This window comes from Perca flavescens, chromosome 5 (assembly GCF_004354835.1).
Source record: "Perca flavescens isolate YP-PL-M2 chromosome 5, PFLA_1.0, whole genome shotgun sequence".
Taxonomy (NCBI): Eukaryota; Metazoa; Chordata; class Actinopteri; order Perciformes; family Percidae; genus Perca; species Perca flavescens.
Window position 1 is genome coordinate 14,642,734 of NC_041335.1, and position 259,449 is coordinate 14,902,182.

Below are 259,449 nucleotides of genomic sequence, written 5' to 3' on the forward strand. Positions count from 1 at the left end.
AATGTTTTTCTCCCATCCCGGAATGCTGTGTGGACTGGCCAGACAAAGCGAGACTATGGAAATGATAATGCCTTGAACCCCAAGTCCTGCCTCAAAGAGTCAACTCATAATGATGGGAGAAATGTAGAGGCAGATGGAGACGTCTCTGTGCGGGTGAAGAAACAAAGGAGCGCTTTCTTACAGTCAGTCTTACCCAGTCAGCTTTCATATCACTTTTTCTCCATAGCCTTTAAGTAACGAGGTCCCACAATAAAGAGAGAAGAAAAATATGAGTAACAGTTGCTGGGAGTTAAACAGGATAATGTAAAAATCGACAGATTCATCAACATGCTGTATTAAGTAGGGAAAGCCATTTCCATTTACAAAGTCAAAATAAAGAAGTGTCGAATGAGATTTCTTGCTCTTGCTCACTCACTCACCCACTCGCTCACTCGCTAACCCACTCACTCACTCGCTCCCTCATTATCTCACTCTTTCCTTCATTCCTTCTTCACAGTGTTAGTTACTGAATAACTTATCCCTCACTGTATCTCTACCTCTAACTTGCTTCTCCTCCCTTTCTGAGTGTAGGAGAGATAACTACCGTGGAGTTGACAGCGGTAGTGGTCCTGTACTGTGGGCCTGGGGTGGGAGGTGAGTGGGAGGCATGGTGTAGCATGTCAGCCATGCTGTTGGCAGTGGGACTTGCCAGCTCAACTTAGCGCTGCCCTAGAGTTGTGCTTAATAACTCCAACAACTTTGAGGCAAAAGTTGATTTTCTCTCTTCAGTCATACAATGGCCCCAAATCAAGACTTTTTCCTTTTGGCTGATTAATTTTTCATATATCCATATTAAAATGTTGAGATCAATGTAAGGGACATACTGTAATAGATTCATTTTAAAATGAATAGTAAAGAAACAAAACTCACATTCATATCATCTAAACAATAAGAACAACCGAGCTACTATAGAAAACTTGTTAAACAAATAGTTTCAAATAATTCTTTTTATTCAGATTGTTATTGTGCACTTGTTTGTACCCTCTCAGAAGGCAAGGCCCAGAATGTAATGTCAGCATTGCTGGCTCTTTAGCTCAATGCCGAGTGTTCAGATCTGTGGGATTGGGCTGTGCACGGTACACATGCTCCTAGGGAGCACACCACACCCAGGCAGATTTAGAGTCTTGTTTGTTTATTTCCTCTAAGTGCGGGAGACAGAATGCTTTCCCGCATTAATATTCAGCATCAACTCATACACAACAAGGAAAGGAATAGATAGAGAGCAGGAGAGCGAAAGAGAGAGGGAGAGAGAGAGAGATGGAGGTATGGAGGCGGACCTCCTTGCGCTGCTGCTCCGTGAGGAGGCAGATTATTTAAAGACTGATTGAGACGCCAACGTCAGACGGATTGGGAGCGTGAAGGCAATCAGCGAGCAGATAAGGAGCTGTTACCTGAAGACGCAGCACTGTGCTGGCTGGTTGGGTAGTCCTCCCTGCACTGTCTGATAACAGCCTACTTTTAATGACCAGTGAAAGCTGGCAGGAGACGGACACTAAACAGATCAACCTCTCCTCCCCTCCGGCTGCGCCTGGCTCGGCTCACTAGATATACTAACCCCCCTCCTCTCATTCCATCCATCCATCCATTCCTCCCGAAGTCTCCATCGTATCTCTCCATCCTGCCATTCCACCATCCACCTATCCCTCAAGCGATGCTAAAAGCAATGCTGCCAACATACACTGCAGCCAAGAGCCATAACGCATGTAAATACGCATATCGATGTGCACAGATATCTGAGATATCACACAGAGGATAGATTCATGTGCATTGAAAAAAAACAACACTTATATTTCCCTTTTGAGATGCTTCTTTTTATTTTTGTAAACATTAGACATATAGAATTCATAAAACAAGACACATACACACACGCACGCACACACACACACACACACACACACACACACACACACACACACACTTAATACAAACAATAATTCACACAAAAGCATTCTCCTAAACCTCTTCACTTTAAAGGTAGGCACTTCTTGCATTTGCACCGTCTTGGTGGATTACAATTAGCCAGGGATTCTCCTGCAGGGCATAAATGTGTTGCTTTCAGATACAGGGATCCATTTGACTCTAATGTAATTATTGTACGGAGGCTCCTGGTGCCCTCGCCAGCCACAGATTAAGGGCGCTCTCGCCCACCACTTGCTCTCACCTTTGGCTCCTCAGCTGAAACCATGCTAAACACTCATTCTCCTTCCCTGTCTCTCTCACTCCATCTCTTTCCAAGCTCTCTTCCAATAACATAACCCTCCCCGACGCCTCTGCCTTTGTCTATTTGCTCTCAGCCTCCAGGCCAAGTAAGCTGATAGGCTGTCAGGGGTCAGCTGGCTGTGAGTGATTGGCTTAATGGGCAAGGCAAGAGCCTCTGCCTGGGAGCCAATGAGGTACAGCAGCCTGGCCTGTACCCCCTTGTTGACCTCCGCTAGCCCACAGCAACGGCAACACGCCTCTGCAAACACAGCCTCGGGTGGGAGCACCAGGTAGCTGCCAACAACCCCCCCCACACACACACACAAAAACTCACACGTACACACACACACACACACACACACATATTGATGTAAAACCAGTCATGTTCACAGTCAAAATCACACACAATTGCTAACACACAATTTCTAACACACACACACACAGACACACACATACACAGACACACACACACACATACACACACACACACACACACACTATGAGATTATACATCTGGCTGCCAAGTGAAGATCCCTCACATCTCTGCCACCTTTTCACTTTCCTTTTCACTGTCTCTTTATCCCTCTCTTTTTTTCATTCCCTCTGTCTTATCCTTTCTCTGCCCATCGCCCCCTCATCCTAACTCTGTCTTTGTGAAACACCGTTCTCGCATCAAAGTGGGAGAAATATTAATCCGACCAGAAGTATCTGCTCCGACTGTAGGGATCAAGAACCAGGTCGAGGATAGGTGGAGGGGGAGAGACAGGAGGAGAGAGAAGTAGGGAAATAACAGACAGAAAGACAGAAAAAAAAGGAAAATGGATGGGGGATGTAAAGCAGCACATTTCGCAGCCTGAGTTGCATGCCCCTACACAACAATTATGGTTCACTAATCTCCAAGTATAATAAAGGTCTCACACAGTATGGCTTTCTGCCTTGCAATTAGCATAATCGTACATCATACCACCATACAAATGTGTTTAACACACGGAATAATGGACCAAACACTGCAAAAAGCATTTAGACATACAAAAGAGAAAACAATGAGTGGTCATTGATTGTGTCTATTTCAAAATGCCTCAGTATTATATTATTTTGTATATATATTTTCAACAGCTTTAATGTACAGTCAATGCAGCTTTTTCACAATTCCTCTCATTCTCTCTCTGCCTTCCCCTCCCTCCTATCTCCTATCATATACAAAATGCTAGGTTGGGTATTTAAGAAAAGAAAAAGAAAAAGAAGCACATTATTTTCACACCTTAATACTTAACTTGTCTTTGAAAATGAATCATCCCCCAGTTGAGTGAAATAACGAGACACAACGACAGACGGGTAACGGCGATGGCGACACCTGTGTCTATACAATCACACATAGCATTTAGCCACTGAATAGTACGTTTTAAATGACTACGACAGACATTGCCAGGCATTCCATATGTTAAGAGTGGGTGTACGTGTTGATGAGCAAGGGGACACATGGAGTGACACAACGGGTCCATTCAAAGAAACATTTTTCTATGCAGCGCCGTATACTATTTGTAATTTGCCAATGTGATTTCTCATGCCGCTGCTAAGATACAACAATGACCAAATAAGCAAATTGTAAGTACAACCAAATTCGAACCAACATTCCTATCCATCTGTGAATCACGTGAGCTGTCAGTTGGCACTGACATTCATCAAACTAAACATCAAGTCATACCACACTTAACCCCAGGGAAAACACATGGTTCGCCAGCATGCAGAGAAAGACTTTACAGTGAGTGTCAGAATAATATCTGAACCTCCGACTTTCTCCCGTCTGGACTGACCCTGTGTAAACACTGGAGGAAGGGGTAATGCTCCTCAGATGGGATCTAATTGCAGTGTGTTTGCGTGTTCCCTGTTTAGCCAGTGGTGGGTGGGGCTCCGACAGGCACTAATGTGTACAAACCAGTACAGAGGTGATGAGGGTCGTGCACAGCGAAGCGCACACAGTACGGATGACGAAATGATGAAGTCTTTGATGATCTTGTGTATTTTATATTTTTTCCTGAAACGGCTTTGCAAACTTATTTTCCAAATCAGAATAACAATTTACACAAACCAGCTGTTAGAATTGCAGAGGTCAGGGTAAACATATTTTTTTTCAAGTGCATATTATGTTCATTTTCAGGTTAATAATTGTATTTAGAGGTTATATCAGAATAGGTTTACATGGTTTAATTTTCAAAAAACACCGTATTTTTGTTGTACTGCACATTGTTGCAGCTCCTCTTTTCACCCTGTGTGTTGAGCTCTCTGTTTTAGCTACAGAGTGAAGCTTCACACTTTTATTCCATCTTTGTTGGGAGGCGCACATGCGCAGTAGCTAGGTAAGGACACCTACCCAGTCAGAAGCAGAGTATGAGGGCGTGCCACGCTAGCAGCTAGGCGAGCATTATAACGTGTGTTACAAAGTGTAGTAAAGGCTGGACTACCATAGAGCTGTTTGGAGCAGTTTGTGAACAGTGTTTTCTGTTGGAGATGGTAAGTCCCTTTGAGGTGGACTTTGGGCTTTTTCACTTTGTAAACCTATAACATGCACAAAAAAAGATATATGACACAATAAAGGAAAGGGGAAAAGCCAAAAAGCATAGTATGAGCACTTTAAGCAATATTACACATTTAAAAAATGCTTAAATCATATATGCCTCAATTGCATACAACTGTTTGGAGTTCAAGAATTTCTAAAGTAAATTCAAGATATGTAGCGCAATAAGAAATAAATGTATTATTAAAATAAATGTATGTCTGGTCTGTTTCCCATAGAGGCTTCTCTGAAAGTATTATTTGACTCTGAACCGAAATCACAACATTAAACATTTGAACAAAATATGGTGTACATTTGTTAGAGAGTTAAAATAAACGTTAGTATAAATAAACAAAATATTAAGGACTGCAACGCAATGTCATACATTTATCATTGATCAGAACCTTAGAATCATCGATTGGTGTTGGGTTCCTCCTTCCTCTCAGAATTGCTCTCAGTCTGTTCCTTTTCTTCATGAAACACATTAAAACACACTGACATGACCCAACTTCACTCACATGTCTTTATCTGTCTGTGCAACAGCAATGGAGTCCCCAGTCACAGTGGGACAACTCAACAAGGATGGAAAAGTAAATGAAGAGTGCTTTGTCCACAAACTCACTTTCTCTCTCTCCCACACACACACACACACACACACACACACACACACACACACACACACACACACACACATTCAACTCATGGAAGCTCAAGTGGCTCATATTTCCTTGATGAAAAGATTTTTTTTTTATGGCTTTACAAAAAAATATATATTTCTCATTTAATCCAATAAACCAGAAGACAAGGTTACTTATAGGTGTGCTTACATGTATACTGAAACTGTGAAGGCTCAAACTCTAACAATTCAGAAGGTCATCAGTTAAGTGTGGTATTGGTACTATATGGCACTAAACGTCTTGGTGGTACATAGACCAAAGCATACCAGCTCACCTGCATGGAAGTAAATAGATGACAAAATAAATACACCCTATAAATCACTGTGATTATTAACTATAATGTTTTTCTGTATCAAAAAATCGCCCAACAACATACATCACAAAATGTGCATATGAACATGATATATATGTGTACATAATTGTGTTTTTAATCTTTCCTGAGCATCTTTTTCAAGTAAGCAAGTACCATGTAACTTCTCACCCTGCCAAAACCCCCGCCAAAAAGTGATCCAAACAGAGCCGGTCGTCCACACAAGCATACATTAATAAAACAAATACACCTCATTGAGTCACAGAGAAGCTAAACACAATTAGCTGTTTTGTTGGAATTGCTGCAAGAGATTAGTTGGATTCATAATAGGTTTACACATCGTGGTGCCAGTGAAGCTGCAATGCATTAAAACCTAAACACGAAACCAAAAAGACAAATAAATCCCTTGTAAGGTAAACAACCATGCATGATAGAATGGACCAAACAGACTAAATATTAAACAGGGTAAACAATGCTTGTATAATACTCAACTAGAAGTTTTAGAACATTTTAAAAAAGCATGTGCTTTCTATTACAGATCTGATATGCTACCATATAGTTGATGTATTTGTTTTATAAAGTGCACGCCTGCTTTGGCGTCAATGTGCTGTGTCTGTGTTTGCGTATCATATTATGTTTGCATACTGACTGAAGATGTTTACCATCTGCTTATAAAAAAATGTTGCTCAGATATGTATCATACACACAGTTTAAAAAAGCAAAGAAAAGATGATGAAATTACAAACATTAAATCACCGCATAACAAAACAACATGCTACTTAAACTTTTTCTTTTGCAAACTGGCCAATCTATTCATTTCATTTGACAAACAAGTTTGAGCTAGGCAGTACTTGAATGGACAATTGACCTGGATTAAGGAGAAGATCAGAGATATGTTGGGAACTGAGATGTGAACTGAAGTAAGATAAAATGTTTGTTTTTTTGCACAACTGAGGGGAAGCTTTCGTGAACGGGGAATTCTGAATGTGTTGGGAGTGATGGAGGAGTCAGCTGCAAAAAGGAAAGTAGTGGGCTGTGGTGAGATGAGGCCAAGGCCAAGACACAGGATGCTCCTTATGGCCCCCCGGCCACTCAAAACGGAAACACACGTCACACATCAAGAGATTACAAATACGTTGCATGGACACATGCTCAAATCTACAATCTAATAAATGTGTGTACGGCAACTCTGATTTAACGTGGTGGAGGCTTTTTTTGATCCAAGCCTCCATTGGTCATAAAAAGAGTGAAAGAGATTTGTCTCTTTTACCCTTCTCAGGGCACAAAGGAGGCAATTACATAAAGTATATAAAGGACAATTCTTTGGGGTTTGTGTCACAGTTTATGGCACGTCCAAAACAGAGAGGGGAGTACTCTGTGGCTTGTATACATAAGTATCTCATAATGCAGCTCTGTGCTATAAATTTCCACCAGAGAAAAGTTATGGACTGGGCTCACGAGTGCATGGTTAAATGTGACTGTATCAAATGCCTGGGAACACGTTCCCCACCAAGAAATGTGACACAACCGGAAATGGCTTAACAGATTTTTCTTCTGGGCTAGAGGGGCCAATAACTGTCACTTTAGTTTAGGCCGACAGACTCTCAACTCCCTGTGTCTGGTCAGAAATTTGTATTAGGAGACCTCTGTATTAAAATACCGTTTTGGATATGGATACAATCTTCCCAGACCTGGTCTGGTGCTCTGACTGTGAACAGGTCCCCGCCCTGGGTCTGTGAAAGGCACCTGTGTGAGTGTGAGAGGGAGGTAAGGGGTGTATAGGATTAGGAGTGTGAGGTATCCTATGAGTCACTTTGGGTTTTTGCTGCAATGTGAAGGGTGGGTTAGGTTTGTGAGGTCTCGTTTCTCAGCTTTTTCTAGCTCTCTTTACTGGTTTTGGCATTTATTAGGTTTTATGCTGTGCACTTAATCTTTATTGGGTTTTGCACTATGAACTGACCCAGACTGAATATCAGCCCTGGGAAAATACTGTTGCCTTGCTTTTTTGCCACAACCGACTCTCTGTATTATTTATTCAGGGAAATTAATATATGCATATAGGGTATATTGATACATTGTGAAAATACAAAATAAAATCTAATTAATTCAACACTATGCATTTGCGAATGTGTCTCAGGAAGGAAAAATAAAAAAACACATTAACATTCTGTAGTATGTACAGTATGGAGGTGATTTAATTATCTACAAGGCTGAGGGTGGGTGCGTTTGAGTACATACTGTATAACATGGATTAAGTTTAAGGTGGAGTCCCCCCTCCCAACCCCCTATGTTTCTGTAGCCATATTCAGAAATCTCACAATCTTTCTCATTTTTGTTCTGTCATTGTCATTCTGCTCGTGTGTAAACGTGTGAAAGGCAATGATATGAAAAAGCAAAGCGAAGGAAAAACAAACGCGGGGATGAGAAGCAGGCGGAAGCCCGTAAAGCCTGGTGACCGGGGTCAACTCTCTCAGATACACATCACTAAGAGGAGCTATAAAAGTTCAAGAGGAGGTGTCTCTGTCGATCCAGAGAAAATAAACCCAAGCCTGACTATACAAGGACATCAGCATGGAACACACGGAGGCCCAGCCTGAGTAACAACAACAAGCAACAAGGACAAAATCTACATCCATCATTCAAGGGCAGATACAGTACGTCTTACATGGAGGAGCACAATTTGTCTATATAGGTTTGCGTTCACACAATTTTAAGCGCACGCACACACACACACACACACTCACACTCACATAATAACTTTCACTCACTCAACCTCACACATTGGACAAAGGATGTTTGCACTGGGATTTCAGAGCAGGAGGTATCCAGATCCTACTTCATGTTCCGGAGATCTAAACCATAATAAGAGGTTAACCAGACATTACTTCTCTCTGGTCTACAGGGGCTAGAGCAGTACACTTCATGCTACACACCCCAAAGCCAATACCCATACACACACAGGCCAAAAAGTACACATACACAGGAACATTAAAAACCATATGACCGCATCCGTATAGGAAACCGCAGGGACTCCCCCGTACAGCCAGCATAAATAACCAACAATATAGGCTGTTCATCATCACTTATTGGTGTATGTACATGCCGGGGGTTTGCAGGAACATGATTGGTCGGTTCATTCATCAACCTGATAGTGATCAGTCCCATATAGGGGAGATTAATCATTAGCTCTGCAGGGGTAAATGCATGGCACGGCAGATAGTGATTATTGATGGGTTAATCCCAACTCCATGGCTTTGCATTCAGGCAACAGCCTCAGGGTCTATCATGCTAAATTTTTTTTATCGCTTTCGTATTTAGGCATAAGGATATGTTGGTAATATGCAGAGTAGTAATGCAGCAGTGGGTAAATTAGGCCCATTATGGTAAATGCACCATATTGATATCAATACATTAGTGCAGTTACCTGAAGCAGACTACAAATCTGCAATTTTCAATACAATTTGAGAAGGATAGCAAATTTCCTGGTTCAATATAACATGACAGTGTCACCGATGGAATAGTAGAATCCTATAAAATCTTTTCTCTCTCTCCAACCTTCCTTTCCCTTTCTCTCTCTCCCTCTCTTTCTCTCTCTTTCCTGGAAGTGATGTTTTGCAGAAGTGCTTTTAAAAGCCCCAGAGGGTAAATAGTGCTCTAAAAGTAAACAGAAATGAGCTGACCTTGCCAGAGTTTGGGCTCTTGACAGCAGAGCTTTAAGACTTCAAGCAGCAAGAGTCACAACTATAAACAAATCCATTCCAATGCCAGCAATGCATACACACAAAGAGAAAGCAAACAAGTTCCTGGCAATGGAACATAATTAATGAAAACTCCAGAGAGAGAATGTAAAAGAGAAAGAGAGGATACAGACAGTGGGGGGAAAATAATAAGATAAGAGGGGGTGGTCTTCACATGGCTAAGGAGTATATCTGGTAGAGAAACACAGGAGGAGGAGGAGATGAAGCAATAACACTGCGGAGAACAGGGTGAAAAATTCCTCACCAGTGTATTTAAAGCCGGATGTGAGTCACCTCACCTGGCATCTGTTTTTGTTTTAGCCCAAAGGTCAAAGATCATTAGGTTCTGAGCAGCCAGAGCCAGGCTTTCACCCAGCACATCAAGGAACCTTCAACTTAATACAGTACAACTCTGAGCATCTAACAGCTCACTATAAATGTTACATCCTTTTATTCAACCCGTCTGCACATAGAATATAGTTAAGAAGCAGACCAACTGTTCTTTCTACTCCTAATTTTAATACTGACCAGCATCCTTCCGTGCCTCAAAGATTACACACATCCCTTTAGGCTTGACCTCGACTCCCTTCTCTGTCACCCACTGAGGGAGTTCAGAAAGAAGAGTCAGCATCTAACAGAAGGGTCATGAGGCACAGAGTGCTGTCCACAGCTTATCTTTGACCTGCAGCACAATCTTGCAAGTAAGGGAAACATCCTAATCCTTGATCCAACCTCCTGGAAAAAAAACACATTTTTCTGTAAATGATTTCTTTATTCTTGTATTCTGCACCAGACTTAATGTGTACTGTTATTTTTTTATTTTTTGTGCATTTTAGAAATGCCATCTCATTTCTAAATAGAAAGAGAGAAATACGTGATATAATATAACTAATGTAATGTACAATAATACTGCTTTAGCATTTGACTCTTTGGCTTGGGAACTCTGTTTTGTTCCACGTAGCACAATCCTCATTTCTAAGCAGTTGAAAATGCATGAAAGTATGGTGTTTGGGTATTGTTCCAAAAGAATATAGGTCACAAAGTGATCATGGAAGCCACAAATGTCAGCACCTGGCAAAGTAATTGTAGAAGCACTGACAGTGACAAACAACCCTATCAATAACTTTGATGATATAGTATGCTCCTGTTATACTATTGGACAGTAAAATGTCATTGCACTTATAACATTTATCAGTGTGCATCCTACTTGGCATCTCATCTCGTAACAAGTAGAAACCATGCACCTTCTCCATTCTCAGATGCACCTCCACCTGTGTAACAGTCCTGGGAGAATCCTCCACTTCCAGTCCTGGATGGCCTGGTTTGGGGCCGTCGACAGAGTGTGTGTGTGTGTGTGTGTGTGTGTGTGTGTGTCTTCTCAGGGCAGTGTTTGTCATGTCGGAGAATCTTGTTATATACTCCATGTTCCTCAGCGCTGTGATAATTCATCGTTATAGCTGGCCAACCTGGCAACCCAGTGATAAGGGAGCCATGTTCAATCACTACGCCAGCTAATATTTCAAATTCCATATTGTTTGCCTGCGGTGGAAGTTCCCTCCCTCCAGCCTATGTATATACACACACACACACACACACACACACACACACACACACACACACACACACACACACACACACACACACACACACACACACACACACACAGTTTCTTCGTTTCTGTCTTTTTCTGTTTCTGCCGCGCTCTCCCTCTCCTGTCTTTCTATCTGTCTGTCTTTCCCATGAGATAGTGTGAGGATGAGTGGTGTCTGTTATCCTGTTAGAAAGGGAGAGGTAATATTAACACAGTGCAGTGCCATTGTCGTGCCAGATAGACATAATATCCTTTACTATGGAGGAGGAATGGGAATTAGTCCAAAGAAATTAAGAAAAGACACAAACTCAAAAAAAATCAACCAATACATGTCCTCCTTAAGTTCTCTGTAACACAGACGAAGTGAAGTAGACTGCTTCTCTGACCTTACACACTGAGGATATGCGAGCATGCTCACAGCCCTTGTGTAAACACTCCTTCACACAGGCCCTCCTCTGTTTAATGGTCTTGAGGTTCCTCTCCAAGTAGCCTACCGACAACCACAGGCTTCAGGTGGGGTCTGACCACATCCGAAGGGAGAGCGAGAGGGGCCTTAAGCATCATCCCATCAATACTGTGTCCTCTAAACTTCTTGTGAGCTCTCTCACTCTCTCCAACTCTCATAAAAAAAAGCTGATGGGTTAGGCTTGGGAAGGCAATGGCTCCTACGGCTGTGTTTATACAGCTTTAAGAGAAGGCAGTTTAGCAGGTGCATGGCGCTGTAAGTACAACCGCAATCCACCGCTAAGAGGATTAAAAGCTAGGATGATATCTTTCTAGTAAATAACGTTTCTCTGGAAAGAAAATACAGCAATAATGGAGCTCTTCTCATTCCCCTCGCTTCATCCTCTTTGCATTGGAAGACAAAAAGTAAGCGAGCGGGAGGGAGAGAATGAGTTTATACGGGCTGGGGAAAGAAATAAAAAAAACAGGTGTTAAGCCTCTCCAAACTGGCCTATGTAATGGGGTTCTGTTTGGAGGGTGTGGAGCCAGCGGATAAACAGAATGCTGGTCGATATATTTGCCTCCTTCTACTCTATAATCCCAACAGCGTTACCCAACGAGTATGCATTATAAGCATCAGAAGCGTCTCAAACATATACTAACTTCTCTCACAGAGCCCCATTCAGGGACAAGCTAAGCTCCTGTGCTATATCGCTTTCCAAACTGGCAGGGATAGGATACTCATAGCTAAGTAAATGGAGATGAATCATTGAGGGCTGCATTTCCATCATCTGAATGGGCCCTAGAATCACCACAGGAGCTTCCCCGTACAGACAAGTGTTGCCAGAGCCAGAAAATGCCATTATTTATCCCTATTTCAGCTGCTGCTTTAAGTTGTGTTGTGTTACAGCCGTCCTGCTATATGAAAGTGATCTCCGACTCAGTGGTCAATAGAGAGGTTATCTGCCTCTCACAGCAGGGCTGAGGGAACTCATATCGTAACAGCCGAACACCTGGCCTGAGTCTAAGATGTATCCCGTCGGGCCTGTGATCCTTCTTGGATCCTTGTCCCTTTTCTCTGCGCTTTTAATTTCTCAATTCCTTCAGGGCAGCGCTCCGTGACTACCTAGGGGTCCCTCTCCCACTGCCCACTCATAAAGAGAGAAGTACTGGATGTTTACACCTGCTAGGCCCCACTCAAAGCCTAGGGGTGGAGTTAGTGACCTGCCCACTCTCTCCTCTCCGTTCCTCCCTCTCCTTAAGGAAACAATCAGCCTGTTACGAAGCCATCAATGGCTCTCCCAGCTGGAGTTTCCCTTTGGTTATTGAGTGCGGATAGGACACTAGTGTGCGTGTGTGCATGTGCATGTGCACAACCAATGTTTTGATGAACACTGTTCAAAACACACTCCAAGACCCAAGTGGATGGGTGGGGCAGTGGACTCTTTTCCACCTCATATCACACAATGCAGCCAATTCTGTTGCCTGCTGAAGTGGAGAGAGAAGGAGGGTAATGTCCTGGCCCTGAGTGGGTATGAACCCCGAGATCAGTGACCTGGTAGGACAATAGGCCCTCTCACAAGCAGACCCCTTCAGTAACCCTCCAACACGACTAAGTTAATCCCCTGAGCAGACAGTCTTACCATTAATACTGAAGCACTGAGTTAGCCTAATTGCGTACAAAGAAAAAGGCATGTTTCAAGTAGCAGCCAACCAGTAATGGTGTGACACTTAAGCAGAATGTTGTTAGTGCTGCGATTTGTAATTGCAATGTTACTCTGTAAAGAAGTCCCTCATGGGAAAAACATGCAAACCCCTTTTATATAAGAGCCACTCTTACTTGCAAGGTATCCAATAGAAAATGAAGGGCCGTTCAAAAATATACACCTGGTATAAAGTGACCTAGGGGTGTGCATAACTAACTTTTAAATGCTTGTTATGTTTTTGTTTTTTTTTAGAACTGGTGAAAACAGACTTAAAAAAACCAAACAGATTTAATGTATTAAAGGTCCCATGGCCTGACAATTTCACTTTATGAGGTTTTTAACATTAATATGAGTGCCCCCAACCTGGCTATGGTCCCCCAGTGGCTAGAAATGGCGATAGCTGTAAACCGACCGTACCCCTGGGTATCCTGCTCTGCCTTTGAGAAAATGAAAGCTCAGATGGGCCGATCAGGAATCTCCTCCTTATGAGGTCATAAGGAGCAAGGTTACCTCCCCTTTCTCTGCTTTGCCCACCCAGAGAATTTGGCCCGCCCATGAGAAAGAGAGAGACATCATGGCTTGAAAACAAGCAAAGTGGCAGTTGGTCAAGGCCACACCCCCACCCTCCACCTTGCCCCCCCTCTCTCCTCCTCAATAGCATTTAAAGCTACAGACACAGAAATGGCACATACTTAGCTCATCGTGGGACTGGCTCTAGTGGCTGTAATTCTGCACCAAGGATGAATTTCGGGAAAGAGACTTCAGATACACTATTAGGGGACCACTAAGGCCTATATAAAAGCATCCAAAAAGCAGCATGTCATAGGACCTTTAATTTATTGTATTGGCTACAGATTTTCTTAACAAATATGAGTAGAAAATGTATTTCCAATCCATAGAACTGTATATATGGTTGCGGTATTTTTATTTTTAATACATACTGTATATATATTTATACTTATATTGTTTATATTCTAATACTTGATTTTCTTAACCTTCTTATATTTAGAGAATGTGTGACATATGTGTAAAAAACGTACTTGGCAATAAAGCTTTTCTGATTCTGATTCTGATTCTGAACACAATATATGGCATAATATTTTCCTTGGACATTTAGCTGCAGTGTTTTATCATGAATACTGAAACAGTATTCATTGTAAGAGAAAAATAAAAATAAAAACATTACAGTTAGAAAAGCAATAATCTTATCAAATCCACAGAGGGCCATTATGAGGCATCAGAACCTCTGCCAGCAGGGATATAGTTCGTACCAAGAGATCACAACGCTTCTTTTCTAGTCAAAGGGAAATATTTAAAACAGTGCTACTGGGCTTTTTTTCAATTTTAAAGTAGCATTAAATTATTGGGGGAATGTCATGAAACCCAAGTGTGGTCTAAACTCATTTTGCAAGGAAATGATCACAAAGAGAAATATAACTTTTGATGATGGGCACCTACTCATTCCAAAAACAACAGAGTCACATTCCAAAGTACTTTTTCCCCTCACATCAGCTACCACTTCAGACTGTCAATGAAATAATATTGAAATGGAAAGGAGGGGAAATTATCAAGAATAGAGTGATATTATTAGACTGCCAGGCTGTTACTTTTCTCTGCTGTTGCTCTATCGTTTCTTGTTAAACACATGGAGATTTCTCACACTTTTGAGGAAGCAGAATCATGTCCTCTCAGTGTACAACGTATGATTCTTGTAATTCATTCATGTTAAAATACGATCTTGAAAAAAATATATTATTTCCTTAAATACTTTTTGTTTATGCTTTGACAGAATTAATTTGACAGAGCTCTTAAACAAACTTAAAAATCAATCCAAAGGTCATCTGCCTGTGCAGAACTTTGCCCATTCTTGTTAACATTTATCAATTATTCCTCCCCATGGAGGTTAGTGCTTATATCAGATTAGCCTTGTGAAACGGCACAACAAAGTGCACCCTTTTCTTCCCCTCTTCTGCACCCTCTTAGCCCTCCCTCCTTCTCCTTTACCTTCCAGACTGACACCATGCAGCTCTTTTATCCCAAAGGTTTCAAAGGTTCTCTTCCCCTTGAATACAAAACACTACTGCCTCTTGAACTTTTGATGGTGGCTGAAAAGCAAAAGAAAGTCAGAAACACCTCTCTATAAAGACATCACAGGCAGGGTTCAGGTGTAGTTCACCTGAACTCCATCCATATTCAAAGGGTATTGCCTCTTCTCTTTCTCCCTCTAGCTACTGTAGCTTTTCCTGTCTAGCTATTGCTACTGAGGTGAAAAAGCCTTATTCAAAGGTAGAACTCATAAACACATGACAGAGCTGTTCAAGGTCCTGGCTTCCTGGAAGATGGGTAGTAAAGCAGGCTTAAACTGGACAGGCTAGCCAAAGGCCTGAGGGCTCTGCAGCCATGGTGAAATCAAATTAATCAGCACCTTGTCTCTCTTCGTTCCTAACAAGTGATCCAAGAGGACAGGAGATAAAAGTAACATGGATGGACTCGATGGATGGTGTCTTTCCATTCAACAGGGCTTATGAGCCTGAGAGGCAAAGGCTACAAGGATGGGATAGTGTTCAAGGGTCTTAGGATAAGCCATTGATTACTGTTTCCCACATACTTTAATCAGCCAGCACTGACACTCTACCACTGTTGGAGAAGGACACCCCATTGTCTTGGTGAAAGAAAACACAGAGTTTAAGGGGTCCATATGCCACGCTAATTGTTTATTGACTGTTCACAGCAAGAAGGAAGATAATTAGGGTCATTAACTAGTGTAACTAAGCAGACACAAGTTGTCAATTCCAGATCCCACCAGGCTCGTTCACTCTATTGTAACAAGCTGTGTAGGATAACCGGTGCCTTTCCATGGGAAAACAGCTGGAGAAAGCATGGAAACACTTCTTTTCTGTTTTTATTATTCCTGCCCCTCCTCTGTTCTTCCTCCTCCTCTTCATTCCATTTTTGTTTATTTTCCCTCCTACGGAGTGGGTCATATACATCCCCTTATCGGCCATCATGCAAAACACACTCACACAAGTTCCATGTGAAATATGAAGGAGATGACACAGAAGACATACTACATACACACTGGTATGGAGATATATCGGGTTCCAGGGGTTTAAATAATACAACTTGAATGTTAAAGGCTGATGTGATTTGCGTATGAAGAGTACAAGGGCTGCAATCACAGCTCCGTGCAATAAAACAGGCACACTACTGATCTTCATGTCCTTCCTCGCCCCCTCTCGTTCTCACTGCAACTCTCTCAGCAGTTTATGTAACAATATGTAATGTTCAGCACAGGAGGTTCCTGTGATTTTGTAGGGAAGAGAAAACTTCATCATCACATTAGCCTTGGATAAAAACGTTCTCTTCTTAGTTGTTATGCCGTCTCTTGGAATCCCAGGACAGGCTGCTCTGATGCCTTGATAACCTTGTGTCACATGGAGGTCAGGGCAGTCATAAAATATCTCAAAAGCCACAGCGTCCAATGTTATGTTTTAACAGTACCTCACTCCCCCTCTCTTGCGCTCTGGGTCATTATTTTTACAATTGTGAAAGCCGGGATGACAAGTAAGAATTTATCAAATAATTAGGCATGCAATTTATTTAATGCGACTTAACAAATGTGTTAAAATGTCACTGTATCTTCTAATTAAGTGGGGAAAAAAAACTTGAGTGAAAGGTGACTCATTTTTTACTGTGGGAAATGTTTGAGGCACGCTCTCATTCCATTTGCAAGGAGCTTGATGAGGGATGATGCAGATCAAACACAACATGGAGAGTGGTCTTCTGGGTTCACTGCTTGTTCACCTTGCCTCGTCCGTCTCTCACACACGGTGACAAGAACTTTCACTTCAAAGATCATGAGAAATAGTCCTCGAGGCATACTTTTTAATAAAACACAGAGCATGTTTGGATTTTCACTGGTGGAATTTGTATTAAGGAGGGTGTCGAGGAGGTGTTGAAAGGGTCCAAGGGAGACGGGCCTTTTGCGAGGACGCCTGTGGGGTCCTGAGGCTCTGGAGCATGTGGGCAAAACCATCAGTTACTCCCAGATGTTATCAGGTCAGTACAGCAGCTATGCCTGGACTCCTCAGGGACACACAAACACACAGCTGGGGAAGGCATTAAGGCACAGAATATGAACCACAACCAGAAGAAAAAAGGCTACAGGGGATTTTCTCCAGCATGTCAAGTGTGTGCTAGTGAGACTAAATATGTGGGTGAGTGAGAGAGCACACGTAGTGAATAGTGGTGTTTGTGTGTAGGTATGCACATGTGCATGTGCTTCTCCATGTACTCATCTGTAAATTTATCTCTGTATACACAGTCGGCCTGCTTTATTCTGTCCCATGAAACACTGGCAAGAGGGGAAACACAGTTCTGGGAAGTGCAGATGAAAAAGAGAAGAAAAGGAAGAAGAAGCAGACACAGAATCGAGGAAGGGCGCCTGGAACTGCAGGGATAGGACTTTTAACTTCTGCGACACAACCCAGAGACGTTTGACCAAAAAGAAAACAAACGTAGCTACTCGCTGTAACCCCCATACCTTCGTCTACGGGTTAGGGAGCAGTGAGACTCTTAAATTTGCATAACAGCAAAGGGCAATCAATGGAAGAGGGGCCCTTTGTTAGGAACTGTCAACGGAGGCAGGGGCCGCAAGCCTGGAGCCCCCGTGTCAAAAGTGCTTATTTGGGGTGCCACTCGGACATGACAGGGCCCCAAGGACAGGGGCGAGGGGTTAAACTGCTAACAACATTAAATGTCACCCTGGCCCTGCTTTACTATGAAAGACATGCAAAGTGGCTTACATCAAGCACTGTCACCAAGGTTACGTGATATCTTACACGTCCTTCCTTAACTCCCCCTAAAAACTTCTACATTTATTTCCGATCCAGTGCATTTACATTCAAACCGGTCAATTTTTCATGAAATATGTTTTGTAACTTTTTAATATGCTAAATAAATGATTTTGCTTTCAAGAAAAAGATGCTGATTTCATGATATTTTGGTCATGACAATCAGATAAGCATGTACGTACTGAACTCATATATGACATTAAACCAGACTTGTGTATCAGCGAGGCAAGCTGACAACATTTTGATGTTTACTTACAGTGCGTCTCCCTGTTCGGTGTCTCGTTCCTTTCCTAATTCTTAAATAATGCTGCTCATTCAAAGTTGCCTTTTTCATCCATTATGGATCAATACCATATTTGATTTTGTTTGTTCTGTGCCTAAGTGTCAATGTGCACAAGTCAAAGGGAAGCAGCCCTTTGTTTCATCCCGTTAATAAACACTAAAGCATTTAATATTTCATCTCTTCTACCGACGGGCCTCTGAGACGTCACTGTGTTTAACACTCGGTGTCTGCCAAAGTGCTCGCACTTTCTCTCTCTTTCTGTCTCTCCCTCCCTCTCCCCTTTGTGTCTTTTGGGTTTGTTTGCAACTCAGATGTCTGCGCAGGACTGTGTTCTGTAACTTATTTAACAAGGGTTCATTCTCTTGAAAGCAGTTCTACCCGCAGGACCAGCTGAGGCTTTGACTCGACTTTGTGTACGTCTATTAATAAATTAACTATTCTGTCACAATCTGAAGGAAAGATTCAATTATTCAGAAATTGCAATGCATAATTCCATCAACCATGTTTTAAGCAGTGCTATGAATAATTTTTGCCATTTTACTTTGGATAATTAAAGCAGTAAATCTCTTTGTGAGGCACGTGATGGCCTTTACTGACTCTATGGTTCATGTTACAATGGAAAAAGAAAACAATACACATTTTCTGTTATGGTGAAGCCAGCATTAATCAACAGCTTCAGGTATGAATATGTATGCAGCGGTTTAGTTAACATCTCTTATCGGAATATAAATCACTCATTTATTGGCAATCTTTCAACTGTGGAGGATGGGAACGGGCGGGCAAGAATACGGGGGTGAAGGAAAGAAATAGAAACATATTGAAAGGGTGAGGATTGAAGAGAGATGTTGGAGAGGGTGGGTGTGAGAGAGTTGGAAAGACAAAGGATGTTGAGTTGTGTGTTGTGTGTGTGTGTGTGTGTGTGTGTGTGTGTGTGTGTGTGTGTGTGTGTGTGTGTGTGTGTGCCTGCGCGTGCGCGTGCGCATGTTAGATAGAGATACGGATAGGGAGATCAGTTTACCACAGCAAGTGTGTCCTCTGGCTCTTTATCACTTGATTTGGGGATACCGCATTAATTTAGGGGAAACATGCATCTCTCTCTCTCTCTGCCTGTCTCTCGTTCTCTCACCCTCTTCATTTGCTCCCTCCAGATGAAGACTCGGTGTGCTCACAGCTCCTCTGCCATATGTCTCAGTTGAGACAAAAGTGCCTCTTAGGGTTTTTCTCACAGTATTTTTCTCCAGTCACACGGTTTGCTCCTGGTCGCTGCACTAACCCAATTAACAGGAAGCCATGGCTCCCCCAGGTCAGATAAAGACACCCACCCCCCTCCTCTTCTCACACAAACACACAAACCCCCATACTGTGCTCTCTGCTGCCCCTGCTGACCTGTGTGACGCTTACAAAGATAACAGCTGCTCACCCTCCACTTACATTAAGACAATGGCCTTGGTAAAACAATAGTAAACGATAACTGGGTGATAAAGGTATGTGGAGGTACACATTGTGACCTTCCTGGTAAACACAAAGAAGGAAATCCATCTGAGGCTTGAATGGCTTTCATGACTGAGGTGCACTTGTGTAACTTAGAAATGCACAATAAAATATATACTTTGAAATATTTCACTAAATATTACATTCGACTTAAAGGAGTCTTCGACAAGTCTCTAGAAATCTGTCCCGAGAGCTGGAAGGGAGGAAAAAAAGCCCATTCACATTTTTACATAGGTCAGGTATAATCATGGCCCCCTAGTGTCCCTAAAGTCAAACAGCCAGGCAATGTGTGACCAATAGCCTACATACTGTTGTAGCAACTGACCACGAAAGAGAGAAAGAGAGCAATAATGGGATAGGGAGGGAGAGAGAGAGAGAGAGAGAGAGAGAGAGAGAGAGAGAGAGAGAGAGAGAGAGAGAGACAGAGCAGAGGCCAAGAAAACAGGATGACTTCTAAGGCCACAAACACATCAATCAACCTACTGCCCATCTTCCCTCCTTCTCTCCCTCTACCTCTCTCCCTTTCTGCCCTCTATCTCTCTCTGTCACATACAAACACATACACACACACACACACACACATACTGGCTGTCTCAATTAACCCATGGTTAATCTTGGACCTCCCGTAGCAACTTCTAAAAGGGATCCGGGTAGAACGGGAGATGGTATCTGCCAGGAAGATTACAGTGCGACAGGCAGATCAAAGAGGGCCGGACTTTGGGCCCCAGCGATTAGCAGTAATTAAATAAAGTATGTCTGTTTAAACTTCATTAGCAGCTGGGCGTTTGCTCCACCAGAGTGGGCACAACTCAACCGTCCTTAATTAAAAGATAATCCACAGGATCGCCCCCTAATCTCCTTCCAAAATATGCTCTCCTCTCCCCCCATGATGGAGGTTTTCAGTGCGCTGCTACTACAGAACAGGCTGGTGGGTGGAGGTGAGCACTAAAGCCGCCAACGGTCTGAAACGCAGCCAGGCAAGTGGGTTGCTCCTCGCTCCCCTCTCCCAACCCGCCGACCTGGAGAGGAGTAGAGAGGAAAAAACCTGCCCCCGATAACATCAATTTAGCATGCTATTATCTCCAATGGTGGAAAACTACACTACGGCAAAGTCTGACATAAATCTTGGAGAGCTGGGGGGACATTGAATATGCATGAGCTGAAACAGATATGACACTGCTGGCACATTAATATTCTTGTCACTGGAGGTTTTCAAACTTTCAAGTCGATGACTTGAGCGAATCCAGTCTGGAGTTTCCATAAAACAGGGCAAAAGAATATTATACATAATTAAAGACCTACAAGCTTCTGAACTCTGAGGGCGAAAAAAAAAGAGAGAAAGAGAAAAAGAGAAATGTGTTGATGTAGATTCCATAGAATTTAGATGAATCCACAGTTTGAATAAGGGTGAAGGGATACGACTGCATGGATCAAATAAATTCTCTATCAGTGTCAGTTTCTTGATACTCAGGGCAAGGAGCACATGCTCGACACTTAACTATTTCGTAAAAGTAATGTGTGCGTGGGAGAGCTCAATGTGCGGCAACATTAGAGGAAGAAAGACAAGCTATTTTAAAGGAAAAAAAAACTGGGCACATACAGTTTAGTTGTCAAAGTCACTCAGTCACATGCAAGTGAAGGGAGCGACGAGGACTGATGGTTAGATTGTAGCTTTGTTCTGCAAATGAGCGTATATTGATCCTTAAGTTGTGATAATTACATGGTCATGGCTCTCGGGTTAGAAATCTCCAAAGCCCTTATTTACGTCACTCACAAAATGCAAATTAAGAGTTGGACCTTCCGTGGCCCAGTTTTTCCTCTCTGCGTTTGGTTTCCCTTGCCCACTGCTAAGTACCCATGTCATATGCCCTCTCCATCAAACTCACCCTCACTCTGTAATCAAAGGTCATCTTGGAATCATTTCATTTCTTAATCTTGCATTTGGGGGGATTAGTTGTTCCCGCTCTCTGTTTATATTTATGTCTATAAATTGTTGGGCCCCGAGCAATCCAAAACAAACCGACCGCCCTGCATTTCCCCTGGTTGCTCTTTCGCAAACTGTTTACTCACCCCCTGTCACCCTCCTACTCACCCCCACACCCCTTCACAACACCACATGTAAGACACACACACACACACACACACACACACACACACACACACACACACACACACACACACACAAATACATCCACAACCCAACTGCCCCTGAGCTCTACTGGCTTTCAGTTCACTTAAGGGAAGACACAAAATGTGACCCATCTCCACCAAAGCGCCTTATTGAACTCAGATGTGCGACCACGTTCCAAACAACATGCTCTTATCCTCACTCGCTCTGGTTAAACCACGGGGTAAAAAAGGGATCCACTCACACAGTATGGTTGGTATCTTCAGACTTATCAGACATGCTTTGGGGTTTGACCCGAGCTGTGAACGCTGGGCTTTCCAACATGAGGATGGAGAGATGGATAGAGAGATAGATGGCCCACTGATCCTGCTCTGGTTTGCTGACCAAGAAAAGGGCCGCAGGGCCTGGTGGCGCAGCAGTGATCCAGGCCACAGTCTGTCTGCTCTGCGAGACAGTTCGAATGAGATGAGACGGAGCAACAAGGACTGTCTATGGAAAGCATGGAACACACAGCAGAGACCATACTTTGTAGAGTATATTTATAAACTGTAGAGTACATATCTAAGCATGAATTAGGCTCCAGCTCAGGGCAGATTTAACATACACAATGTGACTGTATGACAGGGTGGTGTGGTTATGCTGGTTATGGTGCAGGGTTGTCTGACCGCCAGAGACAGTCGAGGGAGGAAATGTTACAACTGATGATGCATTTAGAAGAAACACCGCATAGAGTGCCAATACACATACTGCATCACACTGTAGCCTGGCTAGCTGCTCTATCAAATCAGGAGGGTCCTTTACATGCATAAACGGCCATTTGGTTCATCGTGTTATGTGAAATTGACTCTAAACCAATGACCTGTCATACTAAAAGCAAACACAAATAGGGGGCACATAAATTATGTGAATTATGCAATATGCATATTGCATAAATACAATACACAGTAGTGTATGCCCAGTAACACATTAGTTTAAAAGGTGGTAGTCAATCACATGCTGCAGTACAGCAATACAGAATGAATATAATGGATACGCCTGTGTTGTTGAATTGAAATATAATACACCACTTTCAATTGGGTTACAAAAGAAACTCACCTCTCTTTTATACAATTAGACAATAAACAACCTTCCGATTCACAGACATAAACCCTTAAACACACTGATACTGCAATCACAGCTGACAGAGCCTCGGATGAAGAGAATTACATTTGTCATGTTTACTTCTTTAATATGGTGACCTATTCATCCTACAACACGGTTGCAACAGCAGCAACTATAGAGATGAGGTTACCATGGTCACTGCTGGAGTAGTGGCAACAGCAGGAGGAGAAATTGTAGAAAAGGCGAAGGGAGTGTGGAAAGAGAGAGAGATTACATCGGGAGCATTGTTAACAGACATATTTCATAAATTGATCCAGCTCACATAACAAAGCTGGGGAGCAGACACATAGCCTGACCTTCACCATCTCTTAAGCAGACCAACAATAAATAAATAAAACCTTGCTCCTTTGACAGCCGCTATCCGTAAGCCTGAGCCAGCAGCAGCCAGGCCAGACCCCCCCCTCTACTACTCTTCTTTCCCTTCCTCCCATCACCTCACCTCTCTTCATTGTTTGTGTGTAGTATCTGTGCACCTTCGGGTTATTCATCATTTGCCGTAATATATCCCTTCTCTGCTCTCTTTCTCTCCCCCTCTACCTTTCTGCTTACAACAAATTCATTTTGCCTTGACAGGGCCCAGCCTGTGTTGTGACACTGGACACCCCGTGTGTAGCCGCTTCTATGACACTGGGCGACAGGCATTTAAAGCCTGCCCGTTCCCAACTGGATGGACCCAGTCTGGTAGAGAAGGAGGGAAAGAAGAGTATGGATAGTTGTGAAGGGGAGGGGAGGGGGGAGTGAAGAGGTGTGCAAGGACAGCTCAGCCTTGTCACACCATTACAACCGGCTGTGGCTATATCACCGTCTCCATCGTTTTTCAGCTCCAGCTGATAAAAAGCCCCTGGGCAAGGTGCTTAGGTCAGGTCTTTAAACACAAGGGGAAATCTATCCCGCCTCTTGGGCTCCTTCTGGCCGATGCCACTGCTCTCATTTCCCCACTCGTTGCCTTAATTCGGCGGCAAGGCCAGATCCTGTTGGTGTCAGCGAGCTTGGTGAATGGGCAAATGTCACGGAGTCACAATGGGACAGGGAATTGTCAAGCACCTTGTATCGTACATGGCAGCTGCACGGGAAGATAATAGATTAATTTCATGACTGTCTGAGCCCTACAGGACAATATTGCTTTTTCTTTCAGCCGTCCCATTCTCACCGGATTGTCGTCTCACGCTGATACACACATTTACCGTACATACTGTAAACACATTTTCCTGTCGATACACACATACCCACATGCTCGCCCTATTTTCTTTCAGAATTTATTTAGTGATACAAAATTCTTACTTTTTATTTTTTTACACAGGAGAGGTTAGCGTATGTTGGAGGCAGAGAAAGCCAAGAAAGCAGGGGAAGGAAATTCCAAAGACGTGTGTGGTTTCGAAATAGTCTATCTCTATTTCGACTAGTGCTGGATCTCCAGCTAAACACATCAAGCAATTTTCACCATTATTACACAGCACTTTGGCAAGGAGCCCTGACTGTCCTTCTCACCATTACAGCCCACAACAAGTTTACCTGCAGAGGATAAAGCCATATGAAAAAATATGACCCAACTGGGAGAAATGCTGAAGAGGGTAGTCGGGTTAAAAAGCAGCCTGTCTCTCTATGCCCCTCTAGCTCACAGAGAAATGTGTCTACTGGTCAAAGAGACGTATGACATGATGGACTGGTAGGCAATCGTCTGTGCTTTACATGAGCATATGCTTCCAACAAGAATTACCAGAGCAGAGCATACCTTCCCTGGTATGGCATGTACAGAGTAGACAGCAATTAGGCAGACTGACAGCCCCACTGCAGTACAATCCATGCATTTACTAAGACATGTGAGGAGAATGAGAATGCATACTTGTTACATTTCACGCAAATGTGATCCTGTTTGCAGAAACATGGATACATAATTTGAATGAATTCACATGTTTTGATTGGACAAAGAAAGAATAAGACAGCATCTATTCCTTGGTAAAGACAGCCTCATTTGACCTCAGTAAGGTTGAAACCAGCCCATCGTGTGTCTTGTTCTGGAAGTGCATGTCAAATTGCCTACTCTGCTGTCATCTTTAATGCATCTCTTTGGGTTGCTATGATGCTGCCCAGTCTCAATGAAGAACATCGGTTCGGTGCTGGAATGATGCTGCCCAGCCAGGGCATTTTCGCGGGCACTGAGCTTTTGGCCTCGCTCCACAACCCGCGGCGGCACACACTCAATCTGCACTTCAATGAAATCTATTCATGCCATTAGAAAAGAAATGAAATCTGAATGCCCGCTTGCAACTTTTTTTTTCTCTTCCTGACTGCATCACAAAGGAGAGCAGGAACAATGGAGGCACTGGGTTGTTGCAGCCCTCGATTGAGACGTACTGCTGAAACGCACAGCATTATTAGGAGGGCATGCCGGCAGTGGTCCAATCTTCTCAGAATGATCCACATAGTTAGCATTACTGATCCTGCCGCTTCCCGATAGGAGTAAATGTCTGGAATTCCGGGCCGCCTACTAAGAGATGCCACGCTAGCCAGCAAATATTAGCATCTGTGATGTCACCGCGTTGCACAAAGGAAGGCAGAGAAAGGGTGAACAAGAGAGGCACTCCAGACTATCTATGGGAATCCTGCACATCATACAGTCATACACAGAGCTAATTAAGATAAGCATAATCTAGTATGAATAGAACATACCTCAATAAAAAGAGAAGGGTAATCTCCATATATTCAAACATAGCAGATCAATGCACAAATATACATGTGCATGTCACAACATGCACGTTTTTATACAAAATTGGTACATTTGAAAAAAGGGCTCTTGTTGAGTCAAATAGGTCTGTTTGCATCTAAATAAAGAACTGCACTGAATATGATCTGAAAACATTGATATTTCCCAACAGGTGGATACTCTTAAGACCTGATTATTTAGTTTTAATGTTTGTGTGAGAGGTAAATCGGAGAGGAATATGAGCATGGAAATAAAAAAAGTATGTTTCCATCATTCAGTGGATTAGCTCAAGCCTGTTTGGCCACATTAATAGATCTTGTCTAAGAAAGCCAGTCCTGTACCGGCTCCCATGGCAGACTTGTCTGCTGGCTGCTAGCATGGCTGCTCTGAATGCTAACTAGCTATTAGACAGCCTGCCTGCGTCTAAGGCTGGGAGGGCCTTTGCCAGGGGCACCCTGCAACTGACACAGTCAGAACCAGGAGTAATGAGTAAGACAAAAGTCTTTTCAGGCCTGGGCCCATCCCCCTCTTAAGATGCCAAAAAAGTAGGGGAAAAGAACAGGAATGAAATTGAATAAGTAATGAAATGAATGGATGAAAAGAAAGAAAATATGTACTGGTCTCCATTGCACTGATCAAATGGAATGGTGAATGACAGCTGGCTGTCGTGAGTGTTGTTTTCTTCTTCTTCATCTTTTGTTCCAAGGTAGTTTTTATTTCTCTGTAGCTGAGTAAAGAGGTGTGTTTTTGTGCGCATGTGTATGTGTGTGAAGGATATGTGATTGTTTCACAGAGACAAAAACAGCCATGAATGTTCAAAAAGACAATAAGCAATTGAAAACAGCTGTTTTATTTTATTATACACGATTATTATTTTCTTTTGTTCCTTTAAGACTCAATCACAGCCCCCGGCTCTACGCAGCACCTTTTTCTATTCACTCTCTATAAACAAACTAGGCTCGACTGTGCCCCCAACTCGTGGCCTTTGACATAACCTTCACCCCCGTCCCCTGGTAATGAATTGTTCACCTTAAACACGAGTAGCCATTCCACAAAAAACTGACTTTAATACTATCACTTACATTTTTACTTAATGAGCCCTCCATCAAGAATCAAACAAGCCAGAACAATAACAAATACCGTCCTCTCTTGCTCTAAGTTTTCTGAGCTACTGTGAGGTCAGACTCACAAGTGAGACACCACATCCTGGACATCCGTGTTTGGACTCATTTCTAGTCACCTGAAGAGAGTGGAACACTGCCTGCTTTCGCCTCTGGTCTCTGGCAGTTATTGTTCCTCAGCAGCCCATAAATCTGCAGCACTGGGATGTTTGCTAAAAGGGGGATCTGGGTCAAAGGTCGGTGAGCTCTGTCCTTTGGCCCCCTCACACCAGATGGCACCTCAAGGTTTCTCAGGCTGTCAAGAGCACTCTCTCTCTCTCTCTCTCTCTCTCTCTCTCTCTCTCTCTCTCTCCCTTTACATCCCACCACCCCATTTCACTCTCTAACTCAACTCTTGTTGTCACCCCATGTCTCCCCCACTCCCACTCTTTTTCTCCCTGACAACTCCACCCATTTTCTCTTCTCACCCTTAGGCCCCAGGCCCACAAGGCTTCACCCCTCCTCATCATCCTCTCTCTCTGCAGAGATTCCACTCCTTTTCTGGCGGTAGAAGATTCCAGTACAGGGTAAACAGGAAGGGAAACCTGAGCAGAAGCTGGGAAATGGCTGTAGAACCGCAGTCAAATACCTACAATGAGCGTCGGGGAAGAACACTGCCAGCACTGCGAGGAATTATCATCCACTAATTACCACATTTCGAAGGATTTTTTTCACGTTTTCTTTTTTTAACCCCTACTTCATATCCCCTTCCTCCCTTCCATTTTGTTTAGCAAATAGCTTTTATAATCCTCATTGAATCAATTTTCTGTGTCAAAATGAATAAATTAGCTTGCTTTATTTTGGAATAAACCATTAATACAGGAATGCCTGGTAATTAATTTCCCGTAATTGCCCCACTGGGATTGGTGTCAGTTACACCCACTCCATGGACATGCTGTATATTAGCTTAAACATGGCTCTTACTATGCCTCTATGGTATTTGGGTACAAGTTTTGGTAAAAGGAGGGGCAACTTTGGGGCAGGGGGAGAACTATTATCGGGTGAGTACAGAGCTGTTTGATCTACTCCAAAATACAAATATACCACTGTCAGTCATCTCATACATGACAAAATTAAGTCTAGAAATTATTATATATTATATATATTTCTAAAGACTGGCAACCAATGTATGTTTTTGTATGTTATCAATTCCACTTGAGCATATTAGATGTAGTTAATACTTGAACTTAAGCCTAAGCCTGAGCTTATAGCATAGCTGCTTGTAGTAATAACTCTTTGTACGTAACTCTCTCCAAAATGCTTCTTTAGTTGTAATACCCACACCAGACTGTTTAACATCTCTAATTTGTCATTTTCCAGGGGACGGCCGGGAGAGCAGACTGAATTGCCTTCTCTGGGCTAAGCTTCTTATGTGCACTTGTACATATTGGAGGATTTGTGTGAGCGAACTCAGTGGGTCCAGGTAAAGTAGTCCCACTCCACTGGCTGTGTAAACAAAGGATATGAGAGAGCCGCAGCCTTGTAGCCTCACTCAGCAAGAGTCTGTGGCTCCAACTCTGTACTTTAAGACCTCGAGACAGCACATTAACATCCGTCACCCCGGCAGCCTGATTTAGGAGTATTCTCCAACAGGTTCCCTCTGCACCCAGTGCCCCCATTCAGAGGCAGAGCGCAGCTTTCCTGCGGCGCCAGGGCAAGGTGGCAGAATGTTGGCTGGTAAGTGTGTCACACTGGCTGAGGTTGGGGCACAGTGGCACAACGGGAGCATTTCTAGTCCCCTCCTCCATCTTTCTCTACCACTTCCCCTCTCTCTCTCTCTCTCTCTCTCTCCCCATCACTCCTGCCACAACAGCACACATAAAACCAGGGCATGCCCCCAGTGAACGGCGGAATAGGCAGCTGCCACCAGTGGGCCTGGAAGGGCCTGACTTAAAAAGAAATTCGGAGAAATAGCTGTAACCCAAAAACAGCTTCAGTGAGCCGAAAGCCTCCATTGGTGCCCCTATTTTCCTATTTGAGATGAAGTGATGATAACTGCAGTGAGGGAGGGCAGCGGTTATGGAGCCTGCCAAAAGACAGACAGATCCTTCCCCTAGGTCAGGAACCACGGGGAATGGGCAGGATACTGAAGCATGGGGCTACTCAAGGTTCCATTGTTTTTTGATGTCAAAAACACACATTTTCATACACATGTTCTGTGTTTATGCACATACTCTGCTTGCAGAAGTACCCGCAAACACACACACACACACACACACACACACACACACACACACACACACACACACACACACACACACACACACACACACAGACACACACATACATTTATGGAATAGAATTTCCAGATATCTTAGGTTTCAGTTGATTGACGAACAGCTGATGTAGCGCAAGGCTTACCGCCTCTGACAGAAATAGTTGTCTAATTTGTTATCAAATCCACACATTCATTCCACTCTACTGTACATTGCGAAAATGTCTGAATAAAAATTAAAAAAAACAGTGGTACCCATTGAATAAATATACATGGAATGTAGAAATGAAATAGACATGAGGTAATTTCCAACAGAGGAAGCAAAGTTTAGAAGGTTTACTTTTTTTTTTAAACCGACGCATCTCTCCAAGCTCTCTTTTTCTCTCTACAACTTTGTGGGAGGATTATTCACAGCTGTAAAACTAACATATAGCCATCTGCTTTCCTGTGCTGTTACAGGCAAAACGATGGACGCCGTTCAGTAACACGGTTGAAGTAGAGGACAATGTTACTGCCTTGAAAGCTGGGGAAATATTATAAACCAGGAATACCAAAATGCTAAGTGAAACCAGAGTTATCAGAACGAGAGAAAGAGAGCGGATGACTACACAGCAATTTTTACATTGGGCCTTCTCTGCAAAGAGAAAAAAAAAAGACCGAATGACTGCTTTGTTCAAATTTCATCCTCCCTCATGATCACACAAAGGCTGCACAATTGTGGTGTGGTGTACTCAACAGTTGAAGCTCACATGTTGAATTTCATACATGTATATTACTGTATGTGCTGTTGCAGCCAAATAAAAAAAAGGGGTGCAAACCTACTCTTCCTAATTGTACACTTCACAAACAGACACTAAGATTGATGAGGAGATAATCCGTGTAAGATGTGTCGTGTTGGAAGTCTACCCTCGAACACTTAAACAGAGACACTCCATCAGGATTTGAAGTTGAGAAATAAGGTGAGGTCTAAAGTGAATCAATACCTTGACTGTGGAGTGGTGGCCACCTGCCAAAGAGACTGGCATCTCCAATGTGTCTTCTTCTGGAAATCAAGAATGAGTAGTGGGTCCCCTTTAAAGCAAAGGATTCCTCACAGTACATGCCCTCTAAATCTGGGCAACGTTACCCTGTCTTTTACTTTTCTACACATATGCTTCTGTTACTCTTCTCTTATCAACGAACCAAAAAATTTGATCTCATCTGTGACAAAAATACAAACGATTTTAGAGGTCTCATTTCATATCATTAGTTCTGAATGACCTCAGAACAATCTTGGGAACTCTCCTGAGACAAATAAATCCAGCATGGCGGAAATCGAGATAAGGAAACAGAGAGCGATAGCGCAAGCGGGAGTGTGAGATCTCTAAGCCATGTTAAAGCGGCGGGGTAGGGCACTGTCATGGCTGTGTGTCTGAGAGGGCTTCAGCCTTTGGCTCTCTGTGCATTTTAACACGCCATAAATCACTCTCCGAGCACAGCCCTGCATTACGTGAATGATATATTTTATTTACACTATAGAGGAAAACACACATGGTCCTTATTAATCATCTCCCACCTTTAATAATGAGTCAACTTCCACTCATTCATCACCACTTCCAAAGCCATGCCTGCAGAGAAACACGGGGCGGGAAGAGGAAGGAAAAACAAACATAGTTGGCTAATAAGGTTGCTGCTCGAGAAAGGATATGTAAAATGCTTCAAAATGCGATTGTCACGTACTTAAGGCATTAGAAGCCAATACTGTAATGTGGTAGAGCGTGGAGATTTTAGCCCAGGGGATTTTAGCTATTTAGTTTGTCACTCTTTGAGAGTAAAATACCTAGATGACATGAGAACTTTTCTGCTCCCTGACATGTTTATACAAGCTCGCTTCAGCACCATTACTCATTCTCACTTGTCTCTCTTAGAAGTCTCCTCTAATGATCGAGCAGAAGCATAACCACAGCCCTATGACATGGGTGTCATAGAAATCTGCTACATTTGCCAATGTGGCTGCATTACTGTCAAAGCTCATCAAAATGAGCCATTCAAAACCTCAACCTTTCTCCACCCCCTCACCCACTAGAAAAGATGTGCACTAAACGATAGCTGATTTGCCGTCTTTGTGCTGAAAATAGATTCTGCCCTGCTATTACAACTCAAGTCAGATACAGTGAAACATTTTTGGAATGATTCCTCATGTTTGAAATTATTTCGAAAGCAATCCGTCTTAGCAGCAGCCTCAGAAAGTTGTGCTTTACTATGTTAAGAGTCTTTGGAACTATTCCAAATCACACAAGAGAGGGCAAGAAAGCTGTTGAACACATCTCTGCTGGTCTCCGCTGTGGGAAATATAATATGACACCGAGATAATAAATGACAGCAGACAACTGTAACTAAATTCTTATATGAAGGAACATAAAGGCTTTGCCATGTGAGCAGCTAGAGAAAAAGCAGTGACAACACATAGCTACTGCAGGATTATTGATGTTTAAGGATTGTTGGCATGCTATGATTCTAGAAGTAAAAACAGAACCAGCTAACTTCAGTAACCTCCCGGAGCTAAAAAGTCAATGAAACAATACTGAAAATAACAGCTCCTGGTTTGTAGAGTGCATTCTCTACAATGTATATCCACATTTGAAACCACACAACAGACAGATTGCTTGTGAATGTGTGTGTGGGTTGTCTTTCTCTCTGACATACTGTATAGTGTTCTGTTCATAACCATCATTTATGCAATACCTGTTACTATTTTTATCTAAATTTGCCAGTTTCTTGTAAACCGTACTGTGATAATCACTAACACTACGCATTGTTTGTCTTACTTAGCTTCTTTGTTTGTCTTTGCAGCCGTTGTACGGTAAATGTGTGTGGTGGCTCTAAAATTGTGTAAATATAAGTAATAAATAATTGAAAAGAAATAAATTGTTGCCTCTGCAGTGTTTTGTAAAGTAGTCTGTCCTTCGGTAATGGCTTAGATCTTCTCAACACCGAGTCTATGTTTGTGCTTAATGAACCAAGAAAAAGGTCATTACAAAATAGCAATAGCAATTTTTTTGAGAGCGCTATAGCTATCATAAAGGGAGTGGGGAAAGTAATAGAAATAAGATTTAACACTAGGTCCTGCTAATGCGTGCGAAAGAGGTTAACTGCTGTGTTTAGCAACAAGCAAATGCTGCTCCTCCCATTAAAGGTGGCGGCATCTTTTATTGTCTAGCTTTAGTGAATCGTCACAGCTTTTCACTGACTATATAGCATCAATAAACATCATTTTATGAAGTAGCATATAAGAAATAGCAGGTTCAGCGATTAAAGTGATTTTGTCTGTAGCCCTACAATATAAAACCCATAAATAACCCTTTTGGAGTATATTTAAGGAGATGAAGTTTAATGATCTGTTGTGGTTACCATCCTGTCATTCCAGCATATCTTTTCTCAAACATTTAACTGCCTTGAGTCAACCCAATTCCGCCATATGAAAACTTATCTTTTTGGCCAAATCGCATTCACACCTCCAAGTGATACACATTCAATAAATTACTCTAAACACATTCTTGTTCTCCTCTCCCCTTCTTTTCTGTATTTCCTGACATTTTCACTCCCTTCTCGAACCAATGATATATCGAAATCTATGAGCCCATAATCCTATTAATAAAGCTCTCTTGTCCGTGTTACATTTATTTTCCCCCTAATCTCCTTCTCTTCCACTTTTCTCTGCTCTTTCTCTCTTTCTCTCCCTCTCTCACACTCGGTATCTCTCTCTATGTCCCTTGGCTGACCCCTGTGAACATTTTCTCCTTGAAAGGCAGGAGAGAAATTCAGATTGATATCAAATAGAATGCCCGTTGTGGGTTTTACACATAACAAGGTGGTTGATGGCATGATCAAGGCTGGTTTTGGCTGACTGACAAAGGTAGCCATCTTCACTTGGTGTGGGAGCTATCCCTCTACCGTGTTGCATGCTGACAATGTGCCACAATGAAATACAACTGCTTCTGTAACTATAAAATGTATAGGACATGCCCACAAATGCAGTGATGTAGCTAAAAGGAAAGAACGCCAGGTTCCTGTTTCTGCAATCCTGTTTGTTCACTGTTTTTGAAAAAAACAATATACAATTTTCTAATAGCTTTAAAATTCTCGACACAAAATTGCTATGATAATGTGAAGCAGACATGTAATAAGAGTGTTTATCCTGGTGTCCGCCTGCATGGCTGTATCATTTCCCACAAGATTAAGTATGGTGGCTCCATACATACATAATCCTGATGAAAATCCTTGTCATGCATGTGCTCCAGTAATGGTTTATGGTGCTGACCAGACCATGAGCACCACAGCACCGCCATCCTCGTGGGGTGACCAATCCAGTGGGCACAGGGGATGCTTACCCTCTGCAGTCAGACCTACATCCCCTAGTCAATATTAAATCCATCAGTTCCACAGCCAAATCCAAAAGATTCAATCCCAAAACTAGGAGACTCCCAAAGCCTTGCAATTCGTTCTCGCCATCCTCTCCATGCCAGTGTGGAACCATGGGGATCTCGCCATATATCTCCAGCAAGCTTCCACAACAACATCAAATCAGTGTTTGCCTAATGGATGAACAGATTTGATGTTGTAAGAAAGAAAGCTAAAAAAAACACAGTATATAAGTAAAAGCGATCGCTTCTCCTAAGTCTCTATAGAATGGAGTGAAGGAACAGGAGATATAGATGGATGTTTCAATAATCAGAATTAGTGCACAAACCATAACATAAGGTAAAACTGATTTATCCTTTTCACACTGTTGCATGATAAAGAAGGAAAATACTTGTTTTATGAAAGAAACCTCTACATAACTGTATTTCTGTGCATATACTGTATTGCACTTAAATGTGAGTGTAAAACTGGTTATAAAGATATCAATCACTAAATCAGTACAACAGGGGTTTGAATGTGCACGTCACATGAACTGTTGACACAATGTTTAGTTTCATGAAAAGTATCTAAATCAATCCGGTGTTTGTTTTTTCTCATCAAATGAAATGAGGGGTAACGGTCCCAGAGGCTGCATAAACTATCCATGTATGTGTCTTAACTACAGGAACACGGGCAACATTTATTTTCATATTTCAAAGACCCAAGGAATTACAGTAATTGAAGGAAACATTCTGAGTTGTTAAACTCTCCAGTGGACCCGGGGTTGCAAATTTGTCAGCAGGCGTGCTGGACAATAAAAGTGAAGCAATGATGGAGTAAGTGAAAAGTTTAATGTGGCTCTCACTCCGCTGCATAATGTCTCGTGACCGATGAAACATTTCCCAATGGTTCACACGGCTTTCTGTCAGCGCTGATGTAAAAGCCCTGGAGGCAGGGACCTGAGTCTGCCCTTTAAACTGGCGCCTCACTCTTTCAATTTGGTCCTCAACACAGAGAAAAAAAAAGCAAGATAGAACAGAGACAGAGAGAACAATGGGGAGTATAGAACAAATGCCAAAATGTATTCCTAAATTGAGTTGTCATAAATAATGAGGATCAAGGGGTGAAATGTGCAAAATAAATGTTAAAACTCTACATCATGGTTTATCCCAATTTATATAATTTTTACATGTGAGCTATGCAGAACATTCTCTGTTTGTATCAACAAACTGTGTGGGATGTGTCACAGAAATGTAATATACAAATACATGAAAATTATATTATTACTTAGAGTCTACTAAAATATAATATATTTAGATATACAGCTGAGGGGAGAACATATATTTCACACTCTACTGAATAATAGCATGCCTTGAAATACACATTGTAATATGTAAATATACTGAGAGTTGCCTAGTGATTTCTTCTGCTCAGGATCATGACATACAATGTGGGCAATATATTTCAAACTTTGTTTTTTTGTGGCAGTCTTTATCTTCCCCCTGTTCAATATATCTCAAATGAACAATGCATTTCAGAATATTTAGTACATTGGCTCCATTGCACATAATTTACTCATTGTTATATTCATGAAAAGTGAACGGACGTCGCAGCCACAAAGGAGGATAGAGATGCTTCACATGAAAATCTAATAGGCAATTTACATTTAAATTTCTACTGTCTCTGTTATGGGTGAATTTAAAAGAGCAAGGGCCTGCTTTTAATGCCTCCATGCTGTCTCTATACCACCTCTTCATCTCCTCCCCTTGTACATCACCCGTTTTCCACCCCCTGTGTCTCCCACAAGGGCTTTCATCCTCACCTTAAAGGGTACCCAATCAACCGCAGGCTCTGCATAGCTTCTATGGCGACCGCACAGAGGCAACCTGAACCCCAAACAAAGGCTGTTCATTAAAATATCTCCAGCAGTAAGCTCAGGGGTTCAAACTACTACATTAGCCTCTCTGCTAACACACGGCACAGATCAAACCACAGGTATGCAACAGAGAGAGGGTAGGTGCCTTATTCTGAAGAACCTAAAGATTCCAGCAAGGAGACTGTCAAGGCTCACAGGGCCTCTGCAGTCCGCGGCTAGACAGACTGGTCTTTTGGGTCAGAACACTAATGAAGATGTTAAGTAAAGTGGATGAGCATCTGTTCTGTCTCAAAACAATGAGTGGGTGGCCAGATGTGGCCTTTGATGGTTTGCCTGTGTCACAATCCAATCAAACAAGTCCCAGTCCCCTTTATTAATATGACTGCTCATGATAGCAGCTCACCTCAGCATGTAGCCTTTCAAAATGAACACTGGGGTATCGCTCAGTACCAGCATGTTGAAAGGCCAGGTGCATTGTAAAGGTATGGCTGTCAAGTGTATGAAGAAAATCTGTCATCATAGGGATATGAGATGATGAGATGTCAAGGAGTTCATCTCAGATGACAGTGTGGCTGGTAACTAGCTTGTCCAAACACTAGAGTCTTAATAGCGAGTTCATGTAAAGGTCAACAGAAATACAATGCAATAACCATTTTCTTTGCTTTACTGTTAAATATCTCTTTGGAGCACTACTACCTACATTGCACACATGAAAGCATTGTTAATACAATGAAACTTCCATGAACGTTAATCTTAATAAAAATTGTTTACAGTAAAGGTTATTTCCTCACACGTTGTCTGATCTGCTAACCAAATGTTAATACTGAGGAAAGAGGCAATACTTTTCATAAAGAATGCAATCAAGAAACAAGGATTAGCAACTCAATTTAATGCAAGAAGAATATTTCTCATATTGCTAGGGATTCATTTTTTCCTCCGTGGGCCGAGAGTGGAGGGTGAAAAGCTACAGCTCCATAAAAATCCAACTTTACTGCATATAGAATTATACACCTTATGTGCATCATAAATGGTGGGTAATTCATCCATAGAACTAATAAACCATGGAATATGGATGGCATATATTCTACCTAACAATATACTTCAGCAGGGAGGAAGTAAATATGGTAGTGTGATTTACAGTACAAAGTACACTCATAAATTATCTGAATATTTAACGAGTTAAACATTGCACGGTGTGATGCACTGGCGCTAAAGTGCACTGTGGTTGTCATTTGAAAGGATAATAGTGACTATGGTATGGCATTATGAACGTCTGACGCCCGTGGACATGCTCTGCCACGTGGAGACACTGTGCACTGTATCATCCCCATTCTTAATAAAAGGCGATGGCGCCTTCTGAGCATAAGAAAAGTTATGGAAAATATCTTTCACCCAAGGACACAGCGCCAGATGTGCTAAGACTTATGGGAGCAATCATAGGTGGCCAAGGCTCTGGTGTGGGCCTTATTAAGTTAGGCTGCAACCCAGCACCTTCAACTTATTAAGCTGTCAGGAGTTGCAATGATTAAAACCAAAGAAAGGTCAGTCGCAGACCTTCAGCATTGTGCAGACCCTGATATTTGCTTTTAGGCCCCAGACCTAATGAAGACGTTTTACTTCATACATGCAAGGAAGGACTAAAAGAAATAGTTCTTTTGTGGCAATTTTTTTTCAAGTCTCCTTATTCATCCTAGATGGCTTGTAAAAATGTCCAATACTAGTATTTTCTCTTTCCCCACAACTCTATCCTTCTTCTCTACTTCCTCCCTTTTCTATCCCCACAGACGCTTTTGAAATTAATTTAATCCATGACAAAGAGGCAGATAAATAGAGAGAGATAGAGAGTAAAAGAAGAGGAGAATAAGTGAGGAAATCAGAACCATGGGTAACTGCGTGCTGTTTTGCACTATCCTAGTCTCTATTCAGCAGTTTTGCATAATATCAGCATGTGTGGGGATCAAAGGGAGTAGGTTAATGGGAAAGGGGCTTGGGGATAATTACAGGGAGGGGACAGGTCGGGGAGCGGTGGGTCCAGGTGGGGCCAGCACTGCTAATATGCCCCCGTTATGCTGACAGCAGGATTCCAACGTCTGCTGTCGGAGATTAAAAAAAGGAAGGAGGAATAAAAAAAATAAATAAAAAAAAATCTTGGGGAGTTTATTGAGAGCTGTCATGGGCGCCTCTCAGATGCTAGGCGACGGTGGCCGCTCAGAGATTTATTCTCTTGTCATAGCTGATGATGCCATCCAGAGAGGGGGAAACTGGCAGATGCTAGGGGAAGGTATGGTTGAGAGAGGAAAGAGGAGAGGAGAGACAGGGTCCTGTAGAGGGGTGAGGTTCATGGATTACAGCCCCTGGGCGGAGAATCAATCACGGTGGAGCAAGGTGGGGTGATTCGGGATGTAGTATGTGGTGGGGACGGGGATGCAGGAATGATGTCGTCTTCAACAAGCGCCACTCAGTCACACCATTTCAATTTTAGTCTTCATGGAGAGATTTGGCGTGTCAGCTGTGTCATTCTCATCTCTTCCACGTGTGGACAAACCCCTGTCTCTTTCTATATACAGAATACATGGCTGCAACAGGCCAAATCCACCTGCCCAAGTAGATATAAATGTGGCCGTGCCAGCGGCCAAACTATTAATGTAGAGGTCTAATTCTGACATGCCTTTGACACCCTGTGAAATCTGTATCATTAGCAGGACACAGGGAAGAGGCTATAAATGATGGAGAGATGGCAGTGGGAGAGAAATAAATGAAAAAGGACGATAGGGCAGAAAAAAGTGAATCTGCTGGAGTTCAAAGCATGCCCTTGACTTCAGAAGGGGAAAAGAAGGGAAGGGAATGAGAGAGAGAGAAAGATCTGTCTTTTTAGGCAGCGCACTTCAGGACAACCTGTGAGAGGCAAATTGTAAATGACATATGTAAAACTGAGGGGTCAGATAGAGTTCTGTTTGGTCTCTGAGGGGTTAAAGGAAGCCAGTTAGCTAATTGACACTGCAAAGATGATGGAGGTTTATTATGTTAGAGCACCAACATTGGTTGGATTTTTAATTTCACAGAGGTGATATAGTGGAAAAGATAAGTTATTCCAAAAGACCAAGCCAGATTTAATGAGGGGGCAATATTGTGTGAAGTACTGCAGAGTTGTTCATTAGCACCTACTAAACCTCAAAACCAAACTTTCTTGCTACTATGCACTATTACAGGTGGATATGTTTATTAATATGTGAAAGATAAAAATAAGACAAGACAGACAAGTGGATTATTAAAGAGACAATTCAGTATGTTTTGTTTCGAATTATAATGTTGAAATGATCGTAAATGTGTCATTCTGAAGTCTTTGCTGGTCAACTTTACCACCAATGTGAAAAAAAAACAACTTCAAGGACATTCTAGTGACACGAGACTACCGGCAGAGCCACAGGTCTGAGATCAGTCTTTCCTACAGATACTGTAACCATGGCCGTAATTACCCCAATGACAGACCTAGCTTCAGATCTGCTCCTGGGACCAAAATCCTGATCTATTCCTACCATGACTGCTGGCAAAGTCTGTTTTAAAAATGCTGCCCACCTGTCCGAGCTGTAGCCCCCCCCAATGGTTTTAGTCACATGTCAGTCAGTCTAAAGTCATTATCATATGTCCTCTAAACCTGAGACATCAGTGCGTGATGACTGTCTCAGTCGACCAGAAGACTGGAGGCTAAATGAGAGCTGTCTGCATTAGAAAAACATGTTCCAACCTCTTGTCTCTCCGATGCCCTCCATGGAATCCATGCCCCAAATAGTGATGTTTTACCTGGGGCCCCGTCCTCCCTTTTCTACCACCGAACCCGTGTCCCAATAGGCAACAGAAAGTGTTTAAAATACCTAGGTGAGGGGGGGTGATCATGTAGACTTTGCCAATGAGGAAAACAAGTCCAATTCACAGCAGTCAAACTGAACAGATTTAAAATGCAGACAATGAACATACACGTATGCATAGACAGGAAGTTGTCGAAACAGTTTAAAGAGGATCCTGACAAAACTGAATGTTTAGCTGTTCTTGCTTGGAGCTTACAGTATGCTGACTGTGCACTGATTGAATTCAAAGATTTCTGGCAGGGAAAAAAAGACTTATACAGCCTGTAGCTATCCCAACAGGAGCAGTAAGTGAATAACAATGTGCTACTGAGAGCCTCCTTAGCATCACATCTATACCGCTGGCTAGCATTGTGTTTGGCTCCCGTCTCTCCTGCGTCGCAGTTCACTGTTCCTAAGGAGGAAAAAAAAATCTTATCTGTCTATCTATCTTTGTGATCAGTTACATGCTCATTATGTTGGATCCATCAACATTTTGAAAAGCTTGAACACTCTCTTTTTTTCCCCTAATAGTTCCCAGGATACACTCAACTGCAGTTGAAAGCTCCAGTTACCTGAAACAAATTGCCTAAAGAAATCTGAACCGCTGCTAGTCTGCACACGTAAAGAGAGAGACATACAAGAGCTTCAAAACATTAAAGCACACAATACTCCTGTGTTTTCAGTCTTTTTTGAATTGTCCGCTTAAAAAGAAAGAAAGAAATAAAGAATAAAAAAGGAACCTTGTAGTCTGTGTGCATTCACGTAGAGTTTGCGCTTTGGGCAAAACGTTGTGTTTCACCACATCCCCCCCACATTCCCGCAGTATAAAAAGAGCTTTGACACAGCGGTAAGATAGAGTTTCACAGTGTGTTTGAGTGAATGTAATATGTTAAGATGTTACCAACATGGTTTTCATTACAGTAGAATAACAGATTCACATTTTGTAGAGATAAGCACTGAGGGGGCGTTCGGAGCATAGCCTGCTGTGACATACTGAGTATTTATGTCGACTGATGATGGGGGACAAAAAAAAATCAACATGGGTAGGCAAGGTCTTGTGTATGATATATGAAGGAGCCAGAAATAAAGTATTGGCTGGAAAAATAGGAGCTTTTTAGTGCATATACATTAGCACAGAATAACCCTTGTATGGGTTAAATCCTTGCTTCTCTCTCTCTTTCTTTCTTTCTCACTGTGTGGTTGTCTCTCTCTGTCTCTCTCTGGCCCTTTGGCCTGTGCCATTTGAGGGCTTATCGAAGGCTGTGAAGCCCAGGTTGGGTTTGGCTGCAGAGTGCTCCCCACTGGGATAAGAAGATGGAGGGCCACTGCCAAGACCACTGCTTACATCGACCCAGAGAGCCTGTGCACACAAAGATGTCTCAATCAGAGAGAGACCAACACACACACACACACACACACACACACACACACGCACGCACGCACGCACGTGTAAGAATTAAATCCAAATAACAAGTCTGGCAGAAGATGATCAAAACCAATACAATAGTTTATTCAAGGTTTGGGGATTTCTTCAGGTAACAGTGTGAAGCTACTCCATTTTTAACAACTCTGTGTGCCAAGTCCTGTCCATTTCAGATGTGTGGCCTTGAGCATTTGTCAGGAAACTGAAATGTATCATCATTTTGTTCCAAGAATATATCTTTTGTGGAGCATCAAATTCAGTCGGTCAAACCATATTCTCCAAGGTTGTTACAAAAGTTTGGCAGACGTATCCTCTGCTGGAGAGAATAGCATAGCAGAACAAAACACATGAGAACAATAAAACACAGAGGATGAAAATACAGTGCAGTCTGTAAGTATTTGGACAGTGACACATGTTTTGTTGTTTTGGCTTGGTGCTCTTTAGCACACTGGTTTGGAAACGAAGTAATGACTCTGGGGTTAAAGTGCTGACTTTCATCTTTACTTTGAGGATGTTTACGTCGACATCAGATAGACTGTGTGGGAATCAATGAAATCTATGAGAGGCAGAAATCACCATCTCTTGCACGGTTCATCTGATGTGGACGTAAACACCCTAAAATTAAACAAGAAAGTTGGCATTCTAACCACACTGTTTTATGCCAAATCCAATAAGCTGAAGTACAAAGCCAAAACAACCAAAGAATGTCACTGTCTAAACAGGGGCTGCTGAAAACCTTCACTTAATGTAAATAAAAAAGATCTCAGAGTTCATCATAAGTTTAGCAGTACAACGTTAGCAGAAAGATGACGGGGGATACAAATAAAGATCCACTTATTTTTCTCTTTTCCCGTTCTTTCCCCACACCTTCCCTTCCTGACTCCTCTCATTCTCTTCCTCCACCTCCCTTTAACTTCCTTGCTACTAGGTATTGCTAAAATGATTAGCTGCCAGCAATCAGCCCCTGGCCAAATCAGCTTTGAACTGGTCAGGGCAGACTTATCACATGACGGCCAGTCCCCCAGCTGGCCTCGCGCTGTGCGTTGGCAGGTGAGACCTGCATTACAGCTTGCATAATTCCCCAGATGGGTGCGATGAGTTCACAGCAGCTTTAGCAGAAACCAAATTGTGGGGATTGCTGACATATAATCGTTTTAGAGGGGTGAGAGTGTGTGCTTGTGTGTGTGTGTGTGTGTGTGTGTGTGAGAGGGAAAGAGAGGGGAGGCAGCCTCAATACAAATTGTGCTGTTCTTCGAATTCCCCCCCCCACACACACACACACGCACGCACGCACACACACACACACACACACACACACACACACGCATACTCAGACACACACCATGTACTGTACTGCATACACTACACATACACACTCATGAAGTGAAGGATATACTCTTAAAGCACACATGTATACACACACACTCACACATACACAGAGGTGAGGAAGACAGAACGAGGTCAAACACAGAGGCAATAAAAGCTGCGGTGTCCGACTGTTGATCTCATCCTGGGTTCATCACTTTAAACAGGCTGAAACAGCAGGAGAAGGATCTGCTACCGAGTAGAGACCTTCCCAATTAGGATGAGTCATGCACAATGGCAGGGCCCTACAAACACACACACACACACACACACACACACACACACACACACACACACACACACACACACACACACACACACCCTCACTCTGGGAGACAGCCTGTCCTATCGGAAGTGAGAATGGCCCGGGCAGCTCAGAGTGTGATGATAAGGAGAGGATGTTCGGAGGGTGGGGGGTAGTTGGAGAAAGGCAGAGTATGATGGGAGATGTCGTCCCCCCAAGCACCACCACCCGCCCTCACTTCTTTTTATTTCTTCCCACCTTTATTTTAGCACGCAACTGTTGGCTGTGGTCTAACGCGAGGCTTCGACCGCAGACACCCTCTCCCAGTGGGACCGCTGAACTGAGCACCAACCTCACAGCCTGGTCTTATGTGTCAATAAGCAGAATCACCACTAACTATGAACCTTCTCGCTCTCTGTCTTTTTTCCCCTCCCGCACCCTCCTACCCGCCCTGGCAGTCGACCGCGCTCTGCTCCCGCTATCATGTGTACCTATTTCTTCTATTTTCACATTCTCTGACAGCTCCTCTCCAGTATGCAACGTCAACTAGAGAGAATGTGGAGAGAGAGAGAGAAGGGAGTAAAAGAAGAAGAAAATGATAACAAATCGGGGGTGTAACTGTGGACAATTTCTGACTGTTGTGGCCTGAAATGAAGTACTTCATGCCTAATCAAATATTTCACTACATCAAAGCTTGTAATATGTGGAGGAAATGTTTCAAACTCCATCCCGTCTCGACTTAAATTATGCCTTTCCAGCTCCTAATGCCCTTTGTCACATCAGCCTATGAGTGTATGAGTCTTGTTTTGGCCTGCTGTCAGAACGACTCTCCTGCTGAATAGACATATTCATAGTGGCATACTTCTGGGCCTGGGGGGTCTTAGAGTGGAGGAAGTCCCTTTCAGTATTTAACCACTATTTTCACATCAAATGCACTCTCCCTCATCTGTCCTCCTCCTTTTTTCTCTCTCTCTCTCTCTCTCTCTCTCTTTCTCTCTCTCTCTCTCACACGCACCTTCACACACATAGACATGCACACACACCTGATCCTGACAATCATTGTGCCACTACTGATCTGCAGTCCGTTGAGGTCACGGCAGAATGACAGCTGTCACAGAATCCCCATTACCCTCACGCAGCAGGGAATTAAAGACAAACAAAACCTGCGGCCATAGGAAGAGGCGGTGAAATTGTGTGTGTGTGTGTGTTCACTTTGTATGTCCTTGTGTCCCTGTAGTAGAGTTACAGTGTGAGTAGGAGGGGGTGCCATCATTCTCTTATGTTTGAGGGAAGTAATAAGGGCAGAACTCTGCTGTTTTTCCATTTCCTCTCATGTCCTTCTTCGCTAGCATGATCGGTGCAGTAAAACTACTCCCATGAAGTCTCAAGTGCCTTTTGTTCAAGTATGATTTAAAAGAAATAGTGTTGGCATGTGACAAAATGTGCAGTCTAACACTGGAGCAAAATTTCTATATCATTTTAATGGGTTTTATTGAGCTATCGAAGCACTACGTGTAAGTGGAACTATCCTGAATAAAACTCTTAGAGGAAAAAAAAACTGTTTCAGTTCACGTTCTACTAATAAAAGATTGCTCAAATTCAGTATGATACAGCCATCAATGGAGCGTAACAAACCATGTCCCACTTAGCATCACATGAATCTCAAAATCACCCTGGCATTTCCACCAGAAGTGTAATATATGACCAATCCTTGCTGGCGCCCTCACCTTCAGTTTGTGACTCAATGCTAACGGCGTGGCCGCTCTGTAGTTTACATGTGTTCCACATCGTTTAGCATGCAGCCCAGACACAGCACCACAGTGGCTTTTAACCCCTGCTGGGGGGTTCGGTTGGTCCGGGGCCCCCTTAAGGGAGACCATCGCTCTAATGGTAATTTGAGTGTAAAATCTGGTCCCTGGGAAAAAGGTCATTGAATCTGCATAAGCCCCTTGAGCCAGGCTTAGGACCATGTCAGGTCGGCCTTCAAGAGGAGGCAGGCAGATAGATACAAGCTCCTCGATACTGCTTTCCTTCCATCACTCTATCTCCTTCACTAGGACACCCCCTTTTTAGCCCCACTCCCTTCCAAGTCCCTTGGCTCTGCAGTTCCACTTGGTGCCTGATCTGTGTGTGTGAACAATAGTTAGAGATGCAATGGAAGTGGGGCCAGGGGGAGACGGGATGAGAGCCTCGGTTGTTCTTCCTCGACTGCCCACTGCATCCTAAGAGGGGACTCAGCACCGAGAAGATCGATACTTTAGTCATGCGTACTTCCCAAAAGCACGACATACACGCCAACATCCATGTTCACCACACATGTCCAAACATAAAAACTCCTCATGTAATGAATCCAGCCTATTTGCTGGCAGATGGGAAAAGTGCAGCTGAAACAAAACAATGTCAGTCATCTGTGGCACCGCATATTAGAGAGGAACTTCTGCTCAAACTGCAAGGGTATAAGCATATGTTGTTTTGTCTTTTTGATTAGGGTTAGTCGTCTTTCACTGTATTGCTCTACTTCAACTACTGGGAGACTCTGAGGGGGAGCTTTTCTGTCACAACAGATGGCAAAATTAGCTAAGGGCAAATCACTTTGTGGTTCTGATTTTGCAGGTTTCTACTAGTACAAAAATAAAAAGGCATGTACATTCTAACAGTGAAAGACAGAAAAAGAAAATTCCAGAAAATCACATCATATGAATTTATTAAAATTGATAACCATCTGATGAGGAAAAACACCATTACACCCCCTAGAAAACAGCTTGTATTCTGGCTCCTACAAGCCAGTTAGTCTTTCTTTAAGACACAGCCCCAATCCGAACCAATTATCTACATCAAATACACCTGCCTCACCTCGTTACCTGTATAAAAGACACCTGTCAACACCCAAACAACCAGCATCCAACATCACCAACATGGGCAAGACCAAAGAGCTTTCTACGGACATCAGGGACAAGATTGTTGATCTGCACAAGGCTGGGATGGGCTACAAAGAATCGGAAAGCAACTTGGAGAGAAAAGATCAACTGTCGGTGCAGTTATCAGGAAATGGAAGAAACCACAAACCTCCCTCGGTCTGGGCCTCCACACAAGATCTTGCCTCGTGGGGTGTTGATCATGTGAACGGTGAGGAATCATCCCAAAACCACAAGGGGGGAACTGATGAATCAACTGAAGGCAGCTGGGACCACAGTTACAAAAGAAACGGTTGGTAACACACTACGCCCGTCATGGATTGAAATCCTGCAGCGCGCGCAAGGTCCCCCTGCTCAAGAAGAAACATGTGCAGGCCCGCATGAAGTTCGCCATTCACCACCTGGACGACTCAGAAGAGGCCTGGAAGAAGGTGATGTGGTCAGATGAGACCAAAATAGAACTTTTTGGCCTCAACTCAACTTGTCGTGTTTGGAGGGCAAAGAACACCGAGTACAACCCAAAGAACACCATTCCCACTGTCAAGCCTGGGGGTGGCAACATCATGCTTTGGGGGTGCTTTTCAGCCAAGGGGACGGGACAACTCCATTGTATTGAGGGGAGGATGGACGGGGCCATGTATCGTGGAATTCTGGAACATCTCCTTCCCTCAGTGAGAGAGCTGAAGATGGGTTGAGGATGGGTGTTTCAGCACGACAACGACCCTAAGCACACCGCCAAAGCAACAAAAGAGTGGCTGAAGAAGAAGCACATCAAGGTTCTGGAGTGGCCAGCCAGTCTCCAGACCTGAATCCGATTGAAAATCTTTGGAGGGAGCTTAAAATTGAGTTGCCAGGCGACAACCTCGGAACCTGAATGATTTGGAGGCTGTCTGCAGGGAGGAGGGCCAACATCCCTGCCGAAATGTGCACAAACCTTGTCACCAACTATAAAAACCGTTTGACATCTGTGCTGGCCAATAATGGCTTTTCTACGAAATATTAACATGCTGTTTGTCCAGGGGGTCAAATACTTGTTTTTCCTCATCAGATGGTTATCAATTTTAATAAATTCATATGATGTGATTTTCTGGAATTTTCTTTGGGATTCTGTCTTTCACTGTTAGAATGTACATATGATTAAAATTGTAGATTTTTGCATTCTTTGTAAGTGGGCAAACCTGCAAAATCAGCAAGGGGTCAAATACTTATTTCCCCCACTGTATCTACTAGTAAATATAAAGGCATGTAGAATGAAATGCAGTATCTGCAAATTAAACACCATACACTAAAACAGCTTGTATAGAGACACAAATATGCTCATGTAATTATCCTCTTGTGGCACTAAGCACACTCAAAAAATACATTTTAACATTGCCTAAGCTGATTAACCAATCGTTTTCACTGAAGTTGAACAGAATCCCACCATAACAAAATGCTTTTTTTTATTAATTAAAAAGAAACATAAACACCAGAGCCAGCAAGCGAGAGAGTCAGACATGAAGAAATAGGGGAAGCGAGGAAGAAATGCGGGGCGCTGTAAGAGGAGGAAGGCAGTTAAGTTAAACCTTGAGTATGAACTATCGTCCAGAGTTTCCGTCCATGCACGCAGCACTTCTTAAAACTATGATAATCATTAGGGCAGGGCGAGTCCGGATGGTGTTTTCAGAATCAAAACAGTGTCAGGCTTCATTTCCTCCTCCGCTGCCACTTAACAAAGAGGTATTTTGAAGCCGTACAGGAGGCAGCCATGACAGTCCATCCCTGGAGCATTTTCCCCATATTTGAAAACATGTGGGAATGCTTTCTCTTAAACATAAAAGGATCAAGACTCCCTATATTCTAAAGGGAAACAGAGCTGCCTTGGCACAGTGTTAATTTTAACAACTTCTCCCTTTATTTGGTACGGCATTAACCTTGAGGCCGCTGGACCTCTTTTGAAGTGCTCGCTGCCTAGCATGAGAGTATCCAGAGCGAGGTCAGTGAGACTGTTATTAAGAGTTATTAAAGGATAGTGGGCTCTGACTTTGAGTTATGACCCTAACATTTTTAGCAGACTCATTTCAATATATGGTATACATGTATGGATAAGCATAAGGCACTAACATGTAAGCAATAAAAGGATATTATAGGTAGGGAAGTGATTCAATAAATGTAGGTTTTAAAAACAGAGACCGTGTCATTAGACCTAATCCTAACTGGAGGATTATTCCAGAGCCTGGGTGCCACTAAAGCAAAAGTTCAATCCCCCTCTGATTTTAACTCAAATCTGAGACCGCCATAAGACCTAAACTGACAAACCCGAGAAGTCTCTGAGCACAGTAGGTAGTTTGAGATAAGACAAATGCTGCATCTTTTCACTGCAGACTAAAAAAAACCTACAAACAACTCTAAATAATATAATACAACCTAAAGGAAAACATGTACTAAGGTCACTGAGGTTTTGCAAGTAAATACTTAGTATGCTATGATTATCACACCTTTTTCCACATGCGCTTAGAAAATAAACCGTTTGGGACATGAAGCACACTACACAGAGCAGGATAACACATTCTCCACCACCCAGAACCGGAGGGAAAAGTCAATGTGGGTAAGATCAATGGGACATTTGTAATGGATGACGATGGATCACTAGTTTAATATTACACCGGTGGCGGCGCTGGCCTTACGATATCTCCAACGAATAAATGTTAACTTGTAATCTGTTAAAAGAACACTGCCATTGTTTGTCTTCTCTCCCTTCAGCCCAACCCCGTCATTGATTGGGCCTTTATTGAATGCTCAAACACTGCATGCAACGATTGATCACTCCCAATTAAATGTGCACTGGATGTTTTCTTTCATACCTACATCCCTGAATACCTCATGCACATGGATACCTTTTAGACAAAATAATTGATAGAACCCAGCACAGAATGTGGTCATGTTCAAAACTAAAGGCAACCCCAGCCTTTAAAATTAATTTTGGAATCTGATTTAGGTGTAATTTTTTTCCTCCTCTCTCTCTCTCTCTCTCTCCTTCTCTCTCCCTCTCTTTTCTTACTTTCTCTCTTATTCTGCGCCGTTGTTGGCTTGACCTGTGCTCTCGACCCCTGACCCTTGACCCTGAGACATCTGACCAGTCACCACTCTGGGGGAACCAAATTAATAGAAGCGTTGCTCGTTAATTGCATAAGGGGCCAGCTAAGAAATTCATCACCTCAGTCATTGCCATTGCTTTACTTTGACCCCCCCTTCTTTGGTTTCCCAGAGGGCGTTTGGGGGCAGGCCCAGCTGTGCTTTTCCTATAACCCTCCCTGTGTTTGCTGTGTAATTATTCAGCATCAGCCCTTATTAATCGAGTCAATGCCCTTACGTTTTAAATGGAAATTGCGAGGATTAATACAAGCATTCATTTTGTCCAGGAAATCTTGATGGCTTTAGCCCACTAATCGAATTGGAATAAAGAGGCCATGGCAATGGGAGGGACTTGATTGAATTAAGGGAGAAGCAAAAGCACACATTATACAGTATCCGCCAGCAGGGTCCTGAGCCTGACACCAAGATACACATACAAAAACAAAGGTCGCAGAGCATGGCCCACCATGACACTTTGATGAGTCATAAGAGCATCATGCATAAAAGTATCATTTGGCCTGATTGACGATTTTGAAGATAAATGCATTGATTGCTGTTTTTTTCCAAGAAGTAACAAAGTACAAGTCAGGCATTTGCATGCACTCTTAATTAAATGTTACATTTTGTTCTTGACGCACACATTTGCAGTCATACAAGTAGATATGTGCATGTGCACTCTCATGTGTGTGCATGCGCTGCGACGAACAGTGCAGGTGTCTGCAACACTTGCAGATACATTCCCATGAAGACACAAGTGTGCGCACACACACACACACCCTCACACCCACACACACACCCACCCACCCACACACACACACACACACACACACACACACACACACACACACACACACACACATCATCATATTCATATCCCCACTCATAGACTCATACATAAATAAGCAACCCTCCTATTCCTGTATTGTACTGTATATGTAGTCAGTCTTTCTGTCATTAGGTTACACTGAGTCCCTCTGTCTCTCTCCCTCTCTCTCTCACTTTGTTGCAGCTCTCGGGTCAGCTCAGACTGCTGAGAGTCTGACCATGATGCCAATTATCCACCGGCTTCACTGCTGGATACATGACACCCAACCATGCACAGTGCAATACAGCCTCTACACCAATGCGCGCACACACACATACACACATATACAGACACACCACAAATACATGCACATGTATACAAATGAATATAACAAAGTGACACTGAGGGCAGAGGAAAAACATGCTGGAAAATCTTTAAAGCACCTAAACATGGAGCATGCACCTCAGTAAAGCAGTTGTTATTCAATGCTAGCTTTATCTACAGTATACTGTACATGTAGATTATAACCATGAAGCAGAAAACAGCAAAAGCCTTCTATCAGTTTAATCGGGAGCATACATGTTAACACAATGTTACAGCTTTAGAATCAAATCCTCTGTCCAATGCAACAAATCCACCTTTTCTCTCCCACTTTAGCATTCCACCTCTCCATCATCCCTCTTTTAACCATGCCCTGACTCCCTGCAACCCAGATTGACAGACAGATTAGATTGGACACAGTTGACAGCGGTGGAAGCAATCACATCCGGTGTTTGGCAGAGGTTTTGTTTGTGTAAAATGACACAGGCCTGGCTCTCTCTCTCTCTCTCTCTCTCTCTCTCTCTCTCCATAAGATACACCACTGGCACAATCTCACAGGGCGATTACTATCAGGCCTGGTGGAGGTGTTCCAACATGTCATTTGTCTGTCATTTGTTTGTCAACTGACGACAGCTCCATGTCTCTCCAGTGTATTTGTGTGTGTGTGTGTGTGTGTGTGTGTGTGTGTACTGGTGAAAATGCACATTGTTGTATATTTCCTCTCCTTTTTCCTCCCTCCAGCACCTCTCCTTCAGGTATCGTCTTCTCTATTTGATATGGCAGTGACATTTTTTGACAGCATGTAGATAGGTAAGATTTGTTGCGCCTACGAGCCATCTAGGGATTAGAAATGCACACTTCTTTTGGCAGGCACTGTCTAGATAGCTTTCTCTTGGCAATGTGAGATTCAACCAAACAGCTCTTGTGATTGTGATCTATGTACAGCTCCTTAGTTTTGCATTGACTGTGACAGGGAAGAAAGAAAAGCCACACAACACTCACTGTGTTGCTCTAAAAACCTGTATGCATTTCCAATTAGAAGGATAAGAGAAAGGCATTAAGTCCTTTGTTTTGTTTCAAGCCTATTTGAGCCATGAAAATGTATATATTTGCCACCAATGCACGATATATTATAAGGACTTGACCACAGTAATAAATTCAGAGCAACAGCTCTACTACAGCCTCCCACAGCCTACTTCAGTTCCAACGCTGTGTCATATCTTAACGATTTCTGCATGTGAAAGTTCACACTGACCCAAAACAGAACATGGTAATGCCTGAAATCCTAGCTAATTGAGGTAGAATTACACTAACTGACCCTTAGAAACACTAAACATCTGTTCAGCCTTCCGCCCCCTCTATTCAAACATACAAATGGACAGCAGTGTTAGCTTGGCCCGTCCCTACTGTGTGAAGGTTTCAGGGCCTTTCTATTCATGGTGCATTGGCCGATGAACAGTTATCTCATAGCCTCTGTCAAATCAATCATGTCAGATTTGTTTAGATCCTGGCCCAGAGAGGGCTTGTGTGTTTATGTGAGCGGACTATCACAGCGACAGATGAGCAATGTGCAGCAGAGAATCATGGCATTCACATATCCACAGAGAGCAGCTTATCAGTCGTGTTTGGCCCAAGTCTTTGATGCTGCTGAAGTACCCATGTGGCTGTTGAGTACAGAGAAAGAAAAGATTTCTGTATTGCAAATCAGCTGCATTTCCACTACTATATATTTATTTGAGGAAAAGTACCATTTTTTCATTGTTTCTTTCTTTCCCTGTTCACTAGGTTAAAAAACATCCTGGACAAAATCATGTAGCTCTTGTCTCTAACATATTATCTCATGCATAATAATAAAAAAACAGCTTAGCTTTGGTTCTCTTGGCTCTGGCATAGCTCTGTTTTTTTTTCTCTCTCAAGGGGCTAGTTAACCCCCCCACATAATCTGGCATTCCAACAGACTCTTCACTCTCCTCCTCCTCATCCTCCTCAATGACCGCCATCTCTGTAGCGGCCCTGAAACATTACCAAAAACCCCAGCGTCGCTTGGCCTGATTTATGGTGTCATTAATGTCAGGCTATCAGTGGACATGAGCGCATGAGACAACAGACGAGCCGCCCCAAAAACAAATAGTTTTGATTAAAGTCAAGGACATTCCGTACAGCTTTTGCGCAGAAAGGCATTCATCACATTTGATGTTGACCCTCCCTCCCTCCCTGCTTTCCTCTCTCCCTCCGTCTGTCTGCCTGTTTGGTGGTGGAGGTGATGGTAAAGGCTGCAAAAACCAAGGGCTGAGCTAACATAGATACAGACAGCTTATGAGAGAGGGGTTATACAAATCGGTGTGTAATACAAAGTTGGAACAGCAGTGAGTGGATTAATTGAACACCAAAGGGATTACAGCGTAGAGGTTTACGCGGACAAACAGTGGGTCATAGATAGAGGGCTTGGTTTTTACATGCCTCTTTGGAATCAGGTAGTCAACCACATAGCTCGTGTTCTGTATATCTGTCAATGTGCAGCAGCCGTCTATCTCATTTTACATGATTTGACGACAAACCTGCTCCTAATGATGTGTCCTCTGAGGTCAGCATGTACTGTGTTGCTTGTTACACACGCTACAAAGTTTTGTATTTGGCTTGTCAGCAGATACACAGTCCTTTAGTCTTTAATGTTATAGCAATAAGATGATCACAGAAATTGAAATGCACACATGGTTTACAGTTTCCTAAAGCACACATCTGTTAAAGTGACAGGAGAAGGTTCGATGTGAGGAGGATTCCAGAGACGATGGGAAAAGCACTTCAATGCTGTTCCTAACTTTTATCTCCCACCAAAAAGCTTCCCATTTGTGTAAACACATCCCAAAGAGTCTAGCTTTTCCTCTTTCCTGCCTGGCTGGCCCGGCCACCCAGCCTGCACTCCAGCCCACAGGACTCGACAATAACTCAGGAGGTCAAGGTTTAAGAGGCAAGTTTAAGATAAAATTATGAGAATTGAAAAAGTCCACAAACAAATTAGCTAAAGAGGGGAGAAGAAAACCAAACTTGCTTAGCTATTGAGGTGGCGTGTAACTTGCAGGCTAAACAGACATCACAGCCTCAGCTGAACCTGAGCCAAGTTATATTTGCGCTTACCCTTATCTAATAAAAGAGAGACTTAAGTTGTATTATTCTAATATGCGAGTGTGTTATTCTAAGGCTGGCTGTTTTTAAGTGTCATTTTGTCACAGCTCGGGAGGAAAAGTGTGATTTTAATCAGGGTAGCTTTACGTGTTTTCCTGCACTCCAGATGTTCTGGCCCCCGCCTGAGAAAGCTTCTTTTTTTTTCTCGCTTTTATTTCTTCCTCTCCAACGGAGACATAAGTGGAGGGTTATTGTGCTGCTCTCAAGGTCTCTCTTAAATGTCTCTCCTACTCAAATATTTGGACAGACACAAGAGGAGAGAAATGTATCAGGTGCAACTTGAGGAAAAAAAAAGATGCTAGTTTTAGGTGGGTGTACAGATTTTCAGAGAAATTATGGACATGCACATAAATCAGTACAGAGTGCCCACACAAACACACACACACACACACACACACACACACACACACACACACACACACACACACACACACACGAGACAATCATGTAAAATGCCTACAGAACATATGTTCCTACATTTAGACAGCAAATGATTGATTCCCTGATCGCTCTCTGTAAACTAATAGCATCATGACATCATTAGTACATTGTTGAGTACTTCCAGAGCGTATTTCTCATTATGACCACCATGCTCTAATAATGGAAGTATTGGACGGATGATATGAGGTTAAAAAATGACACCACTATTCAGAGGCCCCCTTCTATGAAAGAGCATGAGCATGCATGCATTCGTTTGTGTGTGCGCGTGTACGTTTAGGTCTGAACCCCGATTTAACCAGCCCCACATGTGACACTCAAAGAGGGTCTGATCCCTCACCCCTGCTGGGACCCATACACCCCTGGTTCTCATTGACTTTGGTTTCATGCTCTCAGGGCAAATGCAAAATGGCAATAGAAAAGAGAATAGAGAAAAAAAAAAAACAAGGAGAAAAAGAAAATAAACGTAAAACAGAGGATACTACAAAAAGATTCAAGCCTTGTGGTTCTCTTGCCAGTAAACAATACGCAGCCCTGGTTAGAAAAAAAAGAGGCATCCCAGGGTTTTAATCCTGCAAGTGATGTTTGTCTGTAAATGTTGCTACCTCTGTGAGGAACTGGAGACTTAGAGCATTTAGGGTGGGGGAGGTTTATGCTCGTCTCCAAGAGAAACTAATGAGTCCCAACGGTCCATCACAGGTCCACGGTGCTAAAAATATTGTGGCAAACTTTCTACTTGTTTTTTTGATGAAAAGAGAGAAAAAAGTCATGAAAAAAAAAACATGATTACAATAAACGTGAACAACAACATTATATTCCCTAGGAAGTCCTCCATAACAATTAGATATGGCCAGTTGTACTTAGATCGTGAGCGAAAGACTTGGCTGTGATTCAGTCAGAAATGTGTACCGGCCAACAGCCACCAAAGCAGTGGCATAAATCTTGAGATCAGCCTTTATTGATAGGGCCTTGGCTACCGATTTGGTAACACGTGTGCATATCCATTTCCCTGACAGAGACTGATTGCACATGACTGGGGAGGTAATAGAATTGTCTTTAAGAGGACGGACGTCATTTATTATAAGCAGAAGGTAGGCTACACCTGAGGTGCGTCCCATTACTCCAAATATCATCCCTCCTTTTGTCAAGTACAGCCTCCTTTCTTTCATGACTTCTGGAAATATTCCATGAGAGGTTAAATACCTTGCAATAGCTGATCAAAATTGGGGTATCACATGTCCATAGAAATCAATTTATTTACATAATACAATGATGAATCTAGTAAGCTAGTACATCTTTATACCTATGTATTAAAATGGCAGGTATTTATATCATATTTAGTCATATTTATGGATAAACAACCTGAAAAATTACATGTATGGTTAATGTAATACTTAGATATTCAGGTAGAACTCAGTGTTCGTTCATCTGACCGATGTAAGCCACGTTTTTTGGGGGTAATTATCAGGGTTTGATGCATAGACTGTATAAGTGTAGCTAAAACGTATTGATCGCCCTCTCTTGGCAGGCTGCAGTATATGTCATAAATCCGCTCCCATCTATGTTAGCGGATGGGACATGGACCAAACTCAAAAATCAAGGTATATATAGTCAAATACATTTTTTCCAAAGATGGTTTCTGTCATTTTAGTTAGATCTTATCACGGAGATGTTGGTTCAACTGTTCATTTTTCAGATAAGTTTGTTTTTTAGTTATTTGATGCGCTAAAAATGGGGTGAAATGTCCTGATGACAGCTGTGATTGACATGTGATTGGTCGGGCGAGTGAATGGGCGGGACTTCCACTGCCTGATCACTACTGCGCAAAACTCTGGCTCCAAAACTACAAGATGGCAGCGCCCGTATCCGGGATATTTTGGCTTCACTTTTGTACAGTGGGAGGAAGTGGAGATGCGTCGTCCATCTTTATATACAGTCTATGGCAATTATAAATCATTTTAAAAACGTACTACAAGCATACAACTCAAGTATACTCCCAATCTCACATCATATGTAACACTCAGCTTTGTATAGCAATATATCGGCTTTCTTCAACACCCCGTGCAGTCAGTTCATGACCCTGAAATCTAAGTTTCAGTTGCTTTTCTTTTCTATTGTCTGACAGGAGAGGAGATGACAGAAACTGTATAAAACAGATGTTGAAGAAGGAATGAGTTATGCTATTGTTTGGAATGTGCTCTGCAAAACTCTTAACAACCGTCTCACTAAGATAAGCCAAACACCTGAAATTTATTGACCACCTATTGGATAAAAGCTTCTTTTTATTTTATTTACTTTAATTCTTCATCCAATTCTCATCATTAATACTGACGTGCAGGATGTCCCGATTTCCCCCTCCCTCATCGACCTCTCTTTTCCTCTCCTCTGTTCTTTCCTTTCCTTATCTTCTCAAAGTTTCTGACTGGAAGGTAAGCAGCAGTAATAAAGTCTTGGGATGTACCCCGGGGAACTTATTATGTCGAGAGAACTAACGGCATAATGTTTCCTGCATTCTGTCTACCTGTTGCACTGTCTGCCATTGATCTGGGAGGCAGGTGTCAATATAGGAAAAGAAGGCAAGAAATCATTATCGTCATAAAACTGTCACTGCAACACGTGCACACGAATACAAGTCTGACATCTGTTGTGCGGTTGTGCTGCAAATTTAATTTTCGATGATTGTTTTATGACTGTCCAGGATGAAGTGGGTAAAAAAAAAAAAAAAAAAATAAAAACTCTTGAGAACAATGACTCATGTGATTGAATAACAAAAATATTACATGAAACATTACAATTTGAAAATATAAATCAGCTGTCGATTCTGACTGTTGAGCAGATAAAATAAGCAACATTAAATCTGGCATTTATTGTTATTTCATGTTGAATAAAAAATAACAATGAATCTGATTTGTGTTTTTACGGTCTTTTCTCATGCAGTATGTGTTGTTTATTGTTGTTTGCTATGTAAATTAAAAACTAGCTATGATATGACATAATATGAGCGATTACAGTCCTTTTTGTCCCACTAAAAGGGTAAAGGTATAGGTAAAGTAAAGGTCTGAACTGGAGAGTCATACTGTATGCCACAGAATAATTCACAGGAGACATTATTAGTGAGTGCAGTGTGTGCATGTTCAGCAGCACTGAACCCCCCCATAGAATTTCCCCCAATGCTTGCTAGGCTAAGTTATCAACAGTAGAAATGCAAATCCAGGTAACATGTCTTCTTTTATTCCTCGTTTCATGTGGTGCACCCCCATTATTACACTGCTGACATTCCCTTCTTGTCCTTAAATCAACATTTTACAGCATTAGCCAAAGCTTTGGGGGACAATAGTGCCAGTCGAAAATTCTTGCATTTTACAATAAATACATTGCTCTTTGAGTACCTAAAGTAGCTCTTTCAATGTGGAGATGGAGGGAAAATAAAATATAAACCTGGATTCTCTTCAAGTTAGATTTACTTTTGGTTTCTGGGATGACTTCCAAGTTTAGCAAAGCAAATTGAAAGGGAAGTGTTAAAAGTAGGAATTTATTAATTTGATACTCTCAGGATGTCTGTGGTTTTAAGTGTCTGGTGTCTGTCTGCTGTAAATGAGCTGAGTAAAGTCTTTCTATATGCAGTATTTAAGTCTTCGTTTCACACACGAATAAAATAAATTTATTATAAATAAATAAAAAAAACAGGAATTCAGTGAGCAGCAACTTCCTCTCAGAGATTTGTGCGAATAAACCTGTATTTTGACAATTAAAACATCAGAATTCTGCATTTACACAACATTCGGTCTCTTTCCTCTCTAGTACTGTAGAATTGTGTTTTTCACATGCTGAATAAAACACAATACCCTTGTGAAGCCACTAGGGGTGTTTTGAGATAGAGACAGTATTACAGTCAACCACAAACGTGTACATGTGCATACACACGCACACACACAATCCCACAGTGACAATGCTCTCAGGCCATTTTCCTTCTTAATGAGGCTTTGTCTCTGAGGGGGCTTGGAGGACAGGAGGTCACACCGGGTCAGACTGAGACAAGGTCAGCCTACTCATCAGAGTTGTGTAAGGAAGTCTGGAGCCAACGTCAGTCCAAATCATATCTTTTAGACGCAGACAGGAAAGAAACAATGTCGGTGTGCCCACAGAACTGTCTGTAATTGTTTGTATAGTATGTATTATCTGAGCAGCTGCATGCTCTATAACTCTCCTCTACTTCTCATATTGCACTTCTACCTGACTCCCCCCTGACGGTCACATGTTAATTCTTTAATCCAGCAGCTCACGACGTGTTGAAAACACGAAAGGAAACGGGCGGCATAATCGCTCACTAATAGTAACGACAAATACCTGTCCCTGTCACCCAACGGGGAGGGGGTGTAGACGGGAGGCGGTTGCTGGAACTGGTAGTCAAACACATGGTTGAACACACACATACGCCCACACACACACACACACATTCTCCTAATTACCCAGGTCACTGGCTCAGTGCAAGAACACACAGCAACCTGCCTTTTTCTCTTCCATGGGCTGACACTGAGGTTCCTGGCTGTGCCCTGAAAATACACTAACTTTGTGTTCCTGTCCTGTCTTGTCTGGCTACCAGGGACCCACACAAATCACTATTCTGGGAGTGTCATTCAGCAAGGGTAGGAAGGGGAGAGAGGCTTATTTGGAGAAGTTCCCTGTGCTGTGCTGTGTTGCACTGTGCGGTCAGACCAGTCAGTGTCTCTAGCTTCAATAATTGTGATTTATGCCACAGCCTTCAGTAGCACGTGTGTGTTGCTGAGTCCTTGCGCTACATCGTCGAATGACATATTTTGTGTGCTCTGAGTGACCTGACCTGTTTACAATATGCTGACATTTGCGCATGCATGCACGCACGCACTCACGCACAAGCACGCACACACACACCCACACCCCCCTCACACACAAACACACACACACACACGGGTACGTGTGTCTCTGCATTTGCCACATGTAAGGCAAAGTGAGATAACAAACACACTTGTTAGAGCAAGAAAGTAGAGATGGAAGCTTAAAACAACTGGAATGTAGAAGTACACCTCCAAAGAGAAACTAGGGCATCAGATGCCCCTGTTCTTTGATACAGGCAGTGGCGGCACTAACTTTTCTCCCAGTGTTGATTTTGTCCTTGCTGCAGGATGCCTTAAATACGAGTGTTGTATTCTCATAGGAGGACAATTTTAGCTAGTCTAAACCTATGGGCCTCAAGTGGAACAACGAGTCAAGGAACAAGGAAACGACCTGGACAGATAGTAGAATATATTTTTGAAAAAAAAAAAAAAATCGGTACGCGTTGCTCAGTTTTGAGGAAGGGCAATGATAGACAAATTAGACATTATTAAAATATAACGCCCAGTTTACATTGGATATGTATTATTGCTATTGTGAGTATGAATTAAAACCCATCTAATATGATATAATCTCATATAGAATTTGCTAGAATAGATCATGTTAATATGGACAGCGTGGTCTTATATAATGCATAATGAACTACGATGAGCTCTTGGAGAACATGTAGAACTTTTCTATCTTATACTGTGCTGTATCTTTATTTGCATAATTACTGTTACTATATATATGTTCTACTCAAATTTGTTCAAATATTATTGACTAGGCATAATATAATATCAGTTAATGGCACAATTTATAATGTTTTTGACCATATAAATTACAGGTATATTCAGATATATTTAAGGATTTGATTTAATAACTACAGAGTTGTATGATTCTCAAGTGACGACTATCAAAAATATAGGCCTATTTTGAGTTTCCAAACATTAAACATCAGAAAAAATGTAGTGTTACCTAAATGATCAGTCAAGTTATATTGTCATCTAGTCTTAGTCACTCTATCAAAATATGTCAATGTCGGGGTGATAGCAACTGTTTTGGTTTAACTTCAAATTACAGAATGTACCTTTAAATAAATACCATTACTTTTCATGGAAGGACTGCATTTAAAAATGTTGGTACAATGTGATGCACTGCATAAAGAGAAAGTGGAATTTCTGTTATCAAATGATCTGTAAAGAAGACACTTAGCGGTATACTACAAAATACACACATTCAGACAATGCCTAACCTACAGCAGTGTTTATTCAGAGCGTAATGTGTACACTTGGAAAACTCAGGCGCTGAGAGCCATCACTTTTATCCACATGCTCGCAAAACATGCACCTGAATCAAATGAGAGGGATTATGCATTTTTATCTACCTACAGCTCATAAGAATGACAGGCCAAAAGACATATGACACATGTGGCAGATGAGGGGGGTAAGGCTGACTGATCCCCTCTTCATCTCCAAAACGACTGTTTTCCTCCGACAACATTCAAACTTGTACAAAGCTCTGTCTCCTCACCTTGCATAAACAGCTTTAGGGAGTGAAGAAGGGACACAAAAAGGTGTTAGGATTGTGACACAAACTATGTATGCAAGCGCACATGCACACAGACATGCACAAACACAAACCCAATACCCCCACACACCCCTTTGTAGATCTGATTGAATACAGAATCAAAACAGACAGTACTCTCAGACAGTACTTCCTACATCACAAAGCGGGAGGTAACACAAGAAGAAAGGAAAAGCTAAATTGAGTTTGAGTCCAAGGTCAGAGTGAAGCTGTCTGAACAAAAGTCGGAGATCTCCCAAAACATATCTATCAATTTAGGGAGAAGGCGCCCTTGTCCCAACCCCTGCAGAGTTGCTCGAAAGACGGTTTCCTGTAAAAAAGTTTATCCAAGAGTATAGAAGATTAATGAGGGTGTTTTCATTGGCTGCTCTCTAGTTGTCTTGCAGTACTTAGAGGTGATAAGATCAGAATATTTATCGAGCCTCTTCTTCAGGTCATTTGCTATGTTAATTTTATGAGCTTGATGTTGCCTTTGTGTTATTCCTCCTGAACCCTGGAGCAGGGGGAAGAAAGGGGGATTTGTATACTTAGCATACAGTGTCTTCAAATTAGTCACCCGTGGATAATTATTTATGCTGTGCAGAAGGGGGGTACAGTGGAACAACTAATTCTACTTACTCTCTGTGAAAATTAAGATCTATTATTTTTCAATCAGATGAGCGTCTTGTTTTATTTGTTTGGGATAATCTATCATTATGAGACAAAAGTCTTCCCTTTCTGGTTTCTCAGGGCAAAGAGAAGCTATGAATTGTTTTTTCTTTAGGTCGAGACAAAATCTGTCTTGAAACTGGATTAACTTTGGCCAATGGTGAGATTAAACATGCATTGATCGCAGTTATGATTATAGAAATATGCAACTGGATGGGAAATTGCCCTCTTAGATTTTGTTAACCTTGTGAGAGTTTTGTAGATGCTAAAAAGATTAACAAAGTTTACTGAAAGCTGTATCTCTCCACTTGCTCCGACCACTGTCAAGTTCATTAAGTGATTGAGCTGAATGGATTGAAGCCCATCAAGTCTTGGCGGACTCCTATGATCATAAATCAAACAGGGAGGGTCAGGACATCAGGACAGGTCCAGCGGCATAAGCCAAAGCATCGCAACTATGACCTCATCTCAGCAGCTCCTCATGAAATATCCATAAAAAGCAAACATTTAGCCAAAGGTAAGATGATATGATGATGTGAACTCCGACGTATGCGGCTAACTATTACATTGATAAAGCTGTCTGTGTAAGAGAGAATCCCCTACCATGACATCTGTGGGTTATTCATGCAAAATTACATAAATCTTTCAAACTGTTTTAAATCTTACCCTCCTTCTCTCTCTCTCTCTCTCTCTCTCTCTCTCTCTCTCTCTCTATCCGCAAGCACTCACCATTAATGCCTACATCAACCGCAGGAGCCAATTGTTAAAGAGAGGTTCTAAGTGCACAGCTCGATCGATATTGATAATGTTGAAAATGTGGTAGGAAACAGAGCGAGAGAGGGGCAGAAAGAGAGAAAAACGAGAGAGGGAGACATAAATCTGCACGTGGTGAATAGGGGAGAGCAGCTGCGGTGGCCTCTGAGCTGTCCCCTTCACCTCTTTGGAAACATCATCAGCACTAATCAGAGCCCTGCTAAAGAAAACGGCCCCGCTTGATTTACACTTACTACCCTCTGCTGTGTAAATGAGGGAGACAGAAAGAGAGAGAGAGAAAAAAAAACACACAGAGAGACAGAGGATGCATGGAAAAGCAACTAAAAAGGACAAGGGTGGGAAAAAAAAGCATGAGTTGGAGGGCACTAATAATAGCAGACATATAAATACAGGGAGCCGCATTCCTTCCAGGTCAACCTCAGGTGAAGCAAAAGGTTGTATAAAGGCCATACTGGATGAGGGTCATGTAGGCCTCAATGAGAGTCAATAACACCTCCCAGTCTGCTGTAGACGTGTGGGGGTCGCCCCTGCTCTCACATCAATTCGCTAGGCATGGACCAAGGCAATAAAAGAGATGGAGAGAGACTTAGCCAGAGAGAAAGGGTGAGAGAAAAAGAAAATGTACAGGCAGATTGTGAAACGGCTCGCCTTTCAACTACTAACTGCTTTTCATGTAAATGTCTTGGACTGACACTTCTTACACATCCCAGCCCCTACCCTCTCCCCCCCCATGCACACACACACCCTCTCTCTCCATCTCTTTTACTCCAGTATACTCTCTGTCAGCAGAAGAATAAAAGAGAGGGGAAGGCGAGGGAAGGGGAAGGAGGAGAGAATGAGAAGGGAGGGAAGGAGGAGGGAGAGAAAAAAAAACAAAAAAACACAGAGAAACAGAAGAAATCAGACTCTCGCCGGGGTTGGCGAAAGGTCAGTCCTGACAGGCTCGGAGGTTAAACTGCTGAGTTAAAATACTGTTCATTATCCTCTGCAGCCTCTTCCCAAATTCCCCTCTTTTGTGTCACAGTCAGTGCCCAGCATCAATGTTCCCCACCCCAGGATTTATTAGACATTGTTGAGCAGCGAGAAAGGGAACCTTTTCTGTACAATGGTAGCAGTGATCCTATGGCAAGGACAATACTGATGCCAACACAATTACAGAGCCTGGCTTGAGTTATAAGGGTTGTAGCGACTGACACTGTGGTGTGCATGTGCGTGTCTTCTTGTGTGCAAGTAAAGTATGGTGATAAATAAAACCAGCATGTGGTACATTAAAACTACTGTTTGTGTATATTGACCTGACCTGCAAAAAAAAGCAAGTGAAAATGAATACAAAACATAATTTACATACATTTCTGCATATTTAAAGCAAACCTTATTCCAGTGCAGGAACATTTAATTAGTACACATGGAATGAACAAAGCAGGGGAATATCCATAACATGAATTAGGCTGAATCACATCATTCATTACTCACCAGAGAGCAATGAGATGTGACACATGGCAACAGATCCCTGCCTGAACCGGACAAATTAAAAACACTAGTAATTAGCGCTATGCAAAACATGTTGCAAGTTTATTACCTGATTTATGTGGCTTCCTGTTTATAAGGGCACAGTGAGCTGGCTATTCGTCTTTCCCCTAGCATGTTTAAGATTCAGAATGGGTTTAAATGATTTATTAAATGAATAAACAAATAAATCACCTCACACCTAATTTCCCTAATGATATTAGAAATGACTAACTGTACAAATTGTGCAAAATATAAGCTACTGTTAACCTGGAGCACCTTTCATTTCAGGGGTTCAAAATGTCCATCCATTTTCATTTGTGCAAAAACAAAAACATGATTAAATATTTGACTCCTGACATGGAATCCACACATAAAACACTCCACTCTCTCTTTGCTTAATAAAAGAGGGTCATACACCCAGTGTTGTCAGCAATATGTCAAAGCCGTCTAGTCTTACAGTATTCGAGCCATGGAAAAGTTTGACTCAATAAAACAAACCACCTAAAGCCAGCATCGCCCCCACCCCCACCCCCAAACTTTCTTCCTATTCTGTTTCTTACAGTGCTCGTTCTGAATCACCCCGACCACCGTCTGAATTGTATATTTCTATTTAAGGAGACATACTGTTTTCATCTTTTGCCCCTCTACTCCCTAAGGGAATGAGAGCAATATAAAAAGCTAGACTTTAAATAACAGGAGACTGCCATCAGTTCCCCTGTTAGTCCGCACATTAGCCTCGTCTGTGAGTGAGCGTCTGACACCTACTAAAATGTTTCAGCTCTATGTGCGAATAAGAGCATAAATAATTCAAAATTAATCCCCGCTGAGGGGGACTATGGGAATCATAAATTATCTGAGTGTAGTCCCTAATGCAGTCCCAGGATCAGAACACCTATGGTAACAATCGAGCAGAGGTGCTCATTACACCTTGTGAAGAGATATCTTAACCTTTGAATATTAATTTCTTTGAATAGATGGGGACGGTTGCTCGCATTAGTTGCTGAATATGTGAGTGACTGAATATTTAACACAATGCAAAAGCTTACACTGTACTATATATACAGTATGGAGGAATATGTAAAAGGGTGATTCGGAATTATAAATATGTGCACAGTCAACCATATAATTACCATCATACACCGTGTATCAGATCAAATTACATACCTGAGACAACTAAAACTCCAAATGCACTTCATGTGGGTCATCAGCTCACATAAATCTTTTCCTATATAGACAGTTTAAAACATAAATGTCTCCATAAAGAACACAAGTATGAAAACAAAGAGAACCCTGAACACCCATGGAGATGTTTTGTTGACATTTACAACAAGTTCCTCAAAAGGTTTGCCCATCACTCTGCGGCAACTCCAGGCTGCCCAGGAGGCAGTGATGGATGGCAGGCAGACAATGCAGTTAATCAACCCCAGCAGGGATGGAAATATTAATGCCAGGTGATTGAGAACACAATAGCGAGCGCTATCATATAAAGAAGGTACATTTAGACCCGCTGACACCTGGGCATTGAGACATAAAAAGAGGTGGTTTAAAGTTGTACAGTGGATGTGATAATAACTAGACCCAGACAGTAATAACTGATAAAGTGAAAAACAAACTCCATTTTCAGACACATGCAATGCAATGCCATGGTTACAGCTATCATCCGTGACTTTAAAAAAAAGAAATGCTGGTAGTGTACGTTCTAGGTAAACTGGCAATGAATCAGCTTGTACGTATATGTTTATTATAATATGAAAGACTTGAAAGACTAACACAACCCCAAGTGGAGATGAAAATGCCAGTCTAAAGCATATCAAAGCTATATTAGATGCGTCTACCCTCGTGTAGAAGGAAGATGTGAAAACACAAACTGATCCTCAATAAAAACGACTACTGTAGCGGGGAAACGAGAGTGGCATTTGGTGAGGGGAGGGGAAAAAAATATCCGATTTAGAAAGTGGTTGCAAATATACATATCAAAGGAAAGACATGGAGATTTCCTTTGCCTGTGCATCCTATCCATGTAGCCCCCCCAACCCCCCTCCTCACTCCGTGAGTGAGCTGAGAGGGGGTCTGTTGCAAATTCTCAGGTAAGAGAGCCAGAAACCTACTTATGATGCTCTGCTGTTCATAATCCATAGGTTCTATCAGCAGATTACTAGAAATAAAGTGTTGGGAGAGACGTAAAGCAGGACTCAGTATGCCAGATGAGACAATGCTGGTTTCAGTCTGCACTTCACTCCTATGTACATAATTAACAGCGTGTGCTCAGCTAGGGCAAAGACAAAAAAATGTGGAGGGGGAATAGTTTAAATCTTTCCAGCAGCATACAGCAATAAAGATTTGTGTTGTTAGTATGCCATAAATATGCCCTTGCATTCAGTATGGAACATACATAAAAGCTAAAATACAAATTTATACAATAAATCTATGAATTTTCATTAAAAGTATATCACCACATTTAATAGCTTGATCTCTCCTACTCTAAATTTCCTTTCCCTCTGTTTTCTTGACTTTCCACCCTCTTTAGCACACCACTGGATGTGTGTAGGGCAATTCATTCGTCACACGGCTTTACCCATTAGAAGCGGACCGCTAAATGCTTCACCTTTTGATTTTGAGCAGGAGTACAGGATTTGTCAGGGGAAATGGTAAGGTGCTTTATTGCTCCAAATTTCATCACAATAAAGGCTTATGGGGAAGGTGGCACAATCGTTGCCCTATAAATGTCTCTGTGTAGATTACATGCTTCTTGCCTGGCTAATCCTGGTAATTGATGAACTTTAGTTATTTTTTTTTCATTTTTTTTTTGTAATTTGTTTATTAATTAAGATAACACTTATTTTGGGACCTCAACCAAGTAAACACGATTATGTGCTCTGCGGGGTGAGTGTTCAGTGCGCTGACGTTCCCAAAGCAGCGAGCTGGCTGGCTGGCAGGCTGCTGCTGCCAGGGAATGTCTAATAGTCTTCCACTGAGAAGTTTAATTCATTTGCCATAAAGCTAAAAATAAACACAGTCACACTTAATTGGGCTCTGAATGTGAGCATTATTGAGTTGTTGAAAAAAAAGGCAAGACCACAAATTAGAACCAAGCACTCCACATTTAAACAGCTGAAACACTGTGTTGAGCACACGGATTTCAATTTTGTGAGTATTATTTTTTCTTATAAACAGGGGAGATAGAGCTATAAATACTACACCAAAATAATAATGTGGCTTTAAACATTGTGACAAATTTCCAATATCAGTGGCAAAGCAATAACTATTAATAGCTAATGATAAAGATAAAGTTCTGCAGTACAGTACATTGTACAATACATGTTGTGTTTTCTAATGGGAATAGCATACAAGTAAAACAGTCTGTAAACATTAGCAACGTTCATATCTGTTGAGTATTTGTCATCAGGAAAAAATAAGAGGTCATTGTGAAGTTTATTGTATGAGAGGGTTCAAAAGGTTTTCTCTCTTGGAAGTATTCTATCACGGGTTACAGTCCTGGGATGAAACACTTCGGCATCATTCAAGTTTATGATGCAGAGAGACTTTGAGGCAGGACGGGGGAGGGTTAGGATAAGAGAGAGAGAGAAAAAAAAAATCAAAAAGATTTCCATAAAAAAAGTGGAATAAATAAGTGCCTGAGATACAACAATTTGGATTTACATACATTATCCGGGTCTATCTCTTTGGGATATTTTACAGTCCTGATATGCGAGGGGGAGCCGTGAGATAAACTAAATATGACCTATGCTCTGCAGGCTAAGCCAGAAAGAGCAGACGCCTGTAAGAATACTCAAGAAGCAGAGGAAAGGTTGAGAAGATGAGGACAAAAAGCCAGGGGAAGGAAGAAAAATGACACTAAAAGGCAGTCACGAACTGATTGATGCTCTGCTGTATTTGAAGATCAGTGGCAGCCTTGTGGTGGCAAGCACAGAGGTCAGCGAGTGTGTCTGAGTGTGTGTGTGTGTGTGTGTGTGTGTGTGTGTGTGTGTGTGTGTGTGTGTGTGTGTGTGTGTCCATGCTTGCCTATTAGGGCGTGTGGCTTTCTTTGTCGGTTTCACTGTCTGGATTGTGCGTGCGCACGTGGGTGTGTGTCCAGATTTGCTCTCCCATTCTACCTCTCTCTCTTTCTCCCTCTCTCTCCACTGCAGGAGAAGAGAATCCTCAGTCACTGGGTGGCTGGGGGAAATCAGATGTGAGCAGAGAATAACATGCTCGATTTGGCCCGGGAGTGGAGCCGGGGCTGGAGGAGAGGAGAGCACCATGATGTATTGAGCCGTTTGCCAGTCGGATGGGGCACACGGTGGCGGCCCTCTCTCTGCCTGACAGCAAAATACACATTTTTCACCCAGCAGGAGTACTGGAAGTCCTGTGCATGTCTGTGTGTGTGCATTTGTGTGGTGGGTGGAGGGGAAAGTGTGCATGTTTTAGTACACGAACAAGATTATTTTATTGCGGGATGTAATTGTGATGTTTACTTTGCATTTGTTGTGAAAATATGAACGTCCATGCATACACCATATGTGTGTATATGTGTTTGTGTGTGTGTGTGTGTGTGTGTGTGTGTGTGTGTGTGTGTGTTAACTGGGATTTGCGGAGGTATGAGCAGCCCATTGCAGGCACAGCTGTTGCATCACATGGAGGCATGGAAGCAGGCCGTTTCATCTTGTCACGGCAAACGCCCAAGCTTCTGCCTCGAACAAACAATTACACACGAGGAACAAGTGGCTCTAACAAGAATCATTACACTTAGTATGGCCGTGTGTGTGGCCTGAATGTGTGTGTCAATGTGTGCATTTTGTGTGAGCTGCTGTGTGTGTCCTGAATTTCTTTCGTGCAGGGGTTCAACTGTGCGTGGGACCCACACACTCAGCAGATTTAACTCTGTTCGCCCTCATCAAAAGACAGAGGACACACAGCTGTGACCAGCAAGAGAAAAACATGGAACTCCTCCAAATACGCCACATTGCTTTCTAACCTCCAACCTCTCACTTCAATTAACTTGTGTTTAATGAACTACAGTGAGCTGGCACCACTTTCAAAAACATGCAGTTTTAATTGCTTATATTTGAAGATAGGGAGAGAAATAAATCTGAGGAAAAGTACACAAGTAAAAAAGCATGTTTGTAAAGGCAATTGCACAAAATATTATTTCCCTCTTAACTCCCTTTCTAAGCAACAAGGGTTTCAGTTGAAGCCCAAGAACCTGGTATCGTCATCGAGTACCACATATTGGCAGCATACAAGGCAGCCTGAAGGTTTAAGCTCAAAACACACACACACACACACACACACACACACACACACACACACACACACACACACAAGCACAAGCCTCCATACTAAAGACCTCTTTTCAGCTTGCGTCGAGAGAAGTGGGCTGGGGAGGCCCTTTGATGTGGGAACACCGAGGTCAGAGAGAACAGTCTGTGCAGCGCTGAATTCCATCCCCCACATGAGTTCCCTTTTCACTTTGCTACTGGCTTCGGTTTGTGAAGACTATCTTCAAAACAAGTTTAAAAAAAAAAAGAATTTAGCACAGTCTGAATATGTAGGAGTGCAAAATGGACAAATCCCATGTTTCAGGCTGTGGTCACCACACTCCCCTTAAAAGTCTGCAGTCTGTGTTGGATTTAAGATGTACCCCTTCATACACTTACTGGCCTTTTGTTTCTGGAACCAAGGGAAAAGGCAAAATGTCTAACCAGCACATAAACTAATCTCAAATGTCATGTCTTATTAGACGCACATGGAAGGAAACGTTTGGCTCACTCAGCCTGCCGAGTCAATGAATTTGTCAAAATTTTATGATAATTCATTCAATTACTCTTTAGACATTTAAATGATGTGGGGAGTGAGAGGGGAGGTGATGAGGGTCAGCTGAAGAGAGAAGAGAAGGAGAAGAAGAGGGGGAGTGAAGGAGGGGGAGGAGAAGAGGGATTGGGGAATAATCCTGCTCTTGATATTACACTCCCTCCAGAGGCCTTTTAAGGGCTCCATATCACAGTGTGAGGCCTCCTAAACTTCGCTCCCCCTACTTACAAACTCAGCAGCCAGCCCGCCCCCCTCTCTCCAAACACCTCTGTTCACGACTTGGTCGCCTTACACACACTGTACAAACACATTTATTGCTGAAGCCATGTGCATAGTAAGTATAACATAACATATGCATATGTATTCAAAGTATTATTCAGGTTTCAACACAACATTTAAAAAAGATTCAACAGTGATGGACACAATCGAATACATATGAATACAGATTCTGACTTTCTTTTTTCTGTTTTTCTCTGTCTCATACACACACGCACACACAATCGCTCCCACATGCACACACAGGCGCACACACACACACAGGCGCACACACACACACACACACACACACACACACACACACACACACACACACACACACTTCCCCTTTCGTTCCTGGGAGAATGACAATAAAAAGGCCCGCCGCTCTTCTCGACCCTTGACCTCTGATCCCTGGAGGTCTCCCGCTGCCTGTGCTGGAGGTGGAGGAGGTGGAGGAGGGAGAGACAGAGGGATGGATGTGGTGGGGCCCTGAGAACAGCTCCCTCTGTCAGACCAGCACAGGCTGCATCCTGGGTAAGCTCCCCCTCTAGTGTTCACCGGCCTCTCTCTCTCTCTCTCTCTCTCTTTCTCTTTCTCTCTCTCTCTCTCTCTCTCTCTCTCTCTCTCTCTCTCTCCCTACTCCCACTAAGTTTTCAAACACTGTCCATATATGTTGTTAATTTAAATACAGATACATAATGTGAATTTAAGTAGAGATACCTAGTACAAAAGATCTGTTTTTATTCAAATGGCATGGGCTACAGGTGCCTACAAGATGCCCCAGTGTGCATCACTAGAGTGTATGTCAGTTTGGGTGCAGCTCAAGTGTAATACTGTCAACTTTTAGGTTGCTATGTTCCCCATAGAATGCATTATTATTCTAACAAAGCTAGAGTTGTTTTGTTTTTTTATAACCCAGCCAAAATAAACAGAAATAAAATATTTAAATTTTTCTATACATTTTTTTCTATAAAATTTAGCAGAAAACACAATTTCCATTGTCACTCTCGGAATAACAAGCGAGCAATAAGAAAACCACTGATGAATTAATTTCTGACATTTGACACCACACTCATGGCATACTATTAACATCCAGTTACAATGATATTTAACGTTTGGTGACGTTGCCCTGGCAGCTTCTTTTTCTCACAGGATCGCCTTTTGCAGTGAGCTCAGTCACAGCATCTGGTCGTTACTGCCTCAAACCAAGCATGGTGTTTCCCACTCACATCTAAGCTATACTAGGTGCCTCCTATTCTAGCTTAGCCACGCCTGAGGGCATGCTAATTACCTTCTCCCTCGCTCTAAATTAACCAACTTTCACTGGGACTCTGTCGCCACTTTCAATCCAGCATTGACAGCAGACGGAGAGGAGGGAGGGAGTGAGAGAGAGGCAAAGGGAGGGAGGAGCAAAGGGTGAAAATAGAAACAAACTAATAATCTTCTACATTGCCTCCTAAACGAAAGCCACTCTGTCCCTAATGTAGACAAGTCATTTTGTACAAGCCGTTAAAGCCCACTGGGCCAGGCGAGCATGCAGTGCAGGGCCGCCTGTTTCAAAGATCTTTTGCAATCAGTTACACAATGGACCCCCTCATTTTATGCTGCTACATCATAAAAGTGCTCCTTTTGTTACATTTCCATCCTTAAAAGGGTCTTAATCCCCAGCCTTTCAGGCCGGTCTATGGCAAATTCCTAAGGGACATCCCATTCGCTGCAAGGGCTGGAGTGACCCACTCAGAAACCAGCATGCAGGGCTTTGAGCTTTTCTTCTGCTGCCACTCTCCAGAGAACATTAAATCGTACTTTTCATCCCCCTCACCATAGGGGGAAGCCCCTTAATGATGACAGAGAAAGAGAAATTCCTCTACTCGGTCCTATGACACCATTCTGCTGTCAAGCAGGCGTCTCGGCGGACAGAGAATCAAACATGGCTTCCTGCAGGTGGAACGCCAATGAAGGTCACGGTACAGTCCAAAGAGGAGAGAAGGAGAGAAGCACGGAAGGAGGGAGAGAAAGAAAGACAGAGGGAGGGAGGGAGGTAGCTTTTCCTGTGCAAATTAAGTCATCTGCTGAAAAAAGGTTTAAAAAAACACTTTCATTCAGCTTTCATTCCATCATACTTCATGTGTTATTCAACCATTTGCTTTTTACACAGCAGACATTTCTAAATTTCAAACTGTTTGACATTTGCCAGTGCTCCACATAATGGGGATTCCTCTAATCTTGCACTTTAAGAGATTGATTTTATATATATATATATATATATATATATATATATATATATATAGTTGTGTACGCCCTCACAACCCCCATTTTACCTATGGTTGTTTTGGTTTATGTTTTAATTTCCATTATTTTTGTCTCCCTGCTTCCAGCTGTTTGGGAGTTTGTCTGTGCCTGCCTTTGTGAAGCCATCTCTCAGAGAGGGTGCATTTAATCAGGTCGAATCCCTGCCGCCCACCTCCTCCCCAGCCCTGCTTCTCACCGGACCCCTCAATGAGAACATTGTACCAAAATAAAACACATGTCAATCAAGAGCCAAATATTCACATCAGCCAGTCAGCATTCAGCTGACTGAATGTCCCTGTTACGTCCCAACACATTCTCCGAATGTTAACACAGTTTGATGAATTCTTCAGTCTGTTTCCAGTAGTTATACTTGAGTGCTCAGCATGGAATATGGAGCTCATGAATTTCTGTAAACCAATGACTCCCTGTGTGTGCCAAAACTACCTGTTGTACGTCAATGAGTACAACTTACAATTTACAAAAAGGATGATATTATACACATAAAAAAATTAACATAAATAATTACATTAGATATATAAATATTGAAAAAAACAATGCAATATGCTAAAAAAAAATTAAGAAAGAAGTATTATCAATCATCTCATGGCAATGGTAAGAGAGAGCTCTTTTGTTGGTTGTGAAGCATGTTTTTATCATCTCTGGCTTTGTGGTGTCTGTGTCTGAGTTAGTGCCCTTATTGTACAGCCAGGTCAATCAGTTGAGGGACTAATGCAGTGAGATTTGACGGGGTGAAGATGTCACTGATAGTTTCTAGCATGAGAACATAGACTTCAATAGTCCATAATCCTCCAGCTACAAGCCTTACCCCCTTCTGTAATGGCTTTTCTGACCACTCGGCTTAGGCCAACACAAAAGTCATGGAAATGTGTACATGGAGGTACAAAGACACCTCAAATACGCAGGACTGTGGCGTGGCGTGGCTCTTTGTGGTGCGATTTTACCTCAGGTCTAGAAATAAGTCCTTACTTGTGTTGTATTTCCACTTCCCTTTTCTACCAAAGACAATAATAATGTTGAAAAATACATGTGCAAGGTACGTTTCACAGCTCGCACTGATGTAAACGGAGCATGTCGCCTGACTCAAAGAAACTCAAAGAAAAACGCCCAAACACAGGAGAAGCCATCAAAAGCAATAATTACATGCAGAGTCAGGGAGGAGCTAGTATGAACCAATAATCACAACCAGCACTGATGCTAGAATCTGATTAAACTGCTAATGACCTGTCACTCAAGAGCGGGGCAGATGTTTATAGATGCCCAGTACCAACCGCACAGCTCATCAGTCAGAGTCAAAGCCTTGGCAGCCATGTCACCTACCACACCCACTCACTTAGCATTGCCACCGAGCAGCACTGGAGGAAACTCGAAGGCAGCAGTTCCTTTCAGGTTACTGATGGAGGATGTTGAGTGGTTGCCATGCACTTTCACACAATCAGAGGAGAGGGCAGCTGTGTGTTTATTTATGTATTAGTTGTTCCATTCTCACTGTCTTGCTTTGGCCACTGTGCAACACCACCGCCACCTTTACCGAGCCATTGCCCCTTCTCTTGCCTCATTTGTGATGTGGAAGCAGCCATTTTCTTGTGGTGACTTCCTCAGCTTTCACCCTGACGCGTGACACTCATGACAAATTGGGTGTGGAAGTGAAGGTGATGGGCTGTGAAAGCAACGCCCCTGCCCCCACTATACACACTGTAGACACATACACGAAGGCAGCCAGACACAAATACACGGTATCGTTCGTGTGTGTGTGTACTGTGTGCGCAATCTCACACACAACACTCTTAGCCACTCAGCCCTGGCCTCAGACAAAGCAAAGGGTTTGTGTTGCAAACAGGGTGGTGACCTGGATGTAAAACACACAAAGAAAAGAAAACAGGAAATGGAAATCGTGACTTCCTTCAAATCCCAACTTTGACTCCAACATGTGTTTCTCTACACGATCTGCAATACGGCTCTTTGAGGCATGCTCATATTTTCTCATCATTTTGTATTTCTTTAATAAAGAAGATCCAGAAAATATACTTTTTTTTCCACATTTGAGGTTTTCTCTGGTTAATGTGGAATAGTTAGATTTTAGCATTTGCATTATGATACACCAACAACATCCCCCTGACTACTATTATTTTCAAATCATTCATAAACCAATTAAAATCCTCACATTACCCACCTTTACGGTGAAAAATCAAGTAATTTCAACCAGGGGGGAAATTATTATACTGAATTGTATTGCAATTATCATAACATTACACTAATTCCCATAGACGTATTTAAATTATATGGTTGGTTGATTGCATGATGAATTAAAGAGCCATTTTTTTCTCACTGAGAGCCTCATCCAACAGCGATCAGGATGGGGGCTCTAAGGCACATTCAAGAACAGACAGGCCGGAACAAGTCTAACCTATTATAGAAGTCATATTATTATCATCATCACCTCCAGGGACTTAGTCCAACCTGTAACCTCAGCCTGATCCACAAGTGCTTAAGGAACATACCATTACCATAGTAATGTAACAAGATGTTACTTGATGTTATACAACTCAATTTTCTACACTCACCTTAAGTTGTTTTAATTAAGCCTGCTAAAATGTCACATCTCCAGCTGAGAGTTGGCCATGAGTTTGCTTTTCTGAATCACGTGAAAGAATAGGCTAACCCGGACTCAGTCCGATGACCAATAGAAACCTTTATCTTTTTAAGCCTCAGGGCAACATTACAAACACAGAAATCCATGATAAATATTTGTCTAAATGTGATTTAAATGATCAGAGGTTCACAATAGAGAAGATACAAACCAAGAAACACATTCTTTAGTCCAGTTGAGCTATGACTTTGACTTTGCCTGTATTGATTGACATGTAGTCAAAATGAATGCATGATTTGGGAACGCTGTGTAGCTGAGTGGTTACAGCGCATGCCATATACTGTAACTGCAACATCCATTTTTGGCATTTTTTCAACGCATGATTTTATCAATAAAAAGTTTATATATTTACAAAAGTAGGGTGCAAAATGTATGGATACTCCAGGGCTGGGCAATATGGAGAAAATCAAAAATCCCGATATCTTTTACCACATTCCTTGATATCAATATTGCGACAATATTGTAGTGTTGACTATCAGTGTTTAAAAAATGTATTTACAAGCCATTACTAACCCAAAGTCTAAAATGAGACTGAGAATGAGGTTAAATTCACTTTAGGACCTGGGTTTGTGAGAGAACATTCACAACTTTGTTGTGTGTAGACCCAAAAGAAGCAGCCGCAAAACACATTCTGGATTCTCAACTACATGGTAAAACAAATGTAATCAACATACACATCAGCATATGAATGCATGACCATTAATGGGTCTGGTTAACCAGAATATTAAAGTCCCCAGCTGAAAAGGCCATTCATAATGTGATTAAAACATTGCTGAGCTCAACAGAAATTAATCTCCTCAGTATATCCCGACTATATGACAATTTTACACTTACAGTACTTTTTTACATTGTAAGAAGGCCATCACCTGGCAAAGACTTCAATACATACTAATGAGAAGGATGGAGTTATTATTAGATTACTAAGGTGAATGTGATTAACAAGAACTATAGCTTTGCTTCTTGAAAACATAATTGTACTGTGCAATAAGCTGGAGGCTCACATTATCAAAGTTGTATCAGGCAATTGACAAGGCTTTTATAATTAGGCATGCTGTTCTTTGAGGGACGAAGAAGAAATCTCTGCCACACAATGCACAGCAGGCTATATATTCACTTACAACCCCGCAGGCAGCGGAGAACAGCCTTGTTGCCTTTGATCCTTCCACCCAATTGTTTATAGAGGTTGTTGAGGTCCCCAAACCCTTACGTATTAGGCATAACTTCAGTTGCATAGCCAAGATGCTGGTAAGGGAAAGTTCTAGCAAAATATCCAGGGCACTTGGCTCTTTACAAAACAATTAAGTTGGTGTAAATAGTTGGTGGTATGTTTTCTTCCTTTTTTTTTTCATACATTTTTCCATCCATTCATTTCTATACCCACATTTGCTTTTCAGGGTTACAGGAAGCTAAAAGCCTTAATTTATTTTTATCTTATGTTGCTAATTTGTTTTTAATTTGTTTGTGACTATTTCCCATTAAACTAACGGAACATGAACTTAAGTCATAATGTTATATTTTTCCCTAAAAAGTGACACACTGCCTCAACTTGATTTCAATATGTCTGCCCACCACTGTATCACTGATGTGCACTGAAATACAGCAAAATGTCTAAAACTAAAGTCAATTTAACAATTAATTTTGTAATATCAAAAGTGTACAACATTTGAATGCAAATGTATAACCCTGCATGTTTTAATAACTAATATCCAAAGCTCAAGGAGCTCTGGAAGAATTTCCCTTAATCCATATTATCTCCTCTATATCATCGATACTGCCAATTCCAAAGTGCCTCTATTCCATGTTTACACATAATTTTTTTTCTAAGACACCACAAAGCTATAGGCTCCGTCTGTGCCCAGTGGCCATTGTGCACACATCAGGCGAGGGCTTTTTGTGCTATTGTGTTCATTGACAGGCCGAATGAGAGGGAGTGTTTCTCAGTACCAGGATGTGTGGGAGACACCTGCTGGGCCGGGCTGCACCGGCCTGCTCTGCTCCGCCATTAAAACGTGTAGCGCTAGGGGCTCTTTTGTTAGGCAGGAGCTGTTGGTGGTGACATGTTTGAAGTGTCACAAGTGTCAGTCTTTATTAGATTCAGAATGATATTAGGGGATGAAGGAGTATGGTTAGTCAAGGAAGGGGAAAGACAGATTGAGCAAGATAGATAGAGAGCATCTCTCTTAGGCCATCTTCTCTTGTAAACTGAATACCCAGGCTAAAAATTGGGTTCTGATATTAGGGGACTGTCACACTATTGAATGTCTAAATGTGTGGCTAAATCTCTGCTCAATTCTCTGCCATCAACTGACAAGGGATAGAAATATCCTATAACTTCGATGATACATGTAAGCGAGGTGGAATCATCAGTTGCTAACTAAACATTGCAACCAATATCAATTGGTTTGACAAAAACAGTATTTTCGTTTATTTTTATACTGATCAGTGCCAGTGAATATGGAATGAAAGGAAATGGTATATATAGTATATATTGTATGCTACTTCCAGTACAATTCATCACATAATCTTCCGACATAATCTTCTGAGGTAATGAAGCATCGCCTTACTATTGTTTTCATTAGCATACTTCACACTGGCAATGTGTATGTATGTGTGTGTGTGTGTGTGTGTGTGTGTGTGTGTGTGTGTGTGTGTGTGTGTGTGTGTGTGTGTGTGTGTGTGTGTGTGTGTGTGTGTGTGTGTGTGTGTGTGTGTGTGTGTGTGTGTGTGTGTATGTGTGTGTGAGCGAACGCCCCCATGTCTGCATGCTTTTCCAAAATAAGAATATAGGAGAGATAATTTAGGTGGTTGCTGCAGTAAAAATACAGAGGTTGCTAGAAGCACACATCGATTGACATCTGCTCAAATGTTCATCGACAAAAGGAAAAACACTGAGACAAAGAGTATGAGGGAGAGAGAAGGGGTCCTGAGAGGGGGAGAAAAATCCATAATTGCTCTCATCGCCATATGATTTTCTGCAGGCAATTTTCAGGGAGCACATACTGACCTTTGCCTACTTAATTCCTGTGCAGTAAAGAAACAGAGAGATGATCACTGAGGCACATAATTACACCCTCATCGATAAACGGATCTATGGGATGGGCAATGAATGCAACCCAGGGATGAAAGGACAATACACATTACCCTCACACACAAGCATGGACTCTGACCTATAAAGACACACTTGGAAGAAAACACATGCCCACACACACACACACACACACACACACACACACACACACACACACACACACACACACACACACACACAATCATGGTGGTGGCATATATTTCTGGATGCAAAGTCTATGTGAAATGCATGGTGGGTAATGATGATGTGAAGGTTTTTAGGCTACGAGTTGGATGGAGGAGCCCCATATGGCTCTCTCCGTCCGTGTCATTACCTTGTTACGCCTCTGACTTCCATTCAGGGAGAGAGAGAGAGAGAGAGAAAGACAGAGAGAGAAAGACAGAAAGAGAAAGAGGGAGAGCGAGGATCACCCAAGACCATGCTACATCTGAAATTGTCTGGGGTCAACAGTGCCATAATTACTTTAAAATGTCAGCCTGCAATAAAATACAACAGTTCATCTGGCAGAAAGCAAATTAGCTTTGACCATGCCGTAATTACCCTTTCCTGCAGAACCATTAGAAGAGATCAAATCTTCACATTCTCTGTTTGAGGAAAGGCCATCAGAGTACACTCCACCTGACAAGGATGCACATTTGCCATTTGGCAGGGGTAATTAATTGTCCTTATAATAGAAATTTTATATTGGACTTCGAAATGGAAAAAAAGTGTAATAACCTGCCAGTTTTATCTTAACCATTTGCTGACCACCCTTTGCCTCTTGCTCTCTCGTCATATCTTCTCCCTTTTATTTGAATTCAGCAGCTAACTGATTTGTTTGTTCAATTCCTCTAACAAAGCATTTCCCTCTCCAGTATCTTTTCTTAATGATGACATATCTAATGTAATTACACTGATCTCCAGTAAGGGTTGCATTTTAAAAACTAAGACAGGATGTCAGAATCAAGCTGAATAGTTTTTGGCTGAAATGATAATTACAAACATTGGGATATGCACGTAGCAACACCTGTTCTATATATGTGACACAAAATCAGCCTGCACACCATAAAGCCCTGCTGTAAATGCTCCTAAAACCAATGTTTAGTCTAATTTACGAAATGAAAACCCTCTATCTTTTAAAGGAGCTACTGTGTGTACTTCTCCCATGCTGTATTTCAATACAGTTCTGCACACAAGTCCTGCTTGCGCTCTGTATGCACAGAATGCAATGGCACTGAAATAAATATTCACTCCTAATTAGAAAAACCTTATACTTAGTCAACTTGATTAACCTCCAAACATTATATTATGGAACCTAATTTCTGTTAAAATTGTTGAACAATGATTGCTTGGCATCCCTGACTGTACACATTACCAACATACCAGCAATGGTGCGCACTATTGATATGATGCATAAGACGAGAATTAAGAGAATTAAGAAAGCTCATATAAAAGATTCGGATTGAGTCACATTAACACATCACACTGCCAGGCATGGCATAAACTGTTTAGGAAGGTGGGCCTCCAGCTTGTCATCTTACATGTTGAATTATCATAAAGAACCTTCACAACATACACGGCCGACAAGCAATCTCCTTTAACCACTTTGTGTGCGATACTGTACTACAACATATACTATATTTACTGACATGCCAGAGAATTACACTGAAATACGGGCAGGAAAGAGATTAAAGTGTGACCTGTTTTACCACAATACATGGAAGCAATGTGCCACCGAGCTCTGTGTTATTGCGATCAATGCCATTGTGATCGATTTCCGTAAGCCCCTGTGTGTTTCATGAGGCACAGGTAGGACGTTTTGTGGATGATTATTATCATGTTAAACTGACCCCCCCCACACACACACTCCCACCCTGCCTTTTTATTTTTTTACACTTTTAGCGATTAGCGTCTAAGACAAAGGGAAATGTTTCCTATGCAGCCAAGCTGACTGAATAGACATTAGGTGGGGAATAGCTGGGTGTGGACGGAAGCCCAAAGTAGTCAATTGGGACTGTATCTCAGGTAGCTGCGCAAGATGCTGTACTACCGCGGCTGCGCTGCTACTGCTGCTGAATCTAAATCTCAGCTCAAGAGCATTGTAACCTTATCAAATTAGCTTTGGGCCAAGTCTGTCAGCCAGTGCTGCTGGGTTGGCATCCACCACCATGATTAGTCATATTGAATTATACATTCAGAGCATGTACGACACCATCCACATCAACACAACACATAGAGAGAACACACACACACACACACACACACACATACACACAAACACACACACACACACACACAGACAGAGACACACTGTTGTCAAAAAGACACACAATATCTCACACAGTGATGAAAACAAGCACATATATATGAATGCACACACACACATGCACACAGACAAAAAACACACACTTAGGTTTCTGTTTTGGAACAGGGTGATGCGGATGTGCGTAAACAGGATTAGGAGAGACGGTTCCACTGTCACACAGACCTCCAGATTGTAATTCTCATGCCTCTTTGACAGCTTGGCACAGCACTAAGTCACCTAACGTTTGCCTTGACATGAAATCCAGACCTGGGCACAGATGAGGTTATCGGGGGAGTGGGAGGAAACGCATTGAGTCCTATTGGGAGAACTGCTTGGTACTTAATGCCTTGGCGTGGTTGACCGAGGGGACTGAGGGGGCAGGAGGAGAATGGAGCAGGGTGCGAAAAATATCCACCACAACTGCCTTTAGCGTAGCTACTCTGATGGCTGAAATTTAGATTGCGCTCTCCTCATACATGTGTGAAACCTATCTAAAAGTAGCTGAAAGATTACAATCCTCTTCATTAAATTTATCTCTTGCGACATAAACTTTTAATACGCACACCAGCAGTGTGTATGGGACATCCAGGGCAGCTTAAATGACTGCAACCTGTAATTACTGTTCCAGCACTTGATTAGAATAATCTGATTGCAATTATTCAGTGACTTTAAAATACAAGCCTCGAGCTACAAAACAATAATTCAAGGGCAGTGATTGGGAGCGTGTTTCTTTTTTGGCTGTAAAATGACGTTTTAATCGACACGGAGTGAAAGAGGTTCCCTGCTAAGGAGCCAGCTCCCTCAATTAAAGCCCATTTATGAAGTGATGGGGAAGACATTGTGCTAGCGATGTGGAGTTAATCACCAGGCAGACACTTACAGAGTTCTCACGGATCAGGGAACTAACCCCTCTAACGGGTAAACAGGCAGAAAAGCAGCACTCTGTCGAGGTCGCCAGGAAAACACATACCAACATTCATGCTACAGTAACTGTATTATGTCTTTTCCTGGACAAAATTTATAATTTTTTTTAATTTGCTTAAGCTTCAAAGTCCAAGGCTATAGGATAATACCATTTTTTTTCATGTTCACTTGATTAAAAGACACAAACTTGAAGTGAAAATTCTAAATTTAAAATGCACTTGCAGTCAGTCAAAACATGAGAAAGACATGTCAATTATCTCCCATATATATTCTGTAGCAACAAAGCTAGATAATTGATTGCATTTAACAGACAACTCTAATGTATCTCATCACTCTAAGGAGTTTGTGGTAGATTAATTAAAAAAGTAATACAACATGAGGGAGACGTATTGCCTAGCTGGCACTGATTCCATGGTCAAAGTGAAGGACAAACATGGTGACTGACTATAATCTTTTTCTAGGACTCTAATTTGCAGGACTTTATTTCCTTGTTCTGATTTACCTAAGGAGACATGTTTTTTGCCTTATAGGTTGACCCGCCCTGGGTGATTAACGGAGCTGAATAGTCCTTCAACACACACACACACACACACACACACACACACACACACACACACACACTTGTCCTTCAGTGGACGTACACCGTATGGGTACACTGTGTGCACACATACAGTGCATGTGCATATAATGATGTGGGTGAAGGGTCAACGGGTGATTACACTTAAAGATGGAGCGTCTTAAAATAAAATCGAAATTGATGTCCATTGTACTTTTGAAAGCTTAATTGTAACCATCCTCGATTATTCAGTTTCGTAATTGACTGTACATTATTAACAAAACGTGCCACCAAGAACGCATTAATCAGTATTACTCTGCCTTAACCTCAGTAAGTGGCACAATAAGAGACATGCCCTCTCTAATCAGCTTCATTGTGTTATATCACCTCCGCTCTAACTATATCCCAGAGAGTTCAAAGACCTCACACTACATGTTATTGCTGAAACCATCTTTAATCAGCCGCATTGGTCTTTGTTAGATCATGGAGGTCTACATCGTAATGAAAACGCCAGCTAGCTCTGATAGCAGCCTAATTGGGAGATAATGAGCCAATAACATCAATGGCTAATGACACACCGTGTCTAAGTCACACCCCCCTCAGGCCACACAGAGGCTCATTCACCACTGATGGAGTGCATAGCTGGGAAGTCTGACAGAGCTAGACCATGCTCTGTACAAACAGGCTGTCTTGATGGCTTCATTAGGCTAATGAAAGGCGGTGCTTGACGCTTAAAGATGGTTATAGTGGACTCTAGCTAAAGGGAAGACATACAGCACAGACACCTAATCTCGACTGCACTGTCTAATGGTATCCTTCAGATGTAAAACAGGTTCTTTTATGACAGTAAGAGTTCCGATCATTATTGCATTATGTATTTCACTACGGGTACATGTCATTTTATTATCAAAAGAGAGAAACATTGTACTGCCTTTCAAAAAGAAAACAGTGCTGAACATTTTGGGCCATTGATATACTATGTTGGTGTGAATATTATGTGTAGTTTGTTTGTTTGTGTGTCAGAGTATGAGCAAGGGGGGTTGACAGCTTAAGCACTGTATGAGTGTGTGGGCGTGGGCACCAGTAAGTGGGTTGAAGGGGGCTGAACTTTTGTCGGGTCTCAACAATGAACTAGCTAACAGTAAACAAGCCTGATGATGCATAATCACATTAAATGAGGCACCAAGCATGGAGGAACGACCCTGCTAATCCACACTGTGCTAGCTCTGTAACCTGCGCATAATCCTCGAGAGAAGAAGTGAGGTTAAGAGGAAGAGAGAGGAGAGAGGAGAGAGGAGAGAAGGGGAGAGGAGAACCAATAGAGGCTTTGGAATTGAATTACTGTATGTACAAGCTTTAGGCCAATTAACCAGGTGTTTCAAATCTCTACCCTGTTGTAGCTCGCATTTATATGATAGGGTGATGGTGTTTTGCATCTCCAGTATATATGGGGCTCAATGATGTAGACAGTTTAATGAAGCAGGGAAGCATATGACATGCGATTGAGAAAACACCTTAGTGGTGCTGGGAAGGGTCTGAACACTAATTAAACACCTGTAGGCAGCAAAGATGGTTTACACATTATGCTTGAAGATATATTACTATATAGAACACTCTTGATGGCACGAAACAACGAATGCTGGAAATCAAACAGTGTAGATTAACTTGATTTTTGTTTATTTCTCATAGGTCAAGATTTACCCATCTGTCATGACCAAAGAGGCAAAAGAGAGGGAGAGGCAGGTTGAAGGCCAAAAAAGGAACTTACGGATCAACTCTGCCCTTAATTAGCTGCCTGTTGCATTATAGATATAGAACACATAGAACAGGCACACGAGCAAGAGGACCAGCATGCTTATTTGACTAGATATATGTATGTATATTCCCTCCAGCGATCAGAGGTGCAAAGTCGAGGCATGTACGCATTTCCATTGGTGTCTGGCCTACACACAGAAGCATGACTAGATACTATATTGCCATTGTGCTCTGAGGCCTTACTGAAGATCGTCCCTGGTTAACACATAACATTGGATTCCACATAACAGCTAACAATGGGCTCTGTATCTAATGAGGCTTAGAGTGGAAAGTTCTTTCTATAAATCATATTATCATTATAGTATCTCCACAGGGATTGATGAGGTTAAAGCCTAAATGCTAAATATGAACAGTATATACTCTGTAATCACATTATTAAAACAGTTGTCAACCCAGGTTGTGCTGGTAAAACAAGGGTTAAACATTTCTCTTGTATAATGCTTGTTGATTGTGTAATAGACATGATTATTTCCAGATATGTTTTTAAGGAATCACAGACCTGATAAGAAGCATTTGAATCAATGTATCAAGAAACAATCTGTCATTTTATGTGTATTTCCTATTACTTTAACCACTGAATTTGACTCCAAGCTTCTATTACCTTTAGTTTCTGCTGACTTAGGGACATCAGCAGGTGACCTTTCAATTAAAAGAACCTTGGCTTAAATCATAACCGCAAAGACAGGCAATGTAAAATGTCTTATGAATGACCTAAAATGGCAGAGTGATGAAATAATGACCAAAGAAGTAAAAAAAAAAAGAAACAACAGGTTTCCTTAAAAAGCTTACTTGGCAAAAGACAAGGCAGACGTTAAAATGAGGAAAAATGACTTTGTCTTACGGAGTATCGTGTTGAACTAATATCATAAGCCGCACTCTCTTCGTTTTACTTTCTAAACTTTGCTGAGCAAACTTTTTCTGCCAACTCCTGTACAGCTGAGGGAAATTCATCATTGTCAGCCAGTGGATCAAAAATGGAGAGGGGGTGAAAATGACAGATACAGCAAAAGTAAAGAAAGGGAAGGTGGGTGGGGATGCTGTAGGGAGTGAGGATACAGAGAGATTGGAGCCCGACAATGAGCAATAGCGGGGAGTGTTATCATGCGTGTATGTGTGTGGTTGGGTGGGTGGGTGTAGTTGGTGTGTGTGTGTGTGTGTGTGTGTGTGTGTATAAGAGAGAGAGAGAGAAACAGAGAGATTGGTCCTTGAAGTAGACCCTGGGAGCCGTGGACCAGCTGGGCTTTGAGGAACTGCCTGCTGATTCTGCCTGCCCTCCCGATCTACCCACTCCCTTACCTCCTTTCCACAAAACCCTTCCTTTTCTCCCCATCCTGACTCTCTCCTTTTATCCTTACCTTCCAACTTTCATTGCACCCTCAAGTGTACTAAGTGTCCTGCCTCTTTGTGAATTGCTTGAAATTACCCATGCAAAACCACTTTAATAAAACAACTACGGAAAAATGCCTTACATTTCTGGACCCATCATCTGATGTAGATGGTGAAATGTGAGGAAAATGGCTGTCTAAAATATCAATACCCAATGTCATATCAGTTCCTCAGTCAAAACCGAATATTGTCATTATTCCACCTACTTTGAACAGTTTTGACCTTGTCTGGTTCATTTTTCTTCCACCCCTCTGTTTATCCAACAGAAGAACATGCCTACAGCTGGTTTCTCCTCCAGGTCTAGCACAGTTAAGCAGGGGAACTCTGTGGCTGTACTGTATTTGCACCCTGGGGAGGTCAAAATCTGTCACTGGTCTATATCCCACAGTTTATCCTGCATAGATTCATGCAGCAAAGTGCAACCACCCACACACACACCCACACACACACACACACACACACACACACACACACACACACACACACACACACACACACACACACACACACACAGAGCACCTAACCCCGCAAACATATCCAGCTAACACAGCTGACTTTGACCTCTTTGTGGCAGCAGCTAATGTGTTACAACCAATTTGCTATGCCTGAAGACACTGTCCAGTAGCTACTGTACTATTGGCATACAGTGACGTTGTTCATACAACACTCCACAGCAGCACAGAAATTCTACACTCTTTAGCCCTTGTTAAGGCGTATTGTTTTTACAACAATAATCAGTGTGACACACAGTAAGATGTTGCTTAACTGTGGGCTTGATGGGACTTAGACAACAACAGGAATCCTCTACAGCTAAGTGATTTTAATAGATACAACAGACGTGATCGATTAAATTGCATAATGAACGATGACAGATAAATGGCGTGTTTACAAACTAGTCTTGTCCACCCACAGTAAGCAGGGTATAATCAAGTCGTAACTGTTTTTTGAAAAGTACAATTACTGTTGCACTGGTTTCTACAGTATTCATCAAGCCATCCTTAGCCCAACTATCTGACCCTCAACCAAAATATGTGAGTAAGGGGACAGATTCTGGATGTAGAGAAAGGGGGAGTAGCAAGTCGGTGACAGTACAGTAATGTAGCACAGCAGTCTAGTTAGCACCAGATGCTATTCTACTACAGATACTGTTCTATTCTGAACAAAGATGTGCATTTAAAAATACAAAAAATATACACTAATTTCTAATTTTATGATAAAATACATGCTGTTTCACGTCCCATCCATTTGTGTTTTCTGCATAAATGAATAAAATGGAACAGAGTTGGTTAGACAGAAATTGCTTATTGTCTTTTGTTACACTTGCTTTACAATTAAGACGACAGTAGCGTCACATAAAGTGTTTTATCTATAATAAATGATTTGATTGGAATCCCTGGTTTGCAGAATTATATATGTATACTGTATAATTGACACAATTATTGAATAGTGTGCATTGTGCATCAACACTTAGCTTGTCTTGGTCTTTTTAGGGATGTTGATATAATCCAGCCTAAAGACAACCAGTGTGTCAACCAGCCTTGCTTTCTTAAGCATTATACATGTCAGGGAGAGTGCAGAGAAAGAAAGAAAGGGGTATACTCCTCAATGAGTCATTTTCAATTTTTTGTTTGTTTTTGTATAAAAAATCCAAACGACCACCCAGATCTATGAATAAAATTAATGCTAAAAGCCTTCGGATGGAGAATATCTCTCTGTTCAACTCATTGCCAAATGTTGTTTACATTCATTACACCCCTGTTGTGCACATTTATAGCATTGATTGTGACATACATGGCATTATATGAATATATATATATATATATATATATATATATATATATATATATATATATATACATAAATATATATATATATATATATGTATATATATATATATATATATATATATATATATATATATATATATATATATATATATATATATATATATATATATATATATGTATATATTTCAATTATGTAATTGTCTACACCAATGCATCTCTACAAAATAGAATTCAAATAGACCTGTAGCAAGACTTTTCTCTCGACATTTTCTTTTCCACCATCTGGTGAATAAAATAATAAAATAGAAACAAAAACTAAACCAGAGTATTTGTGTTTGCATGTTGAAGTTAAAACGCAAAAGGTGAAAAGTGTTACTCAGTGAAATAAGGAGCACAATACTGTGAGGGGAAAGAGAAAAAAAAGAGAGAAGGAAGAGAAAAAAAAGGGTCTTGAATCAAAGCCAATCACTTCAAGGGCCTGAACTTGGCCACTGAATTCTTTGAAAATGTTCTTATACACACAGGGAGGAGAAAAGAGTGCTGGTATGAAAAAAAGAGAAGGGGAGGTAAATAAACAAACTGAGAGATGAGGAGAAATAAAATTGGTGAAGCAATGAATGTGAAGTTATAAGAAGAAAAAAAACTGGAGGGTGGAGTTATAGCCTCCACACCCAACTGACCTGTTTCCAAATAAAAGATTAAGTCCATGAGAACAAGAGCAGTTTTCACACTCTAGCACACAAAGAGAAGGACCGGCTCAGAGATGAGAGGGTTGGCCGCATTGTACTGCCCCACTTAAATCTTACTTTCAATTCACTAAATGTGTTATTTGACTTGGCAAAGGAGCTGGTATGTCCCACGGAGCAGCAGGGAGTCTTACCAGGACTTTGCCAAGTTTGCTGCAGCCCTGCTGAACAGCCTTCGCCTTGGCTAGGCTAGTGACCTTAGACGTAGTGGGTGGTTTGACTCAGTGGTGAAGAAAGAAGGGGGGGGTAGGGAGAGAAAGGGAAAAAATAGAGAATAACTATAACCTCTAGTGGTTGAAGATCAGCTTTTAATTTGAAAACTCTCCTCGTGGGCATTTGCACAACACCATGGAGTAAAAACAGATGAGGAAAGAAAAGGTTTTAAGATTATGACATTCATAGATTGAGAGAAAAGAGAGAAACTGCATGTAACGCTCAAAAGTCCAAGCTACAGTAAATACTGACCTGGCCTGCCCTGGCCCAGGGAGCCGTTGGTATAATGTGACTAACAGGAATGGAAAATATTGTTTGCTTTGTGAATGATGGAAATGAAGAACACGAGAACAACTTTGTAGTATATACTGTGCTGTGAAACCATAATAATGCAAAGTTATTAGAGAAGTGGGAAATCCAATAAAACCTCTCAGTGATTGGCCTTAGACAGAAAACTTATTATTTCATTTCTTTAAGACAGTAAATCAGTGGTTATTACACAGACTTGTCAACTGAAATGACTTTCTAAACTCATAAGCTATATATTCAACACAAGCAATTCAAGTTGGATACAACTGATCCCACATTTGGCTTTAATATATAATATGCAAACCATAAACTGCTTCATCTAAATAAAACATGGATTAAAATGTTTTTGAGATTTGTGCCAATCCCATTGGAAACATAATCTATTACTTTTCATTTTGTACAGTGCAGTTACAAAATTCTTGTGTTTTGCTAGCCCAAAATGTCATCATAGCTTTCCATTAAATAAAAGATTATGTGATCCTGTGTTGTTTCATTTACAGCATAGTTTAGTATGAGGTCAGGAGAACGTAAAAAAAACTCACTAGAAGTCCTGTGCAATTAAACTTGGAGTTCTATGTTAATTGCTCTATTTGCGCACAGCGACTGCCAAAGATTCATGCCACTATGTTTGAAAGGTCCAAACTGAGGGGAGGACAACTGACGACAACCCTCAAAAAAAGGAGCCATCCATGGTTGCCAACATGATAAACCTGTAGGGAGGAGCCCCAGACACCCAGCTCCATGAGACACTCATCCTCGAAAACAAGTCTTGCCATCGTAAACTCAAAGGAATTTGAAAGATGAGGCACCCCACACCATCTTCCCCGTGGCCCACATTGTGAAAATAAAAGAGAAGTGAAACATGGAGACAGAGAGAGATGTTGTGAGGAGGACAAGAAGAGAGGAGGAGGAATTATGCCAGGGTCTGAAGATTCATTTTGAGGTCAGATTTTAGAGAAATGGTGTCTGGCAGAATGTGCAGGGTCAAGCCCTGCAGGCCTGGAGCTCAGGCAGCCATCTTGGCAGTGACTCCTTTGGTGCAGCAAGAGAGAGAGAGGATTGCTTTACAAGGTACATCAGTCTGCCGGGACCCTCCATTTCCTCTTTCCCACTGTTGCACTAATGCGACTCCTATTTTTCTTTCGTACAGTTTATCTTTGATCAGAAATATATTGCTCCGTCCATGAGCAGAGTAAACATCCACATAATTTGGAGCAGAAATCATTACTTCCTGTAGTTATATTTACCATTAAGATGAGGATACTCAGAAGGGTAATCAAGGCATCAGATGGTGTATGCTGCCCCCCACCTCCCCCCCACAACGACAGAGAGCTCTTTTCCCTTCCTCCCCGTTCTTGCGAATATTTTTGGAATGTGAAGGATCAACTTTGGATTCAGTCATTTTCAATAAACAAGGGAATTCAAATAATCACTGTGACATATTTCGGTCTCTCCCTCTTGTTTCTTTGCCTCTCTGTCAGGCTATCACACACATACACGGTGCACTCCCCCTCAGCAGGGCCTCCTACATGGGAAAAGTAGACGAGCCATGAAAGGTATACAGTGTTGATCCAGCCGATAAGCTGACCAATTGGGTTCATTTATTAAGGAAAACCTTTGCTCAAATGTGATCCCCGTGTGTGATGGAAAGCCTTCTGACAACTCTATCCCATCCATGTCTCTGTGGTTCTTGGCGAGGTGGCCTCGCAGAAACCCTAGCAGTGTTATTACAGATCTTTAGTGGCCTACAACAGGACATTAGTTAAAACAAATACGTAAATCTGGGTAAGAGAGAGACGTGGGGGGAGTATCTGAATGATGTATGCCAGATACAACTATGTCTAGGAAGACAGAGAAATGACCTTAACTGTCTTCACACAGTAAAAAAGAGTTAGAAGTGATAAATTAAGAAAACCAGTGGCTGAGACACATAGACAGTAAATAAAACCCATCTGGAATGGGTTTCTGTGTCTCTTCTGTACGAGCTGAAACCCAAAACTCCTATCAGATCTGAATGCTGTGCAGCGATAATAGCTAAATATTCATTTTGGTGCAAGCGGAAGACAAACATTCCCGTTCTTAATGACATCTCCAGGGAGGAAGTTCATTACACAAGGTTGTTACGCAACAAAACCCTGTCACTTTGAGAGGTCAAAGGAGGTTCACATTGCTAACATTAGCGGGAAAAAAAACCCCAATGGCAACTAGGTTAGTGACACTTCCTGCATGAAATAACAACTTTAAAAGAACTGGGATACAAGTAACATCAGGTCTCCAACATGATGAAGACTTCACTAGAGTGACCTACTTTGTGGTGAGCAACACAGCATCATGACAGCACATTGCAACTTTATACATCAAGACTTTATGTACAGTAGGTTCAAGCTGAAAAGGTACTGTATATCAGTATGGCAATCACTCAAGCCAATTATTCACATATGCCAGAGTGAGTTATGAACTAAAAAAAGAAAATTCTTCTGCAAAACTACTTTACAACAGCAAAAGTAAAAAGTGTCATGTTAAAGGTGCTCTAAGTGATGTGACGCGTTTTTTAGGACTTTTTTGCAGTTTGTTTTTGTTGCCGTTTGTGGAGCCTGAGCTGTTTACAGAGACCGCGTTTTTTTTACAGTGTATTCAGGGGACAGGCAGCTAGCGGATAGTGAGGAGATTTTTGCTGTATGTGACGAAATATGTTGTAGCCTAAAAAACGCATCACATGACTTAGAGCACCTTTAAATCCTTATGATGTTAATACCAACAGGGTGTGGTAAAAATAAATGTTTTTTTTTCTTCTATATAGAGCATTCCTTCTGAAAAACCTTTGAAAGTTTACCAAAAAAGAAATGTGTCTGTTATTCCACTAGCAAATAACAAATTAATCTGAGTAATCATTATCATATGCTGTATTTGGGTTCGATGTGTTTGGCATTGATGTTTATGTGTATATGCGCAGTGGACACGCAAATCTGTGTTTGTGCGTGTTACTGGATTCCGTTCCCACATTGGATGTCAAAAACGGAGTTGGCTTATATGGAAAGAAAAAATGAGCAGAAAATTTGAATAAGGCTTTTCGATACATCTCACACCGTAACAGGCATGTGTACTGCATGCATGTATTACTGATGGAAAGTGCCTGTGTGTGTGTGTGTGTGTGTGTGTGTGTGTGTTGTGTGTGTCTCTGAGAAAACACTGTACAGTAGCTGTAGTTGCACACTTTTCTGTGCACTGATTGATGGTTGCTGTCCATGCAGGCCTACATTTTCGAGTGGATTGGAGTCATAGCACATGAGCAAACACAAGATGGAAGACTGTGGAACTCTTCAATATAAACAATAGCAAGACTCTCTGCACCACATACACACACTGCAGAGAAACACAAACTTGCACACACACACACCACACTCACAGATCCACTTCCCCACCTCCAGCGCTTGAAGATCTACCTGCCAGCTGCTGCCAGTCGCAGGGAAAGATGGGCTTTGTTGGTTTTGTGAAGCCCACCGACAAGACCCCCCTGGAGACTGCAGGTCTCCAGCAGCACAAGCCTCAGCCTTATCCACTCCGCCGCACAGGCAATCTGTTTTCTATATTGCCAGCCTGTATCACTGTACTATGCACTATAGAACAGCAATTGAGCAGGAAATTAAGTTAGGGGATCGGTATTTGGCGAAGGAGAACGAGCTGGTGTGGTCTTCCCTCTCCACATACAAGGATCATTAAATATCACACGAGTTTCTTGATAAATTCCCTCTCCTCCTCTCTCTGCTGTTCCCATCAACTCTCTCCCCTCTTCCTCTTCTCTTCTCTGTTTTTCTGTCTCTTTTCTTTCTTCCTCAATTTCCCTCTCATCATCTGCCCGTTTCTGTCTCGTCTTGCTGTATTTGCAGAGTGTATGAAACAAAACATCCTAATGGATGTTTGAACAGCTTGAGATGCGTCGGCCTGGGAACTACCTCCCTGTGACAGGGAGCTCTGGCAGGGAATTGAGACCTTTAAGAGAGGGAAAAATAGGGGACATATTTATTTCTTTTATTCTTTGTTTATTCCTTTTCCTCTCTCTTGGTCCGTTTCTGTAGCCCCCCTTTCTCCTCTGTCTATTTTCTCTCATTATATATAGCTTTTTTTGGATAAGCAGATGTGGAGGATCCATTTTTTGACTTGTTGTCTTTCCTCCTCTTCTTTCCCTCTGTCCTCTTCTGCCTTTTTTCTATACTTCTTAGCCAACATTTTTCAAGGAGTGACTGTGTGCGATTGTAAGAAGTTGGTGAGTGAAAGATGGAAAAGGAGAGAGAGCGAGCGAGCTAGGTCAGGACATCACTGTAATACCTAACTTTCCTTTGGAGCAAAGGCAGTTCTGGTATGACAAATGAACATCAGTGCGCACATACACACACAGCGGCTCTTTTTTTTACTCCTGTGTGAATTCTCGGTTTATTTTCTGGCACAAAAAGGACTTTTTGTTTCTTTTATTAACTTCTTAATCATAAACCTCATTATCAAACTAATAATTAACTTGTATTTCAAATTACTTTTAGGTTAATTTTGGGTATTCAAATGCCCCAGATCTCAACATATTAATGAAATATGTATTCATAGAAGACATTGATTCCATTGCTTCCTCTTCAAACTTTCAATGTTTGAGTGGACTGCAGCACATGTTGTGCTGGATACAGTATTACGATTTCAAAAAGTTGTGTTAATGTTCATGTGCTCATTTTAAATTACCTAAAAATATATAGGCCTTATATTTAAATGTCTTAAAGTCCCCCTTCTAACACATTTTAAAGTATGCAATACATACTCTGCTATGATACATTTTGTTTAACATGGTTTTCCCACATTAAAAAGTACAAGTCCCTTATTGAGAAATTCTGGGTTTGGCCTTGAGCCCTGCCCACCACAGCTGTTTGCGCTAGGTTGACCGGTAAAAGCGCAGTGTGACGCCGGCTGGCTACGAGCTCCATGATGCCGAGTGGCAGTTGCTAGTTGTGTAAGCCGCTACAGAGCTTTGTGACGGCGGCTACAGACCTCCGTTGTATCAGCGGTAGTTGGTGGTTCAGTTAACCGAAAATAGGTGACTTTGAGCCGGGTACAAAGCACTGCGAGCTGGCGGTCGTTTTGGCGGACACTACGGTTAAATTTAGTCCATAAAATATGACAGTTTTGCCGCGACGAAAATTTGGATTATGCACCAAAACGACAAGTTAAGATTAGGAAAAAGATCGTGGTTTGGATTAAAACACTCCTAAGGAACACGCATTTCCTGGGTGAAAGACTTTAGTTCTCCCCGGGAAGAGAACTCCGCTCTCTGTATGTTAACGCCCACCCATTCACCCCGAACACCTCCCTACGCGGCCAGCTGCGTTCTTATACAGCGGCCTTCAATGTAGTGAATACAGCAAAAACGAATTACAGTGCTTAACTTTTCGCAGCTTTTTCAACGAGTGGTTCATGATAACAGACTGAACTGGCAGTGGCTGACACAGCTACGATGTTTCGCTCTCTGTACTGACTAGCCCGCTCTGCGGCTGCGCTAGAGGTTACAGGTTTCTCTTCTGGCATTTGCACATTAGACAGCAATTGGCTTTCAAATTTGTGATGGGATAGGTTTGAATCTGACATAAACATAAGAAAAACACATTTTTTGAGTGGAGTGACTACAACTAAAAATGTTGTCATCGGGGCAGCCTCAAGCTCACCCAGTAAGAGCGTTTACCCCATGTTGGCTGAGTCCTGCAGCGGCCAGGGATTGAATCCGACCTACGGCCCTTTGCTGCGTGTCATCCCCCATCTCTCTCCCCCTTTCTGGTCTATCTACTATCACTATAATAAAGGGAAAAGCCATAATAATTAAAAAACATTGTCATCATGTAAAGATCTGGCCTATATGGAAACAGTTATCCCCTATCAATGACTGACATTTTGAGTTTCTTGCTCAGAACAATGTTTTTAAAAGCAGACACAGACTTTCCTGCACTACCCCTGAAAGACAGCAGCAGACACAGAAAACCACTCACAAGGACAAAGAGCTCTTACTGCTACAATCTCAGGTCAATCAGTAGTGTTGACAGCTAAATTAACAAGTGCTACAAGCACCGTTACATTTGGCTCCTGATTGTGTAACAATGGGTAGATATACCAATACACTGTCAGACAGATAATCATAAATAAATCAATATCTATAAATAAGCGAATGAAGAGAATATATATATATATATATATATATATATATATATATATATATATATATATATATATATATATATATATATATATATATTGCTTTGGAGGTAAATGTGTGACCATCATTGGACACATGGAACAATACACACACACAGACACACACACAGTACTTAAGGCCTGTGCAGTGGTCAGGTTAGTGGGAGGCAGTCAGAGAGATAAGGTGCCAAACAGGTCTAAATCCCTCCTGAAGCGCTCTTGATGGACAGACAGGCCACCATTAACAATGCGGTGGCTTGTGAGAGCAGCAGCTGATGGAAAGATACCCTGGCATTTGCTGTGTTAAGAAGTGGCCCTTAAAGATTTCACACTTCCAATTTCTTTGAATTATCTGCCATCTCCAGCCTGTCACTCAGCCTGACAATCTCAGATTCTTGCTCACTGAGACACCAGGCTGGTTATTGACAAAGCAATCCGCCGTGATACAACAAAGTCTAATAAAACATTAGTAAAACAACACAATGTACAACGCTAGACCCAACCTCGCACATGGGTGGATGGACACACTCTTTGTTTATATTTCTATTATGTCAAATAATCAATCAATATATTGAGTATTGTTCTAGTGCAGTATAGTGGTGTTGTCAAACATTACATCAGGCTCACGTGTGCCTGTGTCTTAGTGTAATACCCCACATCAATAACTTGGTGTGACTCGAAACTTTGTGACAACGCAGCAGAGAATCTAGATTGTAGCGTGCAGGGCGAAATAGATTTGTTAAGGTCCACCAAAGGCAGTGATGACAGCCAGTGTCGCTATGACACTGAACAGACTGCTTATCAGATCTTTAATAGTTTGATTTGCTTGCTGCTCCAGACAGGCCATGATAGAAATATCACAACACCCCTATTATCCTCAGCATTCAGAACATAGTGCACAGCCTGTGCTTTCTATGAATTATTAAAAGCAGACAGATTACGCTGCAAGGCTGGAAGTCCAGAGGCATGCTACAGATGCTGCAGAGCAAAACTGTAACATCAGAAGTGTGTTTTTGTTCTTCTTTTCTTTTCTTTTTTTAGAGAGAGGGGCCTTTTTTGAAGGGGTCTGCATCAGATTAGAGAGGGTGGTGGTTTTGGATAGGCTTATGGGTACATGGAAAAGGGAAATAGTAGGTGGGGTTTGGCCATGTGTGTATGTCTGCACACACGTGTGAGTGTGTTTGTGTGTTGTGTGTGTGTGTGTGTGTGTGTGTGTGTGTGTGTGTGTGTGTGTGTGTGTGGGTGTGTCTGTGTTTCTTGCAAACGATGATGAGGGTGAAGGGCATAGTGTCAGGGCTTGTCTGACATGTGGCCTGGTGGGTTGGCTGGATTGTTGGTTGGGTGCAGCCCAGCTCAAGTCTGGCAACTCTCTCTCTCTCTCTCTCTCTCTCTCTCTCTCTCTCTCTCTCTCTCTCTCTCTCTCTCTCTCTCTCTCTCTCTCTCTCTCTCTCTCTCTCTCTCTCCCTGGAGTGACGGGCTGAGACATTAAGACAGGCGTTTTAATTAACTGTGCCACTCTTCCACCTGCTGCCCTCAATATGCTCCGGCCCAGGCAAGCTGTCTCTCATACCACTGATTCTCTTGCTCTCCTTTTGCTCCATCTTTGCCATCTCTCTATCATTTTTCTACTCTTTTCCCATTCTTTCTCTCCTTTTCTTTCCAATTTTCAAATCTCACCCTCCACCACTCTGACTTGCTCTCCCCAACCTCTCTTTTCTCTCCCTTGTGCGTTCCTCCGCATTGACCCTAATAAATGAGAACTCATACCAATAGATAAGGCGATTCCATGAGGCTCATAAGACAGAATTAGCCAATTTCTTTTTTTTTTAACTTGCGGAGAATTAATTTCTACATGTGTCCTGTTCTAGTGACCCTCTAACTACCCCCCGCCCATCCCACACACACACATACAATGCATACACACTCTCACGCTCTTCAAATCTATCTGGTAATTCAGCTCTGCCCGACACTCATCAGGCTATTCATTACGTCCTGATTGGAGATGGATATTTCTGTTCCCTCATGACAGAATGGAGCTAGGGATCAAAATGGGAACATTACAGGATTTAGAAGAGCAAATGCAACACACAGCAGCTTCTTGTGTGTGTGTATGTACACTTGGACATGTGTGTGTGTGTGTGTGTGTGTGTGTGTGTGTGTGAATGCATGCTCATAAATGTTTGTATTAATATGTGTAAATGTATGCCTGGCTGTTTAACTCTCATTCAGTCCTGTGACTCCCATAGTTTAATCATTTAGATCATAAATTGAGAATTAATTCAAACAGAACGGAGCAACAAATGATCCACTTTTAGCACTCTACTTAAATTGTATTACACTTTTAATGGGGTTAATAATAGACGGCATTAGCAACACAGGAAAACGACTCTACAAAGTGTTGCATTAAAAGGATTAATGTCCTTCCTTCAGAATTAAAGCCGGGTCTTGAAGATACAGCTAAAACTAACAAATGGCCCAGCGCTGGCTCCATGATGGGGCCCCAGTCGCAGTCATACTACAGTAAGAAGACAGCAACTGTGGCCAATATATCAGCCAGGGAGCATTCATCTGCTGTGTGAGGAGAAGGGACTTTGAAGTTTTCCGCAGCGAGGTGAAAGAGCAGCCGTGGCCTCAACCTCTGTGTTTATGTAGCCGAACTAATCCTGGGAGAGCTCTTAATGAATGATGCGGATAGATGGACACCACAGCTAAAAGCACACACTCACACGTCTGTGTGAGGGCCAAGACACACACACCAAGGATTTACGCATACTTTATGTAGAGGTCGTGGACATGTTGGTGTGCACGGTACATGCAAGCACGTACTCCAAGTCTGCATGTGCTATGAACAGAAAAGTGCATATAACAGCAGACAGAAGGTACTGTTGGATTTAGTAAAAGCAGGAAAGGCCAGTATTAAACAGGTTTAAAATATAAGCAGAGACTAACCTGTTAGAAGCAGGCTATGCCAACATCCGCCAGCAATGTCTCTCACTGGCGAGCTTGGTGGCATCACTTCCTCTGGGGATAGGATGTTCCTTTTTCTGTTCCCACATGCTCGTCCACATCCCCACTGAAACAACCTGCCGTCACCTGCATGTCATCAATGAATAAATAAATAAAGTTTCCAATATAAGCCAAAAAGAAATGATGTGATCAACAGAGTATTTCTGCTAATTAATACACACATACAGTTTGAATGTAACATGTGAGTTCTCATGTCCAAAATAAATGCAGAACACAATTGTATTGTCATGTAATATGACCGGTATATAATAATATTAACTGATAGAAGAGGTTTTGGACCGTATGCAGTTCCTCCATTAATTGCAAAGTATAGCAGGGGCCTGTAACCCCCTGCAGCTCATCTTGCATCTCTCTCCAGCACGCCTCTAGGAGCATGTTGTCCTTGTTGTGCTGCTGCATGCGGCCTCTGGTGATAAATTATGGATGCAACGCAAAAGCTGTAAAATTTGTTGTATCTTCCATTATCTTCATGTTAAAGGCCACAAAAGCTCTTCAGTGAAGTCAGCCATTAAGAAATGACAGGTATTGCTATCAGGCTTCTTTATAGCCTATTACCTGCAATGACAGCAGCTGCTGCTGCACCACTGTACGGCCTATCACATTATTTGCAGCTAAAGTCAGCTACTGTGTCATTTCGCCTCATTTTCTTGACAGTGCTATCATAAATCCATTGGGCTGCAGGGGAAACTGTCGACTACCTCGATTATCTTCATAGCCTGAATGAATTCTGAAATGTATGTAACAGGCAATGACTGTTATGGATCAGGAGCCAGGGCCATATTCTCGCTAACTCTGTCTTTCTCCCTCCTTGTCTTTCTCCCAGGTGATATGCCGATCGAGGGCTTGAGGGCTCTGATATTCACATAAAATTGAGTAAAGTAGGTGAACTTTGAAGCACACGGTGACAGCTCATGAGAAGTGACGTCAGCTCCATTTCTTAAAGATATTATCCAGCGGATTTGTACTGGTGTGTTTTACGGAATAAAAAAAAATCTAGCATAATAGATGAAGGGTCAACGATAGGATCCACTTCTTGTATGTTGGAGCATATTATAGAAAGAGAAATAACTGCTACGGGACATACGTGACATGAGGCCAATTAGATACGGCTGTATTTTTAAAAGGCGCATTTTTAATCATTATCTATTTCATGTTCATTTGTCAATTAAATGTTGTGCATCATGGCAGGCCTGCACAGTGCATTACTGTACCTGTAAGTGCAAGATTGTGGTTTGCCCCACAGGTGACTTTCGACACATGGTCCACACCCTCCACAAACCGAGGGATGACCACATTTTCCTCAGAACCACTGCCAATTTGTCCATAATCATTCTGCCTGTAGGGAGAAGAGTATGAACACATAATAATAATAATAATAATAAAAAAAAAAAATAATTAATTATCAGCGGGAATCATCTTCATAGTGTTTCATTGCATTTCAAACTATATAGCACACAATTTCAAAGCATGAAAAATATTGCACACCTTTTAATTTCTATAGGGTAAAATAAATAATCAAATCAATTAAACTATTGCAGTGAGCGGCTTCCACTGGGGACTGGGGAACATATGCGTTTCCTCTCATTGCTACGAATCCTCTTTGTGACAATAACGAGACACAGCCCTATCAGAAGTGAAACACCTCACTAACTAATTAGACTCTCAGGCTGCAGTCTGACAAAATAAAAAGAGAAAAGTGCTTGAAGGAAGACTTGCTCTCCCACAATTTGCATCTGCCACTTTTTACTGCATCTGTTCCAAGTGCCATTCAACGTTCTCTTCCTCCCTTTGTTGGGGAGTGTTGAGCCCCAACTATTTAAGCTCACCTCCTACCTACCCAGAGCTTTGTTCCTGCTCCTCTGCAGACCAGTAATGAGCCACCCGCCACAAAACCGCTAGGAAATTAATGACTCATTACGGATGGGGCCTAGGCCGCTCCTCAGCCTCTGCTCCTCCCCCGCTCCACCCCACATGCCCGCATGTAATCCTCTCTCTCTCTCTCTCTCTCTCCCTCCCTCTTTCTCTCCTTTACTCTCATCCCTTCAGACCATACAGAAAGACCCCAACACCTCCCTATCAATTAGAGCCTATTACAGGGCTCCCATGCTAGCAGGGCAAAGAAAGAAGGCCTTCACAGCTCAAGAGTGTGTGCAGCAGAGATTGGGAGAGTTGAATGAGGAGCCTTAAGGTGCTCCTTTCACACCCTTGCCCTTATCCATTATGCCAGTCTGTAGAGCCCCCTAAGAGAAACGTGCAACCCCAAAAAGACTTAGGGATGAAAATAAGTCAAGGGAGGGATTCTTAGTCACACCTTTTCCTTTTACTCCAGCATCACATTATATCATAACTAGTTCTTAAGCAAAGCAACATGGTCACTGTGCTCCTCCTTTAAATGGAGTGTTAGAAGAAGATGGCGAGATCTGAATGGTATGTATTAATCATGCCATCTGTGTCTGTATTCATAGAAGGACAGACCAAGACGGATATTAACAAGATAAAGCAAATGGTGGACAAGCATCTCTACATGAAAATTCATGTGGTATTGATTTCTTTTAGTTTCACTCCCTTTTACCCTCCATTGCATTCCCCCAGGCAAAACCTACCTATTCAGGGGACTGTTGGTCTTTGTTCAGAGCAAAAAAAAGTACTGTTCTACATTGCCAGCATTTTAGAATATCTTTTCTTTTTTTCCCTGATAGGATATGCATCAGCTTTTCATTCAAGCATGCTATGCTCATTGGCTTTTGAAGCTATGGTGCATTTCAAGGCAATCCCTCTGAGAGTGAATGGGTGAGATCACATTGGTTTGAGGTGGTTTAGAATGGCAAATCCTGCTGAAAGTGTCATTTCCAGTCGGAGACATCAATTTGGTGTGTGAAACAGGGCCCCAGGAGAGCCCGATAGCCTGGGAGATTCCTGACAAGAGCAAAGGGCCTGGGGATCAGCTCACACTCACCTGGATAAGACAGGAATTTCACAAAGCGCTTCAAATACATGGAGCGAAGTGAGAAAGGAGAAAGAGAGGCAGAAACATGATAGACAACTTAGAAAAAAGGTGCAGGGAGAATGTAAAAAGAGAGGAGCTCTTTAATATCACGTATACGGTATATGACGACTTTTGTAGCATATGCCAAATTGCAGTAATACCAGACTCATTTCTTCTACAGAGTTTATATACTGTAAACAAAAAGTTTACTACTAACTAAACTAAAGCAATACTAAAGCAAATCAGGTTAGAAGGGAGGCCACTCCTTGTCCTTTTTGACTTTGATACCATTGTATAAAGTAGTTGTTTGCATGTAAAAAATACACTAAACAGGAGTTGATCAATGACCTCCATCTGGGGAGGATTGTCAAAGCTCATAAGTATGGTTAATAGGGAGATATTAAAAAAACATGACACAAATTAAAAATCTAAATTATTGGCAGCACTATTTCTGGCCAAACATTTTCAAACTGTAAAACAGTGTACATAGGCAGTGGTATTAACTCTAATATAATGCCTCAATTAGCTAAAGTGAGAGCAAAATGGCTGATAATTATTGCGCCAGCTCATTAGACTTGTTTTGACACTAAAACCACTTAAATCACTACACAGGCATATAAAGAAGCACAGATGCAAACACACACATGCAGATGTTAAGCGTGTATTCCCATCATAATGAGGCAGATACTGTACAGGTTGGGTTTTACTTGTTTAGATTTAAAAATAAAAATAAACACTTCAACCAAGATTTAATAGGGTCCTACCATTACATGAGCAATTTATTAATCTGTCTGTGGATGGTGAATTTAATGAACGGATGCCTTCTACGATAACAAATGGCAAGGATTGTAATGCAGCGTTTCATAGTACTGCACAGCATAGGACTAGTTTAAGAGGTGTGGTTACGTATGTTTTAACTGTGTTTTTACCTCACAAGGGCAGAATTGCAGCCAACTTTGCAGAAGAAAACTCAGTTTTGAGTCTCAAGAAGGTCTCGGTATAAAAATAGGACAGCACTGTTGACTCTATTGATTTCATGAAAATAATATCTATTAATTGGTGAAGAGTACAAAAGCAAGGCAATCGCCTGCTGTACCTGCTATACATCTTGGCTAATAATGATATAGACTTCTAAGGAATAAAATCCTTGGGGCCGACCATGAAAGTTTAAGATTCAATGCGGTAAAATACAATGGGCTGTAAAATATTAATGTGTGTGGTAAAATTATGCTGGTGGTAATATTTCAGATTGCCGCTGTCTGTAAAAGAGGCATATCTGTATTTATTTACAAGCAGGGGTAGTGGATGGGGGGGCTTTGTTTGAAGCCACGTTTATGAATATCGACTCAGGCTCCAAGGTAAGTGGCTATAAATCTGTGAGAGGATCTTTGTAAAGTTCCCTTGGAGGACATAACTTCAGGTCTAACCGTCTCCTTCCTTCACTTGACTTTTAAACATTTAGATGTAATGCCAACTGCATTTAGAGCAGCTTCTAAATTATGAAGGGTTCCATTTTGAGAGTCCAAGTGTTAACCAATCAAAGTTGATAAATAGTGGCAATATATTTCTCCAGGATAGAAACAGAGGCATGTTTGGCCCTTGATCTAGACTGTTTATAAATTTGGGGAATACTAGGGGAAATGGGTCTCTGCACAACCTGCTATGTTCCAGATGTTGACTTGGATGTACACAGCGGAGGATGCCCTTAAACCATTGAGATCCACACCATACACCCACACTCCTTTAAATATGCTTACACCACATACTATGCTACACTATTCATTCTTTTTCCTAAACATAAAGCATATAACTTTTTAGCCTGATCTTTCCATGCTAGTCTCTTTGGGTAAGATGATGAAAAGTGTGAACTACTTGAAGCTTAGAGAGCATGACCTGTGCTAATGAAAGGAGCATTACTTGTTGTATGATCAAAAGATCATGTATCACATAGCTCATATCACCTTAGGCTATCGAGACCAGCTGGAAGAGTTCTATAGGTCCACGTCGGATGAACCTTCAGCGGATGACTCATTCACACCTTCATTTTCTTATTCTTCTGCGCCATATCTTAGACATGTTTATCTATTTATTTTGGCCCAAGGTTCTGAAGATCAGATCACAGTGGTGATTGCATTAGTAATGGCGCTGCAGTTGGCTGACCTGGAGATGATGGACACAGAGGTCTGTATCCTCCAGCGATGATGATCACATAGGAGCCGGGATTAAGAGAACTGATTTCTTTCCTGGTTGAGTTCAAAGGGCTCAATCAAAGTGTTTCACTGCTAAACTCCCCCCACCCCCCACCCCAACACACACACACACACACACACACACACACACACACACACACACACACACACACACACACACACACTTTAAATGCATAATTAACTGACAAGTGGTGATAAGGTTGAGAAAATACAGTTTGTTTTTTTCTGCCTGGTGATGAATGCAGCAACAGCTGATGTCATGCACTAATAAAAGGCTGGAAAGCTGCATTGATCCAACCATCAAATTCGAAGAAAATAGCTTCCTCCTGAGCTAAATTGGAGAAAATTGACAACCTCCCATTAAAGCCCCATCTCTCTCTTTCTCATCTTCTCTCTCTCTTTCTTTCTTCATTTCTTCCTTTTTCCATTTCTTTCTCCCCAGTGTGTCTCCTGCTTTCTCAAGGCTAATCCTCGCAGCCTCTTCGTTCATGTAGACCTCAGCAATCTTTCTCTCGGCATTCTTTCCCCGAAGCTAGCTGACACTAGGTATCAGTTCACACCCTGAACACACAGAGAGCTAGGTACATAGGTGCTAAACAAGGCCTTCAGCACATGTCACAGCACACTTAAACGGATTCACAGTGATACAGGAAGGACTTCAGACATGGCAGAGGGAACAGAGCATGTTCACAAATAAACATACTGTACACAATCAATTCTATTTTATCTTGGCTTAAAAAAAATAGTACATTAATTGATTATATGTTATGAAGGCTCTTCAATCCTATTAAGATCGAAACAACACATTTGCCTTTTACTCAAATAACTTTAGTTTTTGCGTTCCCTGATGTAGATTTCATGGTCTTACGTTTGGGTTTAGTATTTCAAATGTAATGCTCATAATCATAAGCCTCTCTCTTGCTACAGGAGAAGTAAATACTTCCTCTTCTGAGATTTGAACCTCTTTTTTACTGAGAGACCATGTGTGTTTGCAGTTATGGTGGTTAAAGTGTGCTTCTGAGATCTAATGCAATTAGGCTATGTTTAGTGCTTAATCAGTGTTGATTACCTGTTGAACGTTGCAAATAGGCAGCCTGCTGGCTCTGAGACATGGAGGTTGAGTTGCACTAATTAAAAGTGATGCAGAAATGAGAGCGAAAGAAGCTAAACAAAATACATGATTATAAAATTGAAAAAACACCGGATGATTTATTCCTTTAGCATGTTGTTGATCCTAAGATTATTCTTTAATTTCTGGTGTGAGAAGCAATGGGAGGCATTTGTACGGTTTCTGTCTTCAAGATTCAAACCAAATACCAATTTCAAAGATTTTCATACATACACCCTGATAATTGAACCCACCTGAACATACTGTGGTGGCTGTCTAAACATAAGGACCCATTGGAAGATACTCAGGTAGCAATCCAAGTCTGTGACAGCATGTGCCAATAAGAAAACGGTTTTCAGGAAAAATTGTTGAAACGATTGCCCCATCTTAACTGCTTAAAATGTGGTCCATGTCCCCAAAGTTAATGCAATCACAGTGTGTGTTTTTTTCCTCCCTCACTTCCTGTTTTGTGACTGAAAATCATGTGGAGCCCACACCACTTTAAGCCAGTATTTACAGTTACGATCTGGCTGTTGTTTTCCAAGGAGCCGAGCTGTGCTTTGCCTTTTTTTTTTTTTTTTTTTTTTTTTTTTTTTTTTTTATTCATTTAGCTGTAAGGCAGAGTGTGATAAGACAGAACGAAGACTTCCCTCATAACGAGGCACATGCCAAGTCTGACATAATCCAATCTGGTCCATTTTCATCAGCTTTTGTCTTGTGTTTTTTGCTTCTCTTTTGGACTTTCCTTTGGTTCCAACGATGGCTCAAAAACCTGAAATGACACAATTCCGTCGCACTTGTATGGCGGTGAGGCTGCAATCCAAATGGCTTTTCAGCAGCGAAATCCTTGAAGACCCACACACATTTAAATCTGGCCCTGGGGGCAACAGGCTCTAAACCACTGAGATAAAAAAACATCCAGGCCAAAAGCAGAAATATATATTTTAAGGGAGGGCTTACCATGGCAACAAAAAGGCATGTCAAACTTGTGGAAAAGAGGCATTCTGACTGAGGAGTAAACACAGACCAGTGTGCCCGTAGGAAAGCCTAGGAAAAGCTCTCCGCGTATTAAAGGGCCCAGCCTCACACGTGTATACAGCAGAAAGAGAGACAATGGAGGTAATAACAGGCGAGGCGTCAGGGTGCGGAAAAGACGGTTAAACGGTCATTTGTGAGAATAAACGCCTAATAGAGGCTGTGCCATAGGCAGGATCTGGCAGAAAGAGACAAACAATGTCCTTTTAAGTGTGTTATTGGGCCTTAACAAGAAACATTTCCTCCGGTCCACTGGTCTGCAGTGAGTCAAAACATTAACCATTTACCATGGAAGCTTATTTGCTACATCAACACCTGGTTCAATAGAGACTCCAGATGTTTCTGTGTAATGTCAGGTAACAGATACAGTATCACACCAAACTATTTAGCTGAATACGAGCAGAAAGTGAGAATTGGCAACGGCAACTTTCAGGAATAAATGACCACAAACAGACATGATGGAACAGCACCACAAACTGCTGGATGTAAAACTGTCCTTGTGTCTACATAAGGAAATACTCTCCGGTTAAACTCCAACTCAGGGAGAAGAGACACGGCACCCTGCTGCTCTGTGCCATGCTGTGTCACCTTCACCGCAAGCCGTCAATACGGCATGAGGATATTTCCAATGCTCGAAAATATCTGACGACAGCAAAACAAATTCAACAGAAAAGTGAAAGAGCGGGATTCTCACAAATAAAAACCCTCGCTATATTCATTTTTTTCTATTTACACTCGTACCATGAATGCTAACGTTTCCAGTGTAAACACAATCAGCGCCGTGCGAGAATGATGAAAAGCCGTTACTCTTATTATAGGAGAAAATAACAAGCTCTCATGAAGGGATTGATTGTTTTCAAATCGTAGATCTTTGTAAGAGGAGTGTAAAGTAGAGCTAAGTCTCCATTATAGGACGCTGCTGCTACATTGCTTTTGATTTTCTGTCAACATCCCTCTTACCAACCAGGCTCTGTATTTACTAAATGCATCGGGGCCAAGAAATGGATTGAATATATTGTTCGTCTTCTGCAATCCAAATTGTGTCAACCAGTTGGAGGTATTGCAGGTCTTTTATTCTGTGTCTCACTCTGCCAATGTTTATAGATACTGTAGGATTCTTCTGAATACTTGACTGCACAATATGGGGTGTAGTTACTGTAACAAAACCGAACATAAATTAACCGTGAACCATGCAGGCAAGCAACTCACTCCTGCAAAGCTCTTTTTCTCCAATGTGAGGATTATGCACTGAAAAAAGGAGTCCCGAACCAAGTGGAAACTGTTCCACAAACATGTCCCTACACAAATCAATGCCTGTTTAATAAACATGCTTTCGTTTTTTCACTTTGTAAGACTCATGTTTTACTGGTTTTAAGCCCAAACAGTGTTTTATGATGGTAATGATGACTGAAATGTTTTAAACAAATTCAGTGCATAAAACACTTTGAAAAGTAGACAGGCATGGTGCATCATATTAATGTTTAGAATAAAATGTAAGGGGGTATTATATTTTAATGTCTTGTTCTGTGTTTTCTTGATATCGTACTGTCTATTTACCGGGATGTAATAATTCAATATACAAAGACAAGGCTAACAATGGAGCCTATATTAAAGTGGTGAGGATACAAACAACTTAAAGGGTTAATGCAGACTACTGTTTATCTCCTAAACTCCCACCACACAATTCCAAAACCATGTGTTTACATACATCCGGCTGTATGTAAGCACATACGCATTACCACATAAACACAGAGAACTTGCATCCTTGTCTGGATGCGGTATATATCTTTAGTCGCTAAGTAGCCCTACCCCACTGTCTATTATAAGTCAGTCATCTGCACCCTTCCCCTCTCCCTCAGAGTCACGGCCCCTCTGTCCCCTCTAAGTACCCCAATAAATTCAAATGTAATGCTCCTAAATGAGATCACTTACATGTGCCATTTCTCTTCAACCATATTTATCATCTAACACTTTGGCCTTCATTAACAAATGGCACTCAAGGGTGTGGTGGTGGTGGTGGGTGATTCCTCATGCCTGCCGCGGGAGAGAGAGAGAGAAAGAGAGAGAGAAGGCTATCACCAAATGACACAAATTGAACTGGGTGGGGGTTAACACTTCACTTTGTGACGCAAGTCTTGGTACAAAGTCACAATGTGTTTCAGGTCACCTAAATTACTAAGATACTGTAAGCAACAGTAACAAAGGCAAAGCGGCAACAGAAATTTTTTTGGTGCCATATGATGTCTTCACATTCAAATTATTTTGTTTGCACAACTTAGATATAAGGTGTAAACAGTGTTGCGGCCACCCACGATGCCAAGGCTACAGAGATGACTCACTCTGCTCACCGAAACACTTCAGAATCATAATTTCAACCTGGAGCAACACACTCACACACCCTCCCTCCTTCACAACACTATCAAACACTAAATGTACAAATCCAGAGGCCACCCACTGTCCAATGAAAATCAGCCAACTAGTTTGATATTACATTGATGGATTTAATTGGCTGTGGTCTCCAGCATTGTGTGAGGCAGTGGGGTGCATTTGCATGGAACTACTCCTGTAATATTACATACCGTTCATCACTTAAGGTTAAGCCTACCTATTGTTAAATTTACAGTCCAACTATTCTTCCTGCTTTGGCACTCTCTCCTCATCTGCATTGGCAAAGAAAACGTTCAGTTTAGCTATTAATTATCACGACAATGGAAAGATGCACAAAGCAAGGGTAACCCCTTTTTTATTTCCTTTAATAAACATTTTAAAACAGCTTCATTATAATAATGTATTTTGATTAACGATGTTTACCACAGTGCTGGTAGTGAAAATTGCTTTCCCATAAATTAAACCAATAAAAGTTAGCTGATGAATTATTGCCTAAATGTAAAATGTTACAGTCTAATTCATTCACAGCAGCTCCACTCTGTACAGTGTCTACAGAATCTACATATTCATAGAATAATAAACATAATGAATTAGATTTATAACAACTATACTGAAAATATTTTTTTTGTTTTCTTTCATTTTTAAAACATACAAAGTTTCAGTTATTAATAAAAACAAATATGGAATAGTGAGATTCAGTTTTTTCTGTTACTCTGCATTATCATTTCATGCAGTTATTAATTGCAGGAAATCTTAAGAAAAGTTTTAATGATATGCTTTATGTGCAGATACAGCCTGAGTTTTCAAATGTAACTCAATGGAGCAACTTGAAGTATTACAAAAGTACATTTCAGGAGTCCAGTTTAAGTAAATTTATAGTATGTATATATCTAATTTATGTTTGTAATACATGAATGCATGTAATATATACACACATGCATTCGGTATATATGCATTTATTTATAAAACATAATTTATTAACAAATTCATTCATATATTAAACTTGTTTGAATTGTTCTTATGTTTTGTATTTGGCTTTAAGAAGCAACAACTTCTAATATAATGTATGATGTAATCTAATAATTAACCTTTATTCACCTTTTGCATTCAAATTTATTTAAATAATTATTGCATTTACTGTAACAAAGAGTACAAAGAGTAAAAAACACAGTCATTTGAACTATATTTTTATGGAAGTCAAGGTGAAAAAAAGTGCATAAGCTTGCCAAAAGAATGGCACGCTGAGTGGTTTGAGATGTGCCTTTATTCAAAAATGGGTATCGGTTGATCATAAGAAACTACATTCTCAGAATGATACAATTCAGAATGAGCCGTACTCATTCACTTAGTCTGAGAGTAAAAGTAGAGGATGATATATTGACATAAAACATGTCAGGTAAAATTAAACTGACATAATGCAATTTCACATGCGGAAATCAATTTTTACTCCTGACTAGAGATGTTTTTTTTTTTATTTGAAATACATTAAAAGAATATAAATAAAACATTTTTATAGCCACTTTCAGTTCTTCTCTGATAACTACGTGTTCATGCTGATTTCAAACAATGCTTTGCAAGTCTCTTGTATTTAGCAGAGCAAAAGGCTGTGTACCCTCAAGGTAAATTTACTATCTCTCTCAAAAAAATAACAAAAAAGCAAGAAAAGGGGGAAGCTTTGTGGGGCAAGTCTAACATTTTAACATCTCTGTGTTTCAACTAAATCACTGACAACAAAATAGCCCCTGGCATGATTCTCTCTCTCTCTCCCTCTCTCTCTCTCTCCCTCAAAGTTAACTATGACATCTGGCATGGGCTCTGAACACCATGACAACAGACACCAGACTACAGACACCACGGCAGCATACAACTGTAGTGCAAGGAAGGAGACAGTGAGGAAGAGAGGGGGAGATACACTGCTTGTTAATGGGGGAGAATGCAATGTAAAGAGATCAGTAATTACCATTATTTAAACAACTCCCAATAACAAGTGGATTATGTAGAGCCTAGCTATTGTGAAGACAAGCGTCGCTCTGATGTTTCTGATGCAAATCCTTTTTTAAAATTTTTTTTTTTTTGAGTTTCAAAATCTATGAAGCATTGTCTTGACAAGTAACATATGCTGGGGATGGCAAATGTACAGTAAAATACATAATTTGTGCTAAGCTAATAGATGAGAACACACACTAGTTTTACAGTGAATATTTGTATGCATTATTCATTTAAGCATAAAGGATCCAGAGGAGATTGTACATGAGCCCCTCTGTGTGCCCTGGGGCTATTGTCATGGTGGGCATAATGGGAGGGGATTGTAGTGCAAATGTTGTCATCTGTACTGTATATCCTAATGCTGCAATTTAGGATGGGACTCTATGTGAATTATGACGAGAGGTCTGAAATGATGTGCAGATGAAGACAGGAGGAGAGAGATGACAGAGTGACAGAAAAGAGAGAGAGAGAGAGAGAGAGAGAGAGAGAGAGAGAGAGAGAGAGAGGGAAAGAAAGAACGGAGAGAGTCTTGCATTTTGGTGAAGTGAGGAATAATGTGGCAGGTAATACTGTGGACACTGCCACTCACTTCCCCAATCAGGCAGAAATTGTAATTTTAATAGACATTCAATTAGATTTATTATTTCACATTTCTTCCTTGTGTCGGTCAAGACCCCTCTCCATTCAGATTTATCTCTGGAACACATTTTTGTTCAGGCAAAACTATGGATAGACAATGCAAGGGAACAGTGAAGTCAATTTTGGTTGATGTCACTGACGGCTTAGCATGTAATTACTGTCACACATGCACAATAGCAGTACTTAGAGAAGTGCAAGGAAAATCAATTTAGTTTTCAGGACTGCAACTTAAGTATAACTACATAACTTTATTTGAAAGAGTAAGAGCGGGGGTTGTTTAAATGTAAAGCTATATTAATATATGTGGTGTTTTGGGGGGAGTTCATTCCCTCTTCGTCTTAAAGATCTGGGATGGATTGTCCAGCAGCACCCTCTTGTGGAGCCTAAGTAAAATGCAGCCTATGTTCAGCACTGCAGCCTTCTCCTCTCTGCTGCGGCACTCCGCCTCCGGCTGGATCTTCCCTACCAGCCTCTTCCTGTCGGAGACGCCCAGCCACTTCCCCTTTTTCTCACGTTGCGCCTCCATCTGTATTTCTCGCTTGGGCCTGCTGTGATCTCAGTGACCCCTTAGTCAAATATTTAGATGGTCGATTTCAACCCCTTTAAGGAACTGCCTCATAACCTCTCGCCATAAAGAAATCGATGGGATGAGTTCAAATGCCAGTGGAAATGTTCAAACATAAACAGGTTCATTGGTAGGCTGTTGGGAGGAGTGCTGGTAGAAGGAGGTAGGGCGGGGGGGGTCTGATGCAAATGTATGCACAGCCATAGAGCAGCTATGCAAATGCATACTGTATGGTAGAGAGGGATTACACAGAGGGATGAGCAGAGATACTGAGAGGGTTTAAAATGAGGGTGAACGCTCGGGACACAATGAGGCAAGGCGGGGTATTTATGTTTACCAACGAAAAAGAGGAGAAGAGAGGAGAGGAATGTATTTGGTACATCATGGCGAAAATGGGCTTCGCCTCTTGTGCTAAACAGAGTGACCTCTAGTCGGGGCCTTGGGGGATGAGGGTGTGGAGGGGGTAGAGTAGTTAGAGCAGCCTCCTCTTACTGTTCCCTTCAGGGAGCGACACTGCACCAAATAGCATGGACAAACCAGGGCATTAATATCCTCACACTAACCCCCTGACAATACCCCATTATGTATGTACGCCTCTGTGCATTACACACCTTGAACTAGAAACAATCGCGCCCTTTTTCTTTCTTTTCCAGCACTTGAACCACAGCCAAGAAATGCAGTGAGCACATTTTATTATGTATTTTTTATTTCATAGGCAAAAAAGGGGAGTGGGTAAGCACACACACAAACACACACACACACACACACACACACACACACACACACACACACACAAACACACACACAAACACCACTGAACACCTTCACTGTGTTCTTTACATAATCAGTTACCTTGTGACACCTACCTTTGCTGCAAATGACTGTTTGCCTTTTATTCTGCTCTGTTTTCTCTCTATCTCTCCCTTCCAGCCATGTGTATCATCTATAATTACAATTCACACTGATTCCAGCCCGCTATGCTAAAACCCAGCCTACAGTATAAAATAAGAAAGCAGCTTGTAAGGTGCAAAGGGGGAACATGACAACCAAGACACAAGGGAGGTGGGGAGTAAAGAGGGAAAAAGAAAAAAATCTAAACACAAGCTCTGGCCGTGGGGTAACAGCATCAGCACAGTATTATGATGTTTCTAAATGGGGAGCGTGTCTCGTGACACGGGTCCCTGTCCAGATATCGATTGCTCCTGTGGCTGCAACACTAACAGCAGTGGAGAGCCATTGAACTTTAAAGCAAATAGTCCTTCTCCCCCGCTCAGCGTCCTCTCACAGCCGATCAATACAGGTCGGCCCAGCACGGCTAACACCTCTATCTGGAATAATGGCCATCCTCGTATAGTTACTGGCCAGGAACAGATACAGACAGGCTGGAACAAGTTGGGAAAGGGGTTTCAAAAATGAAGGGAAATATGTTTTGTTGAGGGTAAGGTTCAAACACATAACTTATTTTCAATAATAATAATTATAATACAATACTTCATTTAGAACAATATAGTAAACCCAGTAATACCGACAAAACTAAGATGTATTGCTTGTTGCTTAAGCTGTTACATAATTAGTAAGTTTGAAATTAGGTATTACAACAGCATATGTGTCTATAAATGTCTGACTATTGAATTCAACCTCAAATAACTACAGTTCTTGTAATATAAAGACTAACAGCAAGCACTGAAAAATTATATTTCATGAGCAGCTCAGACATCAGTAAAACCACTGGTGCTTGGACACTCCCTGCATATTGTCCTTCTTCCATTTACTTCCATGCTTAATAGGTATAGGTGGGCTGGGCGTCGGTTTGATCCCCATTAGCCCTGTATTAGCCACTGTGACCCTAATGTTCCCCACTCCATTACTCTGCTGCACGGAGAGAAGTGGAGATGATGGCCGTGAGAAGAGAGGAAGGCCGAGGGGTTCAGCATGGCTGGGCAGAGATCAAGTGTGAACGGGGGAGAAACGCCCATCGCCCATTCTGGATCACCCTGGAACCTCTCGGGACCCCCAAAGGGTTACACCCTGTATTCACCTCGGCCCTGTCCAACACTCCGCAAAACATGATATGAGCCACCCTCATCATGTACAACACGTCATCATAATAGAGTTATCGTTAGCATGTATGTACGATTTACAATTTTCTTATTTCACAAAGAAACATTTAACCTGTCAGCAAATAAGTACTGTGGATCTTGCGGTTGTTCACATTAAGTAAAATGAGAGTCTTATAAGTACAGAAAATAAATGCAGTTTCTTTTCTTTTCTTTTTTTCTTTTTCCGTTTTTATGAGCCAGACAATACCAGAGAAAATCCATTATTTTCTGGGTGTCAACCAATGCCTGTACAGGGATATTTTGGAAATGAAGTGCTGTTGGACCAGAAACAGTGCAAAGGTTTCTCCATTATAGTCTTTCTGTTTAAGGGTATTACTGTAAAACAGGCAACTGGATAATAGCAGGGTCCAAAGCAATATGCAAAAAGAATGCAGTTTTTCCAGCTGAAATCATCTGATCCCTGCCATGCCTGAATCAGCTTCAGCTGTAAGCCACATCGCTGAGGAGGAACACAAAGGGGAAAAGCAAATGAAAGCAAGATCGCAAAAGAGAGAATGTGAGAGAGAATACAGACAGGAAAAAGAGAAAATCGAGAGAATGCAGTGCAGTGCAAAGTGTTTAAAGATGGCTGATGTCAGAAGTCAGAGGAAGACAGTTTTTGGCATCAGGAGTTAGAAGTGTAGCAAATCATGTGGCCAAGACAGAGGCCAGTCTGAACATGGAATGTGACAGAAGCCTCAAATATGGCGGCATTGGAACTCAAAAATCTCTTGGCTCGTGGATTTCTGCAGCAGCAAACTACTGTGTGGGGAAGTGCTGACTGCTGACTGCAGAGATTTCACTCACCGAGGATCAGAAGGAGATCCATTGTGACAAAAAGGCCCTCATTAAAGGCTCAGGCAAACTGTGACCACAGTTATAGCAAACTTGTTTGTTAGCAAGTGTATGCATTCATCTAGGCATACAAGAGCCCAGGCGGAAATAGTTTCTGAACTTTGCAAACGCTGCATATCATTGCACTGTATAAAGAATGATACACCATATTCAGTTTCCAGAATGTCAGCACACACAAGGCTCACATTCCCTCAGAGCATAAAAAGGCAGACTGAGTGATGTGTCATCCACTGAAATGAAGAGCATATTTGAATTTCAAAAGGATAGCTCCAAAGGTTCAACCTTCCCAGTTCTTAATTGTGTCTTAACTGCTCTAGCCTATTTTGATAGGTATAGGTGGGCTGGTCCTCTATCTGAACTCCATTAGCCCAGTATTAGCCATAGTGACCGTAATGGTCCCCACTTCATTACTCTGTCGCTGGGTGAGACGAGATGATGGCCTAGAGAAGAGATGAAGGCCGGGGGGTTCAGCATGGCTGGGCAGAGCTCAAGTGTGAACGGAGAAACGCCCCTTTGCCCATTCTACGTCTAAGTCCCAAAGTCCATCTGAGACCCAAAGACGAGTACCAGCCTGCATTTAACACGCCCCTGTCCGACATAGATCCCTCGCACAAAAGGATCATCAGTTATGAATAACTCTTTTGCGAGTAACCACTCCCCTCTCACGCATCAGGGGATTTCAGGAAACCTCCGGAGAAAATGAATGGCTCACGCTAACAGATAGCACTAAAGCTACAACAGACAGTGATCCCTTCATATTTATGGATTTACATTCACATCATTCAGTCAAGTTTTCAAAGGCTGTGTACCTAAATACTCCAACATGTGCTTGGTACCCTTGGTACAGGTTTTGTTACTGACCCCTCCTCTCCTGTTTTTCTAGTAATTCCCAAAGTTATTAGGTCCAATTGCACTAATTGCTACGAGGAGTGGCCATAGGGCATCTGTAACAGGCTGCCTTTGACAGCAGTGAACTATGCGTGTGTGAAGTCAGAAACAAGTGGCACTGTCCGATAGTTGAACCCAGGAACTGCTCTTACACATGTCTCACCTTCATCCCATGACCCCATTATTTCTCCTTCCATAGAAACATCACCAAACAGAACATGTTTGATTGCCCCGGCCCTCCGATCTCTCTCCCTCTCATAATGTTATCTTAAGAAATGTGGAAACGATTGAATCTCCATTTGATTTTGGCGGCTGAAATGACTACCACATTGGCGTCCTCCATGAATGTGTGTGTGTATGTGTGTGAGAGGACTTCCCCCCGCAGATTCCACTGAGAGATTCCAGGGGTTGTGTGATCCAGTTCCTCTCATCATGGCAAATTGACCATGTGCACTTGACGGCCAGCTGAGTAATCTCCCGACACGTCGGATTTAACACACCGCTCAGCAATCAGAGAAAGAAAAATAACTTTGGGGAAGAAAAGTCATAAATAACCTGGCAGAGAGGGAGCTTCACTCTCTACTTGCCCTCTGAACCTGGTTGAGAAAACAGTCAATAAGAGAGGAGCCACATGATTTTCACTGGAGTTATGTGGACGCAATCATTAGGAGAGCCATTATATGCCCCGGAGTGTAATACTAACCTTAAATGCTGCAAATAGTCAATAGAAAAAACTAGTTATTTTTAGTAATAAGGACTACAGGGAACATTAACATTATCTCGCAAAAGATCAAATCAACAACATTACATAATTGATGCTAATTCATGACAATTTACATATACAAGGTTCAATTAGGAACTAATAACAAACACATACTGTACTGTGGAACATATGCATACAACCTCTGAGAAAAAAAGCTTACAAATTGTCTGGATAGAGAGTAGCAAAACTGTTGCTGCACCAATGTCACTGTTACTGTAAAAAGACAAAGAGGGTGTAAGTAAGAGAGACCCAGTGAGAGACCATGAGTGCATAAAAAAAAAATACAGAATGAAAAAGACAGAGAAGAAAGACAGACGTAGCCAGAGAATGTCATTCCTCATTGACGGTGTGAGCAGGAAGTGGTTTAAAGCCAGGGGGATGTCGGCCATGTTCTTTAGAAGGGAGGATTACACTTGGCTCTTGTATGACAGCGGCCTTTTCATCGCACAGTCACACTGAGCCACCACTGGCCTCCCAAATCTGTCACCAGACTCCATCAGAAGTGGCTCTCCAAATTGAAAAAGTCTGCCGCCATCAGAGGAGTATAATGGGTGATAGGTAGGATAGAGGTTGAAAACGTGTGCACAGTTGTGCGTGTTTAACCCAGCCGCAGACTAAGAGCGCATTTGTCTGTGTGTAACAGTGTGTACTCAGAAGAGAGGTTGGGAGGAACAAAGTGGTGGGGAGGGAGAGAGTGAGAGAGGGAGGGAGGGCAGTTGAAGGGTTTAGGGGAAAAAATGTGGTCATCAATTGCTGGCAGCAGATCCAGGGAGAAGATTATTGGACGGTAACCCAGCGGCAGATGTCTGATGAGTGTCTATTAACCTGCTTCCTACATCTCGTACGCCGTGTCGCTGATGAATTCAGACCAGGAGGCCTTGTCCCGCCCAATAGGAGGGGTTGGTAATCCCTCTCCAGGAAATGGCTGCCAGAGACCTGAGGACCTGATTGGCTGTGTCTGTGCTGCTCTGGCACAGCTAACAGTAGAGGGATGCTGTTGAGGAGATATGAGTCAACCCCTGCTGCTTCGTGTCCATTGCTTCACTATCATGTCACTCTGCTCACTCTTTTATTACTCTTTTCATTTTCCTTCCTCTTCTATCTTGTTCCTGTGTTTACATACATCCGTCCAACCATATTTACCCTGTCTCAATGTTTTCGGTGCTTTCCTCCATCCATGTGCGAATGCCTCCGTTGATACCTCCCATCCACTCCTTACCTTAGTCGGCCTGGAAAGCTAAAATAAGATGACAGAACGAACAGGCCTTGTCTTGTCTTAGCCACACAGAAAAACTCAGAGGGGTATTTGCTCACTGACACACCAGTTGGAGGTACAATATCCCTGTGACAAACTACAATCACCAGGGTCTTGGCCCTGGTTCATCTGCATCCCATATATGAGGTCTGGATATGGGGTTACTTGACTGGGGTATGGCACAGTCCCTCTCCCTAGTTGCCACTGGTTCAGGTCCAACAAATTACAACACAGACACGGCAGAGCCTCTCCCACCTGCTCCCCACCAAGGACTCCTACATGGATGTGCCCATATTAGAGATTGTGTGGGACCATTAATAATTCTCTAGGAAATGGTGTCCCATCACTATTGTTCAAAATATATTTGGAAAGGCAGCATCCTTTAGGCCAATGCAGTTTGTTTTGGCTACAGTTATCATTACTGTCTGTAAAAATATACCAAAAACAGTTGATAAGTGATGAGATATCAACTGACAGATTTCTCCAAACCTTTTTTGGTCCATTTGGTGTGTTTGTAAAAGAAACCATGTCCCAAACGGCTTGATGATATACGAGTTTGGTTTCATCTGCCAACAATTCATTTTTCTGTCATCGCCTCTTGGACTTTTGTTCCCTCCCTTTTTCTCGGTGCAGAACAAAACAAAGACAGTTCTGGAGGGAGGCCATCTGAAATAAAAATCATCTCCACCCAACCATCTAAGCATGCCAGTTAGTTCCCATTAAACCTAGCAGCACACTAAGTATGGCCCAGGACAACATGGCTGGCTTGAGGCAATGTGTAGGGCAGAGGGAAGGAATAAGGGGAGTGAGAGCTCAGAGTCTGTGCTCCACATCTGTTCCTGTATTAAAGGCATATGGGCTGGGCCGGGCCAACCGCTCATGAGCATGCATGGACCCCCGTCCTGAGCCCAATCAGTGTTGATGGGGGTGATGTAATGGACCTGCTTTGGCCTCCCTTGTCCTCTCAAGCACAGTGCAACCGCACAATCCGGCATAGTACGCCTGACAACATGCCAGCTCGCTGTCAACACCTGACCCTCAAACGCTGGTGGGATGAAGGGACACATGCAAGGGGAGTGAAGGGATGGAGAGGGGGATGGACTAAGGTAGCGAGAGAGAGGGGGGAAAGATGAAAAGGTGGCCTGTAGGAGCACTGGAGTCACAGAAGGCTGAAGAGAGGGATAAATGGAGCAGAAAGGGATAGACTAAAAATAAAATTGCTTATTTGAACAGAAATAACCACATACCAGCTTGTTCCTCTTGATATAAAATACATTATATATTGTACTGTATTGTTGTGTGTTAAAGCATCTTGTTTTATTGCATTTTACTTTAGATTTTTAAAGTGCTGTTAAGTCAGCAATAATTGTCAATATCTAATACATCAACTTGTATAACACTACACAAAATAGGTGCCTACTAGACCCCATGCAACTTGTTTGTTTACAGTATGTAAGGCCAGACAGAGAAGGGCAGATACAGAGTGTGGTGTGTGTAAATGTATGTGTCGCTGTATGGTAATCAGGCAGAGGCCTGCTGCTTTAGCCTTCTTCTGTCAGAAAATTAGGAGCCTGAGGAACATGTACCTTCCACATTTATCAGTGACACCACCATGCCTGGACCCCACACAATTGTGTTTTCATCTGCCCCCAGAAACGACCATTCATCTTGGCAGTGGCGTAATGGAGGAGAAGTTAAGGGAAGTGAACAGAATCAAGGGATCCTACGCTTTGGTGGACAGGTATGGCGATAAAGGAAGGGTGGCCTGGATGCCTGACTTGGTTGAGTAAGTGCCATCTCAGGGTGGGGGCCTATGTGCAGCTTGTCTTCTCAGAAGGATAAGGTATAGTCACTCTGTGGCGACCCAGGAGCTTGTCACAGGGGATGTAATGAGGTCAGATTACAGGCTAGTCCACAGACTGGCTGCAAAAGGTTGGCCCATAATCCCACAGTCATTAAAGGAATGCTTTGTTAAAAGTGGATGGAGGAGAGGAAAAAAAAGAGATGGAAAGAATGAAAAGGAGGAGGGAATATAAGAGGTGTGTGGGGAAACTCAATAACACTTGATTCAATATGAAAAGCCTCTTGTTGCCACCCAGGAGAAGCCCGGCTAGGAAGGATGTGAGGGAAGCCAGCCGAGAGACTCCTACAACCAGGAAACAAGACATGCCTTGTTCCGGGTTTAAGGAGCAAACAGATTAAGATGAATTGATGCAAGCTTAGTGACTTTGGAGAATGGGGGAGAAAAAACGCCCACAGATCAATAAGGCTTAGGAAGCAAGGAACCAAAGACAGAATCTCCACTAACATTCAGGGGGATAACACTCAATGAAGGAAAGGGTCTCACATCTCACATATCCCTACTTTGTGTGGTTTGAGATTTAAAAAAAGAGCTTTAGGTGTAGAAAAACAGAATTAACGAATCAGAAAAAAACGATAAACAATACTGTAAGCTTTTCAGAAAAAGATTGCATTTTAAATGTTGACATTTTACAGCATGCTGGAGATCAGAAAATTATTTGTGAGAGTATGCGAGGCGTAATACTTTTTATAAAGGGAACCATGAAGCAAGGTTTCACAGTTCATACAGGCCTTTCATATAAATATTTGCAAATTGTTTTTACAATTTACATTTCTGGGGTTTGAAAATGTAAGCGCCTGTACTAACTGTGTGCACTAAAACACACAAGGGGTTTAAAATAAAGCGCATGAAGATCACACCAAAAGTCCTATTGCTAGCAAGCTAACATACATCCAGTGTCCCACAGTGCACTGTGACAGATCCGTGCCTAAGCCGGCCTGGCGGGGCCTGCGCCCTGATGTTTGCAGAGATCAGAGAGAATCATCTGGGTTAACATGGTAATTATACGGCAAAGCCCTGCTATCTCAGGCTGGATCTGATACTGTTTTTCTCCTCTCTACTCAGAGATGTCAGGCCTCCAGTCAGGAGGAGCGACAGCCATCTTCTAGAGCTAATCCCTCAAGAGGTGTTCCACCACTGTCAACTTAATGAAAAGTGCTGTGAACGCATGCATTTGATTACACGTACAAAAAAGAAAAAAAAGACACGAGCATCCAAAGTTGGTCTAACTCTGTATCTCTGTATGGGCCCCATCTACTGTGTCATTATTGACAGGCTTGAATGAATGTCAAAATTCCTTTCCTATGTCCCGAATTAATAGCTGATAGATGTATCAATAGTGTGTGGTTTATTGTTGATAATTGATTGAATTAGATTGAGGAAAACTGATGATGGCTGAATTTAAAGTTGTACTTCATACATTGCTTGTGAAAAATGTATTCTGTCTGCTCATTTCTGTAATTAACTGTACAGTTATGCTTGTTCCTTCTTTTCACCCTCACCTGTTAGCTAAACTATTATGAGAATATCTGAAACCATGCATGTAGAATACCATAGTGCTTTGTGACCATAACATATGTTGAAACTGACCCTATGGGTGTTCCTGGGACTAGGTCAGGTGATTTGGACCCATCCAGTGTGCTGATTGAGTTACGATAAAAAAAAGGAAGAGATGAGCTTGAACCTTTGCTAGTAAGACTATTGTCTGAAGCAATTTTGAAAAGGGCACCAAGAATAACATTTAGCTACTTTACATAACATTGTGAACTATGAGGACAATGTCATGTTGTTTTGTGGAAGTGGAACATTTTAAAGAAAATATAGCTGCCCTTTGACAGCACTGAAATTAGTATTTTCGTTGCCTCTCATATGGTATTGAAAACACAACCCTTCTGCTGACCTTCAATCAATTCCAATTTTAGAAAAATAATGTGAAATAATATAGCTTGGCCTGTAATAAAAAAGAATGATCAAATATAACAATGTTATCACTGTATGTATTAATCCGTTTCAGATAACCTAAAACCTGTGTGTGTGTGTGTGTGTGTGTGTGGGGGGGGGCATTGCATGGCTATGACTGTTATTTCCCAGTATGTTTGTTTATGTTTTTCTGTATTTATTGTATTGTGTATTGTTTCTGTGACCGCAGGTGTGCCCTTTAACCCTAAAGTCATTATCTGGGTCTCTAAACTGCACCACGCTGGTGCAAAAGAAGCGACAGAGAAAGGGAGAGAGAGAGAGAGAGAGAGAGAGAGAGAGAGAGAGAGACGGAGAGAGCTGGAAGGGGAAGAAGGCTCCAGGGCCAATTACGGCCCAGAGAAAACAAAGGGCTATATTTCAATGATTCCTCCAGCTGTGCTGTTTATGAGCTGTGTGCTTAGTCTCTCTGTGACCTTCACCTCCACACTTGGCCTCTCTGAGGGAAAACAAGCTAAAATGGCCCGATGCTCAATCTTTCTTTTTCCCTTGTTTTACCACTATTTCCATTTTTTTCTTCAGTAGGTTGCTGAAAACATATTGTTTATTTGTTTCAGGGTTCTGTTAATATTTGTTATTTCACAGTTTATGGCGTCGTACTTTTAGTGCCACCTCGACATTCTATTGTGCCATGTGTGAAATATTCTTGGATATAAAAGTAAAAAAAAAAAGAACTAATCTAATGCTTAATGGCAAGGTGTATGTCATATGTAACCTTTATAACTTTGCTTGTCTGTCAGTCCCCCTCCCCACCACACATACACACGTGCACACACCCATTACGGACCTCATAAGCAGGGTCTGGGTATCAGTCATTGTGGCCCTGTGACAGGTCTAACCTTCCCAAGCGGCAAAATACACCATCTTCACTGCAGTCCTATTGACCAAAGCAATAAGCCATTCTATATGGTGTATTAAAGTCATTTTCCACATGCTACCTCAGCACGATCCATTGTTCATGCAAGCTCCTGCTGACCATGAAGAGAGGTGGAGGGAAAAAAAAAAAAAAAACTTCCCTGTGCTCCCAAACCAAATTGCAACACTTTGCACGGTTTACATCATTTAAGGAATAAGTCCTCCGCCGGATTTTTTTTTTTTCTTCCTTCATGGCTTAAAAGGTGCAGTCATTATCACGGTCACTCATGTGGCAATTTTGGACTGTTAAAGGGAGACAGAGGTCCCAGAAAGGGCTCCAAACTTGGAGGCATATGTCCTGACAACCCAGAGAGCGTGTTCCATTTATGTTCTCAATCCAGTCGCCCATTTCATTCCCCTCAAATTCGCAAGCAGAAAAAGGGGAAAGGAGGGGCTCTTTTGTTGGCAAGCAGTGGCTGTGTAATATGTTGAGGCCATCTGCGTAGTCCGGTGGCTGCTCTCCCCTGCTCCCTGTGTCAGAGGTGGTGTTGGAACCGCTGTGTACCTCACCCTGGCCTCTGCTGAAATCAGCTGCAGTCCGGGACCATGTGACAAATGATTCCAATCTAGGCTGAGAGCCCTTGACTTGACCCTGACCGCTGTAGACAATAAGGGCAAGCTCAGTCCCGGGAAAATATGTTCTGCGCTAATAAACCCGAGCGTGGACCAGGGGTAGCAGCGAGCGGAGGCCCGGCTGAGGGAGGGGGTGGACAGGGAGTGAGGGAGGGGGAGAGTTCAGGTTCTGACCTCTCAGGTGCAGGTTGATAATGAGTCTCCCTGTTTGCTCTGTGAAAATGACCTCAGAGAGATGAAAGGATCCAGAGCACAACAAAGAGCCCCATTCTCTGCTCCTCTGAAATGGGATCATTCTTGAGGATTGGCTTATGAATGCACTTTCTATTTCATTGCTTTTAAAGGGCACTTAAGCCAAAATACAAACATGTAAAAGTAGTTGGGCTAGATGCCGCCACACAGCCGCCGAAACCCAGCACACCTCCTCCCAGACCCCACACATGCAAACAAAACAACCAAACTCACACATAAACGCAGATGCTCACTTGCACACACACGCATGCAAGCAAGCGCAAACACTGAAACACACATGCCGACAATATCCCAAATCCTGCTTGTGCCTCCCCTTGTCTCCTTAATAAACCCTATAAAATGAGTGTGCTCTTGCCAAGCTTGGTGCCGTAAACATGCCACTCCAGAAAGGTTCTGGGCATCCCGCTAGATATGCTAATGAAACCCCCACCCTCCTCTGTTTTTCACTCTCTTATCCTGCTGGCACAGCCTTCAGTCTTCTGCAGTACACCACTCCATTGTCATCCCCTGCCCCTGTTCTGCTGGCATCAGACTAGATAATACACAGCAAAACGAAGATCCAAGAACCCTTGTAAAAAAACATGGCAAGGAAATAATATGGTTATTATTTCTTTGAACTCAAAACCAGGCCATTGTTCTTCATTTTTTGTGCCCCAATTTGTAGCAAAATATGGTACAAAATATGATTATCTTAACAACGTGCATGCATGGACGGCTAATTATAACGATATAAACAATGTCTCCGAGGTAAGCGATAGGAAAGACACAAGAGGAGGTCATAATTTACTGAACAACATAACCCTCACTTCTGTCTGTTGAGCTTTGAGTAGTCAAAGTTGTTCAAAGCCAGGAAGTAGAGGCAGGACTTATTGTAGTGCCGATTCTGGCATAGTAGAGAGTATCTGCAGGTTCTTTGTCATGGTGACTTTGGGGAACTTAGTGTTGAGAGGGGAAAGTGCTGGGCACGACAGGAACCACTGAAGTCGGCTGAACTCTCTGCTGAGTGTCAATGTGGCAGCCGGGATAATACCCTCCTTCCTTTGGCTCCAAAATACAAAACCCACTTGACAGTGCAGCCCAAACTTTTGTTTGTGTGAATCTAAGTGTGAGTAGGTGTGTGAGAATGCACATTTGTGTGTCTCTTTGCATGTGTGTGTGTTGGTGCGCTCAAGCATCTTCAAGGCCACATGTGCACGCGCATGTGGCTTTCTCAGAGTTGTTTGGTAAGCCAGGCCTCTGACGTGGATTTGAGGCTTGACTGCAGAGGAGTTTATCACAGATAATTACGTAAGAATGTGCTGGAAAAGGAACAAACCACGGACAGTCTGGGCTGGCAGATGCTGAGCCTCAGCCTACACGGTGCCCCCGTGCTCCCTGCACTCCAGCCTCACACACTCCAGCCCCCACCGGGCCTCTCTAAGCTTGAAAGGGCAGCAGAGAAAACACTGAAACACTGGAGAGCCAAAATCAGCTTCTCTTTTTATTGCTCACCCTACAGCCCCCTCACCTCTCTTTCATCCCCTGTACATTCAACACAGTCCAGTTAACTGCATTTAGAATGAAACTAAGTGTTTTTCAATCTCTCGTTACAAATGAGTTGCATTAAATATGACAAATTTGACTTATTCTAGATTCACAATCACAAAAAATAAAAAAAGTCGATCATACAAACAACTACAATTACAAACAACGAATAATAAAAAAAAAAAAATTATTGATATAATTTATAGTGACCTTTATATCAACATTGTGTGAAAAGCTTGCAAATCTACATTTAACTTCTTATATTTCTAGAAGAAAAGTGTTTTTTTTTTTTTTTTTTTTTTGTCAACCGATGCTGCTGGATGAAATTCTGTGGATGGTGAGCATAAACCTACACAGTGTGGTGGATGTGATATGACAGCAAAATCTTTTTACAGGTATCCATGAGGCCACTGCAGAGAGTCATCCTTAAGTGTTGACATGTCTGCTCACTTGCTAGAATAATAAAACACTCTTCTCCAGCAACCAGAAATGGTTGCCAACAGGACAACAGAGAAAGAAAGAGGTGCAGTACGGCCGTAAACGCATGATTGAACGATCTGTCACCAAGATAAAAAAAAAAAAAAACACAAGATAAACTCAGTTCTGTTGTAGGCACACTTACTCATACATTACATTAAGACTACCACCACTACTGAAAGCACTCCCTGCGATGTGCACACTACAGCATCATGTATACAAATCAGTTGTGGGTTTATTGGATTATTCTGTATTATGAAGGAAACCAAGAGCCCAGTGGGACCATTGAGACGCTTCTGCCATGTTCCGTCTCTTCTACTCCGCCATTAGATGGAAATGATTTCTGATCACTCAGATTCAGCCCCTGAATCGAATGAGTGACCCCAAGGTGAACACGGTACTATAGCCCTATTGCAGGCTCGTTCAGCCATTCATCCACAGTAGACATCATTACTTACATATTTTACAGGTGTCAAAATGGATATGGCTATACAGTGCGTGCCTGTGTGCCTGTGTGCCTGTGTGTGTGTGTGTGTGTGTGTGTGTGTGTGTGTGTTAGATTGAGAGTGTGAGTGAGATTGTGAGGCAGAGAAGAATGAGGGATGAAAACTGGGATCACGTATTTTTTTTTATTCATATATTGTCCTTATATTTATTTTTATTTTATATAAAAATCAACAATATTGGTACAATACATTTGCACGGCTGCAGATGCCCCCTATTCTCTGTTATTAAATAGTAACTTAACACAACATCCAATTTGTGTGTTACATGTGCAGTCACTATATTACACACAATCAACCAATTGATGGTCCCACGTTACGCTGTTATATTACCAAAAAATACAGCTACCATAAATTGACAGTTGAGAGTTATTGGAGACTAAAATGCAGTGTCTATGTCTGTCCTAAGCAGAAAATCTTCACTTTTTGCACGTTGTTGAGGTTACTTTCCGTACGAGTGTGTATATGTGTGGAGGGAGGGGGCATGTCTTTATTGCAGATAGAGTGTGTGTGTGTGTGTGTGTGTGTGTGTGTGTGTGTGTGTGTGTGTGTGTGTGTGTGTGTGTGTCTATGTAATGGTGTACTGAATTGGAAATTGAAGTTTATAAGGTCGCTGGCAAAAAGCTCTCCTCTGCCCTCTTAAGATAATGAAAACAGCAAAGCGAGAACTAAAATCTGACCATTGCAAAACTGAAACCGCACCGAGGTAGGAAGATGAATAACCTTGTGCATCAGCCCACTGAATTCTGGATATCAATGCCTTTCAATTCACTTACTTTTTGTAATCATCAAGGTCAAAAGGCAATTTCTGCAACCACAGAAATAAATAAAACAGGTTGGCAGCAAATTAAATAGAAAGGGGAACAAAGCCATGCCTCCAGCTAGTAACAGAAAATAACAAGGGTAGAAAATCTCACATGAAAGCTAATTTCAGATAACATCAAGCTTTGCCATTTGACTAATTGGAATACACTTCACTCTTCATACAAAAATGCCATTAGCACTTTAAACATTTTTTGCGTGAAAGATTTTTGTCGTGCAAACCATTATTGTCCCATCCATGACAGCATCCAAAAGCTGTTGATGGTAAATATGGTAGATTAATCCAATTGTTTGTCATAATTAAAATACCTTAAAAGAACACTGATTTTATTTTCTTCTGCTCTGATTTCACTTAGTCTACTAAAACCCCAAATGCAATCCCAAATCCATTACAACACATTTCCAACATTCTATAAATCTGTCTGTCGTTATTTCCCTTCAGCTACTTTTAAACAGAGCAACACACAAAAGAAAATTAGTTTATGTAACTTCATGTTTATCGTGCATCTTTATGACTGCAGTATTGAGTAAGTGTAGAATAAATGAAGTGTAGTTATCTGTCTGGGTATTTATGTGTTGTTTACACTGTTCATCCTTATGTCATTTCTGTAGGCTTAAAATTTAGGTTAAGTGTTTTCCAATTCAGACTGAAATACTGTGTGTGTGTTCATGTATTGTGATTAATACAAAGACTCAAAAGCTTTAGTTTCGAATAAGTAACCACTCAGCTCCAGTTTCTCATTGCAATACATCTATTGCTCACACAAAACCGTGGTCTCAAAACTGAAGAAGGAAGATTTTCTTAACACATTAAGAGCCACAGAAACCTCCTACAGGGTAACCTGGGCTTACTGCAAAGTTTTACACTCAATAACCTAAGGTATAGTTAGTGAGGTGGAGACATGCTGACAACATTAAGGCTATGTAATGCAAAAAAAAATAAAAAAAAAAAAACATTCTTTGAAGTAATAGGCTCACTCTATATCACCAGCACTCACTCCCTTCAAAAGGGTACATCTGCTGTTATGAATACATACATGTCTAGTGTACAAGGCTAATACAAACACTACTTTTAAAATATGTATACATTAATACAATTGTTTAGTTTTTTGGCCAAAATAATACTTCATTTTGCACAACTTCCTACTTTTAGTCTAGATGTAAAGAAATAAAATCAAGAGAACCTGATTAAAAAAAGCTTGTCTGGTGAACTTCCATTGATGGATATAATATATACAACATGCATAGTATGAATCTGGGCTCAGTCATGTTTTAAAATCTCTGCAGGGTTTCTTAGTTTATTTTTCCACTGGGCAATCTAGCAGATGAGTGAACTTTATTTACTTGTGATACTGAATAGTGTCACTGAATACAGTTTAGGGTTATTGTCTCTGTCTGTTTTCGAGTGCCCTGATTCTGCTCTCTTTCAGTACATGACAGAATTTTTGTTATGACAAGCCATACAGTATATATAATTTTTTTGCTCAAGGAGCCAGTGCAGTTTCTTGAAAAATAAAAAAAGGGAGAGAGCAGTTTATTACTGTTTAGAAGCCTCCTTTGGAGAGCAAAGCAAGCGCATACGAGAAAGAGAGTAATGATATGCTTTAGGTCAATATTTTACACAATGATGCATTTTGGGAGGCACACCTCTGCAGGGCATGTGTGAAACAATGGGTGTCATAACTGCCCTGTGCAGCTTATTAATCTTCCCCCGCCCTCTAATCAATCTGTTTCTCCCCTTGCAAACACTGGTTACATTTCCGCGCTAAACGAGAGACCATCTTTCACTGTGGCACAAAAGGGTGGCTCCAGGATGGTGATGTCTCTCTTATACGAGGCAGCCAGGAGTAACAGCACAAAACCACTTCCTCGGGATGTTTTTAAATCAATGGCAGCAAGATTAAGCAGGGAAAATGTTACTGAGAGCTGACGTGTTGTCAAGCTTGTGTAGAAGGGATTCAGAGGACATCAACTTGTTCTTTCCGTGGCTGATTAATTGTGTATGAATCAGCTGGGATAAGAGATAGTCATTATTATTAAGAGATTGGCTTTTTTCCCCCCTTAAAGCCAAAAGAATAATAATGAAGTAATTACGTAACTACATGTACCTAAATAAAAAATAGGTTTCAATGAGAGATTTCCAAAGCTGTGACATCATGGCATGTTTTGTCATTATGGGACTTTAAAAGGCAAGTCCAACGAAACAAATGGTGTCATGCTTACAACTGGGAACCATTTGAGAGGTATGTTGTGAAGTCATACCGTAGTGCTCAGCTAAAATTGTTCTATAGATGACAGCAAGGGGAAGTAGCCACTATTCTTGTTATTCCCCATTGTACAGTCATACTGCAGCAATTATTTAAAATCTTTGATTATCCTCAGAGAGGCGATGCAATCATGGCTGAAAATCAATTTCAGGGACATCAGGAAAAATCTAAAAGCTTGCAGAGTGCCAACAGGGCCAAGGGCTTGTGCGAGAGAAGAGAAGGGATTTTTTTTCTCATCATCGTTTCGGTTTTCCCTTTGCTAAGGGTAATCAGCCAGCAACACCAGAGAGCTTGCTGTTAGTCAGAGCCAGAGCCAGATCCTGATCCTGTTCAGAGCTGCTAGTGATGTAGAGCCAGGTAGCATCCAATTAGTGCTTAGTGTAACTTAATGCAAAGTGCTGGCACTCGGCTCACCGAATCCAACTAGTTGTCATAGAATTTCCACGCTTCTGCTGTCGAATTCATGAACATTTGCTGATTTGCTTTGCCTTCTCAAGGCATCATGAAGTTGAAATGAGACATTGCCATCAATGCTGCGCCGTGTATGGCCATTTTCTGCTAAAACAGATTGGCCTGATTACTGATGAGACAGCAGGCATGTCAGCAGCAGCTGCTTGATGCTTATTGACAACTGTGTTGCTTTAGAACCACATTTACTCTTTTTACATATAGAGCAATTTGTAATGGCACAGGTTCCAAAGCTCTGTAATGGATGTGAATCCAATGGAGAAAAAAACCCATTCATTAGATAAACCAAGAGCATGTACCATTTTTAGTAAATAAGGCTGGATGTAAAATTCCACCCTTTCTTTATGTTTAATTAAAGCATGCCTCTTCATTTTGATCAGTCTGTCTGGACTCGTCCAGATGCCGGACGTATCTCGCACAGCTGAGAGCAGATCAAGTCTGATAATTACATATTTAAAGAAAGCATAAAAACCCCACTATGCTGTCTTATTTACAGCAGAATGATCTGGTAGATGAGATACTGAATGATATGCCAGAGACAACACAAATGGGTAATATCGTATTTGTCCCCATTTGTAGGAAATGATTCATTAGGAATACCCCCTTGAGATGCACCGTCTCATTTTCAACAGGGTCCTCGACAACAATAACAAAATATATGCAGAATTAAGCAAACCAAATGTGACAAAAAACAAACAAATTAACAAAAGAGATAACAAAACAAACTCAGGGGCTCATATTACAAGCAGAGCATGTTATAAAGAGTTATAAAACATGGCTATAGAGGTGTTGTTATGGACATGTACAACTCGCTCCATCCTTATTCACAACCTTTATGCTTTCCTTTTCCTTTCCTCTCCCTGAGTGCAGACAGCTGCGTGGAGCATCTCCATGGATTGTGGTCTCTGGCAGAAGGCAGACAGTTTTGGATGTGGCACGGAACGAGACAAAGGGAGCATGAGGTGGCTTCCTCCCTCTGTCTTCCTCCCCATCAGAGCTCCATGGGCGGACCGCCCACTCTTTCGTAACAGCATTAGCAGAGACTACGCAGCAAAACAGTGGAAAATCCACTCCACCATGTTTCCTCATCAGCGATGTCTTCTCTCTGACCTCCACCTCAGTTTCAGTGACTCGCATGAATATGGAAGATGAATATGGGCCAACTTCTGAGGTTACGCCAAATTCAACAAGAGACAGGCTTGTCAACCGTGAAATCGCCTTTACAGAGGGAGTATGGACAAATTTGGATTGGTTGAAGGCACTTTCATCCCTGGGAAATTTCCTGACCTTTATTTTATGTTCTAGGCCATAAAGATCAAGTAAAAGGCTATAATAACAACCAGTATAAAGGAAAATGGTGGTGTATTATCCTCCATAATTCCTCTCCAGACATCTATCATCATTCACCCTCCATTCAGGCTACCCAGCAGTCATCACAGGATACATCCATAGATGTGCAATCACTAGGTTTCCTCTTTGCCCTTTCTTGGTAATACCTCCTGTGACATACTTGGCTCAGCACCCTTACACAAACACTAACACTCACACACACACAAACACACACTGCTGTTTGACCTCTCGGGTTCAGTGAGAGCATTAAATACCAATTAGGGCTGGGACGGGCCACGCTGAGTCTGAGGTTGTAGCAGGGCCTTGAGGAGGCCTGTGGGAAGCAACTTATTGGTCCCTGGGCATACGTGTGTGTGTGTGTGTGTGTGTGTGTGTGTGTGTGTGTGTGTGTGTGTGTGTGTGAGAATACCAGGTTCGTACAGTATGTATGTGTGTGAGTTTGTGCAGGGTAAAGACGTAAATAGCAAAGACATGTACTTTGGCATATATTTCTACTTTCTACACACATGCACAAAACCCACATCTGGATATTTTATTTAAAGTAAAGTTAGAGCTTCCTCTTGTTCAGAAGCCTGGTTTGTGGCTCAACTTATTTTCTATCATATAATAGCATAGGATTGAGCAGAATTGTTTATGTATACTGCAGATGTTTAGACACGGCTTCTTAATAAATAGCCTAATGCTTATACTGTAAGACTTGAATAACTATATGGCTGAAATTGGAGTGGTACAATAAGATGTCTGATCTAGGTTATTTGTCTCAGTTTAATGTTCAAAATAAAACGGCAATATAGGAGAAAGAATATTAGCAAATGCTCTGAAGGCAACCCTCTGAGAAATATCCGTTCTCTGCAGTGAATCTTGAAACTGTGTGTGATGATCTGCTGTGGTTATCTGGTGGTTTCAGAGTCATGCCCTTTACTGTCCCTCTGTTATTTACCCACCAGACACACACAGCTTGATAAATGTTTTGTCTGACCTTCTAAATTTGTTTTCCTTCCTCTTAACTGTGATTTTATTTCCCTTGGATAGGGCAGACAGAGTGTGTGTGTGTGTGTGTGTGTGTGTGTGTGTGTGTGTGTGTGTGTGTGTGTGTGTGTGTGTGTGTGTGTGTGTGTGTGTGTGTCTGTGTAGCTGAGTTTGCAAAGAAAAAGCAAGTTCTATATCCATAAAGACAAAAATGTACCCTCGTCTTAGTGCAAATTACTTCCATCAGTTTCTCATTTTAATAAACAGACCACTGAATAAGCAAAGGAAATGAAAGAACTACAAATAGCAGTGCTCAAACAGCCACTGACCATCCATTTAGTGTGTGTCTACTTCAGTCTGGAAAGGGTTAAAGTCGCCACAGGCCAGAGCAGAGTCAACATCGGCCACGGCTTGGCTGGCCTACGCCGCCAGATCAATATCTGCAAATAATAAATTAGCTCCCCAGAGGGGTCGCACTAAACCTTCAGCAACACTGCCCTGGAAAAGTCCACAATTGGTGTGTGCGAGACTCAATAAGCCAGGTGAATGACTGTGCAGGGGCACATCTTTAGCACTCCATAATAGAAAATTAATGGTGCTCAAATCAGTGCTGAGGGCACCCTGAGGGTTACCTAATAGGCCTGGTTAGAACTGTCATCCCTCCCAGAGTCGCCTAAAATATCACATGCAAACACAGGAAGCCAAGAAGAGAGCGAGGATTGGGGGAGAGATCTATGCGTATCAGGGAGTAACAGGGATTACCACTGTTGGTATGGATTACTTTAGTTAGAATATTACAGAAGTGTTATTTTGAATTTGGAAGTGGAGTGAACAGAAACTAAGGATGTGAGAAAAAACGTAAATATCAAAATGTCAGTAAAATAATAAAAACTACTGACTTTATTTAAAATATGTGTTTTACTCCTGATTGAACTGAAGGCATCACGGTCTCTTAATGCTGTGACCCTTTGCATTAGCCTGCTAGCTTGTTTTAGCATACACCCATTTGTGAGTGTTTTCATGGCACTTCCAAACTCCTTTCTCAAGCCATATTTAAATATATTTTATTTAAGTAAAGACTCAGCACATCTTTTAAGAAATAATACTAATATTGAATACTGTGAATCAACACTAAACCATTTGTATTGACTGAAATAAGTCATATCTAGAGTTTCTGGGTTTTTAAAATGATCAGATCATTACAGATTCCACTGTTTATTGTTTATACTTCTATACTCAGTTTTAATGACAAGTTGTAGGTCACATGAGCTAAATACTCTTCAGAGGGTTGCTCAACCCAGGAAAATAAAAACAACAAAGTAAGGAGAGAAAATGGTGGAACAAAACATCACTCTAATTTCCCTTGATCCTGAATATAATAGCCTTATCATCAGCCTTTAAAACAAACCCTACAGAAAAAATAAATACCAGACTGAATTTAGCTAATTGTAGTAATGCATCCACATGTATGCAGCTAACTAAACACTACTACAACTACAGTAGTTGCCCGTGAAAAGTCATATAGGGTTTGTGGAGGAAAAAAGTAAATCTTGGAAACACTAAGTAGATGATCAAATGCATATGCAATTATATCATGTTGGCTGTGTTCAAGCATAAACGTGTCCAATCCAGAGGGCTGTTTAAAAGCAGATCTATATGCCAAACAGGCTGGTAATGAGCCTTAAAAGCACATCTGATCACTTATTCCAGCTGGTGTATTCCCCTTCTCCACAAACACAGCTATTGGATTTAGTAAACATACTTCATATTGATCCTGAGCCACCCGGCAGCACATCCAGCTCTCAGCAAGATTTATTACAACTTTGCATGCCGAGCAGAACGGAAGACACACGAAAACACAAGCATGTGCGTGCACACACACACACAAACACACACACACACACACACACACACACACACACACACACACACACACACACACAGAAAATACCCAATTTAACATGCACACACATGCACATAAACCTTCGATCTTTCTCCTGACCCTAATTTACCTATGCAGTAATGTCAGTGGGGGTTGGGATGTGTGGGGAGGGGTTTGCATCCTCATCTCTCCTCCTATCCCCCTCCTGTCTGGACTTGGGCAAACTGTCTGCTGCCTTGACACTGAACTTACCCACATGCCGCCACACTGCCGTCCTCCAGCGCAAACAGAGTGTGTCGCTCTCCGCAGGCCACTTGAGATATTTTCAGAGAGGATGGGAGATTCTGGAACAAACGTGGTGCCAGCTGAAAAAAAAAAAATAAAGTTCCCAGTGAGGTGAAGAAACACAGTGTATCTCTGAGTAGCTCTGTAGTTCAGTTGGTATACTCCATCAGGCTGGCTAACATCCCAAAGACAGGCACAGCCACAGTAGATCCTCTCAGCGTAGATGAAGACAGAACAACGGGAACAACAGAGGGAACAAGAAAGAAGCAGCATACTCCTTTATGGCGCTGAGCTGTGTAGATCTGATGTTTTTAAGTCCCTGTGTGTATGTCTGTCTGTCTGTCTGTGTGTGTTCATGCCAGTGCCACAAAGAAAAAAATGAAACAGCCTATGAGAAGAAAAGAAAGCCTGGTTCCTCATCATGCGCTTGTTAGCTTGTCCAATCTATGACAATCAGCAGTCCCAGGGGTTGAAAGACACGAGATGCCGGGGAAAGGGAAGCCGAGGCTGAGGAAAAGATCAATACTGCACTGTGAAACAAGAAGTGTGGGCTATTTACTCTCCATTGATCTGATGATGCTGGAGAAACACCTCACTCGGCTATTAAATTGAGGGTATAAGTCTACTGTGGAGGGCTGTTTTTCTTCCCCTCTCTTTTTCTTTCTCTCTTTCTTCACCCCAAGGTCAAGAAAAAGCTAAAAACTTCCACAGACAAACAAAAATGGATTGCTCGGGCCAGGGAAAGTAATTAATCTGCATTAAAATGCCAAGGGAACAGGCACTAACTACCCATCTTAAAAGAAGTTTTGCTCAGAGCGACAAGAGACCCATGGCAGCATAGATGGACTTCTAGAGGACACAGTGATAAATACAAAGAGACTGCTAGCAGGAGGCCATGCTGGCCTTTTTTAGCAGCAGTGCAGTGGCAGGTAAGTCAAATAAGTAGTCAAGATATGCATGATGAATAGATATTACTGTATCTCCTTGTGCAGTACAATGCAAACTATCAACAAGCTCAAGGCAGAACAAGTAACTTTTTACATTTGGTTTTTAAGCATGTTATTCAAAGCAAAGTTTGTAGTGATTTAGGCGTAGAGTTTCATACTATTTTGTAAGAAATTAATTCTTCTTGTATCATGGAGTTGCTTAATTTCAATTAAGTATAAAATGGCATTTAAAAAGCTGTTACGGTAGAATGAGACCACTGTGCTGGAAAAGTTGAATAGTGATCCCTGAACCACAGCACATTCATTCACGTTCATCCATCGCCATTTTGAGTCACTGAAAGGATCACCACATCCATACCACTACGTAGCAGCTGTGTTGTAATGTCCAGTGTGTAACTGAGGTCATTATTTAACACGTTGACATTATATTCAATCAAAGACGGTGTAGAACCAAGACGCGTCATGTCCTGTATCTGTGTCACATGGGTTGCGTACTGCCACGCTTCTTTAGGAGACTAGCTGCAGGTCCTGAGTGTATTGATTGCAATGGGAAAATTAAATGTGAACACAGATTATGACCAATTCTTTCACCCCATAGTCACCAAAGTAAACATTTGATCCATTTTTCACAAGCCACATATCTCCCGGACATTCTGACAGTAAAATGACATTTTTCAGACGGATAAATCAGGAGAAAATGAACTGTGTTCGAGACCTGTTTAGATACAGATAAGCCAACGTCAACTAATGTTTGTGAGCGCTACAGATAACTTATTTTTGTAATGCTACTGTAAATATGGCTTTCATCTGATGTTAGCAAAAGAAAATATTAATTATGCAACTTTAACTTTTCATCCATCCACATGATATTTACTACACTTTCAAACAAGGCAGCTCCCATTTAGGAGACAGGAAGTGTGTACCATTCATTGGGGCAGCGTGTAATCTATCTAAGCTATCTTTAGGTATAGAGAATCTTTGATTTTATGGCATGCTACAAAGCTACAGTATTAAATGTGTTTTTCAGTCAGTTTAACAAGACCTATACTGTAGATGTGTTTCAGATCACCAACGTGTGATTTAAAAAAACTGCAACAAGATAAACAACTCCATTATAAAATGTATACCGGTAAATAGATTGGTACTTTGAACTTGAATTTGGACTTTGACTTTGACTTGCTATAAAAGGAAATGAACAACCACATGAAGATACAGCATGAAATCACTGTAGTTTCATACCCAGTTTTTTTCTAATACAGTAGTTCATCACAGAGTCATCAGGAGGGCACAAAAAATTATTTGTATTTCACAAAGTAACAAAAATATTTCATTAGTAAAAATATTTCATCAGATAATGTTTTATAAAGTAAAGACATTGTGATGATGTGTTGATATAAAGTATAGTTCTATGAATAACTGATCCATTTACAAGCAAATGTTGGGGGTTAAAGCTAAAAGGCCCTTAAAAGGCAGCAGATAAAAAATAAAGCCATAAAATCCATCTCCGGTTTCCCAACATGTGTCCAGTGGCAGAGCTGCTGACATCCAGCTATTTTTCATGGTGTGAAACTCTTTCCCTCCATCTTTGCCTTTCTTCTACTCCTCAGAGGGCTAGCCTTATTGACTGTGTGGCTGTATTACAACAAGCAGTCTCTAATGACTCCCTGAAGACCTCTCTATCCCTACTGCCCGCCCTCCGTCTTTCTCTCTCTCTCTCTCTCTCTCTGTCTCTCTCTCTCTGTGTCTCTCCTTCCCTGCCTGCTCTTCAGGCTCCAGTTCAGCAGCTAATTAACCCTCTCTAATAGCGTAGATTACATTAGCTTTGAGCGGCTCGCACCCTCCACCGGACTCGCACTGCCACACAATGAACCCAGCCTTGCTTTACAAATCTCCCCCTTCACAAGAGCACAATTATGAATTCAAACAACTTCTTATCCACACTCACTCATCCAGGGACAGAAGCCCTCCTCTTCAACCACCCCACTCCTCCACTGTCACCCCCCCTCCACGGCCTTCATGCAAGGAGTAATGAGAGAACTGAAGAGAGGAGACCACACAACAAGATGGCCATGAAGGGGAGAGGGATATCGAGGGGGGAGGAGGGGACTCCTATTGGGTAAATCAGAGAGGTCACTATAGGTGTTTCATTGGGTGAGGCTATGAACCCCAGTGATAACTCTCCGTCTTAACATTCCTATTCAGAGCAGAATGGAAACTTAATTACTGTGGGAGGATGGAGAGAGGAGGGGGAATACCAGGACCAAATAGAGGTTTATGCTTTAAGTGGTCAAAAAGGGAATTAGACGCGAGAATGAATGACTTAAGCCAGTGAAAGCAGTTTTCTACACATTGACAAAATGGCCTGGGAACTCAAAAGCTTAATGAAGACTTAAAAAACGTGTTTTATTTTATTTATAAATCTGCAGATTGTGATGGTTCAGACTGCTTGATTAGTGAGTCCAATCAATCCGCCAAGACCCATCATATCTAAAAAAAATACACTTATGTTGTTGGGTGGGAGACTATTACACAGTATTCAGCACCCCCACTTTAAGAATGTAAGAAGATACTGTGGTCGTTTAGTCAACTTTAAAGCAATGGAGCTGAGCTGTGTAACAGCCGCCATTAAACTGCAGGAGTCTAACCACACTGGGAGAGTCTTCAAACCAATGGAGCACCGAGGAGGACAGGAAAGAACGCTGAATCAATGACAATAATACATTTCTTTCAACTGGAAGTTTTTCTCTCTCTCTTACAGCACTTAGACCACGTTGTGGTATTTTATGAATGATAATGAGATGAGATATAGTTGTGTTAAAAAAAGGGTAAAAAGGAAATAAAATATGGAAGAAATGGATATAATCTGCTCCGTCTAAATGTAAATTGGTACATTTGTAGTGAAAGGACATTCTTATGTTTCTTTGTCCGGACAAGTAATTTTCCTTATGTCCCTCTTCTGGAAGGCTTGCCATAGCAGCATTTTCTGCAGCACAGAGCACTCTCCTTTCTATTTCAATAGGACAGCTCATTTGCTAGACTCCTAGCCCAAACTGCTGACTGGCTTTTTCAAGGCTGTGTACTTTGTGTGCGTGTGGACTAGTGTGCGTGTGCACCAGCTTGTGCTAAAACAGAGAGAATAGGGAGAGAAAGACATGAAAGAGGGATGTGCAAAATAGAGGGAAAGAGTGGGAGAGAGAACACATTGTATCATTAAGGTACTCAGAGATTGTTAGATGTATAAGGACTCTGCTATGCAAGGTCAGGGCTGCAGTGTTTTTCTAGGTCGGCAGAGGAGCAGTAAAACCAGTCTAATCAGCCACTTCCCTCTCCTCTCCCTCTCCCCCGTATCGCTCCCTTCCTCTTCCATCTAGAGGTAGTGTGGATTACAGCCCAGTTTATCCGTGCCTCTGTATGTATTTACTAACATTATCAAGGCTTATGAGCCAAGGACACGGTAAACCACACAAAAGGCACCGAAAGGCTTTGAGCTGCATATTGGCCTCATTACGGGGCAAAGTTGTTGGCTCCCTGTCTCGCTTCCAGGATGTACAAGGCTGCTTTAACAGGTGCAGCACGCTGCCCGTCTATCCAGTATTTTTCATTAAGTTCATCCTTTAAAGTGGACTTTAGCAACTGGCAGTCTGCCCCAATAAAGTGTGTGGCTGTGGGTGTCTTAAACACCAACGCATGTAAGTGAACATATTGTTTTCAGCTATGGGGGAATTACATGGATTTTCTTGAGAGGTAAATCTACTTGGTATAAAAAAAAGTAACACCCAGACTAGCGCTGAATATTGAAACTCAGTACTTTTCTGATCCCAACAAAAAAGTATTGACATGTGTCAAGCTGTCTCTGAATGTCTGGTCAGATGAGTGATCTTGTTTACATAATCCTCAATCAGATAATTCCTGATTTTTAGGCAGCTCTTGTATGGCTGTTTGTTTTTACATTTAACATTTGAGAACTTCTGCTTCTTTAATGAAAATATGGTTTTGTAGAAAAACAAGTCTGTATTCCTTGAGTAAGATATTAAACATTTTTCTTTTGCTGTAGAACTGAAACTCAGGTAATGTATCAGTATCAAAATATTTCAAATAATGCAAAGCTCTTACGCTGATGTGGAAACACATACACACTCCACCCTTTAACTCCACATGTGACTGAGGTCCTTACAAGTCCACAGGAGGACAAACCGCTGCTGGCCCTGGATGGCATGGAGGCAATGCTGTTGGTGGCATGTTCATCAAGATAATGATGGATAGCTTTATCCTTATCCATCCTCGGCTTTATAGAGACGAATGTCCTGCTTGGCTTCTTACTCAGCACTTTGGCCTTTCCCCCACTCATTGAGCACTTTATCACACAAACACCCTCACCCAGCCTAAGATGAAGATTAGCAAAGCGTGTCTTGAAAATGGACCTAACTAAAGCCTATCAATTAAAACTTGCTCCAGGCCAATCAAGAAACGAAAACACAAATCCAAAAAGCACCAACATAAACTACATTCCAGTGTAGATGTTTAGTATTAAGTTATTAGAATTATCAGAACGGGGTTGTGCTAGAAGGGCATGTATGTGCTTGTACGGGATGAGATGAGAAGATGAAATAGAAAAGACAGAAGAAAACGTCTGTGAGAGAGAAACAGTGTGTAAAAGAAGGCCTCTCCTGCTCTCGACCGTCTCATTAGGCTAATGTTTTTTTATAAGGCACTTCAAATGTCAAGGCATTGGTGGATTTAGTGAAAACTTAAATTCCATTACCTGGCAGGCATTAATTGCTAACTGAGCCCAGGGATCTTTCCCCTGGGGCCTCTATGTTTCCTCTCTGTCATCTGGCTAACTATTCTGTCTAGACTAACTTAGAGCACCATAATCCACCATGGGGATCAATAAACTGCACATAATTCAGCTCCAATAATGAGCTTTCACTTCAACAAAAGCGCCAGCCCACTTCCCAAGGAACCGGCAGGGGCGTAAAATGATAATGTAATTATTAAAAGGACAGACAAAATGAGTAAGCACTTTCACACAGAGAGGGAGGGCGAGCCCGGCCTCAATTAGACACACTTAAAGCTATCATTGTTATTAGAGACAAAGCTAATCAAGGAGGAGATACAGGGGCATCCATTTCAGCAGGTAATGGAATGACGCTGGCTGGCTCTCCCATTTCCCCAGGCTCATGATGTTATAAAGGCCGCCCTGCAGTCTCGCATGAGTGGGCACTGTTTAATAGCATGCAATGGATGTGGTTTCATCCACCAATCAGAGATACGGAGAAGGGGACTTGGAATGGAGAAGTTTAAGATTCACACTCCCTAATAGCACCACATAAAACGTAAAGTGTGAGGGATTATTTTACACCTGTGGTTTCAGTTAGTAGCTCAGGAATAGAAAAAGTGACATGCTGTATCTGTTGCAGCTATTGAAACAACCTTTTTTCAGCATGAAATAATTAAATCTCTACAATATTCATTGCATATTATTCATGCACTATCATAGCATCCACAGATCAAACTACCACCTGCCGTTCAGAGCCGCATGAGAGATGTGGTTTGTGACAAACTAAGGTTTAACATGGGGCTTTATCTGCTAACTACTGTTTCTCCAATTATATGCATCCTTGAACTCCAGTGAAATCAAGACAAGCTAGTTAGTTTTTTTACACCCAAGTGCTCCTAATTCATCTGCAGGCTACAGGAGGTCCAGGGTGGATAAATCAGGCCTTTACAGAAGGGTTGCTCCCACTGTTTATCTGCTGGTGACATTTGCTGCACAGCCCCAACCACACCATAATTACCCCACTTATTCACTAAACAGGAATCATGCCTGGCAGGAACCCTCTGCCACAAAGGTTGCAGGACTTAAGGCAATATTCTGTCTCCAGAGTTCAATGGCCCTGGCTTTGTGAAAGGCCTCCATTCATTTGGACATCAGCATGGGTTCACTTTAGCATGCCGTAACAGAAGACGGGGGCTAAACTGACTCGCCTCAATAGCCGGAACAAAGAGCATCATGGCTGATGACGATGATGAATTTACAGCTGACTGCACATGCTTTCCTAACACACGGCACACCTTGGCACACTTCGAATGTCACAGTTCCCATAGAGGACTGGCATTTGGAGTGGCTTCTCCTGCCCCTGGAGCCAGCACGCTGGGAGAGGAGAACTATTCATATCCCGATGAGGTAGACTGTCAAAGGAAAATGACACAAGAAAAAATAAAAAGCGTGTCATTATTCAGCATCTTGGTATTTATTGTGCGATTACTTTGTAAAAGACAGTATAATCCTGTATTAGTACATTATCCTCTTTTTTTCTGCTCTATCTCCCAATCACTGCTATTTCAGATGACTTATTGCTCACAATACTTGTTGTTATGAGAACACACCCAAATTCAGCTTAACTAGGGAACTGCCAATTAAAAACTGGGATAGTGTTTCCCGGTTGCTTGCTGTGCAACTCTTTAGCTGCATAGAGGTCTGCATAGGCTTATCTGTCAAAGATAGTCAGCACAGATGGATGACGAGTGACAAAGGGATATTTGGTTGAGATTGTGCAGTAATGAGTTTCACGTGGCTCCCACATTCAAATTTCAGACTGCATCTCCTAAACCTAAAGCAGCAATCAACACTGGGCCATCTGCAACACTGCAAATTAACATAATTGGTGTACATAACATGCTTATATAGAGTACATTTTATCCACTATTCTTTGCCTTTAACAAGATGAGCTGTGGAGATACTGGGAGAGCAACACTGATGATTAGACACAGATAGTGGCAGCAGACAGCGAGACTTGTTGTCATGGGGAAAATGGATGAACTGACAATCAGAGTTTGGTGAACGGCCAGGTGTGAGGGCCAGAGTGCAAGTAGGCCAGTGTGCATCTGACACAAGCACCTTCCCTACACCTGGAACTGGGGCTGGGGTGATCGACAGCCTGGCCCTCTTGTCAGACAGCTCACAGACAGAACGCAGGCAACACTTAGGCCTCTTCCAGCTGCTCTACCAGAATAAATTGAACTTGATTAGAATTAATCACACTCAACTTCTTGCAATTTGCAAATATCAGGGAAAATATTCAAGGAAATCTGCTTGGAAGATCGTGGAACAAAGGAGAAAAACTCAGTACACACTAGTTTTGACAATTTGCCTTGCACATGCAGCATTTTCTAGCTAAAAAAAGATAGATGTAGACATTTGGATGTGCAACTGAGAGGCCACCATTTCTATGCAGAGTGCATTTCAAATGTTGGCTATGATTGATTGTATGAATTAGAAAAAGTTTCCGCATTGGTCAAGGGTACACCAATTGTACATCAGCTGAAGTTATCTTGTAGTTGCTTATACAGTACAATGCATTACAGTTTCAATTGCCCACTTAGCCAAAGCATTGGGAGTTTTGTGCTGACAAATTACTAGTTGCATTCATACAGAATGCATACACATGGTGCACATGGGTGGGTAGCAACACACAGGCAGCGCCACTTACTATATTATAGGTTTCATGAAGCTGCATGTCAAGCATCCGCACCAAGAAGGTGTAAAATAAAATTGTCATGATAGAGTCGCACCACTCACATTAATAGAATTCATTCAGGATGAAGAGGGGAAGAAAGTCACCATAAGTTAGCTGTCTCCTTCCTTGTGTACACCATGAAAAGATGAAGTATGCAAACTGCCTGATTTTAAACTTGTATCTAATTGTCTCACGTCATGGGTCTGGGCCAGGGCATTGTTGCTTGAAGAATAAATTGGGTAATTCAATTAAAGTGCTTTCCAAAGACACATCATAAGTGATGGAGAATGACTCTAACCCAGGCCTGAACTCCGTGTCCCCCCCCCATCGCTCCGCCTGCCTGACAAATGGATGGCGGGGTATAATTGAAACACATTGCTGCCAGCGTAGGTCAATAACATCGCTCTCTCTGCTCACCAGCACCAGATTAACAGACTCTATTTTATCTTCCCTCAGCCTGTCCCAGCTTGACAGAGCGGGAGCGTCAGCTGCTTATCCATAAAAGAGGCCCCTTATCTTGAAAATAAACAAATACATAAAGTGCAACAGCTTGCTGTCTGTCCAAGCAGTTAAGGGCTACTTAGTTTAAGGCAAACATGTGGGCAGTGTTTTGTTTAACACATCATCATATGAGATGAAGCACAGCTGTCACTTCAGAAAACCTGGACACACTGACCATGATTCTCCACTGGTCAAATTTGAGATTCTCAGGAAAATGTTGAAAAAAAAATGTTTTTTATTTACATTTGTCAAAAACAATCATGTGGAATTTATTAATTTGTATTTTTCAGATTTGTGCAACCAATTCCCAGTGATATAACCCTTCAATATGCCATCATTGAGACCAATGTCATTCAATCTCATTCCCCAATGTTTGTCTAAAAACAAGGACAAGATGTGTATTTTGACAATGAGGAAAATTGTGATGGCACTAAATAATTAACAATTTTGATAAACAATTAAAAATACCCTTACTTCTGTAGATGTATAATGTAAAGCTATAATGCAAAGCCATCACTGTTTATGCATGATAAACATTGAGGATTAATTAGCCTAAGCACAAGTGTAATATGAAGCTAAAATGGGTGATTATATGTGTTTAAGCCCAAGCATAACAAATCTCCTGGCTTAAATTAATTTGATAAACAAATGGGAAAAGTAGGGTTAAGGTTCAAGGGTAAAAAAAACTCCATTATCTCCCACTCTCACTCTGTGCTTTCATGTAATTATGTGTTAGGTTTAGACAGAGTTAATTGAATCTGGTCCATTCAAGTTGTTTACAGTTTAGCCATAAGGATTGGAAGCAATAATACCTGACTTTCAATATCAGACCTAATGAACAAATAGCCTCAAAATGAATTCCTAAAGTGCACACAGTTTTGGGTGGTTGTTTATGGGCACTTGCATGTGCTTACTGTAAAGAGCACGCATGTGAAGTCTGTACGTATTTTTGGATGGCTTGTGTTTACACACGCTCCCACATGGAACACACACAAATTAGCCACGGACGGATATTCAATTAAGTCCTTTGTCAGGGGTCTGTGTAGGGGCGGGACAGGATGCGCAGTACAGTAATCCGTGATGAACAACAAGGTGGCAGTTCCATTGTCTGTCTGACAGATTGAAATTACTTGCAGGCGTGCTCGACCAACAGATTAGACCACTGTTGGGGGGCGAGATAAGATGGCAGCGAGTGGTATGGAAGGTACCTCTTCTTGCAGCTCAAACAATGCCTTTAATCCATTCCCTTCTCACAATCAGGTCGTTTGACATTACTTGTCAGCATCCAGCACGCTTATTCTCTCCCTCTTTACCCTCACTCATTTCACCTTTCATCAAGGGGAAGGCTTAAAAAAGAAGAGACTTCATCATGTAAATTAATTTGTGCATTATATTAGAAGTCCCAAAGCCAATGTCGAAGAGACTTTCACTGTACCTTTATCAAATGAACTACAGTTTCACATTTTTTTCCTTCATGTCCTATTTGGCTTTCAGTCTGAGTAACTCCCGGCCGGATGAGTTATATGGCAAAGCACAATGTTGTGTTTAATTCATTCTTCACTGCCTGCTTGTCTGCCAGCCGCAAGGCTCCGTCCTTCCTGCCAGTACGGAACTTCTTCATAGTATTTTATATTGAATCATGACCTTGGCGGGATTGCTTTCAGTTAAATGAAATCACAACTCTGTAGATTCACATTGCAGAGGTCTGGCTTTAAAAGCTGTCAAAAGAGGATTCAACAAGTATGTTAAAAACAATATGACTGAAAAGTTTTTTTACTGAATCTTACATACAGCCTCTCTAACTAAAGCACATATACTCCTCTCTTTAACTGAAGTTCCACCTTTGCAAGTTTTTCCAACACCATACATTAATTACAGTGATCTTTCACGTTTTCAAAATCCCCAGATACAAAGAAACTATCAGGTTAACTAGGTGTAATATTGCTAACCTGATAAAAACTATCTGCAAGAAAATAGAAGCTCCTTAAAAGTACCTTAGCATGGTGTTGGACGTTATACCTAAGGTATAATGTAGAGCGAGCCGGTCATTATTGTGAATTAGAACCCCTGGCGTCCTACATTATTATGTTTTGTTAGACTGAATGGCACGGAAAGCAATTTGCATTATAAATGTTCCATTAAAACAATTAGAGGAACTACCAATGGGAACTATGATAAAAAACAGTTCAATTAAACCCCAACATTTGGGGTAATAAATAAGTGCAGTGCATGTAACAGTAATGTATGCATCAAATCCACCTGAAGGCAACATACAGTTAATCTTCCTGCACGGTTGATGGATTTAGGTAGAAACGCTTGTGCAAGTGTGTGCCAACAGTTGGGTATGTAAGTGTTCATGTATGGACCACCTCCCGTAAGCATTGATCAGCCATATCCTCAAACATCCATGCTATGTTGCCAGAAGGTTCCACCAACAGCTGTTTGTTCCAGGGGCAACTGCCTATTTTAAATCTGCTTAAGTAAAAATGATTATTGCCAATTAGATGCCAATTAATTGTGCAAGCATGGGATGCTGCCAGCTGTTTACAGAGGGGAGAGAAATAGCCCTTCTTATTTCATTTTTCCCTCAAAGCCAACAGCCCACAGTCTCTGTCTGCCAGCCGGAAATCATACAATTATTATACATAAACACATACTGTAAATTTAAGTGACTGACAGAAGAGAGAGTAGTTGTAACTACTAATGTATATCAAAAGCAAGTGAGTGAGTAAGCAGTGTGTTAGCCTACAAAGGTGTTTTTAAAGAAAAGTACAATAGCCAAAATGATTGCAAAATAGAATTGATCAACTGTGTAGAAGAAACCCAAACTGGGCTTTAGGCAAAACTCGAAAAATAAGTGACCAAATTATATGTATATAAATACATCTGGAACCCAGAAAAAAAGAAATTTCTTGATAGGTTAAAAAGTTACAGGACAAAAAGAGCGGTGACTGTTGAAGATGCTACTGTGCAAAATTGCTGCCTACCAAAGTTTCTCAGAGCAGTAAAAAGAAAAAAAGAGACCTATAACAACAACAAGGTACATTCACAAAATCAGGAAAACCTCCTCTAATGTTCATAACTTGAACTACAAACCAATATTAATTACAGTGCATGGACTATGAAAAGTGACAACTTTTGTCGAAAGCCTTTAACCTACCTAAGCAGAACTTTATAGCTATGCAGTGCTGAACTGTTGCTGAATTTGTGATGAATGGTTGTCAGCTGCTTTGCCAATCTGGACGGCTGCAACCTGACCCCACAACAATAGCCAGGACGTTCAGCTTGTGCCCCAAACCGGCAAAAAGAGCTGAATTTAGTCTTTTCAACGGTTAGCGTCTGACCCAAGCCCTGCCTGCTGAGTCTTAAAGCAGCACACTTTTATTCCCACAAGCCCAGCCCTGCTCAGCCTTAGCTTAGACTTCCAGAAAGAAGCATCTATTGCAGGTGTCATTAGTTTACCTCTGACCCTTTTCTGAGCCGACCCTATTAGAGGACTCGAGACTGGACGCCATCTGTCTCACCTCTAAAGATGGGCGCTGAGCTAGCTGATGCTGCAATTGTGAGTAGACCAGAGGGATAAATAGCATTCAAACTGACATGTAAAGCCCTGCAAAAGACTGTAGAAAAGATAAATGAATGTTGAAATCGGGGGAAATTATTCAACCATTTACAACCCCTGCTAGCACATCACTGTTATTCTATTTGTCTTTCACCACTTAAACTGTAAAATCATACAGAGCGCTGCGACCATTTCTCTCTCCGGTTTGTTGCCTCACTTCCACAAAATAACACATCATTGGACAGATAGCATCAATTCTGCCCACGGTAATCCCAGCACCTCTGGTTGTATCACTCATTCAATTCCAGCCGCCGGCTACAGCAAACATTACACACTGCATCAAGATTACCAGAGAGAGGCAGAACAGGGGAGAGAGGAGGGAAAAAAGGGCTGTATCCATCATGTCATGATGCCCCTGTTATTGTGGCAGATCAAATTCAGTGCAGTGTGTGTGCATGCATGTGTTCAAGTGTGTGTGTGTGCGTGTGTGTGTGTGTGTGTGCGCCTCCTGTGTCTGACTTTAAGGGATGCAAACTGTGGTCTCCCAGGCTGGCTTGATCAGCATCCGTGTGACTGTGGATGTTGTGAGTGGATTTGTGAGGGTTGCCTGACTTAGATGACCTCCTTTATACAGTAGCTGGGGCCCTGGCTGCCATGCTTGTTTTAGCTGCTGCAATTAACCTTGTGTGGTTATAACCCCGCAACCCCACCCACTTAGCTGAAGGGCAGAGAGGGAGAAAAAAAAAAGGAAAAATGGCAGGGAAGGTGATTGAAGAACACAGAGGGAAGAGACAGATGAGAAACAGGTGAAAATAGGACAAAAATGTAGGGCAAAAATAGGTGAGAAAAAGAAACACCTTAAAAACAAAAAGAGAGTCAAGGAAAAGCTAAACAATTTTAATGATGTGGGAGCTAGAGAATTGAGGAGATTGGTGCTTTGGTTGCTTTCCTGCCTGCCTGCCTGACAGACTGACTGACTGGCTCATTGGTCGGTTTGCTGTGCTGTTTCTCTCCTCTGGGGGACATGGGTTTGCAGTGCCGGCCTTTGAGAGCATGGGGGAAGATGAAGAGGCAGTGTCAGGCTGCCTTTTAATGGTCAGGAGTGTGGTTAGTTCCACTGACTCAGGCCTGTCCCCCGTGACGCCGGCTCCACTCCACATAACTGGCCATAATTCAACTCATTTGGCAGTTTGAGGTCTCAGAGGTCTAGGGATAAAAAGTGTGGAGAGGCCTAATGGCAGACGGAGGGACCAGCTGAGGGCACTTCTTACGAGATCTCCGCAGGAGAACATTTCTGGAGCAGACCCTGGAAACCACAACGATCCATTAGCTAGTGAACAGGAGGACCAGGCAGGGTGAGAGGAGAGAGAGAGACAGGGGACAGAGACTGTTGCAGATCTACAGGTATGGAATAGGTTGTATGGCTTGGATTGAATATTAAAGCCCTCTGCCTTTACCAGTTCAACTTCCTTAAAGTTTCAAGCTATCAAACAACACACTTTTCATAAATGACAATGTATGGTTGTGTGCGGGAGATCCCTGAATCCTCATATTAACTGGACTGAACTTTCAAATGCAAAGACACAACACATGCACATACAAGCACATGATGTCTGACAACTTTTCCTGAATCAATGTGTTTAATCTTTTGGTGTTGATTGGGACAGAGATGGAGTTTAAGTGATAGTTTAGTGACGTGGTTTAAAATGAAAGCACTACAGCCTCTGTGGTGTAAATGTAAAAGGAGAATCCACCACCACAGTGAGCCTGTGCCCCTGCAGGGCGCCATACCTCCTAAGGGGTATTAATTGAGATGTTGAAGGATTAAGTGGGATGGGACTGAGATGGGGCACAGTGTGTGTTTGATAGGAGAAATGATATTTTGGCGAATTCCAGTCTGGGCATGTTTTGGGGGGCCCTTTGAGAAGGCGTAGTGAGAGCATCTGTGAGGGAGAGAAGGAAAGCAAGACATTTCTGAATTTGTGTGCGTGTGTTGATGCGTCTTTGTGTAAATGAGAGAGAACCCTGCTGACCCCAAGTTGGAGTGTTCTGGCCACACAATTAAATGGTGTTGAAGAATGAATGAATAATCAATCTGCTCTATTATCACGGATGTGAAAATTATAATGCTGGTGAAAACAGCTAAGAAGGGCTAGAATATTTCCCTTTTCTCACAAAAGCCTATAACAGAATTATGTGTGGGTTTTATTTGTATCCCATTTTGTGGATGCGTTTAACTTGTAGAGAGAAAAAAAATCGGTAGGTCACAGAGTGAGCTTCTATGCTTGCACAAAATGCAAAAAAAAAAAAATAGATTTATTCAGTCTGACTGAAATTTGTCAGTTGAGTATTACACACTCGGACATACCTCAATTTGCTCATATGCACGAAGCAGGCATCATCATTGTATCATATCAAGATGGGAGGATGAGGGAGGAAAATGTTTAAATTTGACAAAGGGAGAGGTTTTCCAGTCCAAGTGGGTGTAATTTTGGGATTAGGATTGGCTGTATGGTGGTTATGGGACATGTATATGATGTGAAGGTTAATCACAGGCTGCAGTTTTGTAATGCTAGTCGTCACTGTACTGCAGCGCAATCAGCACTGTGAGAAAATAAGTGGGTCACAATGCGAGACCTTGATTAAAATCGCGGTGATTATAGTGCGGCTGCAGCTCTGATTTTGTGGGTTTCCCAACATCTGTCCGTGCAAAGACGAACCCATATGAATGAAAATAGACACACAATATAGAAGTGTAAGCACGCCTGCAAATATGCTTCATGGGTGCACACACGGACATATCCAAACAAATAACAGCCTTGAAGCCTTATTCAGAGCCATTTACATAATGTACATTCTACGATTTTCTTTGTCTATTTTGACACACCACAAACAGAGAACACTTTCCTTGACTAATTATTTCTCTCTATTGTTTAGGAAGATATTGAAACGCAGCATACAAAATAGAAAATTATACTGGTAACATTGACACTAAAGATTTCTCTTCTGTCTATGATGCTAATTATAATCAGCTTTATTTAACAATGCAGGAAACAAACTAGATGCACTTTTTTTAGAGCGAGGTTTTCATGTTAAACTAGTTGCATCCCGGTGGTGACACTAAGAGCTTCGGAATGTATCACTACAGTTAACGTGTCAAGGCTCAAAAAGCATTTGTACAGTACAAAGCACACAACACACAAAGACAAACATTTACAAATCTGACCCTTGTGCTCACAATCAAACACAAATGTGATATATGCTATCATAAGAGGCGCAAAAGTAAAATAACTGCATGGGTGAATAGTTTTTTCATTTCATCTCCTGTTCCTGCCAAGTTCCTCTGGAGCCTACGTGAAAAATGAAGTTCAGAGTGAGGGAAACAATGCTTGTGCCATTTAACAGCAATGTGAAATCAATATATATCCTGAAATGGCAGGAAAAAACATCATTGTAAACTAGTTATTGACGTGTTAAAGTAATTTACACTTGCTAGTACAAGACAGATCGTGGCAATATTTATTTAGCTGGCAAGCTGGCAGTGGGAAAACGATACGGCAGCTGCAACTATCACCAGATGCTGGTGTTACAATGTCCGTCCATCAAATCGCGCCCCCCCCTCCCCCTTCCTACTTCATACCCTCCTCCTTCACTTTCCCAAATGGCTGGCTCCCTTTTCGCTGCAACATGACAGTCTTAAAACAACTGTATAATTAGAGCTGCATCTGTCACATAGGTTTATCCTGGCTTTCAGTTTTGGGAGTTGCAGGCTGTGGGAGACACTTGAGGACACAACACCAGAGCAAAGGAAGGAATGGACAAATCCACTTTGGCCCAAAAATCATGTTTGTTCACTTATGTAAATGTTGGAAATGAGGATTTTAAATGAAAAAAAAAAAAAGACTCTGTTTAAGGTTTCAGTTAAATTAATGGATTTTACATAAAAATGCTGCTGCATATGGAGTTGCACAGCAGGGTGAAACACCTAATGCCATACCATCACACAACATGCGAATAATGCAATTAGTCTAAACCAGTACAACATCCTGCGCTAGCCAATTTTCAAAAAAAGAAAAAGAAAAAAGCCAAAGGGTGGGGGTAAAAAAGAGGAAATATACAGCTGTATGGCGAGCTATCCCACTATCAGCTGTTGCAATTAGGGAGCACAATGTAAAATGTCACAGCGGATCTGTATCATCGGCAGCCCTGTCACAGGAAAAGGCCAGGAGGAGTGGAGGAGAGGGGAAGCGCAGAGTACGGCAAATCCCATCGGCCAAGCCTGCGTGAGTAACGTGAGAGGAAAGATCGTGTAACGTTCTGGCAGGACAACCCTGGGAGTCTAGTTCAGATGCTGTCATGTCACCCCACTCCTATTAGGGAGGACCGAGACAGAAAAATATGATTAACTGGCAATATGCATTAGTCTTCTGCAGGTTGATGGAATGCAGAAGGGCAATGGTGCACATAAGGTGGGGATACAGTAAAAGCGCATGTGTATCTATAAGGTGTGCATAAATCAGAAATAAAGATGTTTGAATTCAATAATAAGCATGCTTATATAATAAGAAATCAAATATAGCGTAATATGGGGTCCTCTTTAGAATGACTTTTTGAAAAACTATTTAGAAACAAAGCTTTGGCAATGTTTCTTATTTAAATTACTGTAATTGTATAACCGACTCATTATTTTTGAGGAAAAGATAAAATGTATACAGATGGAATGAGATCAAATAGGATCAAACACACGCTAAACTGAACCAGATAAAACTGTTTTCCTCTACTGTCCTGACTGAATTGCTTTCCGGCTCCCACTTTCCGTCTATATTAGGAAAATAATGGTGACGAAAGATGCCTTTTAATTTTCAGCTCAGCATCATTTTGACATGTGTAACTGATGAATCTCCACAGGATATAATAAATCATTTGCAGATTTCCTCCCGTTTTTGATCAAGTTGGGATTACCAGCCTTCAGCCCAGACTCATTACATTTGGGGAGCAGATTGAAAGCATGCCTAGACATGCTCCCTGTTATTGTCATTATACACCCTGCTCAAGCTTCTGAGCAACTGTAGAATTATCACCTCTGCACGTGCACACATAGACTCACACTACTGGATATCTGCGCTAAAACACAAACACACGAGAAGCAATTACTGTATTAGTTTGAAAGAAAGCACACTCTGAATACCAACGTATGTCCTCGTCTCTTGCCCAGGTTAGAGGCTGTGATCTCCACAATGCAGGACAGTTGATCGCGTTTAGGGACAAAAATAGGGGACATCTAAAAAAAAGTGTGCCTCCTTGCTGGAGCAACAGTACTCTAAAAACAGAATCCTGGCATGAGGGACCACAGCATAATAAAAGCTCCCTCTAGTGGCTTTAGAGTAGATTGCACATAAAAGAGTTGTGGAGTCCTTTCCTCTCTAAGTATTCCTGAAAATAAATCGAACTAACAACAGAGGTGTATTGTTTAAAGCTGTAAATTATCCATTTTGGTCACATGTGTAAGTCATCAAAGTTAGCAGGAGGAGGCATGGGTAAGTGCAGCGTGTGCGTGTTATCGTGTTGTGCGGGGACAGCTGCCTGCCGAAGGAGACGGTGAAGGTTCACTCACAGTAGCACAGAAACACCACCCCAAGCTGGGCTTGCCACTAAGGAGAGGAGATGCCCAGGGAGAAAGATAAAGAGAGGGAGATGTGGAGAGAGTTTGAAAGAGGGAGACAGGACAAGGGGAAGTATATGAGAAAGAGGGAACGTGGAGATGGTGTGTGTGTATTCATGTACTGCCTGTTTTGCCACAAGCTCTTCAAAGGCTACGTCTTGCCTACAACACATCTGGGAACGAGAGTGAAAGTTGAAAAGTTCTTCCTGCTTTCCTCTCTTCACAATCCCCACCCCACCCCCCCCCAAACCTATTTTGCTGATTCCTTTATTTTTCTCTCTCTCCTCTTTCCTTTCAGCCCTCATCTCTATAGGTCTCTCCTCCCTTAGCCTTCTTGCACACAGATCTTGGCAGCTGTTGTCCAGTTGACCTAAATTTCACCAGTTTTGTGTTTTGTTTAGTTCAAAATAAAACAGTAAACCTTTTTTTTTTTTTTTATCATGCACATCACCACACTGATTTACTTTAAATACAAGAACAACATCAGCCACACCATTAACACCAAACATGAAACAACAACACTAAACTGGGACAGTGTCTAACAGTGGTGTGAGTCATTTAGAAATTCATCTGCACCGGCTGTCTACATTTGAGACTGTCTGGGGCAAGAGACATCAGTGGATCGAGACTTTTTCTATAAACAAAGAACACAGCACAATGTTCAGAAAGGGACTACTGATATGGAGCGCTGTGATTCCACTGAAGAGGCGTCGGCGGGTTAAGAGGATACCTTTTCTCTATATATTTCTACTGTTTTAGTCACGGCTGTGTCTTCTTTCCAATTTCACTTTTTTTCCCTCTATCTTCCTTTCTTGCCAAGGTTTATCCCTGAGGTGTCCTCTGGGGCTACCTACTGGATAAGCCATTTGAAATGCATTTTCTAAAGAACCTTCCGTTCCATTTTTGAACTGCTGCTATCTCTCAAAATGTCCTTAAGAAAAAGTGTGAGAGTAGCAAATGTTTTAAAGCACTCTCGCTATACTTTTGTGTGTACTTTGCTCATCAGAAAGAAGCCACAGTTTCCCAGCAGCAGTGTGATACAGACTTCTGGGACTGTGATCTGTGCTGGTGGGTACTGCAGAACGGGACCTGCTCTGAGAGAAACCTCCACTGGGCCAGTATTGTGTAGCTCAACAGGAGCCGATGGAAAGGCCAAGCACGTAGGCCAGAGTAGGAATTTGGATGAGATCATCCACTGGCTAAAGTTTCTCCTTAACCCTCTGCACAGAACGTTATTAGTTCACAAAGGTGCTGACACAAGGAAATTCTTAATGACTGTATAATTGATTAAAATAAAGCATCTTCTGGATCTCGCAATGATTTAAAGAATGATGACATAACGTAAGGAAATATACAGTATGACTCAATTATGATTATTTATTTTTTACACACAGTCAATTATTTACCGGTATTAACATACCGATGGACGCGACAGTGTCCATTGTTTGCATATTAATTAATGCACTTCTTGCCCAGTATCTTTAAACATCTAAGGGGGCAATCTATAGACCTAAAGCCATGATCACTTAGTTCCCATAAAGTGCATCGCTGTGCCACATCATGGACTGCAGCCTGCTCGGTCAACCAATTATGCCAATTATAGCCAGAAACCCCTGTAGTGTTTTGATAAGACCTTCCACAATTTCTTCCAATGAAGCAATTTGTTCCAGTATTTGTTTACAGAGAGAGGCTGTGACTCGCAGCAACAATAATATTTGTTATCTCCATTTGCCATCAGAGCAGAGTGAATCCACCACTGGCTAATCTTAACCTGGCTTTCTCTCTGAGGTTTAATCTGGTCATGGCAACTTAGTATCTAGTATGGAGAGTGTGTGTGTGTGTGTGTGTGTGTGTGTGTGTGTGTGTGTGTGTGTGTGTGTGTGTGTGTGTGTGTGTGTGTGTGTGTGTGTGTGTGTGCCCTGTGAGTGTGCACATATGTGAGAGATAGACAAGCCAGTCATTCTCCTAATGCCCCCCCCCCTCCCTCTCCCCATCCATGTCAAGAACCAATCACGTGTGAAAACTTGCCTTAACTTCCCTTGCCTGTGTGACTACAGCGTCAGAGAGAGTTTGACAGATCTGTGCGCCACGGAGGCGTCTCCCCGCCATTTGGCATGCCATGCGCGTCTGGTGCGCTGGAGACTGCCTGTCAAACGCCTATGAGTCGGTGGCGCAGCCAGGGACCCTACGGAGTGCCAGATGGGCCATTAAGGTAGTATTAATGTAGATGCCATCGCTTTTCTCCTCTGACTGGGACATGCTCTCTCGAACTGCGAGCAGCTGCTGCCATTTACTAGGACAGCTTCCTGCTAACTTTGGCCAACTGGCTTCACTACTGACTGGCTCTCAATGTAATGATACACTTTTTCTTCCCACTATACCTGTGACTTTTGTCTTTCTTTTCCTCCTGCCCTCCTTTTCCAGAGGTTTTAAGAGCTGATAACTTCCAGCTTTTCCTGCAGCTTTTCCAAGTGTTACATAGACACCCACTCCTGCGCATGCAGGCAGTGATTGCCTCTCCCTTTCTCACACATGCACACACATAAAAAAACACCAGCACTTTAATAGGAGTATAGAAACTGGATCCATCTATACACCCACTCTTAAGCTCATAATCAAGGCATGATATTCAGTAGTGTACGGTTGTTTCTGTTTATGCCCTACTGAGTTCTAATATCATGCTTTAATTGAGAGAAAATTGGCTGTTGGCAAGAAACAGAAAAGAAGGTTACCAAAACCCCAACCATGGATAAGTGTTGCAATCAGTAATATTCTATTTAGTTAAGTAGCCTAAAATGGGATGTTTTGAGATCATTATTCAAATCACATTGACAAAATCCTATTATGAGAATTAGTTTTCCAGAAGGAAATGTACAGAATTATTGATGTGTAATAAATGTGCTTTCAGCATTACATACACTAGGGGCGTATTAGGAAACAGTGGGGCATATGATTCAAACTGAAACAAGGTCACAAACACCATATTCTCTCATTCACACTGAGAAAATAATGCATATTTCAAGTGCAAACTTTGCATTGCATCTAATGGTAAAAAGAATAGCAAACAATGAAGAGTGGCTATAGTGAGTTCCAGAGTGCAGCAGAGGTCTTAATACTAAACTATTTCAAAACTGTGGCCATTGGTCAGAAAGATGAGTTTGCCTTGGCACTTTTGAAAAGACGCATGATCTCCAGAGGTGCAGGTTAGCCTTCCTACACAGCTGAGACTACCTCCCCCTGTTCCTTTCTCTTCCCAGTTGCTCACTTGCCTCTTGTTTTTCAGCAGAGCCCAGGGCCTGAGAGAAGGAACAGAACAAGCATCCTTTGAGGTGCCCCTAGGGGAGATGGGCATAGCAGTTTAGGTCGCTGTACACCCACACTGAGTTCCCACATACTGCATAGCTTGTAACTGTGGTGTAACAATAGACAAATGATAAAAGTACATACTATACAGAGACCTATCTCTCTCTCTCTCTCTCTCTCTCAGTCTGAAGTGAGATGTGGGGGAGGGACGTCCATGTTCAAGTCTCAAGAGGCAGCTCAGATGAGGACAACAGGGTTGGCATCACCGGTGGTCAGTGTTACAATCAAACGCGCCGCCACCGAAGCGCAGCAAACGCTTATGCTCCCGCACAGCCGTTAGTGTACTTGTGCTATCAAACTGACACCTCCTCCCTTGGCTGCTCCTGACAAGGAATTTCTTCGTCGAAAAATTAGCTGTACCTTGCCAAGAGCGCAGCGGCAATTTGTACAGTTGTGAATAGATTTGATTTGAGTAGATGAGATAAACGTTTATTGCGTTGAATAACAATATGCATGCCCAGAAGGTACAAATGCATGGCACTTGTACAGTATTAACTATAACAATAAACATCAATATTCTTTATTGCTGACCTTACGCTGTAAAATTATTATGGAACCAGCTGTCTGTCAACTCGGCCCGATTTGAAAGTAATTTCAAGAGCCTCTTCAAAAAGTCACCAATCAACCTCTTCCAACAATGCAAACCAATTTCTTCATAGTTGATTGAGAACAGCAATTGCTATTTTGGTACTTGGACTCAATGAATAGGGCCAGCTTTCGAACTGGGTATCTACATATTGAAAAAGAGGCGAACTGGCACTAATCAGCGTGTCTGCCAACTAACCAATGCAGCAGAGAGAACCACATACGTTTTTTTTGTGTGTCTGCCCGACAGCCTGACAGACAAGATTAAGAAGCAGACAGTTATTGCAAAGTCAACTTAAGGATGAGGAAACAGGGTGTGTATATCGATGTGAGATGGCGTTGGGATCCATTCCCCCCAGCTTTATCCAGGAAATCCAACCTGCGATGAACAGGATCAATTCCTTTATTTACAAGGTGCGTGCAATTGCTTTGCCATGCAAATGCTTTCAAAGGCACAGTAATGCCATCCCGCTATTGTGGGGGAACGATCGCTGCACCAGGACAAGCAAGCTAGGCTTTGATGGGTGCAGAATAACGGTGTTACAGAGCTAAGCAATGTGTGTGTGGGTGTGCTGCAAATAGGTTATTTTGGATGCGTTTTTTTTTTTTAAGAAGAAAGGAGGCATTACTGAGGCCTATTGGTGCACCGAGGTATACTTCCATCCAAGGCGATTAACATGAAAGGAAATATCTAATGTTATTTTCCACTGCTGTGAAGACAGAAGCTGAGAAAAGCCTGTAATCACATTATTATTTGTGTTGGAGATCAAGATCAATCAGGGTTAAAGTATGTCACAATGTTTAACGATAACAATGGACGGTTGCTTGTGTAGGAGATGTACACAACACAACCGGATATGTGACGCTGGGGGTATGTGTGTGTGTGTGTGTGTGGGGGGGGTCAGGCTAGAGTGGTAACAAAGACTCACTTTCTATCTTTTTTGTTCCTCTTTGACCATAGTTGTGTTCTACATTATAGCTGGATTATGATACCTTAAACTCCATATACACTCTCTCTCACACACACACACACACACACACACACACACACACACACACACACACACACACACACACACACACACACACACACACACACACACACACAGAGGATAATGTAGTTTAACAATTGTAAAAGTGACTAGCAGTTTCCAAATTATATGCAGAACGAGGGGGCACTATTGGGACAAGAACACAAGCGTAAAAAAGGCTTCCCTCCCCTCACAGGCCTGTACTGAAACAAGGCAGCATCTTAGCACTTGGGGACAAACTCAAATACAGACTAGATCAGCATACACAGAGGAGAGAAAACATTCCGCGACACAAAGAGCGACACTTATTTTACAGTATGTATGCCTCAAAAATGAATGAACAGCAGAAGAGGGCTAGAAAACAAGCGTGCGAAGAATGTTGTGGATTTTATGATCCTTCTAGCAAAACAGGTGCAACAAACCATTTTGTTCCTGCAGAAAAGGGGACCGCTAAGACTCAAAAGCAATGTATCCAGCATGGTGAGCAAGCGAGTGGTGAGAGGGAGATTCAAACTTAATGAGTGCTTTGGCAGCTTGTGTGGAAAAGGCAGGGAGGCAGGCAGTGATTAACGGAACACTTCAGAGTACAAGGCACAGCGGTGCTCAAAGAAAACAGTGATGATCTCCACTTAATCGCGGAGAAGCCCGGAGCATCTGCCGCCAGAGCAGGGCAGCGGCACCGGCGAGCTCCCGCTCCGCTAGGCTGTCATCTCTAGAGAGCTGTGGCCATATGCTCGGCTCTGCCGCAAACTCACAGGAAGTTAATTTTCTGACAAAACACAGGGATAAATATGACATTCAAACAAGTTGTGCTCAGCCAGGCTGAACATGGATGCCGTGCCAAGCTCAAGCTGCACACGTGTCACACTTAGGAACAGAGTTTATTTTCATGCTCCCACGGTCGCTTTTTGCTTAGTTTTGTAGAAATACAGACAATGGGTGGTAGATGTTTCAGCTAGGAGGTATTAGCCTACTTAGAGACTGAGCTATGTTAGCTATACAGGGAGAATGAGACCTGGTCGTATGTGTATGTACAGGGACAGACTTGCTTGATACTACCATAGCTTCCGCAATAACTTAGCCAGTGATTGCAAATTCTTATTAAAATTTATATAAGGCAGGACATGGAGAACTAAAGAGGCACTTTCCTATCTGCATACAAACACATCCCTCAAAACTCTGAGAAAATGACCATGTCATTGTCCTAATGAGGAGAGAGAGAGAGAGGCGGGGGGGGGGTGCAGAGACATGAGAAAAAAAAAAAAAAAAAAAAAAAAGATTAACTTTCATTTCCATTCACAGACATATAGCTCCCCACGGTGTGCCATTAAAATAATGTCAATCAAACCATTAAATAGGAGCTCTGTCTAACCTTGCCTGTTGCAAGTGAAATGCCTTAGCGGGCCTGAACAATGGGCTCACAGGTGTGAGCAGAATCCCAACACCTTATCACCGGGCCAATAAAGAACAGAATATAGTGTTTCCCAGATCTCAGCAGTCTCCTACCACTCCATTTCAGACGCTAAAGAGAAATGGAGCCTTAGGGGTGAAGCCAGCAGTTCCAACCTACAGATTCTTTACAACAATAGTCAGTATCGTATAGTATGGGGGGGATAGCTGGAGGTGGAGCCGCTTTTCTGGACCTACTGAAAAAAAAACGAACAGAGGGGGGGCTGCAATGATGAAAGAAGATGGTTGGTGGTATACAGGAGAGAGGGCCAGGTTTGGGCCTGCACCTGGGGCAATCAGAGGCCACTGGTATAGCCACACACCACCAGGTCTCATTCTCTGCCACTGCTGCTGCTGCTCCCCCCCCCCCCCCCTCCCCCCCCCCTCTTCAGTATCCTTTGCTTTAGCAGAAAGAGGTGAGGCCTGGGTGCAGTCATGCAGATCCCAGTGGAGTGGCCTTTATCAGGGAGGAGAGGTGAGAGTTTGGCCCCAGAGACTCAATACTGCTGCCAGGTGGCTGGGTACTTTCTGCTAAGCTTCTCCATACTGACTTCAGCACGGGAGAACAATATTTTGACCAAGTGAGAGAGAGCGGACTGAAATAACCTGCCACATAGCCTCTCCCCCTTTTTAATCCATCCATTACAGTGTGTGGGTGTAAAAAACTGAAAGATGTAATGTTTAACAATGCACTAATGTCACTGCAAGAGACTGGGAAAATGTGTCGGAAATATAATATATCCAGTACACATGCGCACAGAAGCACATACCCATATATCAAGTGTTGAGTGGCAATCATTCACCTAGACACTGTCACATTAAATGGGCTTATTTTGCATGCGAAGGAAGAGGGAGCGATGGGCTGCAGCGAGCAAAAGAGGGACTGAGGGACTGAATGAAATGATATGAGTAGGCAAAATTAAGCTCCAATGCAAGTGGAACACTTCACAAGAGAGCCAATTTCAATTCCACAGCACTTAATTTAGGGTTTGTGTGGTTCAGCAGCATGCTACTGTATGGTAAGCCATGTAAGGACAGAGATATAGAGACAACCAGCAAAGAGCCATCCAGGCCCTTGAGGTATCCATCACGCAGGCCTGCCTCCATTGCTCTCGCTCTCTCTCTCTCTCTCTCTCTCTCTCTCTCAACAATGAATTAAAAACTAATTATATTGTACTGTAAATATTATGTAGATGTTTTCAGGGGACATTACAAAATCCCATTGGTTTTCATGTGATGAGTCCACATTTTTGTTTGTTTTGTGTGTTACGCTGTGTGTAGTCTCACTTTGCCACCGCATCCACAGCATTCCGGGATGGGAGAAAAACGTGCTCTTGTTTGTTGGCATTTCTTTAAACCAATCGCAATCGTCTTGGGCGGTGCTAAGTGCCAAGTGGAGCCACAGTGCCGCTGCAAAATCGCCTCGGGAAGGAACTTGTTTTGGTGGAACGTGTATGTTCAAAATTTGTTTTAGTCGTGCAACAGACAACTCAGATTGGACAGATAGTCTAGCTAGCTGTCTCCATTTAACTTGCAGAGATTTGAAGAGCAGCTGACCATAGTCCTCATAAATCCACCGGAGTTTAAAATTACAACACAAAGAAAGCAGAAGGTGACATCCCGCAGAATTGGAACGTCGTGGATATAGACTATGCTGTGTGAAGAGTGTTAACCCAAAGTCAAAGCATTTCAGATATTCAGAAAGTACCAGTATTAATCATGTATCTAGTTTTGATTTTGGTCATCACTGTTAACACACCATTATCCTCATACCTGGTGGTCTTTGAAGTCAAGCCTCTGGATGTCATAGCCTAGCTGGGCGTAGAAGTTGTTCCCAAAACTGTAGGCCCGCCCAGTTTCAGTCCATATGAAGGAGTGTCTGCTCCCACAGGCCACACCAACAATGTCGACGACATCCACATCTGCGTTGCTTCCTTCAACGTTCAGTTCCTGTGGCAAATTAACCTCGACTGGCTGGTCCTTTACTGCCTTCTCTCCGTCACCCAGCCTGAAAAAAGCAGACAAAAGAATTGCAGTTTGACGCTTTCTTTTCCATCATGTAAAGGACATATTGTAATAAGGTTTAAGAGAAGGGTGACGTCAAATTATAGAAACTGGTGATAATTTGCAAATATTTTCTATCAGCTTTCAGTGGCATGATGTAATGAAAGTGGTACTGTTTTACAAAATGTTTAAATTAATATTTCAAAGCAAACTCATTGAAAACAAAAAAATTAGTTGTACATGTTTTTGTTAACACATGAAGCTTGTGTAATCCATAAAAATGAAACATCAACTGAATTATTTTTGTATCACTAACTAACGTAACTAAGTAAAAAGTTATTTTAATATAAGAATGATATAAGACGAGATCTTGGTAGATATCATTTATTTTAGTATACACCCCCGCAGCAATGCTGTGCTGTTGTCTTTCTGATATGTTTTCTCTATGCAGACAAGAGTCATATACTCTATAGAATGTGTCTAAAAGGTGTATTTCAGTGAGGTCAGTTTTACGTTCCTAGGAAAGAAATAATAACTGAACCTAACTCAATTTGTAGCTGTACAGATGACTTTGCATAGGCCTTGGCTGAGTTGTGTTTCTGTATCTATGTCCCTAGTGTGAGTGAACAAAGAACATCCAAGACCCCTTTTCAAGATGAGTTGGTCAAACGCAGCCCCAGCACCCCTGTGACCTGTGAGCTCCCAGCAGCTTCAAACAGAGCTCTGCTGTTTGCTTCTTGATAAAATGCTCCTCTTTGTATTTGTTTCCCTGAGCCAGCGTCATAACCTGCAATGCCCCGGCCATATCTGCTAGTTTGCGGCATGTCTGGGAAAAATAACAAACAGTCTTCTCCATTATTTCCACAAACGGGGGAACGAAAGGTCCTCGCCCGCCATCCCCACGAGAGCCTGTATTGATTACAACAATGCTTCAACTCAAGACAAGACCACTCCGGGGTCACTGCTATTTCCATCAGAAAGTTTGCCAGTTTAAATTTACACAGCTCCCTCGTACTCTTCTCCTCTCTCGCCTCCAGTGAGACAAACAGGAGAGCCGAGGAGTTTTCAGATATCAGAGTGCCAGTTGTGTAACGGAGATGTTCACCCTTTGCTCTGCAAGTGGGTGTTGTGGAGCTCCAACTATAGGCTCCTCTAACTATAAGCTCCCCACTGGAGAGCCTCGACCTGCTTAGAGGGGTCAAGGCGTCATGACAGAAGAGACAGAATGAGACAGACAGAGAGATGGAGAGCAAGAGAAGGAGAATGAGGGACAATGGGAGATGATGAGAGTGTGAGAAGTGATGCCTTTGTTTCTTTTATGTATTTCTCAGAGATCTGCAGTGCTGCTGTTTAAGTACTTGAGGGCCACTGAATCACTGCAGCCCCCAGGCCCTCAGATGTCATTACAGCCAGACGGGCTTCTGGCTGGAGAAGTTTTAACAAGGAAGCTCATCAGGAGGAAAATAACTTATCTTTGTGTATAACTATGTCTGTCTGTTTGCTTGTCTGTCTGCCAGAGTGTCTTTCTGCAGTTTAATATACAGCTGTACGGTACATGGTCAGAAGAAAATCAGGCATTTGAATGACCATGGGGCGAAACAAAAGTGACCAAGGATTGTTGAACTCTTAGGGACGCCTGAGTAGTCTCCTAAAGGAAAGCGAGGGCAATGAAAGACTGAACAGTGCTGCAATACATGTACCAAGAAATGGGTTGATAAGCACTGTTCACATGCTCATTTACATCTTTTTACTTCTGAAATTTACTTACTGTCCACTGGTGCCATTCCCCCATGCAAAGATCTTGTTGTCCACTGCGGAGAAAAGGAAGAGGACAATTTTCATATAATCAGAATCAGAATCAGAACCAGCTTTATTGGCCCGGTTTGCGTAGACAATCAAGGAATTTGAATAAGAATAAAAACAGAGATGACGGTAAGAATATAAAAAAATAGTGTACAGTTTAACAATACAATAGAATTTACAATTTTACAAGAAATATACAAAAGAAAGGGAAGGAATAGTGCAATATCGGTCAATAGACTGATTTAAATATGAGACGTATGTGATGTATTGATTGAAATGGATGAGCAATGCTGTAAAATACTTTCTAAGCATGGACTCTCATTGAGACTATCTTTAAAAGGGTGCGGCAGTTGCTGTTGTGAACAATTAAAAGTGGTGATCTTCAAAAGCTGTAGATGTTTCACAGTAACAGCTCAGGCTGCGTGTTTTCCCATTTGTCCTCAAGTGTAGAGTGAGCAGTGCCGCGTCAGTGGGTGGACCCTTCCCCACTGTGTGAAGTTTGATTAATACAGCCTCGACAGAGAGTTCAGAGACTGGGGCCACCTCTCACACACCCTGCTGTAAAATAATGAGCCTTCAGCAGGAAGGAATAATATAAATGGGATGGGACACTTCCTTAGACTGAGTCCAAGCTGAAAACTCAAATGAAATGAGGAGAGGAGGCCATCCTAACTGATTAGACTTGTCTCAAATAAGCCTATATATTTCGCCTTCTATGTACATGTATTTAACTGTCACCTCTCTGCTCTAACAATCCAACATGATCCACTGATCCATTTGCATATGGTTTCCATAAATACCTGGAACTCTACCTGTTCCTGCAGTGATTCCAGTCATGTTGGAACACAGACATGCCTTATTGGTCTTATGGGAACTCAAACACCACAGGGGTAACAGCCAATAGCAACGGACTTTACTCATCAAGGCAGCCGAGTACTCATACATTATAGAGTAGGCTATATGATTTACCTAAGCTTGTCAAAAGAGAAAAATTATCAGGCAAATGCGGGGTAATAAATTGTATTCCGTGCTGCATATGTTTGACTCGTGACCTTTGGCATTTTAAGGGTTGGGTTGTTCGAAAGAGTTGTAGCAAAATGTGTGAAGGGAAATAACATTAAAGGTGAACTACCACTTGGAAACTTTAGGGAGAATGTGCAGAACAGGTCACTGATTAGTACAGCATGTTTCGAGTGATTTATACTAGATGTTACCCATTGGAATAACAACGCAACACGTAGATGTTTGTAGTATTTGCATCTACTAATGTTTGCGGAGCACCTTTTTGTTAATTACAAGAAAGCAAATACAAGCAAAAGATATTAATGTTCTTTAGAGGTCAATTAACTTGCAAGTTTGAAATACATCTGCATATATATATATATATATATATATATACACACACAATCTAAAAAAATTGAAAACAAATGTAGATAGATAGGTCAGTGTATATACAAATATTTGAAAACTTTACATAAAGCTGGTCATCACATCACTGTCAACACTTTTTTCCAGCTGTAAGCTGCTCCATTAACATTACCTGTTATTATTACCTGTAAATCAGAGTCCTAAATCAAGCAATTGCTTCTATTTATATTTCTTTAGTTATATTTCTTTAGTTTTACTCGCTTTTCTAGTGTATATGCTATATATTCTAACTATGGAGTGGATTTACTTGCCATTAAGACCAGGCCATTGCTCCTAATAATCTTGTGTGCCACTATTTCTTCAAGTGTGTTTATTGATGTGGTACTCCAGCTTTTAATTGTTTTAACCCTCCTGTTGTCTGTGGGTCCAATTTGATCTGTTTTCAAAGATTCTATAACAGAAATATGGATTTCCTTCAACCTAATTGCCCAAAAATAACATGGCTCATTCCTTAAAACGCTCTTCACAAGTCAAATAAATGATCAGCTCACCACTTTCATTGACTTTTTGGGTGTTTTTATTCAATTTATAGCATTATCCTGACTAAACTGACCATAAAATTATCCACAAACTGTCTGTGATTATCCATAAACATACTCTAATCTTATTAGTCAAAATTATTCATAATTCCTGCATATACAGTAAATGAGGTTTACTGACAACAAATTCTAAAAAAATAAGTGTAAACTAGCGGTAATAAGTCAGTGGTAGTGGTGTATATACTGTACTGGCGGTAGTAAAAAAAAGGAAGCGTCAAAAACGTCAAAAAGTGTTCCAAAACAATGAGAAAAAACCCAGTTGAAAAAGCATCAAAAACATTTCGAAAAACAGCAAAATAAGTGTCAAAAAAGTGTTTATAATAAATTATAAAACACTTGTTCTCATCAAGAAAATGGAACGTGAAGGAAAGACACCACGGAAGGAAGAAGCAAAAGTCAGTGTAAAAATTAGAAAGGGGGTTTGCAAATGAAGTGACAAAAATGTCAAAAGTGTCAAAAAAAGTGTTCTATCATTTTTGACCCGGGAGGACAACACAAGGGTTAATACCATGGAGCAGTGTAACACTATGTTGGCTCAGTGTGCAGAGCTAGCTGAACTAGTGTATGTACAGTATGCTGCAGTCAGCTCTGGTTTTCTTTACTACAAAACAAGACCAAGCAATAAACACAAGAAAGTGTGAGTCCAGCTCAAGCTTTGGCACCAGAAAGAAAGACCCACCACTTCTAATACGCTGTTATGTTATAAACTTTTAAGTGCTCCTGAACGTACAGCTCACTGAACCAACTACACTCATTATGAACTGCTGCTAACTACCAGTCTACGTACAGGTTCTCTGAGCACAGGAATAATAAGAAACTTAAATACTTTAATAAAAGTATATCCATTAAAGGGCCAAGCTTTTTAAACGCATAAATTCTTAAATACACGTGCACAGCATATGGCATTGCTGCAAAATAAAAAAAAACAGCGCAGCTCTGTGGCTCACTGTGGGGCTATGGCGGTTGTAGAGCTGTTACTGTCATGCGTAAAGAATGCAGAAACTGTACAGGAGTCCAGGACTTGAGTTTACTTTTACAAGCATAAGAACTCTCGCTGGACTAATGAAATAAAGATGAGAATGAAAATGCAATGGGAATAAAGACAGTGAGTGTTCCAGAGTTTTATTATCTTGTTTTGTATTTTTGGGTTTTTCTTTTGTTCTCATACTTTTTGTTTTCTCGTTGTTGTTTTCTTTTGCTCCTTTAACTCTTGAGAATTGTTATGTGGGAGTATGATAAATAGCGGTGCTTAGAAGCAAAGCACAAAAATATTGGCAGCGGTAGGTCTGCTGCAATACTCTGCACACAGGCACATTATTAACAATATCTGTGTTAGCAATATCTGTGTTAGCACCAGGCTTGGGTCAAACAGTACACAATAATAAATGTCATTTACAGCTTAAGGTTTAGCTTTTGTATTATATTACAAACATGCTAAATGGGTGGGACATACAACTCCAATTAACTGCTGCAAAGTTTGCTATAGACTGATTAGCATCCTGACACATGCAAATTGTTCTATGCAATCAGGTTCAAACAAAGGCTAAGAATAACTTTGCAAGTATTATTTGCTCCAGTTCTTCGTAGTTTATATATGTGGTTATTATTGTGTGTTTATCGCAGTATCCAGATGCATCACTTCAACGTGATACCCCCCCCTCACTTTGTATCTTTGAGTCCTCTGTTATCCTCGGAGTGGCAGATGTTTCTACCCCCCCACCAACCCACTCATCCACCCACCCAGTTGTCTCTCTCTGCGGCAAGGGCAGCGGCTGGCGCGGGGGCACAGGGGCCGACAGTGGTGCATCAGGCTGACGTACAGAACTGATGGGCAGGGCTGAGAGCTGGCAGTGTGGCAGGTTGAGTGTTCACCCTCCTTTGCCCCCCACTAGCCCCTTGCTAGCCCCTGCTGCTCTGCACCATACCCAGGCACCAGCATCCCAGCGGCTAGTGGCCCATTGCTTTGCTCCCCCATAAAAATAGCCCATCCCATTATTCTTCTGCCTCCCCGGGGGCCACAAGGTCTCCAGCATCATTACCAGGACTAAGGATCTGACTCTGCCGCCACCACTTGGCACTCCCCCTCCTCTCCCCTTACTCCTCTAATTATAGGTCAAGCACTCTTTTTGTAAATTATAAAACCTTTGTTCTTATCAAGAAAACAGAACGGAAAGGAAAGACACCACGGAAGGACGAGGAGCAAGGAAGAAGCAAAAGTCGATGAAGAAAAAGGAGGGAAATGGTGTAAAAATTAGAATGGGGGGGGAGAAATTTTCAATTATAAAACCAAGCTAATTTGGTATGACCAGCGACTGTCATGCATGGTGACGGAGCTCCATTATGCAGTCATTTGAGCTCTTTCAAATTAGTTATGTTAATGTCCTGCGTGTGAATGTAACACTTGGATGGGACAAGATTTCAGCAATTAATTTCTACAGTCAGCGGAGAGACAAGCAAATTTATTTTCCCCCTCTCAGGGAATTGGTGGTGGAGGGAGTGAGGAGGGGAGAGAGCATTCTGGAGCAGGGAACAAGCTAAACACAAGACCTAAATAAAGCCTGAACAATGGGAGCCAATGCCTCCTCATTCATTCAATTGACAATGTTTTGCAGCTTAAACCTGTTTTATTAATTATGTTTGACATTTCCTTAATTAGTTTCATTTACACCAAATCAATCCCTGCTGCTGTACAGCGTCATTTATCATTTTAAAAAATTTGCATAGCCAGTGCTGCCTTTTTCTACTTAATTATACATTAAAAGTGTCAGCCGCGCTTGGCATTATCTGAGGCAGAAAGGTTTGTGGCTGGACGGGGGTGGCATTAATCATCAGGGCGGGCGCGGGCAAGGGGTGCTCCCGGTCGCCAGCGGGAGAGCCGAGCGGGGCTTCTCATTTTCCAAGCTTGATGCTTCCGGGGCCGCGGTGACCTCAGTAACCTACAGGGAGAGGCAGACAAATCAACGACCTCCAGCCCCAAAAAACAACTACAGCTTGTTTAGAAACCATGGTGAGAGGAAGCAGGGAGCATTACCACGAAAGAAAAAAAGCTAGAGGTTTATGAAGTTATGGAGACAACAGCATATATACAGGTAGTAAAAAAAAAATGGTATATGTTTAGATCACACAGAGTCCCAGTCACTTGACATTTGAAGATGGGGCTGCTCGATTATGGAAAAAAATCATAATCACGACTATTTTGGTCAATATTGAAATTTAAAACAAATATTTATGAAAAATATATATATCACTCATTGACTTTTGAAAATATGTTGCATTTATTGAAGAGTAAAAAACAAATCAACAGTGAAAACACCTTGAACTGTGACATTTCCCTTAATACTTTTCCCTTTTTGAAATCTTTGAATTATTAAGATAGCTCAGTTGGTAGTGCGGGCGCCCATGTATAGAGGTTTACTCCTCGACGCAGCGGCCCGGGTTCGACTCCAACCTACAGCCCTTTGCTGCAAGTCATTCCCCCTCTCTCTCCCCTTTTTTTGTCTTCAACTGTCCTATAAAAATAAAGGCCTAAAATGCGCAAAAAATAATCAAAAAAAAAATGAAATAATACTTTACAGCTTCTGTTGTTGCAAGTTACAAATCAAAAGCAACGACCGTATGTATTCCACCATTACTGCAATAGCAACTCTGTTGGCTGAGTCAACTGGCTGGAGTATGGCTATTACTTTCCCTTCGGCAAGTTTGTGAACACAGAACGAACTGACAGCTCAAACACCTGGCAAGCTCACTTCGAGTGTTGAGGTGAACATGGCTTTACAAATCACCCGTTCAGGAGCCGAGACAGAAATTGGCAGGTAGGCAGAGCCGTGGTGTCAGGAGTGAAAATTACTCTGAAAAGTGTGGAGCACGGTGAGAGGCTGAGTGAGTGAGTCTCTGAATAGTGAAAGCTATGGGTGTCACTGTGTACTATGTTCACATGGGAAATCAAACAAGTGTATTTTGGAGGTGAGTCAACACTTTTGTACTTTGAAAAACGAAAATGTTTGATGTCAATTTGAATTCAGAATGGCCTCAGGTATTGCCACATACAAAGTGAAGTGCGTATCAGGATACGGTACCTGCTCATGCACAAAGCGAACCGATTACACTCAGTGGTAGAATACTAGTCTTTACTGTGTAGTAGTTCAAATGAAGTCTCTCTGTAATTAAATAGAAGCCATAAAAGGTGCAGTGATGAAAACCACTCATTCTTAACATGAGGCGAGCTGCTTGAGCTGTAATCAATGAGAGGGAAACACATCCTGAATCCGGAGCTTTAAAAAAAAAAAATCCCGTCCCAAGCCACTGATTTCTCAAAAAGTCCCCTGAATAAGCTGTATCAAGATGTAATGAGGAGGTTGTAGCCATGGCATTGCTTGCAACGTCCTACAAGGGCAACACAAAAGAAAGGCGGGCAACAAAGAACCTGATGAAGTGACTAATGCCCCGGCATGCCCCAACAGGAGTGGCGGGGGCGGCCAGAGGCGGCTACGTGTGCACGCCTCACTGCCCCGTCTGGCCCCAGCTGAAGTACTAACTATACTCCCAGGGTCATAAGATTAAGAAATGCAAAACCAGAAGCAATACCTGTAATTGGAACAGGCCAGATCAATATTGGAATGGATAAAGAAAAAATAAGGAGAAAAGTTACCCTTGCTAACAGACAGCGAACTGTTTAAGAAGTATTTCCTAAAATGTATGGGGAGGGAGAGTCTGAGTATCAAACATCATTATTCTAGAAAGTTCCTAATCAGCATATTAATGGTGGCACATTGACTGTAGAAGTTTCTATTATTTCAAAGTAAAGTAGTTGAAATAAGCCATCGACTCTTTCCACTCAAAAACTATTATAATTCATATAAGTGATCACTCTCAAAACTAGAACTTTCCTTTCTCTACAGCCCCCCCAAACATCACCATCAATTCCCAGCCCAAAAATACCCCTTTAAATGCAAAACATTTCCACTATCAAGGATTAGGCTTCCTTTCAGGCTATATGAAAACCCCTTTGTGAAAATATGATGATAAATTCATAGGCCTAAAACTCTGGGGTAGTTTTTACATCGGCAAAAAAACGGAGGGAGGGGAGGAGAAAAATCACCTATTTGGATGGCATACATTACCATTACTCTTGTATTGTGTCTCCACTTTTCATAATGACGGGGATAAGTGTCCTGCTCCGAATGTGTATCCGCTGACAATGGAGGCAGACATTACTTGGTTAAAAGCTCAGGGTCCTGTGGGTAAAGAGGCCCAGAGAATAAAGAGTATCCGTCATGGCTAACGAGCTATAAGGATAGCACATTGCCTTTATAAATCACTAGATCTTGCTGTTTATTTAAATTCATTGGTGCCTCATTATAACTGAGCTATGCACCTTTAGGTCCGAGTTGATTAGGAGTGCCATAGCTCAAAATGGCTTTTAATTCAGTGAAACGTAGCTCTGACCTTGGTGCCGTAACCCTGACTAAAACACGCAGCGACTCCCACATTAATAATGATGCTACCTTTACTGGGCCGTGGAGCCGCGCCGCTGCTACTTAAAATATGTATTATTAGTTACTAGCGACGGCACATTTATCACACCAAATTACCCTTCGGTGTAAAACTGCTTAATTCTGGGTCCCTGTACCCCTCTGCACTATTACCTGCTCTTTAGAAAGGCCTGGAATTAAAAGTGGGGATGAAATGTCAGGGTAATGGGGAAGAGGATGCGGGTCGATGGGATGCACACTTGATCATTCCCTAGTGGCCTTCTCCACATCCAGACAATATACTGAATGTGTCTTCCACATAAAGGAAGTTCCATTGCGCCTTGCTTTGTAGACCTTTAAAGATGTAAATGAAGGGTACTTCTTTGAAATATACTTTACACTGTTAAAATTATATGCAAAACATTATCCACTCCGTTATGGGCTTTAACGAAAACTTTATACTCCAGGTATCTCATAAACAGAAAGTTTGGATGAGCAAAGAAAACTGAAACTTTTTATTCACAAGGGCATTTCAGCAGGCCGCCACTCCAGCACCTCGGGTGCACAAACAATTCAAAAACAGGTATCTATGCACACACAAACAACCACACACTGCCCTATCTACCTCCAGCCTATTATAGTTAGAGACAGGAAACCGGCCTGCAGCCGCTAAACACTTGTCATTGTTCATCCCATATGTGCCCGCCTGAGACTGATTAGTTTGACCAATCGGCTAAATGATTAGATCAATTAGGTACTTTGGAGTGGGCATCAACAGTGGCCTGCTGCAGCTTTAAGACCTGTGGGACTTGGCCCATCAGAACCGCCTCATTAGGTCTCTGGACTCTACCCAAAACCACACCACAAAGACAAAGATAGAGGACCAGAGGAGAGGAAGAGAGTGGGGAGGGGAGAGGCGGAGAGAAAGAGAGAAGACTAAACTTCAATAGGTGAATTAGATGCATTCCTACAGTAAAGCACCTCTGGGATCAATTGTGTTTATGTGGTGCAACATCTCAAAAAACATGTAAAAACAATACAAAGCGATCTAACAGATACATAAGTGGGAGTATATTGAGTGTTAGCCATATAATCCATTGTTATGAGACCAATGGGAATGCACTGGTATACAGAATTTCTTTTCTCTACGGATGACATCAAACAGTCCAGTAATAATTGAGATTACCAGGGACAACACTACGTTGGGTTTACAGAAGAGCACAGACAGTGCTGGCATAAACACATTTCTCATATCAAACACAGCCGTACAGTACATAAATATATGCACAATACATTAATGGTTCCTGCTCATCTGAGCGAATGGCAAGGCTTGAGCAGCGGAGGGAAAAGAGACGTTACACACGTTCCATCAGATGTCGAATCAATTAGTCACGACCATCTTCCAGAGTCAGAAATAACCACTCGTCCCCCGGTCTCCAGGGAGCCAGGGATAGGCCCGGGCAACAGAGGAGAGATGGGAAAGAATCCAGAGACCCAAAGGGGGGTAAGAAGGAGAAAATGAGAGAAAAGGGGATAAATAATGCTGTCTGTTCTATACTGCACAGACTAGCGTCTCTTTTGCCACTGGATTTCCATACATACACACAATTCTACACTCTCAGCAGAAATGCTTTGCATATCAGAGGGCACTCATTTTGCACACTGCAAACACTCTGGTCATTAACATGTGATGGCATTATCTTCCTAATCGCACTACAGAGGGTCTCCTCTATAATGTACACAACTCCACAACTGTAGCACCGACTCCAACCCTTTTTGACAGTATCATGGCTTTCCTTGGGCTGCTGTTTGTGTCTTTTTCCTCACCACAAAGCCTTTAATCTTTTAATCTGAAGAATAAAGCAAGTGTTCACAGCACAGATATCATGTGACCACTTTGCTAAAAGGTAAAGAGACATGATTATTCTGTGTAAACAGGAAACACAATGGAGATCCTTTCCCCGCAGGCTAAAAATAATTTAATCCGTCATGTACGTGCAAAAATAACAGCCTTACACCTGAATAGCACCCATTATTACTGGGCTTCTGAAGTTGTTTGCAGATAAATCTGTTTCTCTTCATCTGTGCTGTGGTATAGAGCGGAGAAGCCATTGTATCTGCTCAGATTTCCTTCTTGCTTTGGTAATCTCTCGGAATTGCCAGATTGGAGCAATTTGCGTCAAATGGAAGAGAGCAGAGCACAGACTAAATAAAATCATCTAAAACACTTTAATTAAAATCTATCTAAGAAGAACTACAAAAATGTATTATCTGCCATGTTTAAAGCATAGGTGTATTGTTATAGTTTAGTTTTATGGGTGAGAAACGTTACAGTTCTGCTGCGTAAAACAAATGCTCCACAAACAGCTACTATGAATAAAATTGCCAAAAGTGACATTAACATTCTAATGATAGCCGCTACCTTTACTGCAGTCCTAGTCAAATGCTTTCCGTTTTGTTTTCTTTCTTTTTTTTTTTTGGTTGAAGATGTTAAAAATGGGCTCCATATTTTCACACAGCCAGGCAACGGAAAGTGCTGGAAGTAACATTTTTCACAGTCCCTCTCTGTTTAAAGTTTCAATGGTGAAATTGGACTTATAAGGCAAAGACAGGTGGTCCCCACTGTACGTATCACCAGTCAACCCTGTGTAAGTGTTGTTGTTTGCACATGGCCTCAACCCCTGGAGGCAGCGAGGAAAAAGACAGAGAAAAACTAGCAAGAAAGAGACAGAGACAGAGAGAGGCATCCCACAATCCCCTCTGATTCTGCCTGTTATTTTCCCAGGTTGCGGCGAATGCTCCTTGTTGGTAGGGGTTGGCAGCGGAGCATCAGCAAGAGGCGTCAGAAAGCTCTGGTCCCCGCTCTGATTCCGCCACATTAGATGGCGCGTGTTTGTGCCCTAGGGATCGCAGCGCCTCAGCCTGTGTTTGGGGTACTTTGTCAGATGACTCAGTGTGTGTGATTTATGAGCTCTGGAAAGGTTGCATTTCCAGCACGCGTGGACGTCCGCATGGTAAATGGAGAAATTCTGAATTTATTAACATACAATGAATGATGATTAATGTTTTGGTATAGATCATGCTCTCTTTTCAGATGTCTCAGTGTGGGGGTGATATATGCAGCAATAAAATGATATGTATGTACTCAAAACCCCATGGTATGAGTGTTGAGCTCATGACTCTTTTAGACACATTCACTGTGTGTCTGTGTGATGACAGTACCGGGAGGTTTCGTAGCGTTGGTTGAACTATATCCACGGACATTTATACAAACAATAGCACAATACAGTACAAACAGTACTTCTTCTGCATGCGTTATCCTCCACACAAAGTGAACTATCCCCTACTATGGCACAAGCACCTTGCATAGTCAATGAGAGAATGTATAAATTAAAAAACACAAAAAACTGTGAGCAAAAGAATGCAATTTAGACCGATATCAGGATACATTTAGAGATCCATTCGTCAAAATCCCCACCATTATTAACTTTTGTATTCTACAACACATCTTGTGTCTCCCTCATCAGCTTTTTCAATATCTTTTCAAATACATTACTGCCAGTGTCGAGCGGGTATGTTCACCCTAGGCCAATTACAGCAGTGAACCATAAAGGTAAGCCGTGCTGAGGAGGGTTTTGTCATATATTTGCCTTTCTGTCCCAGCCAGACCCCCACTGTGGTGGGTGGGAAACACAGGGAATGTCAGACATCTTTCCAATAGCACTGACAACAGAGGAATCAATATGCAGAGGCATGTTTCTGACAGGTTTTTGGTAGTGCGTCTATATGGGTGAATGTAAGTCTACCCACATGTTTGCATCTTGAAATTGTGAATCAAGGCTCACTTCTACTTATGCAATGACCCTACCATTTCACCCATGGAATGAGGTTGAATATTGCTCTACGCATGCATGTGAGTAGAAAAAAGAGGTAGCTGGGTGGAGTGATAATTCCATTGTGTAGCTTAAACAAAAGTCAAGTGTGTGTACGCATACCTTGATGTGGCTGTGCTTGTTCTGTGTTAACTGCATATGTATGAATGCAAGTATAGATACAGTCTTTATGTACCTGTATCTGAGTGTATGTGCGCGTGAACATGAGTGTGGGCTAACTTCATATGTATGTGGTTGCTGTCAGAAGAAGCTGACTGGTGATGAGGGATGGAGAGAATCAGAAACACATTGGGCTGGGAATGGGGTGCGAGCCGCAGGGTCGCCCTGGCACAAAACACAACTGCCTTGCACATCATTACCCTCATCACCCTAATGCGCACAACACTTAGAGCTATAGACAGGCTTGACGCCAGAACACACACATATAAGCACACGAACATGAAGAACCACGCATTCACACAGGATACAACACACAGACGAATAAATTGTGCCTACACACACGCAAGCAACGCGTGATGTGCTATTGCTTATTGTAGCGTTAACAACTAAAACTTTCTCTTAAGTGAGAAAGAAACTGCTCATCAGATAAACATTCACGCACATTTACACGCCGAGGGAGCAGTTCAGGGTTCAGCGCCTTGCCCAAGGACACTTCAACATGGGACTGCAGGGCCAGGGATCGAACCACCAACCTTCCGATAGGTAGGTGACCACTGTACTATCTGAGCCACAGCCGCCAAAATCTATAGAAATACATTCCCTTGGGGTGGGAATCACCAGGGCCCCACGATACGTTATTATTGCGTTTTTAAACATTGAGATATATTGCAATTTATTACCTTTTCCCCCAACTTATGTCTCCAAAGGAAAACTTTGTCAACATCTGTTTTATCCACACACAAAAAATGAATTTCTCACTAGAAAAAAAATATCAACTGCACCATGTAGTGGACTGAAAAAGCAACTGATTTTATTATTCTAGTACCAAAAAGTTAAACTCTGATGTGCAACTTATATTAGAAAAGATTGATACTTTTAGCCACAGAAAATATTGTGATACTATGCTGTATTGATTAGTTCCCTCACCCCTAATACCCAAACCATTATAACAAACAGGATGTTGGTGGTGGTGGGGGTTCACTGTGGTGTATGGTGACTCTCCTAAACCAAGCACTTCTCCACACCCTTGGCTCCTTCCCCATACTAAAAACACATTCAATGCATTTTGAGACAAAAAAGGATCCATTTCAAACTGAACTGAGCTCCTCTGGGAAAAGTATAGCTATTCAACTGCAGGACCTCCGTAAAATCACAGTAGTTTCACACTGTAACGGATGCCTTCCTCCCTTCTTGCTGCATGAGAGGTTTTAAGAATGGTGGGATCGGGAAAGCAAAAAAAAAAAAAAAAGAGGGAGGAAGAAGAGAGAGCAGGAGATACGATGCAGAAGAGTGGAAGAGAGAGTTAAGCCAAGCATAAAATAACTTCAATCTAACATTCTCTCAGTGGGGCGGTAGGAGGCAAATAGCAATCCCACCAATGCTGTGTACTCAAGGGGGTTCCCCCCACCTCTCACTGACCCATGGAGAAGAGGATCATGGGAGAGCAGGGATGAGACAAACCCACTTCAATTAAGGCACGGCGACGTCTCGTCAGCACGGCAGATGAGGTGTCAGAGAGTTCAGCCGTGGATAGATCACAGGGAAAAAAACAGTTCCTGGCTCAGCACAGTCAGGGTCTTGCACGCCTTGGACCTTTCTTTCTGTTTACCCTTTTGTCCCAGTCCCTTTCTCTCCACCTTTCTTTTATTGGTCGGGCAGACATTTATAATATCAAGATTATTTTGGCTTTCCTGCAGGGTCGGTTTGGCGGGGATGTCAGCATACCCACCAGTGTTCCTTCACACAGGCCTTTTGGATTCTGGGATAGATAAACATCTTATCAAATTTGAGCATTAGCAGCGAGCCGCCTCAACACACCTGCAAATGACATTTAAAGGTCAAAACGGCATGTACGGGTGGGGTAGTCTCATGCTACATAATATGGAGCATCGAGATTGCTGGAGGAAGCAGGGAGTCAAATCAGAGGAATGTTTGAGCGGGAAAAAAACGACTGAGAAACAGATGACTAAAATGAGCTGTTTCGAAGGGGGTAGTCATACAAAACTACACCGAGAACAGTGCCAAGTTGCCAGGTTGCCTTAACCACCGAGGGAAATCAACTCATTGTGCTAATAAAAAACATGCTATTTTCGCAATGCATCACACCATTCAAGATCCACTGCTGCAACGGGAGAAATGTGCCATCCTATCCAGAGAAAGAGATTGTCTTTAAAGTGAGAGAGGCCTATGCCAAGGATTTTCAGGAGATATCTCTCTCTGTGATTAGATTGACATTACCATAATATCGGTTTTGTCACCTCAAAGGCCAATTGTAAAGGAAAAGTGCCATCCTTTCCTTTTTTTTCTCATGGAGGCATCAAGCAAGCAGGCAAGCAGGCATCCCAAGGTATAGAAGCCGCTTTCTCCATTCGCCCAAGGCGCCCCCACCCTCCTGTGAAGCTCCGCTTGGGAGATACAAGCTGGATTTGGCTCGCATCCTTGCCTCTTCCCCAATGCTCTGCGTGGATGCCTGGTGTCAGAGCGCCAACTCTCCCGGCCCAGCTGCACTGATTAGCACAGGCAGATTATTAGCCAGGCATCTCCTGGAAGCACTGCATACTTCTTTTTTTCTTCACCGCCCTTTGTTGTTTCACTTTCAAAACAGTGTGTCCCACACGGTTTACTGGGTGTGTGCTTAATCAGCCTGCAAAAAGACAAAACTAAAGGACAGAAATAAAGAAATGACCAATCAGCCCCACACATATGGAAGGGAAGTGGGCAGAGTTAGGTGAAGCAAACTTGTTAGTACTGTTTGTGGATACATCAGCAAAAAGTGATTCATCAGCATTGTGAAAAGAGCACTCTCATCTTTCATTCACCCCTCTATCGCCCCCCTTCCCCTGCTCCTCCACTGTCTAGCACCTGTCCTGATGCCAAGATTTCACCTCCCAAACCCCGGGAGGTGGGCATCCCGCTCTCAAACTTGTGCAATGCCTTATCTGTACCCCACACACTAACATCCAGCATCTGAGGCATCCTTCTCCCGCTGTGCCAGAAATATGCCGGCATCTCTCTCCCTCACTCTCTCTCTCTCATCCCATTCTCCATCATGTTCTTTTCTCTTTCACCCTCACTCTCTTTCTCTCTCCCTCTCTCTCTAGAGCTTTGCATTTGAAATTGAACAGACACACAGCCAATTTATCATAGGCTGACACGTGTCATGTCCAAGGCCTAACCACAGGGACTTACAGTAGGCATTGCATTTATCCCCTTTGTTGTCAGCAAGGACCAAGACAATACCAGGAGCTATTAAAAAAGGGGTAGAGAAAGAGAGAGGAAAAGGAGGTGGAGAGTGAAAGAGGTGAGAATATACCACTACACATCAGCCAAGATTGCATAGCTCTGATGTTTACCCCTCTGAAAGGTTACAGACCCCTGCATGGTTGAAGGCAGCACATTTTGCTAACCAACAATCAAATGTGTGGTGATGCAAGGCGTCTGCGTATAACCCCGATGCAAAGCCGAGACAGGCATGAGATGGATCAGGTAGAGAGTTAGCACAATATGGGATCAGACCTTTGTGCTCAGGTTCATACTGTAATTTAAATTTTAATATCACTGTGCAATACTCACCGGACTGATAGACCCACAAAAATGTAAGGACAAAAGAAAAAAAAAGAAAGAAAGAAAAGTTCTATCCAGATGCAAAACAAAATGGCTGACTGAAAAACCACCTCTGGGAAAACATTTAAGAATAATCAGAAATATATAAAGAAGCCTCGAAAGTCCACTCACTGTTTCTAAGCTGCCATTAAGATGCTTTCATAAGCTGCAATACATTGTAATCATTCCTGAGACGATGAAGAAAGGGGACAAAACTGTTAATGTGCATCATATAAAACCCTTTCTGTTAAATCACCTTATCATTGTATTATCGCTCCTCTCTTTGAACGGGTTCTTTAAAATAACACAAGTCCTTATCGTTATACTGTGTGGAAGAGGTAAGAAAGATGACCCTTCCTGATAATACTGTCACTACAAAGAATGTATATATTATCCTTATGCAGACTAGGTGGAAAAGATAAAGAGAATGGGGACAGAGGCTAATGAGATGAGGGAGGGGTATGTGTTCATATGTGTGTGTGTGTGTGTGTGTGTGTGTGTGTGTGTGTCCGTGTGTCTGAGTCTATGTGTGTGTGCGCGCGTGTGTAATAAAGTTATGAACGTGTGTGTGTGTGTGTGTGTGTGTCCGTGTGTCTGAGTTTATGTGTGTGTGTGCGCGCGTGTGTAATAAAGTTATGAACCACAAGGTTATTAACTGGCATCTCGCACATCCATAGGCTTACATTCATTCCACTTTAACACAATGGTATTTGGCATGAATGTTGAATAGGCTGGAATGGAATTTATATTCAACCCGATGATTCTGACTTTAACTGGCAGACAATCCCCACAATGGTCCAAAACAAACTTGAAAGACAAAGTACCATCCTCCATCTCCTCTTAGTCAAAGGCAACGTCTACATTGCAACATCATACATCTTAAGCCTGTGACGGTCTACTAGACCAGCAGACCAGCAGACTTAAGAGCTGCTGAGACTGTTCATTACCCAGTGGTAAGTGACCTTTTACAAACTAGCTTTGGAAGCCATTTTGGCTCTTCCAGTAATTAACAAGTGGTTATGCATGGGAGACAATTAATGGAAGGTCAAGTGTTTGCCTGCTACCCTTTTCTAGATGCCATTTGGGTCCCTGACACAGAATTGGAAGTTCAGAGCCCATCAGCTCTTGTCTGGTTTTCAGAATAGTGCTTCACACATGGGAATAAGTCACCTCTGTAGTCTGTAGCGTGAGGTAGACACAGCCTTTGGTTTCTGTCTAGACTTGGAGAGAAAAGAGCATAATGTGGCTCTGTGGCTAAATATCAGATATGAATCTAATAGAAGAAAAGGAGATGGGTGAGAAAATGAGGGGAGACCCTGGAGTCTGCCTGTTTAATGATGAGTGCCCTTACTATGTGCACACTGAGGCTTTCATATTTAGACACAGGTGGAATGATAACTGAAATAAAGGCTACCAATAGCTTGGTCCTATTGGCTTAAGAGAGCGAGAGATACACATCCCAAACCACGCCAGGACATTGTTGAATTATTCTGCTCTCACAGCCTTGTATATTTACCCTATTTTTTTACTTTCATAGCGTAAAGGCTGATGTTGACTGCTATTAAATTTCCCTTGAGGGCACACTCCTTCACTCACATGCTCCTATCAAATGAGCCAACAAAGCATATCAGGGCGTCGTGTCTGTGAAACACTGCATCACCTTTGTTCACCCTTCATCAACCCTCCGCCCCCACGCTATTACCTCAGGACTATTCCCTATTCCCTGCTTAACCCTTGTCTACAGGACTGGTGTCACACAGGGCACCCCTCTGCTGCTCTCCATATTCCACAGTCCCTCACCTCGACTGACATCTAACACTTGCTTGTCGCCTCTGACGCGCAGGCGTGCATACAAACGCGCTCACAGAGTGCACGGCCACAAAACACCACCTGCATGAATACACAAACGCGCTACTGCAGACACACATACTGTAAATTAGCTACACACAAAGCCACATGCACACATGGATGATTAGCCTGTGGAGGGATGGGTGCCTCCAGATCTTTGCCCTTTCATAATAGTAGCAGCACTTGTCTAACCCACTGATCTCTGCCCCCTGTGCTCCTCCCAACACATCCCAACACACACACAGCACTCACACACAAGCACTGGCACACTGTTGAGTGAGTTAACAGTGGAGCAAAAAGGTGGTAGGAGAGAGTGGCATTGGGAGTGCCTGTGCCAGTTGCCTGCCGACGGCACCTTTGGGATTGGTAAAGTTTGATTTGATGGCTTTCCCTGTTAATTAGGGTTTGGAGGTGACTCCTGAAATGGTAATGGGCAAAATGTTCAAAAAAAAAAAAAAAAAAAAAAAAAAAAGATATGCCAATTCCCACACCCCCTCCATCTCCACCTTCCAAAACATGTGACCCATATACTGTGTAGTACCTAGTGAAGAAAGTGGAACAATCAAGTCATTTGAAGTTATAGGCCACTCTGTATTTGTGTGTTTCTGCCAAAGTAGGCAGGGCAGTTCAGTCAAACAACTAATGTGAAATAGGCTAAAACTTGTATGTGAACAAAGTCAACAACAAATAAGAGAACAAAGAAGAGAATGTTTCTTCTTTAATTAATTGTGCACACATATTTGTTCAAGCATCTCAATTTACATATCAAGTAACACTGTCCCCTGCTGGTCTGGAGAAGTGCTACATGGGCAAAAAAAATAAAGCTCCATAGTCATACACAGTTCTGCCTTTCCCTACTCTTAAATGCAAAGCTGTGTGAAGTAGAGTATACTGAGGTGAGAGGGGGAAATCAAGAAAGAGAAGAAAAGAAAGAAACAAGGAGCACCTCATTTGTAACTTGTCAACTCTGATATTTGATCACAGTGCAGAAGAGGGTCAGGAGATGCCACATATCTCTTGCACAGAACTGCTCACCCTACCTCTACCCCCTGTTGCAAGGCCCTTTTACTGCAGTGTGGGACTCTTAAAACACATACAGTGCACAGTGGCCCAGCTATTTCTGATTTACTGTGTGCGTGCTGTCCTCCATTTTATTTTACAGCTGGCTGGGATGCCGCTGCAGGAGGATACTGTAAAAAGCCCAAGGTCAGGCCACACAGCCACTGAGATGAGACACACACTGATAATAACGCATACACATCATGTTCTCTCTTCACCTCACCCATCCAACATTAGTGGGTATTTTACTCTGTAGACTGCAGGTTGCCTCCATCAACTGTCCTCTGCCTTTTTCAGAACAAAGCCAAGTTTCTTCTATTCACTTTTGCTTTTATTGCCATTTCTGTATATTTCTCTTTAAGTTTTCCTTTACTGTATATTCTATTCAGATTACATTCTTGTATCAATCCAGAATAGCAAGTAAGAAGAAAAATAAATATTAACATGCATGGCGTTTATTAAGCTTTACCAGATTATTTAGACCCATATAGTGAAATTACAGCATGCTTGGGTGGGATAGGGTGAGAGGTGAAGAAAGTAAAAAGAGGGGGGGGGAGGGCAGTGGGATTACATACATGAGGTGAGTGGGAAAGAGGAGGGGGTGTTGGGGGTGGGGGAACACTAACAGTGTGCTGACAGCATGTAGAACAGTCACCAGATATCTTTAATCAGTGAAATGTATTTCCCTCCTGCTCCGCCCGGGAATTGTTCAGCGGTAAGACCTGCTGGGGCGACACAAATGAATCTTGGCGGAGGTGTGGACAAAGGCGGCCGTAAGGTTATGGCATGTAGATGATTGGAACTCTGCCCGTTTCTAAGGGAGCTGCCACGTCCCACAGAGCGGGTGTCACAACCAGATGATGGGGACAGGGTACCCGCTCCCCAACCAACAATGGCACGGGCAGGGCTGCCGCATTGTGGATGCAGGAGTCTGTTTGTATGCAAGTGTGCACTTGCATACACACACACACACACACACACACACACACACACACACAAAAACATACATAACCACATTCAAACAACTTACTGAATCTTTCTAGAAATATGTTCTTGATCCGTAATTTAAGCCTATAATCACACTTAGAAAAACAAAGGGAAAAAAAGTATATGTGCAGGCAGTGTAAGGGATGGAAATTAAATTTAAAAGAATTACTTCAAAATTCAAATATGAAAAAGCCATCCATGGCTTCCCTCTTTTGCTATTTTCAAGAATCTAATTAATTCAAAAATAATAATTAAACAACATAGCTCCCAGAGCAACTACTGCACTCTTTTATTCCTTTTTGTCCTCACATCATGGCCTTACTCTAACACTACAGGGAAACGAAAAATTAAGGAAACTATTTGCATTTTTTTTCACCTCACAAATTTGCTCTGTTTCTTCTGTGTTAAACTAGTTTTTTGTTTTGTGTGTTATTCAACATAGTAAGTACTTATTCTGACCTCATATCAGTGGTTTTCATTATGTTTACTCGGAATACCAAGTCATTTGATAAAATGTAATATACAGTGTTGTCCACTTGGTCAGATAAAACCTTATTTTCATAATTCACACCTGAGGACACCAAGAATGCTCTGCCTCAATACAGATTTTTTGATTATGTTACTTCCATAACTTATTTTCTCTACTTATTTGGCCTATTATCCAAAGTCCTCTGTTCAAAGGGATAGTGAGGGAAAGCCAATTTAGGCTTCCCCTGGCCTCTCCACACTGTTAACCAATCAGAATCCAGTGGGTGTGTGTAGAGGCGATAAAGGGTGTGGCTTATGATGCCCCATGACCCGAGCCCCTGAGGGAACCTCACTCACGCAGATGTCTTGTCTGTACTGCACTCTACTCCTCACAAACCTACTGCCATTTATTGTCAATGAGGAAAATTGTATGAAAAGCAAAAATGCAGAATGGCCTAGAAAGGTGTTGTTGAGCAGTGATTCTCAAGGTCTTACCCATAGAAGACAAAACATACAGAGGGAAAGGGGCAGCTCCAAACCATAGGTCGGGAACAGGCCAATGCACCAGGTGTGGAATTGTGGGGTACAAATAGTGGAAAAGGAGAGGAGGACGGGTGAGTGGAGAGGAGGATAAGGTACGTGTGTGTGTGTGTGTGTGTGTGTGTGTGTGTGTGTGTGTGTGTGTGTGTGTGTGTGTGTGCGTGTGTGTGTGTGTGCGCACCAGAGAGAAAGAAAACGACGTAAAGCTTTAAAAAAAAAAAAAAAAGAAGGGTATTTCCCCAATTATTCTTTATAAAGAAAAAGAGTAGAAGCCCCTGGAGTATTTTGAACGGAGATGAAATGACGGTTTGGGATGACGAGGACATTTATAAAAACTTAGCGGAAGACACAGATTGGAACACCGTCTTAGGCGGACCACTAGGAAAATAGTGGTCTGGCATTTATTTCATAAACATTTTTGTTAATTATATGATTTCACCAGATTGTAAAAAGATTACAAAAAAACACCCCTAAATGATTTAAATCTTGGACATTGTGTTGTTAAAGTCATGCCAACTCACCTTTGAGAAAATGGTCATTTAAATAAAGTTGAAATGAATAAATCTCTTATCCTGCAAAAAACGGTTACAATTTAAGCAATGCATCTGTTTTTTATATAAATGTAAATTATAAAATACATAATTTCATAAATTCTTACTTCTTTTACATAACTAATACATGATTATGGAAAACAAAGGCTGTTCATTTGATTGAACTAGTTCAAAGGCAAGGTAGAAACTGAAAAACTAGCCTTCACATTTCAATCCATCGAATAACTTTTAATTATAAAACAGTTCATCTTTGACCTATTAAATATCTAGCTGTTTTGTAAGGTATTCAAAAACAACTTGGAGATTAAAGTTATATAATAATTACACATTATGGCCAACAAATTAAATGACTTTGTCATCATGTTGGCAGAAAATAAAAGTTTGTGAGAGCACTATTTGTAAAACGGAGGCATGTATGTATTTAAGCATGTCAAAGAAAATCTAAATTAACTTGACACAAATTAAATACTATTTAAATATAAAAATTGTTTATGTTTCCTAAAATAGGCATAAACAAGCAGAAACGTAGTTTTGTTCTATCTGACTTACAAATCACCCAATGAAAAGAAAAATCAATTTTCAAGCCAAATTCAATTTGATTGGTAAATTGTTCACTTTGATTTCTCCATAGTTGATCAAAAATAAAATAAGAACTGTATTAACCACTGATAGTTTTCATTAGTGTTTCTTTGTGTCTACCTTGACCCCAGCTTCTGCACCATTCATTTCTTCTGAAAGGAAAATTATGAGGTTGCTGTACTGCCAAAGTAAATTTATGTAGTGTGTCAGAGTGATTTTGAATTATTCTAAAAGGCTCTTCAAAATTAATTAAAAATATTTGAACAGCAACTTTGCAATTCCACTTACTTGTGAACATGCACTGTGGTGTCAACAGTCTATCATTTATCAAAGCATAATTTTCTTTCCAGAGCTATCTCCACAATGGAAATACAGAGTTGTGTGGAACACTGGTGCCCCCTAGTGTTAATTATATGACCTTTTGATTGGAACACTGATTGAAATTATGTCCAATCAATAATAGCTGGCAGGAAATACATTTTCTGACACAGAGGCCTCTACATGTCTCACATTTTAATTTCACTCACATACTGTGGATAAGAACACATTTCTTAAACTATTCTCAACAAGTTTCTATCAACAAACTCAATACATTTTCACCTTAATGTAGAATAACAACATAAGGTCTTCTATCTTATAATACAAAAATATATTTTTTGAATATTTATTAACCAAAAAAAAAAAAAAAAAAAAAAACTTTCTTAAACACTCATTCACACCCTTGCTGGCTTCAACAGTCATATATATATATATATATATATATATATATATATATATATATATATATATATATATATATATATATATGCTCACATATAAAGCTTTTTGTTTAATTTAATGTCATGCCTAAATTGTCACTATTGACATCAGGGTCAGTCCTACGGACCCTCATTTTCCCTCCCTTATTCTATCTCCCTGTGAGTGTATTTTTAGTGTATATTGGCTACAGGAGCGGGATGCTCTCCTTTCCCAGTATCTCTCAGCAGGAGTGAACAAAGACACACACTCTAGTTCTAAAATATGGGGCCTTTATGAATATCAGCAGGGTTTTGATGTTGATAATTGTGACCATGTGGTACACACACTGACTTTCCTCTTGCAAAATCTCCTGCCTCTTTACCACATAAATGTGTTGACTACCACACACACACACACACACACACACACACACAAACACACACACACACACACACTTATGCATAGACACTGTAGATTTTTTTTTTTTCCTTCACTATTGCCCAAGTGAGACTGCATCGTGAACTTATACCCTCAACTCTTCTCTCTCATCTTGGAGCTTTGGAAATTAAGTTATTCTCATCTGGCAACTCTCCCTCCCCTCAATCCCCTTGATCACAAAGAAGCCGTCAAGCTAAAGATATGAAAGCCCCCCACAACAACCCCAAAGCCCCTCCAATAAGCATGCCATGTTTCTTATGCAAATGGCAGAGAGAAGCGCTTACAAGAGGACTTTAAAAAGTATGGAGACCCTGTCATTGCAGCTGGGTATTATAACGCTTACGTGCTAATGTCTATGGGTCAGCTGTGGAGGAATAGGCCTGCCAATCATTTTCACATGTAGCAGAATTTGTCTGTCTACAAACAGGCATACTTTGCCGTTGCTATGGAGACTAATCTGAGTCTGCAACTCCCCCCGCACCCCTTGTCCACGTTCTGTGTGTTGACACCGTCAGGCAGTTTTTGAAACTACCTGATCACACATTTAGCTGGAGGCTGGTGGAGCCACCGGGAAGCTCTCAAATAGAGTTCACTGTACTCGAGGTCAGGAAGAGGTCTCTGTCACTCTCTCCGACTTACGCTCACACACACACACACACACACACACACACACACACACACACACACACACACACACACGCACACACACGCATATACACAGAAACTTAAAATGCATTTCTTTCTTTTTTTGCATTGTAGCTGACTTGAGTATTTGTCATCAACTGGAAAATATTTACACAGGTTTTTTTTCTCCCCTTTTTGTTAACAAGGCTAAAAACTGTTGAGACTGCTTTTCAAAAGAACCCTGAGATTCAATTACACAAATAGCTTTGCTAAATATTTAAGCAAAAAACTTAATATCAAATTAGTATCATGTCAAATTAACATGTCATGTACCAGCCTTAAAACCTACTTTTACACAAACAACTAATTGATTAACACACATGCACTACAAAATCCCTTAGATATAAACAACATTGTTTCTTCAAATTATACAGTATAATATGGTCTTATTATGTTCACAGCCACAATGCAAGGGACAGACAATTAAAAAACACATATTTGCATGATGGTAAACCTGAGTGTATAGATTTTCAGGATAAATATTCTAGGTTGTCTGTTTAAAATGCTGTGCATAGATCCTATACTTTCTCCCTGCAAATCAAATATTCATGCACTACCTTGTTGTCTCTAGTCCTGAGGGTAGAGCTGGAATTACATATGCCTCACACGCATCTCCATGAATCATATATCACTGTATACCTACACACACACTCATAGTGGCCGTTATGGAGTCCACATGCGCACATAACAAGACAACAATATGAATGAAGGCATATCTACATGTGAAAACAACTGTCCAGTTCTTAAGGTTTATCTGGAGCATATGGACAAGAATTATGGTTCTCTGCTGAACCGGCCTGGTAGATGAAACCTCAACGCCACTGTAGCACTTGAGTATAAATGCGAGGCTGGTAAAAGGAAGGAGAAAGAGTGGTAAAAGAGGAAAAGGGGTAACCTAAGGGTGGGGTTGTATGTGAGTGTGGAGGGCTGTTTTCACGTTCGCAGGGCAGTGGCCTTTCTTGGTGCCAGGATAGGCTCTGCAGCCCCCTTCAATTAAGCAGGAAAATTGATGTGTATCATTAATTATGTCAGTAATATCATAAATCATCACTGGGTGCAGTAATTAATTATTTTCTACTCGTGTGAAGAACATGACAGAGTAGAGATAAATAAGGGGAGAGAAAGCTGGAGTGGTATTGTGGGGGAAGTGGGGGGCTGAGGAAGGGAGGACGGAGAGGAGGGAAGGGGAGGGATGTGGGGGTGGCTATTCGTCCATCAGTAACTGGGGGTACACTCACACGCTCTATTTACCGGACTATTGGGATGTGACGGGAACGTGACAGCCCCCCTCCTGCTCTCACTTACCAGCCTTCTCATAGAGGCAACGACAATTAGGCCTGAACGAGACAGGCACTTCCTTGAACAGATGCTGGCGTTCCCTGTGAAAAGCGCCCCTGTCCTGCCTCTGAGGTTAAGGTGTGTGTAGCAGAGTTAGCATCGCCTCTACAGTAAATGAACTAACAGACCTGTGATGGACCATTTATAATCAAAGGGCAGCCTTAGAGAAAGTACGCCTGTAAGGCCAGTGAAGCTTGTCTGAGGAGCTGAATGCATTTTATTGTTCAAGTCCTGACCACCAATGTGGGAAATGTTTGTGTGGCTCTGTACTTGAAACCTCACTTGAGTTGTGGCGAGCATATATAAAGTGGCAAATAAATTAGACACAATATTGCTACATCTTATAGAATTTTGTTTTACCGTTTAACAATGTTTATATTCCAACACTATTGTATGGTAAAATTCAAAACTACAACTTATTTGTTAACTGTCTAACCTAACTAGGTCCATGTGTTCTCATTATAATTATTTTCCGGTGTCTGCAGTTAATAAGATAGATAGGAGAATCAAAAAGTATAATCATTGTTACGACAACAGGCAAATTATTCTGATTTCTGCTAGTCTGATGTTTTAGTCTCTCTAATCTTATTTGATGAAATGGTCACTTGAATGAAAAGCATTTCAGTTAATTAAAGAATAAAAGAGCCAATGAAGAGCTCTCTAAAAGGGCTATCCAAGCAGAACTCACTGTTCTGTCTGTGCACTCTCTGTACTCGTTTAAAGAGCTTCAAATCTTCTGTCTCATTATGTTTTGTGTACAGTACATGCCACCTCTGCTCTTTGCCTAATTTCTGAAAAATGTATAACCAATCGCAAATGTCTATTTAAAAACGCTATAGCATTTTCATAACTACGACAGATGGCAGAAAGTGTTGTTTGATATAACTTTTTGTCATTTAACTACACAGGAATCAGCCGAACACCTACGGTGCATGCACTTAGATTTCAAACTCCATTGCCTTTAGCTCAGTAAGTGTTGACTGACTCACATGCTCGCATGCCTTTGTGGATGCAGAGTATCGATCGGGAAGATGGGGAGGAGAACCTGTGCTGAGAAAAAGTAAACACCGCTTCAGATGACAAAACACTGATCACCCCGGAGACCTAGACCTTCCCTGCTCTCGCTTTCTCCATCATTCTTCGTGACCTTTGGCACCCCCAGCCTAAAGCCACGATCAGCCCTGTAGCTTTTACCCACTGTGTCTATATAGGTTTGTGTGTGTTTGCAGAGAATCGTCCATTCGGCCATGTGAGCACCACGACTGACTATAGAATAAATAGAGGTATGTATTCTAAGACATTTTTTATTCATTACGCATGTGCAAGTGAGGTAAGGCAGTAGCGGCGTTGAGCAAGAGGGGTTTACGGAACACAGGCATCTAAGCCAGTGTTTAATATCAAGTGCGCGCGGCGGAGTTTAATCAATACCAGGCCTCTTTTGTTCCCAGCCTGCTGAGGAGAGCAGCGGCCATTCACTCCAGAAAGGTTAATGCTGGGGGTCAAGTGATTTCACACCCACACCAGGATTCTCCATGTCACCACAGCTACCACGCCTCCAGCCGTCATAACACCAGCATCCTGATTTATGGGTTGTGAGAGGGTGATGAGATGGGGGGAGTGGGGGGGCAGTGTTATTTTATGATAATGCTGTCCCTCTGTACTCCCACAAATGAAGGGAGTGAGAGAGTGAGAGACGTGAAGCAAAAGAGAGGAGAGTGAGCAGACTCAACCTCCCCTTGCACCCACGTGGGTGTTTTTTCTTTCAATTCACGTCTTCTCTGTGACATGGTCCTTTTGTTTCAGCCAACTGGCTCTACATGCAGACAGAATGGTAATCTTTATTGCAATAATTGCTCTAAATTTGCGTGTCCACTTGTGAAAGGGCAGCGACGCTTGGCGCAACAGCAGTGGGTCACGATGGATTAGAATATCAATAATACCATTGGTGGAAGATTACAAATCTATGATAACTGTTTATAATGCCTATCAACATATCAGACAACACATTTTTGCCTTTGAATTAAGAAATGAAGAAGGAAGCTGTAAATATCCCATATGAAGTCTCACTGTCTGTGTGGATAAATCTATGTAATGGGGGGTGTTGCTGTTAAGAAGGTGCCAGAGAAGGAAGAGGAATTAACATGAGGACTTATCTCACACAGGCCATTATTTAAACCCTTACTATTCTAAACACACCACCCCTCCAATGAGAAGGACAATAAATAATCCTTCCAAATAAAATCTATTCTGTGCAAATTCTCCAGGATACAGCCCATCATTATCAGTAGGAGGGGACAGACAGCAATTAATAACACAGCCACCCGTCTCTCAGAGAGCATCCATCTTATTTTCATTAGGTCTATTGCTGTGTGTATACGTGTGCCGGCTTGTCTGTGAGTGTGTGCTTGTGCATGCATGTGTATGTAAGAGGGACGGTGTAACTGCATGCATATTTATGTGTTGTTGAATGATTCCACTTAGGCTACATTCCCTTAAAGTCCAGCAATTTGCTCTGTGGGCCTGGATGTATGCTGTTTGAGGTAATTTTGTGTGATCCTGCCTTTAATTTTTCTAATGCCTTATTAATGCTCTACCAGAACCACCTTTGATTCGCTTCTCTGGATCTCCTGCGCTTTTTTTAATCTCATGTTTGGAGGCAGTATTCTCTCTTTAAAAGGGAAATTGCACTAGCATTAGCATCCTCTAGGTCTCTGGGGTTGACAATAGCAATTAGCTTCAATGAAGTAGCGATATGAGCGGCTGCTGATTGACAGTTGCCCCCAGAGAAGGGGCTGACTGAGGTGACAGCTGGGCTCTCCCTGGCTGCCCCAGGCTCTGGCCCTGTGTCATCCCACGCGCCAGCCAAACGCTTCCCCGGCAGAGTCACATGTCTTGTTACATCCTGTCCGGTGGCCAAACCCTTCCCCGTCACTCAAGCTCATGCCTCGCTGTCCTGTGTGTCTGTTAAACCCTTCCCCCTTAGTCCATGTTTCTTGTTTCTTGTTCTTGCAGCACAATATGACACACAAGTTTATTTTTTACCTTTCCCTTATCACAGTGAATGTGTGTGTGTTTGTGTGTGTGTGTGTTTCAATCATTTCTCATACAGTACAGCCTGATGGTTTCTCCTCTATGTCAAAGCAACAACTGCAGCAGCCGTGACACATCAGTGAGTGTTTCTTCAGTAGAAGCCTGAGGAAATGAAGCGCTCCACGTCTATTGATCCCCCTACACTCTGCTGTGCATCAGGGAGACTTTGTTTTCACTGCCTAACAGAAACACAGCTCCATCAATACTGTACAGTACTCCTCGGCACCAGCTCCTCTCCTCACACAGTAGCGTCCCAGGAGGCCTGTGATAGACTCCACTAACTGTACACAAACTGTACAGAGAGAGAATACAATAATGTTTGTGTGTGTTGTGATGTGTTTGTCAAAGCGCAGAGGGGGCCCTGGGATGGCAACAGCAATTTAAGGAGTATAAAAGACATATTGGCAACAATGCTTTGTGAATGATGTATTATGTAATCTGCCCCGGGAGTATATCTCTTCTACTCCATCTCCCTCACTTTTTCTCCCCTTCCATCTTTCTAACTCTGTTTTTCCCATCTTTATCTTCCTCTATGTGTGTGTGTGTGTGTGTGTGGGGGGGGGGGAGGCTTTCAAGACTCACTTCCACATGCATCAAAATAAGTGCCAATAAACAAATCACTGCACTAAACGACATCAAGGTCACATCAATCTGCGAACAACAATGCTGACTGGTTTCACCGGAGTCTATTAGTTGAGGGGGGAAAATAGAAGGCACCGGGCCAGGCAGTAAGTGTGTGTGTGTGTGTGTGGGGGAGGAGAAGAGACCTCTGTCAGCACTGATAGAGCCCAAGCACTCTTATTTATGGCCTACTGTACTCCATGTTCAGCATTCGGCCTGTAAATAGGACAGCAGTACAGAGGTCTAACTGTGTGTGTGTGTGTGTGTGTGTGTGTGTGTGTGTGTGTGTGTGTGTGTGTGTGTGTGTGTGTGTGTGTGTGTGTGTGGTTTTTATAAAATATACAGTTTATGCTTGTCTGGTTCCCAACCCCTTGCTATTTCTTTCTTGCCTTCTTGACAAATCACATGACTTTTAAAAATGAAAAATCCTACATGACACAGGTGTGTGTATTCTTTATCTAATGATTCATTGGCATATCAATGAGTTTTTTTACTAATAAGCATGAAAGCACTACATCACTGCTGATTTATTACATTTTCAGAGATCCTCCTGTGTGTCTGCATTAATTGGTTCGAATAAGTCTGGTGAGGCAATTTGACAAATTATTTAATTAGATCAACTAACTGATTAGTCAGTTAAAGAATTTCTGTAGACTTTAGCATTACTGGTTAGTATTTTAAGCCAAGATACACAGAGATAGACACCCACACACACCCCACACCCACACCTACATACATATCCATAAAACCTGTATTTAGTCACTTGTTCTTTATATACATTTTTAAGCATTAATAATTATATTACCCTTATGTTATACATATATTAGATGTAATGCTGTAATCCCACAATAAGTCTCCATATTTTGGAGTTTGCTCGACAAGTAAAATCATGGACTAGGGCTGCACAATAAATCGCAATTTTATCGAAATCGCAAAATGGTCTAGTTTAATATCCAAATCTCACATACATTATTAAAGACAAAATATGTGTCAACCAATTCTGAATCAAGTATTGTGGTCCTGCAGAGACGTCCTATAGTCTACTAATTGTATCCTACAGACAGGCTCATACACACTGTAATAATTTTCATTTTTTAACGTTAATATTTTTTAATAAAAATAAGAATAATGACACAAAAATGATCATTCCCTCCAATATCGTGAATCATATCGGGATCGCAATATTAGTAAAAATCCCTGAATTACATATATTTTCTTCATATCCTGCAGCCCTATCATGAACGACGTTACTTTGCACTGCAACAACAGGCAGAAATGCATGCTAAAAATCAACATTTTAATTGGAACACTTTATTTTCAATCAACCTCTTCCATAATTCAATGAATGTAATTTCCCCCTCTCTCTCTGTCAGTGATAATAGAATAAATGTAGTTCTTTTAGGAGATGAGATTAATAGGAAAAAGGTAAGGATTAAAAGTGAAAAATACATCCTACTCTGAAGGTCAAACTAAGTTTTACAGAGACAAAAAAAAGAGCTGTTAAGCCGACAAAAGTCCGTACTCTTCTCAGCATTTATCAACTGCAACTGTTATATGTTGGAGAGTTTATGTCATTTTTTGGATGTGGTTGCAATCCACTCAATTCTACATCACATCTCATTCCATTTATAGCCTCTTAAATGTAGTCCAATTAAACAGAAAAAATGCCACTTTATGGGTATAATAAGTACGCAAAGAGAATCAACAATGCATGGTTGCACTTACAAATACACACACACACACACACACACACACACACACACACACACACACACACACACACACACACACACACACACGTACACCAAAGGTCCTGCATATGTGCACACACAGGCCCCTGAAGATGTCTCGTGTTTTAGTCTGCCAAAATTCACCTCTGTTAAATCTATCTTCCAATCACAGTTATTGATTGCATGAAATCATCAGCAAGTGGCTGGTCTTTAATCTCTTTAGCCAACCCAGACGGGGGTTGTCAAACTCTGACGCCACAGAAAATATCCAACCCACAGCTTTCATTTAACCAGACATACATTAAATGGTATTAATAGCACACGACTTAATGGATCAATTCCCTCTGTTTATGTAAAGTGAAGTGCAAGAGAGGAGGGAGTACGAGAGAAACAGGCAGACAAAAAAAGGGAGGGAGGGATTAAGGGAGGGAATGAGATATGGTAAGATAGATAGAGAGATATTTCTGTGTGTGGGAGAGGTGTGAGTGGAAAAAAGCACCTTATTAAATGACAAGCTTTTCCTGGTTTGAGCTAATTATTTGCACACTGCCACTGACTGCTAATTTGCTGGGAAAAAATGCATCCCAAAAGCAAAGGGGGCTCCTGCTTGAACTTTGCCTCAGAAGCACCTAATTCACCGGTGACTGCAGCTGTGTCCCTCTCCTGGACTGCAACACTATTAAATTAGAGCGCCTGGTCCATCAATTTAATAAGCACTGGAGCAGATCATTTGAATAAGGACAGTATTAGTATTCTAGCTGAGCACAACTAAGAGCAGCTGACCTTTTTCACCGCCGAGAAGATCCTTGAACACATCCAGCTGAATCAGAGAACACGGTAATAAGCCCGTCAATGTTTAACAGTGTCAAAAGGAAGGATTTCTTTGCTCGCTCTTCTTCAGCCCCCCCACTCCCACCCCCACCCTTTATGGTAGTGCCAGCTATGTCTGGGCTTTCAAGCCAGCTAGGATCTCAGCAATTTAAAACAGAGGGATACACAAGGGGGAAAAAGGTAAGAGGGGAAACGGAGGGGATAAAAACATGCTCACATAATGCTGTAAGAGATTTATGATTAATTGCACTATAGTCTGCACAGACCCATTTGTGCATGTGCACATGCGCTCGTACACCATGTGCACCCACGTATACCTTCTTTCCAGATGCAGGATTGATTTATGTGCATGTTGGGGTGTGGAGTTGATCAGTGCACATCAAAATTCACGGTCAACTCCCACATATCAAATCAGATCCTGACCTTTGGCTGCTACATCTTTAGCTGCTGATGCACACCTGGGGGAAAGCCTATTATGCACTGTTTTGACACATACTGTAGCTGTTTTGAACAGTACCAGGGTGAATTGGCAGGATAGTGAAACATTAGTGGTAGTAATGCATTGGGCTGTGAAATAGATCACTGCGGTGACAGTTATGGTGCCTGTCAGACCGTAGAGAAAGAGATTTAACTAGCCTTTTGTCTGCATGAAATAAACATTGCACGGGAGGTTAAATGCTCCGACATATGACTTCTTGGCGACGAATCAAGCACTTTCTAAGTACCTACCGCAGTAATAAGCATTTGGTAAATAACATTGAAAAACCAAGTGATCCACACTAGAAATAGTGTAGAATTTATTCATTTGTTCATTTAAGGCTAATTATTTCTAAAGATTGTGAAACTATCATATATATATATATATATATATATATATATATATATATATATATATATATATATATATATATATGATATAATATATATATATTTTACATTTTTACTGCTCCATTCTTTGCAATCTAACTCTTAGCAGCCTTGCATTTACAGAAACGCTTCAAGGTAATTCGGTTGTGACAGGCAACACAGTAATCAATATAGGGCAGTATAGGGGGTGTGTGACAACACACCAGGCTTCAAGGGTAACATGGAAAACAAGGTCTGTGACTGGTCATATGACTGCCACTACTTGGGCTTTATCCAGGGATATAATAAATAAACAAGATGGCGTCTCATTCACTCACCATGCAGCACTTAAATGCTGAGGACAAGAAAGATCCATAAATAATGGGGGAGTTAGATGGTAGATATGTGTTTGGCCTGGGAAACGGCCGGCTCTGTGTTTTATGGGGCTAGTTGCAATGTTGATGAATATTTGCCCGTTCGGAATCATAGCTTAATGTCAGCCCACAATTTGTTGCAATTAGTCGGGTGATTTATAGGAATGCCGTGGCCGAATGCATGGTAACAATTAACACAGCTTTCTCCTGGCTTTTTATTAATGGGGTGTCGAACCAGAAGAAGGTTTCAACCAAAGCTAGTACATCTGCAGGCCTCTCGGTGTGTGGCACCGTCCTGCAGCAAAGATGCAGGACAGACCAACCCAGTTCAGCAAAAGCCCCACTGCTATGCAAAGAGACTACCTCTCTCCCTTTAATTGTGTGTGTTCAGCTGTTTTTTCATAGACAGTATGGTGCATATTTTTAATTGAAAATAATATATATATTGAATTTTTTAATTACTTCTATATTGTATGTATTAAGGCAAATTTAGACAAATTAGTGCACAAAACACATTGTTGTTTTAGTATGCATTTTAGTTTTCCAGTAACAATATTAATCACATTGCATAGAATTTATGTATTTTTTTCGTTGCCTAATCAAATAGAGTTTGTTTCCTCATCAAATGGTATGATTAAAAAAAAGCATATTTCAAAAATGAATGATCAAATATATGTATGCATTTTGTGATATAATTTCTAGTTCTCATACTCGGCATTTGGCAAGTACGTACTTTTCAAAACTATGCAATGAGACAAACATTTAAAAAGGAACCAAACAGCTGTTCTGTCTAGCAATAACAGGGTTCAAGTGGAGCGATGTGCCCCTAAACGGCTAATAAACGGCACAAAATGAGCCTGCAATTAAATTTATACACTTGATTGCACTGCTGTCATGTCCACTACAGGCTTATCGAACACCTGGGATCTATTTCCTAATAGAACCTTGGGGAGAGTGGGAAAGAGAGAAAGCGGGGGGTGGGGGTAGGGGGGGGTTGGAGGGGGGGAATGAACAAAGCAATCTTTTTTCCCCAGTATTTTTGGCTGCTTTCTCAGACGTTTGTAGAGGACCCTCACGCCGAGGGTTTAAAGAGAAAGAAAGACAAAAGAAGGGGCTCTTCATTGAACAATGTTGTATAGCTGTGGCAACTGAGTTTTTTCATACATTTAAATTGGTGTACTCATTTGTAGTCATTAGTAAGCAGCATTATGACACACTCAAACTCAGACGATTGTGTTTATTGATTGAATAAAGGTGTGTGTTAAAAAAAAAATCTGTAGAGATGTACGGCATCTTGTAATCTTAAATGTCATACCTTTTTTTTCAGTATTTCTGAACAATTGTGCATGGAAAGCACTCAGTAGCACATGTTATTTGTGACCTGTCTCACCAAGTTACATGCGTCAATACATGATAATGAATAATGTTGTTGCAAATCTAATAAAATGACAGATTCCCATCTAACTGACTCCATAAGCGCTGACACGGCACTGCAACACCTCTCCAGCCAGCCTCAACACTCCATTGCATCACGAAAAAAGGTGTCAGCACAGCAAATTATAATCGTTAATAAACCTTTATTTGATGGTGGTTGACAAAACTATGACGTGACTGTAAAAATGCTCATCTTTTTTTCATGTCTAATTACGTGTAATTTCCTCACTTTCATCCCTAGCTCAATTTGAAAACCTAGGAGCATACATGTTACGTCATTTGCAAGCATACATACTGACCTATAGATTTGCTGCCCGAAAGTATTGGCTATGAATAACCAAAATAAAAAAGTAATAATATTTAATTTTACTCACGAAAATGTGAAAAGGTATTTTGCACTAAAAACTATACACAATAACAGGTCGCTATTTTAACAGACACAATTGTGGGGGTGGATCATGTAGATGGACACAAGATCTAGCTCTTCCTCTTCAGAAGTATCAGTGAAAAAACTGCAAGCAAAAGGTTCAACTTTGTGAACAATAAGGGTGTTCACTGCATTTGAGTTAAACTAAAAAGTAACATACACTTAGTCTGTGTTCTGATTCCTCATCTACAGCGAGACTTCCTTCAATTTGCTAATTACACCGGCAATGTCAGAGCTGGGTTGAAAGAAAAAAGTCACGTTTTGGGGACTCTGGGCCCACATTCTGTTTCTGACCACTGCTAAGTCACATAAAGTGTGTGGCAGGAGGCCAACAATAATTTTTCTAACCCTTTTTTAATTGTGGGAGGGTCATTCACAATGCCCTGTAGAAAGCATTAACCACTGAACTACGACTGACAGGGCTAGGTTTCCCACCAGCAAGAGGCACCTTGCAGGCAGGCCAAGAACCCCCCCTCCCCTCCCCTCCCAAAAAAACAGAAATGAGTATGCTATATTAAAAGCCATGTTTTAGTGCAAGCTGACAGTGGTTTTATAATTCTAAAACAATGAACTAAACAAAACAATGAACCCCATTAAACTTAATGGGGACTTAAATATGACATTTCTGTCCTGGTAACCAACACCATAAATAATTCAGTCAGCTCCTTATTTGATTATGTTTGCTAATTGTGTGACCTTGTCAAGCAATTATTTGGCAATCTCTGCCTTTTTCTCTACTTACCTGGTTCACTGGTTCACTGAGTGGCTAATGGTATTTTAACTTGTCTAAATTATGAGAGCTTTTCTGAAGTAGCCGCAACAGAATTGGTTCAATATGTTTCACAGTTACACATTTAACAAAGCAACTTTCCCAGGAATTTATCTTTTTTTCCCCTAAAGGATTCATCACAGAGGATGTGGAAATGAAGAAATATACATTCTCTTCTCTTTCGTACTCTTGCCTTAAATTATCCTTTTTTTGACAGCCGACTAACAATCATCATTACAGCGCAAACGGTTACCTGTGAGAATGGCCATAAATCTTTAAAATAACCAAAACCGTCTCTTGTGCTCCCCCCCACAAGAAGCAACCTGTCTGTAAGCACACACCATCTGTACATAGTTAGAGCCGTATGCACACAGATGGCAGCCAAACACTCCCAAAGTTGCTCCGTCCGCACGTCTAACCTTACAAAGCAAACTAATTAACAGTAAAACGCAGAGAAAAGGAAGGAGCAGTTTGAAGGAGTTTGCAATAACTCTAATGAGGAGAGAGAGAGAGAGAGAGAGAGAGAGAGAGAGAGAGAGAGAGAGAGAGAGAGAGAGAGAGAGAGAGAGAGAGAGAGAGAAGGGTCATCTGTATAGTAATGCCAGAGGGATAGAGGGGGACTTCTAGGTTTACTGCCCTGTTTAAGATCCATATTAAATGAGGGCTACTTATCGCCAAGCCTCTGTCCCAGTACGCAAGCCTTTAACAGCATGGTGCGGGGCAGAGGGCAGCCATCTGAAAGGAGGGAGATGAGTGGTGGTGGAGTTGGGAAAGGAGGGGGGGGACCTTCAATGGCCAAATAAGATGCCACTAGAAAGAAGAAAGCCCATTACACATTATCCTGTGGTTCAGTGGTCAGTATGTGGAAGTTAGGTATACATTATTTTGCTTCAGGGCCAGAGTTTAACATTTTTCATTGTTAAATCTTTTGGTTGAAAGAGTGGTGAAAACTTTAACCAAAGCTAAATTTGAATCCACTTGTTGTGACAAAACAACTAAAAGCTGTGTGCAACTCAAAAAAGAAAAAAAATATATTTCATTGATTTCCTTTAGAAGACAAGCAAACCAGTAAAGGACTCGTGTAGAGCTCTGGTTGTTGTCCTTTCATGAGACTGTGTACACACACTTGCAGTGGCCTACCATCTTGATGAAATTCATTTTGTGAAAAGGAGGACAACTCCTTGGAAAGTTAATTAGTAGGAAACAAGCGGAGGAAAAAGCAGGAAACAAGAAATGACCCAGCTGCCAAAAGTAATAACATTTTCATTATTTATTTCATTATTCATTTGTGGATGTGTTCAGACAGAATTAATAATAGAAATCCCTCAGAGAAAATGTTTGCGCTGGAACCCTATTAGGAACAGGCCAAGTCCAGTGGCACAGTTAGTTAACATGCATAAATGTACTGCCCCCGACAAATAACATATCAAGTGGAGCCCTGGATTATTTTGTGCTCCCAAACCTCTCTCTTTCAATTCTACGCTTTTCATCTAATTGTTTCAGTCAGGGCTAAGGTTGTTACTCCCTGCTACTTCCATCGAAAAAATAATGCAATTTAAGGAAAAGCTAGCGCAATAAAGCAGTCATCCGTTGCCAAATACTGTGAGAACTGTATCGCAATAATTACAATGGCATCCACTAAAATGTCTATTGCTCTGTTTTCATAATAAAATGAGCTGTCCATTTCTCCCTGACAAAACTAGTAATGAAGCACAGAATCAATTAGAAGTCCCTTTGGAGAGTGGAATATGTGCTGTTCCATTACACAAATCTTCTTTTTAGTCCAAACATTAGTGTGCATGAAATTCCCTGATCTGGTCTGTGTTTGCTTTTTTTCTCACTGTTTACTTCAACACTTCCAGGCCAACTCACATTTCATTTTCCCCACTGAAGATTCCAAATACACTTCCAATATACGCTCTGGAGAAAATGAGGCCGGAAAGGAGTAGTGGAGAATCATTCAAGGCTGTCCAAAGATCTATATTACAAAAGCAGATTTTATTTTTCACTTCCAACACAGACATCTCTGATAAAAAGCAAGTCAAAGGCAACTGGGATGACTGGTTTTTCTCTTGGCATATTATTTTTCACTTATCAAATGTGTTTCCCTTACCAGCCTCCAACCACAACCTACCCACCCAATTCCTGGCTTTACTATATTAAGGAAAATTGAGAACGGATGGCGAGGAACAGAGTGCCTCATTGGATCAATCTATCTATCTATAGAAGATGGGGTTGAGTTGGTGTGTGTGGGGGGTGGAAAGGAGGTAGAGTAATACGGAAATATGAAATAAAAAAAATGAAAAGGGAGTCCTGGCCATGTGTCAGTTGAGCATTTTTACATTAGCCATACGTAAGGCATTTCTTTCTTCCTCTCCTATTCGCCGCTTAAAGCACCAGGGCCACAGCCATGTGTGAATAATCACACAGAGGGCCTCAGAGGTGCCCTCGCCGCCTTACAAGAGGCTGGGTGCAAGGGCAGATGGGGGAGGCGCAGGTTGAAGGAGTCGAGAGGGGGGGGGGGGGGGTCGTAAACGTTAACACGTTGAGGATTTGGATATCCTCACAAGCTTGTCTCATTAGCTGCTAATTGGCAAGACTTTCCCACATCTTTTGTTCTGCATAACGTTTGTCTTTTATGGGGGGCTGGAGGAAGAGGATGGTGAAGAGGATGGTGAACTACATATTTCAAGTGCTCCATGCTTTGCTGAGAGAAAGTTAAGCCCTTATTACAGCAACATAAACACTTCTGTCCTACGATTAACCTTAAAAAGCAACTGAGTGCAAAACTGAACGCTCAACCTGCTCAACCAAATTAGCACAGAGATCAAGGGGGAGAGTGAGATAGAAAAGAAAAAAAAAATCGAAAACTGTAGCAAGGACAGGGGTTATTTTTCCCCCTTTTTCCACTCATTCACCTTTTCCAACTGGGAAATAGTAGAAAAACATCAACACAGCTAAACAGCAAATTATTACCAAAGCTCCCCTCGGTGCTGGGTCCAAAGCAGACATATTGGAGTTGTCATGCAGGGGGATGGCCAATACTTTTCTAGAATTATTCTGAGTATTGCACTCTTTGACAAACATTAAACAAGACAATAAAATACATAGGTGAAGGTATATTTGCCTACAGGCATAGATGGCTTGAAAGAAAGACAGGAAGAAAAAGAAAATGGGAAAATAGGTCTCCATATTAACAACACAGTTTCCTGACAGTCCAAGTGAATTATATATTTACAGAAGTAGCCACTCAAGTCTGCATGGGCCCTATCCTCAAGGCAGAACCTGGACCTGACTGGTGAATTGAAAGGGAGAGTCATGTGTGCACCTGGAGTTTTCTTTTTCTTCTGCCATTGTGGCTGTCTGTCTGAGTCTCAATCTGTCTCTCTCTGCCTATATCGCTCTCACACATTTTCTATCCCTTTGATTCTACAGAGATGTAACTGCACCCTGAATGCCTATAAGGATTGGATAGAAGGCAGGTCAATTGTCCATTCCTGTTACTTAGGAATTTTTTTTATTTTTTATTTTCAAAAAAAAAGTATTGGATTTCAAGACCAAGTAATTCAGAGCAAACTACCCCTGCTGTAATCCATTTTAATGGACATCATTAAACTGAACAGACAGAGCTATGCGTCTCTCCATGTTTGCAGAAGGATTTTTATGACGAGTTGAAGAATAGAGGATCTATCAATACTTGCTTTTACTGACGAGTGGTATAATATTATGCACTTTAAAAATTCCAGACTGTGTTCTTTATTACTAACAGGTGCATGATTTCATTACAGTACTTCAAATTATGTTTGGAAGTTGTTTTAGGTTGAGAAAGGATGCATGTGTTAACAGCGTAGGAATGAGTGGAGCATGCGTGGAATGCTTACCAACAGCATGCAGAGGGAAACACTGGAAAAACTGTGTAAAAGTAACATGATGGTTACAATTACGGTGAGAGTGAGGGCTCTGTCTTATGTTAACAGAGATGTCAGAGAGGGTTAGGAAGCTGGGTCATAGCCCTCATATGTGGTTTAACACCTGACACCGAGGCCTAACCAAGGTTCATAACTCATATGGAAAGAGAGGTGAAGAAAAAACAAGGACGGGGGAATAAAAAAAAAGAAGGAATAACCTAAGCCCCCAGCTCAGTCCTCCGTCAGTCCTATTTTGGGATAGCATACCGAGTTTCTCAAAATCAAAAACCTCCGGTCATAACTGTGTACAATCTAAGAAAACTTAAGAATCATAATATATCAAAGATCATTTAGCCTTTGCCCGCAACAACCTAAAAATACCTGAATCAAAGTAACAATGGCTGAGACATCTGACGTCTAACGGTCCATGGGACTCACAAGAGCGACGCATCCCGTAGTAGAAAATCAGAGTAGGTCCCAAACGGCCAGCACGTGAGTCCTTGGCTTCATCCAACATCCAGCAGATCAGTGGCCTCGAACTAAAGCAGTACTGACACTGACCTCACCGAGACCCAGCAACTGAAACAGCCCTAACAAGGTATTAGCAGGCACCTCTGTATACCCTCCAACTCTCAGCCCGGGTCTAAAGAAACACAGCTGCACGGGGTGTTTTCCAGGGCGGAGGGCAAACCTGCAAGCAACGTGGTGCCCCTGGCTAAGCTCAAGGGTGCAGCTGGAGGGTCAAGAATTCAAAGCAATGGAGGGGGGGGGGCAAAGTTTGCCGAGATTATTTTTTAATGGCACTTTTTCTCTCTCTAACATAGCCCATTTATTCCACTTCATTTTTGGATCATCAAGTAATCATGCCTGTTTTTTTTATGATATCTATCTAATGTATACACTATAAATATATGCATTTCCTGTTGTAATGGGTATGAGTTTAGTTTGCCCTCTAAGAGTGTGGTATAGCTGTGTGCGTTTTTGTGTGTATGCATGTGCAAGCACGTATGGCAGTCGTCTCTGTGTGACTGTGGGCGTCTGGAGGAGAGAGAAGCCTCATCTGTTACCAGCCCCAGCCCGGCCGGCCCGCCGCGTGAAGTAGAACGACAGGGTGTCACCGCCGACGACAGTGATGGATGCCCTAAATTCTGTAGGCAACTTGGGCAATTGGACACATTAACAACAGGCACCTGCTTTCCCCTGTACAAATCTATTAAAAGATAACAGCAATGGCGGCTCCCACACTATTAGTAAATTATAGCTCTGTCTGAGTGTGAGGTAAGCGTGGGCCTCCCTTCTCCCACCTACCCCCACCCACTCCCCTCTGCTACACGGTCTTATTGGCAGTCTAATAGTGCCACCGAGTGGCAGCAATTTATAATGCTCTTCTAGAACGTGGAGCAATGTTTGAACATGGATAAAAACATCAATAGGAGAATAAGTTCACTTCAGGGTAATCATTTCACCCTTATCTGAGGTTTTGCAGTCCAATTTTTACAGTCTATAATTTGCATGAAATCAACAATTAATTTTTTCCATTTATGAACATAAATTCCATAATAGACAAATTATCATCATTTCAAAATGTGTCATATAATACATCAGCAATTATTAACTGTCACATAAATTGTACAATCTAAACACAAATACAAACCCACACCATATATATATATATACACACACACACATGCATGGTGCAAGTTTGTCATGACAACAAGCCCTAAGGCCAGTATCATTTACTGTTGATCGTTGAATGTTGGTTGGTGATTATCGCTGGGGTGATAACCTTTAATCGGTTAACGATGCGTGTCTGTGAGTTACACAACCTTAGTTGTTCTTCACCCTTTTGTGCAACTCAAGGATTTCTCTTGCAAGCTATTTTTCCACAAACAAGCCTTTCTTCGGGCTGACTGGGCCAAATGGCAAAACATCTGAGACAATTTCGCTGATGGGATTACATTTCACTGGAATTGTACCTTGTACGATTTCATGTGACAAAAAAAACGTAAAAAAATGTGATTGATTGAATAGAAAACCATTACGACCTACTCAGGACCTCCTCTATTAAAACATTAACAGCAGACCAGTACTCTCAACATGCCACTACTATGACATATGTTGGGCTAGAGCTCAGGTACGCCACATAAACGTGTGTCACATAAATTTGCTGTGGGTAAATATTTCTGTGTCTGTGAGGGGGGTATGTGTTTGCAAGCTGGCCAAGAATAAAGGGAGGACAAGACCAGTAAATACTTTTACAGCAGGCAATTTGTCAGGATGTGTAAATGTCTCCAATTCCCAACAGCACTGGAGTAAAATTTACAGTCACTCGGGAAGTGACAATGCACAAAAAAGGACCACTTTTTACTCTCTCTCATCTCCCTCAGACCACTAAAACCTTCCCATAAATCTCATCCGGTCCCCCCAGATGTCTGCTGTTGTCAGATATCATGCCTTGACAATGCCTTCCACCAGCATTGTCTTGACAGAAATATGATATGTGAAACTGCAATGTCACATCACTTAACATGATTTAGCCTAAGCTAGCCTGCACCATTTTAATCAATCAAAAATGTCACCTTTTTCCCTGTAATGATAGTAGAGGTATAGGATCCCTGTGTTAGGGTGATCTATAAGACTTATCTAGGCTACTGATTTATGACTACTGCCAGCTAATGTACTAAAGGAGCCTCCTCCCTTCCTGTCATCAGGGTTTCTATCAAATTGGCAAATAAGTAGACAGTATTACCTCATGGGCAAGAAGGAAGACACTTCATGTTGTGTGTAAACCCAATATATATATATATATATATATATATATATATATATATAGCCGTTGCTTTCAGGAAATCAACAAATTAAAAGTATGACCGGTAATTGTAGGTGGTCCCAATAACCAAAAGTATGGCGCGATCTACCAGACATAACAATACATTTACCAAAGCATTAGACAACTCCATGTCTGAAAATGCATCTTAGACTTAATCACGGTAAACAATGACGATGAAAAGTCAGTTAATAAAAAACATTGACTTGAATATTACACACACACACACACACACACACACACAAACACACACAAATCATGCTTAGTACCCAAATTAAAATGTAATGCACTAATTTATCCAAAATAGTGAACGTAATTTAGGCATCCACAGTGTGCAATAGAAGACAAAAAAAAAACCTGTACACAAGGGAACTGGGGACCTGTACCTGTAACCACAATGGAGTGACTGGATCCACATGCCAGGAGCTTCGCTCTGCCCAGCCTTGCCACTGTGAAGTCTCTCAGATGGGCCTCCTCTGGACCGATGTCCCCTGGCCTGCCATGGCCAGTCTGGCCAAGGTCCCCACTACCCCAGCAAAGCAGATTCATATCCAAGTCACACTGTATGTCCTGGGAACACAGAAAGAGAAGAGGGATGTGTTGTAGCAACATAGGAAAATTAACCAAAGTTTGCTTGGTACTTTTCTCAACTTTTACTTCATTTTATTCTTAACAAGAACTGTGTATGTCCGTTTTCTTTAAGGTTAGAAAAACTGAGCATAGGAACCAGAGTTCCTCACCTGAACAGGTATTTATATTGCAGTAGTTTTTCATCACCTACATGTAAACCCCACACACCAATAAACATATACATATATTTTTAGATGTCAATAGTGATACTGGAGTCATAATTGGTCACTATATGAAAGATGGGGTCAAACATACCGTATGATGAAGAATAGTGGAACTAGTGTTAATTCAAAATAGTGGTTTACAAATACTGGTTAAGCTGGCATAAAAGCAATCTGAATTCCCCAGCCTTATTTGTAATGAACTGTGGAGCTGATGCAGATCACCAATATTCTCCTCACATGTTTATTTACAATCTGCCCTCTGTGTTAATTAGAATGTGACCCTGCACACACATGCAAACACACATAGAAGCTGGGTGTATTTGCATGCATACACATACATACACACACCCCACAGCAATATTACCAGCACTATTCCATCCGACTGCTATTGGAATTTGCCGAAAGAGCAAACCAATAGATAACCCATTACAAAACTATAAAAGATCAATAGCTAATTTCTTTGCATTGATTACCACTTGGACGTTTAACATGCGCCCTGTGGACACAATGTGTGTTCTGCAAACTTAGATCCCCATTGGCCCTCATGAGTATTAAAATTATCGATTCAGACAGAGGACTAAAAATGTCAAGCTGTTCATTAATCTTAATAAAGACTGGACTTGACCAAGGCACCCTTTTTCCCAATGCAGGGATACAACCTATCCAACTAGGGGCATATACACGGCATAGATTAATGAGCTTCTACTGAGGGATGTGATTTAAGTATTTGCCCTTAATAGATCAATTATAAAAGAACACATCTTTTATAATAGTACTTACTTCAACCTAGTCTAGTGTGCAGCTCAGAACAACATTTTAAAATGTGTATTGACTGCCCAATAGAAGTTATTTGTTGAGAAATTTCAAAGAAACTTCAAAAAACAAGCGGCGCTGCCGTAATGAGGTTCTTTGTGTGATATGAAGCTGCATCTGCTGTTATGCTACAGATGGCCCTACGCGGTGCATAATGGACAAATGTTATCAGACGCAGCCGCCTAACAGCCACTTTCATCTCTGTCTTATGTAGATGAGTTTCCAAGCATGCAGGGCTGTCCTCAGCTTAATGAGGGCCCTAAGCAGGATTTGACTTGCTCACTTTTCTTACTTTTAATTACTTTCATATTTCTGCCACAGTTACTCATATGTTTCCTGCTCATAGGAAACATATGACAAGCTCGATTGTCAGTTGAGCTTTTGCCATGATTTGATATCCACTAATCAGGGATGGGTGGGTCATGGATCCTTTTAAATAAAATAAATCGGAAAATGGCTCTATCACATTATTCCTTTTTTTTTTCAATAAACAAAGAAAATAAGTTGAAGCACCATTTTCGCTAGCCAGACAAGACAGCCACCCCTTTACCAAATGATGTGCATCGAGAAGGAGCCCAAAGCTTTACAATCTATGCCACACCTGGCAGAGTTAAAGAGTCTTGTATTTTGATGGGGATTCTATTATAAATATCCTGAAGACTTTTGAAGTGGCTGCCCGCATCCTTCAAGACACTAGTACTTACATACAGGGCCATGAACGGATCAGCCCCAGCTTACATCCAGGACATGGTCCAACCATATACCCCAACCCGCGCCCTTTGCTCTGCATCAGCCAAACTGCTTGCTGCCCCCTCACAGCGAGGGAGAACTAATCACTCAACCAGATCCAGACTGTTCACTGTCCTGGCTCCTAAATGGTGGAACGAGCTCCCCATCAACATCAGGATGGCTGAAAGCCTACCCATCTTCCGCCGAAGGCTAAAAACACATCTCTTCCGACTACACCTCGGATAAAATATATTAAAAAAAATAAAAAATAAAAAAAATAACCTCTTGAACCTGCACTTTTATACGTTTCTTTGTAGCTTTGCTTTTCTAAAGCTAATGTACTTGCACTTACTACTTTTTGTCTAGAGTTTGGACCTTCTCAGTTGAATGCACTTAATTGTAAGTCGCTTTGGATAAAAGCTTCAGCTAAATGACATGTAATGTAATGTAATGTATAAGAGAAATCAAAGGCCAAACCACAAATCTAGTCTTTCCACTTGGAGATGCTGCCCAAGACATATCCCTATATTTTACAGATTTTACAAAAAAAAAAGGTCTATTGTCTTGCTTTCCGCAGAACTTAAAGTTTGTTTTTTGTACTGTTCATTCCATGTTGAGGCTATCTTCTGACTGCTTTCACTTTTACGGGCTAGGCCTCATTCTTAGAATGGGTATTATAAATAATAAAAATTAGCTGGAGTTGATGACATATAATGTCCTTTGAATCAGGCTTTACCAACAGAAACATATTATGACACATAATAAGTAAAACAAAGCTGGTAAGAGAAATTAGTGAGGAAAAAACATCTAAGAAATATTCAACTGACAAAGAGCACTCTTGGACTTAGCGTTCTGTCTCAAGTTGTACTTTAAACAGCAATAAGACATTCACACTAGGAACACATTTATAATCCTTTACAGGCTATACCTTCCCATATTTTTGGCACCATAACATAATTTCTGGTCAAAGATGATTTATGTCTCTCCACTGAAGAGTTGACCTTGCCGCAATTACAAATATATCACCATAAAATAAAAGTCTATTACATTCTTATTGTGAAGACCAGTTTTGCTTTGTACCTTTGAATGCCAAACATACATAACATCAAAGAAAAGAAAGGCAGAAACACACTTAGCAGCACAACGCTACCAGGAACTAACCTGTGCCGATGCTAGGACTAGAACTTTTCATTTCACTGTCTTCTTATATCACGCTTCCTTTTCTCCGTTTATAACTTCTGTCGTTGGTCCTTTTGTTTTCGCACATTGTTTGCATTTGGTTGTCTTGTGGCCCTGACTTCATTTCCGCCCAACCTCCCCTCATTGCATTCACCACATTGGCCGGGTAACTGTCTCCATAGCAACTTCTGTTGACAGCCCACAGATGTTGATTAGCAAATTTTGAAAGAGGTATTTAAGAAAGGCACTAACACACACACAGAGACACACACACAACATTATAATGGTAATTTCAGTATTACTGAACTGCACTTAAAACTTTAACCACAGACAGAGAACAGAAGATTGAGCTTGTGGACTCCTATAATGGTTGTCTGCCTATTTACTTTCCAATGTGCTTGTAAGTGATGAAGAGGTCACTTGAGCAGTAAAAGCTGTCCAGATTAGATACTAAATCTATACAGTAGGTGCTAATCATCATAGTATAGTTTTAACAACACTGAAGTTGGCATCCGATTCGCAGCTTCCAATTCAGCAGTTAAGGGGAAATTTAAGGGAAACTTGTAGACCACATTAGACCAGGTCCAGATCCAAAACCACTGTACCTAGACTTGTCAAATCTGGTCTAAATTATCCTAGAGAGGCTAAAGATTCTTAAAAACACATTTCAGATTTGTGAAAACTTTATTATATTTGTTCAAATGCAATAAAGGGAGATTTTACCGTTTTTTTCATATGTAGACCACATTAGACCAGGTCCAGATCCAAAACTACTGTACCTAGACTTCAAATCTGGTCTAAATTATCCTAGAGGCTAAAGATTCTTAAAAACACATATATCCATTACAGGAGGGTCCAGCAAAGTGAGACTAGCCACTGTGGTACCACAGTCACTGTGTTGTACATAGGCATACTGTAAACTGATCCCCTGGCGGCACATGACAATCTCACTTCAATGTGCTTTAAATATGTACAGTACAGGCCAAAAGTTTGGACACACTTTCTCATTCAATGAGTTTCCTTTTTATTTTCATGACTATTTACATTGTAGATTCTCACTGAAGGCATCAAAACTATGAATGAACACATATGGAATTATGTACTTAACAAAAAAGTGTGAAATAACTGAAAACATGTCTTATATTTTAGATTCCTCAAAGTAGCCACACTTTGCTTTTTTATTAATAAGGGACAAAATTCCACTAATTAACCCTGACAAAGCACACCTGTGAAGTGAAAACCATTTCAGGTGACTACCTCATGAAGCTCATTGAGAGAACACCAAGGGTTTGCAGCGCTATCAAAAAAAGCAAAGGGTGGCTACTTTGAAGAATCTAAAATATAAGACATCTTTTCAGTTATTTCACACTTTTTTGTTAAGTATATAATTCCATATATGTTCATTCATAGTTTTGATGCCTTCAGTGAGAATCTATGATGTAAATAGTTATGAAAATAAAGAAACACATTGAATGAGAAGGTGTGTCCAAACTTTTGGCCTGTACTGTAGGTTGAATGATTTAACCGAAACATCAAATGAAATGCCTTTAAAACTATTACACTCAATGTATATTTTATTGTAAAAGACCTGCAGTCGGTGGTTCATCTTCAATGAACGTACCTCCATCTAAATTTTCCTCCAGTTTATAGTAGTTTTTTTTTCATTATCTGAACGAAGTTTGTCAGATCAGTTTAGCCACCTACTATGAGCGTTCTCTTAATACATCTATGCTATGAGCATAGACGGTAAAATAATGAACACCAGCGACGCCATATATTTCTACAGAGACCAGTGAAGTCACTTTTCCGGTGAGGGCTGAGCGTGCTGCAGCCTCAAACTGAGCTTGACGACGTAGATGTGATGTGAGCAACCTGTCTTCTGGTAGCTGTACCAAAAGAAACCTCTATCATTCCGAATCTTGCAGAGACGGAGAGCGTAGGTATATGTAAGGAGATAACATAGACACAGGCTAATTATTGCTAACTAAAATGCTAGTTAACATTAGTAATTAAACTTAAACAGCTCATGTAAGTCGAAACTGCCTGCAAGCTTCTCCTGACTATAAGGTAATTTCTCCACTATGCGATAGAAAGTCACGTGGTTATGACACAATCGTTAGCCTATTGTTACAAAAACGTCTGCTACGGGGCCATAACGTGAGATACAAGGTAATGGAGCCTTTTATACATTGTCGTGTTTCTTTAGAAATAAACAATGGACAAATAAAGTCTTTAAACGCTTCAGATGTAAAGTTATTCGCTGTCAAAGTGACGCCAAAATGAATGGGAGTCAATGGGATGCTAACAGTAGGTGATGGCTTGTTAGCCTAAAATCTCCGGATCTCCTTTCCGGATGCACACTTACCCCCTTGGCTATGAGCCTACAAACTTCTTCTTCTTCTGACTTTCCGGCAGACTTGAAGCTTTGCGGCTATTTGCTGCCTCTCACAGAGTTAAAGTATCATTCGACACTATTGTCAAATTCAGTGGATTAGTTCTGATGCAGAGATATAATCCATGACGTGTTCCACTATCTCAAATTGATATTCAGGGGGATTTAGTAAGGATCTCAATGCCATGTTCTGTATTCCCATGTGACATAGCGCAGTGAACAACTGTTCTCTTTCATTTTTGTATTGAAGACAATCCAAAAGTAGGCCTACATGTTGAACAGTTTGTTTCTGTTTGCAGGTTCCACAAAGTCCATCATCATGCTTGCCCATCTTTGCTAGATCCCATGCAAGTCCACAATGCCAGAGTCTCAGCTTTGTCATTATTTGTCATTGAGTGTCTTCTTTCTTTGCCCAAATAGCACTGCTCTGCCTGTACCCTATTTTCCCACTTCCTTTGCAACACTTCTGTAACATTTTTCTTAATGACGGCATTCAGATATCCAAACACATACCCTTAAATCAATGTCTCTTTTCTGTGCCATTTTAGCTGCCTGATCTGCTATCTCATTCCCATCTACCCCAACATGGGCAGGCACCCAAATAAATCCCACCAATCCTCCAGCCCTCTCGATCTTATACCACAAAGCCATCACTTCCATGACAAGGTTTGGCCTGGCTCCCCAATTACTTCCTATCAGAGTTTTTAAAACTGAGGCCGAATCTGAACATATGACCGCTCTCCTTGGCAGCACTTCCTCCACCCACTGTAGTTCCCAAATTATAGCTATTAGCTCTGTTGTATAAACCGATACCCCCTCAGACAGTCGTTTGAGCTGTACAATTTGAAGTTGAGGAATATAAAAAGCAAAGCCCAACTTCCCAGTTTGTGGATCTTGAGATCCATCAGTGTAATTATATTTTTTAAGATCAATTTATATTATTTTTTATATTTTTTGAACATACATAACAGACTAACACAACTGAACAAGAACAACAACCCTCTCCCACCCTCCACCCTCTGTGGTCTAGAGGAAAAAATAAACAAACAAATAAACTGCCTAGTCGCTCTCCTCTACTTCCTGTGATGCTGAGGTCATTAGGACCGATACTTGTGCTGCTGCATTTTTCCATAGGTCTATAGTCGATGATTTGGCTTTGTTAATCCTTGCTGTAGCGAGCTCAAGCATAACTATGTCCAGAAAATACGCCAACCACTGTTTTATACAAAGCGAGTGGGGGGGAGCCAGCGCTGAGCTATCATTTTCTTGGTCGCAGTTGATCCGGCTAGCCAAAGTCTCCCAAGTAGGTGTAATTTAGAGTCATCATTAAGTAACAAAACAATTGGGGTCAGTAGGAAGTCGACATGTGCAGGAAAGTTCCAGTTTGTTCAGGTTGGCAGAACGCGCAATAGGGAGTAGGAATGGCTTTAGAGACTTATCTCTTCTGAGGGGTCCAATAATTCCTAAGGTATATGTTGAAGTGGATCTGCTGGTGATTTGGGTTTTTGGAACAGTGGGAAATGTCCCACACTGTCTCCCAATTAATTACGTCCCCCTCCGGGCTCAGATCTCGCTCCCATTTCTTTACTATTGGGAGTTCTCCTATGGATACTTGCATCAGTTTAGCATAAATCCCGGACACTAATCCTCTCTCAGAATCAACAAGCCATTTAATGATTGGGTGCATCTCAAGACTGTTCCCCATGGTACTCCATAACATTTTAGGGCTGATCTTAAGCAAGATTAAGGAAGAAGGATGTCCTAAGGACCTCAAAGCTAGCTCTTAGGTCTTCAAAACTTAACATACCTTTATCACTGAATAGCTGGTCTAGAGTATAAATACATCTGTCACTCCACTGGTTATAAACAAAAGGTTTGTTACCAGACATTAAAGAGCAATGTGCAGGTTGAATTCATAACCGGCTGGGACTAAACCCTCAACTAGTGCCCAGTAGGCATCCACCTCTCGTAGCCATAGCCTCACAATGTCCGCACAAGCACCTAGCCAACAAAACAATTATGTGCTAGTGCTAACCCGCTTGGATGGACTGCACAGTCCCTGTCTCAGCGTTAAAATCTTAGGTTGTAGAATATCACAAGACACCACAACTCTACTTCTCTCCTCTGCCCATTGTTCCTCCCCCTGATCTCCCCCCAATCTCCCCCTGACCTCTATCTCGCCTAGGAGGCTCATAATTATAGGCCTGTGGGCCATTATAGGCATGCTCGCCGACGTTGGAGAGCTTGGTTTCTTCATCCACGTCCATTGTAATTTGAGCATGAACTTGACCAGACTCCCTCGCGTTACGTCACTTCCAGTCAGTGATAGATAGATGCAGAAGTTATTTTATCACAATTTTATCTCAAAATATCATAATAATATACAGTTTTAAAAATCTAGTTGTTTATCATTAATATACACTATGCTCTATAGGGGTGTGTCAACTCGCTGTATCCAAATATGTAATTTTGCTTTGGGTTGGTATCGTATCATCTGTGTAAATCTGAAGATATGTCTCCCAATGCTTACCCAGCCTTTGTTTAACCAACCCCGGATATACACTACTTTCAAGATGTTTTATATTTTCCAATATACTGAAGTCTATTTCTGGGATGGGCAGCATCCAGTACTGCCCAGTACACATGCGGGGCCACACCTGCCTCTCCTAGTCCCAGTTTCTCCACCGTTTTGCTGATGTTAAACAAAAATCACTCTTTCTTCCTTTTCCCTGATGCCCACTCCCAAGCATTATTCAGAACTGCTTTTGCTGGTTGCTCTTCTTTATATCCCCACAATTTAACAACATACTGCATCACCAGTTTCTCTTGTCGAATTGACAATGGCATCTCCCCCATCTCAACCAGTAAAGCTGGGACTGGGGTTGTACGAAGGGCCCCACAACATAACCTCAGAGCCTTGGCCTATATTACATCCAGTTTTTTTAAGTGTGATTCAGCTGCTGTTCCATAACATATACAGCCATAGTCTATTCTTGACCTTATCATTGCTCTGTAAATCATTAGTAGTGAATCCCTGTCAGCACCCCATGTACTAGGAACGCATTACATTTATCACTTTCTCACACTTATTAACAACATTATTGATCTGTTTTCCCCATGTTAGCATCTCATCTCAAGTGCACTCCAAATAATTTGAAATCCTTAACCCTTTCAATTGCTTGTACATACATAAATAAACCATTACATTCATTTTCTTCATACAAAATATTACATATTTTGATTTATACACCAAGATTTTAAATCCCCTCTTTTCACCCCAGCTAGTTACCTTGTTTAGGTCTACCTGCATTTGCTCAACTGTTTGTTTGATATTTCTGCCTCTTTTCCAGATGGTCCCGTCATAAAACATCTTGTATCCAATTAAGCATTCGCCCTCCGATTCCAGCCTCTTAGAGCTTTACAACTAGCCCCTCTTTCCATAACATGTCATAGGCCTTTTCAATGTCAAGAAACACCGCCACTAGGGCTTCTTTATTTTGATGAACTGATTACCACTGGTCCTAACGTATGTAGCCCTGCAAACATGACCCTTCTATCTTGTATGTACTTCCTGCATGAAATCAGGACATGCTCCACTGCCTAGTTGGGTGTTTTCTTAATTTACTGATAATGACTTGCTCTTTTCGGTTAGCCCCACTGTTTCTCACTCCTCCTACTTTATTTTGTATTGCATGTAAGTGTCTCCCTTTTTCTGCACTATCCCAATATTGTTGCCACTGTTTGGATATTTCCCTCCGACTTTGACAGGTTAATATTCATTTAATTTCCTTTCTTGACTGCCTCCTTTGCTAACTTATCCACTCTCTCATTTCCTGGAATTCCGCTATACCACATGCACACTACATTTTTACCGTGATTTGCGAACCTTGAATTCGTAAACAATATTTCATTCACTAAGTCTTGATGATTTCTGGTTGATGCTGCTTTGATACTTGATAGTGCTGACACTGAGTCGTTACAGATGAGTATTTTATGTGCTGTCACCCCTTCCATCCACTGTAATGCTAACAGAACTGCAAGTAACTCAACTGCGCATGCACTTAAATAATCTGATGTTCTCTTACTGACTCCAGTCTGGTAACTGGGAATCACCACTGCTGCCCCTGTTGCCCCTGTTCCGTCAGTAAAAAGCTGTACATAATCATTGTAATTTCTATCCTTATCACTGTAGTATTCTCAAACAAGGTCAGCTGTTATATTTCTGTGCTTGATATTCAGGAGCTCAAGATCCACACAAGCACTACGCAGCATCCAGGCTGGCCTCACAGGCCACAACACAGTTGGACAAAATTCAATTTCTTGGACTTTCATCTGCTCTGCTATGTTCTTGCCTATCCACCCAAAACATGTCTATTGGGCTTTACCTCTTTCCCAGCAATTCTCTGAGATCCGCTTAGTAGGATGCCATTCATCATGGCTCCTTAAGTTTATCCAGTAATTGGCCATCAGCTGTTTTCTACGGAGCCTCCCACATCACTATTCCTTCCTATGCACCATATATCCATGTGTTGCACAGGGTTGTCCGCACCTGTCAACCCACAGTCTCTCCTTTGTACACTAGATGGCAGTAGAGATCTTTGAGCAGACTTTCTTATAGGCGTGTCTTCAAGACAGGCTGTGGTGGTCATGGCTGTATTAAGGGAACGGTGGTGGTCTTCTAGTTTTCCCACAGTTCAGATGGTAGGCTGTTTATTGATTTAACCAGTGCATTTTAATTTACGACAATGCCGGCGATTGAAAGCTTAACGATGACTTACGACGCGCTGAATGAGTACGGGACGTTTTCAGAGGGAGACACTCTCTCTGGAAAAGTAACGCTGGCCTTGTCAAAGGACACCACAGTTGAAAGCCTGTTTGTCAAAGCTAAAGGAGACGCTGATGTACGTTGGACGAAAAAGGTCGGCGATCGCAACCGTACATACTCTGCACACAAGAGATATTTCAAGCTGAAGCAGTTTTTGATCCCAGAGAACTCCAATGGTAGGCTGTAGACTTCTTGTTAGAACTTTATGCATGCCTTACCGTTAACGGTATTCCTAACTTACATGGTGTAGGCATGGATGTAATAAGAGAAGGGTGTAGGCCTGTCATATTGTTTCCTCCGGGTTGGTTGGTAATTGTTTGTGATGTTTTTTTGTTTTTTTTATTCAAGCTTTATTGAAAGACGTGGATATACAGCAGGAAACTTCTGTAGCTACATCTTAAGAGTCTACGTTCATAAACGAGCCAACAAATGTATTGAGTGGCTTGTGAAATGTGAACAACATTCAGTGACTGTCATGGCACGATCAGTCAGTGATCTTAAAATATGCATAGCTGTTACTTTAAAATACCATAATACCATAATAAAAAAAAGTCCTATTTTCAAAACTTGAGTAAAAGTATGGCATATAGTTGGTCGATTTGGACTTAATTTTCACTTTAGTTTGTAGTCTATTCCATAACAGCAGATTGTCTAAATTGCAGCTCTCACATTATGAATATAATATACAATATTGTAATATAGTACAGTGGAATAGAAGTATTAAATGCAATACTTACACAGTATAAAGTGTTAGTGTTACTTTCCACCACTGCAATATAGTAACGTTAATGGCAGTAGACCACTAGAATAACCCCCAAATCATTTTACTTTTAGAAACTCTAGTTCCCCAAGGAACCCATGTCTATACATTCAGCTTTACCATACCACCAGGGTAAGTACAGACAGTCCTACCATGACATAATGTTTGCACTTTCAAAATGTACTTGATTTTCACAAACAGGAGGAAATAGCCTACTCCTGCACATCCTATTAATTGATGTTAACTCTATTCAGATTACATAAAATGTATCTGCTGGTTCTCCATTACAGAAGCAGCCCTTCATCCTTCAAGGGGAGTCATGGAAAGATTGTCTACAAGCTGGAAGCCAAGCTGTCCAGGAGCTGGAGGCTTAACCGTACAGTAGAAACAGACATACATTTTGTCTCCAAGGCCTTTCCAAACCTTCATTCTCTGGTGGTGTGTAAAATATTGAAACATAAGATACACACTTTGACAAAAGATTTAAAGGGTCATGCAGTGATACCAACTGCTGGTCCCGGGGACCTTAGCTTCTTGCTCTGCTCTATAACTGAAACACTTAAAGGACCAGTGTGTAGGATTTTTGGGTGGTCTATTGGCAGAAATGGAATATAATATTCATAATTAGGTTTTCATTAGTGTATAATCACCAGAAACTAACAATTGTGTTTTCTTTAATTAAGAAGGAGCCCTTTATATATACATAAGGAATGGGTTCTCTTCCACAGAGCCTGCCATGTTGCAACGCCATGTTTCTACAGTAACCAAGAACGGACAAACAAACACTCGCTCTAGAGAGTTCCTTTCGCATTTTTTATGTTACCTGAAGGCCACCGTAGGTTCTTCTACATGCTTGGAAAGGGAGGGTGAGGGAAGGGGTATTCATCAATTTGTTGCAATCTGCAACCTCACCGCTATAGAGAGGCAAAGTCCTTTCCCTTCCAGTGGACCACCACAGGACCTTATTTCAGAAAAAATATGTACAGTATACGACTGTGAGAATGCGTGATTAGAAACACTACTTGCCCCTGAGTCGCATAAGTGACGTCTCACTGAAGCTACGATGCCCGTGTGTTTCGTACCGGGATGTAATGACATCTATTGGTGCGACACAAGGTATGTAGTTCACTGAGCGGTTTCACAGAAAACTAAGTAGTACTACGACAAACTGTGACTGTCTTCACTTGCAAAATTAGTATTTTCTGATCAAAAGTATTTGTCTCGTACACTACCATACATATTTTGTACAAAATAAGACCCCATGGGGTCCACCGTAAGGGGTGAGACTTGACTTCCACTAAATCCTACACACTGGTCCTTTTAACTCATGCACTCTATTGTCCTAATAATGGAGTAGGATCAAAAGTAATTGTTTTCCCTGTTTATTGCATTCTAGTCACGCCAAGTTGGTTCAACAAAGAAAGACATGGGGCTTTTCTCAAAAGGACATGCACACATGGATGTCACTGTTGACAGGAAAGCCTATGCCCAAGGTAGTAAAATTCCTCTTAAAACACTGTGGTCACGGAAGGAGATCTACTGAAAACCATATTTGTTAGTGATGGTTGTCACAGCCATGCAAAACAGCAATATCACTTATTACTTTTGCCAACAAGGAGACATTTTGACATGTAATTGCAGGAGAAGCACTTGTTGAACTAATAACATTAATAATAGCTGAATTCAGCAGTGTTGATGGAACATGAGTAAATTGTGCTTCACAGGCATAATATTAAACTGCCTTTATATAATACACACTCTGGAGCACACTGCATTGTCCTATGTGGCACTTGAATTAGAATCAATTAAAATTTTGTTTTTTTTCCCCCTCATAGGTGAAACAATTGTGATTGTTGCGAAAATCGACAACTCCTCATCCAGTGAGATGATACCCAAATTCAGTTTAATCAAGGATGTGGTGTACCGTGCCAATGGCCATACCAATCTTGAGAGCAGCGTTATCCAGAAAGTGGTAGACAACTGTATTAAATCCCGAACACAGAGGGATGTTAGGTGTGCAATCAAGATTCCTCGTGATCAGACGCCAACAATCCAGAATTGTGATATTATCTCAGTGGAATACCATTTAAAGGTATGCAATGGTGTAACTGTATATTTATGGTAAAGCATAGTGACCTATATCCATTGACATAGACATTTTTGAACAGATTTTGTAAAACCGATGACCCTACTGTTAAAGGTTTTCCAAATTCATTGGCCCTCATTTATCAACCTAACGTAGAAACCAGCGCAGATATGAGCGCAGAAATCATCTTACGACAGGCTTCACGTGGGATTCATGAAAAGTTCGTATCACACCAATCCGAGCGTAAGAATGGTCGTACATTGATAAATGCGGCGGCTGGAAACGATCGTCATTTAAATATCACGCCCCAATATATTCTGGGTTTTGAGGCCTCGCCCCTACAATTTACGACATGGCGAGACGTAATCCGGCTGAGAAGCAACACTTTTCAGAGGTGGAGATTGAAACCCTGATTTCTCAGGTTCATTTGCATTAAAGTGTGTACTATTTGGCAGCCTGAAAACTGGTATTAAAGGCTGTAGAAAGAATGCGGGATGAAAAGAGATCACTGATGCGGTCAACAGTGTTGTCGGAACGAGGCAACAGCTGAGGGAGAGCGCGTGTCCTCCCCCCCCCCCGTGCTGGACCCTGTCTCCTGACAGCAGAGGGGCTGGGAAAACAAGCCAAAATAACTTGGTCAATGGCAGAAATAAATCATTCACTTGAAAGAGAAACAAAAACCTGAAGAATAAATAAAAATGTTGTGCATCGTCATGTTTCCTGTATTGAATATCATTGCCAAACATAACGCTATAGGCTACATTTTAAAAGTGAGGAATAATATCCTGTCTCCTTCATAAAGCCCTCAGTTGGTGGCTGTGCTGGACACTGCTCTCTGGGCATCGGGTCATCTGGCTCCATCGCTACATTTATGGCACCGTGTTTTCCTGCGAGATGTTGTGCAGAACCCCCCAGGCTAAAACAATGTTGCAGACCGGCGCATAGAGGTCTTCTAAAAGAGCCAGATCTGCCATTGCTGATAACTGATGACTTCTGCTTCTCCTGTTAAACTGATTATATGCTGCACCGCAAGTCCACACTGACTCAAGAACTTGCGTACACGAGTTCAGACCAGACGTGAGATTTGATCGCAGCCTACGCTCACGTCCAAATTGATAAATGCCGAGCTTTGCGTAGGAATCGGCGTACGCCCGTCGTACGCCTGTTTTAGGTCGTACGTACGTTTCATAAATGAGGGCCATTGTGACTGTCAGATGTTCTCTTGCTATTATATTTTAAAAGTAGAGCATAATGTGCTAATTAGGCGGTCATATTTCTTTTTTCTCAGGCGTATCTGGACATCAGCTTTGCTTTCGATCCAGAGGTCATTTTCCCAGTGGTCATTATTCCTCAAGACTTATCTCCTGTGTCTATGGGTCCCTATCCAGCTGGGGCTATTGGGGGCCCGAGTGTCAGCGACTTCCCTCCCCCTGTGGTGTCTATGGGTCCCTATCCAGCTGGGGCTGTTTGGGGCCAGAGTGTCAGCGACTTCCCTCCCCCTGTGGTGTCTATGGGTCCTTATCCTGTATCCCTAAGGTCAGGGAGTTATGGATACCCAGGAGCCCAAATGTCCTCGGCACCACCACAAGTGCACCCAGATAATCCACCGGCGTATCCTGGTCCACCAGGTGTGTACCCTGCTCAGCCGGCACACATTAATGGGGGCTACAATAACCCAGTGCCACCGCTGGCTGCTCTGTATGGATCTCCATTTTCTTCTTCATCATCGTCTTCTGTGCTTCACCCGCCGCTTACTGCCCTAACATTTCAACCACCCCCACCTGCCCCAGAGCTCCACCCATCCCCTCCTCCTCCTCCTCAACCCTTCAACACATCTCCAACTGCTCCGACATACACCCTGCTGCCTTCTGCACCAATGATGAACACCGACTTCCTGTCTCAATCGGACGAAGCTCCTCCAGCATATTCACTCCTTTTCCCATCTTCTGCTACTGACAGATCTGTTGCAAAATAATAGAACGTATGCATTGCTTAACGACTGAATCAGTTCATGAATTATGATGTAAAATTCTAATGCTTAGGATAGTTTGGAATGTGAAATCCATTTACCTATATTGTGTCTTTAACACTTTATTAGTGTTGAATTAAAAGTCTGAATTTGAAATATGAATGGCACTAGTGCCATATTTACTGTTTGTATGTAAACAGTTGCATACGAAAATAGGACTTTTGCATTGTGATGGCTGTTTTCTGGTCAGTTCAGGTTGCTAGTTGGCTTTGTCTAGCTGCTAACATAATCACTCAAACCTTAATCATCAGGATACACTGTGTAGCCCAAGTTTTGTAGCAAAAGGCTTGTTGAGGCAGTTTTCATGTCTGTCTTGGACTATGGTGATGTGATTTATAGACCTCCATCATCTTCAACTCTTAAATCTTTGGACTCAGTCTATCACTCCGCCTTAAGATTCATAACCGGTCATGTCTATGGTAAACATCATTGTATTTTTTTATTTTTTATTTATATATTTACATTTTTTATATATTTAAATATGAAAATGGTATCTGGTATCTCTTTATCAATAAGACTTGAATTGGAAAACTGCCATCTTACCTTACAGAACTTCTCTGTTACTCAGAGGGACATTATCAGACTCACTCCGCTAACTGGCTTTTACTTCATGTTCCACGAGCTCGGTCTGAACTTGGAAACACTGCTTTTAGTTTTAGTGCACCTGACTCCTGGAACAAATTACAACACTTTCTTAAAATCAACTCAATTGTGCCTCTTGGACAATCTAGAAATCTGGTTCCAAACTTATTCTTGTAACTGCTTTACATAATTGTATTTTCTTTTGCATCCCTATTATCCTAATGTAGTTATTAAATAATTTTCCAATTCTGTATTTCTTATGATAGTATTTTCTGTGTTGTTGTTCTGTATTTGTCTTTGTGATCTGACTGAATTGCATGTGCCTTGTTCAACTCAAGTGCCTAGATGGATCATTTATTCAGTGTTATAGTTTATACCTGCCCTCTCTACCTCACTCTTTTGCTTGGAGACTAGTTAAAAGAAAATAGACAACATGTGACTTCATTTTTTCTTAAAGTCAACTAAGAGGCTAATTATACATGTATGAGTGTTAACTATTTGTTATAACTACTTAATTATGTTGCATGTTTGCATTTCTAGCCCACAGGGTAGCACAGCGCTTAAATAATCTCATCCTGTTGACATGTTTCTTTATTTTGTCTTTATAAATTATTTGAAATGTCACTTATAACAGTTAAATAGCGTATTAATTAACACATTGCAATTAGTACAATGCACAATACACTTAATAAGATCCCTTAAGCTAAATTTTATATAGGCTACTTAAATTGTGTAAAACTGATAAGCTTGTTGTGCATTATGTTGTTATGATACCTATCTAGATTGCCTACACGTCTGTTATAATACACGGTTAAACTGTCCGACATGTGGCAATATTGGAAGCTTGTATTTTGTGACCTCAGTCTACGGAAGAAGCCACGCCCAGTTGCAGAGCCTGAATACTTTTAGCCACACGTTTGGGAAACAGAGCGTGTTTTGGCTAATAAACCTAAAATGTCTCCGATTAAAGACTTATGTCTGGCTTGTGAAGCTCTCAACGAAGAGGCAACTTTTTCTGAAGGAGACACTGTCGCAGGCACAGTCACTTTCACTTTGAAGAAAGAAACCAAAGTGAAGAGTTTGATGGTGAAAGCCAAAGGGGACGCGAACGTATCCTGGTCAGAAGGCAGCGGAGACGACGAGAGATCATACACTGCGCACACGAGATACTTCAAACTAAAAGAGTACTTAGTTGCAGAAAATTCCGAAGGTAGGTCAAATAAATGTGTCAGCTTGTGTTAAGAAATAACTAAAAGACGTGTTCGTTCTGATTTCTGGAGGAGAAAGGAGAGGCTGGGGTCGAATTGAAAGTTAAGCAAAAAGTTGAATGAACTGCATGAAAACGACAAGACAAAACACAATCAAACATAAAACACTAAAACACTGCAGCTGACAGCGGACTGATCTCATGCTTCTCCTTGCGGAGTTACAGAAGAACAGTCATGTGACATGACAAACAAATACACTGTAAACAGCGGACTCCAATTGCTTCCTCTTGCGGGGTCACAGATTGAAGTCCCGAATCTTTCTCCTGCTCCCACATTTATTCCTGTCTCTCAGGATAAGGACACACCTCTAAATTTCAGGTCTACTCCAGGTCACAGACTAAGGTTGATTCACATGGTAGTGCTGATTCTAAAGTAATATGCATTTCCTTTGTTCTAATCACGTCTAGCTCAACAGTTACCTTCCCTGTGGGGACAATGAGTCTCCTACAGTATGCTAAATAACAGCCATGACCTAATCAGTTCTTTAGAAGCTACAGAGGGTGTGAGCCAGACCAATGCTAATCAGTGTAGTTATTTGATTAGATCTAGCAAGTACATTGTTTTCAAAACATAAGCTTTTGTTTGCATAAGTTTGTTGTTTTTTAAGTTAGTTTGATAAGATGGGCGTGCCCTTGTAAATTGTGTACCATAGGCTACCCCCTATTGCTAAAAATATTAAAGATTATATTTTTAGGCCTTTATTTCTATAGGATAGCTTAGACTTGAAGGGGTGGGGGGAGATGACATCCAGCACATGGCCGCAGGTCGTCAGAGTCGAACCCGCGGCTGCTGCATCGAGGAGTAAACTTTAATGAGCGGCCGTATTGCTTAATTTTAGTACTGCAGACTCTCCTTGAGTCAGTAAACACATAAAATGCGTTTTGAATGAACTTTAGGCTACTACACAGATGTAATTGATTACAGGTGTGCACTTTCTGAAACCACATGAATCACACAACCTCATTGAGCACATTTATAACACAAAGTACATGAAACTGAGTCAATACAGGCTCTGTCATTTATGAGGACTTGACATGAATTATTAATCAATCTCATTTCTCCTTTTGCAGGCACTGTTCTTCCCCAAGGAGTCCATTGCTTTAAGTTCAGGTTTCAAATTCCACAGGGGTACGTGTGTATTTCTATAGCATAAGGGACTGTTCCTTTTTTTATTTAAAGGGCTACATGAGGAGTTTTGGGATCTTTAGTCAAAATAAACTTGACCCTCCCTTTGTCAGCAATACATTTTTCTATGACTCTCCAAAATAATTGGGAAAAGAGGCATGACCCTCCCCAACAATGTATTGATGCCTTCTGTACTGGTTTGCGCTTGGCAAAGATGTACAGATAGCCACTGTTTGTTTTTTTACAATATTGACATACATGACTTAACCTCTGCTTTCTCATCTTACACGTCACACTCCACCAAGATGGTGGCCATTTCAGTAGCTTTACTATAAGTCAAACATTAACTGCAGTTTTATTTGACAGTCAGTGTGTTCAATGAGTTTACAACATGTCAGAGGTTCTTCAGAGCTCATTAAAAACTGGTGGAGGGTGGGGGTGTGGCCTTGACCAACTGCCACTGTGCTCATTGAAAGCCATGATGTCTCTCTCTCATGGGCGGGCCAAATTCTCTGGGTGGGCAAAGCAGAGAAAGGGGAGGCAACCTTGCTCCTTATGACCTCATAAGGAGCAGATTCCAGATCGGCCCATCTGAGCTTTCATTTTCTCAAAGGTAGAGCAGGATACTCAGGGCTCCGTTTACACCTATCACCATTTCTAGCCACTGGGGGACCATAGGCAGGCTGGGGGAACTCATATTAATGTTAAAAAACCTCATCAGTGCACACGGGGCAACAAGCGCACGTTAAAAAAACCAGGGGAGACTCGTTACCTCCAGGGCCGATGTTATAAAGGGGTTAAAATCCCGTTTCTGGTGAGGAAATTAATGAACTTGGCTTTCAGTCTTGGGTTAATGGACACCGCACACACTGTGTACAAAACTTAAACTTATTCCACCAACTCTGCTCCAGTTGCATACAACATGTCTGCTTCTTCTTTCTCTATCTCTCTTCTGCCCACTTACCAGACACACACAAACCCACACGCACTGAGCTCTCTTAAAGGAGCCGCAGCACAATTTTACAACAAATGCCTTATCGCGCTGATGTGACCGCGCCCGACCCGAACCCGACCATAATTTCTAAATATCTGTCCGAACCCGACCCGGCCCGTCGGGACCCATCGGGTTCGGGTCGGGTATCCATGCCTTAATCAAGACGCATAATCGCCTTTTAGCGTGTTTATCAACGCCGTTCCGCTGCCATTGACCTACATTACGTGTGAATTTTCGCCGTAGCGAATAGTATGAAAGGACGTAAGTTGGTTGGGGTGGTGGATGGGTAAAACACAGGACTTTCACCCAGGAGAGCTGGGATCGCATCATATGGCGTGTGTGTTTACATCCGCTGTATACAGCGTAGACATACGTACAGATAACACGCCATTTGGCTTTAGGAAAGTGGTGCGTTTGTTTACGCAAAGTCATGATGCTATGTTGCTGTGTCATTGCTTGCTTTTACAAATAAGTGCATTTGTTCTGTTTAACAGGGATATGCCATCATCCTTCAAGGGGTTTCATGGAAAGATTGTCTACATGCTTGAAGCCAAGGTGTCCAGGGGCTGGCTGAGGCGTTCTCGAGTACAAACAGAGTTCAATTTTGTTTCAAAGTCCTTTTCACACCTTGGCCATGGAATGGTAAATGGGACACTACAATAGGATACATGTTATGAATTTGATACACTATTTCCACTTTCCAAATGAACATTAAACATTTGTGCAGCACTTACTGGCTGTTAAAAAAAAAACATTTGGCTACAACTAAAATAATGGAATAGAGGAGTTGAGGGAAAGAAAACAATAAAGAGTTACAGTAATTGTGAAAACATAATTAACATTACAGCAGTGTACTATATGACGGAAGAAGCAGGCAGCAGGACCTTTTGTAATCTGAGAGTCTCTATGATGTGATCACGTGTAATATGTTGAGCAAACACATGCAAACCACAAACCAGTTTGAATAAACAGTAAATGGGTTGATTTGCTGTAGTTCTTCCAGTGTGAAGTAATTGGTAGATTGCAAAGCAATGCTTTCAAAGTAGCTTCCCCAACACTGAATGTGGCCCATTAGAGAATCAGATAAGATAGACTTTTATTGTCCTGAAGGGAATTTGTCTTGGAAATACAAACATTATCTGTTGTTTAAAGAAATTCAACACACATGTGCATACATACATACACACAAACTACACAGACTGCAATCAAGAGAGAGCATATAGTAACTCCATTTTAAACCTTTTCAGGGACCAATCATTCTGCGACATTAAATTGGAGTCATAGGTTGACAGCAAGCAATTTTCTCTTAAACTTTAAATTTCAGCCATACGAGTTGCCTTATTGATATGAAATGTTTGTTTTGATTGTGTTCTAGTGTCCCCAGTCTGGTTCAGTGGGTAAAGAAATCGGGGTTTTCTCCAAAGGACAGGTCCAACTGTCTGCTACCGTCAACACAAAGGTTTGCTCTCCAGGTAAAGTCACCCTAGCTACATGCTTACACATATAGTGTATGTGTAATGTAGCCTATAATATTTGTGTGGTAACATTTTTCTATAAAAATGTGTATAATAAGATCTTCTGATTTGTTTTTGATAGGTGACACTTTATCTGTTGTTGCCAAGATTTGCAACTCCTCTTCCAAAAAAGTGAAGCCCAAATTCCGTTTACAGCAGAAAACAGTGTACCGCGCCAGTGGCTCCACCAATTCTAGTGACCAAACTCTATGCAAAATAGTTGGAGAGACTATCGCACTGAACTCAGAGGAAACTGTCTCCTGCCAATTGAAGATTCCTGCCGATGCCATTCCCACACTCCATCATTGTGAAATCATCTCAGTTGACCATTACCTAAAGGTATGAAATAATGTAATAGTCATGTTGCATCAACTCAGAAATAAAGTAATTGCTTTCATTTGCAAATATTGACGATTAAGTAATTGTAACACGGACAATTCTTGTCTTCACACACTTCAACAATCATTAATACAACAACATAACAGCACAACAGCTTAGGCCTATATACAATTACAGTATACAATGCTTTATTACCATTTACAGTTTATTAACTGAAAATTGACAGCACAATCAACTTAACTGATTCTAATCCTCTCTGATGTAGACAGATTTTACTTCTTCATGTTTCTGTTCCTTAGGTGTATTTGGACATCAGTTTTGCCACTGACCCAGAGGTGGTGTTTCCACTGGTCATCGTTCCTTCTAGCTTTGCCCGCCCTTACCCTGGTGAGGCTGTGGGGCCTTACTCAGCTGGGGCCCCAAGTTACAGCGACTTCCCTCCCCCTGCTTTCCCTGTTGGTCCTTATCCTGTACCTGCAGGTCCAGGTGCTTATGGGTACCCAGCACCAGATCCCACTCAAAAAGGAACCATAAGTGGCTATAATAATCAGTGGCCACAACAGGCCTCTTCATGTGGTTTTTCAACTACAGCGTCATCTTTAATGCAGCAACAAGCCCCTACTGCTCCGCCTCTAGTTCAACAGGGAGAAGATCCTCCCTCTTATATGTCCCTTTTTAACCCTTCTCAGGACACTCTCAGTAGGACTGGGTCAGAGCACAAAAGCTGAGCTTCAAAAAGAACACAAATCTCCCTCCAGATTGTTTCAAATTGACCTGAAAGTACAAAGCCCCGGAGATGACATGGAGGAAAAAAATTAATAAATAAATACATGTACTGGGGGCAAACAAAGTCAAGATCTTGAGTTTAGTGTTTTTTTTTCCCCCTCCATGTCACCTCCGGGGCTCTGTATGAAAGACATACCAATGTGAACTTTCTGGAGGGCTCCTATGAAGCTTTGTGCTGGAGAGAGACATGTGTGATGGGTTTATAGTGTTGTCATTCATACATATGTTTATTTGGTTTATTGTCTATTTTGTTATTATTTTGTTGAGTGATCTTGAATATTGTAGTTACATCTTTTCTTTATTTTGTCTGGGTGGGTGGTGATGACGTGTTGCGAGTTGTATGTTGTGTATTTTGTTTAAAAATTAAATAAAAAAATTGTTAATCACAAAAAAAAACACAAATAATCTTGATTTGAGGGGCTGAGGCCTGTACTACGAAGCAAGATTTGGCGTTAACGAGGTAACTTAAGGTTCAACCCAGGGTTTTCTGTACCACGACGTTGGATCACTTGTTGCCGGATTCAATCGCTGTGGTAACTTATGCTGAACACCTAACCTGGTCGGGAGCAGGTGAAATTGGAGATTAGAGATCAACCGGTGTAAAAGCACCGCCTACTGACCAATCAATACTCAATTGATAACGGCGTCACTGTTCTTAGAAGATCAGGTGGAGCTCGGTGCGCGGAGGGGGAGAGAGAGGGAGAGAGGGATGCGCTCATAAAGTTAAAATATTTAGCGACCGACAACCCCGTTAACATTCAGTGATGGGTATTTTTATGAAATATATAGATTTTAATGGGAGGGAATTACATATAGGCTATCGGCATCTTGAGCCATGTGTTGCCAGTGTGCACATTGGTTTGAATTATGTTTTTATATATTTTATTTGCACTCACAGTTGCTTCCACTGCCAGGGTTGCAACTGAAATAATAGGCTAAAGCAACGGCAGTTTATGGAAAGCACAAGTGTAATTATAGTCAGATCTGGGTCCTGACTGATGGGGAAGTGATATTGATAAGCGTTGTGATTTACGCATTTACAGCGTCGGCTATTTTTTTGCCAGCTTTCTTTCCTGTTTTAGGAAGCAACAACTGTATTGCGTTTTGCCTGCAAAACCGTGTCTGTGTTCTTCATATTTATGTAAAGTTATAGTTTGCTCTTCTTGTATAAAATACGCGGCTCTGGTAGATTTTTGCGATTGGTCATGCTGTGCACACACCGCCTCATTTATGTGAATTTGCGCGCCGCTGGATTGGGAAATCCTGGGTTGACTGAACTAGGGCTGTCCTCGACTAAAGAAATTCTTAGTCGACTAACACTTATACGATTTTGTCGACTAATCGATTAGGCGATTTAATTGACAGAGCTGTGCGCTTTGAGAGGTGGTTAAGACTAGAAAAGCACAATATAAATGTAGTTAATTAACCATCTGTAAAACTGAGTTTCTCCACAATTAATCCTGCAAAAGCATCACTTTAAATCTTATGTTTACCATAAATGTGCTCAGACGTTTCTTGGAAATAAGTAATTAAGCATGAATAAGCATAAAAAATGACTAATCAACTAAAGAAATCTTAGTCGACTAAGACCAAAATGACCGATTAGTCGACTAATCGACTAAGAGGTGGCAGCCCTAGACTGAACTAGTTGTTAACCAGCGTCGTGACACAGGTTCTGCAGGACCGCGGTTGTTAGGGTTATGGTGCGTTCTTTTTGTCTTGTAATCGCGACTAGTAGCTCGAGTGTGACGTCACATCCATGTCGAAAAACGAACGTTGCGTTCTTTTTGTTACACAATACTACGAGTCGGAGAAAAGATGGATTTTTGTAACATTTTTAGTAACATTTAGGATTCTATTCACCCAGTTATTGACATATTACACAAATATATTTCACAGTTTGATACATGAAAATTACGTTTTGATTAACGTTAACGTTAGGCTACTGCTCTGCTTTCTGCTCAAGACTCGGCTTAAAGCCATTGTTGTCATACTGTATAGCAACCGAGCGTCTCTAGCCAATTTCAGCTGCACAAGCTAGAAAATAACTAATTAGGCGTATTTAACTCCTAATAATGCCTATAGGTAGCAGTATACAGTGCTATGTGTACAACTTCTTCATTTGGTTACAACAAAGACAAAAGTGCTTTAAATTGTAGAAAACCACAATGTTTACTACGTGTGATGCACGACGTAGCCATCTTTGAAAGTGAACTCGGGGTCCTCTGAGTTCAGACGACTTGACGAGTCGTATATACGACCTCGGGGGCGTTCTTTTTGCAACTTCCGGTTCGTATCTCCGCAAAACAACTCGTAAATCGACTTCGGTGGACAAAAAGAATGCACCATTAGTAAAGCTGGGTAACTGAAATAAGTCCAGGGCATGTTGATCTTGATTCGTAGTACAGGCCTCAGGTCTGGCCCGCTGTAATCTCTGTTGTTATTGTTGTTACCGGGGCTGTTGAGCGGGAGACTCCAAACTATCTGTGCCTGTTAGAGGATGGCCGGGTTCGGACAGATATTTAGAATGATTTTTGGGTTCAGGTCGGGCTCGGTCACATCAGCGCGATAAGGCATTGAACATTTTAAATTTAAACCAGTTTATTATGTAGGTAGCCAATGGGCCTGTTGCACTTGATGCAAAGATTCATTTTTGTGATTAAAATACATTTTAAATATTACTCTAACATCCGTCTTCCTGTGTGCGGAAATTTATTTATGTAGCTGACAACCGCTGATGAGCTCATCTGTTGACATTTCCGAATGCCTTCCATACAGTTGCTTAATAAGGCTATGTAATGCAAAAGTGGCATTGTGTTCTCACTTTTTATTCCGCGTTTAGAGGAGAGTTTGTTTTTGTTTTTTTGGAGGGGGGGATCTGCGTGCATATGGTGACGCAAAATTGTGTGAAATTCGATGTAGTATGCACACTAGGTGGCACTGCAAAAACAACACCACCAAGTCCATGCACCTGTGTAGAACCTTTCTACTATTTCTCTCCTTAGTAGCGCGAAACGAAAACATGTTGAAGCAAACAACAAAAGCTGACAGTTTTGTCTGGACAGACGAGGAGGTGGAGTTTCATGTTTGTCTGATGATGACCGACACAGTCGACCGTGATAAGCCACAGTACAGCACCCACGGGAGCACTACCAATATCTTGAGTCTCGCAGCCCTTCAGTCGCTGCTTGAGAGCAAGAGGCAGCGGACCCTCCTCTGCCTGCTGCCACTTGCTCTCTCTCTTTCTCTTCATCCGCAACGTTGTAGCCTACTCTGGCAGCTGGCTCAAATGAATAGCCTGAACACGACGTGGAGCGTTTTTAAGATTTCCACTCTGGAGGGTGGTTTCACTTTTTTGCGTTTTTAAGCCCCAAAAACGCCATCGCCGTATAAACGAAAGGCACATCTGATAAAATATTTTGTCGTTTTCACCCGCAAGCGTCATCGGCTAAACAGGGCCTAAAAGTGGGCTTTCCACACAAACAAACATACATGTGTCATTAGTATGAGAAAAAAAACGAGATTTTAACTGTGTCGGGCTCGGGCCGGGTTCGGTTACTGCTCTGTCGGATGCGGGCCAGGCTCGGACAGAAAAATGCGGCCCGATCCGCACTCTAGTGCCTGTCATTGCCATCGCAATGGGAAGAAGCCTGCCGTGTGTCTATTTGCTTGTCTTAGTCATTTTCCAAGGTAAGAAAGTTAATGCTATTACAGTTAGCTAGCTAATATAATAATGCAGTAGGTCGTTTGATTTCCAGATGACTAAAATTGAGAATACAGCGATTCGAAGCCAAAGAAAACGGCCACTAACATAATTATGTTAGTATAAAATGTCAGCATTGTCTACGTTAACATCCAAATAGTTGCATTGCATACTGTTCGTCCTATTTTAGGTAACATTAACTGTTAGCTAACTATGTACCCGACTCTTTCCAACTCATGTTAGTAAATGTTAGTTAACATTTTCAGAGTTACATTAACTAAAACGTGAATGAGTACATTAAGTTAAACAACAAACGTAACCTGTTTAGCCCCCCCTTGCTGCCTCACTCTTTTGCTTGAGACTAGTTAATTCTATTCTTTTTTTATTAAAGTCAACTAAGAGGCTAATTATACATTTATTTTTACCAGAAACACCAGACAACTACTTCTATTTAATTACACAGTACTTTTCAAATCTGATTTGTTATATTCATAAACTAAGTGTTTTCTCTGATTTGTAAATTTAAATAAAGAACTGCCAGTGAAAGTGTCTCTGTAAAACTTTCAGTGAGTGTGAACTATTTGTTATAACTACTTAATTATTTTGCATGTTTGCATTTCTAGGCCACAGGGTAGCACAGCGCTTAAATAATCTCATCCTGTTGACCTGCTTCTTTATTTTGTCTTTATAAATTATTTGAAATGTCACTTATACCAGTTAAATAGCGTATTAATTAACACATTGTAATTAGTACAATGCATATTACACATAATAACAACCCTTAAGCTACATTTTATATAGGCTACTTAAATTGTGTAAAACTGATAAGCCTGTTGTGCATTATGTTTTTATGATACCTGGCTGGATTCCGTAAACGTCTGTTGTAATACACGGTTAAAGTCCAACAAGTTATATAATATATTGGAAGCTGTTTTGTGACCTCAGTCTACGGAAGAAGCCGAGCCAGACAGTCAATACTTCGTACCGTTTAGCCACAAATTTGGGAAACAGAGCGTGTTTTGGCCGATATATCTAAAATGTCTCCGATTAAAGACTTATGTCTGGCTTGTGAAGCTCTCAACAAAGAGGCAACTTTTTCTGAAGGAGACACTGTCGCAGGCATAGTCACTTTCACTTTGACGAAAAAAACCAAAGTGAAGAGTGTGATGGTGAAAGCCAAAGGGGACGCGCACGTAGAATGGACAGAAAACAAAGGAGGCGACGGCCCATCTTACAAATCCCACAGGAGATACTTCAAACTAAAAGAGTACTTAGTTGAAGAAAATTCCGAAGGTAGGCCAAATAAATGTGTCACTTTGTGATATTCTCGCTCATCTAAACAACAACAGTTTATGTTTATTGTTTTTTAAGTTATGGCCGTTAGTTTGATAAAACGGGCGTAGCCTAATAGCCTATGCCCTTATAGCGTAGTAAATTGTGTAAAGTTCTACCGTATGTAAGCTAAATATTAAAGGTCCTATGACGTGCTGCTTTTTGGATGCTTTTATATAGGCCTTAGTGGTCCCCTAATAGTGTATCTGAAGTCTCTTTCCCGAAATTCAGTCTTGGTGCAGAATTACAGCCACTAGAGCCAGTCCCACAATGAGCTTTACTTAGGTTGTGCCATTTCTGTGTCTGTAGCTTTAAATGCTATTGAGGAGGACAGAGGGGGGGCAAGGTGGAGGGTGGGGGTGGCAAAGCAAAGAAAGGGGAGGTAACCTGGCTCCTTATGACATAAGGAGGAGACTCCAGATTCGCCCATCTGAGCTTACTTTTTCTCAAAGGCAGAGTAGGATACCCAGGGCTCGGTTTACACCTATCGCCATTTCTAGCCACTTGGGGACCATAGGCAGGCTGGGAGAACTCATATTAATGTTGAAAACCTTCATAAAGTGAATTTTTCGTGCCATGGGACCTTTAAAGATTATACAGTATTTTTGGTGCATTTTTTTAGGCCATTATTTCTATAGGATAGCTTACACTTGAAAGGGGAGAGAGGGGAGGGGGTTTGACATGTAGCAAATGGTCAGTCGAACCTGCGGCCGCTGCGTCAAGGAGTAAACCTAAATGGGCGGCCGCTCTACCAGGTGAGCTAACCAGGCCCCCGTATTGTTTCATAGGCTATTAGTATCTGCGGACTCTCCTTGAGTCAGTAAAAACATAAAATGCATTTTGAATGAACTTGTGTAGCCTTTACAATCTTATGGTCCGTTTTTCCATCTCTAAACACAGCCTGAAACAATCAAGGCTACTACACAGATTGATTACAGTTGTGCACTTTCTGAAACCACATGAATCACACAACCTCCTTGAGCACGTAACACAAAGTACACAAAACTGAGTAAATAGGAGGGCTTTACATGAAGTATTAATAAATCTCACTCTTTTTGCAGGCACTGTTCTTCCCAAAGGAGTCCATTGCTTAAAGTTCAGGTTTAAAATTCCACAGGGGTACGTGTGTATTTCTATAGCATAAGGTAGGGTTCCACACAGCGAAATTTCGCTTTGCTCTCATTGAGGTTGAATGGAGACCAAAATTGCCCTGACTGGGCGAGATGAGAGCGAATCACCGAGGCAAGTAAAACAAAGTTTACGAAATTTTATTTATTCAAATGAGGACCACTCGTAAAAACCAATCAGGTCTGCGTATTTGTGTTTGGAGGCGGGAGTTACAAAAAAAGTCAGACCAAGATGGCGGAGGTTATTAGTGATGTATCAAGAACATTTTTATGTGATTAAAATGTTTCTACATGAACATTGGTACTTGTATCAACACGAATTGTGATTTATATGACACACAAACTTAGTCAGGGCACATACACCACTAAATAGACCACTGTATTTGTTAGCTTAAACACTCAAACTTTTCAGCTAGCCGACAGGCTAATCGCTAGCATGTTCGGACATTGGATTTCATTGTAAGCCTAGCCAGGCAGCTAGGCTACTTGTGCATTTGTTTGATTACATGTTTTGTTGGCGAACATTGACGCTTGTATCAACACAGATTTCACAAGCTACAATAGCAACGATAGCTTGCTAGCAAACTACCTGCTAGCTACCTATGCTACCTAGCTTCAACCCTCTTTGCTAGCTGCCTAGTAGCCGGTGTTCTGTAGCGTTCTGGCGTCTTGTTTTCGCGACAACGCCCCTGAGGCAATATTTCGCTGGCCAAAATTTGCTTGGTGTTTTGCTGTGTGGAACCCTACTGTACTCTGTGTCATTGTTTGCTTTTACAAATAAGTGCATGTGTTCTGTTTGACAGGGATATGCCATCATCCTTCAAGGGGATTCATGGAAGGATTGTCTACATGGTTGAAGTCAAGGTGTCCATGGGCTGGCTGAGGTGTTCTCAACTACAAACAGAGTTCAATTTTGTTTCAAATTCCTTTTCACACCTTGGCCATGGAATGGTAAATGGGACACTACAATATGATACATGTTATGAATTTGATACACTATTTCCACTTTCCAACTGAACTTAAATATTTTATTTGTGCAGCACTTACTGGCTGTTCAAAAAAACATTTGGCTACAACTAAAAGAATGGAATAGAGGAGTTGAGGGAAAGAAAACATTAAAGAGTGTGAAAACAGTTTACAGCAGTGTACTATATCACGGAAGAAGCAGGCAGCAGGACCTTTTGTAATCTGAGAGTCTCTATGATGTGATCACATGTAATACGTTGAGCAAACACATGCAAACCACAAACCAGTTTGAATAAACAGTAAATGGGTTGATTTGCTGTAGTTCTTCCAGTGTGAAGTAATTGGTAGTGTGCAAAGCAATGCTTTCAAAGTAGCTTCCCCAACACTGAATGTGGCCCATTAGAGAATCAGATAAGATAGACTTTTATTGTCCTGAAGGGAATTTGTCTTGGAAATACAAACATTATCTGTTGTTTAAAGAAATTCAACACACATAGTGCATACATACATACACACAAACTACACAGACTGCAATCAAGAGAGAGCATATAGTAACTCCATTTTAAACCTATTCAGGGACCAATCATTCTGCGACATTAAAAAGTTAACTTTTTTTATCATGTAAACCTGGACATGGATGGCTTCATTCAAAGGTTGACAGCAAGCAATTTTCTCTTAAACTTTAAATTTCAGCCACACGAGTTGCCTTATTGATATGAAATGTTTGTTTTGATTGTGTTCTAGCGTCCCCAGTCTGGTTCAGTGGGTAAAGAAATCGGGGTTTTCTCCAAAGGACAGGTCCAACTGTCTGCTACCGTCAACACAAAGGTTTGCTCTCCAGGTAAAGTCACCCTAGCTACATGCTTACACATACAGTGTATGTGTAATGTAGCCTATAATATTTGTTTGGTAACATTTTTCTATAAAAATTTGTATAATAAAATCTTATTCTCAAATTTGTTTTTGATAGGTGACACTTTATCTGTTGATGCCAAGATTTGCAACTCCTCTTCCAAAAAAGTGAAGCCCAAATTCCGTTTACAGCAGAAAACAGTGTACCGCGCCAGTGGCTCCACCAATTCTAGTGACCAAACTCTATGCAAAATAGTTGGCGAGACTATCGCACTGAACTCAGAGGAAACTGTCTCCTGCCAATTGAAGATTCCTGCCGATGCCATTCCCACACTCCATCATTGTGAAATCATCTCAGTTCACCATTACCTCAAGGTATGAAATAATGTAATAGTCATGTTGCATCAACTCAGAAATAAAGTAATTGCTTTCATTTATATTGGCGATTAAGTAATTGTAACACAGACAATTCTCGTCTTCACACACTTCAACAATCATTAATATAACATAACAGCACATAACAGCTTATATACAATTACAGTATAAAATGCTTTATTACCATTTAGAGTGAATTAACTGAAAATTGACAGCACAATCAACTTAATCTTAAGTGATTCTAATCCTCTCTGATGTAGACAGATTTTACTTCTTCATGTTTCTGTTCCTTAGGTGTATTTGGACATCAGTTTTGCCTTTAACCCAGAGGTGGTGTTTCCACTGGTCATCGTTCCTTCTAGCTTTGCCCGCCCTTACCCTGGTGAGGCTGTGGGGCCTTACTCAGCTGGGGCCCCAAGTTACAGCGACTTCCCTCCCCCTGCTTTCCTTGTTGGTCCTTATCCTGTACCTGCAGGTCCAGGTGCTTATGGGTACCCAGCACCAGATCCCACTCAAAATAGAACCATAAGTGGCTATAATAATCAGTGGCCACAACAGGCCTCTGCATGTGGTTTTTCAACTGCAGCTTCATCTTTAATGCAGCAACAAGCCCCTACTGCTCCGCCTCTAGTTCAACAGGGAGAAGATCCTCCCTCTTATATGTCCCTTTTTAACCCTTCTCAGGACACTCTCAGTAGGACTGGGTCAGAGCACAAAAGCTGAGCTTCAAAAAGAACACAAACCTCCCTCCAGATTGTTTAGAATCGGTCTGAAAGACATACCAAATTGTTGGAAATGTAAGACAGAGGACAGCTAACTACTTCATGTCCTATGGTCCTGTGATAAGGTCCAGGGATTTTGGACTGGGAATTACTGGAATTGTTGGGTCTTTGTAAATTATAGTGTGGTCTAGACCTACTCTTAATCTGTGTCCTGAGATAACTCTCGTTATGATTTGATACTATAAATAAAATTGAAATAAAATTGAATTGAATGATAACCTATGTCGGATTGCAGGGACCCAGGTTCCATTCGGCCCAAGATTATTTGTTCTGGGAGATGGGTCAATCCTAAATGGGATGGATAAGCACATAAGAAGCTGGGTCCAGACTAGTTTGATGAAAGCCAGACAGATTATTTTAAGAGGATGGAAGAATGAAGGGGTGCCGGCAATCCAGTAGTGGGCTTGTGAGATGGCTAGGGTGGCTGCGTTTGAAAAAATGTCATACAAAAGGTTTGCCAGGTTGGATGTCTATACTAGAAAATGGGGAAAGTACCTGAACTTTCTGGAGGACTCCTATGAAGCTTTGTGCTGTGGAGAGAAGTGTATGATGGGCTTATGGTGTTGTCATTTATACATATGTTTATTTGGTTTATTGTTTATTTTTTTGGAATCTTTGATTCCACCCTCTCCCTTGAGCCTCACATCCGTCAAGTCATTAAAACCTCCTTCTTTCACCTCCGCAACATAGCCAAAATCAGACCCTCTCTCACACCCCCCGCTGCTGAAAGACTCATTCACACCTTCATCTCCTCCCGACTGGACTACTGCAACTCACTTCTCCTCTGCATCAGCTCTACCAACATCAACCGACTCCAACTGGTCCAGAACTCAGCCGCCCACCTCATCACCCACTCCAAATCCTGGCACCACATCACTCCAGTCCTAAAACGACTCCACTGGCTTCCTATCTCCCACCGGATTACCTACAAAATCCTGCTCCTCACCTACAAAGCCCTCCACCATCTGGCCCCCTCATACCTCACTGACCTCCTCTCCCCGTACCAACCCTCACGGTCCCTCAGATCCACCTCAGCCGGTCTCCTCTCCATCCAAAAGTCCAAACTTCGCAGTTTTGGGGAAAGAGCATTCTCCAGAGCAGCTCCAGGCTCTGGAACTCCCTCCACCAAGAGATCCGCACCTCTGAGTCCCTCACCATCTTCCAGTCCCGCCTCAAGACCCGTCTCTTCAACTCTGCCTATCCCTAGCCCCACGCCCCCCTCCCTTTTCATCTCTGCCTGAATCTTGTTTTGTTTTGTTTTGTTTTGTTCTGTTTTTATAATCTACCTCCTCTGTAAAGCGACTTTGAGTCTATGAAAAGCGCTATATAAATTAAATTTATTATTATTTTGTTACTATTTTGTTGAATGGTCTTGAATTCTTGCCACTGTCACACTAAATGCTTGCTCTTGTGGGAATTGCTGGAATTGTTGGGTCTTTGTAAATTATAGTGTGGTCTAGACCTACTCTATCTGTAATGTGTCAAAAGATAACTCTTGTTATGATTTGATACTATAAATAAAATTGAATTGAATTGAATATTGTAGTTATATCTTTTCTTTATTTTTGTCTGGGTGGGTGGTGATGACGAACGGGGGTGGGGGGGAGTGTCACGTTGCGAGGTATGTTTTGTATTTAAATAAAAAATTGTTAATCACAAAAAAAGAACACAAAATAATCTTGATTTGAGGGGCTTGTCTGGCCCGCTGTAATCTCTGTGGGCTGTTGTTACCGGGGCTGTTGAGCGAGTGCATTGTTGCAAGACATTGCAAAACATACAGTATGTAGGTTTTCTCGACACTGTTTTGAGTGCTTTAATAAAGCAATTAATGCATGAACCCTACTCTTGTCTCGGACTCATAGGTGGAACATTACAGTGAGTATGTGTATAAAGAACTGTGAATAAGTGAATCACAGAATCTTAAGTTATACACTGGACATTTGTTAAGTTTTTGCCCAGAAAACCCATCTGAAACAAGTTCAGCTCTTCGCCCTTTAGTGGCTTACTTAAATAGACAAATATGACTAGCACCATCACGCCCCGAATGTACAGTACAGGCCAAAAGTTTGGACACACCTTCTCATTCAATGTCTTTCTTTATTTTCATGACTATTTACATTGTAGATTCTCACTGAAGGCATCAAAACTATGAATGAACACATATGGAATTATGTACTTAACAAAAAAGTGTGAAATAACTGAAAACATGTCTTATATTTTAGATTCTTCAAAGTAGCCACCCTTTGCTTTTTTTGATAACTCTGCAAACCCTTGGTGTTCTCTCAATGAGCTTCATGAGGTAGTCACCTGAAATGGTTTTCACTTCACAGGTGTGCCTTGTCAGGGTTAATTAGTGGCATTTTTTCTCTTATTAATAAAAAAGCAAAGTGTGGCTACTTTGAGGAATCTAAAATATAAGACATGTTTTCAGTTATTTAACACTTTGTTGTTAAGTACATAATTCCATATGTGTTCATTCGTTTTTTTGATGCCTTCAGTGAGAATCTACAATGTAAATAGTCATGAAAATAAAAAGGAAACGCATTGAATGAGAAGGTGTGTCCAAACTTTTGGCCTGTACCGTATTTGCATATTTGCACTGCTATTTACAAATGTGAAAATGTATTCTGTTTTTGCACTACTGTTTAATTTAAATAACTGTTGTTTTTTCAAAGTTATGCTATATGAAAAAAAAATTACTATGCATAGTGTTTGTTCTACTGTAGTACCAACATGTTTATTCATTCATGGCATTGCCCTTTAACACAACTAGTTTCCTTCTATATGCAAGATTTAAGTTGACAAGCAAGGTGTTTCACAGTTTCTCAACTGTTTTACACAGAACAAGTTACTGTAAAAGTTGCAGACAAAAAGGGAACTTCAGTTTTGTGTTTGCCTTTTAATTGGCTGTAAAATGTTTAATGTAATTTAAATATTAAATGCAATGTGTTTAATATTATTGTTATAAAAATAAATTGTTGATAAAGAAGTTGTTTATTTTGATCAAGGCCTTTCACATACTTTGTGGTGCATCATGATAGAGAAAAACATCATGTGACCATGCAGGCCCCAAAAGCTGTCCCATTCCTCACAGTAACGAGTGGGCAATCCTATTCAGCTTGGAACACTGTTTTCTCCTTATAACAGATTTATGCTCTATAAATCTAATTGGTAGTCCATGGAGTTGTAGCACACTGGTTCTAAACACGTTTTCTTGCCTGCCATATAGTGGTAAACAAGGAGTGTCTATGAGTTGTGTATACAAATTGTGGAAAAAAAAGATTACAGAATATGCAAAACAGTAAACAAATGAACACAGCATAACAGTGGCCCACAGGGATTTCTTTTTTTATTTATATCAAAAAGGTCTAGTGACCATCTACTGCTGTTAAAGGCGGAGAGCATAAATAACAATGGGCAAGAGCCTTTCAAAACAACCAAAGCCATCCTTAATATCAAGAAATTGATTTGATTACTGGACAGTTAACAAAGCATGTTAAAGTAAATTTGCATTGAAGATTTATGAGGAGGAATGCATGGATCCTCCATTCCTTTGTCCAAGTGATGGATGCATAGAGGGAGGTTGCATGAACTTTTGTCACCGCCCACTTGCACTTGTTACTGTTGCAGGCTTTATTGCCACGGGAGACCCCAAACTATCTGTGCCTGTCATCGCCATCGCAATGGGAAGAAGCCTGCTGTGTGTCTATTTGCTTGTTTTAGTCATTTTCCAAGGTAAGAAAGTCTGATTTCCAGATGACTGAGAATACAGTGTTTCGAAGCCAAAGAAAACGGCCACTAACATAATGGCAACGTTTTCTCCGTTAACGTTAGCTGTCCAGAAGTTGCATTGCATACTATTCGTCGTATTTTAGGTAGCATTTTTTTCAGTTTCAGTTGGCTGTATGCTGAGCCGATTAGAGCTAAGTAGCTATTCCAAGAAACCAACTTTTTAAACCTCTGAAGTAATATTTTACACACACACGTTTGCCGATGTTTGCCGACGATCCAATGTTAGAGCATATTATGCACATTGTAAATTCCCCAATATTTTACCTCAGTGACGTTAACAATGTTGGTTCCTGGGTTTGTAAAATATAATATCACATACGGTTGCCCTATGATATAATATACTAAAATCTCCTGAATAGCATGATAGCAACCCCACACCCCCAAATAGAAATTTTTTACAGCAGACATGTTGACATAGTAGGAAAAGCACAGGTGTATCTAGCTACATTCCACTTAGGAGAGGTTAAAGGATCAAGGAAATGATATATAAAAACACGACTGTTTTTTTAATGTGAATGTCACGAATGTTTTTTAGTCACAACATAAAAAACATTTATGATGTTTTTTTGTTTTTTTTAAATGCATTGACTCTTATAACTGTAAAAACAAACGATAGCAGGTTTTTGTGTGGTCATGGAGGCTCACCGAGCTAGGTCATTAGCAATGAACATTCACATATTAGCAATTTTAGTCAATACGTTGTCTTCCCATCAACCTTGACGCCTTTTTTCACAGTTTGTATTTGCTTTTTCCAACATTTTAAATTGTTTAAAATTTTCTTCTACACATTTTCAGCGCTTATTTCTACGTCCCATATTTTCTGATATAAAACAAAAATTGAAAACGGGTCAATGTGACCCGAAGTCAACATAAGGGTTAACTCAGTAGCCATGATGGTTGGTACTTTTATTATTGCTGACAATTGAAGCTTTGAAAGCTTCAGAAAGTTTGGAATGCGATGAATACACTTTTGGAGACCCAATTACAACTAAAAGCAGTTGAAGTATACCTTCTTTCCACATATGGAAAGATGAAATGCAATCACATTTTGTAGAATTGCTTGGGGTTGATACATGCCTGTCCAAGCTTACTTTGGCTGCAGTTGCACATTGCAATGATAGTTTAGGAACCGGTAAAGATTAAATGAAATTTTTTGGATAGATAGGCTAATTGTTGGTCCAAAAAAAAAAAAAAAAAAATCCAGGAAAATATATTTGATTTTGCACTGCACATTTCAGGAGTTATACGCAAAAATGTCATGGGTTTAAAGATAGTTGATGTCCATGCCAGAACAGACAAACACACAGACAGGCAAACTGAGCCAAAACATTTACGTCACTATCGTGTCTAGGGGAGGAGACACTAACAATGAAATAAACCCCAGGGGAAACCAAGGGAGAAGCGGAAACAGTTCAAGATAGAACAAACATGGTGTACTGTTAAAGTAATAATTAACAGAAAACTAACTTCAAAAAGAAGACAAATAATTATTACCAAAGGCAAAACTGAACAGCTAAGTCTAACACGAAAACAAACAAACAATAACAACAATAGACCTTTTTCGCGGCAGACGTGTTGACATGTCATAGTAATAAAAGCACAGGTGTAGTCAAAACCATTAATGGTGGCTGCATTCCACTTAGGAAAGGCCCTGCTATTGTGCATGCTGACTCACTGAAATAGCTCACTGGGACACTTGATGGAATTGAGCTGTTAAGGTTATGAATTTCAGCTGTGCTTTTCCTACTATGACAAGTCAAAATGTCTGCTGTGAAAAAAGGTCCATTAAAGGACAATTCCGGCGCAAAATTAACCTAGGGGTTATTAACTGATGTGTACCTACTCTGTTGCTCTCTGGGACATGTTTTCATGCTAATCGAATAAGTTTGGAGCTTTGACGAGGCTACCGCGGACCGCTGGTTAGCTTACAATGCTAGTATTTTGGGCATAGGGACACTCAAATTAAATTGTTATTTAATACCACTAAAAAGGCTCAAAATATCAACACACCATAACGTTAGCATAATGAGGGTCCCTAAATGTGAACCGAAGCATTGACAACATTGTAAGTGTACAGATTAATTCGATTGCATGCTCCAAACTAATTCGATTAGCATGAAAACATGTCCCAGAGAGCGACAGAGTAGGTACACATCAGTTAATAACCCCTAGGTTCATTTTGCGCCAGAATTGTCCTTTTAAGTTTCTCCCTTTACACCTAGCTCCCTCCCCAAATAGCAACAATGGCTGAGCGGTTTAACGTTAAAATAATGAGTTTAAGATTTTGGACATGGCATTTTCTTGTGTTCCCTCCACAGAGGCGTGTGGCTTAAAGATTCAGAACAAGCTGCTGGGTAAATGTCTGCAGGTGCATGAAGGAACTTTGGGAGGCAGAGTATCTCTGGGTGACTGCAGCCCATATTCGGCCCTACAGGAATGGCGTTGGCTACCAGAGAGCCAGGCTCTCAGCAATCACCACACTGGGGACTGTCTGACTGCACCAGGAGAGCAGTATGAAGGTGTCCTCCTGCAGCGCTGCGTTTTTCGGGCTGGAAGTGACGAGTCTGATGCCGGATTGGCAGTGGTGGATACAGGCAGAGGGGCAAGCAGCCAGGCATGGTCCTGTTCCAAAAAAGGACACCTCACTTTGAAAGGAAGGGGGCTACAGCTTAGCGCCACACAAGAATCTACTTTGGTCTTCCTTTCGAGGGAACATAAGCAGGTAAGAATATTGTGATGTAACATCTGGTAAGTACCTTAATCAGATTACCTTTATCAGATCTAAAAACCTGGGAGGATATGTATATTGTAGAATATGTTTAGAGTAAGTCTATAAAATGTCTAATGCTAGCTAGCTATTTTCTTTTCTTCTTCTTGTCTTTACCAGCCTGGCAGCAGGTGGCGGACATTTGACAACCAGACACTATGCAATGGGAGAGACAGCAAACATAACCAACACCAACCTCATCACCATCTGGGTAAATCTTTGGAACCTGGGATTTTTCCAAGTGCCATCTCTGATATACAAAGACAGGCTGAACCATGTAAGGACCTAAAAAATCTAGTAGTAGTTTACTGAATGTTTTCTTCCAACGGAATCAGAATACGAAGGTTCATTGTCTGTGTCTGTGGGATGTTTTTGTGGCATTTTTGTTCTGATTGGGAAGTGTTTTAAAGTTTGTGTCCAGGGTCAGAATCATAGGGTCCTAGCTGGGTACAGGTCCTAGAGCGACGGCACATTGCAGCCAATCACTTCAGCAGAGCGAATGATGTGCTGCAGTCTGTGTGTGACTCTAATAAAAGTAACATAAATGGTCAGCCAGTAGCTTTGCTAAACCCCCCCCCTTAATTACAAACTTTATCGGCAAAAGTGTAAATACTTGACATTATTGTTAACTATTTTTCAATCATGAGTTTTTAGATTGATTTCCTACTTTCGTAGGTATAGTATCAGGTCTTGCTAGTGAAGTGTAACAATAACAAAGTGTGTGTGTGTGTGTGTGTGTGTTTATCTTTGTTATTGTTACAGTAGATTGTTATAACAAACTAACAGTAGATTTATAGTTTATTTGTCTTGCAGTGGCAAGCAGGGACCATTTTTAAAACCCTACATAGTGGTGCATTCATGGCATCTACGCAGTAATGATAAAAAGCATTTCTTTGACAAGCTCTGTTGTCAGAAAATTAAAAACCAGAACACAAAATAATCATGGACATCATGAACAGGATAATGAATTTGGTCATTTTTCTTGCATTGAAAGGGTTGCTGATCCTCAAAGCTTGAATGTTTGGATTTCTTTGAACGCACCAACTAGTAGCCCTTACAGAATACCCATCTTACTATTCATTGTGATGGGTTACTTCATTAAGAAGATTAAATGTGTGAAAATCATACTCTGTGGGCTAAAACATGTGTGTTACAAAGTGACGCACGTTCATCACGGAAGTAAAGGCTGGACTACAATAGAGCTGTTTGGAGCAGTTTATGAACAGTGTTTTCTGTTAGAGATGTTAAGTTCCTTTGGGGTGGACTTTGGGCTTTTTCACTTTGTAAACCTATTATATGCACAAAAAAGATATATAACACGATAAAGGAAAGGGAAAAAGCCAAAAAGCATAATATGAGCACTTTAAGATATATTTTTTTGTGTTTTAAAAGGCTGTGTATATCTGATCAGTTGCATGATGCATTCTGCCATGTCCTGCATCTTAGATTATAATGCTTTTAGCCTGAGTCTCTAATTCAGTCAGCCGTGTTTCACTTGAATCAATATTTTCCTGGAAGGCAGCCAGCCACAGTAGGGCCACAATGCTGATTCATGTTGTCTTTATATCGGGCTGGTCCTGCGTGAACTGATTTCTGTCTCACTACTAAAGATGGACGATCATAACTATCACTTCTTTCATTAAAAAAGGGCAAAGACATCAAACCAATAATTTTGTGTGTTGGTCCTTGCTTCTAGTTGTGTTGTTATTTAGTTGTTACTTTTTTTCTCCACTTCCAGTTGGAGGTATAATGGCCGGGGATGTCACAGAAACATATTATCCAGTAATGGATGTGCCTCTTTGGTCCCTAAGCACCAAATCCCCTGCAGATCCCACCATGGTTTTCTTCCGTATGGACTACGGTAAGTTTGGTAAATCAATAAAATATTGAATGTACACTACCGGTCAAAGGTTTGGGGTCACTTAGAAATTTTCATTCAACTCCATTACAGACAGAATACCAGCTGAGATCGCTTGCATTGTTGTTTTTTTTTAACCAGGGCAGCAGTTTTCAGATTACATTATCTGCTTACATAATTGCAAAAGGGTTGTCCAATGTTTTCTCAGTTAGCCTTTTAAAATGATATCAGATTAGTAAACAGAATGTGCCTTTGGAACATTGGATGAATTGTTGCTGATAATGGGCAATGTAGATATTGCATTAAAGATCAGCCACCCACTCAGATCAGCTGGTATTCTGTCTAAAATGGAGTGGAATGGAATTTCTAAGTGACCCCAAACCTTTGACCGGTAGTGTATGTCTAATTTTATCAGTGGAAATATTTGATTCCACAATAGGTTATGAAGGCTGACATAGAGGCTGTGTGTAAATGTTCCTTCTTCAGTAAAGATGTTGTTACTTTTCCACCACTAGGTGGAGATGGAGGAATGTGAATTTGAGAGCGAAGTTCATGCTGGGTGTGTTGCAATTAGTGCTGTCAAACGATTAAAATATTTAATCGCATTGTCATAGTTAGTTAGTCATTTTTATCTGTTCTAAATGTCCCTTGATTTCTTTTTGTCTCATTATTTATTTCTTTTTTCATTTTAATGCTCTTATCAACATGGAAAAGTGGATCGGCTTGCTTTGTGCAAATTTTTATTGAAAACAACATTGGCATATACTAACATTCACACTTGGAGCAAATAATCTCTCACACAATGTAACACTGTTCATCAGTAAAAGGGTGAAAAAAATACTTTGTCACACAAACAGCCCCTTCAACAGCCCTTTCTAAGGGATCAAAACAGGACAATATAAAATTACAAAGTGCACATGTAAGATAAACAAGGACTCAGCCTATAGTGCAGTTATACCATGGCTTAATACTTTCTTTTTCTCAAGTTTGCTTTGAACATAGCACTCAGGCTACTGCTCTTTATTCACCAGAGGCTCATCAACCCAACCATTGCTTGTCGCTGGCAAACAGCCACTCCCATTGAAAATGAATGGTAGCCTGTCGCTTTGTCTCTGTCTCTTGTAGCTAATGTGACTGTGGGGTTATTGGCATCCATTTCGGCGTCTCGCACTCGCCATCCACTCAAAACCTAACGTTGGCCTACTACTCTTTGGCCGGCTCGCAAGCCCAAACAAGTGTGTGCAGCGTGCCTGTTGTTTTGTTTCCGGTCTAGCTAGATCCAGTGTGGTGTAGTAGTTTTTCTAACGTTACTAGTTGTTGCAACAGCATGTGAAAAAAACTACAAAGTTTTCTTGGCCAAAAAGAACGTTAATCGTGCGATTAAAAAAATGTACGCCATTAAAATGGGTTTGTGTCAACGCCGTTAATAACACGTTTAACGGACAGCACTAGTTGCACTGTTCGCAAAGGGCTTTCAAATGGGTGTAACGTTTTAGGTTCAGTCTTGACAGAAATTTAACAAATGCATGAAGAAGAATCATAACTTAGAGGTAAATACAAAATGATGTGTTGCTTGGTCTGTGTACATAGGGATGGGCTGGAAGATAACCATGCTGGTACTAAGCTCTTTGGCTCTGGTCCTGGGGACTGTGATTCTTATCCTCAATGTTTACTCCAATAGGTGAGGGCAACACACACAACACACACAAAAGTGCATATTTTTAATCGTATATATTTCATTGAAAAGAGAAGTGGCTTCATTAATTTATTGACCAAACTTCCATGAATGTATTATCATTTTGCATATCCACTAATTATTTACATGGTAAAATAGACAAACTTTGTCTATTGATACCAGCTTCTCTAAGGCTAGGATGTGTTTGTTTCTGTTTAATGGAATACATTTGTTTGTTTTTTAGTCTTAGCAATTTCGACATTTCACAACATTTGACATTTCAGAGTAATACATTTATTGAAACACAAGAACATGAAACAAAACAGAAGGCGGACAAGGGCACACTGAAAAGACATGACAGGTCTACCTAACCCTGCACATTGGAGACCCACATCCAATACAAATCTCTTAAATTCAAAGGAAATTTAAAAAAAAAAAAGATCATGGAGAGAATGGAAGAAATATTTTGCAAAACATGTCAAAGAGCTGTGGTACAAAGCAACATGTTGTACCCACGTTGTCCTTTTCTGTCTTGCTGTGCCAGAAGGAAGAAGGTGGTGTGTGTTTTGAAGTCATACACTCCGAGGCCAGAGGTGAGTGTTCCTGGGTCCCCAGCAGCCAGTGAAAGAGCCCTGCTGACAGAGCATGCCATGCGCCTCCCACACTCCTCCCCCACTTTACGAGGAGAAATCCTGATTGAGTGGAAAGATGGCACTGTCACTCCACTGTACGAGGCCTGAAGGCTCTACTGTATTTTTTGAACCTAGGTGTGTTTATGTAAGCACGCATGGTTTCTTGTGCAAGGTTATGTAACTGAATGTGTCTAAAGGAGAGGAATATGAGGAAAAACAAATGGCAAAATTAGTATTTTTGTTGTTTCTGTTGGCATGGAAATGACAGTAAGCAAATGGTTTCATAAAATGGAAAGTTCATGGATCAGTATCAGACCGTTTCTGTAAGACTTAGCTGCCAGAGAAGATAAAAGCTGTTGTGAAGCTGCCAGAATAGAAAAAAAAGTTAAGTACTGTAGGACCATATATTTTCCAAAATACGGAGTCCTGACTTCTGCCGTTTGAGATTTGAGGGAGTGCTTGTTGGATGAAAGGACTGTAAAATAAATTTAAGAATTGAGTCATTGTTTTTTGGCTTTATATAAGTAAAATCCAAGGGCTCAACAATGTACCATGATAGCTTAGGCCTTTATTTAGATAAATACTTAGGAACCTAATCTTTGTTTTCCTATGTCTAAAGTATCATCTAGCCCCAATTTGTCATTTGTTGTGCTGTGGGATTAGCTCAGATGTCTCTTTACATAATACATAATTGCTTTTGAAGAATTTTGAATGTCTGCATGCATTTTTGACATGATATATCTGTCATTTAACATGATGTCTTACAACATATCACAATATACACTGGCTCCTGAGACACACACCCTTATAATGGCAGTTACTGGGCTTTTTTAGGATAATACAATTGTGTTGCAACTTTGATGTGTTGCAAGAAACACTGATTGATGAAAGTTGTTTTCCTAACATAATTCTGTATTTTCTGTATTTCAGAAGAAAATCTTGTTTATGTAGGAAATGTCTGTAGTCTGACTGACACATTTCATTACTGTGATGCACTTTGCTTGGTACTGACATTACATAAACATTTATTAATTAAAATTGTTAATAGAGACAGTGCTTCTAACCGACCTGGACCTATTATATCTCCTTGGAAACAGCAGTTGACGAAACAATCTTCCCTTTAGGTCCACTTGAGCTTTTAACCTTGATGTTTACACTTGCCATTATTCTCAACACTTTTGGGACCATCTCAATCTCAACATTTCACTGGGAAGACCGTATGATATAGTTGAAAGCTCCAGAACCTCCAGTAGAGACCTCCAGGTTGACTTTTTTTTGCATTCATATGTGGCAACCTGATAAACCACTAATTTGTGCTGTGTTAGTCTTTTAACAAAAAAAGTATTTTTATAATGTGAACTAGCAAATAACATGGAATATATATATATATATATATATATCTATATCTCTATCCCATGTTATATATGGGATATATATATATAAAAAAAAGTCAACAGTACAAGTACAGTTGACTTGTACTGTTTTTATTATCATGATCAGGCTTGCAGAGAACATTATATTCCCAGTGGCACAGAAAGCTCCCAGCGGGAGGAACCTGTTTACAACAGAGAACCAAAGCCTGTTTCACCGTTTTTTTTTGGGAGGGGCATGGGTGTTGCTGGGTAGGTTAATTCAAGTACTTCTGCCTATGTTGTAAAGTAATGCTTTAATAGACATTTTAGTACACCAAACCTAGAGCTGACACACTGTCTCCCCTGCTGGTAGCGTTTATACTAATGAGAGGGCACTAAGTTTAATGAACAGCACATAGCACCCACACCTTTCCAAACCACATCCAAATGCCTGATGAGAAAATAATGTTCTTTCTCTCCATATTATTACTTTTTTGTTGTAAAGGAATCGTTTAGCATCAACAACAAATATATATTATATATATTTGTGTGTGATTGGCCTTGAATCTGTGTATAAACTAAACTCAGCAAAAAAAGAAACGCCCCTTTTTCAGAACACTATTTTAAAGATACTTCTGTAAAAATCAACATGACTTCAGAGATCTTCATGGTAAAGGGTTTGAACAATGTGTTCCATGCTTGTTCAATGAACCATAAACAATTAATGAACATGCACCAGTTGAACGGTCGAAAAGACAATAACTGCTTAAGGGCGGTAGGCAATTAAGGTCCCAGTTAAAAGAAAATTAGGAAAGTAAAGAGACCTTTCTACTGACTCTGAAAAACTCCAAAAGAAAGACGCACAGGGTCCCTGATAATCTGCATGAACGTGCCTTATGCATGGTGCAAGGAGGCATGAGGACAGCAGATGAACAGACCTTTTTCACGGCAGACATGTTGACATGTCATAGTAGGAAAATCACAGGTGTATTCAAAACCATTAATGATGGCTGCATTCCACTTAGGAGAGGCCCTGCTATTGTGCGTGCTGACTCACTGAAATAGCTTACTGGGACACACTACTGGGATGGAATTGAGCCATTGTTAAGGTTATCAATTTCAGCTGTGCTTTTCCTACTATGACAAGTCAAATTGTCAGCTGTGAAAAAGGTCCGTACGTTGCAATGTCCGTACTGTGAGACGCCTAAGACAGCGCTACAGGGAGACAGGAAGCACAGCTGCTAGTCCTCGCAGTGGCAGACAACGCGTAACAACACCTGCATAGGATCGGTGCATCCGAATATTGGCAACAACAACCGCAAGAACAGGCCAGTTTGGTGCAGTACATGAGGATGCACTGCAGTACTTAATGCAGCTGATGGCCAAACCAGATACTGAGGGCTACTTTTGATTTAGCCACCCCCCTTTGTTCAGGAACACATTATTCCATTTATTATTCACGTCTGTGAAAATTGTTCAGTTTATGTTTATGTTAAATCTTTTAATGTCCATGCAAATATTTAAATATTATATATATTATTTAAAATATATAAAAAAAAAAAAATGCCTATGAGGGTAAAGTGCTAATTTCATATTTTTCATATTTAATTTGAGTGTAGGGATTATACCCCTATCATTGCCCGCCTCCACTGCACTGGACTACAGTGTGCAGCTAATGTGGTTTATGTGAACACTCTCAAACATCCTTAATACTGATATTGTTTCATTTCAAATCCAGCGTGCTCAAACTGAAACCATAATAAATGTGTTACTGTCTGAATACTGACAGGCTGTACTGTAAGTGCCCAGACATGTCAGACACAGCCTCACCTGCATATCTCAGGCATGCAGATGATACTGGTGATGGTGGGAATATGAATAAGAGGTGTGTGTGAGGAGACACACTTAGCCCTCTCAATAGCTGGCCGATCTGGTTTCACAGTCTAACGAATAGAACTTTGTCTGTATTGCTGTCCTTTACCACTGTTTTTAGTCACAACATAAACATTTAAGACTCTTAAAACTGCAAAAACAAACTAGCAGGTTTTTGTGTGGTCATGGAGGCTCACAGAGCTAGGTCATTAGCAATGAACATTCACATATCATATGTCAATAATTTTGCACACTTAACTCAGTTAAGGTTGATGGTTGGTACTTTTATTATTGCTGACAATTGATGTTGTGAAAGTTTGGAATGCGATAAATAAACTTTTGGAGACCCAATTACAACTAAAAGCAGTTGAAGTATACCTTCTGTTCACATATGTAAGGATGAAATGCAATCACATTTTGTAGAATTGCTTGGGGTTGATACATGCCTGTCCAAGCTTACTTTGGCTGCAGTTGCACATTGCAATGATAGTTTAGGAACCGGTAAAGATTAAACGAAATTTGTTGGAAGGAAGGCATATTGTTGGTCTAAAAAATGTCATGGGTTTAAAGATAGTTGATGTCCATGCCAGAACAGACAAACACACAGACAGGCAAACTGAGCCAAAACATTTACGTCACTATCGTGTCTAGGGGAGGAGACACTAACAATGAAATAAACCCCAGGGGAAACCAAGGGAGAAGCGGAAACATTTCAAGATAGAACATGGTATGCTATACTGTTAAAGTAGAACTTCAAAAAGAAGACAAATATTTAGTACCAAAGGTGAAACTGAACAGCCACACCCGTCGCTATGGGCGGGCCATAGGGGGCCGGGCCCGCCTCCAAAAATGCTTGTGGCACAGACCTCTTAAAAAAATTACTTTAATTTTATATTATCATAGTTGCTAATTTTGTGTTGCATTAATGTTGCATTCTTTATCATTAAAACATTAAAAATATAAACAATGGTGTGATTTTTGTTTGATTGATGGGAATCTACACTGCAACAGCCTATCACGGCTTTACTAAAAAGAAAGTTAGGCTACGACGTGACGTAGCCTACGTCAGTGTAACCGCTCAACAGTTACCGCACATTTTTGAAAGCTGAATGAGTTTTTGCCGGCTTACAGTAGGGTTCCACACAGCGAAACACCTCGCGAATTTCGGCCAGTGAAAGTTTGCCTTGGGGGCGTGGTTGCGAAAACAACACGCAAGACCACAACGTTTTTTTAAATGTCCCGGGCTGTCAGAAGACAGGGCGGTAAAAATGCACAGCAGCAAACCATCGGTAAAATGTTAGCTCATAAATGCTCTGGTAACCTGGCTATGTAGCCTAGCTGCCTTGCTATGCTTACAATGAAATGCAATGTCGGAACATGCTAGCGGGTGACCTGTCGGCTAGCTGAATCATTTTGAGTGTTTAAACTATCTACAGTGGTCTATTTGGTGGTGTGTTTGCCCTGTTTAAGTTTGTGTGACATATAAACAACAATCCGTGTTGCTACAAGCGTCAATGTTCGCCAACAAAACATATAATCAAACAAATGCACAAGTAGCATAGCTAGCTAGCTACCTGGCTAGGCTACAATGAAATCCAATGTCCGAACGTGCTAGCGATTAGTCTGTCGGCTAGCTGAAAAGTTTGAGTTTTTAAACTAACATATACAGTTATCTATTTAGTGGTGTATGTGCCCTAACTAAGTTTGTGTGTCATATAAAACACAATTTGTGTTGATAGAAGTACCGATGTTCGTGTAGAAACATTTTAATCACATCAAAATCTTCATGATACTGATAACCTCCGCCATCTTGGTCAGACTTTTTTTGTAACTCCCGCCTCCAAACACAAACACACGGACCTGATTGGTTCTCGAGTGGTCCTCATTTGAATAAAGTTAAACTTTCGTCAACTTTATTTCGCTCCCCTCGGCGATTCGCTCTCATCTCGCTCAATCAGGGCGAATTTTTGTCTCCATTCAACCTCAATGAGAGCAAAGCGAAATTTCGCTGTGTGGAAACCGTTACTCGCTTCAGTTCGTCATGGATATCCGTAAGTGGTTGAAAAGCCCACCAACATTCTCCACTGCCAAATTGGATACGACACCGACGCCTCCTGATGTTGTCGTTGGAGAAGGAGCCCCTGGACGACAGTCTGAGCCTGATGCTAGCTCCGTGGAGCCCGACCCTGGCAGGACCTGCAGGTCAAGTGCAACTGCGACTGGGGCAGCATTTAGGCCACAACTAACTGTTGAATAAGGGGGTGTTACGGACAAACCCAAACAGGTTGTGTTGAGGAAATATCCAGTCAAAACGTTTGGTTAAAAAAAAAACAATCATTTTCCTCTAGCTGGTATTTGAACAGGGACTGGCTTGCGTAGGCTACTCGGTGGAAAAGGACTTCGCATTTTGTATCGTCAGACGCAACCTTCTTCATTAAGGGGTTTAAGATTTACAGACAAGGGCTTAAATAAGCATGCGGCTTCAAATGACAGGAGGGACTGGAGAGAGGACAGGCGGCCTCCACTTGAAGTACCGGTAGGTTCAAAGTCTCTGTGCGTGTGTGTGTGTGTGTGTGTGTGTGTGTGTGTGCGTACGTGCGTGTGTGTCTCATGGCACATGCATAGCAATGCATATCCTTCTGTTGACTGCTTTAAAATGCAATGTTTGAGAGATGCTTCTGGTGTTACATCTAATATGTTGTATAGCCAAGTGTTTTAATGGATATTCATAATTGCTTCTATGTGATGTGTTGTAGGCTATATAGGCTACCTGCTCATATTGCTGTTGGTTATGTTTAACGTGATGATTACGTGCGAATAGTATAACAAGAGTATATGATTATTATAAATATATGTACTGTACGCTAATAATAATTGTGCCCTCCCATGTATTTCATATGCCACCCTTAAGACTGAGGTCTGGCGACGGGTCTGTGAACAGCTGAGTCTTTAAACAAAGACACAACACAAAGAGAGGCGGTTCACACGGTCGCAGTATTGCTTCACACTGCTCCCCGGAACACGCTGTCGATGTCGATTCGGTAACTAATGTTGATTTAACATAGTTCCAGTGACTGTTTGCTATCTGTATCATTCTGCCTTCCACTGAAGCGCTCTTCCCTGTCACGTACAGTTTCACTCTGCCTTCCACTGAAGCGCTCTTCCCTGTCACGTACAGTTTCACTCTGCCTTCCACTGAAGCTCTCTTCCCTGTCGCCGGCTCGGCCACTCATGCGTCTCCCTGATTTCAGCTGAACGGCTTCAGCTGTGGGACTGACGTCACCAGCACACACCTGAAGAGAATCACACACAAGAAGAATACAAACTAACAATAACAACAATAGACTTTTTTTCACGGCAGACATGTTGACATGTCATAGTAGGAAAAGCACAGGTGTATTCAAAACCATTAATGATGGCTGCATTCCACTTAGGAGAGGCCCTGCTATTGTGCATGCTGACTTACTCAATTTTGATACGTATTAGTGTGCTATTGTGCTTTATTGGCAAAACGTAATTTTTTTTTTTTTTTGCCACAGCTTATAAGACAATTAAGACAATCATAATGAGACGATTGACACATTGAAAATGAAATTTTATTTACCTTGTGTGCGTGTCACATACGGTATGGTTTTCGTATTCAGATCCTCTACTGCACAGTGTGGATCAGTTTACTTAGTTGTGTATGTATGTGGAACATGCAGTTGATATCATTCAAAGCAATTGTATTATTGCTCAGTTAGAATTAGAATGCCTTTATTGCCATTGCACATAACAATGAAATTCAATTGCACTTCCTCTGGTGGTGACACATAGTATGCCAAGACAACATAGTAAAACATGAATTAAGACATTCTAAAAAGGGACCTAAGCAATATGAACACAGTAATAAATAAATTATAAGAATTGATAACATAGTCCATGAAGTGCAGTGCAGTCCATATGGGTCATGAGTTCATGTGTTTTATGGCACTTGGATAAAAACTATTCAAAAGTCTGGAAGTGCGACCCTGGAAATATCTGTAACTCCTTCCAGCACAATGAAGAGGTTGTGACCTGGGTGAGAACAGTCTTTAATTATGTTTTTTGCCCGCTGCAGGCATCTGATGTGATATATGTCAGTGAGTGAGGGGAGCTGTGTGTGAATTATGTTTTGTGCTGATTGCCTGACTCTGTCCAGCGCCTTTTTGTCAGCAGTGGTGCAGCTGCTAAACCACACCAGAACATTGTGCGAGATGATACTTTGGACAGAACTGTTGTAAAAGGATAAAAGCAGCTTCTGGGGGAGGTTGATTTTGTTGAGTGACCTGAGAAAGTACAGCTGCTGCTGTGCTTTCTTCACAAGGGCTGTGATCAACATGCTTAACTAAAGGGTATCTGCAGGCCTGGACTGGCCATCGGGCCACCGGGGGAATTCCTGATAACATAGCTACCTTATTGGCCCGCAGTGTCAGACCAGCGTCATCCCTTTTACTGTAAGCCTCCTACACATGATCTGCGGTAAAGCCGCTCTGCACTGGCTGTGCCATTGTTTTCCTATGGAGATAGTCACAGAGAAAACTCAGAGGATGCGCTACCCTTGACGTTCAGGGAATGTTTGGCTTTCCTAAGTATATTGACATTAAAGGGTAATTTCGTCTTTTTTTTTTCAACTTGGACCCCATTTCCCCATGCATGTGTTTCTAATAGACTGAAAATCTTTGAAATTGGTCCAGTATTGAGGATGATCGCAGTGACGGGCCGGCACAAACCGAGCTGCAATGTACTGTAACCTAATGGGGCAATTGTACAGCCTCGATTTTTGTATGGGTAGCAATCCAAATATAATGACCTCATCCACATTGTCAAAATCATTTAAATATTGAGCCGTGGCACTGACATACTTTAAGATAACAGGAGCCTATACTTTCTGTAGCCTTCTCCGAAAACAACAGACTCCCAGAAAGCCTTTATTTCGGCTCACGTTCTACTTGCCACATCACTGTCTTCGGACAAGAACACACCTCGTAAGATCGATGTTGTTGTCAGACACTTTTAGTAACAATCTGAGCCGGTCAGTAGCACAAAATTAGAAACTATTAGACACAAATGCATGCGGAAATGGGGTCCAGGTTGAAAAAAACAGTAGTTAACCCTTTCCAGAACAAAAGTGCTTGCCATCCAATTGCAGAAAAGTTCTTGCAGAAATCTCCAGTCGTCAAAAGTTTTCCATATCATATCACAGCATCACTGTGTGGGTATGGGCGTGGACTGCTGTTTAGATTACGGCCTAATTATTATTGTGACAGGATGTTCAGTGTTTACACGTGAGGCCAACTTCCCTCTATCTGTCCTCCTACTGGCTGAGAGCTCTGCATAGGGAGGAAATGGTCACTGATGGCCCATTATCGGCCAATTAACATCTGGTCTACGTGATGATAGGGGTTGTGGAAATTACATCTGGCTGTTAGTGCCACTTTCCCAAAAAAGGATTGAAAATGGATAGGAATCAACAAGTTCCTCAAAGATGGTGTATTGAACTTGTTGATGTAGCTGTCTCTTATTTGGATTCACTGCAGGCTCACAGTAAAAACTGCTATCAAAACTGTTATCACATGGCCTGCACATGGCACTAACTCTTCCCCCAGGTGTTTCATACTATGTGGAACAAAACAGGCCATTATTGTCCCAGCCTCAACCAGACACTCCATACAACTGTGTGAGATACATTTTATTGCTCTGTAAAAATATATGGTGAAAGTTGTTTTAACTTACCAGAGTAATTCACCTCTTACACAGTATCTTTTTTTCGTTCTTTCTTTCTTTCTTTCTTTCTTTCTTTCTTTGTAGACCAGACATTGTAATAAAAGGTTGAAGACTGCTGGTGTTTTCCACAGATCCATCAGCTTGTTTTTCCTGTGAACGTGTGTTATACAATATTGAAATATAGCCAGGTGAAATGGCTTTGATGAGACTCTGGCACGAGCAACCTGGCTTAGGGGATATAATGGAGGTTTTACAGGTATACTTGGGACCAGATCCTGTAAAAAGGAATATACTTGGTATGTGAGAGGCTATATTGAGGGTATGATACAGGTTTAGCATGAAATCGTTTTCTCCAAGGGGTCTTTTTTTTTCTTTTTCTTTTTTTACATTCAGCCTTCCGCTCACATCTTTTCTTCTTTTCTTGAAAAGCTGAAGAGGACCTTCTGAAATAATCAGTGTTTTCTTTAGTATATTTCTTTTTTTTGTTGCTATACAACTTTAGTTTATCTTTGGCAAATCTTTGGCAACACTGGATAGTATATTCAGACATTTATTCACCAGTAAGGTCTATGCAGTAGATGTTACCATTATTCCCACATGCCAATGATCAGTATTTAACTTAGAAGTGAATCCAGACTTCAAAATAATTCAAGATATATACATGTATATAGTATAGGGCAAAAAGCCATAATATATCAAATCTGATCTAATGGTAGATTTCCATCAGGGCCTCAGGCAGCATTGCAAGGGAGCTCAAGATAGAAAACACATGTCCACAGCCACAAGGTTGGTATGTGCTGCTTGGATCAGCTCTTTAAAGGACTATACTAGTGGTTTTGCACAATTTAGTCCATGAACTGCAGATTGTGTACTCCTGACAAGCTTACAAAACATCTAGATATTTTGGAACGACTTCCTTCATTTCCAGAGGACCATTAGGTCTTGTTCATTTCATTACAATGGCTTTCAGTTTCACTACCATCACCTTGCAGAAACTTGAAACTCGTATTGCTCATGGCAGTGAGCAGAGGGTGTACAAGTCAGGAGTCGGGGATTAAAATGAAATGCACCTGCCCTTGTTCATTTTCAGCCCCAAACTATACGGATCGACCACCAGCTCTAGGCTTAGCGCTACTGCTTCATGTATGTTTTCCATCTTATTTTCCATTAAGGCTATTATGGCATTCTATCCCTGCTTTTATGTTCATTATGTCTATGTCATGCAATTCCCTTATTGTGAAACACTTTGTGGTGCATTTCTTGTATGAAATGTGCTTTACAAATACTATTTATAACATTATTATTGTTATTATGATTATTATTACTATTTTCTACAAATCATCAGAAATACCTGAGAGTTATTTCAATGAGGCTTGGCAATTAGCTGCATGAGTTTCTGATTTAGAAAGTTTGTGATATGTATCATGATTAATCATAACTATTATTGCTATGGGTTTATATCTTATTTCTACCAGGTGTTTACCGATAAAGTGGAGAATAAAGAAATCACACAATTAGAACAAGTACAACAATCCAAGTAAATATTAACTGACATTATTCTACATTTTTCAGTAAAATATCAAGCTAACAATGACCTTTTCTTAAGAAACTATCAATCTTGAAATGTATTTAATCAATTTATTCATCTTCTCCTTCTTTGGTGGTCAGCAATTAGAGATTTACTGGTTGTACATTGCTGTCACCGAACCATGGATGTATTTTCTTGCACCAAATGCATTACTGCAATGCATTGTGGGTGATATCAACCGCTTGAGTGACCACAGTTGTTCACTCGTTTCCTCAGCTGTCTGACATCACTGTCGATATCACCAAGTTCACTTTAGGTTTTTAGACAAATGAAACAACACTTATGGGTTGCCCGGATAGCTCAGTTGGATAGAGGTTTACTTCTCAACGTAGATGGTCTGGGTTCTACTCCGGCCGGCGGCCCTTTGCTGCATGTCATTCCCCCCGCTCTCCCTCCCCTTTCAGGTCTTCAGCTGTTCTATCAAAATAATGGCGGAAAATGCCCCCAAAAAAATCATCTTAAAAAAGAAACAACACTTATGATGACGGTGGGGATTTCCTCCAAAGGCATGTCCTGAGTGGAAGTGAACTAGGGCATGTTCAACCACTAATGAAATGCAGCCTAAGTGTCTATTTTAAAAGCAAGTGTGTCTAAACCTGTCTGATTCAACAGGAATGCAGTTTGAGACTTAAGGACTTAAACTGGTAATCTCTTCTATGCATGCAAGGTGACACGCTAAGACTTGTTGGAAGTTATTGTCCAAAACTGTTGATTCATTGGTCTGCCAGAATCCAAAGTCTGAAGAGAAGATACATTTGGGTCTAGCCCTGTTCTGGTCTGTGGATACTGAGGAATGCTTTGGTATGAATTGAAGCTCTTTGCAGTGCATAATGATGGAGCAGATGTCCTTTTGGGAACATAAAATCATTGCTAGAGCACAGCTCAGTGAATGGAGTGATCACTGTGTAGTCTTGTTTCCTGCTTAGCTCTTAACTTTGGGCGCTGCTGGTACATTTTCTTTTGAAAAAACGATTGAATGTGAAGACCAAATGGAATCAAAAAATGATTTCAATCTGCAGATATTCTGCAGACTTTGCCAGACCATCGACAGCGCTGCAGAGGAGGGTCTTGCTAGTCCACACAGCATTCCAGGAGGAGAGAAAAACATGCTCTGGTTTATCGGCATTTCTTTAAACCAATCACAATCATCTTGGGTGGCACTAAACTCCGCATGGAGCCGCTGCAAAAAAGTTGTGTGAGAGAAAACTCAGATTGGACTGAAAGTCTAGCTAGCTGTCTCAATTTATCATGCAGAGATATGAGGAGCAGTTAATCATAGTCCTCATAAATATATAAATAAAGAGTTTAAATTTCCAACACAAAGAAAGCGGATGGAAATGGACATCGGCGAAAATACATGCATCCGGCGGAATTTCCTGCGGCACCGGAGCAATCCCGGAAGTGGAACATCAAGGATATAGAGTATACAACATATTACTTATATTTTACACTGCGGTATACTACATACTATGTTATATTGCTGCACTATACTATACTTCTACTATATAGTGTTATATGGTTGTACTATATTATATATCACATCATGTTATGTTATTTTATACTATATTGCTACGCTACTGCAACATTTACTGTCATTTTAGTCTCTATTTCATAATATAATGTTAATATGTTACATTGACTGTTGCACTCTATTCTATTATTGTAATATGGACAAGCACTGAGTTCCATTACTTTAACATATCATACATTTGTACTGCTGCAACAACTGCAAACTGTTTTGAACCACACTTGTTTACAGTTCAGTGTAACTCTCTAGTATATCCAATTGAATTGTGGTCTGATTACAGACCAACCCCTCTGAAAATGAGAAGCATTACTGACAAACGGGAATGAACAGTAACAAAAACATACAACGCACAATCCACATTCATGCAACAAACAAAAAGAGAAGTTTATTGTATTAGTTCAAAAACATTTCCCCTCAACCTACATACAATGGACCAAGGTGCTCACACCGTCCAGTTCAGCACCCAACCTTGGAGTCCAGGTATGAGCACACCAAAAGGCCTAATTAACTATTTGAAGATAGGTAGTTAATATTGTGCTGTACATAGAAGATCAACTTCTCAGATTTGTTAACACAAATCTGAGAAGTTTTAGTTTTAGTTTTTATTTTGCACAATTTAAAATGACAAATGAAACGAACATAACATGATGTACAGTGCAGGAAGAGACAGAAAACCCAATGAGTTTATATGAAGCCTCCACCTAAATAACGTTAACATTTCATAATGTGATAAAGAACAGAAAATGAACATACAGAACAGAATATAACTACATAATAGTGATGAAAAAGTAATAAACAATATGAAGTATATGAAGTAAAAAAAAACTATCAAAAATAAAAACAGAAAATATGAGTTTTAGATGATGTATGATTATGGACAACAATACATGGGGAAGAAGCAGTTACAAAACAGCAGTTACACTTTTTGTAACATTTTATAGAGGACATTTATTTATTTTTTTTGGAGTATGGAGATCAGAAGACATTTCCAAGCATGAAAGCATGGTTCTTTCAGGGAATGATTGTAAAAATTTACAAAGAATATGTGGAGGGGCAGACCTGTAAATGATCAAGTTTGGTAGTTGATGGAATGTCACAATAAAATATTCTGCAATATTTGAACTTTTATGTTGAATTTTGGATTCTTTGTTTCCCAGTTTCCCCAAATTTAAATGTGAGATGCATTGAAAGGTTCTGGACTGACAAAATTCATACTTGTAGACATTGGTTGCGAAAGACATTCATCTGTCAACATAACAGTTATATAAAACTACATTAGTATAAAGCATATAATACTTTTCAAACTGGAGTGCTATAGACTCTAAGAACCAAATGTACATCTCCTAAAATAATTAATGGAATTGTGGGTTTTTTAAGTTCTGTTTTGCCCCTCTATACTCACACTCAATTCTTCTACGATATAATCCAATTACATTATAATGTAAAGAGAGTGGCCTTGGACGATACCCCAACAGTGTGCTGTTACAGTGTGCTGTTGGGGGTATCTGCTGTGTGTTGGTATTTACAGAATGTGCATGTGTTAGAGTTGTTAGCTCTCTAACACACTCAGTGTATTTCTTTGGTATTGTCTTTGGTTTTATCGTTGGTGGTGACATTGGTGAGTCGGACACTCTCCTCTATTGCGATTTTCTGGTCACGTGCTTCTCCCTCCGTATGGAAGCCAACCATCAGCTGGTAGATCGACGCACCGATGATGCTGCCAATGAATGGGGCAGAAATGGGTACCAGGAACCAGCCGTTTCCAGCCCTGAGGAGTGACGAAAATTTAGTTAATTATGTATATCAAAAAAAGGGTTTTACTTTGCCCCGCGGGTATAAGGTCATTGTATAGTGAGCACTATGAAACAGAGGTGGTCGTTTTTGGAGCAAAAGAGGAACGATTGAAATTCAGCGCTCAGCTTCAAACGACAATGTTAAAAACAACAGACAAAGCCAGAAATCTTGGTGTAGTCATGGACTCAGACCTGAATTTTAAAAGTCACATTAACATAATTAAAAAATCAGCCTATTATCACCTTAAAAATATATCAAGGGTTAAAGGACTTATGTCTCAGCAGGATCTGGAAAAACTTGTCCATGCTTTTATCTTCAGTGGACTTGACTACTGCAACGGTGTCTTTACAGGTCTCCTTTAAAAAATCAGTCAGACAGCTGCAGCTGATTCAGAACGCTGCTGCTCGAGTCCTCACTAAAACCAAGAAAGTGGATCACATCACTCCAGTACTGAAGTCTCTACACTGGCTTCCAGTGCCTCAAAGAATTTATTTCAAAATACTTTTACTGGTTTATAAATCACTAAACGGTTTAGGGCCAAAATACATTTCTGATCTGCTACTACATTATGACCCACCCAGACCTCTCAGGTCGTCTGGGACAGGTCTACTTGTTGTCCCCAGAGTCAGAACTAAACAGGGGGAAGCAGCGTTCAGTTTTTATGCTCAACATCTTTGGAAAAAACTCCCCGAAACCTGTAGGTCCGCTGCAACTCTCAGTTCTTTTAAATCTAAGTTAAAGACCTATCTTTTTGATGTTGCTTTTCTTTAAATAATCTATTTTATTAACTTTAATTTCTTATACTGCACTGTAACTTTTATTCTTATACTGCACTATCAATTTTATTATTGTCTTTTAATGTTTTTAATTTGTTTATCAATGTTTTTAAATTGTTTTTAATTGTCTTCTAACTGCTCTTTAATGTTTTATGTAAAGCACTTTGAATTGCCCTGTTGCTGAAATGTGCTATACAAATAAAGCTACCTTGCCTTGCCTATGAGTGTTGCGAAGGAGAGTTTACATGGAGATAAACAAAGCGGAAAATGCTTTAAAAATCTGTGCACTTACGTGAAAACTTCCCCGCCCCACCCAGCCATAGCGGTGAAAAGACGTGGTCCAAAGTCTCGGGCAGGATTGACAGCATAGCCAGAGTTAAAGCCCATTGACAATCCAATGACCAGAACCACAAATCCCACAGTGAAGGCCTCCAGCCCTTGGGGGATGGGGTTGTTGTATGGATCCACAATAGCCAGGATACAAACAATGAGCGCTGCTGTGCCGATCATCTATGTTCGAGAGAGGTACATCGAAAAGGAAATCGTTGGAGTTGGGCACCTGAGTTTCATCACCTAGGCTATATTTGTAAAAATAAAAATTGTGTGTATGATAGCTGTTTGCACATTTCAAAAGGGTACCTGATCAAAGAAGCCATTGAGAATGGTAAGATGTTCTCCAGGGTAGGTAGCAAAGATCCCAGCACCTGAACCAGGACCAGTCACATTGAAAGATCCAGGATGTTTTATCAGGGCATCTAAAGAGATGAAAACAACAAGATACTTTATAGCATAATGTTTTGTTTTGTTTAGACAGGTTTTTAAATGAAGCACTTAGACACAAATTGGTTCATATAGGGTTGTAACAACATCATTTATTTGAATTTGGCTCCACATCTGGAGTCATCTCTTACCAAAGTACATGCTGAAAATGATGCCAGCACCAAAGAAAGCACCGATCGTCTGAAAGAGGAAGTAAATGGGGAACTTTCTCCAGCGCTCTCTTCCAAGCAGGCACAGGGCAAAGGTCACCGCAGGGTTCAGATGGCCACCTGCAAATGTACATGGTGATGGTATGTCAGTACATATTATAGACCATGAACATTATCTAAATATAGAATCAGACTCCAGATTTATAAATCAAGGCAAAGCTGGTTAAATAGTTAATTGATATACTACTTGAATTTGTCTGAAAAATGTAATGCTCAGAAAGTATTAATTTTCATGCACCCATAATAAAACCAAATGAGTCATGTATTATAATCTGCAATAAAATACTAGGAGTATTAGTGTACCTGATACCTGGCCACAGACCAGGATGCCTAAGATGGCAGCGAAGCCGAATGCAAAATTGACTGTGAGGAACATGCCATGGGAACCATCGCTCAAAACCAGCTGGGCCACAGCACCACAGCCAAACATCTGGAGAGAGAGAAGAAAAGTTTACGCTAGGTCCCAATATGTTCTTCTGCGCAAAACAGCTTTATGATTGTTTCTGTTGTACGAATGAAACTTTATTCTCAAGTGTCTTGCTCAGGGACACTTTGACATGTGGCCGGAGGAGCTTGGGTTCGAACCACCAATCAAGTGGATGAGGGGCGCCGCTCTACCTCCGAGCCACAAGACAACTGTTCGTAATCTGATGATGTGATGTGTGGTGTGTGGGATATTTATGTGTGATTTTAAAGAAAAGACATAAAATCTGTATTCTTTAGGGATTTTGAATTTTCCAGTGCAAAGTTTTGCACAACACACACCGACTGTATTCAGTATGTCAGTGTTGTATAAATAAAAAAAGGATACTTTTACTGGATACATTTAGTTATTTGTCTGCCGATCATGGTCAAGCTGAGGGGTGAAATGAGGCACTGTGATCATTATCAGTGAAACCAGTGGAACAAAAGCCCATTAAATGAGCTGTACTCAGAATTAACTGAGCTCTATTGTGTTCATAATGGCTCACAGGAGTACAGTATACTGTATCTACAAAAAAGGTCACTGTGTTGACCTTGATTGGGAGAGAACTGTCGCTGTTACCGCCCAGCTAGTCTGGATGGACGGAAGTACATTGCCAGGATGAGCCTGACAAGCCAGACATCCGACGAAGCGGCAGTAGTGGCAAGTGCACGCTTAAAATGGCAAGTTTTGAAGAAGATTTGGATTGTGCAATACGGCAGGGATGCTCGGTTCCTCCGGTGAATAATTCTAAAGATTTACAAATAATATGTTTACGGCATTCACTATCTAACTGGAACGTTTCGGGGCAGATATGTCCAATGGCGGGGATGGCTATGGACAA

General features: G+C 41.4%; 6 protein-coding genes and 1 long non-coding RNA gene across 8 annotated transcripts in view; 5 read left to right on the forward strand and 2 right to left on the reverse strand.

Moving 5' to 3' along the window:
- Window positions 1–40,603: 40,603 nt before the first annotated feature.
- LOC114555437 (ultraviolet-B receptor UVR8) lies at window positions 40,604–210,985 on the reverse strand. Its single transcript, XM_028577806.1, has 8 exons — window positions 210,715–210,985; window positions 200,809–200,992; window positions 159,208–159,250; window positions 157,209–157,443; window positions 130,783–130,895; window positions 97,125–97,249; window positions 95,836–95,979; window positions 40,604–40,713 (listed from the first exon to the last, which is right to left on the reverse strand). Exons 1-8 carry the CDS (start codon window positions 210,763–210,765, stop codon window positions 40,604–40,606), a joined length of 1,005 nt encoding a protein of 334 aa, XP_028433607.1. The 5' UTR covers window positions 210,766–210,985.
- LOC114556379 (arrestin domain-containing protein 3) lies at window positions 210,871–216,864 on the forward strand. Its single transcript, XM_028579309.1, has 6 exons — window positions 210,871–211,330; window positions 211,989–212,046; window positions 212,205–212,352; window positions 213,311–213,407; window positions 213,750–214,006; window positions 215,289–216,864. The coding sequence occupies exons 1-6, from the start codon at window positions 211,075–211,077 to the stop codon at window positions 215,973–215,975; spliced, it is 1,503 nt and encodes a 500-aa protein (XP_028435110.1). The 5' UTR covers window positions 210,871–211,074; the 3' UTR covers window positions 215,976–216,864.
- A 628-nt stretch (window positions 216,865–217,492) lies between these two features.
- On the forward strand, window positions 217,493–222,930 carry LOC114555740 (arrestin domain-containing protein 3-like). The gene is made up of 6 exons (XM_028578360.1): window positions 217,493–217,821; window positions 218,950–219,007; window positions 220,493–220,640; window positions 221,374–221,470; window positions 221,595–221,851; window positions 222,151–222,930. The coding sequence occupies exons 1-6, from the start codon at window positions 217,566–217,568 to the stop codon at window positions 222,577–222,579; spliced, it is 1,245 nt and encodes a 414-aa protein (XP_028434161.1). The 5' UTR covers window positions 217,493–217,565; the 3' UTR covers window positions 222,580–222,930.
- A 5,477-nt stretch (window positions 222,931–228,407) lies between these two features.
- LOC114555438 (arrestin domain-containing protein 2-like) lies at window positions 228,408–231,822 on the forward strand. The gene is made up of 5 exons (XM_028577807.1): window positions 228,408–228,427; window positions 229,603–229,750; window positions 230,510–230,606; window positions 230,736–230,992; window positions 231,287–231,822. Exons 1-5 carry the CDS (start codon window positions 228,408–228,410, stop codon window positions 231,713–231,715), a joined length of 951 nt encoding a protein of 316 aa, XP_028433608.1. The 3' UTR covers window positions 231,716–231,822.
- Window positions 231,823–235,354: 3,532 nt separating this feature from the next.
- On the forward strand, window positions 235,355–243,203 carry LOC114555926 (uncharacterized). Of its 2 annotated transcripts, none has more exons than XM_028578697.1 (6): window positions 235,355–235,509; window positions 237,885–238,288; window positions 238,454–238,610; window positions 240,072–240,194; window positions 241,782–241,872; window positions 242,411–243,203. In XM_028578697.1, exons 1-6 carry the CDS (start codon window positions 235,362–235,364, stop codon window positions 242,604–242,606), a joined length of 1,119 nt encoding a protein of 372 aa, XP_028434498.1. In that variant the 5' UTR covers window positions 235,355–235,361; the 3' UTR covers window positions 242,607–243,203. The 2 variants fall into 2 exon arrangements, with proteins under 2 accessions (XP_028434498.1, XP_028434499.1); XM_028578698.1 differs by having other exon boundaries at window positions 238,454–238,544.
- A 4,731-nt stretch (window positions 243,204–247,934) lies between these two features.
- LOC114556120 (uncharacterized) lies at window positions 247,935–249,107 on the forward strand. Its single transcript, XR_003692634.1, has 3 exons — window positions 247,935–248,258; window positions 248,634–248,763; window positions 248,901–249,107. It is a non-coding gene; the product is annotated as an uncharacterized LOC114556120 (long non-coding RNA).
- A 6,872-nt stretch (window positions 249,108–255,979) lies between these two features.
- Window positions 255,980–259,449, reverse strand: part of aqp3a (aquaporin 3a) — a 6,703-nt gene continuing 3,233 nt past the window's right edge. The window contains exons 2-6 of the mRNA XM_028578040.1: window positions 258,446–258,572; window positions 258,065–258,202; window positions 257,793–257,908; window positions 257,446–257,663; window positions 255,980–256,351 (exon numbers count right to left, since the gene is read on the reverse strand). Coding sequence (XP_028433841.1) covers window positions 256,150–256,351; window positions 257,446–257,663; window positions 257,793–257,908; window positions 258,065–258,202; window positions 258,446–258,572 — 801 coding nt within the window. The 3' untranslated portion in view covers window positions 255,980–256,149. The remainder of the gene's footprint in view (window positions 256,352–257,445; window positions 257,664–257,792; window positions 257,909–258,064; window positions 258,203–258,445; window positions 258,573–259,449) is intronic.

Excerpts from the sequence above, each read along its gene's own strand:
- LOC114555437 (XM_028577806.1), bottom strand. The coding sequence starts at position 210,765 with ATGATGAATGGCATCCTACTAAGCGGATCTCAGAGAATTGCTGGGAAA. Across the intron at positions 159,251-200,808 it reads TCACTCCATTGTGGTTACAG|TGGACAACAAGATCTTTGCA; the intron begins GTACAGGTCCCC and ends TTTTCTCCGCAG. Across the intron at positions 130,896-157,208 it reads TTGACTTCAAAGACCACCAG|CTGGCACCACGTTTGTTCCA; the intron begins GTATGAGGATAA and ends TTTTTTTTTCAG.
- LOC114556379 (XM_028579309.1), top strand. The coding sequence starts at position 211,075 with ATGCCGGCGATTGAAAGCTTAACGATGACTTACGACGCGCTGAATGAG. Across the intron at positions 212,047-212,204 it reads AGCTTTACCATACCACCAGG|AAGCAGCCCTTCATCCTTCA; the intron begins GTAAGTACAGAC and ends TCTCCATTACAG. Across the intron at positions 214,007-215,288 it reads CAGTGGAATACCATTTAAAG|GCGTATCTGGACATCAGCTT; the intron begins GTATGCAATGGT and ends CTTTTTTCTCAG.
- LOC114555740 (XM_028578360.1), top strand. The coding sequence starts at position 217,566 with ATGTCTCCGATTAAAGACTTATGTCTGGCTTGTGAAGCTCTCAACGAA. Across the intron at positions 217,822-218,949 it reads AGTTGCAGAAAATTCCGAAG|GCACTGTTCTTCCCCAAGGA; the intron begins GTAGGTCAAATA and ends CTCCTTTTGCAG. Across the intron at positions 220,641-221,373 it reads CACACCTTGGCCATGGAATG|TGTCCCCAGTCTGGTTCAGT; the intron begins GTAAATGGGACA and ends ATTGTGTTCTAG.
- LOC114555438 (XM_028577807.1), top strand. The coding sequence starts at position 228,408 with ATGGGCGGCCGCTCTACCAG. Across the intron at positions 228,428-229,602 it reads ATGGGCGGCCGCTCTACCAG|GGATATGCCATCATCCTTCA; the intron begins GTGAGCTAACCA and ends TCTGTTTGACAG. Across the intron at positions 230,993-231,286 it reads CAGTTCACCATTACCTCAAG|GTGTATTTGGACATCAGTTT; the intron begins GTATGAAATAAT and ends TCTGTTCCTTAG.
- LOC114555926 (XM_028578697.1), top strand. The coding sequence starts at position 235,362 with ATGAACTTTTGTCACCGCCCACTTGCACTTGTTACTGTTGCAGGCTTT. Across the intron at positions 235,510-237,884 it reads TGTTTTAGTCATTTTCCAAG|AGGCGTGTGGCTTAAAGATT; the intron begins GTAAGAAAGTCT and ends TTCCCTCCACAG. Across the intron at positions 238,611-240,071 it reads ACAAAGACAGGCTGAACCAT|TTGGAGGTATAATGGCCGGG; the intron begins GTAAGGACCTAA and ends CTCCACTTCCAG.